The following is a 254,001-nucleotide window of genomic DNA, read 5'->3' as shown; positions in this document are numbered from 1 at the left end:
TGGCACCTCGCTGCTAGTAAGTATGCAAGCTGGTTTGTTCGGAGAAAGAAGGAATTCATTTGTTTATATTTTCCCATAAAAGGAGAGGAGGCACAGATTGTTGCCTTGTAGTTTCCAGGTTTCATGAAAACTAAGCCCATCCCAAGGAAGCTGATGACTTTTAAAGAAAACATTATTATATATCAACAAATTTTATTTGTTATATACTCAAATGCCACATAAAACTGCCACTTTGTATTCATTTTCATCATGAACAGCAACGTAAAGGTATATCACATGAAAAGAGTACAACCAGACATTTACCACACCTCCATCCATCCATTTGCTTCCGCTTATCCTTTTTTCAGGGTCGCGGGGGGCGCTGAAGCTTATCCCAGCTGTCATAGGGCGAGAGGCGGGGTACACCCTGGACAGGTCGCCGGTCTGTCGCAGGGCTAACACACAGAGACAGACAATCACACTCACATTCACTCCCGCATTCACATCTATGGGCAATTTAGATTTTCAATTAACCTATCCCCACAAAGTGCATGTCTTTGGACTGTGGGAGGAAGCCGGAGTACCCGGGGAGAACCCACGCAAACACGGGGAGAACATGCAAACTCCACACAGAAAGATGGTGTGGAGATGGTGGAATTGAACTCACATTTACCACACCTTCAAATCTATTTATAGTAGTATAAGGTGTATGAGATTAGGCCTATTAGGCCTATTTAAACTATGAATTCTCCAACATATCAGATGCTGCCTGAACATATTGTGACACCAGCTGTCTGAAAATTGCAGATTCCAAAGTAGACGTTTGATCTGGATAATGATCTTAAGCTGACCAGCAAATCCACCAAGGAATGGCTCAGAAAGAATAAGTGGAGGCTTAATGAATGGCCTCGATTTTAATACTGTTGAAATGTCACGGGTGACTTTAAATAGCCGTGATTTTGACAGGAGCCTATCATATGTGTTGCAGCTGAAGGAATTTTACAAGGACAGCAGTGGTGCTATGGGTGAGCTCTGAGGGTCAGGGCCATCGAAAAAGTTAGCTGAATTCATACAATCATATTTTTACAAACATAAATATAATTATGTCATGCAGGTTGGTAATGAAAGTGTTAACGATCCACATTTGCAAGAAGTTATTGTTGGAATAACCCAGCTCGGGTTAATGCAGGTAACTGGTCTGTCTGAAGACACTAAGACCGCGGTGGTTAAGCAGATGATGAAGAGTGACATTTGTGATTTGGAGGCCAAGTCACACATTGGGAAGTACATGTGATGAGACTTGACTTTGAGCTACCTGCAGTTTAAATGAGTTTAAGTAACACAGACACCTGTTCACAGTGCACTTCAAGGAGCACAGATGATTATTTTCATGCCATGTGGGTTCGTCACCCCCGTCCACTCCTTTTGGATGGCAGTAACTGACCATGGAAACACTACACCTGGAACGCATTCCTACCTCTTCTTGGTTTGGTTCAGATGGCTGGGGTGACAGCCACACATAGCACTGGGACATACTGTGGTATGCACTAGATCAGCATCCTCCTCAGCCTTTGGGGGCAACCAGAGCAGCTACTCTTGTCTAGATAAGAGGAATGTTACACCATATACCCATTAATTTATTTAAAAGAACAATTTACTGACCACCGAACGACAGAAAAACTCCTGATCTGGCCAATATTGACCCCCTCTGAACCACCATGGGTTGCATCTGAGGCCTTGACACCACAGCACCTCCCTTTATTATCATTTCAAACTCTAGTTTCTGTTTAATAATTACGATTACGTCGTGTTTTGGTAGCGTTTGCTTGTGTTTCTTCATTCTGTCTATGAGCACGATACCTTGAGAAACTTTGAATGCATGCTGATAAAATGTGTTAGAGTTGCAGAGCGAGCCCATGTTAACATTAAAATCTGGCTTACAACCACCAAGGCCTTCAAGGTCATCTTAATGACTTATTGGTCCAAAACTGACAAAAAACCTTGAAACTTAGAAACTATAATTCTATGACACTAAGTGCGCCGTGTATTGTCTATATAATGTCTGTAAAATACTGTACAAGGGGGTGTCGGTTTAGCTCAGCAGGGTGAGTGGGCAACCACATGCCTTAAGGACCGCGAGCAGTATGCCCGGGTTCAAGTCCAACCCCCGACCTTTTGCTGCATGTCTTCCCCTCTCTCTCCCTGCTTTACTGTCTCTATCAAAACTAATATGGGTAGTGCTGTCATGTTTGACCTTTGACCCCTCCTTAAAGGGTAATAGATTGATCAGAAGGCCTTATTCCAAAATGTATTCAATTCATTTTTCACCTCAAAATTCTGCACACAATAACCCATAAATGACAAAAGTTTACTTGAAACTCTTGCAAATATATTAAATATTATATTTAAAAAATAGAATATACATCATTGCTTATATTTAAAACTTATAGGCAAACAGGAAATGCTGCATGGGGATTTTATTGTGACTTTGTACATTACTGTAACATAACTGTTAATTTATCATTTAAATAGATGTACAATAATCCTGAAGATTAAAAACTTTGTTCTCTCAATATTTATTGTTTCCCTTTTATTTTAAACGGTTCTCAATATTTGTTGCTGCTGCTGGCCGTTTATTTAGTTATTTATTATATCTTTTGTCAATAATATCTCTTTAAACTGAAAAGACCTTCAGGTATCTGCACAATGCACATAGACCACACAGCATTTTCATACACAGATACAAATTTTAATGAAATATATGCAAATACTTTTTCTCTTTTCTTTCTTTTTCAGTTGAATGTGTTGAAAATGTGTTGCACTCACTCTCAGTGCCTCCAGGTGTGCCAGTGCTGCTGATTTCATGAATCCACCTGTGCACCGTGAGAAAATCTCTTTCCTGCTTTGTGCACGTTTCTATCAAAGAGATGAATCCTACATTTTATAATCGTGGCTACGTTTGTCTGCGAGCACAACACATACATATGGTTGTTATTATGCATTGTGATTCAAGTTGAGGTCAGCTGTCTTCCCTTGAATTTGTTGTGTAGCAGGTGGCAGTTATGCAAACCACATCATTCTGTTTCTGCTGAATAAAGGTTGCTACACCAGTTCGAAAGCTCTTCCCATAAAGCAATGTCATAGAGATTATGGTATCTGTTCCTCCAGATACAGTTTTAAAGATTGTGTATGTTTTTTTTAAGTTACCACATTCCTTTGGTTGTACATTTCTGTTTACACGGTGTGTGTTTTTAATATGCACAGTAGCACGTACAATGTCAGGGTTTTTCAGGTGGGCGGAGGTGTAATCACCGTTGCTTGTTTTTAGACATGTAATAGATAGCGTGGTACTTATTGTTCTGGTTATGAAGCTTGTCTCCATGATAACCAGGAACATGGAGAAGCTTGTTTTACTGTTACTGGAGTTTAAATCTATTTTAGTACAAAATCATTCAAAGGAAAATCTCTACTGTAGATTTAAACTTTTCCATCCTATTTCATCTGTTCAAGGCTGTGTTTATATTAACAAAAATAAATAAAAGGAACAGCTTGACATTTTTGTATCATATTCTGCTGTATAAACAGTATATTGTGGAGCCAAAATGCAGGACGCTGGAGACTGGAGGTCAAGGAGGCAGCAGGCAGCGATGAAGGAGATGGGGCACGTCACGATTCTCCTCTGGAGGCTGGCAACCAGCGAGGAAGACCGTCAAGTGGTTCGGTTGAGGACTGACTTTGACCAAGCCAGCAGCAGAGGTGGAGACCCCCTAAGGCTCATGTGACGTGTACATATACAAGTTTTACAGGAGCTCTGTGGGTCCTGGAAAAGTTGGCACAGGATACTCAGAGGCTAAAGTACTCACAAAACACAGAGCAATGAGAGACAACACAACAAAGGACAGACACAAACTGAGGGTTTAAATACACAAAGGCTGATTCAGTAAATGTGGAACAGGTGAGTTAAAAAACAGGTGTAACCAATCATGGGAAACAAGATAAAGGAAGTAAAAGTCAAAGCAAGACACGAGCGACAAAAGATTATCAATATCCAACAGGAACAAGAACAGAAACGGAGACTTAACGAGAAATAAAGTATGAATAAAGTATGATCAATCAATCAATCAATCAAATAAAAGGAAAGCAATATAAACAAAACTGTACTCAGGAACTAAGAGCTTCAGACTAAATGCACTTAGGAAATACATGAAGAAAATATAGTAACAGAAAGCAAACAGAAGATATTCAAATAGACACAAACTATAAAGTTTATCTATGAACTCCTGGGTCAAAGAGACGGGAACATGAAAGAGCATGAAGAACTTTATGATAGTGGGAAAAGAATAAGAGAAAGCAGAGAGGAATCTTTTCTTATTAGTTATTTACATTACTGTAATTATCTCACTATTTATTCCTCAGTATTCAGAGCAAGCACTGGCACGCAAAGGACGTAGAAACACAAAAAGGAAAATACACAAATCCGCGTTTTTCTTACCGCTAAGTTGGATTTTTCTGCTTCCTTGCAGAATATTTTAATAGTCTCTGTCTTTTTAAAGGGAACAGGAAGAAAACAGAATCAGCTCTGAAAATGTTAATCTGACGTCTTTAGATGGTGGTGAGGCTCAGCCACCTCGTCAGAGCCTCAGGCAGGATGCAGTGATTCATTCATCAGCTGTTTGGGAGCAGTGGCAGGAATCCAGGAAGTTTTTAATATGGATGTTGCATGTGTGACTTATTCTTTCTGCTTTCTAAAAGTTACGAGTGAAAGTCTCTAAGTTACTCTGTATTCTAAACTTGAAATGCACTTTTTTTTCCCTTTGTCTTATCAATCCACTGTTCTCATCCGTCAGATCGTCTGATTTATGCTGAATTCACCTTCTCCCACATAGATGTGACTCCACAGCTAAGCCCTTTTTTTGCTAACAATGTCTCCCACCCCTCTTTTAGGCAATAAAAGTAATTTGAATTGATTGACGCTGGCCTATTGGTAAATCAAATTATGTATTGTTTGAAAGCACAAAGCCTGCCTATTCAAGCTGTGTAAGTTATTTTACCACAGGGGCAATAGCTTCCTTGTAACAAGTAGGAGTGCAGAGCAAAATGGTAGCTAATAGGGGGAAACTGGATTTAGCATATGGGTAAAACAAGAGAAATGTTCCCAAGGTTCCAAGATTATAATCTTTTTTCTAAAGATTTATTAGTCACCCTCTTTAAACAAAAACAGACAGAGAAAAGGTGAATAATAAGGCAAAGGTAGCATGACCCATGAAACCACAACAGAGACAGACAGGTGTCAGGTCACGTGCAGGTAAACTGGAATTGTGCTTTTCTTTATTTTCTCTCTAGTGTTCTATTTATGCATGCTTAAATTAAATATGGCTAAGTTTCACATGATACAGGTCTGCGTGTGAACAAGTAATCTCAATCTTCCACTCTTGGCTCTGTCTGATGTCACATTGACGTCCTTAATACGGTCGCATCAGGGTTAAAGTGAAGGGAAGGCATCTAAAATATTTCAAGGTGTGACGTGGCATCATTTATCATTTAGAATAATAGGTTTACTGTTGTTTTTAATAATGTGATCTTTTAATGTGAGGCTTTTAATTCATGCAAAAAGAGCTAGAAGATGATACGAGGCCACTTCTCTCCAAAGTGGAGATTCATTCAGCTTCCCGTTTGCTGAAACTTGGAATTCCAGGCTTATGACTGACATTCAAATGTGAGCACGCTCACTGCTGCTGCGACTTGACAAACCAGTTTTGAGAAGAGGTGCCAGCTAAGTTTGTGCTTTGACTCCTGGGTGACACTTTGCAAAGGATAAAAACGGGAACATGACTTTGCTCCAGAGTGTCCCTCTGCTGAAACTCGTGCCTTCATGCTATGCTGCCACCGCAGTGTGAGAAAGTCAGAGTAAAGGCTTCTTGCAGGTGTGTAAAATGTTGGTCAGCATAAGGTAGGGTTGCCAACCGTCCCTTAAAAAACGGAATCGTCCCGTATTTAGAAACAAAAGCACACGTCCCGTATTGAGCTAATAAGGGACGCACTTTGTCCCGTAATACAGTGAGAACCAAAAGTAGTCTATAAATGTTTATGGAATTAACGCTTTGTTTGAAAACATAATTCCCAGCCCCTCTCCTGCTTTGTGACCAATGAGCTGACAGCACACTTATGACAATTCGAGTATGACAATTCAGATTACCGCTCATCTCATTGGTCGAGGAAAGGTCGCTTATGGAGAAAATACCGGAAGACAACAGATGACCACAACAAGAAGCATGGCCAACAGGGAAACAAACGCCGACACTGCGGTGCAAGTCTCGGACGTCAGTACACCTAAAGCTGGGCAGACACTGTGCGATTTTTTCAGTCACGTTATTCAGCTCCTGCTCAAACTGCACGATTGACTCGCAGGGGTTAGAAGTTGGTAGGTCACGATGCAGGGTCTCACACTATACCGCCCGATGCTCTGATGCGACCCGAGTGCTCACACTGTGCGTCCATAAAATGAAGGTTATAACAGAAAATCTGTCGCTCTCTCTGTCTTTCACTCACACAGACACACCACCACCATCAACTTTGCTAAATTTCTAATGAAAAACATGATCAGGCAGCTGTGAATGAGCAGCAGTGTAAATCCAACTATTTTCACGGTTGTTGTGGTCGTGATAATTTTGTGAGGCCACATCGAAAAGGCTCGGATGAGCTTTCCAAAGTTCTACAAGTTGTGCCTCCATCGCTTGTGTCCAGATCACACGCTGCACAGCCGTGCTGCTCCATCTTTTTCACCGACGTTTACCTATTTGCGCGTGAGCAGTGTGAGCGGCTCACGAGCGATTGATGATCGGGAGCTGCTCGAGGTGTTAATCGCTTCTCGTTACCCCACGTATACTACACGACGCACGATGAAGGCCAAAATCGGGCCGATCACCAAATCGGTCGCATGACTCAAAAATCGTCTCAAAATGGGCCAAAAATCGCACAGTGTAAGCCCAGCATTAGAGCAGCAATGTTTGTTCGCCCAGAGAAAGAAAAAAAGGCTGCGAAAGTACAGGGAGGAATGGGAAAAGGAAAACACTGGGCTGGGAAAATGCACGATAACGCCTATAAAGCGCACTGCACTGTGCCGGAGCACTTTTTCCATAGGCATGCTTCTAGTGGTGGGCACATGAAGAACATGAGGGGCGTGAAAGCTCGGGGAACCCTTAACCAATTTCTTGTCCACCAGGCCACGGCAGAAGCAGATATGGCATGTAAACACTGGTTTGTTTTTTTTAAACCCTCTGGTTAAGGTTAATATGGGCATGTGCAGTGAATATCAGGGCTATGTGGCCAGAAGTGTAATAATATAATTTATTTTGTGTAATAAACAACTACAAGGATAGATGATTACAACAAATAGATGACTAATACATAAAAGTAATACATAGATGAATAATGATGATGAGTTAAGATGCGTAATCATGGGAACAAGCGGGTTTACAAACAGGAGCAGCTGATTAGCATTAGAAAAGCTGAAATAATACCTCAACTGAAGCCAATTGTACTAAATGCACTATATGTGCACTGTTACAAGAATATTTTTGTTGTATTGCTTTCTATTAATTTATATAATTTTAAGTTAAGCAGGACAGAGTTCTTTTAAAGAAAGATTTACTTATATTCTCAAAAGTTAAGCATGACAGGCTTCTGTTTAAGAAAGAGACCTGTTTTACTGTGTTAATGTTGTCATTTTGAGCTAAAAATAAATGGCTAAATGATCATTTGTTTCCCATATGGTCATATCACAAAGAATATGCATCTGCTTAAATCAAATTCAAGTCAAATGGTTAAAAAAATAATTTCACACACAAAAAAAAGAGCTACCACACTGGGAAGGGTGAAGACAACTGGGTTGCCCGGCCCTGGCCACGAGGTGTCCCTTATTTATTTTTCAGGGAGTTGGCAACCCTAGCATAAGGGTGCGTGCTGTTCTCGTCAGGACCTTGAAAAACAAACTCCCGATGCTGAGAAACAGCTCATGTGATCCTACAAGCTCCTTCTCTGTGTCATGGAAACTCTGTCTTTAGATACATTCGCTCTCTGCAGTGTCTCACGTTCCTTTTGTGCTTTATCAGATCTTATTTAACATGCTATGAGTCGCTACTCTCCCTTTGTTTGCCACGCAGCTGATCAGCCTCGTCGGGGGAGCTATCTAAGAGTGTGATTGAGCTCCCACTGACGTGGGATCGTTGTGTGAGACTCCATGTCAGTGTCTTAGTGTAACAAGTAACGAGTTTTGGGAAAAGTCACAGGAGTCAGGGGAGCGCACTGGGATTTGTTGTGTTATATTTACTTCACTGTAAATAAACGCACTGTTCATCATAAAGAGTCCAGCACTTGGGTCCTCCTTCCCCACATCCCCACGGTCTGCCATCACACACCGTGACACTGGGTAAAAAAATGGTGTGAATTAAAGGACTCTGAAATATCTTTAAAATTGCACTAAAGCACGATGGAGGTGGCATCAGGGTTTGCAGTTGCTTTGCCTCCTCAGAGCCTGGATGCAATCATTGATGGTGGAAAACATGAAGCTTTTTGACAAGAGAATTTGAGGGCAGCAATACACCTGAAGAGTAGGAGGCATTAGGTGATGCACAGGCCACAGCCTCTGGAGCTAGAAAATCAAGCTGATGCTAAACTGCCAAACAGCTGGAGTTCCTCTAATGGCACCTGTCTACTAGGCCTCCCATTAAAACTGGACTCGAACTCTCAACCATGCCTTTGCTATTAGTGCCTGATTAAGGAACACAGCTTGCTGTGAGGTGCAGCCTGCCCATTAAGTTTTGTGTGGTGAAAATTCTGGTTTATTAATGCGTTACTGGTCTCTCATTTGCATCCACGTCTGTGTGTCAGTGCACCCATACAGTTTACAGGAACAGATAGCTAACCGTGCTTGTTAGCATTAGCTGATAAAGAAAGCTACTCTGGGGTCTAAATATGGTCAATTCTGGCTTCAGAAAACCAGCACGGCAGCAGCTGAAATGCTAACATTGAGGATTCAATAAGCAGAAAGCAGTGAGCTACATCACAGATGGAGGATCTTTGAAATAGAAAAAACAATCATGATTTCAAATTAGTCCTTTAAAATCTAAACCCAACTAAGATGCTGAAAGTTGGGCATTTTACCAAAACATATGGTGACTGACTCATTTTGGAGATACACTTATGTGTACAATAGCTATTCATATCTTGGTTTGGCTTTTGGAGAGCTGTATGGCTGACTATCTTTATACAGTCTATGGTGTGAGTTGGTGCATAGCAGTGACAGTGAGTACATAACAAGGACTGTTTGTGTGCAAAATCCTGCTGCTGTCATCACCTGCACCATCATCCATGAAGATGACTAAGCCAGGTCCAGAGGTAGCACCCAGGCCATCACATATAACACCCTGCATGCTTGGTCTGATGAGCTACTACAGTTTGGAACACACTTCCTTTCCCTTTTTGTCATTTTTCAAACTGGTCTCATCTCCACTACCTCTCTGCACTGCTGTTGATGAGAGATTTAAATCCTACAGTACACCCTCTACATGTCTGATGTTTACCCTTCTCTTCTGTCTGCATTGGCCTTGATCAAAATATTTTTCTGCTATCACATCCAGCAGGTTTCCATGCGTGACCTGTCCCGTGGTTCCTTCTTTTTTTTCCCTGCTGCTGTACTTGGCACATCTATTTTCTGCTCTGTTCTCGTCTTCTTTCAGGCAAATTCTTCTCCTGCTAGTTCCTTGCTCTTCATGTTGCCTTCTGGCTCCAGTTATAATCTCAGTAGATGAAAAGAAATCTGCCTGAAACACTACTCCACCTATCAGTCAGCAGATAACCCACTTTTATACAGCTTAAGGTGGAAGCATTGACACAGAACAGCTATTTCTGTACGTGTTAAGACCATCAAATCAAGCCTGGTAAATAATATACTTTTTTTTGTTGCTAAACTGGGCTTTGGTGCTTTACTTCTGAAAAAAAAAAAACAATTTTCCAAGTTTTCTCGAATATTCCCTTGTGCTGTGTATGCTGCCAGGTGTGTGGGGGAGGATCTGTATGTCAAAGTGTTCCGAATGCTCCACAGGGAGTACTCACCTGTGAAGAAGAGAAAGAAGAACAGGTGTTGAGAACTGAACTTCTACATATCCCAGGGTGTTTTGCAAATCTGTCTCTCTCTGTCTCCTGGGTCAGAGTGACAAAAGCTTCCTACACCTGCACTACAGAGCAACTGTTGTTCACCAAATTGCTGTACACAGAATGAAGGAGTTTTCTTTCTTCATAACACGAATCTCCCTTTTCAAATGTCTTCATGTTGTGTTCTGGTTCCTTTGCTCAGAAGAAGTACATTTCTGTGGCAGCTTTTCAGTTCAATTCAATTTTATGTATACGGCGCCAAATCACAGCTGTTGTTGTGATTTGGCGCCTCAAGGTGCTTTATATGGTAAGGTAGGCCCTACAGTAATACATACTGAGAAAATCCCAACAATCATATGACCCCCTATGAGCAAGCACTTTGGCGACATTGGGAAGGAAAAACTCCCTTTTAACAGGAAGAAACCTCAGACAGAACCAGGCTCAGGGAGGGGAGGGGCCATCTGCTGTGACTGGTTGGTTGTGAGAGAAGGAAGACGGGATAAAGACATGCTGTGGAAGACAGACAGAGATTAATAACAAGTACTTTGAAATCCTTTTCTTACCTCTTAAGTCAAACATCTCTCAAAATTAATTACACCTGTGTAACTGTTACAGAATTAAGGAACAAGTTAGCTTAGAATTCATGGAATTCATCCAGTCATCAAGGAGAAAACCCTGTGAACAACACTTGGCAACAGCGGGGAGAAAGAACTCCCTCGTTAAAGGAAAAAACCAAGCACAATCCAATATCACAGCAAAGTGTGTAATAGATAGGCCAATTCAGCGTGTCTGTTTCACTCTTCACCTCTCCACAGCAGGAAAAAACCAGAGTGGAGAGAATTTGCATTACCAGCAGAGCAGAGGAAGGCATGACGTACATTCCAGGGTCCTTAATCACCAAAAAGGATTAAGCTAGGTGGCTAATATGTATGTATATGTAAACCAATGACTGTAGAAAACATGGACGACGCGACATTGTGCAAAAATGAAGCCAAAATATCCCGCTTGTGGAGGCTGCCATCTTGCATTTTTGGAGTCTGCGCAGTAGTGTCTTGAGGTGGAGCGACTGTGTCACGCTCCCGCAGAGTAACAGAGTAACATAGTGTACGCTGTTAAGTGCCAGGAGGATTGCCAGGATTTATACATTGGGGAAACCTAACAACCTCTGGCAAAGCGGATGGCACAACACAGAAGAGCCACCAGGTCAGGCCAGGACTCTGCAGTCTATTTACACCTGCAGGCCAGTGGACACTCTTTCAAGGATGAGGATGTACACATCCTGGACAGGGAGGAACGCTGGTTTGAGCGCGGAGTCAAGGAGGCCATTTACGTGAAAAGGAAAAGACCATCTCTGAATCGAGGAGGGGGCCTATGGGTACATCTGTCACCATCTTACAATGCTGTGATTGCAGCCATTCCCCAACTCTCTGTGAATGGGACTAATGGACATTGATCAGTGGCCATTGATCAGCGGGCCTTGATCAATGGTTATGAGAATTTGCATAATTATGATGAAGGAACTGACCTCCCAGCCCATTGTTCCTTCACTGGGCTGGTTTCAGTCATTAGGCAAATGTACTGTTTATAAGATCAGGGAAACCTGCAGTCAGCTGAGACTGAAGAAGTCACTTGGATGAGTGACGAAACATTTCTCCCACTGAAAACGCTACGTCCAGATGAACAGAATCAACTTTTGGAGATTTACTTACCTGGATTATTGAGCATGCATCAAGACGCTCAGGATGTCAGGTTAAAACAGTCGTTCGTGTCTTTGTAACGTAAACGCTGGCCCTCCTCTCAGAGCCTACGCTCTGCTATTCCGGAACAGAGATACACATGTTAGGTGTGGCTGTGTGCAGACAGGGATAGGACCCAAGGTGCAGACTCCGGAGACAGAACTTAAACCAAAACAGCTTTAATGCTGAACGCAAACATCATATAACTAGAAAAAACTCAAAATAAACTTACACCGGTGGATGAGCAAAACACACAGCAAAGTAAACGGTAGATCGCGACACAGACACAGAGAAACACTGGGCTTAAATACACAGAGGGAGCAATCAGGGAATGGGTAACAGGAGGGAAACACAGCTGGGGCAAATCAGGCCTAACGAGACAAGAGGAAGCAAAACCAGACACATTAACATCAGACATGGACTTTCAAAGTAAAACAGGAAACACATAACACAGACTGAACAAAGACACAGACTCATATGCAGGCACTACAAAGGGAACAGAGACGCGGGAACAGGGCAGACACAAACACTGACTGAACACGGGGATATAGGAACTTAGGATACACATAGACGCGAACTAGACAAGGGGATGCAGGTGATAGGGGAGACAGAGCAACTAAAGAAGACAGAGACATAAGCCATAAGACAGAACTCAAAGAAACCAAAAACTAGGAAGTATAAATAATATCAAAAACTCAAAAACCCTGGGTCGACGACCCAGGCATCCTAACAGTACCCCCCCCCCTAAGGGCTGGCTCCCAGACAGCCCAAACCAAAACATCAAAATCAAAAAAAACAAAAACAACCCAACCAGGGTGGGTGGCGGGGGAAACAGGATGGAGGGCTTGAAACAAAACAAGGAGCCAGAAACAACAAAAAAAAAAAGTGCAAAGTCCAAAACAACAGCCCCAAGGCCCAGGCAAAGTCCAAAAGCAAACAAACAAAAGAGCTCACGAAAGGCGCAGAGGCCCAGGCAATAGTCCCAAAAAAGTTCAGGGGGGCCGGCCCGGAGGCTGATGGTCCAAGAGCCCAGAAAACAGGTCAGGAGGCCGGCCAGGCGGGAGGCACCGACGGCGACCGAGCAGATCAGGAGGCCGGCCGGGCGGGAGGCACCGACGGCGACCGAGCAGATCAGGAGGCCGGCCGGGCGGGAGGCACTGGTGGCGGAGTAGTTCAGGGGGCCGTCCATGACGGCGGTGTAGGTCAGAGGGCCGTCCATGACGGCAACGACGTCCAGTCATCGGCCGGACAGAACGTGCAGGACGAGCAGGCCGGACAGGACGAGCGGGCCGGACAGGACGTGCAGGCTCGGAGGCCGGACCAGGCGGAGCTGCAGACCCGGAGGCCGGACCAGGCGGTGGAGCCGGTGGTGGCTGAACGGCCTCGCCAGAACCATCAGCAGACACTGGGACGTGCTGGCTGGGTCCTCCCGGACCCCCAGCTGACGAGGCAAGAGGCTGAACGGGCCCCTCGGACCCTCCAGCGGAGACAGGTGGCTGAACGGGCCCCTCGGACCCTCCAGCGGAGACAGGTGGCTGAATGGGCCCCTCGGATCCTCCAGCAGGAAGAGACGGCTGAAGCGATTCCTCGGACCCTCCAGCGGAAACAGGAGGCTGAACTGGCCCATCAGATCCTCCAGCAGGAAGAGACGGCTGTAGCAATTCCTCGGACCCTTCAGCGGAAACAGGAGGCTGAACTGGCCCCTCGGATCAACAGCCAACAGGTCAGGCCAGGACTCTGCAGTCTATTTACACCTGCAGGCCAGTGGACACTCTTTCAAGGATAAGGATGTACACATCCTGGACAGGGAGGAACGCTGGTTTGAGCGCGGAGTCAAGGAGGCCATGAAGCGATTCCTCGGACCCTCCAGCGGAAACAGGAGGCTGAACTGGCCCATCAGATCCTCCAGCAGGAAGAGACGGCTGTAGCAATTCCTCGGACCCTCCAGCGGAAACAGGAGGCTGAACTGGCCCCTCGGATCCTCCAGCAGGAAGAGACGGCTGAAGCGATTCCTCGGACCCTCCAGCGGAGACAGGTGGCTGAAGCGATTCCTCGGACCCTCCAGCGGAGACAGGGGGCTGAAGCGATTCCTCGGACCCTCCAGCGGAGACAGGGGGCTGAAGCGGCCCCTCGGACCCTCCAGCGGAGACAGGGGGCTGAACGGGCCCCTCAGACCCTCCAGCGGAGACAGGAGGCTGAACGGGCCCCTCGGACCCTCCAGCGGAGACAGGGGGCTGAACGGGCCCCTCAGACCCTCCAGCGGAGACAGGAGGCTGAACGGGCCCCTCGGACCCTCCAGCGGAGACAGGAGGCTGAACGGGCCCCTCGGACCCTCCAGCGGAGACAGGAGGCTGAGCAAACAACTGAGGCAGAAACTGAGCAGGTGACTGAGCTGATAGGTGAGCTAATGTCTGAGCTATGGAGAGAAGTCTAATATGTATCGACTGTTGTAAAGATGGTAGTAATGGCAGGTGAGGTGGTGGATGAGCACTAAGCTGAGCTATGGCTTCAGAGCCTACGGAAAACTGCTGGACGGGCTCACCCGAGCCTCCAGCGAGGACAAAAACCGGTGCAGTGGCCTGCTGGGCAGTAGCCGCTCCCACCCGCGGAATAGACATGGGCGCAGAGACTAGCGGAGCCTCAGCTGGCCTGGAAACTGGAGCAGGGACAAACTGGGCCCTAGCCCCCCTCACCTGAGGAACTGATACAGGTGCAGGAGATGGCTGGACCGCAGTTGCCCTGGGCGAAGGAGCACCGGAAGGCAAAGGAGCAGGCTCACTGAAAACTGGCTCATGTGGAGTTTGGAAAGTGTAGTCCTTTTGACTCACCACCGGAGGTTGCTCAAACGTGTCCATATGACGGCGACGTGAGCGCCGTTTCCTTCGGGCAGAGGTAGCTGGCGGCGTGAGCAACTGAGCCTCCGGTGCACAGAATGGTGACGCTGAGGCCGGAGCGTGAGTGCCTGAAGCCACCCGGAGGACTCCCAACTGAAACGGCCGCATCTTGCGTGCTAGCGGAGCAACAAGTGGAGACTTCTGGCAGCTCCGGGGACCGCCGAGAGCCAACCGAGTGCCATGGAAAATGCGCCCGACGTCAGGGGTGAGCCATGGCTTCCAGCGGAGTTCCTCCTCCAGCTGGGCAAAGGCTGCTCGGCGTCGCTCCTGGAGTTCAAAGTCTGCTGGGTCCATAGTATGGTCGCGATCTTCTGTTAGGTGTGGCTGTGTGCAGACAGGAATAGGACCCAAGGTGCAGACTCCGGAGACAGAACTTAAACCAAAACAGCTTTAATGCTGAACGCTAGTGATGTGTCCTGTGTGTCGAAGCTTCGAATCGTGCGTCGGGTAATCGCGGGGGCGTTTTTCTGAAGCGCGTATCGAGGCTTGCTTTGATTACGTATGCAGTGACGTTCGAGGCCTCGCGGGCAGTCCGTACCACGTGACTGATTCAGGGACTGGTTCATCGGTTCGCGCCAGATTCGAAATAACATGGGCAGGAAAACAGCTGATTCCCCATCACACCGTGTTGTGGAATTGGATTACGTACGTGCTACATAGTTACTTGTGCATTTCTTCTTCGATGGAACCAGCAAGGAAGAGATGTTTTTTATTTTTATTTTGTCTCTCCTAATAAAGTATGCACACAGTAATAAATATCACAAATGATAAACACCAAAATATAAATAAACAACACTACACATCCTATAATCTGATTTCTGTCTTTTAGTTTATTAAAAAGTGAAGCACCAAACACTAGTTTGTGTCATTATCCAGATGTACATAAGGTTTACACATCATTATAATCAAAGAGCCCGCTTCACTTGAATTGTCCACTTGATGGCGCAGTAGAGCAAATGAATCATCACAATGCTTCGAACCATGAGTCGACCAATTGGATGGAAAGCTTCAGTTCATCATGAGGCTTCATCTCACCATCACTACTGAACGCAAACATCATATAACTAGAAAAAACTCAAAATAACCTTACACCGGTGGATGAGCAAAACACACAGCAAAGTAAACGGTAGATCGCGACACAGACACAGAGAAACACTGGGCTTAAATACACAGAGGGAGCAATCAGGGAATGGGTAACAGGAGGGAAACACAGCTGGGGCAAATCAGGCCTAACGAGACAAGAGGAAGCAAAACCAGACACATTAACATCAGACATGGACTTTCAAAGTAAAACAGGAAACACATAACACAGACTGAACAAAGACACAGACTCATATGCAGGCACTACAAAGGGAACAGAGACGCAGGAACAGGGCAGACACAAACACTGACTGAACACGGGGATATAGGAACTTAGGATACACATAGACGCGAACTAGACAAGGGGATGCAGGTGATAGGGGAGACAGAGCAACTAAAGAAGACAGAGACATAAGCCATAAGACAGAACTCAAAGAAACCAAAAACTAGGAAGTATAAATAATATCAAAAACTCAAAAACCCTGGGTCGACGACCCAGGCATCCTAACAACACAAGTTTCTCCATGACTGCAGCTGCCAGTCAAAGCTGTTATGATGACATTACACCCCAATTTAACATCGCCACGGTAGGAATTAGAATCAAACTTATCTGTCAGGGATCCTGGGTCTGAGCGACCCAGGATCCCTGAGCAGTTATGAATTATTATTATTATTATTAATTATTATTATTATTATTATTATTATTATTATTATTATTATTATTATTATATTTGGTGTTGCTGCCCTTCTCCCTGTTTGCATGTGTATGTGTTTGTGTTTCGGTGGGCGCCTTCAGGCCTGGTGGGTGTGGCCCTGCTGACGGTCTGGCCACACCCGAAGCCACACACCTGCTGCTGATCAGGCCTCGTCAGGGGAGCTACTTAGGAGAGTCTTGGAGCTCCCACCGACATGGGATCATTCCATGAGACTCTACGTTAGTCATCCAGTTGAACTGAGTTAGTGTGTATGCCCGCGGTTATATGTGTCCTGACGGCTGCGTCTATAGGGCTTTGGAGTTGACGTCACGCTGCAGTGCATTGTGGGATCGTGGCACCATGTCAGAAGGCCTCAAATCAAACACACTGTGTTGGAAGCGGGACTGCCAGAACCTTGCTTAAAATCAACGCAAAAGACAAAGGGCTGTATCGCGACCGATTGTGCCCAGACGCCAAGAGATGATACTTGGAAAAAAATAGCGTGCATCGGTAATGTGGACCCGTATGAAATAAGGCAGTGGAGTGGAAACCCAGACAGCCTACCGCCGTTGTCCTATCCCGATATCTTCGCTTACCCTGTCTGTGGAGTCAGCGCATACACGGCGAATCATTTTCGGAATTATAAATTCCTGGAGACACACATCTAGTTCTAGTTGGGTACAAGATTTGGCCGTTTTTAAGCCTCCACGTTGTGAGTACGTTGACCATATGACCAAGATACAGCCAGGTTGCCAGCTGTGCGTTGCCATGTAAATAGTTTGCATTTCATGTGTATGTACTTGCTAAGTACAGGTGAACAGATCTTGAATAAAAAAAATAAACATAATTTTCTTTTCTGTTTCATATTTCATATGCTGGTTTGCCTGCAATAATGCCAAATATTAAGCTACTCCGTCAACATGACGTGATTCTATAGCACCACACATTACGATGTTTTATCTAATTATCTATGACCTCAGCGCATTCGAAATACACTAAAAGCCTATTAAGAGAGATATGAATTTATTTAGAACTCACCGGAAAGAAAATGCTGCGAGCAAACCAACAAAAAATTGGGGATGGCAGAGAACTCGATATCCGCTCATCTGACCGCTGCAATCCAAGCCTGACATCTTCGTTTAGTAATATCGGATACATGAAATCCCTCCCGTTGCCTCCAGGAGAGGAAACGATTAAAAGTGAGCCCATTTTCCAGCTTCTTGCCTTCCCTATCGTGTGATCTAACATTGCAACCAACAACACAGCACGTACGAACCATAGCTGACGCTTCCGTGTACTTTCTTTGGCCTACTGTCATGGCGGGAGGGGGCGTGGCCCAGCTCCCGTGATATCACGCTCCAAAGCCCTATTGTGTCCCCAGGAGAAGTGTGGAGCGCCAGACAGCAGCCAGCACGAGGGGTGCTGAGACACGGGAGCAGAGAGCACTGAGACACGGACTATTCACAGAGAGACACGACACGGGAGTCAGGGAAAGAGCACGGGGGATTTATTGTTGTTTTGTACCATACACTGTAAATAAACGCACTGTTTGTACATAGAGCACCGCGCCTGGGTCCTCCTTCCCCACACCTCCCACGGTTTGCCATGCTAAACCGTGACAAAATCAGTGTGATGAGAACTACTGATAACAAAAGAAAGAGTCTTTGGAAAAAATTTATCTGAGGAGAATTAATTTATTTTAGTCCCATCCGCTAACATGGAGGAGGCGGGGTTTATGACCTATACCACAGCCAGACACCAGGGGGCGATAGAGACGTTTTGGCTTCATTTTTGGGGAGCTGTCGAGTTTTCTACAGTCTTTTGTCGTGTCCAAATTCATGGGCTGCATCCTCCTGAGGCCGCATTTGTAGACCGATTACGTCACAGCGACGCACCGAAGGCTGTCCAAATTCGTAGACTCCTCCGAATGCAGCCGACAAATGCGTCCTCCTTTTCCCCGAATTTGAAGGATGGGTCGGGTGTGTCCTTCGTGGCCTACCATATCCCAGAATTCATAGCGCGGCCCAGCCAAACTCCAGTTTCCAACAATGGCGGTCGCTACTAAGTTTTAAAATTACTCATACTAATCTTTCTGGGTCACAAAATAAACTTTTAACATATTTTCAGGCGAGAAAGTAGTTGTGTAAACATCAAATATCTGCTCGGTTTATCAAGATATCGCATATTTGCAAAAGTGCTTCGACGTTTTCGGAGGCGTCTGCTACCCACCAGCTCGACAGCTAGCTGGGAGCTCGAGGGTTACTGATGCGGCCGAGAACGGCACAACTCCCGGCACATCATTTTCAGATCACCGCGGACTTTCGCTGCTCGGGTTAAACGTAATATATAAGTCACTTAGACAACCTAAAAATGTTATTGTTGGGCTTTTTTCAGTGTTTTGTTTGTTCGTGAGTAAATCGGTTTGGCTGAGATTAAAGTTAGTAGATTAGATTAGATAAAATAAAACTTTACTAACCCCCCGGGTGGGTTCCTCCTTGGTTTTTACACAGCTGACTAAACGTCAAACAGAAAACTGATTAAACAGAAGTATGAGACAGTCAAGAATTTACGCCAGTGTCCCGTTATATTTTAGATAGCAAGGAGCAGACGGCTGAGTTTATTAAACTCCACCGAGACAGCGGTGACGCTAATCAGAAGGCTAGACCGTCCAATTTCACGGCCGTTTACTTCCGGCCTACCCGACCTTCTGAGGACCCGGCCCACGTAGACCGCGAAGGCCGGGTCCTGAGGAGGATGCAGCCCATGAATTTGGACACGACCTTTGATGTAAACATGTAGTAATCTCTCTTTCAATGCTTTTCCTGCTGGCTTGAAATAAAATATCTCCCTCTGCTGGTACTGCAGCTTACTGCAACTTCTGCATGCATCTCTTTCACACGCAAAGTGTGAAATGGACACGGTGACCTGGTTGTGGAACATAAAAAAAAGAATAGAATCATAAATGAAACTTAAGTAAATACTGTTAGCACTTTCTTCCATCTCGTCTGGCTTTTATAACAGCCTGAACTCTTTGGGCTATGCTAATTAAAAACGATATTCTCCATCATGCTGGTTCCAACTTTCTGAAATAGAGGTCACAGGAAGGATGCAGTTTTATCATGGATCATTTCCTCCAATTCCAACATAAATGTTCATTTGGACTGAGATCTAGACTGTTTGTGGGCCATTTCATTGAGGCCTTTCCCGAGAAAAGCTTTAGAACTGATGTCTGGCAAAATGCATTATCATCCTAAAAAATGAATGCATCTCCAGTGAGCCTAAATTCTGTCAGTGGGATGACAAAAGTGTCCAAAATCTGTAAGCTGTGCACTTACAGTTGAGGTAATGGCTCCCCTGGGCTTTTCCCTGACATGCAAACCCATATCACAAATGAGTGGGTGAATTCATTCTTTTCTTCCAGTAGTCATGCCTGTTCCACGTGTCACTGGAATGGCACCACACAAAGGTTCCAGCATCATCTCCTTAGCTAATACAGATTTATCAGTGAACATCACTTTGCACCAGTCATCCACAATCCACCACTGCTTCTCTCTGCACCCTTTAACCTTGTTTTCTTCTGTTTAGCTATCAATGCTGGGTTTTCTTGGCTTTTATGGACATAAATCCACCTTCTTCACTTCTGTCACACTGACTGCTGACAGTTATTTTTCATTTATTTTGTTGTGCATTTTTCAGATATCAAAGGCATATTGCAGTGTCCTATCTACTGGTATATTATTATTTTCTTAATCTTCCTGCTTTATTTGTATTTGCACACTCCATGTTGGGTTTACGGCTTAAATTCGTTCTTTAATCTTTTCCACTGTATTAACCGACAGCTCTCTTGCCATGCTTCCTTTCAATCAGCCAGGTGCAATAGCTCTGCAAAATTTCACTTTTTAACTGCAGACTAATTTGCATATTCAGATTTATGTAGGTATTTGTTTTAAAAAGATAATTCCATATTTTTTCATTTACTCGATCTGGGAAAAAATGTCTTTAATCTGAATAATTTTTCTTTTTTATCAAGCAAGAATGTCCAGCTATGTAACATAAAATGGTTTGGGGTCATATCTGTGGTTTGTTTATTTACCACAAAGTAAAAAAGGCTGAATGAACATCCTCCAAGTGTCTAATGTCCCTGGTCCCATATTTTCCTTTCCTTCCTCCTTTCTTCCTCTCTCCTTTGTTTCTCCTTCTCCCGCTCATTCCTTTGCTGTGAATGTGTGTGAGTGAGCAGGTCTTACTGTCTCTGTGAGGTCCTCCTGGAATCATGTCGTCTTTCCAGTTCTCAATAGATCTCTGTCTGCTGCACCTGCTCTCCTTAAGCTCATTACCCATCTGTGTATATAAGGAAGCCTTCCGCTCTGCACCCGATTATCAGAGGCGTCAATAAGTACACACATTCTGTACTTAAGTAGAAGTATAGATACTAGTGATGTCTGTATTCTACTAGTCTGCAGTTTACTAGTCTAGTAAAAGTTACAGTACTGATTCAACTTCTTTACTCAAGGAAAAGTTAAAAAAAAAAAATACAGGCTCTGTACTCAAAGTAAGAAAGTAAAAAGCAGCTCTTTGGAATCTGGTTTCTACCAGATATTTAGGGCAAAGCTAACTGGACCTCTTGCTATATTAATGTAATAATAAAATAAAATCAGTAGATGGGAATACAAACTTTATTTTCGTCTAATTTTTAATCCTACTTGTACTGCCAACATTGCAGAGGTTGACTTTTCGTCTAAACAGAGGGATTCAGCAGGTGGTGGGACCCTAAATTCGGTTTTATTGGCTCAATGTGAGGAAAAGAATCACAACTCAGTAATTTCTAATCAGAGCTTCAGTAGATTTTCCATATGTACAGGCTGTGATCAGCTGATCTGGGCTACTGCTGCTCTCTGTGGATGTACACGGCTGAATTCAATAAGATGTCAGCAGATGTTTCATAACGTGTCCTGGCTGATTTCCATCCTCTATACTGACAGTACACATAGAGCTGGGCGTGATTTTTTTCATATCACGATATGTTTTTTTCATTTCAGGCGATAACGATATCTATCACGATATAAGCCAAATAACTATATTTGTAAGATTTAAATGTGCCGTTGCTCACAAGTAAAATGTGAAATAATCAGCAGCTTGTTTTTATTTAAATATTTATTTCCCATAATAAGTTCAACAGGGTAGATGTACTTAAGGAACATGAGACTTTTTCAGATAAATAAAGGCAAATATTGCAAACTACACAAAAGGCAGCCGCTAAAGCGTTTAAGTTTCAAAATAGAACAAACGAAACAGACTAAATTGTCAATTCCACTTAGAAACAAAATATTAATTCTAAAAATAAATCTTAGTTTGTTTTACAGAAGAACAGACAAAATTGACTAACTTTTGTCAATATCAAATAAACTGAGAACTAAAAGGAAATTCTCAATCTCTCCTTGTTGTATAGCTGAGCTTTTCAAACAGTTTTAACAGTTACTTTAGTCTGACAAAAGCCGAATGACGAATTAGCGCTTCCAGTCAGAGATTGAGCATGCACCGGTTTATTGTATTTCCAGACTTGCTTTCGGCACAATTTACAGTGCGCACTACTCTGTTTTTTGTCAGACTTGATAAGCGAAATACCTTCACACTACGGAACTTCTATGGCTCTTCCGTTCGACAGTCTCTCCGGCATTGGAACCATCATCTGTTTTCTCTTTGGTAACCTGGTCACCCAAGCTCTCGGTTGATTTTTCTCTAGTCAGCACACTCGTTTCCTCCATTACCCGGGCGGCACGGTGGCTGGCTGCTTCCCAAACAAATACACATGTGAGGCTTGGCTCTTGTGCTGTACGTAACAAGTCACGTGACGTGACGTGTGCGCTGTGATTGGTTCGGCTCTGCGCTACTTTATTTGGATTGGCTGTTCTTTTTTTTTTTAAGAGGACAAGAGCAGTGAGGTCTATCGCAATAGTTTAATTTTTCTATCGAGAAAAAGTTATTTCGCAATACATATCGTTATCGTTATATCGCCCAGCTCTAAGTACACGGTTTGTCCTGTCTGCAGAATCACAATACTTTATTAATCCCTAATAAATATAAATGACTGACATTTGACTCTAACCTGTGAACTTTGTCATTTGCTATTTTACTACAGGGCATGTGCAGAAAGGATGTAACTATTGCAGAGTTTACAGTGTGTTAGATGGAGGAGTTGTGCAGGGAGATGGCCACAGACAGGAATGACTTCCTGTGTCGTTCAATGGTGCTTTTTAATAATCTCAGTCTATCACTGAACGTGCTCCTGTGACTTCTTCACCTGTGACTTCTTCACGCCAGCATGCCATGGAGTGGGTGGGAGGTATTATCCAACATTGTCCGTACCTTGGACGACATCCACCTCCCAGACACCACCCTAAGGGAGTCCAGCTCCATCTTCCACATTACTGGCCTTGCAGATCAGTTTATTGAGTCTGTTGGCATCAACGACCCTCAACCTGTTACCCCAGCATGCAGCAGCAAAGAGGATAGCACTGACCACAACAGACTCACAGAAAATCCTGAGCATTGTCAGATGTTGAAGGACCTCAGTTGCCTCAGAAAGTAGAGACAACTCTGGCCCTTCCTGTAAAGTGTGTTGCGCTCTAAAAGTAGTTATAAAACTTAAATTTTTCTGAACTGTTGGGAAAATCTTTAAAGACTATTCTTATTTAATTGTGTTTTGTTTTTGGACACATTTCTAGTTATTTTTTGTAGTTTACTGGCTCCAGGAGGTCAGAGGTCAGATGTGTGATGTCATCAGTGAGCACAGAAAAAAAGTAAACAGTGTCTGAGACGTGAGGGAGCGATGTTTTGCTGATGATACGCTCTCCTGCCTGTAAACTCCAAACCTGAACTGAGGGGAATAAAGTTGCAAGAAAAAGGAGAATTGAGTCATGTCTCTCTGAGGGTGCAACATAATCTTGGTGTTTCCGCCCGGTTTGGAGTTTATACCGCAAAGAAGGACGAGCTACATGTGACTAGCCTCGCTCATTACCCCCCACCTGAACTCGTAAGGCAGTGCCATCCCTCCAAGAAAAGGCAGTGAAGGTAAAAGTTTTTCGTCATGTCTAAAGTACAGCAGATGTCTCCTGATTGGGAGCAACTTCTTGAGGAGATAGAGGAAAAGTTACTTACACTGCTAGCACCGGATTTGAATGAGATTTGTGCTGCCCTCAGTTTAGCCGTGGATGAAAGTGAAAAAGACTTACCTCGTAAACTGAGGCGGCGTATTCTCCAGTACTTAGAGGGAGAGGATGTTACTGCACGAGAAGATGAAGGAATGTCTCTGTTGTTGGAATTAGATGACAAAATTAATGAAGTGAAGCAAAAGAGATGCGAAAGTAATGCCCCGTTGTCTCAACAAGTGGTACAAGAGCACCACCCTGTGGCTGAAAATGTGATAACACCCAGTAATTCAGACGAGCAGAGAGAAAGTGTTTCTCATCTGAATGCTACACGAGTCACCCCGGTCGCCACTCAAAGTGTCCCTTTTGTACACCCACTGTACTGACGGGATCTGAAAATAATGGGACAAATTGGAGAACCAAACCAAAAGGACAAATTAACATACACTAGCTTGGAAAGACAAATCCAGAGGGCATTGAAGAGGGGATATGATGAAGGAGACATTGTTGAAGCCATCATTCAAGCTATAACCCCAGGAACAAAACTGAAAAGCTACCTTGAGAGTAGAGTAGATTTGACTTTGCAAGCTCTCAGGCAAATATTACGGACTCATTACATTGAGAAAGATGCCACAGAGTTGTATCATTCGCTCACACGTGCTGTACAGGAGCCAAAAGAAACTCCAATCCAGTTTTTGATGCGAGCAATGGATTTGAGACAACTTGTTCTTGCTTCAGAGAGAGTTAAGTCTGGTTTAAAGTACAGTTCGGAGCTCATCCAAAATCAGTTTCTCCAGACAGTACTCACTGGCCTCCATGATGACACCATCCGAGCTGATGTGAAGCTATACCTGCAAAATCCTAAAATCACAGATGAGGTTCTTCTGGAAAAAATGACTGCGGCATACAGTCTGGAAATGGAAAGAAAGAATAAGCTGTCAGCTGCATCAAGAGCAAAGATGATCAAAGTTGCAGCAGTAAGTGGGGAAGATCAAGAGGTGGAGAAAGAAAGCAGTATGCACACATCAGACAGTAAGAACAGGCAAGGTGGAGCGGTCAAACGAGACACATTAATGGATAAAGTTGATCAAGGCAACAAGGCTATATGTGAGGCTCTGCAGAACCTCACCACTCACATTGCCAGCCTCCAGCAGACCGTTAAGCCTCAGCACATGAGAATGGCCGAACCACCTGACCGGAAATACCAATCACAGCCTAGGAGCACAAACATTAGACAGTGCCAGCAGTGTCAATCATCCAATACAGGAAACAAATGTGACCACTGTTACAAATGTGGCAGTACGGAACACTGGGCGGCAGGTTGTCGTAGGAAAAAGTGCTCAGCTAATTCAAGTAAGATCGAAATCATACTTAACCCTGAAGGGGAGAAGCACCAAACCGACCCATTCAGCCTCAAGGCACCCCTCACTGGTAAACAGCAACAAATGGCGAAGCTGGTAGGCAAAAGATGCCAGGTCCGTGGCTTCTTAGGAGGTGTGGACACCACAATATTGTGGGACACCGGCTCACAAGTATCGATAGTGGGGACGAACTGGAGAAAGAAACACCTGCCTGATGCTGAAATGAGGTCAGTGGAAGAGCTGCTCGAAGAGGGAGCTTTAGAGCTCTCAGCTGCTAATGGGACCAGTATTCCATATGAGGGATGGATAGAGACTGAGTTCAGCCTATCCAAAAATGCTGTTGCTGGGATGACCAACAGGCCCGTCCAAGTTCCAATCCTAGTCGCCAGTGGTGACATTGAATGCCCCATCATCGGCTTTAATGTGATAGAAGAATTAGCTTTGAGAAATGACACCAGCAAAGACTGTATCCCCCCAGGGCATATGCTGGACAGATTGTGCTCAGCATTCGAGGTGGGGCGCAAAACTGCAAGAGCTGTCCTGTCTGTCCTAAAGAAACAAATGCCTGACAGCCATCCCCACATAGCCCGAGTAGGAAGGCGACCTGTGACCATCCCGAAGCGTAACATGATGACAGTGCAATGTGGTTGGCTAAATAAGAGTGTGTTGAGTGGGTCACATGCAGTGTTGGAGCCGAACTGTGAGACACCATGGCCAGCAGGCCTAGTTGTTAGAGAACAGCTAATTCAGCTCCCCTCAGAAGGTGATGCTAAAGTTGCAGTGACTGTGGAAAACATGACTGACCATGATATCACCCTCTGTGGTCGCACTACACTGGGGTGGCTGCACAATGTTGATGCTATCTACATGCCACATGTAAAATGTATGGAGGGTGAGCTTTCTAAGACATCAGACGCAAGTACTTCCTTACCCACAGTGCAGTCCAGTCAGACAACAAAAACTGAGCCCTGGGACCCACCAGCAGATTTGAGCCATCTGACAAGTGACCAACAGCAGCAGGTAAAACAGATGCTGAGGGAGGAATGCAATGTTTTTGCAAAAGATGACTGGGACACGGGATGCATTAAAGATCTAGAGCTGGAGATACAGCTAAAAGACAAAGTGCCTGTGCAAAAGACATATAATGCAATCCCCAGACACCTTTATCAGGAGGTAAAAGCACACATACAAGACTTACTCAATCGGGGCTGGATCCAAAAATCTTGTTCTTCATATTCTTCGCCTGTGGTATGTGTCAGGAAGAAAGATGGTGGCCTTCGCTTGTGTGTAGACTATAGGCTCCTGAATGCAAAGACACTGCCTGACAGACATCCCATCCCGAGAATACAGGAGATCCTGGAAAACCTTGGGGGCAACTCCTGGTTCACAGTATTGGACCAGGGAAAGGCTTATCACCAGGGTTTCATGAGTGAGAACAGCAGACCCTGTACCGCATTTATAACACCATGGGGACTCTATGAATGGGTTAGGGTCCCATTCGGCCTTACTAATGCCCAGCAGCATTCCAGCGCTACATGGAGGGATGCCTGGGAGACCTCAGGGATGAAATGTGTGTCCCATATTTGGATGATGTACTCGTCTTTAGCTCAAGCTTCGAACAACACATCCAAAATGTGAGGAGAGTGCTGCAGCGCCAAAGAGAATGTGGTATCAAATTAAGGCCACAGAAGTGTGACTTTTTCAAACGTGAAGTCTGCTATGTGGGGCGAGTGGTTTCAGCAGAGGGATACAAGATGAACCCCAAAGAAGCTGAAGCAGTGCAAGCACTGAAACAGGAGAAACCATCGACCGTGAGAGAGGTGAGAAAGTTGATGGGTTTCCTCAGCTACTACAGACCCTACATACAGGACTTCTCAAGGACAGCCAAACCCCTCTATGAACTCTTAGCAAAGCCTAAGTCTGAACACAAGCAGCGTGGGAAGAGTAAGGAGTGCCACCGCAAATCTGCCCAGCTGCCACCATCCCATCCAATCCAGTGGATGACAGTTCACCAAGAGACATTGGACAAAATGGTAAACCAGCTGACAAACCCACCAATCATGGCATATCCAGATCTAGAGAAGCCATTTGTTCTTCATGTAGATGCCTCTGAGGATGGTTTGGGTGCAGTCTTGTACCAGCGTCAAGGGACTGCCCTGAGAGTCATAGGCTATGGATCACGGACACTGACAGCTGCAGAAAAAAACTACAAGCTACATTCAGGCAAGCTGGAATTCCTGGCACTGAAATGGGCCATAACAGAACGCTTTCGTGATTATCTGTTTCATGCGCCTCATTTTACTGTGTACAGTGACAATAACCCGCTGACATACGTCATGAGGTCAGCGAAACTGAATGCAGCTGGACACCGCTGGGTGGCGGAGTTGGCAGATTATCGGTTCACTCTTAAGTACAGGCCAGGGGCAGCGAATCGAGATGCAGATTTCTTATCAAGAAGAGGAAAGCCCATTGAAGATATCATGCAGGAATGCACAGAGGAGTGTCAGCAAGATGACATTGAATGTGTTGGGAAAGCCCTAGAGAGAGAGAAAACAGGGGAAGTGAACTGGATCTCAGCTGTCACCTGTAATGTCAACGCGCTGCCAGAGGGATGCATCGTCTCAGAACCAATTCAGCCGTTTGCAGTTGACGACATCAGGGACGCCCAGGATGCAGACATAACCATAAACAGAGTTTTGTCCCTGAAAAGAACACACACCTACCTGAAGCATAAAGAAAAGATGGCGGAGAGTGAGGCAGTTAGGTACCTTCTTCGGCAGTGGCCCCATTTGCAGATCGATGGAGATGGCATTCTGAGGCGTGAGACCACCAGGAGAAAACAGTTTGTTGTTCCTGACTCATTAAAGCCCATGGTCTATAAACATCTACATGAGGAGATGGGACATTTAGGAGCAGACAGGATGGTTGCTCTCGCCAGGGAGCACTTCTTCTGGCCTAAAATGAGGCAGGAAATGGAGCACTATGTCACTCAGGTGTGTCGCTGTATAAAGAAGAAGAAGCCTAACAGAATAACCAGAACACCAATTCAGAGCATTGAAACCTCTGCGCCGTTTGAGATGATATCCATTGACTATCTGCATTTGGACAAGTGCACAGGAGGTGAAGAATACATACTCGTAGTTGTGGATCATTTCACCAAATGTGCCCAGGCATATGCGACAAGGGACAAGTCTGGGAAGACTGCGGCAAGAAAGCTCTTTGATGACTTTATCATGCGCTTCGGTTTCCCATCCAAAATACACCATGACCAGGGGAAAGAATTTGAGAACAGCCTTTTCCGCAAGCTTCAAGGCTACTGCGGTATCAGCCATTCTCGTACCTCCCCGTACCACCCACAGGCCAATCCTGCAGAGCGCTTCAATAGGACACTCCTAGGTATGCTCCGGACACTTGAGGAATCTCAGAAGTCAAGATGGAAAGACTATCTGAACAAAGTAGTTCACGCCTACAACTCGACTGTGCACGAAGCAACAGGATTTTCTCCATTCTTCCTTCTCTTTGGCCGTGAACCAACATTGCCTATCGACCTGCTCTTCCCAAAAAGAGAAGAAGAGAAGAGTCAGTCACACAGTGGCTATGCAGAGAAATGGAGAGGAGTTATGCAAGAGGCATATACAATTGCGAGGCAGAACATGAGAAAGAGTGCAAGAAGGGGACAGAAAAACTACAATCGACGTGCATGGAGCTCTGTGCTTCAGCCAGGTGACCATGTCTTGGTGAGAAATCTCACACCCAGAGGAGGTCCTGGGAAACTGCGCAGCTATTGGGAGGATATGATTCATGTCATCACCGAGAGGAAAGGTCCTGATAGTCCAGTGTATGTGGTTGAGCCATTGCAGGGAACAGGAAGAAGACGAGTGTTACACCGTAACCTACTGTTGCCGTGTCCTTACCTGGTTGAAGAGTCTGGGGTGTGTGAAAGCAGCCTGAAAGAGAAAAGCCGTGGAAACAAACAGAGACAGTCAGCAAGAAGACATCAGACCAAGCCCGATACTGACCAAACAGACACAGGCAGTTCTAGTGAAGACGACTGTCACATGTGGACAGCACTCAGATATGCTGATCCACCCCTCAATCCAGAAACAGAGGATTTCTGCCCCCGGAGTGACGCACTCGGAGAGAAGTCTGAGCCTGCTTTCAGAGCAGAGGGGCATCCTGAAGAGGAACAGGTGGAGGAGAGACACAGTTTGGAGGAGGAGGTTGAAGTTCCAGCTGTCGGACCCGAGAGTGAGCAGAGCGATGCTGAGACATGGAGGCACAAGCCAAAGAGAATGAGACAGCCCCGGCGTGTCTACACATATGAAAAACTAGGCCAGCCAACCGTCCAGCAATGGAGCACATGCCCTGTCAGTGTGAACAGCCCTTCAAGTGGCATCCATCATTCCTCTGTCCCACCATCATTCATGTATCCTTCACAGTATGAATAGATATAACAGAAAAACACAGAGTCAACTTCACAAGAGAGTTTAATCTAAGCGTAACATTACAGTTGTAGTTCATGTTGATGTGGTATTGACACATGTTACAGTTAAAAGAGAAACAGGTACTCTGAGCATTATTACTATAATAAATAGAGGGAAGGTTTATCATTCTAGCGTCAGAGAGTTAAGACAGTGGTAAGTGCAATATGGGTTTAATGAACTCATGGTTTTGAAGTGTGTAATCACATGATGTTGGGGTGTAAATGGTATTTTCCTTGTCCCACTGCGAAGATTTGGCGGGCCCACCAATGCTTCGAGGGACAACCCACCCTTCAGTACAAAAGGACTATGAACATTTAGTTTTGTATCGTGACCATGAGAGACTTGTCCTGAGATACTAAGAGATGGTATAGCCTCTCACCCAGTAATGTGTAATATGTGGGGAAATACTTGTTTGCTCACTCATCTTTGGTTAAATGTTCTATTTTTGGTAAATTGTCAGAGATTAGAAAGAAAATGTGTGGCAACATTTTTTTTTGTGGGGGAGGGTGTTGCGCTCTAAAAGTAGTTATAAAACTTAAATTTTTCTGAACTGTTGGGAAAATCTTTAAAGACTATTCTTATTTAATTGTGTTTTGTTTTTGGACACATTTCTAGTTATTTTTTGTAGTTTACTGGCTCCAGGAGGTCAGAGGTCAGATGTGTGATGTCATCAGTGAGCGCAGAAAAAAAGTAAACAGTGTCTGAGACGTGAGGGAGCGATGTTTTGCTGATGATACGCTCTCCTGCCTGTAAACTCCAAACCTGAACTGAGGGGAATAAAGTTGCAAGAAAAAGGAGAATTGAGTCATGTCTCTCTGAGGGTGCAACAAGTGCAGTGGTGTTTTTAACCCAGTCCAGTTTATTATCTACATATAATCCGAGGTATTTATGGTCCTCCACAAAATCCACATTGACCCCCTGGGTTGAAACAGGGGTCAAAGTTTTCCTGGTGTTCCTAAAGTCCACAATCCAAACTTTGTTCTGTGCCACGTTGAGCTTCAGATGATTCTGCTCGCACTACATGATTTTCAGACTTTAAATAAGTTTGTTTTGCAGCAGGTTTCATGATATGAAAAAAAAAAAACATAATGTCACGTGTACAGACCTGATATCTGGTTTCAAACATGAGGACTTACATGTAAGCTTTAAATATACAGTTTATCCAACCCCACTGAGCGGTCCTTTAAATCTAACCTCTCTTCTTCCTCTCCTGTCCTGTCTTTCTTATCTTTCTCCATGTCACGGCTGCCGAGGCGAGCCGTGTGGATTTAGGAGGACCCAAGATGCAGGCAGTGGATGAGATACCGGTGGTTTTATTTACAGAGGTGTAGTGGCAAACAAACAGTGGGGCATAACAAACAACTAAAGAAACCTAAACTGGGAGAACTAAAAATAACAGACCTGGGAGCATATGACAACGGATGATGAATAGCAGAGAGACGCAGACGAGGAACACAGGGTAACAGACTGACACGGAGGAACACAGACTGACACGGAGTTACACAGACGAACCGGCAACAGGCAGGAGAACACACAGGGCTTAAATACACACACCAGTAATCAGGGGATGAGAGACAGGAGGGCAACACAGCTGGGAGGAATCTGGGCTGACGGGACAGGGGAAACGTAAACTGATCACACTCACATATGACACGGACCTTCACAATAAAACAGGAAACTCAGATACATGGAACCAGACAAGACATTGAACTAAACAGACAGATTCACAAACAGATGGGGAGACACCATAGACAGACAGATACAGACGCAGACTCAGAGGCAGATCGAAAATAACACAGAACTTAAACAATCATCTAGAAAATGATAACAAACTAAAAGCGCTGGGTCACCGACCCAGGACCATGACAGTACCCCCCCCCTCAAGGGCTGGCACCAGACAGCCCAGCAGAAACGAAAAAACGGACCAAAATAAAACAGAAAACAACCCGACCAGGGCGGGCGGAGGGGGCCCAGGACGGAGGGACAGAGTCCAAAAAGGCCCAGATGGTCAAGTTCAGGAGGCCGACCATGCGAATGGCAACGGGGTAGGTCCGGATGCCGGCCACGCAGTAGGCAGTGGCGTGGAAACAGTTCTGGGGGCCGACCGTGCGGACGGCAACGGCGGCGTGGAAACAGTTCTGGGGGCCGACCGTGCGGACGGCAACGGCGGCGTGGAAACAGTTCTGGGGGCCGACCGTGCGGACGGCAACGGTGGCGTGGAAACAAGTCCGGAGGCCGGCCACGCGGAAGGCAGTGGCGGCGTTCAGGAGGGCGTCCACGGTGGCGGAGATGCCCAACAAGCGGCCTGGCAGATGACCGACGATGTGGAGGTGGTAGTAGGGGACCTGAAGGCTGCGTGGCCCCTGCAACCCCAGGCGAAGCGGAAGCGGAGGCTGGACCAGACGGGGCGGAAGCGGAGGCTGGACCAGACGGGGCGGAAGCGGAGGCTGGACCAGACGAAGCTGATGAGGACGCTGAAGCGGAAGCTGGACCAGGCGACGCTGATGAGGATGAAGACAAGGAGGCTTGACCAGACGAGGCTGAAGCAGAAGGGGAGGCCGGACCAGGCGAAGCGGCTGATGAGGAAGCTGAAGCGGAGGCCGGACCAGGCGAAGCGGCTGAGGATGCTGGAGCCGGACCAGGCGATGCTGAAGCAGGAACCGGACCAGGCGAGGCCGAAGACTCTGAGGCCGCAGCAGGCGAGGATGATGAAGCTGCAGCAGGCGAGGGTGATGAAGCTGCAGCAGGCGAGGGTGATGAAGCTGCAGCAGGCGAGGGTGATGAAGCTGCAGCAGGCGAGGGTGATGAAGCTGCAGCAGGCGAGGGTGAAGAGACTGCAGCAGGCGAGGGCGAAGAGACTGCAGCAGGCGAGGGCGAAGAGACTGCAGCAGGCGAGGGCGATGAGACTGCAGCTGGCGATGAGACTGCAGCTGGCGATGAGACTGCAGCTGGCGATGAGACTGCAGCTGGCGATGAGACTGCAGCTGATGGCTGGACGGGCTCCTCGCTGATGGCGAGGATGATGAAGCTGCAGCAGGCGAGGATGATGAAGCTGCAGCAGGCGAGGGTGAAGAGACTGCAGCAGGCGAGGGTGAAGAGACTGCAGCAGGCGAGGGCGATGAGACTGCAGCAGGCGAGGGCGATGAGACTGCAGCAGGCGAGGGCGATGAGACTGCAGCTGGCGATGAGACTGCAGCTGGCGATGAGACTGCAGCTGATGGCTGGACGGGCTCCTCGGGCCCCCCAGCTGACGAGGCAGATGGCTGGACGGGCTCCTCGGGCCCCCCAGCAAAAACAGTCTCAGAACCAGTGGGCACTGGAGCCCCTGGCACACACAGAACAGAACCAGCAGGTGCGGAGACCTCTGGCAGGAACGCAACAGAACCAGCAGGCACACGGGCCTCTGGCAGGAACGCAACAGAACCAGCAGGCACACGGGCCTCTGGCAAACACATAGCGGCCTGCAGCTGCGCAGAGCATTGACCCTGCTCAGGCAGCGACAGCTGGGTGCAGTCCTCAGCTGGCTTCTTAAACTCCAGGGGTCCAGAGTCTGATGGGGGCTGAAACCCAGCCTCTGGGGAGGCCCTGGAGTGCATCTCAGTCTCAGAACTGGCCAGCCTTTGAGGAATGTCGACATTGTTCTTGGGTTTGTCTCTCTGCTTAGAGTACGGAGTTGTTGAACTGTCCGTTATGGGTTGGACTGACATGGCTTGCTGTACAGGAGGAGTAGGTGAAGGTGATGGCTGAACAGGTGGTGGAGCAACTGACACAGGATGCAGGGCTGGTGACTGCTGAACAGGAGGCTGAACTGAGGATAAAGCTAATGATTCTTCTGCTAACCGGGCTACTGACTGGGCCATGGATTGTAACAGGGTTTGTAATAAGTCTGGCTGTGACTAATCGAGCTATGGATTGTGAGGCTGAATGTGGCGGAGGTGGCGACTGGGCTTCTGGCCGGGCGGCTAACTGAGCTTCTGGCCGGGCGGCTAACTGAGCTTCTGGCGATAAACAGTTTTTGTCCTGTGCCGTACAGAACATCACCCCTGAGTAAACGGTCCCACAGTTCAGACCAATAATACTGTCCTGTCCACTCACCACAGCTGGCTGCTCGGAAATCCCCAGGTCCGACTGTGGCGAGGAGCGTCGGCAGCGTGAGCGCCGTTTCCCCCTCGAAGGCTGGGTTGATGGGCCGGGCAGAACATCATCTGTCGGACTGGGCAGTGAAGCATGAGCTGCAGGGTGGGTGGTAGCAGCCGGGGGGTGAAGACGGAGTCCATTCAGAATGAAATTCTGTGCGAGCGGGTGAAGTGAGCTGAGCAGCCAGGGGAGACCAGAAACCAAGCGCTGTAGCCGATTAGCCACGGCTTGGCGAAATTCTCTCCCCTCGTGCTCCAGCCACGCGTTGATTAATTTGTCCACGGAGTAAACAATGTCCTCCCGGAGCTCCTTGGGCGGGTTGAATGCTGCTGGGTCCATAGTGGCCGGTTCGTACTGTCACGGCTGCCGAGGCGAGCCGTGTGGATTTAGAAGGAGGACCCAAGATGCAGGCAGTGGATGAGATACCGGTGGTTTTATTTACAGAGGTGTAGTGGCAAACAAACAGTGGGGCATAACAAACAACTAAAGAAACCTAAACTGGGAGAACTAAAAATAACAGACCTGGGAGCATATGACAACGGATGATGAATAGCAGAGAGACGCAGACGAGGAACACAGGGTAACAGACTGACACGGAGGAACACAGACTGACACGGCGTTACACAGACGAACCGGCAACAGGCAGGAGAACACACAGGGCTTAAATACACACACCAGTAATCAGGGGATGAGAGACAGGAGGGCAACACAGCTGGGAGGAATCTGGGCTGACGGGACAGGGGAAACGTAAACTGATCACACTCACATATGACACGGACCTTCACAATAAAACAGGAAACTCAGATACATGGAACCAGACAAGACATTGAACTAAACAGACAGATTCACAAACAGATGGGGAGACACCATAGACAGACAGATACAGACGCAGACTCAGAGGCAGATCGAAAATAACACAGAACTTAAACAATCATCTAGAAAATGATAACAAACTAAAAGCGCTGGGTCACCGACCCAGGACCATGACACTCCATCTCTGAGTGAAGTTAGCTCTCTGAACCTTGAGCTAGCAACACACTCTGCAACAAACTGAACACAAACAGTTTGTGTGTTGCTGATGTTTGTTGAACTCATAGAAATGCTGCATTTGAAATGACCTGAAACAACATGTTATTCCCTTTAACATGTTGTTTCAGGTCACTTCAAAGCATAAATGCTCACTCGTCTTCTGTACAGCTAGCTAGATGCTGAAGTAGCCTAACCATACATACCAGGAAATACGGAACCTTTAAAAAAATTTGGGGACCATTTCTTTCAGTATTACCGTCTTTGGACTTGACAGAATATAGAGATGATGTAAATTCCTCTGGGTTTACCCTGAATTGATCCTCGGTTAGGCCCTTCTGATCAGAATTCTTGAATGTTGTGCTGATTCTTGTGTATAGACGGGTGTAAATATGGGCTGTTTGGATACACGAATGTGATGAAGTTGAGAGCCATACAGGGGTAAAGGGGTGGGGGGATGGTGGGAGGGGTTCACACGATATGTTTTTCTTTTTTTTTTTCTTTTTTTTGTTTCCTTTGTTTTTTTGTTTTTTGTTTTTTTTTTAATTTCTGTAATTACCAATACTGTTACTATTATAATTATTATTTTTTATTATTATTATTAATACGCCCGTATTTTCTGTGTTCGGTCCTCAGAGGGTGGAGGCTATGTTTGAAAGATAAAGATACTAGAGTGTGTTCCTGAGAATTTTTTTTTTTTTTTGGTCATAATGGCCAGTCAAGCTTTGGCTAGTTGATGATACCTACTCTGTCCCATAACTGTAAATGTCTTTTATTGTTTGTTTCTGTTTGTTTGTTGTTCGTTTTCAATTTAAAAAATGAAAATAAAAAGTAAAAAAAAAACCATACATACCTGCAGTCGTTCCAGTGTTGCAGAGACGAGGAATAATAGCTCCCACTTAAACCAAAAGTAATTAAAGTAAGTAAGTAAAAGAAAATTTAAGGAGTAGAAAGTTCAGATACTTGTTTGAAATGTAGGAACTAAAAGTAAAAAGTAGTCAGAAAAAAACTACTCAAGTAAATTAGTGTTTGTACTTTGTTACTTCCCACCTCTGCTGATTAAACAGCTTTGTTAGTGGTAGCACTGATAGTTCCTTTCTTTATTTTAGTTCATGTTTTCTCTTTTGTCACAGCTCTGAAACACCGATGGAAGCCATCACTGTCTGCCTGTTCCATCATCAGCCCAGCTGCCCTTGCTCTGTGAGCCCCATCACCAAACCCTTCACACTTTCTGTAGATAAACCTGTTAAACGTGTCCCAACTCCAAGTTCACTTCTGAGTCAACCAAACTTCTTCTGATCATGGCAATTATTTCTCAGAATGTTAAGGTGATAGTAGGCTAAATGTCAGTCTTTCTGTGACTGGTAAAATTCAGGTTTTCACCCACGTCTACAAGATTTCTGGCTCGGTTAGTGGTCATTCATTTTAGAGTAAACCTGGGAACTGAACTTTAAGCATTCTCTCTGATTCTCAAAAATAACTACTTCAGTTTTATTTAGTAGGAAAAACAGGCCAAAATACAAGGTACACAAAATAGCAGACAAAAGTTAATGACATGCAATAGTGACATGTAAATTCACAAGTTAAAGAAGACTCCAGCAACTTGACCTTATAGCAGGATAACCACAAGGTTCAGGGTCACCTGATCCAGCCCTAACTATAAAGTTTACTGCCTATTCTTAAAAGTAAAGACAGTGTCTGTCTCCCGAAACCAGGGTGGATCTAGATGAGAGGGGTCTAAAACTTGAAGGCACTGCCTCCCATTATAATGCTAAATACTACAGGAAACACAAGTAAGCTGGCAGTGTGATGGCGAAGCTCTCTACTGGGACTAACGACAAGGTCTTTTAGATCATTTGGGATTAAATTCAATGTTGGATTTAAGAGGGCAGCTAATATGAAGAGAAGCTGAAGGCTTTCATGGGCCTTTTAGAACAACTTGGTAATATCCAGTCTAGACATAACAAATGTATGAACTCATTTTTCAGCATCACGCTGAGACCGAATGTTTTTCTTTAAACAATAATGCACAGACAACAGGAAGCTGTCCTGGACGTCTGCTCATTGTGCAGCCTGTCAGAAGTTAGTAAGGTAATACTTTACACCACCACCAACTGCTTTTATTTACACAAACAGCACTTCCATTCTGAGCATCCCTGTCCATCTGAGGAGATGTTGCTGCACACCTTACACACACAATTTTCCTTGCTCTGCGTTGTGTTGTACCCTCATACTTGGCTGTGTGTTCTGTCTGCCTGTTAAGCCTTGTCATGATTCCCAGTCTAGTTAGTTTTCTGTTCTTTTTGGCGTCCACCAAATAAAGCTGTTCTGAGTTTAGTTTTGCCATCTTGAGTCCTGCACTTGGGTCCTCCGTTCCTGCCTGCTGCACACAGACCATGACAATATATGATGCATGATGTCTTATGATCTGTCACTTTGTGTTTGATGGCAGGAGTTAGGGCAGGGATTACAAAGGAATAAAAAAGTAGTGTGAAACTAAAGAAATAAAATAAAGAAAACATTTTCTTAAATGATGGTGAGAAGTAAAGTTTATCAAGAATACAGAGAGGCTGTACACCTGCCTCTTCTTCTTCTTCTGAAAAGTTAGGAAGTAAAATAATCAGATAAATATGTAAATAAACAAATAAATATAGCTGAAAAAGCCCACAGAAATACAGAAGTCCACTGGTCTCTAAAATAAGCTAAAGCAACACATGATCAGCAGTTTAAAATGCATATGTGTGTGTTTTTAACACTAGATGGCGCCATCAACCCAACCATCAGCTCTGAGCGACTCAGCCTCTTCATCTTTAGGGCAATGATACAAAATTCAATTATTTGTACCTTGACAGTATACTTTGTGGCATCTGTTGCTTTACTGTAAATCTCAAGAAACCCTGTTTAAAAAAAAGATTGCAATGAGTTATACGCTAAATATATTTTCATTTTAAGTCTGATAGAATTAAAAAATTTCAAATTAAATGTTTAAAAAAGGCAGAGAAAAGAATTAAAGATACATAGATATGGGGCAGGGGATGCCTCTGAATCTGGAACTGAGTACTTTTACATTAGTACTTTAAGTGCATTTTGATGCTATACCTGTACTGTATCACTGAAGTAAAGAAGCCCGTTTCATAAAATTGTTATTCTATACAAAACCATATTACTAATAAGCCACATAGCATTCATTTGTGTGCTGTTTTTTCACTACATAAAAATAATGTCTGTAGTAATTATGGGATTATTAGGAGGAAGACATTAATGCCATAAACGTTTAATGTACTGCCGTATAAACTGTCTCCTTCCTTCCTGTATTCCAGTCTGTGTTTAGTGGAGGAGGACCCCGGGTTTCCTTCTCAGCACATCCTGACTGGGTGGAGCTCCTGGATGACAGTGGTTTTCCTGCTTGAGGCTCAGACAGGCCTAAACTATTCAGAGTTATTTTAGAAGTTTCATCCCAAATCCCTGTGGGTTTGGTCATCATGTGTCTGGCAGGGTTTTTTCTGTGCTCACATTATTTTCATGTCATTCTGGTACATTTCCCTTTAACGGAGAGGCTGAGGTGGTAGTCATTTGCAAGCTGTTTGTTTTAATTTTGAACATAAAGCCAGGTAACACTGAACTTGACCCCTAATTGAGTCAAGCATTCTAATTAATCAGTATTATGCAGCTCTATGTATGCAGTGCATTGGGTAAAAATGAAAAAAAAAAAAAAACCCACATGGAGCAAGCGTGACCCAAAAATAAGATCACACAGACAGTTGGAGGACAATTATAACAAACATATTTTTACACACAGTTTATAAATGTCAAATATCTGTGTATATTTGTGATTTCTGCAGCTGTCTTCCTTTCCTCTCATAATGCCCTTCATCCATCAAGCTGCTTCCTTCCTTTGTCTCCTTCCTTTCGTTCCTTCAGACCAAACAATAGTTAACATGAGTGAAAACATCATTAACGAAGCAAAAACAGGCACGATATCAATTCAACCTCCTAGGACCCTGTGTCCACATATGTGGACATCACATTTTGGGTTATTTAGACTAAAATACTCAATTTTGCTCTACATGGGCCTGATATCCACTTACGAGGACATTATACTGCTACTGTTCTATGAAAATTTTAATATCCTCATATGTGGCTCTTATTTTTCTTAAAAACAAAAATATGGTAAAAAAAAAATCTGGTAATTCTTTGTTTTTACATTCATCGGGCCCCAATATGCCCAAATATCAAAGAGAAATTAAAAATGCATGCTGTGGAAGAGTTCGGGGCTTAGTAGGTTAAATTACACCATAATTATTTTATATATTAATAGGTGCCTGCTAATATAATCTTACTGTGGTCTGTAGTCACTTTAATAAACGTTTTATAGAAAACTAAGATTTCCAAATTATGTCAGTTTGTATTATGGCTGTCTCAAAAAAAAGCATCTCCTACACTGCACAGCCTTTCCACAGTGTCTACTCTTTCATATACATATGGTGAAAACTCTCTTCTAGAGTCCTCTGCATTGATTGTTGCCAATGATACACTTAAGGAGGTACCCGAAATGTAAAACACCTACTTGAGACACAGATAAAAAAATAACACTTTATTCATGTGTTAGAAGATCATATTGCATGGGGTGGTGGGGGTTGGAGAGTTAACTTAGGAACAGAGTTGGGGTCCCAGACTCAGGAGATATAAGTTGGGGTTTTTCTTACAGCTGCGCCAGAGCTCTGAGGAAGTGGCACTAATATGAAAACTATTACCAAGCTTTTAACACAGACTAAAAGGCCAGCTGTCTCACAGTCTGTCTGGCAACAGTTTAGGGTTTCAGTGCACCAAACTCTCAATAATCAGTCAACATTAACAGAGGAAACATCGAGTGAGGGAAATACTCCACATCACCTGCTCTTCACTAATGTATCCAAGACACTGTGTAGTTCCCAGAGCCACACGCACAATCACTGAACAGTTTGTCGCACCTCCGCCTCCCTGTCCCGCTGTCAGCCATCTGCCCATCTGCTTTCACTGACATAGCTGCCAGTGCGTAATTTAATCAGAGCCCTTTTTACCAGCATGCTCGTGTCACACTGTATGGATTCACACTCTTTAAGCTATCTGGAACTGAGAGGCTGACTGCTGTCGCTTCATCTTTGGGTGCTAATTAAAAACATCTGGAGCAGAGCTGGAGGGCAGCAGAACATGTGGCATCAAACTGCAAGACTGAGCCAGTGACCCCTGCACACACCTTCACAATGCTGACCTTAGACCTCTGTCACTCTGTGATTTCCACTGAAGACTATTAGGAGTCAGAACAGCAGGCTGATGCACAGGAGGCGCCCTCATTAGTGACGGAACGACACACATGACATTTTTCCAAAGAACTGCTCCTTAATAATGTGTTCGACAGTTTAAGCTGGGTCACACGTCTCCAACACCTGAATTTCTCTCTGGTTTCCGCTCTACTTGTTATTATTTTTATGACGACAAAAACTTCTAACTCAGACTCTCTTTAGTTATTTTGCTGTCGTTTCATTATTTAGAAAGGATGAGTGTCTTTGAGTACTAAAAGTTACCCAACAATTCTTTTTTTAAGTATCTTTAGTCAATATCTCCGAGTCAGAATAACTATCATAAGGGGCTCAAAATGCTGTAAACATGCTTTCATCGTTATGGCCAAAGGAGGGAGGAAAAACATGTTTCAGTGTAACATTTGTCACTGCAGTGCAACAAGTTATTGTACTGAAGTCAGTAATCACTTTATGGTTACAATTATCTTGTTGCTTGCATCACAAAGGTTGTTGAGTTGTCTACACACCAGCATCGAATGTGTCCTTTTCTTCCTGCTCAGTTGTGCTACAGTCAGCTGATTGTGGTTTGTGTGCAGTGAGGAGGACAGTGGTGGAGCGGTATCTAACTTTTGAGAAGCAGAGATTTGCAGATTTTTATATCAGCAAAGGACAAAGTGCAACGGTAAAGTGCAAAATGCATCAAAGTATTATACTGCTAACACAACATCGACTGTTTGCAAACATCTGCTGAGGGACGAGGAGTCAGGCTTGTAGCATTGTAGACTTCATTTCTACCTTTACATGTCTCTACGGTGGAATCACCGTGGGGACACTGAAGTCTCTTTGGACTGGCTTTAAACCACTTTTTGCTTTATGTTAGCAGCATTGTGTTCAAACTTAAACAATAAAAGAAAGAGTGTATGCGTTGGCGTGGAAGACTGTAATGGTATGTGACTGCACACTTCAGGTTATGTTAGTGAGTAAAACAATCGTGACGTAATGAGTAGTGTAATAAATTACTTTCTTCGGAGAGTAAGAAAGTAATGCATTGTGTGACTTTTAAGAAAAGTAAAGTGTAATGCTTTATATTTTCGACTACGGACCCCAACAGTGAAAACGACAACAAACAGAAAGAAAACCTTCAATAAAAACGTGCAGAACAACACAGAGAGACACATAATGGCCTCCATGAAGCAAACAGACCAAAGTAAACTAAAAAGAGGCTTTAACACCCGCACAGTCTTTGAAAGCAACACAACAGCAAAACAGAAAACACAAGAAAGCAGGAAACATACCCTTTTAGTCATGGTCGTCGGTTCTTGGGTGCTTGGGTCTAGGTTTTTGTTCTGTTTGGTTCTGAGAAGTAATTGGTTCATTTAGTTTTCTTATAATAGTATAGCATATAATAGTAATATTTTGCATTTCCTTGTGCTTTTAAGTTTTGATATTTACTAATGTTATGATCTCAGACGACACATGAGCAACAAGTATAAGTTTTTATGGCAGCTTTTATATTGATACTTTTTATAATTTAAATATTTTATTGTTTTTTTTATTCACCAAAAATGGCGACGGTATGAAAGTGAACCACTTAATAAAGCAAAGCAGTAGTGTTTGTAGAATCCTCAAACCCCAGCGTGCATTCAAATGTAATTGAAATGAGCCGTTTCCTGTTTTTCTTATTTTATTTTGAAATCTTAGCGGAAGTTGTGTTCTTGGTGCCTTTTTGCTAACTTGTTTGTAGAGGGAAACTTTTCTCCAAGGTTCGCGCTCCTCCTCTTCACGCTCCTGACGTGCAGCCACTTCAGCGGCGTACTCTTTAAGCATTAGCCGCTTTACGAAGTCATCTCTCAGGCTTTTTTCACTTCTTTTCTTAAAACCACCGAGCAAAAGCCTTTCCTGCTATTTTTCAGTGGAAATTCAAAATAAATTCCAAGGAATCAACAGCGTGGACCGAGGCGGGATGGGGCGGTCCAGTTGAAGTTGCGAGCTAAAGACAGGCTGAGTCTCCTCCGGTGCTCCCACCACAGTAACGCCAGTCCCCGCCTTGGAGACCATGGGCTGCGGCTTGCGAAAACTAGAAGACCCGGAGGATAGCAGCCCCGGGAAAATCTACTCCACCTTGAAGAGACCGCAGGTGGAGACCAAAACAGACACCGTGTACGAGTATGTACTGCTAGACTTCAGCTTGGAAGGTAGGCGTGTGGCATATTTAATCCATCAATCGATTAGCTGACAGAAAATGTCTTGTTTGAAGATGTCCCATCAGTGTTTTAGAGCTGCACATATTTCTTATAACGATGATATTCATCCTCTGTTGCTTCACACTCTGAATACAAACTACAGCAAAGATAAACGGACTGACAGAAAATGACCCACTAACAGTTTCTGATAGTCCGTCGCTTTTTGTGTTGCAACATCATATTCATGAGCACATAGCAGGTTTTCTTTGTCTTATCAGAAATCTATTTGCGTAATCTTATTGTTTATACTGATATTGGAACATGTTTACTGTTTTATACAGCAAATGATTCATGAGAAAAATTTTACATTTAACTTTTAACATTTTCCAAGTGCTTCAAAGTTAAAACGATTAGTTGATTAATCAATTGATTGACAGCAAATGGATGGCAACAGTTTTGGTGGATTCTTAACCTGATGCTCAGAACAAATGAAGCAACTTAAAAACAAACAAAAATATCATTGTATTATTATTGTTTTTATTATTGTTATTATTATCATTATTATTATTATTATTATTAGTAGTAGTAGTAGTATTAGTGTCTGCTCGGTGATTGACTTTTCCTCCTGTCACCATGTCACAGGCTGGACAGGGCAGAGTCATGTGACAAGATACAATGGGGAAGTATTAACAGAATTTAAAACCAATAACAGCAATCAACACGGGCAGATTATATCGGTTAGAGGATCTGAAGAGGTTAATTTTTAGCTAATCTCCCAGCCTTACAATCAAGTATGCTGTGAGATGTTCTGAGGCAGTGATTTGATTATTCAAAATGTTGATTGAACATTTTTGGTCAGCTGTTGTAGCTGTAGGCTTGTTGTCAGTTTTTCAAATTAAAAGGACTAAACATTTGGCTGTTTTTTGTATTCTCCTCTGTTTTATAAATGTATAAAGTGCATATTTTTGGGGCTGTTGCTTAGATAAGACAAGTCCACCTAATTCATTTGCAGTTGCATCTCTAGTTTACTTCTGGTACCTCTTACACTGGCCTCAAAGTAAACCATTGTTGCTAATTTTAATGGACCCTTCAGCTGAACAAATAGTTCAGGTTCTTTCCCGTTTCCTCTTAACAAAAGCCTGAAAGTGTTCCTTTTTCTAATTCAAGCATTCCTCTTGTTTATTTGGCCCTAAAATAACCATAAATAGCAAACGTTATGATACTGTAGTTTGTTATTCCCCGGGGAAAAGTGTAATAAAAGCACCTTACAGCCAGACAGGAAGCATCTGATGTCCAGATCACTGTTTTAGAAAAAAAGGAAATGACCTGTTAGTTTACTTTCAAGTGTTTAGCATACATGTAATGAGTTAGCATCTAACTCTTGGTTTCTCCTGGTAACAGGGCTGTTTGCCTAGCCTATCATGAAATAGGTCACCAAAGGTTTTTTGTTTTTGTGCCCTCCTCCCTGCCTTTGCTAGTCACTTGTTACCTCAGCAAACACACGGACACACAGATTGACGTACCTTCTTATGCAGTTAAATGCAGCATCCTTCCAGAGTAAACAACACCACCTGCTCTGATGTGGAGTTTCATTTGAACATATGCGAAGGTTGCTGTTTTTCAAGGCTAATCCCTTCATCTGGTCTCCCGACTGGCTGTTTTCACTGTGACCTATTTGGAAGGAAATGGTGATTAAGTTCTGAATGGGAGCTGAGCACGTTAACGTCAGGCCAGCACAATGATGAATTGGGGGGGAAGTACTGCGGCCAAAGTTAGAGGAGGTCAGGGGAGCAAAGTGCTCCTGTTGTGCTGTCTGCAAGAAGGTAGCAGTAGAAGCTACCATTGTCTGAGCTGTCATTATTGACTGATAAAGCTGCAGATTTCTCTGCACTATTATAGTTACTATTATAATCTTTGTTATTTTTGTAGTAGTAGTAACAGTAGTAGTTTTGGTGAAATGTATTATAAAATTAGTGGCTAAGTATAGGATTTTTTTTGTTTTGTTTTTTGCTAATACGCCACGTTAATGTTTCATTAAGATTTTAACTCCTGCCTTAGATAGTGACAGTTAACCATGATATCTGAACACAGCCTTAAACATCTGCAGCAGTAATATTGATCCGTATAACACTGATTGAACATTTGTTCATCAGAATCATTACTTTTACTTTAACCCTTTAAGACCTACCATAGAACCAAGTCTGCCAGAGCTTATATTATATTTTTACATGCTGTAGTGCCATTTTTGGGATCATTTCAAGTTGCTATACATCAATACAACCATTATAGCCCGAATTTTAATAATATGCATGCATTAAGTGCATAGTAATCACATAAATTGCAAAAAAGTGCAATAAACTACAAAAAAATTTAAAATCGTTTTTGTTTTTTTAACATATATTTCTAGTTAGAGAAATTTAAGAGGCTTATCCCTCAAAACTGTAAATACAAAAAAGTTGCACAAACTAGTTTCCCACCACAGGAAATTTATTTTAAGTGTCTTCATAGTTTTATTTTTGAAATATACCAATTTTCATATACTGCAGGAAAAACGAAAATAAATATTATACTGCAAATTTGCAAAATAACAGCATATGCATCAAAATAAACTATTTCCAGCTGTGCAATATGAGTCCTAAGCATCCCAGAAACGACACAGAAAGTCATAAAGTCAAACATGACTCTTAAAAACACAAGTATAGGCTCATGAGGCCCCGATGGTAAAAAAAAAACTACCGTACATTTCCGCAAAATGACATCACTTCCGGTTTCGGGCAGGTAATGGCGGACATGCGATAGTTCACGCTGATGGACGTAGGAAGTGTTATGAACAGCTGATCGGATCGGCAAAGCGTGTTTCTGGAATATTATGTTTTTGTTGCTGCAAGTGCTTTTTATGCCGTTTTTGCAAAGCTATATGTGGAAGGAAACTGTGACCTAGGACAAGCTGATGGCATAAGATGTAAGTACAACTCCTCCGGTTTCATATGCAAAAAAAATTATTGCGCTAGCTTACGTGGCTGCAGTACTACCGGGATTTAAAAATAGTTACGCAAAATGGAGCGTGTCCGCTCTGACCGGCTTTAAAGGGTTAACTGCACTTTATTAATAATACACAGTCTGACTTGTAGTGAGGTGTTTTCGTAGCATGTTATTGGTACTTGTATTTAAGGAACGGTTCTAAAAAGTAGTTCAGATGGTGATTAACTTTATTAGTATACTTTAGATACTACATAACATATGGGTGAATAAAAGTAACAGGTTCGTTGGATTGTTCTATATGTTCTGTGGAATCTTTAATGTTGCCATGGGAATTTTTCTTGTTGACAGCTCTGTGTATGACCCACCAGCAGTGGGTTCATGACCCACTGTGGAAAATTATTTTAAATCTTCTGGTTCTCTGAGCCAGTCATGAGCGGGCAGTCATGGGTTTTGCCCTCAGACACACTTATAAATACAGTATTTTAGACAGAGTGTGTGTGAGTCATAGATCTACTTTAGACAAACTCTGGTTCACACGAGTTACAACAATAATGAGCTTTGTGAGGAGTCCTTGCTTCACAGTGGATTCATTTCTGTAACACAAAATTAATTTGTGCTCAGCAGCAAAGTGATGGATCACACCAGGGCTAGTGGGCTTAAATGACAATAAGAGTATTAATAAACAATCTGAAGTTATCCTGTAAATCTCGGTCACTTATATCTCTATCAAACCTCGACACGAGGCTCAGAAGCGCTGCATGTTTATGACTGTTTGTCTGAAGGGGGCTTCTTTTCTTTTGTGAGTTAAGTGTGAGAATAGCACATTAATGTTCAGGCTTCCTGTATTCTTGGATCCGTGTCATGGAATCTCACTTGAAATGTGCAAATATCTCTTGCTGAGTGTGAAGCTCCATAATTGGCACAGCTAAAGATAAACTGGAATGATTCCAGTCTGTGAAGGTCTAGTACAGACTGTTAATCTCCCCATTTTATGATTTTGTGTATTAAAAAAAGGGGGGGGGGGTGTGGGGGGTCTGTAGTGGTTTAGTCAGTTGGATTTTTTCTTGCCAAATGAGCCACGAAAATGATCCTCAAAAAGCCAATCTGTGCCACCAAATGTGCACCACATTTACTGGCTGGTGATCAGATTTCAGTTGGATTGTTTTTAAGGACAGATTTTATGTAGGTTTAATGTTTGAGAGCATGACTAACATTCCTGATGAGCACCTGGCCTGCAGATGTCTTACAGCCACCAGAGGTCAGGTTGAACTGTATGCCTGTGCATATTTATTTATGAAACACATCAAATCAAATCACTTCTATTGTCACATCACATGTGCTGGTACACTGGGACAGCACATGTGAGTGAAATTCTTGTGTGCAAGCTTCACAAGCAACAGAGGTGTGCAAAATACAATAAGAATCTGAGAATTATGAGGATAAATATATGTACAAATATAAGAATGTATGCGCTTTACTGAATATGTATACCAAATATGTATATATATACGTGTGTGTGTGTGTGTGTGTGTGTGTGTGCATATATATATAAAATAAAATACACAATATACAGAGGTAAGCAGTTGAATCGCTGGGTATCTTTATGTTTGTTTAATATTTAGGTAGATTTTTGTTAGTACCTCTAAAAATTGTGTTGTTTGTCCAGTATTATGCCAAATGTTGGGAAATGTAATATGCAAACATAGGAAACATTCCACAGTGAAGTGCACTAGTGAGATTGTGGGGCAGTGAGCAAGTCGGCTCTCATCCAGTTATAAAAATATTTAAATGTAACATTTCTCATTTTGCCCAGAATACTGTTTATTCATTTAATTAGTTTGTCAGTAATTTGGCTCATCCTGAATAAGGATGAGTTACACTGGACATTGGTGTCTCACTGGCAAACAGGAAGTGACACATTACAAAGCTGTATGGTGGAGGCGGGTAGTTGGGTCCTTACTATGTAAAATCACCTTGACACAGCTGTTGTCCTGAACTGGTGCTATATAAGTAAAACTGAACTGACTCAACAGTACTCTGAACAACCCAAATGTCACATTTTGGGTTTAAGAGCTTTGCTCGTTGTTGTTAGCTCAGCCTCACTGCTTTCTCACTGAACAGAGCAGAGAGGGTGAGTGTGGTGCCTGTGCTGGGAAAACAAGACCTCGTTGTTAAAGGGTCCTGTCCTTGGCTCAGAGGGCCTTTTTGAGGGAAACAAAATCCACTAAATATGTATGAAAATCTTTAGATTATTATTTTTTTAAGTAGGATCACAACTGGATTTCATAAATTCAATTCAATTTAATTTATATAGCGCCAAATCACAACAAAAGCCGCCTCAAGGCGCTTCATAGATACAGAGAAAAACCCAACAATCATATGACCCCCTATGAGCAAGCACTTTGGCGACAGTGGGAAGGAAAAACTCCCTTTTAACAGGAAGAAACCTCCGGCAGAACCAGGCTCAGGGAGGGGCGGCCATCTGCTGCGACCGGTTGGGGTGAGAGAAGGAAGACAGGATAAAGACATGCTGTGGAAGAGAGACAGAGGTTAATAACAGATATGATTCAATGCAGAGAGGTCTATTAATACATAGTGAGTGAGAAAGGTGACTGGAAAGGAAAAACTCAATGCATCATGGGAATCCCCCGGCAGCCTACGTCTATTGCAGCATAACTAAGGGAGAATTCAGGGTCACCTGGTCCAGCCCTAACTATATGCTTTAGCAAAAAGGAAAGTTTTAAGCCTGATCTTAAAAGTAGAGATAGTGTCTGTCTCCCAAATCCAAACTGGAAGCTGGTTCCACAGAAGAGGGGCCTGAAAACTGAAGGCTCTTCCTCCCATTCTACTTTTAAATACTCTAGGAACAACAAGTAGGCCTGCAGAGCGAGAGCGAAGTGCTCTAATAGGGTGATATGGTACTACAAGGTCATTAAGATAAGATGGGGCCTGATTATTTAACACCTTGTATGTGAGGAGCAGGATTTTGAATTCAATTCTGGATTTAACAGGAGAAATCTGCTCTCTCTTTCTAGTCCCTGTCAGCACTCTTGCTGCAGCATTTTGGATTAGTTGAAGGCTTTTCAGTGAGTTTTTTGGACATCCTGATAATAATGAATTACAGTAGTCCAGCCTGGAAGTAATAAATGCATGAACTAGTTTTTCAGCGTCACTCTGAGACAGGATATTTCTAATTTTAGAGATGTTGCGCAAATGGAAGAAAGCAGTCTTACATATTTGTTTAATATGTGCGTTGAAGGACATGTCCTGGTCAAAAATGACTCCAAGTTTCCTCACAGCGTTACTGGAGGCCAAGGTAATGCCATCCAGATTAAGAATCTGCTTAGATACCATATTTCTAAGATTTTCAGGGCCGAGTACAATAACCTCAGTTTTATCTGAATTAAGAAGCAGAAAGTTAGCGGCCATCCAGGTCTTTATGTCTTTAAGACATTCCTGCAGTTTAACTAATTGGTGTGTGTTAAATAAATAAATGAAATTCTACCCCTTGTTCAAGGACATCATCACCTCTCCTTGAAGCAGTGAAGCATTTCTGGGACACGTAGTGGCGATCACACACTCACACACCCATCATGTATCTCCCAGTGCTCCCAGTCAGCTTGGCCTGATTCCACTTTGAGAGGAGACTGGACTTGGGGCCTGGAGCCCGAGGCAGTACATCAATGGCTAATGCTTCCTGAGGTTATCACTAGCGGAGGGATATATATATATATATATCTCATATATGGTATGCATATTCTGTTTCTGTAGGGGAAAGAAAGCATGTCGAGCTGAGTCTTTGTAGTTATTGATCTTTTCATAGCAAACTGCTCACAGTGCATCTTACATCCGGACAGCGCTGAGCATCCTGATCATGTTATGCCAACAAACTTGCAGCATCTCCCGTCTGTTTTTGGTAGCTTTCACACTAAAATGCAGAATTTCCATCTGTAAATGAAACTTTCTAAAAACGTTTTAAATGATGGCTAAATCATCTCTAAATGATTCCTCTTTGTTTAGGCATGTGTTTACACTTTGTCCATGGGTCATCTTTCCTTTGCACTGTTTACCTCAGCTGTAGAGATTCTGCGAATCAAGAAGGTGCACAGAAAAATAATAATAATTAAAAATAATAATAATTACAAAAATTATATATAGCTCTTTATTTTAAAAAAATCAACATATTCTTAAGACCTGAGAGCTTGTTTACGACTTCCTGAATGAAGAGAAAATTATTAGTCTTCCAGAAACAGAGCGTCATTAAGCTTAACTCAGCCTGTCACATAAAGTGATGGATGATGTAGCCTGTTGTAATAGTGGACTTAAATGGGCTCATATCAGCTACACGGTAAACGTCCCAACAGATTGCTGGTGTTACCTTCGCTTTTTGAAGCAGTTTTCCGCACAGTTTGTTTTCTTATGTTTGTTTGTCTCATATAAAAATGCCAGGTAGCTTTATAGGTTCCTGTGTAGCATGCTCCTTCAAACTCCTGTTTGTTCTTGTAACAAGTGAGTTACTCCTGTACAGGCTAGAAGCAGTGTTGACAGAAGAATAGCCTTGTCCTGTATTTCCCTGCTCATGGACTAGCTTTGTGCAACAACTGAACAGGACTGAGGGAAATCAGGGAGTAGATGGTGATGTAAGGTGACGTGAGGACCACACCAATAAACTGGAGGATGGTTGGAGTGATGTTTATTCATGACTGACGGTGATTTCAATCGCCTTCCTCTGAGAGAGGATTGGGTTGTGAAGTGGTTTGACTGACCTCAGCCTTAGATGACTGTCCCAGTTGTGATGAGGCGTTTACTGTTTCTGCCTGCCAGGTCTATTTATTATCTCCAGAGGGTAGCGCAGTTGTCTGTAATCTCAGTCTAATCCTAGTATTTAAAGGTCCACGACAGATCCTTTCAGATTAAAGTTTGTGTTTTAGGTATTAAATTTGAAGGAGATTTCAAGGACACTGAAAGGTAATGCAGACCTAAAAATGTAACCATGAATGACATGAATAATCTGAAATGATACATATTGAAAGTACATGTGTTGTTGGTGTTTTTTGTTTTTGTTTGTTTGGGGGGGGGTTGGGGGGGGGGGGGGTTGATGTTAGGAAAGCTAACATTAGCATTGAGCACGTTAACAGCCAACAGTCAGCAGTCATGCTTACTGGTCAACTGAGAAACAGAAAGCTGCTTTTCTAGTATTCAGATCTGCCCCTGACTCAAAAAGCTGGAGATGATGACAGGACCATCTGTGGGCCTCATTTTATTACATGATGTGTTTGAAGCAGTGGACTGGTTTCTCCAGCGGGAGACATTACATGGTGTAGGAAGCTGACATCAAATGCTCAGCAGTTTGGAGGTATTTGTTTCCTATAATTGATGAAGCGAGTTAACAACTAAAGAGCTCATTCAAGCTGTTTTGGCTTTTCCTCATTTTTATCCAGATCTGATTTTAGGCAAACAGTGATCATGTCAGGACTTGTGCAGCACCCACTGATTTCAGACTCGCCCTGGATCGCTTTTTTTCTGGTATGAGGTCTGCTGCAGGAGACTGCAGACACACACACACACACACACACACACACACACACACACACACACACACACACACACACACACACACACACACACTGTTTGTACCATAATCACAGCTTAGAGGTTTGCATTCACCTCTTGATCCTGCTGATCAGTTACTGTTCCTCACCAGCAGCATTCGTATTTGAAGCAGATGAGCTGATAGTGGCTTTGAAAACTAAAATGTGTCAATTAATATTGTTTGCGTTAATAATTAATTAATAAACATGTAGCAATAGAGACTTCTGTGCATGTGTGTTTTACTATTACTGTTTTGTAATAGCATCCTTTTTTGGGGCCGACATTTCTACACAGATTAATTGTGAGACTACGCTGGTATTAAAAAAAAAAAAAAAAAAAAGATACGTTAAAGATAATGACTCTATCTACGATCCATTTAAAAGAGGGAATCACCAGACAAGCCAAGATACCATTTGACAATACTTTGCTCACAATATGATATTGTTGTGATTTTTAGTATCTTTCAATAACACGTGCAATTTATCATCTTTAAAAAAAAAAAAAGGTTAATAATGTCCTGAAAGTTAAACTGTCAGTATCAGTTTTATTCAATAATAAGTTATGACATTTCTTTTTCTTTTTTTTTTCTATTTCTTTTTTTGGGGGGTTCAAAGTGAGATCAATCAATCACACCAACATTGTTACTAAAACCTGCCATAACTTGGAGTCAGTCTGCTATCAGTCTGCAACTGGATGGGGTCAAGTTAACATGCAATCTGTTTTTGGAAATACATCAATTAACTGTGATAAATCATTAAAAATCACACAGCAGTCGTCTGTCTACAAAGAAATTCATGTTAAACTATTATTCAAGTCCAAACCTTCAACAATCTCTCTGAGCGACTGCAGTTAACCTAAAGGTTGCTCTCCTTTCTTCACTTGTGTGAAGTCATGAGGTAGTTTTGTCAGCTAAGTGTGCCCAGTGTTGGCTGGGCTCAGCTCATGATGAGCCCTGAGCATGAGGTGACCCTCTCGTTTGTAGTGCCCCAGAGTATTTTAAGTATTTTGGTATCCCTATTTGCCATATTGTGATGCTATGCTGGGTCTTTTTTATTCCCTCCAACCCTGTTTAATAGAGGACATTAACTTCACATAAGAATAAAGTTCAAAACATACTAGTCCCTGTTCTCCCTGTGTGGTATTTATGTGCCAAAAGCATTAATGTGGTGGTCCTCGGTGTCATTCACTGTCTCCTCTGGGAGTGTCTCAGTCAGACAGACTCCCCACTGACATGGACATCAGACAACGGTCTGAGAAAGAAACTTCATCCACGGGGTGGACGACTCACCGCAGAGGCAGCTGATTTTGTTGAATTGTTGCATACCATTAAATGGGCATTTTAATAAAGGAACAAACTCTTTGTTAATCCCCATCACACGCACACAGTCTTCAAGTGACCTTAATTTGTTGCTTTTACAGTATTATAGATTTCTCTAAAATTAATGCAGAAAGTGTAACTTGCTTTGGCTCTGTAATTCCAGAACCTTAGATTTTCTCCCTGCTGATCGTTTTTATTCCTCGACTACAAACGATACAAGGACTTGAAAAAACAGACGTGTTGAGGTTCGTAGTGTGGATGTCGCTCTTCATTTATTTTCTCCTCGTTGCTAGGCAGCTTTCCCTTTTTCACACCTTCACACATGGGTTTGTGAAATCCGTCTTGTAACCCGCTCCCCCCTCCATCTCCCTTTGGCTTTACCTCCCTTTCTCTCAGCTCTGTCACCCCTCTGTGTGCCCTCCTGTTATTCAACTCCTCTTGAACGGCTTCTACATTTTTACCACGTCCTTTCTAAGCTTCCCTTCTTCATCCCCTCCACCACCTCCTCCTTTTTCTCCCATACCCCACTGAACAGAGGCCTCAGTGTACGGGTCCAAGGGCCAAGTGGCAGCAGAATGGGAGGGGGTGTGAGGATTGAAACGGGGGAGGAGACGAGCAAAAGGCTGTCACAAAAGCCTTGTTTAGAGGTGTATTTGGATGCTAACACAGACGTCCTGGGAGCACTGAACTCCAGTTGTGGTGGTCTGTTTTTCTGATGTGGCCACTCTATATCACAGGCCTCATTTCATGATACAGTAGCTGCGTCATTAGCCTAAACAAACTATGTAAACCACTATGTTCCGCTACACAAGCTAACATAAGATGTGACATGATCCTAAACAAGCTAAAATTAGCTTAAACAAGACACATTCCTAGCTTAAAATAAAGGCACTAATATAAAGTACTACATTATGTTAAACAAGATAACATTAGCTGCTATGTTAGCCTAAACAATTTAACAGCATGTAAAACAAGTTAATTTTAGCTGATATACTAGCCTAATCCTTTGAACATTAGCTGCTACATTAGCCTAAAGAACCGAAGATAAATTGCTACCTTTAAATAAAAGCATTAACAAAAGCTGCTACAATTTCATATTTGTCTAAAAAAACAAACAAACCACGAGCTAATAAAAACAGTAGTATAGGAAGATAACTGGTGTAGGAGTCATTTTTCTTGTGCCCCTATCTTTATCACCACTAGGGGGTTGTATTTCATTTTATGCACTTGTTATGACAGGCAGGTATGAGGTTATGTAGGGTCAAGGTTAATTCTGTTCAGGTCTTGCTGATGAGACGGGGCAAACGGTTTTCTGCTGTGCTCAGTCTGGTTAAATATTGTCTTTGTTTAAATGGAAAGATAAACGGGCATTGCAAAGGAAATAAATAGGGCTGGGTATCGTCACTGATTTCTAGAATCAATTCGATTCCGATCACAAGGTCCCGAATCGATTCGATCCACGATTCAATTCGATTAGATTCGATTCAATTTGATTTAAATCTGGAGAATTTTGCCTCAGACAGTCAGAAATATTATAATTCAGATCAGTACATTAACATATTTTTCTATCTATAAAAAGGAAGCTGACACTCGCAAGACTTTATCAAAGGTGTGAGCGTCACAGCAGATGCCTTTGTGTCAAAGTAACTGAAGATAAAACACAGAAAAACATAAAGGTGGTTTTCCTGGCCTGGGATTTTATAAAAATATTCTGCAGTACATCAAAAACGAAAGAAAACCATTAATCAACATATGAACATTACCTCTGACGTTACAGCGGTTTTATTAGAGACACAGCTGAGCGTTTTGCATTTTGCATAATTTTAAAAAGTTGACATTTGTTCAGAAGCCTGTTGAACGGCAGAAATTAGGTTTTCTTTTCAGAAGTAAGAAAAAGGAAAAAAAAAAACAGCGGCCGACAGCGCTGTAAACAACGGTAGAGTTGTGCGTAACAAGCAAGCGAATAATGTAGAAAACAGATTTTTAGACGGGAAACTGTTCTTGAAGTACAGAGAGAGAGAAAGAGAGAGAGAGAGAGCTGTGCATGAAGTGTGGTGGAAGCAAAACAGCAAAAGTCGGAGGGAATCCATGACGGTGTTTATGTGAAGCGTAGTTTGGATCTTCTTTTGCTGCTGGTTCGGTCAATATTGTTTGGAGAGAGATCAAACTAACAGCTTTAGAATCAGCGCAAAAAGGGCGTAAACACAAAGCGCGGACCTGCCGACAGATCAGAATCAGCGAGCTGTCGGCATTCAGCCCCGACCGTGTCGTGCCATCGGGTGAGAGAAAGGCGACATCTCACTGATTCTGATCCATCGGCGGGTCCACGCTTTGTGTTTACGTCTTTGTGCAGAATCTGTGTTTCTGCTCTCATTTACTGTTTTAGCTGTTTGCTGGTTGTTGAACTGTTGTGAGGTTTAACCTGAGATTCTGGCGTTTCGGGCAAAATAAATTTATATTAAAAAATCGATTCAGGATTTTAATGAATCAATATCACGTTATCCAAGCCAGAATCGATTTTAATTGATAAATCAATTATCAAAACCCACCCCTAGAAATAAATGACTGAATATAAATATCGTGAATATAAATGAAAACAAAGATTTGGCACGGTGAACTGTGACTGAGTGCACGTAAAAGCAACGCCTACTAACAAACAAGTAGCAACCAGTAGCATCAAAATATAGGATTTACTTGCTACAACAGCGATATTTAACTTTTATCATGTACGTCTGATTTTTTTCTTTCTTTTTTTTTATATTTTAAAGTTCAAAAAGTTTTTCCAAAAAAAAAAAAAAAAAAGTTCATAAATTCCAGGAAAACTACCACTTTTTATGGGAGTTTCTCTGTGTTGAGGTACTTGGATTCACTTCATTTCATGACTGCTGTCCTGTGCACAAGTTCTCTTTAGAGCTGCATCACTGTTTTCCAGCAGCTGCAACATGTGTTAAATTTAAATTCACCTCAAGCATTGAAAGCGGGGTTTAAGCCCACAGGAATGCCTGTAAACTGTTGCAGCAGTCGCCCGACCCTGGTGTTTACTGGTTTTATTGAGGTTCTGGTGGTCTTCATTCTCATGAAGGGAGCCAGCCAGACAGCTCATTCAGAGGCTGCAGTGATGTCAGCTGCATGCTGGTCTCCCAGGTCTCTTGGGTGTTTGTTCACGAGAATGTGGGGTGAATGCTTTTTTTGCCATCTTTTACACACACACACACACACACACACACACACACACACACACACACACACACACACACAGTCTTGTTTTCATCGCTTCACAGGCTGCTGTACAGTCTTTCACTCTGTTCCCTAAATTTAAGTCTTATCCAGAGTTTGTCCCAGTAAGGGAGACGGGAATTCCCCACATTGTTTGTGTAAACTTGTATCTCGCAAGATTAGTAATACTGTTACACACAAGATGAGTTGACATCAGGAGACTGTAACCACATAAATTTTCTACCTAAACATCAGTACCCACCCACAACATGAGTTGTACACAGAATAATGAGAAGAACACACAAAGCTGTGTTGATGCTGACATGCCCTAACCCTCAGTCAAGCTCAATTAGTGGAAGTTTTGTCAGAACAAACAATGAATCTCCACAATGTGACTGTATAAACAGGAGTAAGGCTCTGAAGGCTCTTGCTCTTTATCATTTGTGTCCTTTTTCTTTCCTTGTTTTTAATCATCCTTTGTCCAAAATGTGCAAATTGTTCTTTAAAGTCTTGGAATGCAGTGTGTGTGTGTGTGTGTGTGTGTGTGTGTGTGTGTGTCTGCGCACAAACGGCGTGTAGCCAAACCCCTCTGAACAGTTGCTCTTTGTGGACACAGGAAGTATGGTGATAGCCGCATGGATTTCCAGCCAGGACTTTAGGAAAAATGGCACAAGACTCCGCCATTCACAAACTCTCCAGCTCTCTCTGCTCACTTCACACCTCTGATGGCTCACAAATGGATAAAATGAAAACAGAAAGGATCTCTTCCCCTTAAGGCTTTAGAGTCGTAAGGGGAAAGGTGTTTATTTGATGGTAGATCATGGAAGGTGATTGATGGAGCCGGTGGTCACATGTCATTTTCAGACGTCATAAAAGTTGGATTGATTTATGAATAATCAATAAATGGTTTGTGTGTCAAAGTCTTCGGATGTGTCATTCAACTCTGAGCGCAGGTTTGAAAACTGAGCAGATGATGTCTGTGTGTGCAGGTAGCCGTCCGACAGTCCAGTATGTGTCCTCGCTGTCTGAGTTGCCTCAGGCCCTACAGCCATACTACACCCAAGGCTACCTCTTGGCTGCACTTCACCCCATCATCCTGTCTGTGGGTCGGACTCGCTCGCTTCCCTTCAGCCTGCTCTACCGCGCCATCCTGGCCCGTCCTAGACCCAGGTACGCCAGTCCTAGTCCAACGTCATCAAATTTATCTTAAAACTGGCCTATTATTGATTTTTTTTTTTCTTGTATGTCATGGTCAAAGAAAGCTTTTGCCATGATGTTGTCTAGTAGGTATATGAAAGATAAATGAAGTCAGCTGCATATTTAATGCAGATTGCTGATAGGAGGTCTGACTTGCGTGCTAGCAGAGAGAGGAGACGGTGTTTTGGTTTGACTACTGTTCAGTTTCTGTTGGCTAAAATTCACCTGACAACAGGGATCTCTCAGCAGCCAATGAGGATGGAGTATGTCTGATCTCTCAAGCCTACTGGGCTCTGCTGAGGGACCCAAGGGGGCGACAAAACCACCACAAAGAGATATAAAACCCACTGCCAGGAAGGTCAAAACCACAATACCCACACAACAGTCGCAAAGGGACCCAGAATCACCATACACAGCTGAAACAACCGCAAACAGAATAAACATGACTTGACTACAAAGAGAAATAAAACCTCCAAGACTAAACACGACTACCATTCGGAAAAAAACTACAAAGAAACTAAACATGAAACCGAGAAACATAAAACAGCCACCAAGGAAGCCAAACTAACCAGAAGAGTCTAAAAATGATTACCAGCAACACAAAACAACCACGAACAGACTAAATACCAGGAGACTAAAATCAACCACAGAGGAAATAAACATGATTATTAGCAACATGACGGTAAAGTTGCACAAATCAACCAATACGAGGCACGAACATTTTCACACTTTTCTCTCTTGTTTAAACACTCTCAAAGTTCAAACCTTCGTAGAAAAATAAGTCCAGTATTATAGAATGAAACCAAAGATGAAACCCTGTTTTCAGGTCCACAACATGGGAATAGAGCAGCTGCCAGAGAATTCAACATTAATGAATCAATGGTACGGAAGTGGAGGAAGCAAGTAGAATGGTAACTTCTACCTTCCTTTGGCATGTCCAGAAGTCCCAGTTTATGTGCAATGGTTAGCATCTTCTTCTGCCTTTTAGGTGCTACCGCAGGAGCCTTTGACGGTGCAAAACGCTTCATCGACATTGTTGTTTGTTGGAGAGAAAACTTAAAAAGTGCAGCACTTCAGAGTCACACTGTAGCGATCTAAGATTTATGTAAATTTGACAAGCTGAACGCATTCTGTACTGTACAGGAGACACAGCACGAGGTTAATTGACAATGGTCTACAGCTGATCGGGACACAGAACACAATGTGCTGTAAAACAAAACAAAACAAAAAAAAAAATGCAAAATTGCACCAAAAAAATCTGCGAATCAGTGAGGCCGCAAAAGGTGAACCACATTATAGCGAGGGACCACTGTATTGCTGTGTTTTCCGCACTATAAGACACACTTAAAATCCTTTAATTTTGTCAAAAATTGACAGTGCTCCTTATAATCCGGTGCACCTATGTATGAATTCTGGTTGTGCTTACTGACCTCGAACCGATTTTATGTGGTACACGACGCTCAAAAATCTGTCAAAAATGTTTTAGTCCGTTACTGAAGTTGGGCTAGCTGGTATATAAGGATGTGCTACGTGATCGTAGCGACAAAGCTATGTTAGCATAACATTAGCACAGTGAAGCTGGAGGATGAACGCTAACTTTTTTCCACTCGAGAACAACTGAGATAATCCATCCACAATACGAGGTTAGTCATTAATATACTGTAACAACATGGGAATAGAGCAGCTGGAGAGAATTCAACATTAATGAATCAATGGTACGGAAGTGGAGGAAGCAAGAAGAATGAGTTGAGTAAAGTTTGACTTATCTGACTGCTTTGTTTCACTTAATGTGCCTTATGGTCCGAAAAATACATAGGTTTGTGGAGCGTTGTGTTGTTTTTTTCTGTTAGTTGTGTGGGGGGATTTTTTCCTGCAGACTGTGGTGTTATGCTCGTATCGAGTCGCTGTCTCCTCATACTGATGAGAACAAAGTGAAACGTTTACCTTCATGTTGAAACGGTGCTACAACGGTCTGTGCGTACTCTTATCACTACAGTAGCAGCAGCCTGCTGAGCATGTAAATGATTTATTTGTTTGTGTCTGCAGCTCTGTGACAGCTGGACTCTGCTGAACAAGTCTCCCTGGGGTCTAACACTTATCTTTGTTATGTGATTTCAGTAAGCAGACAGCATCCATGTATCACAGCGTGCCGGTGCTGAGGGTGGAGGAGTGGCCTTTACCTGGAGACTCGCTGACGGCTGACACTGTCAGAGCACTCATCGATAGGGTCAGCCATCTTTACCGGTGCATTAGTCAGATCAAAGTATCAAAGAAGGGATTTTTAGTATATATGTTACGATCAAGACATCCTCAATGGATTCAAGATAAATGAGTGGTCAATGTATGATAAAAGCAATAAATAAATACTTTTAATGGCTGAAAAATGTTTGAAAGCAATGTTGGAAAATGCATTCACCTCATCTAAACTTCTTAATCTGTATTTATCTTTGCTGTAGGTGAACAGCAGTGCACGGGGAGGGGTTCGATTCATTGGCTCCGTCCTCCAGCAGGTGAGTGGGATCACCAATGGCCGGGTGCACAGTCCAAAGAGGGCCTGTCGCTCGCCTCCACGTACACCTCCTGAAACACTGCCTGGAGACAGAGAGCTGGATGACAACACCTACAGTCCCGGTAAGACAAGATATTCATGTGGGGACTTTCTGACTGGTTGTGTGACCTCAGGTTCACATCCATGGTGACAATAATGGTGTTATGTGTTAGACTGTCAAATGGTCGAGAAGATTTCACCCTTGAACCTTGTATTTTATGTTATTTTTTTAAGAAAAATGGTAAAATGAGTCATACTTTTGCTCCTTCTCCTTCCAGATTTGAGGTTGCTGGTCTTCTTCCACTCATGGGCTCCTGGCTGTGCTCCTCTGGACTCTCTGGGCTGTCAGTACCACCAGGGGGCACTCTCCATGCGTGTTTCCAGGAAAGGCCACGTGGTCAGTGCTCTGGAGGCTGATTGGTTGGAGCTGACTGCCGCCTACTATCGCAAAGGCTGGTCTCTGGTAGACTCCTTTGTTTACTGGGACACACCTAAAGGTTGGTCTGATGGTGGATGTTAAACAAGCACGGAGCGGTGCATGTATGTTTGTCCTCTGCAGGCTTGAGCACTTAAAAACATTAGTCATGATTCCAAAACTAAAAGACTGAAGAAACCTCAGCTGTCCGGTGACAACAGGTATTGTTCAAACAGTTTGAAAATGGTCTAAAACCCATTCAGATTCAGAACCAACACCAACTTTCAAAGTCATTGCAAAATCTCATCCAGACCAAAGCCAAGTTTGAAACAAGCCAAAAGTCAGGTTCAAAACCAAGTTTCAAACCATTCTACTATGCCCCAAACTAGGGCTGGGCGATATACCGAGTTTTTAAAAAATATCGATATATTTTCATACAAGATATAAGATGTGACAATATCCTTGATATAGTCTATGTTACGTTATAATTATACTTGTGGAGCCACAAGTTTGCCTCTCTTTCGTCCACTTTTGTCTCTACGCAACGTTACTCGGCCTCGCCTCTCCTTCACTGAATACAACTCCCCCTCGCCCACCTGCAGGCAGCGACCAGATGGACACGGCAAATCTCCGTTAGCGAGTTGTGGGGCTGGACGGCGTCAACGTGTTAGCGAGCTAACCACGCTAACGACATGCAGCCCACAGGGGCTGCACGGCCTAAAATCCTTTCATTTTCTCAAAAATCGACAGCGCACCTTATGTATGAATTCTGGTTGTGCTTACTGACCGCGAACCGATTTTAGGTGACAGCAATCTGTCAAAAATGTTTTACGACTTTGGTAAGCTACGGAGCTGCAGCGCTTGATGGATTGTCGGAGCATTACGGCTACTGTAGTCTGGACCCTCGCGGAGTGATACGTACTGTGCTTCGACGTAATATTACTGTATTGTGTGTGTATAAGGGCCATAAATGGCACATGTTCGGAGACATGGTTACAAAGAGGATTTCAAACTCAAGGCTGTCAGTCATGCAGTAGAAGTTGGGAACAGAGCAGCTGTGAAATCTGTCTTTGTTATTATGCTCAGCGTCTGTTAGTTTACATTTTGACTGCACAATTATGAGCTTTTTGTTATGCACAAAAACAACATCGTTTTCTTTTATTTATGGAGCATGATTGCTTAATAAATGCTGATAATTTATTTTTGAGTAATTTCTTCATGTAAATCTATGCTGTATGTAAATAAAAATGCCTGTGTGACATCTGGGACACAGTGTGACTAAGAACTCTTTTTGTTCTTAACTTATGGCTTTAAAAAAATATCGAGATATATATCTTATATCGCCACCCAGCTAAAAAATATCGAGATATGAATTTTGGGTCAAATCGCCCAGCCCTACCCCAAACCAGAGCCACAGCTAGAAGCCAATCCAAGTCTAAACCAAGTCAAAGATTAGGTATAAAAAACATTCCACATCCTTGTCCAAAACAAGTGTAGCAATTTGTTTAACATCACAGCCCAATACAAGTTATAAGATGGTCCAAAACCAAGTTCAGACCCAATCTTAAACTTTACACAGCTTTGTGTATGTATACACAATACACACACACACGTGTGTGTGTGTGTGTGTGTGTGTGTGTGTGTGTTGTGTACTTATTGTTGTGATTGACATTGCTGTGCTTGAGAGTCACCATCTAACGTAACTTGTATGTGTCTGCGCGTTTGCATGGCCAATAAACACGATTGTGATTCTAACGTCCAGCCCAACAACACTGTAAAATGGGCCCAAAGTCAGAACCTGTTCCAAATGTTTAACTAGTCTGACGTCAGCTTGAAATCCACAAATGAAACCAGAGTTCTCAAAAAAATGTTAAAAAGACTAAAACAAGTTTGAAATGTGTCACACTGATCTAAAGCCACCTGTGTCACGTTGTAAGTGGACTGATTCTTGTATAGAGCTTTTCTGCTCTCCCAGAGTACTCAAAGCTTTCTGTACAACATGCCACAGGCATCCATTCTTCTATGCTTTTAAGTGCTTACTAACCACATTCACACACATTCATACTCTGATGGATGTATCGGAGAGCAACTTGGGGTTATGCAGACTAGGAAGAGCACAGGATCAAACCACCAACCTTCCGATCAGTAGATGACCTGCTCTACCCCCCGTTGTCCAAAACGCTGGAACAACGAGCCTCCCAATAACCTTGAATAAGTCCAAGTGAAGCTGCAGAGCTGTGCTCTGCAGATGAACAGGAAGCGAGGTCGCCAAAGTCGGGAAGACTGCTCCAAATATAGATGCAGTGGGAGAAAGGAACCAAAACAGGAAGTGACTTTTTTGTGTTTATGTCAGTCTTTGGTTTTTGGGTTTTTTATGAGATAGAAATGGATCGCATATGTTTTTCATGTGTTTCATTTTGGCCACAGTTTATTTTGTGCAAACTCGAGTCATACTTTCTAGTCTTTTATGAATTTATTTTAAGTCGTTTTACTGCGTGCATAGAATCAGATAACTTGGGTTTGTTATCCTTCTTCCTAATGAATCGGGGAGCATTAGGCAGCTCGCTGATGGTGCAGGGTGATGGAGAGGTTTGTACAGACGGACTACAACACGAGCCCTCCGCGCTGCTGTCCTCTCACACATGAACACGTGGGAACTCTCAACCTATTTCTAATAACTGGGTCATTATCAACCCAGCGACGCTCTCATTTCCCCAGCAGCTGAAACTTGGCTAGCTGCAGCGGTGTGAATCATGTATGTGCTGCCAGACAAGGTCAAGAATCTGGTAAATGTTTGATTGTTGTTCTGTACGTTTTCATAGCAGCATTTAGTTGTTTGCTCTTTTTAGCTGTGAAACTGCACAGTTAGACCACTTGATTCACAAAGCTGACTTGCGTAATGTCATCCAGCGCCCTCTGAGCAGTTTGAGTTCCACAACTGTGACTTTATCAATAAGAACCATGCCACACAAAAATATGAAGATGAATTTTTCTGTTTTCACCACAAAAACGTGACCGTGTGTCTTCCAAACAGACGTTTGTGTCACTGCCACTGTTTGTGTGTTTCAGGCGAGCCGGTGCCTCGATCGCTGGAGGGATTGTTCGTGTACGAGGAGAGAAGCACGTCTCCTCCTGCCAATGACACAATTGTTGTCGAGCAGTGGACCGTCATCGAGGTCAGTGAGATTTTTGGAGAGATGTTTGTGGAACAGAGATGTTTTATCCACTCTTTAAGAGCAAGCTTAGGTTAAACTGTGAGGCTTAAACAAGACAAAAAAAAGTTCTTTTTGAACATTAGTAGCTTTTAACACAGTTTGAGATAAAAAATGACCCGTATGTGTACGTGTGGTTAACATTGTGAGCACCTGGGACAGAATTAGAAAGTCAAATAGACGGTTTGAAGAGTTTGAAGCTGGTCGGCTGGTGAGGCATCTGGTTTTTTTTATACCTTCATACCTCCTCACATTATACACCATATGACAGTATTTATCTAATCAATAGAAATCATTGTAGTGATGGATTGGCTGACTCGATAATTCCACGTTGTTACTTTTGCTGTCTGTCTTTACAAATATTCGTTTGGTAAACTTATAATGCCATTAATGCACAACTCACCGTGTAGTTACACCAGGGATCGGTTAAGAGCAAAGCACAGAGCCACAAAACATATTTAGGCATGAAAGTGAAGAAAAAGCATCACAGCAAATCCGGTCTGGAAACTGAAATCAACTTTTGTTAAATTCTGTAGTTTCTTCCACTGATTTCATTTTTATTCCATAGGTTAGTAACTGGTTAAATAAAATAGTTTCAGGAGCCACAGGTTTGAGACCTTTGCTGTGCTTATTGGTTGAGGACCCTGACATGACACCTTAGAGCAGAGCTGAGGTCCAGTGTGAAGTGTTATACACTTAGGATGTGACTAGAGGCAAAGAATTGTGCAGCTTCTTCCATGTTTGTTGGCTCTAAAATACTCCCAAACACTCTTTGTTTACTAAGCACAATCCAGTCGTTCTTTCACAGCTCTCTGAGCTCAGCTGTCCACTTTATCAGTGTCTCCATGGAGAGAGAAAACCCCCACAGCATTTCTAAACAATATCATTGCCAGCTTTTCATTCCTCAGTATAGACCAATCATCATAACTACATCGCATTTCCAAGGAACTCCTGAGAGACCAGATCCTGGCCCCCTAAAGCAGGTGTGCTTTGGAGCAACCGGCTCTCAAAGGCTCCCCTTAATGACCGGCTCTAAAATAATCAAATGTTAACATGGAATCAAGCCAGAAGTGGTGTTTACTGAGACTCACGGCTGGCTCTTAGCCAGAGAGGTTGCTTTTTCTGAGCCCTTCTGTTATATCTGGACACGTTGCTCTCCTGCAGGACTCCAATGTGAAAACAGATTACGGGCCACTCCTCCACACTCTGGCTGAGTTTGGCTGGCTGCTCACGTGCGTGCTGCCCACACCCATCATCCGGCACGACAGGTAGAAGAAGATGCTTTGAAGATGTTTTCTCTCCTGAAACATGTTTTTCAGTTTCATTTCTGACCATGCTCCCGTTGATGTGTGCAGTGACGGGAATCTGGCCACAAAGCATGTTGTATTCCTCCAGAGGCCGGTCAGAGGTGAGACAGCCGGACAGCCGAGGAACCAGGTGAGACCTTTTCCACATTCGCTGTGGCCAAGAAACATGATGAGGCAGCTGAACGTTAAGCAAATGTTTAAATGGTCTTTAATCTGCATCTGGCATCAGCGTTCTCTGTTGGATAGACCTACAAAAGCCTTGTGCAGCAGTGAAAGAGGCGAGCTGGTGAACACGTTGGGATGTTAAGCAACTTCAGTTGCTAATAAGTCTCTCAGGTGCAGGTGGAGACCCGAAACAGAGCTAGAATAGACATCACTGCACTCAGCGATGTCAGTGTTGTGCTCCTGCTTTCCCAAAGTCAGTTTGGTTTACAGTGTGTGTGAGGAGGTTGTAAATTCAGACGCCAGCAGGGATGCAAATTTCCCTTTAATTTCCTTACCCATGCCAACATTTCATAATTCCACCTCTCAGCGTAGCTTCCTCACATTAAGCTGAAGAGTTTTTTCTTTGGGATTTTCAAGAAAGCACTTCTAAACATGCTAGTTTTCTTTAGAAAGTATACATTGCTTTTATTTAATGTTGTGACTGGAGAACAGCAGCAGTGTTTAGTGGAAGTAAAGAGCTGACCTGTATTACCAGCATCACCCCGATGAAGATGAATGAAAAATGGCTCTGTTGGATAAGCAGGAATATCCTCTGTGTGGCTAAAGTCCCCCCTGGTGGAGAAAGTCGGTACTACTCGGAGTTCACTGCAGTAGTACTGCAAACTCGTAGGAGGGCAGAAAAACAAAACAGCAGTTACCTGCAAACTATTCCAGGTGTAGTTTTCATGAAGCTGCTTTATTTATTCCAGTCGCCAGTCTGCAGAGCCGCCCTCAAGAAAATCTGTCTTTAGATTTTTATTTTAAATCGTAGTCCATCTGTGTCATTTCATGGTCTGTTATGGGTTCTGACTGGTGTCTCTCTCTGTCTCCAGTCTGTGTCCAGTCACTCTGTGAGTCGGGCAGCCAGCAGCCCCGACCCTCCAGACACCTTTGCTCTGCCTGCGGGAGGCATCGGGGGATTCCCAGTGTTCGGAGGAGGGTACCCCAGCTCCCTATCCCACATGGAGGAAGGTGGCTTTGAGCAGGACGAGGGGAAAGCTGAGGTCACCTGTATGTAAGCAGGTGGAAGTACCCAAGCAAAGAGATATGAACTGTGGAAGGTTCAGACTATTCACCATCTGACAGAGACTTTAATGTAGAGGAGCTCTGCACTTTGAAAATGTTGTTAACGAAGCCATAACGAGAAAACGGTTGGACTTAGATGTGCAGAGTGATGCACGCCTAATAACAGGTGCTCCCAGTATTATAAAGCACAGGAAATATGTTAATGTTATTGTGAGAACTTGAAGGAGCGGGGCTCTGCTTTCTGCTTACAGTCTGGAGTTATGCTCCTTCACAGCTCAGAAACATACTGAAGCAGGAAGAAATCTAGTTTAGTTTATAGTTATTTAGAAAGAGTACAAAAAGTGATGTGGAACTATAACTAAACATAATAGGAAAAAGTCACAGGCAGTTTGGGTTAAAAGGGCCTACTTGTTCTTACTTCAGCCCTCTAAAATCCATGTTTCCTGAGAAAGTTCATGAATGTCAGCTTTAGATTTATATATCAGTGAGACAACATCCTTCAGTCAAGTAATCAGTTGTCAGTAATAAATGTATTCCAGAAACTGTGGAAGGAAAAAGAAAGTAGCACATTCCAGACTTTGACATATGACCGGTGACCTCAGCTTGAAGTGTGTGGATGTAGCTGCTCGGTGCGGCTGCCATCGTCCTGTGTGATCACTGTGTGGTGTCAGTGGCTCTATTAGGTTTAATATCGTACACGATGGAGCTCGATCAGTAAAAATTTGACTTGTTCTTTCATAACTGGTTTAAAGCCCCAGCTGTGTGCGCTTTCTGCTGGCGTGTGTGTATAACTGACTTTCAGTCAGAAAAGCAGCAGAAGTTCAGCGTCTGGACTCGGAGTTCTTTTCTCTCTTTGCTAATGTGCTGCTCATAAAAATCGACGAGGAAGACTCCTGGAGCCTCGAGGAAGATGCCGGGGTGGTGGAGGTGTTGCGCTAAAACGTGGCGATGCAGGGCAGCAGCTCTGACGTGTGAAAGGAGGAGATGGGAGCATTTGGAGTTTAAAGGTGAACTGGAAGTGTCTGTCAGGTGTGTGACGTGAGGAGAGTGAGGGATGTTGGTGTGCGTGACACAGGGCAACTGGAGCACCACTTCAGTGTGTAGCTCTTACGCTGTGATGAAGGCTCTGTGCTGAAAACATACCAGGTATAAATGGTGGGCGTGGCTTCTTTGTCTGAAAAGTGAAGCAGACACACAAGTGCCTTAAACCTGCACTCTTTCTAATGGCCACCAGGGGGTGATACCAAAGGTTGCAGGTCCTATACAAGTCTATGAGGAAACAGCCCCCTGCTTGGACCTCTATAAACACCAGTTCAGTGACGTATTTTGGATCATACTGATGAAAACGCTCCGCTTTGTAAAGTTTGGTCACTCCAAGTGTCAGAGAGGACGACTCATACAGTCGGTGAGCACATGGTCTGAGTCAGAGCTACACCCACAGCTCATTACATCCAAGTTCTGATGATGAGATCATCACACAGTTTACATGTTTTGGAATACATTTATCTGATATTTAGCTCTCCACTGAAGTTTTGTTTCTATTGTCACATATGATGTTTCACAATTGTTTTGTAGTTTCACCAGGTAACCACACAAAAAGAGAAAAGTCACTGAACTACTTGAGCCACCGTACGGATATGTAGTTAACCTATATACCTCCCCAGTACATGATGAAAGCGAGGTGCCTGAAACAGTATATTTGTATAGAAAAGCCTATTTCTCTGAGATGTTACAGCTTTTTCAGCTATTACTCTGGAAGTCATTCATACAGCTCATCGTGTTTAAAAGTATTATTTTTCCTCCTTCATTTTAAAGGTACTGCTAATATTCCTGCTGCTTTCCAGACATTCAGTGTTACACACATCCTAAATGGATGGAGGGCTCTTTTTCTGCTGTTGTGCATGTGTGTGTATAAGTATATTAGATGATAAGTGTATTTGTCTCATTTATATAAAACATTTCTAAAGCTGCGCTTTGAAATAGAAGCGATCGATGTCGTTTGCAGTCTGTGATGCACAAATACAAGAAATGTGAGTTAAATGCCACAAACATGAATTTCTAACAGGTGCCATGTTGTGTGAATAGTATCAAAATGTTTTTTAAAAAAAGACCCTGGAAACTAATTTTTCGAAGGGAGATTTGAGATTTCAGGATGAGGGAGAGCTTCCATGCCAATTCCTGATTAAACTATTGTTTGTTCTGGGATTTTATAAAGGGAAGTTACTTTATAATAGGACACAATTGGGACAAAAATATGGAGTGACCTTATGAATCAGGAATGACTTTTAAGCGGACCTGTTCTTCTCATTTTCAGATTTGATCTTGGACTGGTTTCAACAGTCACATTGCACTATTCCCAGTGAACCGTTCTTATTAGCGCTGATCTTCAGTTCATCCCGTCTGAAGCCACTTTTAGCTTCCTTTAAGCCAACTTTATTACGATTGGCTGCCCTTCGTTAAGCGTTTACAGGTGGGTGGGGCTTCTGTGTTTGCAGCCTGAGGGGGCTTTATTAGAGCAAACAGTAGAAATGGCCAACGTGTACATACCCTGAACTCATTATGTTAATGTTTGCTTTGTTTAATGAGCTCGATGATCAGAACAGTGCGTCAGGAAATGAGGAAAGCAGAGCAGGTCTCCTTAAAGATCAACTTTCAGGTTAATCTGAGGACTTTTATAAATAAGGTGCTGTTTTAGTTTGAATGGAAATGTATTAAATGGGTGTTCACTGTCAGTATTAATATTCTAGCTTTTCCCTTTTCCGAGAGTTGTACATTTCCCTTCCTTTATCGTGGCTGTTATTTTTTATTAAACAGTATTTCCCATGTCTGACTCACTGATTAACCACACGACCACACACGTCTGAATAATAGTCTTTTTGTTTTTATTAACAGACATGAAAATGTCAACAGTAACAAAAAATTTTTTTAGTCCAATAAAAAAAAATAAAGTGGGTTGGATCAGGCTCCTCCCACAAAATAACTTAATGAGGGAGAGGGTAAAAGAAGGTTGTGCTCCGACATGTAAATGTGGCCGATGTTCTCTCCTTCCTGGATGACTTATTGAATGCTTAAAGCAGCCAAACATTGCCCACTGCTGCAGGAGATGAGAACATCAGGCACACTGGACACAGTATTATGAAGTGGGGACATGTCACGATGCAGGATCAGAGTTAGCCAAACAGCCTTCCTATACACGTCAAAGGCCGAAGAGACTATCTGACTGCTAGTACACATACAGAGCTAAGAGATTACGGTTTTCTTTGTTCACTACCACACGAACCGCACACCTACATTGTGTTTTAATAGCATTATTAAGTCAGCAGGCTAATTTAGTGATCCATCTCATGGGACACCCCCAAATCAGACTGGTAGGCAATACAAGCAAAAAGAACAGAAGCAGTCAGGAGAAAAGTGCACAGAAAACATGAGTGAATTTAAACGGGGAGGAGTGGCAGAGGGTTTATATACACAGAAGGAGGGAGAGCTGTCAGTGTGGGCCTTTCTCAACAATACAGGTCACCATAGTTACAGAGGCTTTCTGCAAATCCAGCTGCCTGAGGAAGATTAGCCTGCGATGTCCAGAGCGAGAGGCAGCGTGGTGTCACGGCTCCATCGCTGCTGAGGATGGATGAATACCTGCAAGAACTGCTTCGTGTTCTATGCTCAGTACAAGGTGTTATAACGTAGACAGTCAAAGTGTGTGGGAACTAAAAAGGGCTCCAAACGTTAAAACGTTAGCCAACCATACAAAACACTGACTGCAAGCTTTAAAGCTGCTGCATATTTCCTTCAAATCTGAAGAATGCTCCTCTAATCAGGAACTGCTGGAGGGTAAAACCTTTCACACTGCAGTTCCCCCATCAGTATTTAAGCTTTCATGGTTAATGCTGTTAAAGTTGTCCTTATTTACACGGTATTTATGATTCCTTTATTTCTTATCTAAAATAAGATTATAGGTGCTCATGTGTGCTAAAAAACAAAAAATTTATCCCTTTATTCTAAATATAGTGAAGATAAATCTGAGATGGGCTATACTGGTGGGCGAGTGAAGTAAAGAGGCACAGAGGGTCATTAAATTCAAGTACAGCCACAATTGATCTAAATGAGTGTTTTCATCTGCTGGAAAACTAAATGCCTCCAGCGTGCTGGGAAGCAGCCACGGAGCCGTGAGCACACAAGCTGGATCCTGTGGACATGCGGGATTATGAACAGGGTTTCCCTACAGGAGAAGTGAGAGCAGGGCTGTACCCCCAACCTCTGAGTGGAAATAGAAAAAATAATTGTGTCCTGCAGGCATGACTGAACTCTGCTCCTGGTCATCTTTACCCTTACATCCTTTTAGAGATACAGGTGACTGGGGAGGAGGGACATGGACAGTGTTACTAGACGGGAGCCTCAATACACTGGTGTGTGTGTGTGTGTGTGTGTGTGTGTGTGTGTGTGTGTGTGTGTGTGTAATGAATGAGTCTCCTCTGTAATGTAGAAATGTGTTTACATGTGTCTCCCTTATGGTGGCAGCAGCAGGAGCTGTCTCTTAGGCTTCGCTCTCCCCAGCTGAAGAGGTGTTCTGCACTTCCTCCTCCAGGATGGGAACGATCAGGTTGTCCTTGGACATCAGGTTGTACTTCATCACGAAGCGTGTGAACCGGTGACACAGGAACGTTTCATTCTGCACACAGACATATGTAGCAATGATCACAGTAGCCAGTGTGTTACCAGTTCAGTGTTCTATAAGAGGCTGGAAACAGACCACGAGACTCCACTGCTGGAAATGTTTTATTCTAAAGCTGAACGGTGAGAGGCATTTGTGTGTTTCTACTTTATGGATTCAGAACACACTCCTGTCCTATGATCACGTTCCTCTTACTTTCTGAGAAATAAGCATATATGAACCTTAATCCTCATGATGGCAGAGAACAAAGCATGCTGCCATTTAGGGCTGGGCGGTATAAACTGTACACGGTAGAAGTTTGGTCCGTTTACAGCATCCTGCCATGCAATTGCATTTGTCCCTAACCATCAGGAACCCTCACGTTAACTTTTATTGAGTGGAAAAAAGTTAGCGTTCATCCTCCAGCTTCACTGTGCTAATGCTATGCTAACATAGCTCTGACGCTACGATCACGTAGCACATCATTATATACCAGCTAGCCCAACTTCAGTAACCCTACAAATGTCACTGCTGTTTAGTTTTCTGTCTTCATTTATGTTGGAAGTGATAGCAGAGCTGTACATTTGAATTTTTTCAGAAATCTCTGTCAGAACATGCCATATCATGTTTAGGTGGAAGCTAGAGAGCTAACTTCCTGATAACTTTTAACTCTACTCTAACTAAAGTTAATAAATCCTGTTTTCATGGACGTCTGGATGTTAAACTTAATTGTTGCACCTGGTAAAGCAGCAACGCTGATCATTTTATTAAAGATGAAAGAAACAGTTTTTAACTCTCAGTGATGCCGCAGTGTTCGTTTGACTTTGGGACCTGAAGTAGACGTAGTTTTGGACCCAGATTACTCCGAGAGGCTCCTGACTACGGTAGCCGTAATGCTCCACCAATCCATCAAGCTGTGTGGCTTCATAGCTTACCAAAGTCAGACTAAAACATTTTTGACAGATTTCTGCACGCCATGTACCACATAAAAATCGGTTTGCGGTCAGTAAGCACAACCAGAATTCATACATAAGGTGCACTGTCGATTTTTGAGGAAATTAAAGGATTTGTAACTGCGCCTTATAGTGTGTAAAATACTTTATACAGAAGACTATATCACGATATGTTGTTACCACACATGCTTCAAAGTATACCATGATATGGATTTTAGGCCATATCGCCCAGCCCTACTGCCATTGCTGCTGAATTCACTTCAAACACTTCATAAATAAATAAAGAATAATCAAACAGCTTATCACAAGTGATTTCTTTCTCTTTTTCTTTTTTTAACGACACTTGAACCTAACATTAGCTAGCATAATGTTAGCTTATAACCAGCTGTTCAGCTGGCTACAGCAGGGTCTCATGTTTCATCTTCTGACAAAAACTGTAACAATATTGTAATAAATAGACATGTTTATGTACATTTTCTTATGTTGGAGCCGTGACTTGAGTTCAGGAGATAAGGTGGAAATAAGGGAGGACACAGCAGTGGTAGGTGAGGCAGATTAAGTAGGAGGAGAACTGTGATTAAAAAAAGACAAATGTGCAAATCTTAAATCTTCACTTACAGTTTCAGAGTTGTGATTTGGACATGTCGACAAATAATTGAAAAGAAAAACTCAAAATAACCCTCCTTGGATGGGATGCCCTGCTGATGGTAACTAGTTGACACATCATTCAAATTCCTCTTTCCTTAGACATTATGGACTTGTATAAATAGTCTTTTGTTAAGCTATTGTGAACAAACTGCTTATATCCCACGCAGCAGCTAGCTGGCTAACGTTAACGTGCTTGCTCACCAGTGTCACCATTAAAAGGCTAAAAGTTTGATTTGATGCACTGACGTGGAGTCTGTGTGTAGTTTGCTGCCACCGAGCACAGTGGAGGTAAAGCACTGTGATTGTTCGTAAGCATCATTTAGATTTCTGCAGAGAACTGATCCACAGTTTATTGTGTGAAGTCACTCAAAGATGGGGAATGCCTCACTTTTTCTATGTTTTGTTACAATCAATTTAGCAATTGAAATGGAAATGAAATGGGGAAAAATTAACTTGAACAGAGCACATTTACTTAAAACCAATGATGAACACACTAAAAATACAAGAGAGACTATAACAGTCTTTATGACCTCTTCAAGTTTGATTTCTGTAACAGCAAAAAGAAAAAACAAATCCATATACCAGGAAGGAAAAAATAAAATCACATTTTAGAATTTCTAGCTTGACAGCAACAACCGGAGAGCGATGGGAAGCAAAGGTTGTAAACGCCTACCTCATACTTGTCAAATATCTGGCGATGATGGAAGTAAGCATGAGAGAATATCCTATAGATGCGACGACAAACAGAGCCCAGCTTGGCCACTGATGACTCCTTGATGCTCACCCTGTAGACACAAACCAGTGGTGATTTAGCTTGTGCACTGGGAGCATCACAGCATGGGTTTCCATAGCTGAGCAGCTGCTGGTGAAATGTATAGGTGCCCCATTACTTTCTCCATACAAATCCAACCTCATCTAAGGCATTGTAATAAATGTGCTTTAGCCTGTCTACAGTGTGCGCACATGAAAGCCACTTTACAACCCACTACCACCCCACCTCCAACACTTTATTCCGTCTCTCATGTAATCAAGTCATGTCTGTGGTGGCTGATGCCTGTCAAACAGCAATTTAAAGTAATACAGTTGTGCATAACTTTTAATAAAATACACACCTGTGGTATGAATTTGAAAAATCCTACATCCCCCCCTCGTTCTCAAGTTGTCACATTCACAAGGGTTTTTAGAGAACTTGACCTCTGACCTTTAGATCGAGGTCACATTTTTTAAATCATCTGAGATTTTTTAGTAGAAGCACCTATTGGAGTCAATTTGAAGCTTGAAGAGTACTTTTGGAGCTTGGATACTGAAATCGGATGCCTGCTGAAAATGATGCCTCAAGAGTATTAAGAGTGAACAGAAACAGTCTGGTTATTCAGCTTAGCAGCTAAACAATGACCTGAAATTGATTTGATACTATTCTATAAATTATAGCTGCTTAATGGAAAACGACTGACCTGCTGGGGAAGTATTTGTTGCTATTAAGAAGGCAGGCAGCTCCGTCCAGCGTGTGCCTGGTGTAATCGATGGCAGGGCACTGTGGAAGCAGCAGCATCACAAAACAAACACAAACCCATCAATGTGAGAGCAGCTGCTTGAAAAGCTTGAGTGACAGCTGGAAGCTTTGACTCACTTCTTTGGGTGTCTTGTGGGCAGCACATAAAAAGATCCACTGCTCCGTGGCTGTCATCTGGGTGCAGGTGTCTGGATGGCACTCACTCTGCAGGCAGAAACACCAAAATCACTGCAGCTAACAGTCTCTTACTAAACCAACTACTTGATATTCCTGAACCGTTCTGCACTAGAGAGAAATATTCCTGGTTTACAAAGAGTAGCAAGCCTACATGCTGCTGACTTATGTGTCAATGACCATTTTTGCAGACTGCACTATCTTTTTTTAAACCTTAAATGAGACCTGATTCGGGATCTATAGAGGATTAAGGCGAATTTCTAGGGACGAAAGAATGCTCAAACCCCAAAATAACCAAAGGAAGTTTGTGGTGATTTAGTGTACTCACCTGCAGTTTCACAGCTAGCCCGTTGAGCTCCAGGCAGAACTGCCTACAAAAGGATCCAATGAAAGCAGAGTTAAAACAAAATATCCTCTGATCACATGATTTTTTCTTCTGCAGCCAGGTTTTAGCCCAACTGTGAGCACAAGATTTAAGCAAGTAGCGATCGCCTATACTTCACTTTCTTTTTATCTGAAAGCTCCTCATATCTGAACAAAGAACTGGTTCAAAGAATCTCTAGAAACGGCACTGGTCTACATATTCAACTTAATTTAATAATTTCTTCAGAGATGTTACTAAAAACTGATTGCACGCAGTAGAAATAAGCACAGGACTGAACACAGAACTAATGAAGCCTGCAAAACATTTCATGTTTTAGAAACAAAAAGTACAGTATATATTTGCTATACTGTGTAGGAGCTGCCAGAATATAAAAGGACATTTTATAAATGCTTGTCTGCAGCTCTGATCCTGTTTAGAAATATGTGCCCCAAGACTTCTTACCTGAGGTGCTCATACTTCCACACGCCCTCATCCTGACCCTCAGGAGGTTCCAGGATTTTGTCGATATTGGAGCAGTCTGATCGGATGTTCTGCTGAATATACTGACACAGAGAAAACACACACATTAGTACAGACTCTCACTTACAGTCCAGTCTGACTTTCATCACCTGACACATGATGAACACACAGTGAATGTGTTCATACATCACGAAAGGCCAATGACAATGCGAACAGTGCCGCACCAAACCAATAATGTGTTTGGAATAAAGTCAGAGCCGCACCAGGTAGGCTGACACACACAGCAGAGAGCAGCACATGTGTAAATGTTTGGGCTACTGTCAGCCACACCGGTACGTTAGGAGTGAGTCAGATGGAAAAAAAGAAAATAACAACAGAAATGTTGAGGAAAAACTTGAGTGACAACATTATTAAAAACAAGATGTCACAACAAGCACAGCTCATAATCCAAAGCTCACAGTGCTAACCCTACTGCTTAAAAGAAGGCACAGAGGAATTTGGAGAGATTTTGGTTACTTAAAGTCAGAAAAAGCAGCAAACACTGCAAACTGTCTCAAAATCATGTTCCGACAAAGGCATGTAAAGACAACACATGATGCCTGCAAGCACAGTCAAAAATGTCAAATTTAACCGGCTGATTAAAGTCACTGACCCTCAGTTCAATGTTTTTCTGTGTCAGGACTTCATCCAGTTTCACCTAGAGAGCTCTTTGGTTAAAAGTTTGGTTTTAAATTCTACTATACATATAAACTCATTTCACTAGGTTGAGTGTGAAATCCCCCCACAGTTTTTTAAACCTTTAACAACATTTACACTGACCGAATATAGAGCTCAGGATTGTGACATCACTAATGTAATGCATAATGGGATTTTTTTTCAAGCAAGTTCGAGTTGATAATGGAATATATAAACGTTTTAAAACATTTAAAACGTTTTAAAATGACAAAACAGCACATGTGACTAGAATGGAAACCCTTTTCCAGACAGGAAGCAGCAACAAGGAGCTTGGCTTGGGTAGCAGTTGGAAGAAGGAAACGTATCACCTTCAACAACATTTTGAAAAATATGTTAGTGTGATCACAGGAATTTCATACCACAAAGTTATAATTACACTATATTTAACTGTTGTGGTTACATGCTGTAGGGCTGTTGCTATGCTACACACCCTAGGTGTGTCAGTTATCTGGGTTGTAGCTACCTGGCAGCATAGCTGGAATCAAAGAAAGTCTTCATGCTTTGATTTTGAAAAACAGATTCTGCGATAGTGTGATCGTGGCCGGGCTACGAAAGTGAACACACAGAAGTCAAGGTGGTATCAATGACTGGTATCAGTGGAGAACAAAAAAAAGCTCCTGCAGCTGGTGCTACACCACAGCACAAAATGTTGCAATGACACGACCTGCCATAATAAAAGCCAAAACTGCTATGCATCTGAATGACTCATTCTTCAGACTCACAGTACAGTTTAGTTAAAGTACGTAGTAAACATAAGGTTATTATTACAGTGCAACATTAAATTCATTAGCCCGTTTTCCTCCCTAATGCCTGCTAGGATCTAACTTTGTTTTGTTTATGTGAACAACATGGTGCCTATCAACATGCTTTGCGATTTCCGAGCTCTATGTAGTCAAATTCTTGTCTAATTTGAGCAACTTTAAGCTCAAGCGATAAGACAGCAGCACCAGACAGTCTAAAATTGAGTGGGGAACACACACACACGAAATGTCAACCCACCTGTTGGACAGCCAGGGTGCTGTCCATCTCCTCAAATGATTCATCTGGCCAGTTGTAGAAATCCTGCACAATGAAGAAGGACAGTATTAGTGTGCACTCAGTGTTTGGAATGTATCGCCAGTTATCCAAAAGCTAGTCTATATAATGTGACTGTCATCTGACGTAAAATGAAAAGAAATTGCCAATCCTGGCAGTTTATAAATCATATATGACACACACGGAGAGGGGGGTAACGGGATGACAAACTGTCGGTGACAGGTGAAGTTTTTCGGAGGGTAAAACGTTAGTACCTAAGTTAACAGCCATAGTTTTCCTACATTACTCTGAGCTCCGAAGGCAGATAGCTAGCTACATAGTTATGTATCGTCTATTGGGATATGACTATTTCCTGCAAAGCTCCGGCGAAATTAACAATTTTTCTCGGACGCGTGGATCGAGGTATGTGTAAAAATGTATCATCAAACTGGCGAAGGAATTATTCAAGCCGAACACTTATTCAGAACAGGGAAAGCAGGACCAAGAGTCGCTAACATTACTCCAGGAACTAGACGGAGCAACCGCTAATCTTAGCTAGCTGGCTATTTCCAGGTCAGGCCCTTCCTATACGCTGTCTGCGACAAAGTTGTCGCGAAAATGAGGACGATAATGCTGTACAGCATCACAGACGCAGCTTCTCCCAGCCGCGGAGAGGGTTCTTGTACTCATGCTGGAGTGGTTCTACAGACCACAACTCACCTTCGCCTTGGTTCCAGGCCGATTCCTCCTGAGAACTGCAGTACCCTCCGCCATGACCATCTCGACAGAATACCCGGATGTTCGTCAGCCGCGGTGTTGTAGCTGCTGAGCGGATACGGTAACACAAAGAGGCTCAAACTTCATTCTTATGTAAGGAGACCCGTATCAGTGATAGGGCACTCTTCTTTAGCCAATATGCAGGGGGTTCGCATACCTGCAAAGTGCCAATGAGAAAGACACAGACCAACCTGACAAACACCAAAAACAGTGTTTAATGTTTTTACAGCTACGCATGAAATCTGGGTGCATTGCCTCAAAGTCTGAATTATAAGGAAACCCAGCTTACTCACTTTGTCTACAAAGAGAGGCGCTGTGATTTAGTTAGGAATCTGTAGTTTTTCGTTTTACTGTATGTTTTTCTGTGTCATGGGTCCCTTAGTTACAGGCTCAAGTGGGATTTGGCTGGTTGGGAAACCTTAAAATCGAATTTAGTAACGCTGAGAAAAGAATTCCTTAGAAATAAATAATTTGTTTTGATCAGCTGATCTGTGCTGCTCCTTCCACATGCACTGCTCGTTGTGGGTTTAGTCATATGCATTTAAGATATAAGCAGGTATTTCAGGGTGCATGTGGCTGATTTCCCAACCCAAACACACTTGAAAGTTAGAATAAAAGTGAGAATTTAGTGGGTGAATCTAATAGATAACCTTAAATATAGATTGATATCTGCTACCCTTGCTATAACCTAGTATTAACCATGAACAACTGGTCTGCTCTGTACCGGTCTAATATATACTTTACTACAAACTAACCAGTTTTGCCTGAAGTTCAAATGAGTCAAAAATGAATATACTTCTGGTTTGCATTATTTTCCACAAAACCACATTCATCAGTACATTATATATAAGTTCGATATTTGATTTAAAAACATTAATTAGAACAGTATGGTTCCACTTTAGCAGATGTAACTTATTGTGCAGTCCTTACTTTTGAACATAATTTCTCATTTCCCTTTCAGCTACGCAAATCTTTCTCCATCTCTCAGCGTCGCACATTGTTTCGTTTTTGTTTCTTCTCTGCTTTGAAAATACAGAAACTTTACATCATTCCTGGTTCCAGCCCACGTTAACCCTATGGTTACAAATGTTATACTACTAAATGCTGGGGTTTTACTGTGATTTCAAAGGTTTAAAGCAATCACTTGAAGTGCAGCAACACCATCTGAAACTACAACACCCTCTGCCAACCTAAAACTACAGCAAAACCAAAACAGCTAAAAGTTATAGCAGCACCTTTTGTGTTTAGCTTTTTCTGTGCTTGCATTTTTTTCTTTATGTGAACAAAAGCCTATTAAACTTTCCTTCTGCCAAGATTACACAAGTATCACACAGTTTCAGGTGGAGGTGTGTCAAAGGAAAAGCCCAACAATGAGTCTTCACTTTTATTATTGTAACAAAACATGATTAGAATTATTTACAGGAACAAAGAAGAAAAAAAAAAAAAAGACAGACATGAATGAACTTAATTTCTTCTCTCCGGGGATGTCAGGGACTTTACATGAGGACTGGCGACTCATTCAACATATTTACCGAGGATATCTGCATCACGGAACAGGAAATAGTCCTATGGGAGAAAAGACAAGAAAAAATGTAACTAATTTCAGCACAAAAGTGTGGACGGAGTCTGAGGAAACTGCACCGCACCTTGTCATCCAAAATGACTTTAGTCCCACCGTACTCTGGTAGAAGAACCTTCTCCCCAACCTTAACGCTCACTGGATGGATTTCTCCCTTCTGAAAGAAGGAGAAAAACATGTTAGGCATGAAGTAACACCACAGTTGTTACTGAGTCTTTTATATTTAAAAATCAATAAAAATCTGTATTTTTGTTTCACCCTATAATTTACAAGAAAATACAGTCATGCAGTGGATGGTCACATGACACGTAGCTTCCCTGATCCTAACAGCTTTTTAAAGGGCAGATGGCTGAGGATCTGTGCTTCAGCAGGAGTCCTGTTCACTACTGTGTATTTAGAGATACATTTTTACTGCAGTTTTCAAATGCATCATTGAGAGAAAAATCCTAGGTTAGGTTAGATCAAGTCTGAAGGTCAACCAGACACTGACTATGTTAGCAGTGCTAACCCAATTCTGTAACCAGGGTTCAAGAAATAGTAAAGTCCAGATTTTATTCTCTTAATGCATCATATTTAAAGGTGCAGCACCTTCAGAAAACTAAAACCAGAAATTGTAAAAACTATAACAGACTTTATTTTGAACAGTTTTGCTTTTGCAGGAGCAACTGTGTATACAGAAATAAGAGTCGTGCGCATAAAAAGAATTATGCTGCATCAGCCTAACCCTTTAAAGCAGGGGTGGGTTACTCCAGGGCTCAAGGATTGGGGTCCTGCAGGTTTTAGATGCGTCCTTGATCCAACACAGCTGATTCAAATGGCTAAATGACCTCAACAATTCTCGTACTTCTCCAGAGGCCTGGTAATGAACTAATCATTTGACTCAGGTATGTTGACCCAGGGTGAGATCTAAAACCTGCAGGACACCAGCCCTCGAGGCCTGGAGTTGTCCACCCCTGCTTTAAACCCAATCAGGGACACTGAAGGATAAGCAATAACTATAATATTGGAATCTTTTCAAAGTAAAACCCATCTCAAGCATGATATACTGATTCATAACTGTCTTGTTTTGAAGGGGAATAAAGTTTCTGTTTAAGAGTTCTTAATTAATTATTGTTTTTATTAATGGTATTGTGAATTGTGAGATTTTCATGTAATTTAATACCAACTGCTAAAACAAGCTTTAGTTTATAAAATAAAACAAAAACCATACACTCTTCTTGTAGCAGCTATGCCATGTATGCTTACCTGGGTGACAGAGCCAGGTCCGACTGCCACCACTGTAGCCTGCAGCACTTTGCCTTGAGACTTCTCTGGCAGCATGATGCCCCCCTTTGTTACCGTCTCTGCTGTGAAGCGCTCCACAAGCACCCGGTCAAACAGAGGAAGGAATTTTCTGAAAGCCTGGAGACCACACAAAGACAGGACATATTAGCACGACTATCACACTATGTTTAGGTGAACTGGGCAGCTAATGATTCATCATTAGAAATAAAAGTTGGAGGAAAAGAAAAATCCTACAAATTTGACTCCAAACTTTTAAGTTGGCTCTCTTGTGTAACACGCCCCACTCCCCTGACTTATGTGTTATCTGTACACACACAGATTTGCTGCAAAGGTTTTAAAATGTGAACATTAACTAGATTCAGTGCTTCACATGCTTACAGTTAAGTCAAGCTGTAAGTTAATACAGAAACGTGCTGGTTATAATGCATGAGTGAATAATAAACTGCTGGGTTTGAGTTAAAGAAAGCGGGTGGAGGTCAGCGACAGAGGCAGCCTTTGTCAATCAGTTTCCGCTAAACTGAAAATTAACTTTTCCTCACTTATCTACTTGAGTCTGAAATCACGAGGGAGGACAGCAGCTGTGCAGCCTTTCAAAGAGACACTGATCAACTTTTTTCTGTCACGACTTTAAGGACAACATTTGTTTAAAAGCAACTGCATGAGTGACCTTCAGTAAAGGTCATTTGTGACTGTGATGGAGGAGGGTGATGGAGTGGGACTGGTCCCAGTTTGATAAGTAGGGAAAGGAGGCGGAGCTTCCACACTATGTCTGAGGGGTCCAGGCCAAGGACTCTTCACCTCTCCACTGATAAAACAAACTAACCAACATCAATCAGCCCTGAGCCTGGATCAAACATCCTCCTGCTCACTGGTACCAGATAAAATCCAAGGCCAGACGAAGCAGTTTTCACAAAGTTCTTAACAAGTTGCATAAGCTCATTATGATTAGCCCCACATTTCTGTCAGATGCACCAACTTTTCTCCTTATACTTTAGCCACTGATAGTGTTTTGATTGGCTTATGACCTGACGAGAAAACCAGATGTATACTAGACATCTACATTTAAATTGAGTATCAAGCTAGTTGAGGATCTAGTTTTGGCAGACATGGTTTCTACTTAAACAAGGGTTCAAAAGAACTACCCACCTAAGTGTCTCATAACATTTCAAGATGGCTGACCAGTGGCAAGACTCAATTCTAGTAGTAACCTGTTCTATACAATGAGTACTTTTGATTTCGTACATTTTTAAATATTAGCATTACCTTTACTTGTGACAATGTTTCTACACAGGGGTGATGCAACTTTTCCAAAGCAAATGTGTACAGACAAGTATAACTCCCTCTACACTGATAAGCCTTTAAAGAGATTTACTGCAGTAAAAAGCACTCAATTTTCCTCAAATGCGGTGGATAAAGTACTTGAGTACCTCATTTGTCCTGAATGCAATCTGAGTGGATGCTGCTGTAAAAACTACTTTCAAGCAAACGAAACTTCCGCTGCTCCTGACTCAGAGGCCATGATGTCAGTAGTAGTTCAGCAGGAACAATGGGACTGCATGTCGCTCCTCACTAAATCTCATGCCTGGAGGTTTGTGACCTTGAGCTTGACGGTAAACACAAACTTGCTGCACCTTATGTGTGTGTGTGTGTGTGTGTGTGTGTGTGAATGAATGAATAAATGGCTACACTAAGTGCAATTACTTACCTTTTTACTTCAGCTAACAGTGCGCTCATAGCTGTACTTGTATACAGGTCTTATGATCCCTCATCTAGTTTTAGGCTTTGTGGCTTGCCATTAAGACAAACGTGCATTTGTTTAAGCTCATTCTTAGCTCCCTTGCAGCGTGACCTTGTCACTGATGTTCACTTTAGCTAACATGCGGCTAAGAATAACTAAAAGCTGGTCAGTTTATTTAAACCGTCTACTGACTGCGTCACCTATATCAAAGAACTCGGCGGTGATTGACGCTCGTTTTTTGTTCGCCTTTTTTTAAATTAACCAGGCACCTTACCATTTCTGGACGTGTGTGAGGTCTGAGAGCCGGCGTGAATCTGCACCCCGAATCCTTGGTGAGCGTGAATATGGTACGCTGAAGGATAGCTCCACGTGAAGAAATATCCAGAATGCGCATGCGCACTAACCTGCCCTGAACTCGTCAGGCGCAAGGGAAAGTTCTAGTACACCCAAGGCCAACATCAAAATATTTTTTAAAAGCTCACACATTATTTAATAAAAGCAAAACATGTACGGGACATTTTCTAAAACTGCTTTAGTGACTTTTCGGTCTTTGAAACACTCCGAGCTGAGGCAATGTTGCACAATGTCAACTTTGACCCTTTTTTTTTCCGCCAATGGCACGCCAGAAAATTCTGGAACCGTTTGCCCAGGAACGAGCATTAATTTATAATTCTACATATTTCTATCCTAATTAGCCTATTTTACACACTGTTTTGACTTTATTTTATCGAGAACTATAATTCAAGTAATCGTGTGCCCGCACGTCATTATGAATTTTAAAAGAAGAGCACTTTTATTAGGTAGTTATGATTTATACACAGTCTGGGCGGGCCGGTACATAACCCGGATGTGCTAGGCCATGTGCAGTTCTGTCTCCGTTACTCCACACGACTGTTCTCTCCTCCAGTCGTTATATCATTCCGTCTTGCAGCAAGCCTTTACCTCAACTCACAGGTAAGTGTGGACACTGCTGCAAGTGTCTGAAGCTACTCAGTTTACGTTACAGCCCGAATACTCGCGAATAGCGCTAGCTTTTATGTAGAGTACATTCTGCGCATGCTGCTCAGGAGGCTCGAGTTTGATAGCTCCGCGCTAACATATTTCTTCCCCTTCTAACTGCAAGGACACACGAGTGTGACTACAGACTTTAACCGACAGGCTAGCTGTCTCTGTGCTCTCCTCGTAAGTGTATTGTCTCGACTGTTAAATGTGCTTTGCTCGTGTGGAGTAAGAGGAAGATAGCGAGTGATTAAAAGCAGTTAAAACCTCGCAGTGAGACCGTGTATGAGCTGAGCAGGGATGGAGAAAGCACTTCCACACGTGCTTTCACAAATTTGACCTTGTGACGCACGACCTGAAGAGCGCACGCGTGGGGTGGACGTTTCTTAATCCAGTCACGGTCAATGCGCATAGAATTAACAGTCAAGAGACTCAAGCATTTAGAACATCTTTTAGTCAACTATCACATATTTTGAAGTAGTTACACTTAATTGATTTTTTTATATTCATCTGCACTGAATTTACTATGGTTATTGGTCGCTCAGTAGCTTAAATACAGCTTAACCTCAAGTAATTACAACAAGAATGGGGATAAAGTCGCGGGGGTGGTGTTGTACACGACTTTTAAAAACATGGATTATCTGGGGTTACAATCCTGTGGTCCTTAGACCTTAATAACAATCCATGGTTGTAAACCCCATTTAAAAATCGCCGATAACCGACAAGGGGCTCTTGCATACTACTGCTGCACAGTTTAAACTCGTAATAGCTTGTTGTTCTTGCAGTACCCAATAATTTACAATTTCTACTTTTTGATAATTGATATGTTACTCAATGATTAAAATATGGTCATTATTCGCTAAGCCGGTGTGATCTGGCTGACTGAAGTCACTGACAGGTTTTCCTAACTGGTTTTAACAGGTTGGCTCTGGGGCTACCTTGTCATTTTTACTAACCCCTTAATGAATGTTAAAGAATGTTCCAGGCTCTTTCTTTGGTTTGTTCGTTTGTTACAAGGACATTACACTGCTACTGTTCTATCAAAATTTTAATCGAATATCCTCATGTGGCTGTCATTTTTCTTAGAAACAAAAATCAGGTGTTTAAAAAAAACAAAACTAGTTATTCTTTGTTTTTACATTCATCGGGCCCCAATATGTCCAAATATCAAAGAGAAATTAAAAATGCATGCTGTGGAAGAGTTCAGGTCTTAGGAGGTTAATGAAATATCTTCCAGTTTCAACCACTTAATTGACACATTTTCAGATATTCTGGCTGTCAGATTGTGTTGTTCAACTATTAATAAAATGTATTCAGCTGCACCTCTCTTTACTTTTAATATGTAGGTAGGCAGGCCAAAACCAGTATTGGTAACACTTAAAACCATTAAACTTGCAGATTAATGATAAGTCCAGGGGACTCTGCCCCCTTGTTGTTTAGTACAACTGGAGATGTTCCTTTATTCATTCATTCACAAGTCTCATGTCATGCCGTCTGCGGCCACTAGGGGTGTACGTATTACATATGCGAAGAAATGTAATTAAACTTTGGGATACTTGGAGTCATCATTATGGCCTAACCTGTGTTTTCCTCCCACAGACATGTTTCGTTTAGCCACAGTCATGAGGCAGGTGAGGCCTGTGAGCCGCGCGCTGGCTCCCCACCTCACACGAGCCTACGCCAAGGATGTGAAGTTTGGGGCTGACGCTCGTGCCCTCATGCTGCAGGGAGTGGACCTGCTGGCTGATGCCGTGGCTGTCACCATGGGCCCAAAGGTAACGCCCCCTTTGAGAGAGAGAGAGAGAGAGAGAGAGAGAGATAGATAGATAGATAGATATAAAAAAATTTTTTTTTATTTTTTTTCTTTCTTTTTCTTGAATATTAGACCAGTTTTCTAGGAGACTGTACAGAAAGATCCTTGATATCTTACACTGAGTGTTGGTGTAGGACAGGGGTCAGCAACCTTTAAGACCCAAAGAGCCATTTGGAGCCCGTTTCCACACAAAAGAAAACACTGGGAGCCGCTAATACGTTTTGACATCTAAAATGAAGATAACACTGTATATATTGTTTTTTACCTTGTGCTTTGTGTGAACAACTAAGGTGTGTTGCTTATGAAATCCACGAAGTGCTACAGAGAAAATCACATTTTATTCATGTAATTAACACATTTTGAACTCTTAAAGAAATATAACAAAAGGAAAGACACCCAGCTGAACTAAAATGATCCATGTAGCAAACAAAAACTGTTGTGAGCCACCACCCTTATATTGCCTTTGGGCTGTTGGAGCCTTGACCTGACTTTTAAAATCTAATTGGGGAAAAAAAGCATTATGCTGCTGAAAAATGAAAAATAGATATTTGCAAAATTCTGCCTAAATATGTATTTTACCTGGTTAATGTGTGTGGCGGGGCGTGGTCTGAAACGCCGCTGCAGCGGAGGCAGACGCACCTGAGCTGCACCCGCAATCACACCTTGCCACCTCAACGTCTGTGCTCGCTCTGCTGTTGTGTTGGTGTGTGTCGGGCTGTGAGCTGAAAAGCTACAGCCGGCTGTATGCGTACAGCAACCGTGTGTGAAAAGTGGTCAATAAAGAGATGCTGAAAAGCATGTTCACGGAAACATCGTCGGGTCTGCTGTGGTATGTTTACAATGGGACTTCTGCTCCTGAACCTCTGCGCACAGAGTCTGCAAATCGGGGCTGTACGAAGTCACTTTCATCTTTACGCAGGACTGTAAGCTGTCATCTGTGAGGCATGAGCGGTGTTTGTTTTTAACATAGTTCACGGTGGAGAACAGCTGCTGACATAATGTGGCTCCGAAGATCCGTAATTGGCCTACCTGGGGTTGAAAGTCTCGATAAATGCACAGCGTTTCGGCGGGTATACTGGCTTCCGCGAGTGTGACGCTTATTTTGAGCGATGAAAAAATAATAGAATATAATTTTATTTTTACATTTCAATATTACAATAATCTTCCACTTTAGAACTAAAAGTTAAAAAAAGAACTAACATAAATAAATAATAAATAATACACTTCAGCTAAATACTTCTAATTTATTTTCCCAAACCACGCGGAGCCGCAGTACAAGGACTAAAGAGCCGCAGGTTGCCGACCCCTGGTGTAGGCTTTCAGCTCCTGGTCTTGCATTGGGCCAACTTTACTGAGTGGTTGGCACTAATAAATACAGATATTTGAACAAAAGGTGGGCAGAACTGGGGCTCTTACAGCTAGATATTTGTACACTTTGACTTGATGCCACAAAGGGGTACCCTGCCCTCTACAGGCAGAGAAGGGAAATCACTGAATTTCTTGCCAAAAGCAGGTTTAATTTCAGCAAAGAATTGAGATGTATTTGGACTAATAAAGCAGATATGCTAGCCTAAGTCCTTCATCAGCCAAGTGTTAAACAAAATGCATTAATCATTATGCTAAATGCCTCTTGCAATGCAACAAATGGCATAGACTTAAGAAAATACTGGAGATGAAAGTGATTATTTGTCTTTGTGAAACATATGTGCAGAACTTTTCATCTCACAACTTTCTGGCTCATTTCAGGGTCGCACTGTCATCATCGAGCAGAGCTGGGGCAGTCCAAAGGTCACCAAGGATGGCGTGACGGTGGCAAAGAGCATTGATCTGAAGGACAAGTACAAGAACATTGGTGCCAAGCTGGTGCAGGATGTGGCCAACAACACCAACGAGGAGGCCGGCGACGGCACGACCACCGCCACTGTACTGGCTCGCGCCATCGCCAAGGAAGGTTTCGACAACATCAGCAAAGGTGCGAACCCCGTGGAGATTCGCCGAGGTGTCATGATGGCTGTAGAAACCATCATCAACGAGCTGAAGAACCTTTCAAAGCCCGTCACAACCCCCGAGGAGATCGCACAGGTATGGTAATGTTTCTGCTGTCTCCATGGGGCCTCGGGCATTTGGGATTTGAGTTTTAATTATGAGTCTGCTCTTTCAGGTTGCTACAATCTCAGCCAATGGAGATGTGGAGATTGGCAACATCATTTCTAATGCCATGAAGAAAGTTGGCCGCAAGGGAGTCATCACCGTGAAGGTTGGTTTCAGAGATTTCCTCCTGCTGGAGAAAACCTCATTTACTCGTCCAATGAACATTTACTGTCTGATTTTTGAGGACAGCTTGTAAATGTTTGGTTCAATTTGCCAGGATGGGAAGACTCTGCATGATGAGCTGGAGATCATTGAGGGTATGAAGTTTGACCGTGGGTACATCTCCCCTTACTTCATCAACACTGCCAAAGGTAAGGCTGCTGAACAGGTTTCAGCTGTGCATTACTACTCGCTAAAAGTTTTAACTGATAAACCGGTGCTGTGCACTCATTATAAAATGACCAGTTAGTGTGAAAGGCTTGTAAGAGTCCCACTGTCCTCCTACAGAAGCACAACAAACAAACCGTATCTAAACTATTTATCCTCTTTAGTTGTTGCCATTTATCTCTTTGTAGCTGCCTGACTAGAATGTCCAGCATAACATGTTAGTTTCTTAAATTTTTATTTTATAGGTTTTGTCTGAATCTGTGTTAGACACTTTGTAAATGTGTTATTTCATGTAATATTGGTTTGCACCACCAGGTGGGGCAGTGAGCCCAGACAAGGCATTTGTATTCAGTGGTGACTTGGAAAATAGGCAAAGTCCATTGAGGTAATGGGGTCTAAAGTTCAACAGCAGTGTGCTTCCAAAAACATCTCAACACACTGACTTGTTAAGTGCTGCCCCCTGCTGGAGAAAGTGTATGCTTTGCAGAAGGTATTTGGAAATAACGCATTGATAATCAGGGAAAGGGCAAGCACCCCAGAAGATCATCTGACAGTGTTTTAAACACAAGTCATTATCTGTGACTAGGGATGGGTATCGTTTAGGTTTTATCTGATACCGGTGCCAAACCGGTACTTTTGAAACGGTGCCAGTGCTTAACCGGTGCTTAAAGAATGGAGAACACAAAATTGGTCCAAAAACCTCTCATGTTCAGCTGTTTGTTTGTTTTTTTTGTAAAAAGATAACAATGTTAGCCTTTTCTGCAGCTATGGGGCATATATGGTATCACTCTTGGCTGGAAGCAGTGCTTAAACAATGGAAAAAAAAACACAAACTTTGTCCAAAAACCTCATGTTTAACTGTTTTCCACAAGAAGACAGCATCATGTAGCTATGATGATGTTTGCTAGTTCACCTTACATGCATTCATGTAATAACGTGGTTAGCCTACTCAACGTAAATTGCACACGAACAACATTAAGCGACTCACGCAGAGAAGAACGGCTGCTGCTGCATCATCATCCTCATCATTTCTGCTACACTGGCAGGGCTAGGGGCCAGGACTCTATTCTTCGTGTTTTTGGGGGATGTTGCTAACTCCGGGTCTGATAACAGGCAACCCACCCGCAGTAGATGCGCTCGGTGTGAGGTCTCACAGCAAGCTATCAAATACGGCGCATTTTTTCGGCTTTTAAAAAACCCCGCTATGCGTCGCCAGGTGTTTCATCGGATTCTTGGTGTTACCTCCTTTGACAGTATCACAGTATCAGCTTAAAGCACTTGTTGCTGCTGAGTTTGCATATTTTGCTGTGAAGTACAGCCAGACTTTTGACCGCTTCAGCTTGGGCATTTTTAATCTGTAGCTCTGCTCTAAAAGAACGTACGTACCTGGCCCCGCCTACTATCCTCGGAAACGTAAAATGATTGGCTAGAATCTAAAGTGTATCACAGCTCAGGAAAATAAAGCACCGAAATGTGCGCTGCTTTTCGGTCTGGTTACTACCGTTTATGTCAGAACGGTACCCATCCCTATCTGTGACAGTGTTGAAACGGTTTGCTTTATTGAATTGTTAGTGTTTTCACTTGCATCAAAATATAATCTTTACAGACAAATTTGAAGTGTAAAAAAAAAAAGACAGAAGCATGCTTTCAAACTTATCCGTCTAACATCGATACTGTGTGCTGACTGGATTTAACAGTAAAACATGCAGGTTTTGTAACCATTAAACTGAATGGTTTTCATGTGCCAAGTCTTGTTTCTTCCTGTTTCTACCAGGCCAGAAGTGTGAGTTCCAGGATGCCTACCTGCTGCTGAGTGAGAAGAAGATCTCCAGTGTCCAGAGCATTGTGCCAGCTCTGGAAATTGCCAACCAGCACCGTAAACCTCTGGTTATCGTGGCAGAGGACGTGGATGGAGAAGCTCTGAGCACCTTGGTTCTCAACAGGTACATTGTTGTTGTGAAGTCGGGGACTGAGATGCATGTTAACTGCTTAAGGAAAAAAGAGAAAACTACACTGAGGGAACTTTGAATGTGTAGTAGCTATTTATTTATTTATTTTCAGGCTGAAGGTTGGGCTTCAGGTGGTAGCAGTTAAAGCCCCAGGCTTTGGCGACAACAGGAAGAACCAGTTGAAGGATATGGCCATCACCACCGGGGGGACTGTAGGTTCTCATCAGTCTTAAGTGTGGCAACTCTTTATAAATCTGAACTGCCATCTGATGGTATATCGTTCTTTGTGTATCTGTAGGTGTTTGGGGATGAGGCTCTGGGCCTGGCTCTTGAGGACATCCAGGCTCATGACTTCGGCAAGGTCGGCGAGGTGCAGATCACTAAAGACGACACCCTGCTGCTGAGGGGAGGAGGCAGCTCGGCTGAGATTGAGAAACGGGCGGCAGAGATCGCCGAGCAGCTGGAAAGCACCACCAGTGACTACGAGAAGGAGAAGCTCAACGAGAGGCTGGCAAAGCTTTCGGATGGAGTCGCCGTGCTCAAGGTTGGATTCGGCACCATTTGTGGATGAGTGGTTTTTCCTGTGGAGAGGCAAAGCTGTGACACCTTTGCTCTATTTCAGGTGGGAGGAACAAGTGATGTGGAGGTGAATGAGAAGAAGGACCGCGTGACAGATGCTCTGAATGCCACCAGGGCAGCTGTTGAGGAGGGCATTGTTCCTGGAGGAGGTTGTGCCCTGCTGCGCTGCATCCCCGCCCTCGACGCCCTCAAAACTGCCAACTCTGACCAGAAGATCGGTAAGATTGTGCTTTAGCCTCTTCTCGGTAACACCCATACTCCTAGGGTTACATACGAGCTTCGGTTTTAACCAGCGCCTCGATCTAAACAGGTGTGGACATCATCAGACGGGCGCTTCGTATTCCTGCCATGACCATTGCCAAAAACGCAGGTGTGGAGGGTTCACTCGTTGTGGAAAAGATCCTGCTGGGATCCCCTGGGACGGGCTACGATGCCATGCAGGGAGAGTACGTCAATATGGTGGAGAAGGGCATCATTGACCCCACAAAGGTACAGCTCAGCCAATCACATTCACTCGCAAGATGGATGCTATATAGCTTTTTGTTTTGGGTTTTTTTTCATGGCAGATTATGGAGGAGCTTTAACTTTTTATTTCCTCCTCTTACAGGTGGTGAGGACAGCACTGATGGATGCTGCAGGAGTAGCATCTCTGCTCTCCACTGCTGAGGCTGTCGTCACAGAGCTCCCCAAGGAGGAGAAGGAAATGCCAGGGGGCATGGGAGGCATGGGCGGCATGGGGGGTATGGGGGGTGGAATGGGTTTCTGAGCCACTCCTCCTGATCTTTGTGTACAGACTCAATCAGGAGCTTAGTGGAGCTGGAGAACTGCCCCCACTGAGCTCTGCCCACAGTGATGGACGGACTGACGACGAATATGTCAGAGATGCAAATGTTTGATAAATGCTCAAAAGACTTGAGCCCACGAGTCCACCTGCTACACTAGAGTCCTCCTCAAACCTTTTCCATTAGCACTTAACTCCTCGTCAAATGCTCAACAGACTTAAACTAATACCAGTGAAGAAGGAAATTCAGCAGTGTTCATATTTGAGGATGGTTCCAGTTTATTTCTACCTGATGTATTTCCTGTGTGGGTCTTTAGATCATAAACTTTGTACTCACTACATCTGTTGTAGGGAAACAAGGAGTAAAACTTCTAAACTCCAGAACATCTGGGTCTCCGTCCTCTTGTGTCTCTTCATCGGCTGTCTCTGAGTGAGAGCGGCCTTCTTCACGCCTTTGCTTTCCAGTGACCCAGCTGTACTCAGAAGCACAGCTCTCACCTGCTCATCGGGAGGCTGTGTTTCAGGTTTCATGTTGGGTTCACATGGGATTGCTTTCCATAAATGGAGGGTATGGGTTTTGCACAAGTCCAATGTTCTTTGAAAGGTAGACGGCCTGAATTTTTGCCCAGATTTAGTTTAGTGTGGCAACTCCTTGTTACCCTGAACCTCTACAACACAATCCAAAATGAGTTTGACAATGAGCTACAAAAGGGAAATAAGCAGGGTGGAATAAACTGTAACTATCCTTAAATGGACCACAGAGCCTCAGCATCTGTCCTTCACTCTTGTCTTTTTTCTTTTCTTTTTTTTTTTTAATTATTTGTATGTGTTGTCTGTGATTGACTTGAATTCATCTGTGATTGAATTAAAGCAGTTTTCGTACATACACGGAGCCTTTCTCCATCTTGTCTTGTTACAACTGGACAAAGAGTGCCTAAGTGACCAGAAGTGGAGCGTCGTCAGGAGCCCGTGTAGTCTGAATGTTTACCGAGTCGCGTTTCTGCATCGGAGTGTACAGCTGATTGTATGTGAGGGGCTCGGGATCCTTTGCTATGGAGTAGATGTGAAATCCTCGTTTCCTCCATCGTGGCACAGCACTCACAGAAAGCAACCGGAGAGTGATCTTTGTCTTGCTACTTTATTCCAAACAGCAGTGATGGTTCCACTACTCTTTCGTGTAGATGTTAATTGTGGTTTCTTTTTTAATTTTCATTAATAAACTCTTATTCTGATGTGCAGATTCATGTTTGTTTCTGCTATGTAGTCTCCACAAATCAGTCTGCTTCCTTTAGTAAAGCAGGTTGGGGTTAAGTTTGTCTTCTCAACCAAAGCTCACCTTTTGTTCAACCATCCAGGCAGAAGCTGAAGATGTCTGGCTAGTACAACCATGAAAACGATACAGATGAAACTTGTGCATAAACATTAGCAGATGGAGGATTAAGTACAGATTTCTGCATATACACAGTTTGTCCAGTCGCTCCCACCTGTTTCCAAACCATTCAGGCCTTATTGAATGCGGAGAGGTCACTGTACCCAGAGTGTTTTGCTACAGTAGTTCCTGTCAAAGTTGGCTTTAATGTTTAACCTCAGTAAACGGTTAATAATCGTCACACTAAGTCAGGAGTGGCTCTATAACTTTGGGACCAAAGTGAGCACACTTTGCCTCTATGAAGCTGTTAGGACCATTTAGAAACCCAGTATGTCCCCATCACCAGGCCAGAGGACCTCAGAATACACTACAGGGCTTTTTTTTTTTTTTTTTTTTTTTTTTTGTCAGCTACTTATGCTTTGGCAAAATGACTCCGACCCACCGATGGCATTATGTACAGCAGGGGTGGGGAACTCCAGGCCTCGAGGGCCGGTGTCCTGCAGGTCTTAGATGTGTCCTTGATCCAACACAGCTGATTCAAATTGCTAAATGACCTCCTCAACATGTCTTGAAGTTCTCCAGAGGCCTGGTAATGAACTAATCATTTGATTCAGGTTTGTTGACCCAGGGTGAGATCTAAAACCTGCAGGACACCGGCCCTCGAGGCCTGGAATTGCCCACCCCTGAGGCACAGCTAGACTGGAGCTGTGTCACCCACATGTGATTAAAAGGTGTACTAGTTCAGCGGTCCCCGGGCCTCGGACCGGTACCGGGGCGCGAGAGTTGAGGCTCAGGTGTGAAATGTATGGTTTTCAGGGTTTTTATCGGTTTTCAGAGTTATTTTGTTATCGTTTTTATCGTTAACTCTGTTTTCCTGGGTCTTTTCACGTGTGTTATGAATAAATCTTATTTTTTTCAGTACCGGTACTAGTTTTATTTTGTTGTATTTACCCGCGACACCTTAAAGGCCGGTCCGTGAAAATATTGTCGGGCATAAACCGGTCCGTGGCGCAAAAAAAGTTGGAGACTGCTGTCCTAGTTTATGGCTGAACCATTTATTGTGTTAAAAACTCAGTTCATTGAATGTATAAGGATGAATATTCTTCCACGCCTATTATTCCTATTTCAGCACCTACCCATTTTGATCCCACAGTCTGCATTCAAATTATTAGAACGCATTACATCCAAATTTATCTGGCAGAATAAACGACCAAGGGTCAGACTCAAAATGTCTGGAAAGGAAAAAAACTTCAGAATGTACTACTGGGCAGCTCAATTAAAATCAATGGCTGCCTGGATTATTCATGATTCAGAAATGCAGTGGGTATCTATGGAAGAGTATTCATTACCAGGTATCTCCCTTCGGAGTCTCCCATTTCTCAACCCCCAATCACGGAAAAAGATTAAAATAACTAACCCATGGGTCAAGCACACTGTAAATATTTGGAACCAAGTGTTAAAAATGCTAAAAGGGAATTTGACCATGTCTCGAGCTGTTCCCATAAATGGAAATGTTGAGTTCCTTCCATCGTTGTCAGATCGGAGTTTTGAAAGGTGAGTGGAGAAAGGATTGATTACAGTCAATCAGCTGTTTGAAAAGAATACTCTTAAAAGTTTTGCCCAGCTAAGGGCTAAATATGCTTTATCCCCAGGGGACCACTATAGATACTTACAGTTAAGGGACTACATTACAAAGCATAAAGACTGGGACAATATTAGAAGAGAACCAATCGGGTTGGAAAACCATTTTATAAAACTGCTTGAAAAGTCAGGTACATTGAAAAACCAAGTGTCTTTGATTTACCAGAAGCTGCTGATTGACATGTCTGATAATGCCTATCATATAAAACAACAATGGGAAATGGAGCTCAATATAATGTTGGATGATGTCACATGGGAGAGTGTCTGTTGTGGCTGCCATAGAGGGGTGGGTAGTCAGATGTGGAAGGAATTTGACTGGAAGGTTAAATTAAGATTTTTTAGAACTCCACTGAAAACCTTTCTATCCAAAAGTAGTGTCAGTGATAAGTGTTGGAGAGGGTGTGGGTTTGTGGGGGACCAGACGCATATTTTTTGGGACTCTGTTTACATACAACAGTACTGGATGGATGTCAAGAACATTATACAAAACATATTGTCAGTCAACCTCCCAATGGATCCCCTGATCTTTTTGTTGGATATCTTTCGTGATGGTTTCTCCTATGAGCAGCACTTTCTCCTGCATCTCCTCCTTATGACTGCAAGAAAAATGATAACAATTCACTGGCTCAAACCAGAAACACCCACGGTTGCCCAGTGGCTTCTGAAAACTAGACATGTCTATACGATGGAACAGATAACAGCTCAACTACAACTAAAAGTGCCAACCTTTGAGAAAAAATGGAGACTAATTATAAAATATCTTGAAAGGACACTCAAGCCTTAACATTGTTAAATCTGTGCTTAGGTATTGGTATGTATGTATATGTATATGTGTATATATGTTTTTTCTTTTAAGTTTTTGAATAACCCCCACCATTATATGCAGCAGATTTGGTCTCAGGTCATGTTGTTGATGTGAATTGCCTTGTTATTTTTGGCAATAAAAGTAAAAACAAAACAAAAACAAAACTCAGTTCAATTCAAGCTTTTCTTTATATAACATTTGTATAGCACCAAATCACAACAACAGTTGCCTCAATGTGCTTTATATTGTAAGGTAAAGACCCTACAATAATACAGAGATATTTCCCAACAATTGGATGACTTCCTATGAGTAAGCACATGGCGACAGAGGGAAAGAAAAACTCACATTTAACAGGAAGAAACGTTTGTCAGAACCAGGCTCAGGGAGGGACGTCCGTCTGCCGTGATGGCTGAGAAGACACAAGTTAGGCTTTAAACAATTGCTATGTTTCAATTTAGCATTTTTTGCCTTTAAAACAAAACTACAAACCTAAAGCTATATTACCATCACTTTATTAAGCGAATGAGATGTTTTATTTTTTTTAGAATCTCATCATAGTACAACACTTTGCAAAAGTTTTGAGTTACCCCTCATTTCAGTGATTTACTCGAGTGTGCAAACCTACATGGAAATGCAGTTTCTAAGGCAACAACAATCCTAAAAAGACCATCTCGGTATGGCCACCTTTATTTAGGAATAATCCTCTGGGTTTCTTTCAGGGCCTTCCAAAGTTCTGTAGATGCTGGCTACACACTATTTCAGAAATGGTCTAAGCGAAGCTCTCAATTTACCGGTCAGTCTACGTCCCTACCCTCACCTGTGGTCATGAGCTGTGGGTAGTGACTGAAAGAATGAGATCGCGGATACAAGCAGCAGAAATGGGCTTCCTCCTCCGAGTGGCTGGCCTCTCGCTTAGAGATAGGATAAGATCAGCCATCTGAGAGGGGCTCAGAGTAGAGCCGCTGCCCCTCCACATCGAAAGGAACCAGTTGAAGTGGTTTGGGCATCTGACAAGGATGCATCCTGGGTGAGTCTGGGCATGTCCCACCACTGGAGGAGGCCCCGGGGCAGACCCAGGACATGGGCCTGGGAACACCTTTGTGTTCCCCCAGACAAGTTGGCCGAGGTGGCTGGGGACAGGGAGGTCTGGGCTTATCTGCTTAGATTTAGGCTGCTGCCCCCGCGGCCCTGGATGGGTGGATGGATGGAATGGACTGGTAATTATATAGCACCTGTCTGCTAAAGTTGAGCACTCAAAACACTTCCTCCTACAAGTTCACCCAAACACACACTGAGACTTATTTATTATTCAGTTAATTTATTATTCATTTATTCAGTATCTAAGGATACTTTGACGTGCAGACTGGAGGAGCCACAGATCAGTTCACCAACCTTCCAACTGGTAGATGAGCATGATGTCACGAGAGGGGGCGTGGCCAGGATTTCTGGTTGAGGCGCCATCTTCCTGGGCCAAACTAAGCTCAAGTGAAAGCACCCACATCAGCCATGGTTTGTACTTGCTGTGCGGTCGGTTGTAATGTTAGATCGCACAACAGGTGTTGTGCCAAAAAGTGATTGTCTGCCAAAAACTGATTGTTCGTATTTAAACTGCTATAAGTAAGTTTTGTCCTATAATATGTGAAACATATGTCAAATGCATCCCTTATGGATGACATAAAGTCATCTTGAGCCACAAACAACATTCGTGTAACAAGGTAGAAGCCGCAATCAGTTTTTGGCAGAATTGGTGATTGAGTACCAGTGAGTGCTGGTACTCAATCACCTGCCTGACAGCCAACGGTTTGGGGCAAACCAATGTGACAGGTTAGGGGAGTTTCATCAAAGTACTTCTAGTCCAAATGATTAATGAATTATTTCTAGGAAATTGTATGTAAATATTTATTCTGTAGCTATGTCACAGATACTCACCTGGGTCAGACTGTAGTGCATGAAAGGAGCTCCTTTCACTGACATGTGCTTTAATAGGAGTCTTAGTCCAAATAGATGACACGGTGATACAGACGGGGGTCTCTCACTCTGAATGTCCAACAGGGACATTCAGAGTGAGAGACTTCATTTCTAAAAGCACTACTTGTACTATTGTATTACTTTTTGTTAAAGTTCCTGCACTATAAACTGTAGACTCATTAAAAGCCCTCTATCACTTCCCTAGACAGAAAACATTTCATTTCTTAATAATGCTTCTATTATGAAACATCTGCAGGAGCTAGAGCTGGGCGATAGAACGATAACGATATGTATCGCGATATAACTTTTACTCGATAGAGAAATTAAACTATCGCGATAGACTTCGCCGCTCTTGTCCTCAAAGAAAAAAAAAAAACAAAACAGGTCAGCCAATCCAAATTAAGTAGCGCAGAGCCGAACCAATCACAGCCGCAGCGTCACGTCGCGTGACTTGTTACGTACAGCACAAGTACCAAGCCGCACGTGTGTTTGTTTGGGAAGCAGCCAGCGGGTAATGGAGGAAATGAGTGTGCCGACTAGAAAAATCAACCGAGCGTGACCAAAGAGAAAACAGATGATGGTTCCAATGCCGGAGAGATTGTCGAACGGAAGAGCCATAGAAGTTCCGTAGTGTGAAGGTATTTCGGCTATTTCAAGTCTGACAAAAAACAGAGTAGTGTGCACTGTAAATTGTGCCGAAAGCAAGTCTGGAAATACAATAAACTGGTGCATGCGTCACACTGTGCGCCACGTTATTGTTTCGGTGAAATGAATTTCTACAATACTGTTAATTCTACTCTCTGCAGTGTTTAAATGCTTACATATACACACAGTTACTGTCCGTCCACACATACGACTCGGTTCTGCTTCTATGCCCCAGCTTTGTTTACTTTTTCCCACCGAGGCTTCTAGACTTCTGATTGGCCAACATTTCTGCACGGTTAGGAATCTAGCGCCACCTGCTGCTTTGGCATGTTCATAGCAGCGTTTTCCTTCATTTCTGCCTTTATGTGTGGACGGATTATTTTTTAAAACGAAAACGGAAAATCTCCGTTTTCAAAAATACCCGTGTACGTGTGGACGTAGCCTCAGTCTCTGACTGGAAGCGCTAATTCGTCATTCGGCTTTTGTCAGACTAAAGTAACTGTTAAAACTGTTTGAAAAGCTCAGCTATACAACAAGGAGAGATTGAGAATTTCCTTTTAGTTCTCAGTTTATTTGATATTGACAAAAGTTAGTCAATTTTGTCTGTTCTTCTGTAAAACAAACTAAGATTTATTTTTAGAATTAATATTTTGTTTCTAAGTGGAATTGACAATTTAGTCTGTTTCGTTTGTTCTATTTTGAAACTTAAACGCTTTAGCGGCTGCCTTTTGTGTAGTTTGCAATATTTGCCTTTATTTATCTGAAAAAGTCTCATGTTCCTTAAGTACATCTACCCTGTTGAACTTATTATGGGAAATAAATATTTAAATAAAAACAAGCTGCTGATTATTTCACATTTTACTTGTGAGCAACGGCACATTTAAATCTTACAAATATAGTTATTTGGCTTATATCGTGATAGATATCGTTATCGCCTGAAATGAAAAAAACATATCGTGATATGAAAAAATCTCATATCGCCCAGCTCTAGCAGGAGCTTATTGTTTATTAGCCAAATAGGGTTTTGTTTTGTTTACCAATTATGCAAAGCAGGAAACAAACACCTTTGGGTGGATCTCTCCTCTTACTGGTTACAAAATCATTATGTAACACAATTAGGGAGACGAAGATGAGGCTGTCCATAACCCTGATGTAACATTTGATTATGTACTCAGTTGCAGCCGGTATTGCAAGTAATCTTGTAACGTTGCACAGCCTTCCACTAAAGCTACAACGCTACTGAGCATGGCTGTGTGGGCATATATGGTGTCCTCAGCACCTATACGTGGCAGAGGCCTCAGCGCATCACTGATTAGCTGCTGCCTGTGACAAAGTGGGTGAGCAGTTAGAAATCTTTAATACTCACCACTTGTCTCAAATATTAACTTTTTACACCAAAGCAGTTTATTCTCTACATGTGCTGTTTTGCCCGTGAATCTCTTCGGGTCAGCTTCTGTTGGTTAAATGTGCTTTAGGCTATAAATAAGACGTGACACACTACACATGAAAAGGTTCAGATATTTTTCACAGTGCATGTTTGAGCTGTTTTGCAAAAAAATAATAATTTTACACAATTCAGTGAGCTACATGCTGAACTTAGGAGATGTGAGCTGTGTGGGGTGTTTTTACGAGTTAATCTGGGGAGTTTTTGGTTTCAGTTTCACATGTCACAGTCATCATTGTGAATGAACTACACACGCTGTCCCCAGTTTTCAAATCTCTGGCTTTTGTTCACGAGGAGCCACCTTTTAAAATGTCCTGTAACTGTACGAGTAGGTCAACTACCAATCAAGTGATGTCACAGTAATAATTGTGAGTCTGCTTTCAGATGTTCCCAGTGATCCGTGTTAGCTTTGAAAGGGCAGAGGGAAATTTCAGATTCTACTTTGGCCTTTGCCTGCAGTGACATTTCCAAAGCTCATGACAGACTGTTCAGACGCTTCACTTGCAGCAGGTCTATTCTCAATGCTCACATGACGACCCTATTTCTGTCTGGTCCCAGCCCAGAGGGAGGAAACACACCAGAGAACCCAGGTTTGTTTTTTAGAAAAAATACTTTATAAATCATGCAGTCGGTCCATGTTTTTCAACACAAACAAAACGTCCTTTCCACATTGCATGAAACAAGCTGACACAAATCCATAATCATACTCTTTAACAGCAGTGTGTAGCTCTAATGTGATCTTAAAACTAGTATTCACACACTTACACTTCACATGAAGCCACCTTAGTTAGCATTCATAAGCAGTAAAGCGGTTATAGTAAGCAGAGAAAAGGCAAATGCAGAGCAGTGTATAAACATGAAGATACTGATACAGCAACACTGATGGAGGAGTTCCCCCAGTGCTGTAAAACGACATTGTATTAGGAATACTGCTTCTAAATGCTAACATTGGCTCCCAGAGTGAAGTGCTTGCATTTACACCTAAACTAAGTAATAAATATGATAAAATGAGTCTATTGTTCCTTTACAAATGAAGATAAATATGTTGCCAGCAGGTCTGGAGGCACTCTGTGGGTGCTGTGTGTCGGACAGGTGGAAGGTTTCAGGTCAGCGGACTCATCACGGAAACATCCTGATCTGAGCACCATTTTATCAAACCGCTACAGGTAACATGCTGGTTGTGTGATGGTAAAAGCCATTTCTGACTGAACAATGAGCTGTTTGCTAATAATAATGATCACAGTGCACTCTCTGAATCAATGTGTGTGTTAAACATTCAATTTCTCTTCCTTAGGTTAGCATTTATCAGGGTTAGTATCATTTTCTCACGGTTTTGTTTCATGATCAACAGAAAGTCTTGCCGCACAGTTGTATTCCCTTGCAGCAAATTCCCTTTTTATTGATTTGTATTTGCCTACAAAACATATCACCGCTAATTCAGCACAAACTAAGTTACCTTTAAATAATCCTTACATGCACACAAACACGTGATCCTGCAGAACCAGACACCACTGAATAAACTATTAAGAAGTCAAGGCTTCGCTTTTCCAATTGGCTGGTGGGACGCGGTTGACATTCATAATTAACTGAAAGGTGCCAGTGTGAAGCAAAGCAACAGTAGGGGTGACTGAGCCAGCATGTGCAGGGCTACGCCCCTTTACATTCTCCATAGAGCTCGCTTAGCTCTTAGTTTATTTTTACTGGGCTGTGAGGGGTCAACACTGAAGGAGAACCACTCTGACATCAGTCAGAGGTCAAACATGAAGCACATTTATGACCATATATGGAGGCTGCTAATAACATGGTGGGAGATGATGAATGAAGCCAAAGCTGAATTGCCTAACAGTGCATTTTCTGTAGTGGCCACTTAAAGCTGGCCCCAGAAGTGAGCCAATCCTCGTGGACTTCCATGTTAAAAATGCTAAAAACAAACTTTACAGCAGGACAAAAATATGTTTACAGCCTGGTACAAAAAAAGAGACACACTTTAAATGAGTGTATGACTTGTTCACTTAGAGAGTGGCTACTTTGAAAGAAGTTGTGGTCAGTCAGGGTCCACTACATCTCATTGAAAGGGACTTCCTCTTACCAAAACATCAGAGTAGTTTTGATTAGTCACAGAGTGTTACTGAGCACTAATGTAGCTTGCTCACTAAACCAGCTCTTCCTCAAACATGGTAACATCTTGCTCCAAAAACAAATAAACAGAACTGTGACTGAAGATGGAGCCACTTCAGCACGTAATGTAAAGCTTTTCTTTAAATCTAAAAAAAATCCCCAGTTTCAAACTAGCTAATCTGCATACAGCAGGAGTTAAATCAAAAACAACACTACAACCAAAAATAATTCTCATTAGTTTGATAAAATGAGCTCCTGCCTAGCAGCTGCTTTGGGCCCTGACATCAGCAGTGGGTTTTACATGCTTGCTCGGCTGCATTCAGCATGACTACAACACACTGCTGCTATTGCACACTTAAGCCCAAATATCTCCACCCACTGCTGTTGAAATTGAAAAACCATTTAAGTAATGATAGAAGTCCAGTGTCCATCCACACTGAAAATAAAGCAGCTAAATAACAGGAGCTTAGTCTGTCAGCAGTTAGACATCCAGCGAGTGTCTAATCTGCTGGCCATGATACAACATGTTGGTTTGTTTTCAGAATTTCTGTTAAAACAGGGGATTCATAACAGTCTCTGTGCCCCAACATGGGCACATGGCAGGACTCTGCTCTACCTTTGGTACAAAGATATGGGATTTCAGTGGTGTTGGTTCTGACTTCCATTACTCATTATGGAGTTTGCCACAAAAAAAGAAAAGAAAAAAGATTTAATATAAATGCCAAAATACCAGGATGTTCTACAGTATCCAGAGGGGGTACGGAGTATGTGTGTGCGCTTTTCTGGCCATTCTGACCTACAATCCCATGCCAGATACAGCGAGAGGGTCAGAGTTCAAGGTGCAATGTTATGGCACAGTATGTCCCAGCTGTGTGCACACTACGTACTTCAGTAAAGTGCATTTTGGAAGGCAGGAAAGCTTTCCGGCATTTGGGCATTATTAGTAACTTTGTGCTTCCCTGAAACTGCGTCACTTTGTTTTGGCGTCACTACATCCTGTATTGTCTCTCACTGGGACCTTTTTTCTTCTTTCTTTATGTCTTTCATTTTTTAAATTTTATACTTTACATGTCACGTTGCTGTACATTCAGTGAATTTCTTCTGCTTTTATTGTGATGTTGGTCTAATGCTCTTTGCCTCTGTGTTTGGAATATAAATTAAGCTGCCTTTCCATTTCCATTGCACTAAAAGAACCATACGGGGTGAGAAATGTTCAAGTGGTGCTCATCAGCAGACTAGGCTAGCCACAATAAATGTTTGCTTTCACAATCCTCAATTTCTGTCATTAAATACTGAGAAAAGCCCTGCGTGTTTTGACACAGTGCACTGCAATGTCTTCAAATGTGCGACCAACAGTCCAAGACCAAAAAAATCTTCAGTTTCACAATCATTTTGACAAAACACAACACAACACACACTCAAGCAGCTGGAGCCTGTGTTTTTTTTTTTTTCTTTCTAAAGCTGCTTTTCCATTCAGTGTCCAGAGTTCCAGGAACTAAACTGTTCCTTCATACAGATTAGCAGCAAATTAGTCCATTTATAAATAGGTGACAGCTGGTTTAGCATTAGACTGTACACAAAAAAAAGTCCAGTAGTTGGTGGTAATTCAGTACTCCAGAGTACGCCACCAATCACACGCCACACTCCCCTCTGACGTTCCTGTACTTTTGAGAAGTGTAAGCAGAAACGTTTTCCTCTGGAACTTAACCTACACTCTGGTCCATCTGATGGAAACACAGCTTACTTAAAAAAAAGGTTTAAATTATTCAGCAGCTTCCAGAATAATTTCAGTCATTGTCTGGCTCCAGCTGAACTCTTTGCTTTCCTGTGTCATGTGTGAAACTGAATATCTTCATGTCTTAGGCTGTTAGGTGCAGGTAAATGTAACGTTAGAGAATCTGTGTGCAAAAGTAAATATCTAAAATATCTGAATAAACTCTGCATGTTGCAGCTCATCATTGCTTTGTCTCCGTTTTCAGTTGTGTGCCTGCAGCCCTATAGCTAATGTGTACAGAAGTGATGACACACTGGCCTGACGCACCGTGGGGCCTCCATTTGACCTGCGGGCTCAGTTTCACTACCAGATCAAGGTCTGATACAGGAACCTGCATTAGCACCAAGGTGAAAATCAGCTGGAGGATCCACACCAGCTTTAAAATCTGACACAGGAAATGGTTTCATTGTTGTGAGAAAGGCACTTTCAGTTGGAACACAGTCTCTTTTCGGGCTCTCTGACGTTGTTGTTTGTGGGTTCGTGTTTGTGCAGCAGAGGGAGGTTGTCGCTACGTGTGGTGGACCTCGTGGAACATGAGCTCGCGCGGGATGGGCGTCTCGGCTCCGTAAACACTGGAGGCACGCCGCTCGAACGCAGAAACCATCTGTTTCACCACCTCATCGAAGAACACGTGAGCGAGCTGGGAGTGGATGAGGGAGCGAAATTCAAAGGAGATCTGAGGAGGAGGAGACGGTAAAGTTAGCAGCTGAGTCTCTAACTTTGTGACTGTATGAAACACATGATCACAGAGCACATTCTCACATAGTGGACATTTTCCAGTATGTTGCCCTGCAACAAGCTGTTTGTACTTACAGCAAAATCCACAGTGCAGGTCCGGGGGTACCCAGGGAGGCCAGGGCTGAAACGCCACATCGTCTCCAAGTGGTTGAACAGTTTACCCTCTGAGCACGATGCCTGAAAAGCAACATGTACAGGTTTTCTGCGGTCAGTCAGCAACAGGAGAGACATTGCATTTGTGAATTGCTTAGAGCAACAACTGTAACTTTACAGCCTCAGAAAACACTGCAAACACCCTCTGAGCAGCCAAACAAAGGAAAAAGAATTTCCAGCTGAACTTTGCACCTAATCCCAGCTTCAAAGACGGCCTGTTTTGACTAGGGTGATATTTACAGTTTACACTCTCATACCCAAAATGTGTGGAGTGCTTCTCACTCCAGCCTGAATGATTTTCAGTCAGTGTGATAGTTCACCAATCAGGGCAGTCTGTTCTATTTACATTTTACAGACATTGAATTTAAGGCTGATAACCCTGCCTTGATCTGCCTGAAAAGAGCAGATAGTGTTGCAAACGTCTCTCGCACCTTTCACACCTCAGAGAGGTGCCGTCTGAGTGTTATCTTCTAATGATAACAGTCTGTCAAGCTAATCAAGTTCGCAGATGACACCACCGTCATTGGGCTCATCTCGGACGGGGACGAGTCTGCCTACAGGAGGGAGGTTGAACGTCTGGTGTCTTGGTGCAGCCACAACAACCTGGTGCTGAATGCCCAGAAGACAGTGGAGATTATTGTGGACTTCAGGAAGCACACAGCCCCACTCCCCCCCCATCATCCTGACTGACACCCCCATCACCTCTGTGGACTCATTCCGCTTCCTGGGTACCACCATCACCCAGGACCTGAAGTGGGAGCCCACCATCACCTCCGTCATCAAGAAAGCCCAGCAGAGGATGTACTTCCTGAGGCAGCTGAAGAAATTCAACCTGCCAACACGGACGATGATGCAGTTCTACACTGCAATCATCGAGTCCATCCTCACCTCCTCCATCACCGTGTGGTACGCTGGAGCCACTATCAGGGACAAACAGAGACTGCAGCGTGTTGTGCGCTCTGCTGAGAAGGTGATTGGCTGCAGACTCCCATCTCTGCAGGACCTGTACACCTCCAGGACATTGCGGCGTGCAGCTCGGATCTCAGCTGACCCTTCTCACCCTGGACACAGTCTGTTTGACCTGCTCCCCTCAGGCAGGAGGCTCCGGTCCATTCGCACCAAAACCTCTCGCCATAAGAACAGTTTCTTCCCCTCTGCTGTTGGACACATGAACAATAACCATATGACTGTTCCCACCACTAACACATGACCCTACGCTGTGTCACTGCATCATTTCATGTTTGGCACTGATCACCACCTGCACTCATGTATATATCTTTCTACGTAGCACTCATAATTCTTATTCTCATGTATATATCTCATGTATATCTCATGCACATATCTTTCTTTCTACTTAGCACTTTAATTCTTATTGTCTGCACTGAAGCACCGCAGCAATTTCCTAATGTTGTAAACCTCAACATCTGGCAATAAACCCATTCTGATTCTGATATTCACACTCACCTCAGCCTTTGTTTGTTCAGCTTTGCTGAGGTGAGACAGGGGCAGGTATTGTCTCCTCTTTTTTCAATTGTTATTCAGCTATTTGTGCCAGCCTTCACGTCTCTGTGACAGCCAGCTTTTTACACCCCCTTCTTGTGTGGCCAACTTTCCATCACATGTTGTGTAATGACAACAGGGATAAATAACGAACGAGACAAAAATATACAACGTTGCAGGAAGACGTTAATCAGGACTTAACACAGACAGCCCTTTTCCACTAGTACCCACTTGTCTCGAAACGACAGGGTTTTTAGGATTCTCCATTAGGTGATAGTACCTGGTACAGGGCAGTTTAAGTATCAACTTGGTTGGGCTTTCAAGCAATCTGAGGCGATCCAAAAAGGTGACAATGACAGACTGTGTGCCACGCATTGGCCAGTCAATGGCATCATTCACTGAATCATTAGAGCACTTCTTTCACAAAAATCAATACCACCATTAATGAGGAAAAACAGCTGCAAAAAAACAAAGCAACACAGTGGTCCCCGAGTCTGACAAAAAGCAATAGATCAAATTAAATCAATTCACTTTTATTGTCACATCACATGTGCAGGTACATTGGTGCAGCACATGTGAGTGAAATTCTTGTGTGCGCGCTTCACAAGCAACAGAGTTGTGCAAAATACAAGAATGGCTACATCTGAAACTAATAAATATATGTACAATATATAATAGTATATGCATTTCTGGATGTGTATACTAAATATTTTTCTGTGTGTGTGTGTGTGTGTGTGTGTGTGTGATCAACCATCATCCTGTGATGTCAGACTTTCTGCCATGTTTCTATAATGCTCCCATACACATTAGGTGGTACTCCACTGCAATGGAAAACGACGGTAACCTAGTAGAGTCCAGCTGAATAGGCACCAAGAGTGTCTCCCCAGCACAGACCGCGGGCCTGTGTTGACTAGCTGCAGACCTTTTTCTTTTTCTTAACACTTTAAAGCCTGAACCATGAAATAACTGCCAGAAAACTCAAAATATTGTAAAATGGAGTGTTTATTGAATAGGCTGACGACTTCATACAGCTACTATGAAGGTTACTAAATGGGAGCTCATGCTTTGTCATGCCAATCTTCATTCAAAAACCGTATCCTGACTTTGACTTGAAACCAGCTTAATCTGTGACGTCCATCTAAATGAATTTTTCATTCTTACCGTTTTAGTCTGTTTCTTTTAGATTGAGTGTTTTCCTTTACCTACTCTGTGTTTTCCTAATAATGTCACAGTACTAACATCAACAGTGGATGTTTTTTAACCATGAGCTTGAAGCAGTATCTTACCTTGACCAGGTGAGGGCGTACTGTAGTGACGAGGGAGGTGTAGTTCTCCACTACAGGGGGGAAGCCCACGGTTAATTTAGCCTTGCAGAAGCCGGATCTCTTGAAGACCACCTCGGACTTCTTGCACCAGGGAACAAAGAGGCGGTAGTTTTCCACCTCAGCCACCACTTCATAGATCTCCTGCATGGAATACCTGCAGGGACACGGAAACAGAGAGAGCGAATATGTTAACGCAAGGCTGCACATCACCAAGGAGATGAAGGTCAGCAACTGTGTGACAAGACACCAACCATAATACAACAGCGTTGACCCAGAAAAGGCTCAAATAGGTCAGTAGGGGGATGTTGGAATAAGGGAAAAAGAAGAGCAGTAAAGCACACAAAACAAAAGTCGGAGGTGTTGAATGACAGACACGTACAGACACTGTGTTACATAACTCCAGACGTCCAGCTGAGGGAAAATAGCTGCCAGTGCCCATGTCTATTTATACAAGCAGATTTAGTGATTATGACCTCTCTGAGGAGCACAGGAGGACATTTAGTGCGTCACACACACACGTAGGGTACAGAGACCAGACTCCCAACACTCACTGGTACACAGGGCATTTCAGAGCAGCTGAGCGCACCGCATGTTGCTAATACTGGAGATCACTGACATTGGTGCATTATATCATATTTTGGACCTTCAATTTCAGCCCTTGTAGCCGTGTGGTTTGGTTACATTTCATCTCTTCTGCAATGGACATAAAAGCTCAGCAGCAGGACAACCCAGACGTAAAGTCTGATTAGATATCACAGAAAGACACTGAGAAGTAATTATGGATATTGATTAAGATTTTCTCTTTGTTGGTGGCATTATTGATTGTGCTCATAGGTCCAGTTCTTTATCAGTGCCATTACTGATTTCTGATCATTTTGCTGTGTGTGTAAACATGTTTTTCAGCTGTTTTTTTATCTGTGAGTCAGAGGACAGGATAGAAATAGAAGTCAAAGGGCTTGCGTGTGACTCAGGCATTCTACAAATCATGACGTCATTGTTTAACAATGTGCTACCGCCAAAAACCGATGCCAGTTATGAGAGGAATTAGAAAGCTTGGAGCCATTCTGATGGATGAATGTTTTTCCATCCTTTTTCAAAAGCTGCCTGTGAAACTATTTTTAAGTTTTCAGGAGGGTCAGAGTATTTCAGTCAAACAAACACAAACAGGAGCTAAAGATATATTTTAAGGACTTTAAGTGGTTAAATACAAGCTGGGGAAAAAAACACTCGCAGGAGAGAGCTGAAAAAACTGTTTCTATACAAAATACAAGTTTTTGCCCGCAGACACTGTCTCCTCCTGAGATAAAAATCCTGTCCAAACGTGTCTTGAGGCAAAAAATAAATTAATTTAAAAATAAAAATGACAAAAACACTGTAAGTGGATCCAGACTAACCCAATGATGCGTCTCTCTGAGTACTCCTTCTTCTTGGAGAAGGAATCTGCGAGGTTGAAGAAGCTGCGTGAAGGCAGTGTAATGGGGCGCCCTGGCACGGCTGCACTCAGCAGTGGGTGCGCACGCATCATCAGGATCCCGCATGATGAAAGGTATCTGATGACCAAACAAAAAACAACAAGTCACCAACAACGCAATAAGCTCTCAGAAAGCAGAGGAGACCAGGGCGCATCGATCTGTTGTTCTCAGTTTGGAAAGTTTGTGTGATTTGACCCCAGTCTAACAGCAGAGATCAGAGAATGGCCAGCACAAGCAAGTTTTGACACAACATTGACATTTCATTATTCTTTAAATTCCTTTTAACACAACAAACAGGGTGTGACTGTGTTTGGTCTGTGCTTCCTGCAGTGGGAAATACTGGACTGTTAAGTACCCACAGCTCATGCCTCTCACTGTGGGTTCTTCTTCATCTTTACTCTTGCTCAGGCTAAAGCACACAGTGAAGCACATGTCATGCTCCTGCACCAGACTGTGGCCTCCCTCGTAAAACGATATAAAGAATGTTAGGCACCCAGAAACATTAAGAAAAACCTTTCTTTAATTCCCCTCCTGGCCTCAAAAGCCAGACTGAGAGACAACTGTTTCCTCCTCTCCATTTTGTACTGTGAAAATGTTCCAGTAGCTGCTGTTATGACATCAAGAATGTTTTTAACTCCTTTCTGGATCAACATTCTGCCAGCTACTCAAAAAACTGCAGTTTCTCATCCAAAAAGGTCTAGTTTTTACCCAAACAATCTGAGGCCACAGAAAGCTGCTTAATGACAGCGAGTAGCCTCTGAGTTTTATAAAACACCCCAAATTCTCTTTTTCTGTCAACACCCAGGAAACAGCCATTCTGTTTAAATAACTCAACTGTCAGGGGATAAAGTCTGCAGGAACTCGGTGCTTCCATTCTCATGATGGCCAGTTGACTGACCCGTGCAGTGTCCGAGGTTCTAGTTGAAAGAGAGCTCATTTAAACAGGGAGGGTAGTATATAACTATCACACTGTCTGCAATACAAAAGCTTCCAGGTGGAACTCGCATCCTGGAGTTTCTGTTCCTGGAGGCTTCAGCATAAATAGATCTCTGACAGGAACTGTCTGGGTCACAGGAAGGAGTCAGTTGAAAAGCCGTTTTAATGTTTGTGCCTCCACTCTTGAATGTGTTTTGTCCTCAGGGTGCACAGCTGTAATATTTTTCATAATCAAGCTAAGCGGGACAGGAAGTCCTGATCTATACCAGCATATAACCAGCTGATTATCCTGCAGTACCTGTAAACATAGCCCAGCCCCAGCCTGGGGAGAGGAAACTCGCCACGCCTGCCAAGCATTTGTCACGCAAATAAAACAAGTCACACAAATACAGATGGCAGTAACGTAACAAGGTCAAGGACACTGATTTTACTTTAAGCTTTGGAGGGGAGGGTCTGTGCAGACACCTTTGTGACCAACTATCCATGTAACCCAGGTGGGAGACGGCAAGCAGACTTCAAAGAGATAGAACAGGAATGACTACTCAGCCATTCGATCTCCAGGTCTCTGTGTCTGCATCTTACAATAATCAAGATCTTCGATTAGAATATTTTCTCACTCGTTCAAGATTTCCTCACTGTGAAAGTTAATCTACAACTATTTGAATGAGTGATCTTTAAAGTCTCTTTTGAGACCTAAAAAATTTCTTTGTTTGATTTTTCTGTGGTGGTTTTTTTTTGGTTTGTTTTAGCAGTAAATTAAACATGATTAGCAGTTCTAGGCAGCTGATCACACAAAAAAAAAAATCATTAACTAGTAAAATCAGTTAAGTCTTTACATACACTTCCCTCCTTTTCTCATTTCTCAACATTTTTTTCCAGGCTATTTTCTTAGACTGTTAAGACTGTCTTACACCTCACTGACAGAAAGGCTCGACTTGTTCCAACTTGTCATAAATATCTGTGAAACAATTCATGATGTTAACTGAGGAAAAATAAAAAGGGTTGCTATATGGTGATAAGAAAAAAATGTGATAATTAGTTCATACTTAAAGTGGACCTACATTTTCAGCTTCAATTTTTTGTTCTTAAACAACTGAATAGATCACAATTATCCCTGTACATCTTTCACAGGTACAGTTACACATGTAGTTCATCCTCTGTCTCACACAAGCCTTTTAGTTGAGTTGGTTTAGTTTAGCTCTTTTCTTATGATTGGTTGCACCCTCATAAATATTTTAACAGTAAATGTTTTAGAGTGGTCTCTTTTTGCTAAGAGTGAGCACCTGTAAATTAATGACCATATTTAAGATAGATACATAAGATGGAAAATAAAGAAAAAAAATGCTATGTACCCTTTAAAATAATCGCCCTACATTGTTCGGTGATTCATTACTTGAACGCTATAAAGCTCTTAACATCACATCAGCATTTGTTTCCAGCTTCTACAATGTGATGATTAGGTTATATTTATAATGTTATATTGATATAAGTAAAATATATGTGGACTGTGGACAACCACAATCCACATATATTTTCTACTTTAATCAACTCTACAATTAATCAAGTATGTAATCCTTCCTCAAGGCAACATGTAGCAGTAGCTCCAGAGAAGGTTGGATCAGGTGAAAAGCCCTGCCCCAGCTCTCCCATGACACCATGAATGGGACAACTTAAACTGGCTCATAACCTTCACCACAGCAACTTAACTAGAGATCCTGTTACTCAGGCATAAGCAGCCTGTAGGCGCATTTTCATTGGCCACTCCTTAGGAGTGTGTCTAAGAGGGGTTTTTTTGTCCATTGTGGCTGACTGTAGCTCTGTGTTCCAGAGTACCCCTGCCACAGCATGACGGGAAGCAATTCAATAACACATCGATAATTACAATAAATTTAATGCTTTTTCAAACATTTTGGTGTGACAATATAACAAGTTAAATATGTGACAGCAACAGGCTGTGAAATAAGAAGCATAAAGGCCTGTTTGTGGCACAGGTGTGCAACAAGACTGACTCACAACTGTCAGAAAAAATATGCCAGCAATTATAAGCATTCAATGAGCTTAGAGGAATACAATTCCCACAGGTATGGAGTTTTGTAACCTGTTCCCAAATGAATCAGGTTTTCCATTCCCATAGTAACTCATCCCCCACTGGATCAAATTCCAATGTACCCACTGCCCTTAAACAGGAGCCTATTCACTCCTGTTTTACTACCTGAAATATGATACACCTGACCTCTAAACGTATCCTGGGTACAGGCTGAGAATGGCCCAGAGCAAAAGGTGAATGAGACACCTCAAACTCCACAAAGGTGCAAAGCAGAATTAAACCCAAACAACAGACGAGCTGGACAATGAGTTCATGGAAGTATACAAATACACTGAGAAACTAATTAAAGTAGCACACTTTGGATTTGTTTAACACTTCTTTAGGAAAATGTAGATAAAAGCATTATCTTGTTTAATTTTAAGGGAGCAGATAATGTGCTCTTGTTTAGGCTAAGGTAACAAGTAATGTTACCTTGTGATGAGTAAATATATAGACCACATACAGTAGCAGATGCTCATACTAAAAATGACCGAATTTTCAAATAATGAGGTCGGTGTATGTATAAGTACACCGTGTGACCGAAAACCTAAGACTTCAGACTGCTCTAAACTTAGAATTTCATATAGCCTTACTATGGTCATCTCAGGCACACAGCTCTGGCTGTGAGCAGAGACACCCCACCCACCCGCTGTTCAATCAGAGGAAAGATGACTTAAGGGAGGGGGGTGGGAGATAAAATGGCTGAGAGAATGGACTGGGGACTGGATTAAGACCAATATAAGAGATAACTAGCTGAAATAGAAAAAGGAACCTAGACTAATCATCTGAAACACTGTCTGCTTAGTGACAATACGGAGTATTAAACATATCTGCATGGTTTATAATATACTCTTTCGCAGTCAGCTTTTGATGTAAAAGAGAGGCTGTTGTATAAACAGATAATGACTGACAAACAGTAAACTTAATATAATATATGCATCACATGTGAGACAATAATTGGTGAAAAGCTGCTACAGGTTCTGGTGATGGTTTCATTTACCAAATGGGACTTAACGGTTTTAGGAATATTTTCAGACTGTACCTGCATGTCGTTTTTACTACACTGTTTTGCAAATCACAGATAATCGATGTTAATCGTTACGATGCTTCTAAATTTTTTATCGTGGGGATTTAAATATGTAAAGTCTTCAACTTGGCTGTGCTATCAGCAGTGGTGGGACGTAAAAGAAAAAAAAACCCACTACGCAGACATAGTAATAATTAATGAGCCTGGTTTATAATCAATACATAAATTATCGCGCATTTTTGTAGTTTACGCTAAGACTGCTGCTCCCCACAGGAGAATGCATATAGTCCAGTAAAAGAAACTTTTCTATGCGTGAAAGTGAAAGAGCGACAATTTAATGTTTCAGTGAATATAAATTATTATGTAATGTGCTATGCGGCTTATCACTGCAACATCGTGGCTGTACTATATTTGCTATAAGATAGACCAATACTGCTTTTACTCGACCCTCATTTCACTACTTTCTATCATCTACAGAGATGTAGTTAACTAATTCAACGAGATTCTTGAGTCAAATAGGGCCGTGAATCGTACACCGCGGCAGTGTTTAGCTACCCCGTACCAGAAGTTTAACTTTGGTATAAATGCTCGTTTTAGAGCTATGTCTTCATATTTTACACCGTCTCGTTTCAGACAACAACTTGAAAAAGTCAAACACTTTACCTAACGTTGCTTCTGTTCTGGATATCCCGGTTGGCTGTGGACGGTAACTGTTTTATGCACTCAGCTACTTTCCTCAAGTTCCGACCGCATCTCGCCATCTTCTCTTCTTCTTTAACGGCTTTGTTCACTCCCTCGCTATCAACCAGTTGACAAGGAGCTCAACGCGCAGTTTGGCCCGACCCTCAACTGGCCTAACCCGCTTGCCATTGGACGACCTGAGGCCACCGAATGTTTTTATTGGGCGGTCCCGCCGTTTGTCACGCCAACGTATTCAGGTCCGTGTGCACGAGCTCGCACGCGCATAGAGTCACGAGTTGTTGGCTCGGGTTGCACTACTGAGAAAACCGGGTGAAACCTGTTTGTCTTTGTATATCAAAACTATCAATAGGTCAACGTATTGACCTGTCGGCTACACTACACCTTCTTTGTTGTCATTTATTCCTGCTCTGTTGGGCAAATTTGTTAGAATACAGTTTCTACTATTTTTGAATAACAAAGTGAAAGAAATATTTAAATTTATTTGCAGTAAGGAAGACATTGAAAGTGAAAGTGAACAGGTTTCTGTCTGTGTGCTTTTTTTAAAAATGAAAGGGGAGCTGTTTACTTATACATCAATTCAGGGGTAAATTATGAAAGTTTCTTTGCTTATCATGATACATTATATTTGTTTTACTAACATGTAAGGTGCATTTATTATATATATGAATAAATATTGAAGGAAATGATATATCCTTATCAGCACTGGTGTTCTTATCCAAAATATATGTTATAACATACACTTTAGTAAAGTTCATGAAAGTTTAAAAAAAAAAAAAAAGTTCAGTGTGGTTTCAGGTTAAACACAGAAACTGTCAATTGTATAAACATTTCTCCCCAGTCAGGGTTGTTTGTGGACACTTTGGCGGCATCATTATTATCCAAACTTTGCCTTCTGTGTCAAGTACCTCACAGCTGGTGGTACAAGTTTTTCCTGCAAGGACATGCATCTTCTGGCATCTTTCTGCTGAGCCACCAGGTAAAACTCAACTGTTTTCAATCTAATCAGTCACTTTCCCCACAGCTATATTCCTCATCCTTCTGTCATGTAGCTTCCTTTTCTAATAACCAAAATGCACGGCTGGTTCCTTAAATTTAATTTTCTGTGAAAAGGAAAAAGCTTCACAATTAGCTCCACAAGTATTGTCTGTAGTAGATGGATATAGCTTTTCTACTCTGCTGGAGCACTCAAACTCAAAGCACTTTATACAGCATGTGCCATTCATACAAGCACTTTTTTCTGTTTTCCAACATTCACACAGATTCATACTCCTATGCATCTGAGAGAAACTCTGTGTTCAGTATTTTGCCCAAGGATATTTCATGTAGCCAGGGATCTAGCCACCAGCCTTTGTGGATGACCTGCTATACCTTGTGAGCTACAGCCTCCCATGCAGTGTTTCAGATATAGGTCCTCTAGCCAATAGGGGCACAAGAAAATCTAAGAAATAACACCTGGGCATTTATGAGAAAAGGACATAAACTATAATCACAGGTGTTTTGTGCAGACATTTGGGGAAGAAACTTTACCAACCATACATCTCTTTCAAAGAAGCTAGTTTCACGTGAAATACTAGGTAAACACAGATGTTAGTAATGCGAGAGGTTAAATGCCTTAAGTTGAAGTTACAATTCTGAACCAGGTGTTAGAAAAGTCTTATGTTTACCTACTGCTGCATGCCAGAATAGCCCCTGTGAAAAACAAGTCTTCTAATCAACCAAACCTGTCTTATTATCCCTTTCACTTCTGTGGCATACACAGTGAAATTACAGGCTTTTTGGTATACGTTTTTACAAAGTAGACCAATTATTTAATGTAGGCTACTCCAGGAGACAAAGAAGGAGCTGTGCAAGGAGATATTACTCAGGTGATTTCTGTCAGCAGACATTCTCCATTTCAGTTGATAAACGTCTGTCCTTAAAGGATCAGAGTGCTGCTTCTAGCAGTCTTAAAAAACACCTGGGAAATCTGAATAAAATGAGGAAGGACAATTGGAGGGCTGCGTCAATTAAGACTTTTTAATGGGGTTTAAAAAAAAATTAGGCTAGTGGACATTACACATCAAACATGGACGGAAAGTTACATACTAATTGCTTCAATGTATCTACAACTTTTATAAGTATGTCAATATACTACGTCTAATACTTATGCTACTACTAGCAATATAACTACTGAGCGATTGGAAACTGGTCTGAGAACAGCTGGAAAGACACGGAACTCTGAATTAAGTCACATCCGCTTTCAGTCTCGAACAACCGCCACCAAAATGGCGAAGATCGCCAAAACGCACGAAGGTAAATTACTGCTAAAACCTCCATAAATATGTTCTGTTTTACCATGTATTTTACTTTATGGTGTCAGTAAATATTGCGGTGAATTTTCTGGTATTTCTGTTGACGGTAATGCTCCTGTTTATTTGCGAAAAAGGCGATAAGCACCAGGCCTTATACGACGCAACGCGGAGCTTTAGATAATGGCGCTGGTGGTTAGTGCTTAGCTTTCTTGTTAGCTGGAGTGGACTATTTTTCTCAGCTTATTGCACAGTTGCATGCAATAGTAGGCGCCATTTGGGCTTTTTGTCTTGGTCAGATACGCCTTTAAGCTAGTATTACTTGTTGTTGTTACTGTGTAATCCAAGGGATGGTAATTCTTTAACGTCTCAGTGATTCTCGTGGCTAACCGAGTTAGCATTAGCAACCTCTAACAAGCGTTTACCATGCCTACAGCAATTGGTGTTCGGCAGCAGACCCTGATATTAGCTTCAAAGTCGGTGTTCTGTAGCAAGTATTGGTAATAGTTAACCCTTTTCTGTAAAATATTCTAATGCACTTTTTGGACATGACTTGACTGAGAGTTACATGACCCAGTTTTTGTTTGTGAAAGCAGAAATTATGTCAGTAACGTTTATTTTTAAAGCGCTGTTCACAGGCGTGCATTCATAAAGCCCTGTACTGCAAAATAGAATAAAATAAATGCATAAGATTAAAGCAACCTCACAGTAAAGTAAATAAACAGAGTGAGCCAAACTTAATTGTAGTGCGGGACTGTTCCAATGTCTTGGAACAGATCATGGTTACATCAAAAACTACAGTCATATACGGTGATATTAACAGGCAGAGTGTAAGGAAGTATTTGTGCTTGATTTAAGGTGTGAAAGTGCAAATAAAGGCCCGTTTGCTAGTCTTTGCCAATCAGTCCAATTCTCTGTGTGGGGTTAAAGCATTTTTTTAACGACTAAATCTCTTTGAGAGCATCGTTTGCAAGTACAATACCCCATCTGTTTTTTCTCTTTGCTAAGAAACACTGGAGATCCTTCTAATTAAATGTACAAAAATTCCACGATGAAGAGCTAAAGGCTTTTTTTCTTTTTTCCTTTTATGAAGCATTCCTTTGTTTCCCTGTGCCAAGGGATGAACTAAATTAAAAAAATATATATATGGGCATGTTATCAAATTTTACAGTACGCTCTATCACACTGGTTTTACATCCTTATCCAGCACAAACTGAAGTCATGCCTCAGATAAATTTCAGTAAATATAATATTTATAGATTCCATTCACCACTGCTGATATCGGGGTGTATGTCAGTCATCCATGCTTACCTATACAGGTAGTTTTTCACCACGTTTCCTTGTGCCCCTACAGATATCGAGGCCCAGATCCTGGAGATCCAGGGGATGAAGGCCTCCCTGCTGGAGGATGGAGAGCAGGGAGTGGGCCTGATCTCCACTGGCGTTTTTGACCCAGAGATCTATGAAGGCAGCGACAGTCGCTTTGCAGGATACGTTACTTCCATTGCTGCCAATGAGCAAGAGGAGGCAAGTATTTGGTTTTTTGTTTTTTTTTTTCCTTTTCCAAATCAAACAAAGTAGCTTCTTCCAAGAATGCTGTTTTGTGAGCCACAGGTTGTCCTTTGTCAGTTTTGTAAGGAGCTTGACTGCTCCCCTCTGCTTGCTTTGGGGATTTGAGGAGAACCTTGCCAGTTTGGCAAAATTTGAATAGACTCATTTATTCTCTTTCTTACCTCAGGACGATGAAGATGATACGTCAACAAGCTTGTTGGGACAAAAGAAGCCAGGGTACCACGCGCCAGTGGCAATACTTAATGCCATTCCACAGTCAGATGAACAGGTATGTTCATTCACTGTTTGGGCTAAATTCCAGTTAAAACGGGATCTAATTTTTTAAATGAAAAAACAGGCTTGTACAAAATCCTATTTTACTAATCATCGCATGTTTTGTGCTTAATCTTTGCAGTACGACCCATTTGCAGAGCATCGTCCACAGAAGATTGCAGAGCGGGAGGATGAATACAAGGCTCGGCGCAGACAGATGATCATCTCTCCTGAGCGTCTCGACCCCTTTGCAGATGGTAAATTTTGTTCTTTTGTGACCTTTTTACATCTTCCCAAGTTCCTTGCCTCCTCCCCCTTTTTTCTTTTTCTTTTTTTTCTGTTTTTTGCACCAATAGTTTTTACTGTTCAACCCTTCGACCACAATGCAATAGCTTGCCTCCCAGACTCAATGCCTTCCCTGTGGTCAATCCTTTCCTCATGTACATTTTGTGTCGCTGTTTTTCTCCCACTATAAATTTCCAACTGTTTCCAACAAATGTCAGTGTGGGCTCAAAATTCATTTCCATAATTGCAGTTTGGGACAGTGTTGTTGGGATTTTAATTTGGTGCATTCATTAAAGGTATTATAGGGTTACCATGCTTTTCAGGGGGAGAGGTGGTTAGGTGTTTATTGCCTAACAAACATGGGTTGCAGATGGGTTGTGTGTGGGTCGAAGGGTTAACAACCCAATGTGATTTATGATGGGAAAGTGCAGTGTCCGCTTGTCACAGAAGTTGAGGATGAAGGTTAGCTCATTTAGCTGCCCACGTCCTGTGCTTTACCACACTGGGCACAGCTTTATAGGTGAATATAAAATATATAAGGGGAATATCATTAATATGCTCTGGTGGTAGTTGAACCAGAAGCATAATTTTATTTTCTTTAAGAGTTAACAGAGAAACTTGAGAGACTTGTCAAACTGCAAATTGTCTTGGGCCTCAGCGTAAAGCGCTGCCTAACAAGTAGGGCTGTCCCGAATATCATATTTTTGAGCTACAGCAATTCAGAGTTGATCAAACAGCGTGGGAACCACGAAGTTTCTGATTGCAATAACCTGAGAATGCAAACATGGGATTTGTACATTTATACCAAAGGTGCATCTACTAGGTGGATGAGAGGTAGCACTGGAAGCTGCCAGTATTTTTATTACTGTGGCAAAGTCAGACAAAATCACCACATGCATGTAAGGATAATGGCTGTGCTGGGATTGTGGTAGTATGTAAAAGGGTCATTGTAATTAAGTCAGAAGTTTAGGCTCCGTGGGTGCAGCTACCACAGGACAGCAAGGTGCTTTGCCATAGAGCAGTACTGTCCATTGACTTTCTGCATGTTGTGGCAGTTGCTTATTTATAACAGTGAGGTGAGATGATCATTGTTGCAGTGTAGATTATTGTCACATTCTTATAAATCCATGTTGGTAAACTGAATACACACACAGTTCATACATTTCCAAATAGTGGAATATTCGGGTACAGCCCTAATGACAAGTTATTCTTTCCAATGTGGCCAGCTTTCCTACACATTTTTCTCATCTTTTAGGCTGAGCCTGTGTAGCTTATCATGACGACTAGTGCTCGGACTGAAAACCAGAAACTGTAGCTGTGAGCCAGCTATCTTACCTCTTTCCATATTTATTGCATCTTCACTTCCCCTGACACTGTGAGCTTAAATGGCCTGAATGTCTCAGGTTTGGTCTAGGTATATTCAACCTGCATGTAGAGAGGGCTCTTTGTACAAAGTTGTTGTTTCAGTAGAGTTTTATTTTACAACTCTCTCTGTAAAATAGAAATATGTTATCAAGAAAATTGTGTACCAAAATACCACAGGCCCATACTAACTGTCCTTAATTTCTCTCCTACAGCAGTACTGCTTTGCCAGTCCTGTACTGCACTCTGTTAAGGGTGCAGCAACTCATCCTGTGTAGGTTATGGGGAACACTGAGAACGGTGCACTTGTCAGTTTGGTCAGGGTCCATTGGCTGCTTGTTTTGGTGGGAGGCTGTGAGGGGAATCAGATGCAACCCAGCTACAACAAACCTCAGTTCTCCCAGCAGCCTCTTTTGAATTTGGCTTATCGGATTCCAACAAGTTGACATAAAATATTCCCGTAATGGAAGCAGACTGCCCAAATATTTGATTACATAAATTTATCTCTGTCCCAAAAAGGAAGTCAAGATCTTGATGTATGATGTTTAAATAATGAGTCCATGTGACTCTGGTATTATCAATATTTTTTTTCTAGTTTTGAATGCAAACACTCACATTTGATTTTATTGTGCTAATGTCCTTCTTAGGCATAGCCTCAAAGTCTTGACTTCATATTTATCTGCTACTGTAAATACCTGGGAAACTGGACCAAAATATCATGGGATTTTTTTCTAGATTGTGCTAATACCCCAAGAAGATGCTTTATTTTTTTTTTGCCTTAAATCAATGCATCACAATGGTATACTGTTGTGTGTGAGTTCAAACCCTTTTCCAAAGTGTTACTAATGGTAAAGAGAAATTTTCTAGGCTTCTTTTCTGCCGGTTGAAGTCTGACTGCAGATGGACCCTTGGCACTGAAAGTGTACGTATTCTGAAGAGCACAGCCCAGGACCCCTGCATCAGTGATGGCTATACTTCTTAATCCACTTAAAGAAAACACCACAACCTCAGCTCTTCTTTCTATGTATCTTCTTGTTTTTCATTAGAATGCTATGACTGTATGTAAGAAAGCCAAATGTACATTTGTATGTAATTTATTAGGACTGTCAGTCAGCTGTTTATCAGAGCAGGAACATAAGTTAAACTGTTGGTAACAAGAGTCAGGGCTAGCTGGCTGTGTTTGTGCTTGCTGTGTTTGGAATAACTCGGGGTTGTGGAGCGTACGCTGATGAGTATCCTATGTTCTTGTTCATGCTCTTTCGCGCAGGGGGCAAAACACCGGATCCCAAGCTGCAGGTTAGGTCGTATGTGGACGTCATGTTGGAGCAGAACCTGTCCAAAGAGGAGGTAAGATGCTGTTTATCTACACATTATTATCATCAGATATCAGAAACGGTCAGATGACAGTCCTTTAAGTCTAATTTAAACCTAAATGAGAAACCGCAAACCAAAACTGAACCTGGAAAAATAAACACTCCTTGTAAATCCTTCTTTCCTGCTTGATGTGTTTATATGGTTGGCAAACCAACACAGTGTCTGTAGAAATATCAGATCACTGCCACAAAGATGATCTGGTATAGTGAAGACTCATCTCCACTGTTGTAAACTGCACTTGCAGTGGTCCCTTTTCTTCTCTTGAAGCGCTTCTTCCATTAATACCTACTCTGATCTGATCGGCTCGACTCGTTTTTCAGTATAATCGAGTACCGCATAATGTGTGTGGGGTTGTTATAGCAACGTGGCTGTACGTCCCATGATGTTATTTGTATGCGAAATGAACACCACAACAAAAGTGAACGTCAAGACGACGGCATACCTGCTGCTCGGTCTGTGGCTTTCCATCAGACTCCTCATCAGGGACCGCGGTGTTGTTTCTGTGCAGCCGATTCCCTCGTTCCTGGATTTCAAAAATGGCAGGAGACACTCATGACTCATCGAGTGATGCCACTGCAGTGTGACGGCGCCACATTTTAGTACCCGCTCCGATCACTTGGACACCCTGCCAAGCAGGTACTAAAAAATGGTACAGGCACTAAGGTTTAATTGAAAACTGTGGCAAACTGTGACGAGTCGATCCGAGTAGGAACTAATGGAAAAGGGGCTATAACTGCAACCTGCAACAGATGGAGGACTTCATTTACTGCTACCCTCAAACTCAGTACGGCTGCAGAACAAGGACTACTGTTACCAGCTGAAGTTCAGTGAATCCAAAGTTAATCCACAGAATGTGAGACTCCCTGTTGGAGAAGGTGCTTATGTCGCCAAGTTATTAGTCATAAAGTAATTGACAAAAAAATATTTTCAGCTGAGAAAAATTTAAATTAAATTATTTCATCATTAATTTTAACAAAGTGTGTGCCATTCATATCCACACACATGTGCACATGCAAACAACACCGCAGCACAAATCAAATTAAGCTTTTTGAGACTTGCTGTCATCTGTATGAAATGATCCATAGGTGTTCAGTAGAGTTGAGCTCTTGGGTGTGAGGCTGTAACAGGATTCATAGAAATTTCATCATTTTCAAATGAGTTCTTTAAGCCTTTATGCCCTTGGCTGAACTGTCGACCCGTCTCTGTTTAGATAAAATGAACAGACACAGTCACCAGATATCTTTATAGTCTTTCATATCCATGAACTCTGTATTTATCCTGACATTTGTGCATCTGTTCATGTAGAGAGAGATTCGTCAGCAGCTGGCAGAGAAGGCCAAATCAGGGGACCTGAAAGCTGTTAATGGGTCTGCTGCTGCCCAAGCTGTCCCTAAACGTAAGCGTCGCTGGGACCAGACAGCTGACCAAACCCCCTCCAATGCTACACCCAAAAAGATGTCCAGCTGGGACCAAGCTGATGCCAGTGCTGAAGTAAGCTTAAAGAATATCACCCAGTAATAAAACATAAATCTGTCTTGCATATCAGTTTTCTCACTGATGTTTCTGGTCCCTTGCAGACTCCTGGACATACCCCTGCACACACACCTTCAAACAGCCGATGGGATGAAACCCCCGGCCGCCCTAAAGGCAGTGAAACCCCAGGGGCCACTCCCAGTTCCCGAATGTGGGACCCGACTCCTAGCCACACGCCTGCCGGTGCTGCCACACCAGGGAGAGACACGCCTGGCCATGCCACACCTGGTCACGGGGGAGCCACAGGAAGCGTTCGCAAAAATCGCTGGGACGAGACTCCAAAGACTGAGAGGGAGACCCCAGGACATGGGAGCGGCTGGGCTGAGACCCCAAGAACAGATAGAGGAGAAGAGTCAGTGGGCGAAACTCCGACTCCAGGAGCCAGTAAGAGGAAGTCTCGGTGGGATGAAACCCCTGCCAGTCAGATGGGCTCCTCAACACCACTTTTTACCCCAGGAAAAACTCCCATAGGCACACCAGCTATGGAATTGCAAACCCCAACTACAGGTAAACAGCCTTACTCTTTGTTTTTATTATTATTAGTCTTTCTTCTACTTGATTATAAACAATTAATCTTCTGTTTTCTTCAGCACACATGACTCCAGAGCAGCTGCAGGCATGGAGGTGGGAGAGAGAAATTGATGAGAGGAACCGACCTCTAACAGACGAGGAGCTGGATGCCATGTTCCCAGAGGGCTACAAGGTCCACGTCTATTTGATGCATTTCATTTTCCAGCAACAAGCATTAGTGAAGGTCATTTATTAGACTGCAGTGCTGACAGGTGTTTTTCTTCACAGGTGTTGCCGCCTCCTGCAGGCTACGTGCCTATCCGTACCCCGGCCCGTAAGCTGGCAGCCACGCCCACACCTATTGGAGGCATGACGGGCTTCCATATGCAGGCAGAGGATCGCACCACAAAACAGATGAACGACCAGCCCTCAGGAAATCTCCCTTTCCTCAAACCTGATGACATCCAGTACTTTGACAAACTGCTGGTGAGCATCAGCAGGGATAAAATAATGGCACAGTCAGTGTGAGCCAGGTGTTTGTTGTGTCTGAGGTTCATGGTTTTTGTCTTGGTGCTAGGTGGAGGTGGATGAGTCCACTCTGAGCCCCGAGGAGCAGAAAGAAAGGAAGATTATGAAGCTGCTGCTGAAGATTAAAAATGGAACTCCTCCCATGAGAAAGGTTGGGTTTTAATACTTTGATTAATCATTCTTGCTTGTGGCCAAACTTGAGCTTTGGAACAGCATTAAAGTTTCCAGTTACAAGATCAACACCCAGCACCGAGGTTTTGTGGCTACAGGGTGAATATTTGCTCGCTACACAACGTTCTCTCTGAGGAGCTGCTGCTTACAGCAGAGGTCACAGTGTAGACCTTCATGCTCTGCTGTGAGCTGCACACAGAAACCACCCGGTCTCATCTTATCATGACAAGTACCAGGTTCCTCTAGAGTTTTAATCACTGTTCACAGCGGAATAAAACCCCAGCTTCAAATCTGACTTTTAAAAAGGTTTTGCTGATTTTGCCCCAAAATAAGATTTTAAAAAGCTTTTCCTGTCTGCAAGTTATAAGTCTGTCACCATCTTTGTAGAGTTCTCATACAGGTTTTGTTTCAGGTTTCTTTGAGTATGAAGTCTCTCCTGTGTTGTTTAGTAACAGATTTGCCAAATATACTTCAGAATTTGACCATTATCTGACTGGCTGACCTTCTCTTTCCTCTTAGGCTGCTCTGCGTCAGATCACAGATAAAGCTCGCGAATTCGGAGCAGGTCCCCTGTTCAACCAGATCCTGCCCCTGCTCATGTCCCCCACCCTGGAGGATCAGGAGCGCCATCTTTTGGTTAAAGTCATTGACCGCATTCTCTACAAACTGGATGACCTGGTCCGACCATATGTTCACAAGGTGGGCTCAATGTGAACGATCATCTGTGACAGCTCAGTTTAAATGTTCAGTGGTTTCTCAGTGTCTTTGACAATCTAAATGTCCTTTTTCTGCATGCAGATCCTGGTGGTTATTGAGCCGCTGCTCATCGATGAAGACTATTATGCCAGAGTGGAAGGCAGAGAGATCATCTCTAACTTGGCAAAGGTAACATGGAGCACCTTATTCTTTTTGTCTTTTTATCCCATAAACTATATGGACTGTGGTTTGTGCGAACCATTCTCGCCTGTTCAGCCAGTCCGTGGTCAGATCAGGGCTAGTCGTTCGCTAGATTAATACCAGCATGAGAGCTAGCAGACGGGACGTTTATGCCTCGTCTGTTCTCAACCTGCACCCGCTGGTTACAATCCGCCATCATTAGCTGTTTATGTTCTGTCACCATGTCTGCTCAGCATATCTCTGATCTGTAGCAGCATTTAAACTTGGCTCGAGACATGTTTGTGAGGTTAAATGATTGAAAGCTTGGTGTCTTTCCTCTGTGTGTCTCAGGCTGCTGGTTTAGCTACTATGATCTCCACGATGCGACCTGATATTGACAACATGGACGAGTATGTCAGAAACACCACCGCCCGAGCCTTTGCTGTTGTAGCCTCCGCCCTCGGGATCCCCTCTCTCCTCCCTTTCCTGAAAGCTGTGTGTAAAAGCAAGAAGTCCTGGCAAGCTCGGCACACAGGCATCAAGATTGTGCAGCAAATCGCCATCCTCATGGGCTGCGCCATTCTGCCTCACCTTCGCAGTTTGGTCGAGATTATTGAACATGGTAAGTGAACTTAAACTGTTCGTAGCGTTAAATAGTACAGAGTTCAAAGCACTGGCATCCACAGGCTTATTATGTGGATGAGTACGTTCTCAGTTTGTGAATTTGAGCAGAATGCAGGTGTACACCTTTAACTATTCTAACTAGTAAATGCGTAACTGCTAATTTGCCCAATTTTTCATTCACATGACGTGTTTTGTTTTGAGTATACGTGGGTTGCTGTTGTTGTTAAAATGCATTGGAGCTCTGACCATCGACTATTCGACTCTGCAGGGCTTGTGGATGAGCAGCAGAAGGTGAGGACCATCAGTGCCCTGGCTATAGCTGCCCTGGCTGAAGCTGCCACACCATACGGTATCGAGTCCTTTGACTCTGTGCTGAAGCCACTGTGGAAAGGCATCAGGCAACACAGAGGAAAGGTGAGCAGGAAATTTGGAAAAAGCATTCACAGCATTGAGCGCAAGATCAGCACCCAGCACTAAGCCTGCCTGTGGCTGCAGTGTGAATACTTGCTTGCTATAGAGTCTCCTCAAAGGAGCTGCTGCTGTCAGCAGAGGTCTAATGAGAGACCATTAATATGCTGCTGGAAGCGTCGGACATTACCAGTTATTGTAAAGGGAAAATATGTGAAACATGTCTGCGATTGTGTCTTATGTTATCCCCTTTGGTCACCAGGGTCTGGCTGCTTTCCTCAAAGCTATTGGTTACCTCATCCCACTGATGGATGCTGAGTATGCAAACTACTACACCAGAGAGGTGATGCTGATCCTCATCAGAGAGTTTCAGTCCCCTGACGAGGAGATGAAAAAGATTGTGCTCAAGGTAAGGAGACTGTCTGTGAGGAAGCACCTCCAAACTGTCAACTAACTTCCTGTAACTCGTTCTCACCTCTTCAGCCACATAGGTGATGAACATTGTTTGCTACATGAGCACCAGGATTGCCAGAGCAGCTGCTAGCATTTCCCCTCTGCTGTCTTTCTGCACCCATTGGTTACATTAAGGTATCTTTCTGGATGTCACAAGAAACTCATCAGTTTCCCTTCTGTCTTGCCTCATAGGTAGTGAAGCAGTGCTGTGGCACAGATGGTGTCGAGGCCAACTACATCAAGACTGAAATCCTGCCCCCCTTCTTCAAGCATTTCTGGCAGCACAGGATGGCTCTGGACAGACGCAACTACAGACAGGTTCGCGAAACATATTCTTTAGCTTAAAATATATTTGAAAATCTAATATTGTCAAAATAGCTTAGAAAAGGAAATGTGTGGTTGGCTCTTTTTCCTAAAACTGCTGATCTTAGCCCGTTTGTGGGTTTTTTGTGTTTTTGATGTATGAGATTAGGGCTGCCACAAACTATCATTTTGATAGTCGCCTAGTCACTGATTATTTTTGCGTTTAGTCGACTAATCAGATCATGTCCATTGGACGTAAAACGTACAGCTTATTGCACCAGCAGCATCTGCTCTTATATAACTATCATTAGCTTACAGCTTGAAGTGTTTAAGGTATGTGCTAACTAAAAATAAAGACAAGATGATAGTTTATTAAAATTTTAATGAAATTTGCAGATTGTTTCGGTGGAGTTTAATAAACTCAGCCGTCTGCTCCTTGCTATCTAAAATATAACAGGACCGGAGTATATTGAGCATCTCACACTTCTGATAATCAGTTGTCTGCTTGATGTTTATTCAGCTGTGTAAAAACTATAACTTTAATCTCAGCCAAACCGATTTACTCAGAAACAAATAAAATACTGAAAAAAGCCAAACAATAACATTTTTAAGTTATCTAAGTCAGCGGTCTCAGACCTTTTTTGCGCCACGGACCGGTTTGTGCCCGACAATATTTTCACGGACCGGCCTTTAAGGTGTCGCGGATAAATACAACAAAATAAAACTAGTACCGGTACCGAAAAAAAGATTTATTCATAACACACGTGAAAAGACCCAGGAAAACCGAGTTAACGGTACAAACGATAACAAAATAACTCTGAAAACCGATAAAAACCCTGAAAACCATACATTTCACACCTGAGCTTCAACTCTCACGGCCTGGTACCAAACGACTCACGGATCTGTACCGGTCCGAGGCCCGGGGGTTGGGACCGCTGATCTAAGTGACTTATGTATCATGTTAACCTGAGTAGGGAAAGACGGCGTTGGGTTTGAAAACGATTTGCTGGGAGTCCGGTGTTCTCACAGGCTCTAGTGAGCCTTGCCCCCAGCTGGTGGGTAACAGACGTCTCCGAAAACGTCAGAGCACTTTTGAAAAAATATGTGGTGTCTTGATAAACCGAGCAGATATTTGAGGTTTACACAGCTACATTCCCGCCTGAAAATATGTTAAACGTTTATTTTGTGCCCAGAAAGAATAATAAGAGTTATATTAAAACTAACTAGCTGTCGCCATTGTTGGAAACTGAGCAGGTATACACCCGACCCGTCCTTCAAATCTGGGGAAATGAAGGGCGCATTTGTCGGAGTCTTCGAATTTGGGCGGTCTTCGTCGTGTCGCTGTAACGTAATCGGCCTACAAATGCGGGTACTGGAGGATGCGGTTCCTGAATTTGGACACAGCTACGATACCGGGCACAGCTTCTTCTTCGGGGTTTCCTGTATTTGCTTCAATCGACTCTGTCGTCTGCCTGTCATGTGACTCTACTAGTGGAAAATAATGGTGTGCACAAAATAGACCAACAGATCTGATCACACAACTCAAATAGACATTTAGGTTATAATCTAGTCGGCAGTTAAACACACCGTGTCCTTAGAGTTGTCTGAAGCTTTGCACACTCGTCTCAAGTTATTATCTCTTTGTCCAGCTGGTGGACACCACAGTGGAGTTGGCTAACAAAGTGGGAGCAGCAGAGATCATCTCACGTATCGTTGATGACCTGAAAGACGAGGCAGAACAGTACAGGAAGATGGTGATGGAGACCATTGAAAAAATCATGGGCAACTTGGGCGCAGCTGACATCGACCACAAGCTGGAGGAGCAGCTGATCGACGGTATTCTGTATGCCTTTCAGGAGCAGACGACAGAGGTGAGAGGGAGTTATAGAGAAGTGGGGTTTTTTTCACAATATTTTGTTTCTTGTTTTGTTTCATACTCCATGCTCTTTGGTCTGCAGGATTCTGTCATGCTGAATGGTTTCGGTACAGTGGTGAATGCTCTTGGGAAGCGCGTGAAACCCTACCTGCCACAGATCTGTGGTACGGTACTGTGGCGTCTCAACAACAAGTCGGCCAAGGTCCGTCAGCAAGCTGCTGACCTGATCTCCCGCACGGCCGTGGTCATGAAGACGTGCCAGGAGGTACATTCAGCCTATACAGCATCCGAGACAAATATGTAACAGAGTCCACACACTGACCTCTTCTGCTTGTCCCTGTCCCTGCAGGAGAAGCTGATGGGTCATTTGGGAGTCGTGCTGTACGAGTATCTGGGAGAGGAGTACCCTGAGGTGCTGGGCAGCATCCTTGGAGCGCTGAAGGCCATTGTGAACGTCATTGGTATGTAACCTTCACCGATCACAGGTGTATTTTATTGATAGGATGTAAATAAACGTCTTCACATTTGGTTTCATCTTGGTTCCTGAACTTCGCAGTTGTTAGTTTTGACTGCTTCCGTCTTCCTTTTGGAGCCAAAAGTGATCATGGTTACACAAGAGGGTGGAGTGCTAAGCTATCAGCTAACACTAGCAAGCAGCATTCATAAAGTGGACAGCTGTCTCACACAGATGCACATACCTGCTAATTTGTATTAGAACACTCACCACAACTGAAACAGGGCTGAAGGCCTAGCAAGCAGTTACAGCCGCGACCCTCCTAATTCTTGTATCTCGGTGGATGAGTTATAAAAAAATAATTTGTAGAGCCCCTAGGCTCTGTACTAGGCTTTGGTACAGAGTTTGACTGTCATTGAAGCTCGATAGCAATCAGTGCACCTTTGAGAGTTTGATAATAAAAATGTAGCAACAGCTACAGTAACATTTTCCCACCTCTTGTTCTGTTCTAAGTAACAAAGTTTACCTGCACCTCAGTCCCATCTCAGGGTGTGGAAAAGGACCCGTGCTGATATCTGACCTCATTTTTAGGCATGCACAAGATGACCCCACCAATCAAAGACCTGCTTCCTCGTTTGACTCCCATCCTGAAGAACAGACATGAGAAAGTCCAGGAGAACTGCATCGACCTGGTGGGCAGGATCGCTGACAGGTCAGTGGTGACAAGCCTCAACCTCAAGGTTTGTGGATATGATTGTGTCCTTTTCTAACTTTTATGTGTATTTTTAGGGGTGCTGAGTATGTGTCTGCCAGGGAGTGGATGAGGATCTGTTTCGAGTTGCTAGAGTTGCTCAAGGCACACAAAAAGGCAATCCGCAGAGCCACCGTCAACACGTTTGGTTATATCGCCAAAGCCATCGGGTGAGTACCTTCTGTCACGTACACACCTTTTACATGTAAGGTTTCATCTTCGTTTTGTCTCGGCTGTACGCATTAAAGTGGATCTAAAATGTTTTTCTCTCTGACCTTCCTCCCTGCAGTCCTCACGATGTCTTGGCCACTCTGCTCAATAACCTTAAAGTCCAGGAGCGACAGAACAGGGTCTGCACGACCGTAGCCATCGCCATCGTTGCTGAGACCTGTTCACCCTTCACGGTGCTGCCGGCCCTAATGAACGAATACCGCGTGCCTGAGCTCAACGTGCAAAACGGTGTACTGAAGTCCCTCTCCTTCCTGTTCGAGTACATTGGAGAGATGGGCAAAGACTACATCTATGCTGTCACGCCGCTGCTGGAGGATGCTCTCATGGACAGGTATCAGCATGGTTTAATTTGACTGATTAGTTTTGATAAAAACTGTGGCAGGGGAAGTATTCATATCTTTTCAAACTCTTTACCCACACGTGAGGGTTAAAGACATCAGTGAATCCTGCACCTTATGTGTTTCTGTGTTCTGCCCCCCCCCCTGCAGAGACCTGGTCCATAGACAGACAGCCAGCGCTGTGGTTCAGCACATGTCCCTCGGTGTCTACGGTTTTGGCTGCGAGGACTCCCTCAACCACTTGTTGAACTACGTGTGGCCCAACGTATTTGAGACGTCACCTCACGTCATCCAGGCTGTGATGGGCGCTTTGGAGGGGCTGAGGGTCGCTCTCGGGCCCTGCCGCATGCTGCAGTACTGCTTACAGGTCAGGACCAGAAATTGGAATTATGAAAAAAGATGTGTGTCAGGATTTTTGTTTGCACACTAGTGCTGTCAGCTAAAAGATTATTCATACAGAAAAGTCACACAGATTCAAACATGCACATGCTACAACCACAAGAGAGCAGACCGGGACAAGAAATGGAGTTACTCGTACAGCTGCATTTTAATATAAACACGTCTCTTAAGAGCTACACAGTAAAGTTATAGAGGGAGGATATTTGATAGAGCTCTGCTGTGGAAACATGGAGAAGTGTTCTTCTTTTACTCAGCACTATCAGGAGTCAAACATCACAAAGCTTAGCTCCATAAAGACCTTTTCATGAACCTATTCAGCTTTCATACAGCAGTAACACTTCCACATATTTCTACAAACTAACAAAATGCAAGTATTTTCCAATGTTGACAGAAGGTTCGAACCTTCTGTCAACATTATAGATGCTGTTTACCTCGAGCTCTTAATCTGAATTCACACTTTGTGTGTTACTACTCTACTCATCACCTGCAGTATAGAGTGTGTGAAGTGTAAAGCAATGAGAGCTGCATCTTGTATGCATGACAGAAGATTAGAGCTTCTTTAAGCCCTCAGCAGTGCTGGGATTTACAGCTGTTCCAGTGGAAATCCAGCTTTGCTCTCTGTGCTGCTTTTCACGAGTGAATATTTAATTCTTTCTTTAGAGAGAGATAAACAGAGACAAAGAGTCAGAAGCAGTTTTGACTAAGTTCTGGTCACCTGGGGGTTAAAATGGGCCTAACTTTAAAAGTTTGAATCATTGTGTTTGTATAAAGCGTAAACTCAAAAACTGTCTGGCGTTCTGCAGGGTCTGTTCCATCCAGCCAGGAAAGTGAGGGACGTCTACTGGAAGATCTACAACTCCATCTACATCGGCTCTCAGGACGCCCTGATTGCTCACTACCCACAGGTCTACAACGACGACAAAAATGTCTACGTCCGCTACGAGCTCGAATACACCTTGTAAATAAAAATTTAAAAAAATTCTCTCCCCCCCCAAAAAAAAGAATACAAAAAAAAAAATCACACACTCATACACATACATACTTTTCTCCATCATTTATTTAGCAGCTGTGTTTGTCACATTCAGCTTCTCCTGTTCACTCTGAACTGGACATGAAAAGTAATCTTGTAGAGTCTGTATGTGTGGGGTTTTTGTTGTTGTGTCTCCTCCCCCCCCCCCCCCCCCCCCCTTTCGTTTCTTTCTTCTTTTTTTTAGTGTGCTGTAAGAAACAGCTGAAGTCAGACAAGCTATGATTTAATTTTTTTTTAAATGCAGAGCAGTCTTTACAATGTTTTAAATCTGGGTTTGTTTCTCTTTGTGTCTTGATAATTGATAGGACTCAGTACCAGCCACACTTTTTCCATGTTTCACACCACCTCTGTTCTTATTAGATCCATGCTTTATTTAACTGAATAAAATGTTTGTGTATAAAAATCAGTTTCTGCCTTTCAGTGAGATTTTTTCATTTATATAATTTAAATGCAGAATATGGAGATTAATACAGACATGGTCAGCGATAAGCAGCGGTGGTAGTCTGACCATGTTTGACAGCATAACTGAGGTTTCCGGGTCCTGACCTGTAAGCAGTACTGCAGCATGAGTCTCCAGCTCATCGGCTCTCCATATCAATTAGAAGTCTCCCAGCACCTGACGACCTGTCCCATCTTCCTTGCCTCTCTATTATATATCATTAATAAAATCCATTAAAAATAAAAGAGTTGAAAACGTAACCTCCCTGCACACATGCATGAACACTCAGCCTCTCAATTTAAAACACCTCCCCCTCCTTGTAGGTACTCTATGCACTCACTGCTGCTACTCATCCAGACTGTTTGACCCAGATTCCTCCACAAAGAGTGAAGCTCTGCTGAGCTGAGGAGGATGTACTGAGTTCTTATCTGTTCACTGGAATTCATCTATTCTGCTTTAGTTTGAATTTTATAATGTATCAAAAGCAAAACACATTTTTTATAAGCAGCATCGTATAAGACATCTGCTCCCGTATCATAAATGTGGTGCTTTAAAAGTCCAGTACTTGAGGAAATGTACTGGTATATATATATATAAAAACAAAAAAACATGCAATGCTCACATTAAAGGTGTTTGAAATAATGAGGCCAGTGTAAATACAAGTAATCCTTGTGAGACAAATTAAAGGCTTCAGACTGCTTTAAACACTGTTTCAGCCAGTGGTTTTCTGCTCTTGCCTCTAGATCAGGGGTAGGTAACTCCAGGCCTCGATTGCTGGTGTCCTGCAGGTTTTAGATGTGTCCTTGATCCAACACAGCCGATTCAAATGGCTAAATTACCTCCTCAACATGTCTTGAAGTTCTCCAGAGGCCTGGGAATGAACTAATGATTTGATTCAGATGTGTTGACACAGGGTGATATCTAAAACCTGCAGGACACCGGCACTTGAGGCCTGGAGTTCCCTAACCCTGCTCTAGATGATGCCACTAAGTGTGGATGTCCCTCTTGTGGTAAATAGCCACACACCATCCCACATGTCATCAAAACCAGGGGCTACAGCACCCAATTGGAACAGCTGTGTCAAGACCAAGGGTAAGATAAAAATTATTTTTATCTGTGGATGAAAAGCAACGCTACTGCAGAGCAGAGTAAATCAAGCAAAACTTCTGTTTGTTTTTAAGGAAAACATTGACGAGGTATAGTAAGTGCCAACATGCTGGTAGCATTGCTTGAGTGAAAAGGAGCATCTTAGAGAGGCATCGTTTCTCAGAAGTAACAGTGGATAGATCTTCCCCAATCTGCAAAACACTGCCTATTAATTATGGAACAGTTTCACAGTGATGCTCCTCCTCCTCATGTACAGTACAAAAGAGTCAGAGAATCTGGAGAAATCTCACAACGGTCAAGCCATAAAATCAATATTGGATGCCCATGACCTCCAAGCACTCAGACGGCATGATTATGTTAAGGTAATCACTGCATGGACTCAGGAATCAGGAATCCCGAAACACCTGGGTGAAAGCTTATTGAAAATCCACTAAGGTAAAGCGGAACACTCTTCTGTGTTCAGATAAATGGTAAAAAATGGTAAATGGCCTGTATTTGTATAGCACTTTACTTAGTCCCTAAGGACCCCAAAGCACTTTACACTACATTCAGTCATCCACCCATTCACACACTGGTGATGGCAAGCTACATTGTAGCCACAGCCACCCTGGGGCGCACTGACAGAGGCGAGGCCGCCGGACACTGGCGCCACCGGGCCCTCTGACCACCATCAGTAGGCAACGGGTGAAGTGTCTTGCCCAAGGACACAACGACCGAGACTGTCGGAGCCGGGGCTCGAACCGGCAACTTTACAATTACAAGACGAACTGCCAACTCGAGCCACGATCGCCCCACGATAAACTGAACTTTGAAATTCGTTTCTGGAAATCATGAACCGGGCATCCTCCAGACTAAAGAATAGACTGACCACCTGGCTTGTTATCATTGCTCAGTTCCATCTGGAAACTTAGGGGATGTCTGTAATGCTAAAAGGTATATACTGGTTTTAGAGAAAGATATAATCCCATCCATATCACATACTTTTCATTGAAGGCCTCACATATTTCAGAAAGACAATGCTAAACTGCATACTTCAGCTTTTCCAATGACTTTATAGCAGAAGAGTCAGGACTGTTGAGCAGCCACAATCTAATATGAGACAAGAATCGGACTGCTGTTAAACAAAGAGGGGTTGCTACACAGTGATCCTCCCCCCGCCCCCCCTCCAATTAAACATCCAACATATCTTCTCTGTTCTTTTGTGAAAAAATATGGTTTTATGAGATTTGCAAATCATTGCTGCATGTATGTAAACTTACATGTTATATTCTACCTAAAAAAATATTACATTTGGCTAAAATTAGAATAATATAGGCTTGATTTTTGTGTTGTCTCATGCAACAGTTATGGAAGTGACTGGTATGATCACATATTTTGCTGTATCAGCTTCTGAATGTCAGGATTTGCTAACACATTTGTTCATAAATTAAAGGTCTCAGTTTGGCTAAATTTTTCATTGGACTACAAAAAGACTTGTGTCGTTATTATTTACCCTACGAGAACCATCCAGAGTCTATTGAGACATTTCTCTGTGAGTAAAAGTTCAAGAGACAGCACAGCACCGTACTTCCTTCAGTTTCCTTCCGTTATAACCTTTAGAACGCACAACTAACAGAAATGCATGAAAACCACACAGACTGTGTACTTGTACTGTGGCTTCTTAACTTCCTTACTGGGACAAAAAAGTCAGTCCCCAAAAGGTAGATGGTTATATTTTAGGGGGAATATTTACCTTAAGTTTAGGTTTGGAAATATTCAGGATAACAATGTAAGTCATAAGTTAAGTATTGCCCTCTAAAACTTCCTTGTAGGGACAAAAAAAAGTCTACATGAGTTAAATCACAATGTTTTAGGGTAAAGATGTGGTTTAAAGTTTAGTCTAACCCAGCCATGGCTGGGCCACAAGCCAGTGTACTCACTGTTCATAAACTATGTTTGTTGCAGACAATGGAAGAAGAAGAAAGGGGAAAGGCATCTTCAGAGACGAGAGAGAAGGAAAGGCAGGAGTTTGGGGTTGAGAGTTGGGTCTTTAAATGTAGGGACTGTGATCGGCAAAGGAAGAGAGCTGGATAACACGATGGAAAGAAGGAAAGATAGATATATGACTTGCACAGACCAGGTGTAAGAGAAGCAAAGCCAGGAGCAGTGGGGGTCAGTGCACTAAAGGTTGGGTTTCAGGTAGAAAAGAAAGGAAATCTGGAGTAAGTTGGATGATCTATAAGAAAGTAGGAAGGTGCACACAGGTGGAGTACTTCTACTACAGAAAGTGCAATCCGAAAAACATATGAGACTGCAAGGTGGTGTCGGGGGAGAATGTAGGCAGGAAGTGAGATGAGTTAGTTACTTAGGGATGCAGACTTGAGACTGGAGCAGCCAGGATCGGACCACCAAGGTCCCTGTACACCAGGAGTGTGTAAAATGTTCACCACAACTGTAGAGCAGAAGAGAGGTGATGAACAGTGAGCAGCAGAATGGCTTTGTGCTAAGAAAGTGCACTACAGATGTGATGTTTGCTTTGAGGGTGTTAATAGAGAAGTGTAGAGGTCGGGAGTTGCACTGTGACTGTCAATTCTTTGTGGATCTTGAGAAAGAGGAACTGTAGAAATGCACGAGGAAGTCAGGACAGCAAGACAGTGGTGAGATGTCTGGAAGGAGTGCCGGAGGTGTTCAAAGTGGGGGTGGGATTACATCAGGGATTGGCTCTGAGCCCCTTCTTGTTCACAGCGGCAATGGACAGGTTGATGATGATGGCAGCCAGGATGTTTGCAGAGTAGGAAGCAGGTGGAGGAGAGTATGGAGAGGTGGAGGTATGCACTGGAGAGAAAAGGAATGAAAGTTAGTAAAAGCAAGACAGAACACATATGTGTGAATGAGAGATAGACCAGTGAAAAGATGAACATGCAAGGACTACAGAGAGTGAAGGTAAATGAGTTTAAATACCCGGGGTCAACCATCAGAAGCACAAAGCACAAAGATCTGGGTCAGGGCAGATAGCTGCCGCTCCCTGTGCCTGGTTCTGCCGGAGCTTTCTTCCTGTTAAAAACTTTTCCTTCCCACTGTCGCCAAGTGCTTCTCAAAGGAGGAATTTGATTGCTGGGGTTTTCTCAGTATTATTGTAGGGTCTTTGCCTTAAAGACCACAGCTTTTTGAGGTGGCTTCTGTTGCGATTTTGGTGCTCTACAAATAAAAGTGAAATGAAGTGTATAGAAGAGAGTGCAAACAAAGTGGAGTGGGTGAAGATGAATGTGAAAGGGAAGGTTTACAAGATGGTAGTGAGACCTGCTGCCATGTAGTGTGTTTTGGAGACTGTAGCACTAACAAAAAGATGGGAAGTCAAGCTGGACGTGGCAGAGCTGAAGACGTTAAAGTTTTCATCTCAGTATGACCAGGATTAGAAATTAGTACATCGGAGGGACAGTTTAGATTGAGCATTTTGGAGACAGCGTTAGAGGCAAGCCTGAGATGGTATGAACATGTGCAGAGGATGGATAGCAGATGTGGAATATGGAGCTCCCAGGCAGGATGGATGGATTAAACTGGTTTTAGTCCACAAAGAACAATCTGCTCTGTCTACATGGTGCTTGATGTCTGCCCATCTTATCAGAAATTACATTTGTCACTTGAAGTGGGACTAATTCATGAACAAATATCTGGAATGAAAATTACACTACGTCTTTATATAACCTACATCACTGCAGTCATCACAGCCATCTCTCTTTACACGCATTCATTTTTCATGCTTTGTGTTACTTATTTTTGGATCGTGTAACTGCGTTTCGGCCTCTCTCTGTATCCAGTGGATGGCAGCAGCGAGGGGTATTCTGCTTGTTGTTGATGCTGAGGAAGCTTCTCCTCCACTTCTGCATCTAAAGAGACAAGCACGAACTTCCTGTGTGATCTCCGTTCAGCTGACTTCACCCTGGCTGGCTCTCTGGGAGGCTTACAGGCTGTGCAGTCTGGGGGATAGAGAGCCTTCTGTGGGCGGTGTACAGCTCGCAGAGACGCTTGGAATATTCTTGCAGAAGCATCAACAGAAGATCAGCAGCAGCAGCCATAAATGCGGATTGTTTACACCGGTCGGTCGAGCCGTTCCTGCTTCCCCGCCTCCCAGCGACTCCGAGCGGCCGACTGTGCTCAGCAGCGTAGCCGCAGATAGCGTCAGTGGAACGGGGCTGATGGCCCTGGTGCTCGGCCCGGCCTCCATCACCCTCAGCGTCTGCCCGTGAGACTCCTAGAGAGCTACAAAGCCACACCGCTACACCTAGTCGCCTCAAGTCCCGTGGGAAGAGCGGAGAAAGGAGAGGCGGAGCGGGGCTCAGCATCGCACCGTGCATGGTGCTGCGGTGTCGGAGGGAGTGGATGTGCAGCCAGAGCTGACCCAGAGATGGCTGTTCTCAAACTGGCCGACCAGGTAGGACCAGCTAGCCAGTTAGCTTAGCTTCCAGACCTGCAGAAGCACAGTATTTCTCCTCCTGTGTGGTAGGAAAGTGTTTCAGTAGCACATGTTGTGCTATTTAGTTTTATACAGCCTAGAAAATAATAAAATAGATTCCTTCCCTACAGATTGGGCACAGGACTCTATCAATAAATTAGCATAACACTAAAAAAAGAAAATGGCCTTATTATTTGTTGTAAATGTCGTTAAAATGGTGACAGCTCATCTGTCTCACATTTCCTGTTCTGTTTCCTCCTGTAAGCTGTTAATGTCTTCAGTAACTACTGTGTTGAAGTCAAAGTACCCGAGTATGTCCCAGGGAAGGCCCCTAAGTTTGAAAACAATACTTTCAAGCTTTGTATTCTTGGACTTTGCTAAAATAGACTCGCACAGTTCACAGTTGTAAGTATGGATCACTGACTCTTTATGCATCCTCTCAGTGCAACCTGTCTGAATCAGGCTGCTTCAGCTCCTTCCTCTTTAAGGTCCCCTCCCTAAAAGTCCGCCTTCAAACCCATTGGCCAGTTTCTGAAAGCCTGCAGAGTAGTAACACTCAGCCCATGTAAATTGTATTGCTTCTACTTCTGGGCCATCTTTTGCCCATGAGATGATTTATCATCATTTCATTTAAAATCTTTTAAAAACACTCATATAAAATGTGCATTTTGGTGCACACAGTATAGTGTAATTAATCTGTAACTGACTTATTAAACTTGCTTCTTGGTAAAATCTTATAGATCCTGCTTTTCTTCTTATATAGTGCTTTTCTAATCTGTTCAGTGGTAAACTGTGAATTAATGAACTAGCTGATAATCAGAAGCTATTGTGCTCTGTAATTAAACCGCAAAATTTAAAGTTGTCTTTGAAAAAGCTAAAATCTTCGTTTAGTGGGTATTGTTTTAAAATTTTTCTTAAAGAAATTCTTTTTCTGTTTATTGACTGATTGTTTCACCTTGAACATGTCGAAGAGGAGCTTAGAGAATATTTTACTTTGAAGGCGATTTAATCAGACAATTTTTATGTAGAATTCTGGCTGAAATATTTACTTGATGAATTATTCAGTATAATATTAAAATGATTTTAACCTGTCCATTTTTTTGAAACTCAATTTTTCAACCACAGTGTTTCTTTTTTTTCTTTTTTCTTTGAATTTAAAGTACACAGACTAAATTTGAGGTTTGAATTATTAGTTGAAGTCATTCACGGCTATCAGTTTGGCTCTTGTTAATTTCAAGATATCAACAAATCGAGCAAATTCTTTTAGTCTTAAATTAAACAAACAACATATGAAACAAAAATAAAGCAAAACAAAACAAACATACATAAATCAAAAACAAGAAATAAGCAAACCCCACCACAGTATAGTTTCTTTCATATGAAAAATACAGAATGTGTAACTTTGCAGATTCACAAGTTATGGAAAAACAAACAAACAAACAAAAAAAACCCCAAAAAGAACTGAAACAGCATTACCAGCAACATTACCGTCCTGGGTTAACCCTGTTTTCTTCATTCTTATACTTATTTAAAATTAGGTTTTTATATTTTAATTTAAACTGGTTTATGTTTTTACTTTCTTTTCTGTTAGACTGTTCCATAATTTAACTCCTGCAATTGAGATAGACGTAGTTTTTAAAGTTGTTCTAGCACTTTGTATTTTTAAATTCCATTTCCCTCTTAAGTTATATCCACTTTCTCTTTCTATGAACAATTTACAGATTTCTTTTGGAAGCAATTTATTTCTTACTTTATACATTATTTGCACTGTTTTAAGCTGCACCAAGCCTTGGAATTTAATAGCTTGCATTTTGACAAAGAGTGCATTTGTATGGTCCCTGTACCTGTGCCCCACAATGAAAATGTTAGAAATGCTTACTGGCTGTATGTCAGCAGTGCTGTAATGTTTCAGATTCCTTGTGAAGGACCTCCAAAATGACCTCCAACTCCAAAAATTTAAATTGTCCCAAGGAGACATACTTGACATGATGTGTACAGTACTCTTCAGCAGAGGTTGAAAAATAAGAATTTTTATTTAAACAAGTCATAAACAAGCAGCCCTAAAGGTGTTCAGAGAAATATAAATTTGAACATTTACATTTAAAACTCGGGCACAGTCTGCGACTGTTATGTTACTTTACAGTCACACACTGGTTAAAAAGTACAATTAGACAAACTGCTACAAAAAGAATCACAAACGTGACAAAGAAACATTTAAAGGCTACAAAGAAACTTGTAACAGCTACAGGACACAATATTGCTACAAAGAGACACTTACTGGCTACAAAGAGATAGTTGTTGATAACAAAGACACACAACAGCTACAAATAGACAAATGATGGCTGCACATAGACAACCAGCTACATATGGGCAGAAAATGAAGAGATACACAGTGACTACAAAGATCTCTCTGTGGGCAGCAGCACAGATACACACCTCTCTGAGCAGATGTGAGCATGGAAGTGTAAAAGTACGTGATTTTGTAAATAAAAATTCAAAAGCAACACCACCTATTAAAACAGGACTTTGAGAATCACGACCCTCAGAGGTCCTTCATAATCTCACATTAAGATTTTTTTTCAACGTTAACTGACTCAGCATCTCTCTGCAGAGCTCTCATGTGGCCATGTGAGATATGTCTTGAGGGAAGCAAGAGCTGCTGTCAGAGTGTGTGTGTGTGTGTGTGTGTGTGTGTGTGTGTGTGTGTGTGTGTGTCTGTGTGTATGACCTAGAAGTGTAGCACTTCCTGTTATTTTCAGACATGCTGATGATGCCTGATAACTGGATGCCTCAAACTTTTTTCTTTTCATCCCGGGCTTATCAACAGCGGGTACCATAACAATCCCACTGCTGTAACGTCTCTTTTAACTTGTCATCTGCTGAATTGATTCCGAGGTTGACGTCATGTCTAAAATTCCTCGGATGTGTTTGTGAATAAACATCAACTTTTTTTTCTCTCTCTCGTTTTTTGTGCGTGCGTGGAAATGAAAGACTCTGTGGGGTAAAAAAAAAACTCATCGCAGAACACAAAGGAAGTACAGGAAGTCGTTGACTTCTGACTTTGTGCCAAAGCACAGTTATGTGTCTGTTGTAGATTTGCACACGATTTGAAGCAGGTGAAACATTGAGACCTCTTTAAAAATGACTGCAAACAGAAGTAAATGGGAACGATTTTGTCCTTTTCAAATACGTAATTGTTCGTGTTAAACTCAACTTTCAAAACGTTCTCAACTTTCTTTATAATTAGCCCCAAACCATAGGATTGTCTTTACAAAGCTGAATAGTGGATCGTGTTCAGGAAATTACAAGGAACGTTTCCAGGTAATTACAAGGACAAAACGAAACTTGTTACGCTTTCACTGTTTGAGGAAGTCTGAAGTGTGCCACTGAGCCTGAGGAGAAGAGACTGAGCCAGTATGAGGCCTGTTACCTCAGGCATCAGCGGAAATGAAGGCATTGTTGCAGAGCACATATATTTCAGATTAGCCTGCTAGTGTGTTTGGAGGATGCCAGTGGAATGAAAACATTGGTAATCAGATGCAGGATGTTTGTGCAGTATAAGGTGGAGAGAGGATTGTCCTGCACCGGCCCAGAACCTCAGGTTCTAATAGCTGGTTCCACTCGGTTCTTGTTCACGATTAGTAAAATCAGTGTTCAGAAATTCCCCCAAAAAACACATGTACTGAATGCTAATGACCCAGCTTGCTTTTAGAAGCAGCACTCCATTAGCTTAAACAGGATAGCACAAGCCAAAACATGTTAATGGTAGCTGATTGATGAATCTAAACTGGACAACATTAGTCGTCTTGCAACCACGTCTTTGGCCTTCACGTGGAATTTAGGTTTAAGGAACTTTCATCTTGGCTTCATTTTTGCACCAACAAATAAAGCTCAGTGAATTTCCACGTCTTCTGCTGTTTGTGGCCCAAACAGGGTTCTATTAATTACTGATTTAGACCAAAGAAAAATAAGGTCAGGTGCTTTCATAAATGTTAAGCTAACATTAGCCTTTGGAAGCATTGCTACTCCACAAACAACAATGGCTCCTGACTAGTAACTAGTGTTAAAAACATCTCCCGCATCCCTATAACCTGTTGTTAAATCCAGGCTTTGTAGAGGATTACACCAGGTGTAGATGTCATAAAACAGTAACATTTAAAGAGATCAACATTGTCTTTTGTTTTTAATTTTAGTGAATGGAGAACCTTTAAAGTATTTATTACAGAGTCATATGTGTTCTGCAGTCTCATTGGTTGCACACCTCAAAGTTGAGATAGGTTTATATTGGGACATGCCTACTTCAAGGCACTAGTGGTTTTGTTTTTTTGCCAGTAGTCACTTGAAACTGCTGAACGTCACTGACTTTCTTTGGTCTGTAGTCACCACCAAAAAAGTAGTAAAAATATTCATCAGCTTTCAGAGTTACTGCAAAAATTTTCTTCTAGTAGCTCTTGTGTGAGCACGTGTTCGATTTCTCTGATTTATAGAGTTTGGGCCTTTTAAACAGTTGACATACTTGAACTTGAGAATAGAAGAAGTGTGACTTTTTATTTAAAATATATAATTATTAGATCCTTAACACAAAAAGGCATATGTTATGGCCAAATATGTTTGGCTGTTACCGGCAGGCTGACACTGCACGTTGAAGAGCATTTTCTCATTGTTATTGGTTACTAACGGGATGTTGGTCACATTGGTTCTGCCTTAAGGCTAATGGGAAGTGTGTGTGTGTGTGTGTTTGTGTTTGCGTGCGTGTATGTGTGCAAGCTGCAATAATGAGCTCCTGTGTTTGAAATAGCCTGTGGGGATGATATACCAGGAAGACTAGTGCAGAAAGCCAAGTCCTGATGTCATTTCCTGTCTAAACCTGTCTTCCTCAAGCTTCACTGCATTTCTCACTTAGCATTTCTCTGAGTTATTGGATTTATTTACTAGAGTTCCCAACAGAGGACACTAGCTTTTCTACTAAGGTATTCCCCTGACACATCCTATGTATCGTTGCCTTCTTGTGGCAGTACCAGCCAACTCCTGAGAGATGCCAGCTGAGTGTTTTTGTTACAGCCACTAAGCATCGAGCTAAATATGCCTATAATCCTGACTCCATCACTGCAACTTTGTGAGTGTGGGAACGAGCATAGATGAGCTCATTTGCATTATTGTGTGACTCTGTCAGTGTTACACATTAGATCTGATCTGAACTAGCAGCTTTAAACATTAGTGTGGTAGAAAAGCAACTCCTGTGTACTGCAAGTAAAAGTAACAGCTACAGTCCTGCGACATGCTGTGCACACGTGTCTGCCTTCACTCTCAGCAGTGAGTGAGATGATGGATGCTGCAGCAAAATTACATTCAGGGGAATGAAACAGTCAGATGAGGAAGAAGTGTTGTGGCTTGCTGTATTTTTTAAAGCAGAAGTGAAAAACTTCTCTGTGGTTGGTTCCTCTCTCAGGTTTCTGAGAAGGAGAGACTGTGTAACAGGAAGTGAGGCAGGAGTAGCAGAAACGCACAGGAAGTGAAGTGAGGCCTCCCTCTGCTCAGCCTGGTTCATAAATAACACAATGAGCACAATCTACACATCATCTACATTTCGGTTTCAATTTTGCAAAATTTTAAATTGAGACATTTTGACTATATTTGTAATTGTGTTTTTAGTATTTTTTTAAGTAAAGGAGCTATATCTGTTTGTTTTTCACGTTTTCAAATGGGAGCATTTGCTGTTGTCTTTAAAAAAATCATTTTCTAAAAACTGGTAGTCCTTAGCATCCTGTTACTCTTGTTCTCCAATACAAATTTGCCTCCTTCAGAATATTAATAATTTATAAAAATAACAATAAAGAAACATATTTAGATATTAATGCTTAAAATTTTTTGTAATGATATTAACCTGCTACTGATGTTGCTATGACAATGATATCATAGCAACATAACATACTAGCCTAAAAAAAAGAATAGTTAGCTCCTTTGCTAGCCTGAACAAGCTAACATCACCTGCTATTTTAGCCCAAATAGTATAACACCAGTGATAATGACTTTATTTTGTTTAGGTTATTGTACATTAGATACAATAACCTAAACAAAATAAAGCTAGCTGATAATTTAATAGATTAAGCAGAATGAGATAAACTGAACCTAAACTGGGTACATTACCTGCAATCCTCATAGGCTAAAGTAGAAAATAGAGGTACAGTTTTAAAAAGTCATGAGTTTATATAATGTCAGTGCATAGATCATGATTGTGTTTCAGAATTTAATCCATGCTTGTTTCAAAACAGGTTAATCGTTAACAGAAATGTAATCAGGAAAAATGATATTCTCATACTTTGCTTCCAAAGAACCAGAACTTGTTCTAATTTGTCAGAATCTTCCTTTTCAGGGTTTGCCTTTGGACATTGGCTGCTGTTTCACTCGTGACAATTTTGATTGTTAAATTTATTTATTTATTTAATACAAACATTTAAAGAACATATTTGGCTTTAATACTGTTTAGCAAAACCTGCATGAACCTGAACCTAAAAACTGGCCTTTAAGTCCGCCACATGTTGTCCCAGTTTTCTGTGTTTTTGCATTCCTCAAAAGCCTCTGATATCTGCTGTTTGGGCCTGTATTTACCTCACCTCTCTCATCCTGAAAAGAATAATAGGGGCATCGGAGACACTGAGCCCTTTTTTATTTTTGTGATGTGTATCTACCAAAAATTTTCCACAGTAGTTTCTCTGTCTCACAGAGAAACGGGAGATATAAGAAGTAAGGGAAGGCTTGCATTTCTTTTGTGTACAGTCTGCAGTTTTTGTACACGCTGCAGCTTTAAGTACTGCACACATAGGCAGCACTTCATACCGTGGGAAGGATCATAGCCTTTTGTAACGGCCGTAGTGGTCACGTGACTGTTCTTTCTCGTCCCCACAGCCTCCTCTCATCCAGGCAATCTTCAGTGGAGATTCTGAAGAGATCCGTATGCTCATATACAAGTCTGAAGACATCAACGCTCTGGTATGGTCACATGTACACCAAACAGGCATTCTGTCTCTGTGCATGTGAAACACTCACCTATTCATATTTTCCACAGAGCAGATGGTTTGTATTCACAAATAAACTGTATGCAGGTATTTACCTCACTGGCTGCTGCTGTGAAGTGGAGGAAGAGTGAGCTCTTTTTTTTTTAGCTCTTGGTTTCTACATTTTTAAACATGACAGATGTGTATAAGTGACACATGATAAGAAGTTCACCCTGCATGTGCTGAATTTATAAAGAATATCAATCTAATTTAAGTGGTTTCACCATAACTCTGTTCATCCAGGACACAAATATTCACACAAAGCACTTGTGTTCTCGCCATCGTCTGTAAGCGTGCATGTTTTAGTGCAGAAAAAGTTTCCTTTGCCCAAAGTCAGCTTTTAGGGAAATAAAACTGGACTCGGTGGCAACCACCTTTTTCTTCGTTCCAACCCCCACTTCCTGTTTTAGAATGAGGGAATTAGGGCTCCGAGTTAAGAATCAGTAAAACCAGAGTTCAGGGTGAGTGTTTATTTACACATCTGCTCATATGGGTATAAATACACAACACATGTCGGGGCTGTCCTCTCTGCTTATGTCAGCCCACTCAGCCAGTGTGATGGGCATTTATTCAATGAGACGCTCTGAGCACGAGGTCACTGATCCTCTACTCATCTGTGACTTCATACCAGCTGCATGAATGGAAATAGCACTGGATTTAAATACTTATAGATTTCGTTATCAGATCCATCTGTTGATGGTACGCTGTATGTTTGGTAAATGTAAACAGAGGCTTTTGTGTTTACAGGAAAACTCCACAGAGCGCTCTAAATGTTGCTGTGCAGACTGGCTTTGCCTTCGAGAAAAATGCAGAACAACTGCAAGCATGTACAAAAGAGCCACACATAGACAAAAAACACCCCCAAAGAAACATAAAGACACATATAACTGCCACACAGAGACACAGAAACGACCACAAAGGGGCAACCCCCCCCACGACAACAACCACAGAGACTCGATCAAACAGCCGCAAAGTCATACAAGCAGATAACAGAAACCATCACAGAGGGAAAATTGCCAGAAGACAATTAGGACTGTAACTGTGTGACATGTGCTCATATGTGGGAGGGTCACTTGTCTTATAACGCACCACTGTTCCTCCATCAGGATGCAGAGAAGCGCACTCCGCTGCATGCAGCAGCCTTCCTGGGCGATGGCGAGATCACCGAACTCCTCATCCTCTCGGGTAAAACACGCCACGTCTTTCTTGCAGATTTCAGCTGTTTTTGTTGTTGTTTTTTATTGAATGAATGTAGATGTGGAGCTTTATGACATTTAAAGCATCCCAGATAAAATACAGTTAGCTCGTGTCCAATTTAAAAACAAACACACAAACAAACCCCTACATTGTTTTGATAATATTAAATTGGCTAAAACTTTACGTAGCCCGGCCACTAGCGTCCTGACTGTCGCCCTTAATATGCTTCATCATTTTCTGGTGAAAGTAATCACCGTGTGGATGCATCTAAGGCTCATGTTAGTTGATGGAAGTGGAAGGCTGGTGTTTCCTGGAGCTGTGAGGAAATTTCCAGAGTGCTTTGTAAACGTGAAGTTACATCTTTTCCGTGTTTGCCATGCTGTGTTTCTGCTCTGCAGGGGCACGTGTCAACGCCAAAGATAACATGTGGCTGACCCCTCTCCATCGCGCTGTTGCATCTCGGAGTGAGGTGAAAACACACACACACACACACAGGCAGTGCAGTCAGGGAACCTCGGTGTGTTTTACATGAAAGCAGACAGATGACTTTTCTTTTCAGGTCTCAACCAGAACTCACGCTGTTCTCCATCTTAAGGAATCTGGGTTACAGCAGTTCATTGGCTGCATAACTCCCAGTATCCATACTGGTAATTCATCATAGCAGGACTAGCTGAAGGATCCACTGGCTGTGTGCCCATTTATAGATACCAAGTATCATGGGTTTATATGTACACGTTAAGAGTGGTTAGAGTTTTAGCAAGCTCTTGCTTATTAGACTGTATGTATTTATGTGACAGATTAACTTTATTTTCAAATTCTGATCACTGTCTTTACATTTAAGTGCAAGATATTCCAACTGTTCAGAAGTCTTGATCCACCCCTCATTTCTTTGCCAGGGAAATGGGAAGTTGAAACATGACCAAACAACCAGGGAAATATAGTTTGTAAGGATAAAGCAGAGTTTGTACAATTCTTACAAGGCTGAAAGTCAATGTCTGGAATGAACATCCTAATTCACCAACATAGCCTGAGCTCTCTTTGGCAAGCTTCTGGGGTTGGCTGTAGCTCAGGTGGTAGAGCAGGTCAGGGGTTCGATCTCAGTCTGCTCCAGTCTGCATGCCAAATATCCCTGAGCAAGATGCTAACGCCGATGCATCCATCGGAGTATGAATGCATATGAATGTTAGATAGTAAGCACAGGAATGACAATGACGAGGGCCGGTATCCTGAAGTGTTTCCATGTGTCCCTGCTGCAACACACCTGACACCTAACCCTACTCAAGTATATTTAAATAAAAGTGCAAGTTTTAAAGAAAAAATGTATTTCTAAAAGTACTTTTATTGCACCTTATTCATTCACTCAGGAGCTGCTGTGACATGAATCAAATGGCTGAATTGCCACCTGCAGTCCAGTTCTATACAGTCTTTCTAATGACCAACTAATATTATTTAGCTGTGTTGCAGCAGGGACACATGGAAAAGTTACAGGACGCCGGCCCTCGAGGAGTTCGACACCAAAAGTACTCAAGTGAATGTACAAGTTGTGTAAAGTGCTTTGAGTACTCAGAGTAGAACAGAATAATCCTTTAATTGTCCCACAAGGGGAAATTTGGCTGTAACAGCAGCCAGAAAGACACATATACAAACAAACAGTACACAGGACACAGAACAGAAACATACACAATTTTTCTTACATATTTAGATTAAGGACAATGGTTACTATAAACAGAGTACTGTACTATTATTAAGTGAAATAAAAATAACTACAGATAAGAGGTAAAGCAGGTTGTAGTGCGAATTGGTTGATTAAATTATTGCAGTTACAGCGCAGATGTAAACATCTGTTTGTTGGGAGCAGTTTTGATTGTACAGTCTGACAGCTGCAGGGAGGAAGGACCTGAAACGCTCCTTCATGCATCGAGGATGCAGCGGTCTGTCACTGAAGGAGCTCTGCAGTTCAGCAACATGCATGGGGTGGGAGACTCTGTCCATCAGAGATGTTATTTTGGCCAGAGTCCTTCTGTCTCCCACCACCTGCACTGGATCCAGGTGCATCCCAGAACAGAGCTGGCCTTCCTGATGAGCTTATCCAACCTCTTCCTCTCAGCTGCCGATAAACTGCTGCTCCAACATACAACACTGTAAAAAATGACAGATGCCACCACAGAGTCATAGAAGGTCTTTAAAAGCGCTCCCTGGACTCCAAATGACCTCAGCCGCCTCAGCAGGTAGCGTCTGCTCTGACCCTTCCTGTAAAGAGCATCAGTGTTGTGGCTCCAGTCCAGTTTATTATTCAGGTGAACACCCAGGTACCTATAAGAGTCCACTATCTCAATGTCCACTCCCTGGATGTTCACCGGTGTCAGTGTGGTGGGTCTGCGTCTCCGGTAGTCCACCACCAACTCCTTGGTTTTCCCAGCGTTGATCAGCAGGTGGTTCTGCTGACACCAGTCCACAAAGTCCACAGTCCACTGTCTGTACTCTGAGTCGTCCTCACCTGTGATGAGGCCGACTATGGCAGAGTCATCAGAGAACTTCTGTAGGTGGCAGCGTGGGGGAGTTGATGGAGAAGTCTGCAGTGTACAGGGTGAAGAGGAACGGTGCCAGCACAGTTCCCTGTGGGGCCCCCGTACTGCAGACCAGTAGAGTAGAAAAGCGCTATGTAAGAATCGGTCCATTTATCATGTACTTTCTTCTAATTCGATTAAGTAGTCCAAGTCTGGTTCCCTGAAAGCAAAATATAAGGAAATAAGTTGTGGTTCAAGACTTTTGCACAGCTGTATATACAGAAAATATGTTGCTCAGTTAATGTTAAACAGTCCTAGGACGTGTTACAGGTTTAACTGTGTTCTCACTGATGTGCTGATTACTGAGAATAAATACTGTTATAGGAACAACAGCATGAAGTATGAGGAAATCCCTAAATGAGGTGAATATACTAAAAAGATTAGAATAAATAATATCTGATAATTTTAATATTAATTAGAACATTAAGGCTAATTGTAAAATCATTGATGCCTATGCGGAGCTTCATGTGACATCTCAGTGGGAGTGTCTTCCGTTAAAAAACCTATAAACTCACATCATTACAAGAAAACTCTTTATTTATTTGTTTCAAAGCCACTTTAAAAAAATTCCTCCCATTTCAAAGATTAGCACCACTTAGATAGCGCTAGCTAAAGAAAAGAGCTGAAGTAAAAACTGTCTCAGTACGTTAGTCAGGAGGGGATTTACAAAGAGGAAGCTTACCCTGTTTTAATGGCATTACTTTCATTAGTTAAATAATGTTCTGAGATATCAGTTGACTGATCAGTTTATCTGCAGGCTTGGACTGCATTTATTCAGGTGTCACATGATTCAGGTATGTGCAAAATTCCAAATTCTTCCTCAGGAGGCTGTTCGAGTCTTGATCCGCCACTCTGCTGACGTGAACGCGCGGGACAAGAACTGGCAGACGCCGCTGCATGTCGCAGCAGCGAATAACGCGCTGCGATGCGCTGAGATCATCATCCCACTGCTGAGCAGCGTCAACGTGTCAGATCGTGGTGGACGCACTGCTCTCCACCACGCTGCCCTCAACGGCCACACTGAGGTAAAGCAGCCTGGAGCCGTCTTTTTAAGCACTGGAAGTAAATGATCAGCACGTAAGCTGCAGAGTGGGGCCGCATTCGGTTGCACTTCACACTGCAGTTCACAAATAAACAGGCTGTGACGTAACCGTCCTTTGTGCTGTTCTGGTTGAATAGCTTGGTTGAAGGAAACAGGTGGGCGAGTGCAGCTGTGTCACTGGGATTATTAAGTGGGCTGTGCATTTTGAAGCACTCCTCATCTTAGACAGAATCATTCACCAGCGTGCCAGATCTAAAATTAACAATGAGAGGCGGCAGATTTGTGGAGCGGAGCTGAATGGACGGTGCCTTCATTTCTGCTCGATAGGCCCTCCGGTGTGTTTATGCGGCGACTGGGCTGAGAGATGAGATGGATTTACAATGCTGTTATAAAAAGACCCGCCCGCTCACACATCCTGTTGCGCACACCTCCCTCTAATATTTCCTTCTCATGTCCTTTCTGTTTATTTGTTAGATGGTAAACCTTCTCCTCACTAAAGGAGCCAACATCAATGCCTTTGATAAAAAGGATGGCCGAGCTCTGCACTGGGCAGCTTTCATGGGTAAGAGACAGAAGTGAAGGTTGTTAAGCACATGTCACAGAGATAAAGGAAATGGAAAACCAGTCCAAACATAACAAAAACCTACCAACAAAAACATAACAACAACCTCTAAGGTCTACAAAGACATCAGCGGTTCATCGGAGCAGTGCTTCGGTGAAAAGGACGACCAATCAGCTGAGTGTCAGTGTTTCTTATAATCCCCCTTCAGGTCACTTGGATGTGGTGTGCCTGCTGGTAAACAAAGGCGCAGAGATCAGCTGCAAAGACAAACGAGGATACACTCCGCTTCACACGGCAGCCTCCAGTGGACAGATTGCCGTCGTCAAACACCTGCTCAACCTGTCTGTTGAGGTCAGGACACATACACCCACGTAAACACACGCTTTTGTCCCTAATTTTCAAACAGTCCACATTGCAAACAAAAATACATTCAGAAGTTTACTTTCACTCCGAGTGCTTCGAGTGATCCCTCACAGTAGAGAGGATGTTGTGGAGAGTAGTTAGATCCCACTCCAGCTTTTCAAAATGCCATCACTGTAGCTCTGCTGTTTCAATGTGAAAACTACCACTAACTAAATAAAAGAGGGAAAAAAAGGATACATAGAGTCAGATTTTCCTTGAATCTAAAAAGAAATCCTCAAAACATTCCTTCTGCGTGTCACTCATACGCCTGCTTGTTTACTTCAGAATGCCCTACAGAGATAGACAGACAGTCCCTTCTTGAGTGAACAGACCAATCCTAACATGACCAGCATTCATTGCATCGTTCACAAGTTAGAGCCAGCTCATTCTTATATACCTCAGAAATATGCTGCTGACCTCAGTAAGTGAACCATTTCGTTCACTTCTTTTAGCTAGCATATAGCATAAGCATACAGTCTATTACTTTTATCTAAACATAAACTATTATCTAACCCAAATATGCCCTAAATATTTTTACTAGCTTTATTGCTTTTTAATGGAGTTATAACTGATTTGACAAGTACTAGTCACGTTGAGCTGATTGTGCCGTTTTCCCTTTGCACCTTGAAAGAGTTTACCTAGTCTTTATATGTTTCTGTTTTCTCTGACCACAGATAGATGAGCCCAATGCATTTGGAAACACGCCTCTCCACGTGGCCTGTTTCAATGGTCAGGACGCTGTTGTCAGTGAGCTGATTGATTATGGGGCCAATGTCAGCCAGGCCAACAACAAAGGCTTCACCCCGCTGCACTTTGCTGCTGCCTCCACACACGGAGCGCTCTGCCTGGAGTTCCTGGTCAACAATGGGGCCGAAGTCAATGTACAGGTACAGAGAAATATAGTTACTGGCAAGACTGGAGCCCAGCTATTATTGTATATCGAGGGTAATGGTGATGTTTATTTTTATTTTTATGGAACAAAAAAATACAGACTTAAGTTTAGACACATTAAGAGGTGTTTTAGTATTCTGTGGTAAACGAGTGCTGCTGCAATTGAACCTGAAGTGTCTGTGTCGACAGTTCGAGTAGTTCAGCTCAGTTCAATTTCATTTTATCTATACAGCGCCAAATCACAGCGACAGTCGCCTCAAGGCGCTTTATATTGTAAGGTAGACCCTACAATAATACGTACAGAGAAAAACCCAACAATCATATGACCCCCTGTGAGCAAGCACTTTGGCGAAAGTGGGAAGGAAAAACTCCCTTTTAACAGGAAGAAACCTCCGGCAGAACCAGGCTCAGGGAGGGGCGGGGCCATCTGCTGCAACCGGTTGGGGTGAGAGCAGGAAGAGAGGATAAAGACATGCTGTGGACATGCTAGTTGGTACAACATGCTAAATGCTAAAGCTAAAAACTTTTTTAGTCAATATTTTGGGCTTTCTTGAAAATGATTTTAAAGTGTTTAAATAAATGAACTGTGGCTATTTGCTGATTAATTAAATTTTGCAAAGTAAAGCAGAGACAGGAGAAATACCCTTCAGTTATCTTATGAGTGCTGATGTTGCATAATTTGTCCACCAAAGGCAACAGGGAAGTTGCAGAATGTTAAATGATAAATATTACCAGGATTCTAGAATGTTGAATGAGAGGATTACGAAATGTAAAAATATTCTAGAAAATACTGAATGTGACCCAAAGAACACCGTCCCCAGAGTCGAGCACAGAAGTGGCAACATTACGCTTTGGGGGTGTTCTTCTGCTAAGGGTGCTCATTAAAAACACTGAAGTCTGAAGTCCGTGTTTCATTCGAAAGCTTTTTTTCTTCTCTGTCCACGTTAGAGTCGGGATGGAAAGAGTCCTCTCCACATGACTGCGGTTCACGGACGGTTCACTCGCTCCCAGACCCTCATCCAGAACGGTGAGACTTCTTTATGCTTGTGTTTGTCTCGCGGTGTCTTAAAGCTGCCTTAACTCCACTGGGTCATTATTTTTTTCGCGTTTTGTTTCAGGCGGAGAGATCGACAGTGTGGACAAGGATGGCAACACTCCCCTTCACATTGCTGCTCGCTATGGCCACGAGCTCCTCATCAACACGCTTATCACCAGCGGAGCCGACTGCACCAGGTTTGTTTGTTTATTTGTTGACTGGTTGAGAATTTTATTGGTTACAATGACGTGTTATGCAGATAAAGAGATACCCATGTCTTTCTCCAAAGGCGAGGAGTCCACGGGATGTTTCCTCTTCACCTGGCTGCCTTGAATGCGCACTCTGACTGCTGCCGGAAGCTGCTGTCGTCAGGTAGCTAACTGGGAAATGGTGCATGATGGATTTAGTTAAACTTAGCTTTGCCTTATTTTCTGCCCTGTGGTGCTACAGTTTCAAAGTTAGTCAAAGCTTGAAATAAAGTAAATGTTTGTAAATGCGAAAAGTTGAGAATGAGGCAATGTAGAAGCTCAAATTGATACCATAAGTGTGTCTAATAATAATCTCGGACGAGTTTGACCTCAATGTCAGAGGTCATGTTTTCTGAACATTTTCTGAATGCAATAACACAAGAAGGAAGTCAGCTAGTATTCTGAAATTGATACCTGAGTGGTGACCTTGGTGATTGCCAGTATTTTCTAACATTAGTAACAAAATTAGCTGATTTAAAATTCAAAATTCAGATATATTGTCCTATGATGTTTCCCGTCTTATTGAGACGTACAAAACATAAAAAGATCTCTCTAATATTTGTCTGCCTGACCTGATACGATCAGCTGGCTGTTGTGTTTGTGGGACTTCAAACAGGTGTGGGCAACATGTGGCACATCCTCTGGTGGACAAACTATCCAACTTCAACACTCATAAGTTCCCTGAAGAAGGTTTCTCCCATCTCTTATTTATTAAAAAAAATAAATGCAGACATTGATAGACTGGCATATAGATAACATCAGCTGATACATTGGTTGGTCTTTAGCCTGCACTACATGGTCCTTTTTTTCCTGGTGTCACAGGAAGCATTCTTTATATGTACTCGTCAGCTACATCACAGCGTGTCCACAGAGAACAGGAAGTCGAGTTCACGAGCACAGAGTGTAGCTGCTCAACAAGCGCCTACAGAGCAGAGGAGGGTGAACTGGTTGTTTCTGAAAAAAAATAATAACTAGCTAGCAACAGCTGATGAAAAATGCATGAACGGATGCTATTTTCATTAACAGCATTTTGAGTCAATCAAACACAAACAGTGTTTTATGTGCTTTTGTCTAAAAAAGTGAAATTATTTGCTATTGTTTGTTGTTCCAAGAACGCCGAGTCAGCATTTCTACGTATGTGCACGTTGCCCTCAGTGTGCTGACTGAGGACTTCTGTTGTCTTAATTTCATCTTGGAGTGTAACTTCAGTGAGCGTTGAGTCCAGCTGTTGTTCTGCACAGGCACGTTCAGCTCCAGCCAAATTCAGGTCACAATGCTCCTGAAAAGACAAGGCCTCAGTCTCATTACTCATTTTCCCTCCGGACACAGTGCATCCCTGTGAATTCTCCTCTATCAGCAGTTATCTTGTTTACATCAGAAAGTTTCCGTGTTGCTTTATATCTATATGTCTATAGATGAACAATCAGAGTAATCTGCTGGTTGTGCTGTAAAATAATTTTCTTCTCATATCATCTGCTAAACTTTTATTTCTGAAAACAGACGAAGAAACTTTGCATTAAACAAAAGTTGAGAAAAGACCCGACTTCTTCGTGCTTCCAGTTAACTTGATGATTTAACAAGGCGCCAGCGCTTGTGTGTGGATGAAACTGGGCTCCTCACATGGCTCTGCTGAGCTGCTGCAGCGAACAACAAAGAAGTCATTTACATGTGTTTGTGTGTTGTGCAGCTGCAGTACTGGGTTTGGTCAGGAATGCTGTGTTTGCTGCACCCACAGCTAAATCTTGGATTTCAAAATCCTTCATACCGTGGATCTCAAGAGTGATTTCCTGTCAGCTATGCAATTGTAGGTCTAACTCTGATAATCATGTGGATGTGAAAGAAAGCGTACACGTGTACGTGCAGCCTGTGCCAATCTGAGCCTGGACTCGGTAAGACTTATAATTCAGTGCTATAGAAACAGCCCGTTACAAGTTTCAAATATTCTTTAAAGGCCTTTTTGTTCATTTCCACAATTTCTTTCAAATTATGACTTTGCATGGCTTGTTTTGTCTAAAGAATAACATTAAAATGAGCAGTTCGGAGGAGAAACTGAAAATGATCATATTTAAGAAGCTAAACTGAGTAAATGTTTCAGGATGGAAAGAAATGTGCACGACTTTAGCACGAGTCCACCAGTTTTAGAGAAAATGCCTTCTCGGAAATGCATCCAAAAATTTACTAGTAATTTCTCCTCCAGGAATAATAACTAGGTTACTCCAAAAAACGTAGTTGTGAGCAGTTTCATGGTGGACGCCATCTTTACTGGGTGACTTTGGTGTTTTCATGGTGCCGTGGTGACTTTAGCACGGGGTGGTGTGCCAAAAGAAATCCCAGTTCCTACATGAAACTACTAAGTAATCACAATGTTTCAAAAAAGAAATGACTGTTGAGTTTTGTTCAGTTTTTGTGGTGCTTACTTCATTCCATTATATTTAATGCAAAGGCAGAATATGTCTATAGATGAACAATCAGAGTAATCTGCTGGATTATTAGCAGACAAAAGGTGAACCCTATAAATGTAAACGAGCTTTACCTCTAAATAAATGTACGTTTCCTCTGATTAAAACGTCCCATGTAAACATTGCAGAACCATAATAATGGATTAATTTGATGATGACTTTATTTATCTGCGTATCTGTAAAAATCCTAATCACCCTACAGTGTCAAACCTCCATTTAATTCAAGCTGTGTTGCGTTGCGCCGTTTGTCTTGTTGCACTTTATCCTGTGAGGCTGTCTGAATGTGTCTCTGACCTGAAGATAAGATGTGTGGCTCTCTCTGTGTGTAACCTGTCCTTGTATTTTCCTCTATGTGCATGATCGTCTGTGTAACCCTCGTTTCCCCACCTGTCACACTAACCCCTGTCTCCCTCTCCGCCTCCTTCTCTTCCTCTCTCTCTGTGATTGCTGCTGCTGTCTTGTCTGGCCCTCCTTCGTTTCCCTGCGCTGCTCCCATCAGGTCGGAGGTTTAGCATAATGTGTAACGACTCGGTCCTGTCTGCAGGCTTTCAGATAGACACTCCAGATACGCTGGGGAGGACCTGCCTCCACGCTGCTGCTGCCGGAGGGTGAGTCCATTACAGATATGAGAATATAGTCAGTGCAGCAAAGGTCTGAGGAGAAATTGCCAGGTGGAACAAATATGATAAAATCTTCCAGAAATGGAAAATCATTTGTGTTCTGACATCAGCCAGGACATGATAACATTAGCTGCTGTGGTAACGGAATAAAACCAGTGCCTGTGTTAGCCTCGGCATGATGGTCTAAATATGAGAACAAGTCATGGTGTTAATGGCATTAATTTGATTATGTTTTATTTATTGATTATGTTAAGACCTTACAACAATCACATGGCCCCCTATGGGCAGGAGCCTCTGCCAGAACCTGGCTCAGCAGTTCAGTGTTATGCTGCATGTTTTTCAGTAACCAAACATTTTCCTTTTGCCTAAGGATCATAAATCCTTCACCTGTAAGCGTCATTTTGAGTAATAACTGCCGTCTCTGTGTTTTTGTGCAGTAATGTGGATTGTGTCAAGTTGCTCCTGAGCAGTGGAGGAGACCACAACAGGAGAGATAAGTGTGGCAGGTACTTCATGTTGCTGTGTGGAGAACAGCTTTCTAAACTTTTTAAGAAACGTCAAAATAAAAAGGAAAGAAAAAAAGCAGGTCTTCAAATTCTTGTGTATGGTATATTTTGTTCTATTTTATTCTACTGTATATAGTATTTTATTCTATTCTGTACAGTTGTGTACTTTATTTATTCTGATTATATTCTAATTTTTGATACATAACTTTTGCACTGTCCACTTCCTGCTGTGACAAAACAAATTTCCCACGTGTGGGACTAATAAAGGTTATCTTATCTTATCTTATCTTATCTTATCTTATCTTATCTTATCTTATCTGTTTCCCTTTGATTGCATTTTGAATGAAGTTACTTTTGTTGTCTTCATTTGAATTTCTCTCACTTCCAGGACTCCTCTTCACTATGCGGCTGCCAGCCGTCACTATCAGTGTCTGGAGACTCTGTTGGCATGTGGCACTGCCATAAATGCCACAGACCAGTGGGGGCGCTCCGCCCTGCACTATGCTGCTGCCTCAGATCTGGATAGAAGGTGAGCAAGCATTCAAAAACTTTACATAAAGCTGCAGTCACTTCTTTCTTTTTTCTTCTTATATGCTGAACTTGGTCAAGTTGTTGGCATTTTCAATCCAAAGTTATCTAATTATATTTATATTCATATTATTTTTTTATTTCGGTTTGATTTTGAGTTTAAGTCTAAAATGCTGTGTTGTAGACAGTTCCTTGGGGGACTATGTGACTCTCTTGTTGCTTCACTCTGTTTATTAGCTGCTCTGATCTTTGTACTGAGCACACTGTGGCTTTTAAAACAGCAGAATGCTCCTTTGAGAGCCTGAGTTTGCAGCTGGATGTACTGCTAAAATAAAGCTTCAGGCAATGATCCTTTTTTCACATTGTATTCACACATTTCTTTAAAGTATTGCATTGACATTAAACCATCTTCACTACATCTGGTTTAAAAGTTAATTTAACATTTAAAGGAGAAGGCCAACTAGTTTAAAATGAGCACATTGGCTAATACTGTCACGGTAACGCTGAAGAAATAAATGCACCAATACAAGCATTCAAAGACGCTGCATGCATTTGTGTAGAAACAGTATACGTCTGGTTACTATATTACAATGATAAATACTAATGCTGATCAGTGTATAAGCAGCATTTCACTGTTGGGTTTCCACAAGGTGGAAGAAGTTATCAGTGCATCTCAGTAGATGTGTTGAGCAGAGTCCTCCACGTTTACCTCAGTCACAAAAATGAGTGGAGACAGACGTTAACAGGTTATCCAGCGCCTGGCTGGGAGCTGAGCTGAGCTCTTCACACCCCCTCCATGGTGCATCACAAATCTGGCTAGCTGTCCTATGTTACCACATAAAGAAACCTGCTGAGCCATACCTACTGTTTCCATGGTAACCAGAGGTGATGCTGTCACTGAGTCATGCATGGTCTGCAGGTTTACGTTCAGTATTAGTTCAGTTAGCGTGTTAGCACATAGTTGGGCTGTTTTGTTTTTGTTTTGTTAATGCGTGTTGTATGTATGTAGTATATTGATACTTAATGTCATCCTATCTCTGCGCCCATCTGATTTTTACCCTGATCCTCTGTTTGTCTCCTCCCTCATAGACGTCGTGTTGCTCTGGAGCCAGAGAGTGAAGGCGTTCAGGCAGAAAGGGAGAAGGAGGCAGCACTGTGAGTGGGAACAAAATCTACTGAAATTTGACCAAAGCTATGCACAAATCTACAATACATGCCAAAAACTGAAAGGTAGAACCGCATCTGTTTAAATGAAATTGTAAACAACAAAAACGACATTTTTGAGACATCTCCAAAAAGAGATGAAATAGACTGAATACTTAGATTAAAAAAAACTGATTCACTGAAGGTAATGAATAAATGATTAGCATATAGTAGTATAGAAAATTAATAAATTCTATTACTATGTAGCCAAATGTGATTATATCAAAGTAAATAGTAATGTTAAAAAATGGAACAGGAAATATAACAGGTGATTTTCACAGTTTTCTCAAAGTTTATTAATGAAAAAAAGAAACAAAAAAGTAAAAAAAAGAAAACAAAATTGGATAAATAAAAAGAACAAATGGCGATAAAAGACTATCATTAAACACAAAGTCTATAGCATACATGTGTGATGTGTAACTGACATTTAGCTCCAGTCAAGACTCACCACTATACATTTAAAACACATAAAACATTTAAAACGGTGTTATCTTGATGTCATAAGCTTGTGTGCTTTAAGCATGTTCTCTGTGGTTCGAGCTGCCTTCTGAAATGACATGTTTGTGTTGCAGATGTTTGGAGTTCCTGCTTCAGAGCGGTGCTACGGCCTCACTGAAAGACAAACAGGGTTACAACCCTGTCCACTACGCCGCAGCCTATGGACACAGGCACTGTCTAGAACTGGTCAGTTTACACAAACGTGTGACACATAGCACACCTTAGCCCCTTACCCCAGTGTGCCCCAACCAGGGCTATTAATGGGGAAAGAGTAGCATCAGCTAGGGATAGACCGGTGGTCACCGTAGCCTCTGAGAGTCACTGAAAATTTGCTTTATATTGTCCCCGCTCTCTGCCCCCCTTTCCTAGCTCTCTCAGTCAGTCAAATCTAATAAAAACCAAAGAGCCCCGAAACAAATCTGACATAGTATTAGCTAGCTGACAGTAACAGGTAAGCTAACAGCTAGCTAAATGTAAGTTAGCTTGTTACAATTTGCCAACAAACTAATTGTCTTTGAAAAAGTAGCAGGCTAAAAACAACAAATTTACTGATTAGTTAATATAATTTGCTAAAAACAGCTGACTAAAAACAATGGTTTAAATGGGTAGCAAAAGTATAAAAAGGTAATGGTCAGTAATGAAGTCATTTCGATTGGACCCTATTTCTGAACCCTGACTGAATCAAACTGCCTTCACTCTGCACAAACAGGATGTCTCCAGACTAAAGTCCTCACACAGATGCTCACACTCCTGTCACATGTTGTTGAATATGGTTGAAGCCTTACTGAGGAAATGCTTGTACTGTTGGGGAGTGTCTGGAGGGAGTTTCTTTCTCTGCTGGCCTATCATGGCCTATCACTTTTTCACCACATGCCAGAAATCTGGGTGTTTTAAGTTAGAGCATCAAGTCTTTTATGTAACAAACAAACAAAAAAGAGCTCTGAGTAAATCCCTGAAAAACAGAGCTACTTAAATTTGATAAAGCACATGAACAGACTGTGACTGTGTTCACGTTGTTTTTGTTTTGACCTCCAGCTGCTGGACAGAGATGGCGGTCACCAAGATGACTCTGAATCTCCACATGCCAGGAGCCCGCTGCACCTCGCTGTCAGTATTAAACGGATAAAAGGATTTGTAGTAGGTTATCCTATTTTATTTTTTTAATTTACATTTTTAAACAGTAATTTCTCTCTTCAGGCGTACCATGGCCATGCTCAGGCCCTGGAGGTGCTGCTGCAGGGGGAGAGAGAGGTAGACCAAGGGGACGAGATGGGGAGGACAGCTCTGGCGCTGGCTGCTCTCCGTGGTCACTCTGACTGCGTTCACACCCTCCTCAGCCAGGGAGCATCGCCACGCACTACTGATAAGCAGTATGGACGCACCCCGGTGCACCTTGCAGGTGAGCTTAGAAACACGGAAGCATGCAATTTGGCAATTTGTAGAAAAACAGGAATAGAAATAAGATAGCTGGTCTGGGAGACTGAATTTTCAAAACAAGAGCAAGGATGTTGTTATTTTGTTCCAAAAGATAAAAAAATTAATCCAAAAATATAATTTCTATATGTGAAAATTTGTAGTGAAATCAGCATATGGTCGGTGTATATAACACTTTAATCCCTCTGCCAAAGCTTTTTTAAACACATGTGGACTGTGAAACTACAAACAGCTGATTACCAAACCCTGGGATGGTTGTTTATTTAGATGGAAATCCAAGTATAAGATGTGTTATTTATGTGGAAAAGCTTTATTGGGTCTCTTATGTCTGAAATTGCTTTGGCCTCTTCCTCCAGCCTTAACTCATTACTTCAGAATCATAGGAAACACTTGTTTTTCGTGCACCTCTGGGCAGGATTCTTTAGTGTATCAAAGGTCATCTTAGTTATTGTGTCCTCTTATTCCAGCAATGTGAGCATCATTTGAACATACTTGAGATGCCTAACCTTTGGACTGAATGTAGCTCTCTGTAGCTTCAGATATCTGCAGTCTTAGAATGGAAGAGTCCTTATTGTTCATTTGAAGCACATGTATGTGCCGCTCACGAGCCTGGGTTGCCTATAACTACAGTTCAGATGAACTAAATTTAGAGTTTGTTCCCCATGTGGCTGAAAAAACAGGTGGTTAAATACTTTTTTTTCTACTGTGGCGACAGAAGTCATCACAACCTTTGTGTCACAGAGCTGATTTGTACGTTTGTGACACCTTGTGTTTTGTTCTCTTTGCAGTGATGAATGGTCATACTACGTGTGTGCGCCTCCTGCTGGATGAATCGGATAATTCAGACCTCGTGGATGTTGCTGACTCTCAGGGACAGTGAGTGACCCTCGCTCCCGCCCCCACACATCCTGTTTGCTTCGTGCGATTTGTCCCTTTCCGTTTTCCCTCTTAAATATGTTGTCCTCGTCTGCAGGACTCCTCTAATGCTCGCGGTGGCCGGAGGTCACGTCGACGCCGTGTCACTGCTGCTGGAAAGGGAAGCCAATGTCAATGTGGCCGATAACCACGGCCTCACAGCGCTGCACCTTGGGGTGAGCGCGGAACTTGTGTTTGTGTGGATTTAGTGCAGTCTCTATTTATAATTACTTTCATTTGTGACAAGAAAGAAGCAATAAGTTTTATATTAGGGCCTATTAGACTCCCATTAACATTTTTAGGAGGGACCTTCTTGGAAATGTGCTTTATTCATTAGAAGACTTGTAAAAAGAGACAAACAGGAAATGTTCTTTCAGATTTGTATTATAGATTCTTATATAGCTTCTGCTCTGTTGTCTCAGCTGCTGTGTGGTCAGGAGGAGTGCATCCAGTGTCTGCTGGAGCAGGAGGCTTCGGTTTTGCTCGGCGACTCGCGCGGTCGTACAGCCATCCACTTGGCCGCTGCCCGAGGCCACGCTTCCTGGCTGAGTGAGCTGTTGAGCATCGCCTGCTCGGAGGCGCCATCCTTGCCCCCGCTGAGAGACCACAGCGGGTACACACCGCTGCACTGGGCCTGTTATTATGGTTAGTGGCACCTGCAGACACGTTTTTAAATTAAAAAAAAAAAAGTAAATTCAGTTCAAAACAGACAATCCTTTGTGAGCAGCACTTGGTGATAGTGGGGAGGAAGAACTCTCATTTAACAGGACGAGACCTCCAGTTAGGAAACTTTTCCCTAAAGTGTGTGTTTGTGTGTAGGTCATGAAGGGTGTGTGGAGGTCCTGCTAGAACAGAAAGGCTGCCGCTGTATTGATGGGAACCCCTTCACCCCTCTGCACTGCGCTGTGTAAGTCACACTGATATCCCGGAGTCGTCTTTTTTGCTACTGGAATAGTGTTTTTCCTGCTTTTCAGAGGCCGATTTCAGTCGCTGAACTCCTGTTTGTGTTTTGTCTTTCAGAACCAATGATCACGAGCCATGTGCATCGCTGTTGCTGGAGGCGATGGGTTCAGACATTGCTGGCTGCTGCGATGCTAAGAGCAGGTAAGAAGCGAGTGTGGACATGTCGCCAGCGCAGCTCCTCCCACGCTGCCGAGCACCATATGTTCTCATTCCATCCTCTCTCTTTCAGGACTCCTCTTCATGCTGCAGCATTTGCCGGTCATGTCGATTGTGTCCAGTTGCTCCTTTCCCACGATGCACCTGTGGACGTCGCAGAACAGTCGGGTCGCACTGCGCTGATGATGGCGGCTCAGAGGGGCAGGGTCGGGGCTCTTGGTACGGGGTTGTTTTACATGTGCTTATGTTCAGAAAATGAGCAGTGATTTTGTTTTTTATACGTGCTCTGTATTCTGTCTCGTACAGAGGTGCTGTTGACCAGCGCCAGTGCCAACCTCAGTCTGACTGACAAGGACGGCAACACCGCCCTGCACCTGGCTTGCAGTAATGTACGTCTACAAGGGGGCACCACGCTCCAGCATTAGTGTTTGGCCCAGTTTTGTGGGACCTTTGTTTACCTGTTTTACTGAAAGGAAGGCTCACAGATGAGACCTCAGTGCTGTTTACTTATGCAGAACTCTGGAGGACTTTTTAACTTGAGTCCTTCTTCTTCCAGGGGAAGGAAGACTGTGTGTTGCTGATCCTCGAGAAGCTGTCTGACACTGCGCTCATTAATGCCACGAATGCAGCGCTGCAAACGTGAGTGTGAAAATACTTTGGCCCTCATGTCTGTACATATAGGAAACACATGTGTCACTGTAAACAAGAGCTTTTGAAATGATGTATGTAAAGATTTGGTCCAGGATCAGTCCAAGTAAAATAAATAAAATTAGTTTTTCAGATACTGTGAACATTTTATTAAACGAATTTGAAAACCTGTTTCACTAGAGATGATGTAGTTCAGTTAAACAAGAGTACTTGTGTAACCATGAGTGACATTATGTGTAACTTTCTGTCAGTCCTCTGCACCTGGCGGCTCGTAGCGGTCTTAAGCAGGTGGTCCAGGAGCTGCTGTCCAGAGGAGCCAACGTTCAGACGGTGGATGAGAACGGTACGGTAAACTCAGTACTTATCAGGGCCTGACTGCACACCTGCATGAATGTCTTCCTTCTCTCAGCATGGACTCAGCTTGTCTACTGAAAAGCTTTAATGCTGTTTTCCACGTTTGCTGCAGACAAAACAGTTTTTAAAAGGGTTACCACTCGTTGTAGAGTTAGGTGAGTTTTATAGAGTGCAGGAAGGGTTTTCAAGTGAATTTGGGGTTTGTTACATAGCAACAGACAGACAGGATGGGTATAGAAAGCAGGCCTGTTACTGTTCGAGGTCGGCACAATAACTAGTCCACCCATATCTAGGAAAACGTAATGATCAAAGTAAATCTTTGATGGAGTGATATTTTTTGGCTTTTATTTGATGGCAGGAAATGAAAGAAGAGCATGAATTGACATAAGATTTAGAAATTGATACTTCAGGTGTATCTACTAAAAATCACAAGTTCAAATCTGAGCTCTACGGGAAGGTCAGAGGCCAGGAAAATCATGTGAATGCGATACATAGGACTGTGATACCACAGGTGTTTGATACCAGGCGACTGGGGGCCAGTAGTTTTTATATGAAGCTGTGGAAACCCGGATTAAAGCTGTTCATGTGTTTTTTGTGAGCTTTCTTTGTTCTTTGTTCTTTGTTTTGTTGGCTATAGATCAATTTAAACCTGAAAGTCCATAATTGATTAGCTTAGATCAGCAATACTGGATGAAGTACTTTTGTATATATTCAGTTACTGGAGTTTTAGATTAAGTTGTAACCCCATTTCTTTTCACTACTATGGCCTAAGGATTTGTTTTATTAAGGGTAATTGTAAGAACAAAAATAGTTAAGCTATAAAAACAAAAGATTCATTTTCACTGAATATAATAATACACGCTGTTCGTAGAGCTACACGTGGACAGCTTTTTGCTAATGTCACTGAAAAAATAGTGTCTCCATACCCTGAATGAATAAAATTGTATTTATATTAGGGCTGTGCGATATGACTAAAATCTCATATCCCAATATGAGACATCTATCGTCCCAATAACGATATAAATCACAAAATTGAACATTTTCTGTAAATTCTGTGAATCTCGGGCAGCTCGACTTGCGTGAAGTGTTTCCAGCTGGGCGTCGCGTACCTGGAGTCGAGTGTTTTAACCGATGCATGAAACGATACATTTTTAGACATAAGTTGAAATGGCCGCCATTTTCTTTGTATTTATTACACGGCGTGCGGCGGGGAAAAGCCTGTTCTAACGTTTGAGTCTAAGGTTTATTTTTTAGCACCTGGCGGCTCTTTTTTGCTTCTCATCCGTAAATACTCTGCATACTCTTTCACGTGATTCAGTTTATTTTGAAAAGTCTCAACAGGATCTTGAGCTTTATTGTGAAAGGTTTATGTGGAAAATAAACAATGGTTTTACCATCGTTGTTGCTAATGACAACGCATAAAAACAGGCGCTTGTCCGTCCGTAGTGTGGTTATATAAAATATAAGAGAAAGAGAGAACTTTAACAAATTAATATAGCCACTACAGTGACCATCAAAACCATGAAAAATATTGCCGTAGACAGTTTATTTTGCGACACCACAAAACGAACGATAGTGTAAAATGAAATGACAGATGTTTTTATATCGTCATCCGATATATATCGTTATATCGAACAGCCCTAATTTATATGACACCAAATCATATGTTTAAAATGTTTAAAAACTCTTTAATATCAGAGAGAAACCCCGACAATCAGCTGACCCCCTATAAACAAGCACTTTGCGACAGTGGGAAGGAAGAACACTCTTTTAACAGGAAGAAACCTGTGGGAAAACAAGGCTCGGATGAGATTGGTAAAGTTGTAATGAAACTTAAACTTTAAAATATAAAAACACAGAATACAAACCTCCTGTACAGTTCCTTCTGCTCATCCCCAACCAATCACAGCAGGTGGATGCGCTCTCTGCCAGAGGTTACTTCCTGTTAAAAGGGAGTTTTTCCTCTCCACTGTTGCCAAGTGCTTGTTCATAAGGTTTTGTCTAATTATCGGGGTTTTCTTTCTGTCATGGTGGAGTCTTTACCTCACAATATAAAATGCCTTGAGGTGACTGTTGTGATTTGGTGCTGTATAAATACAATGGAAATGAAAAACCAACATCTTTTCCTGCAAGTAAACACATCATTTTTTGATATAAAGTCATATTTTTAATATGGGAGTCTGTTTTGCAGCTAGATGAGATGAGGTCTCCAGTTTTTATTTTATTTTGTGACTATACTGCGCTTTGTTTATTTATTGTCCACTTTGGTGTCGGGCTGCTGTTGTTGTCGCTGTCCCCTTCTGTCTGCTCACACTGTCAACTGGCTGAACTCTAACGGGATGCTGCTCCGATGCTGCTTTGCCTTCCTCCGCTTCCTCCTTGTCCACGTCTCGCTCTGTTCCTCCTTTTTGTCCGTTTTTGTCGTCCTCCCTCCCTCTGTCTCCGTTCTTTCTCTCTGTCGCTCTACCTCAGGTCTGACGCCTGCTCTGGCTTGTGCTCCTAGTAGAGAGGTGGCTGACTGTTTGGCTCTCATTCTGGCTACCATGATGCCTTTCTGCTCACCTTGCAGCTCTGGAGCTCCCTCCCCAGGGTCCTTGTTGAGGCATATACCCCACCAGGGGGGTAAAGGCCTATCCACTGGCCCTCGGGCGACACGCAGCCCCAGGAACCCCTCGGGACCATCCAGCGAGGGAACCACAGAGAACGACTCAGAGGATTCCGAAACTTTCTGACCCCTCTAAACCGACTCTCTAGCTTCCTACCTCCAAGAGTGCACGTGAACGTCTTACCTCTCTCCTCGGCGAGGAATGATGCAGTGTTTGAGTGCACAACTGAGGGAGAAGGATAGAGACTTGGTCATTCATAGAGCCCATAAAAGTTCAATATTAAATAAATAACTTGTGGACAATAATTAATCGTAAGATGAGTTGGAATATTTTCTAATAGATGGTTAAATAATATTCATATTTCTCATGTCTTCTGTTTGTTTAATATTGAACCTTTGGTGCTCCACATGCAGTGTCTATATCTTCTGTTCCCCATGTTGGGAACATGAACACGAACTGAATCGCTCTGCTTTGACGCCAGGCTGGAGACCCTGCAGCTTCTTTTTTTGTAATGCTCTTTTTTTAAAAGAAAAACCAAGATGGGAGCAGCTGCACTGCCCAGGACTGACTGACTGGAGCCCAACGAGTCGCTCCGTGAACAAGAACTCGATCTGGACCAGTTTGGGTCTGCATGCTTGTGTTAATTTACACCACGGTTCATTCTTTCTACTCACGGGTGCTTAAATCCAAACGACCTCGGTACTTAGTCTCTGCACGGCACAGCAGCTCGCTGCGGAGACTCGTGTTGTCTTTTTAAAAAAAGCCATTTTTAACTGTTTGTACAAAACGAAGGAGACTATTAAGAAATCAGAGTGTAATTTTAAACTTTTTATGATTTTAGGCTTGTTGTACCAAATATTTGACTTCCACGAGTAAATAATGAACATGTGACAAAAGGTCACATAAACAGGTACATAGAGCTTGTTTTTAACTGTTTAACAGCTGAAGCACAAATTTGTAGGTTTTTGTTTGGTTTGGATGACGTTTGGATAGAATGGGAATTGTGTGGCCTCTCCGAAAGACGTTCCTAGTTCAACTGTGGACCAGAATAGAGGATACGAAACACTAGGTACATCTCAATGACCTTTACATCGAGAAATCCAGATGACACAGCCCTGACGAAAGATTCCTCAAGCCTGATTTAGAGTTCTGTGGTAAATCATGGTAGAGCTTACCATGTGTAACCCACGTAAGTGGCCGTCAGCATTTATGCTTGTGCTGGTTCATTATATGTTAATTACCAAGTGGGTATGTCCACTGATGTTTCCAGCTGATGGAAACATCCTGGGTAAACATATTTGTCCCTGAAGTTTTTCCACTTCTTTCCACATTCCCTCACGTCAATTAATAAATAAATATCCCAAGTTCGTTTCAGTTCCACAGTCACGTGTGTTTCAGCATAAATTTAAATGCTAATGCAAACACTGAGGCACAAAGCTGTGTTCAGAAGAGCTGAACAGTAATAATGATAGTCTGTTAATGTTAAATAAGTTAACGTTAGCCTCAAGAGGACATAGATACATGCTACGTTAGCATAATCCTGACAAATCTTTTGCTATGTTAGCCATTTCATGTTTCATGTTGAAGGATGCATTTATATCTGATTTAATTTTATATTAATCAAAGCGTGGTACATTTTATGGTAGTATAGTAGCTACACAGATAAGTCAAAATCCTAGTTCAATTAAAAAAAGGATTGCATTAGCAGTGCTGTTAGCCTAAAGAAAATAGCTGCTACATTAGCACAAAGTGTTTTTACTATATTAGATCAAAGCTAGTGGTATCTAATGTTGTTGTTCGGGACATTTTTGAAAACATTCAGTATTGTCAGTATGTGGTGTAAAGTCAAGAACTAATGTATCACAGGTGGAGTTGTAGATATCAACCATGGGGGTTAGCATTGCTGCTATGCTAAAACCAGCCTGGGGGTTCTTCCAGTTTAAAACCAGACTGAAGAGATAAAGACGCTTGTGTCCACCACTTGAATGACTTCCTGTGGCCATGAAACAAAGGCTGTTCTCTTGATTCTTTGAAGCACCATCTGTACTTTTAATGGAGTGATGTGATAAGGTAATGGGGATGTACCTAGTGATGAATATAAGGTCTGTGGAGATCAGATTGAAAGATGAGATTATGACTAAGATTTATGCATTTTGTCCTCTGGCCTTGAATGGCCATCTGCACTGTTTTCACTCCATTTGCATCCCTACCTATTGTGTTGTGCATGCTTGCACACTTCCAGGCAAAGCTTCTTTTTTTGTACTTTAATGTTTAATCGTAAATGCCCAGATTCTCAACAAAGACCAAATTTCTGAGGCAATGAAAAGCTCTGTTTAGCTCTGTTGTGCTATATATGATCCATTACACGATGGTACAAACAATGCCAGCACTTAAATGTAAATTAACACAGGGCTTTGACCACTTTCCTCACATTCCTCCCCACTGTTTGTCGCTCTGCCAGCTATGTGCCATTGTTTCGAATGTGTCCAGTGCCTTGATGAGTCTTTTTTTCTTTTATGACATATCCTGTGCTAGTAGTTGGAAAGGATGAGTTCACTATTATTGCAAAATAGGAAAAGTGTTGGTGGTACAGTGGTGCAGATTTTAGCCATGCTTTGAGAGATTTACCTCAGACCTCTACCGTTTTATTGTTTGTGTAGGTTTTTCGCCTTTTGTACACACCAGACACTTTTAAAAGTGAGAAGAAAGTTCCAAACCAGCTGTCAGTTATGAGGAGCTGCTAAATGGATTTGAAGGTCAAACTTGTAAAACCAGACTTGATGTGCTGCTGTGGTCATATGATGTGACTGAAAGCACAGTTACTGAATGGACCTATAAATATAAATCTCACTGCAAGAAGAAAGAAGGAATACTTGATTCATCGTTTAAGTTGGGAAATGACTGAAACCGTGAAAACAGCGAGCTCTTTCTCCTCTCTGTGGAGGTGCAAATCTTAAAACCTGGACAAACGAAAACTAGGCGTGGCTGAGCACCACCAGGTACCACCAGTTTTTTTGAAATTGTGTGAAATTATTCTTTAATGCGTTGAGCTAAATATGAGTGGTTATGTTGTATTGAATGACAGTGTTTGACACAGTTTTGGTTGTTTTGTCACCTTAAACCTCTGAGGTCTAAGTCATCATTTTGCTTTTGAGTTTTTGCAAAAAATGTGAATTGTTTTTCGTGTTGTCAGTTGAACTGATTTTTTCTTTGGCCCCTGATTGCCAAGATTTTGGAGAACAAAGTAATAAAAAGGAAAAAATGATGTTTGCTTGCCTAGGGTAGGGTCGGGGTCACCACCTGTGACAACTTAGACCCGAGAGAGTTAAAGGCTGGAGATTTAATCCCCCTAATTTTATTGTCAACAAATCCACTGCTCCATAAATCCTTTTGTTCCTCATGCAATAAATTAAGGAGGTTTTACTGTCAGACCTCATACTCTTCCTGCTAGATGATTAACTCGTAATACTTACCCAGTTGAGTGAGTATTTGGAAGCCTTTGATTTCCAACGTATTCCGAGTGGAAAGCCTTTTAGTCTTCTGTTATTGTTACACGAGTGAGTCTTACTACAGCAAGATCGATTTCAACTTTGCAACAACAGTCGAGGCCTGCGGCTCAGAGCAAGGACTTAGTTATCAGTCATTTGTTGACAATAAGAAAAAAAGACAATATCTCCAGCCGTGTGTGTGTGCGCGTGTGTGTGTGTGCGCACTAGCTTAGGTACTGATATGAAATCCACCTGCTTTTTACATTATGTACTGTAAGGGAAAGCTTTGTATGAAGAAATCTCCATCCCAGATGGTTTTGTTTGACTTTGGATTTAAAATGTAATGAGTTGTGAATCCTGTTAGCTGCCAGATAAGCACACATATTGTTAGCAAGCACAGTCTTTACTGCCTCCGCTGTCCCTGAGAGACAGAGCCTGTCCGCCAGTATTCAACCAGAAAATGAGCTTCAGCAGGCCTGACAATCGTCGTGTGATTTTCATAGCAGTTCCTGATGCAGTACGGCATGCTGAGGGCTGTTTGTCACCTCCACTTTGTTTTATATTAACTGTACAACAATAAAAATCTGTTTGGAGTTAAAAACATGCCAATTCTTTTCTTTTCCATCAATCTGTGAGGAGACTCATTACACCAGAGATGTCAGACTCATCTTACATTGTGGGTCACATACAACCTGTTTTGATCTGGCCAGACCAGTGAAAACCCAGTTTCTGTCAGTGTAAAGAAACCTAACTACTCATGTAATCAATGATTAGTTTAAGACAGAGAAGAGTAATTTCAACAATATGTCTCTACATGATAAAGAAATGCTGCTGTAGTAAATGAAAGAAAGCACAAGTTGTGCTTACAGATTTTAAATGTGTAAAATTACAGATGTAACTGAATTACTTCAGTATACTGTAAGTGACCGTGGGGTCTTTATCAGTAGGAAAAGCTGAAAATACAGTTAAAAGTCCGACATTTCTGTCCTTCACATTTTCCAGAGCTCCCTAGCGGGCCTGATTGGAGGTTAATGGTTCTTTATTCGTCACATGCATAGTTATACAAGTATAACACAGAGTGAAATGTAACCTGACACACTCCTTGACCAGGATGTGATGTTCTGTGTGAGGATGCTCTCCACAGCACCTGCATAGAAAGTCCTGAGGATCTCTGGAGACACCCTGACCTTCCTCAGTTGTCGTAGGTGATACAGGCGCTGCCTGGCCTTTTTGGTCTGGACCTGAATGTGGGCAGACCATGTCAGGTCTGAGGAGATGTGGACACCGAGATACTTGAAGGACTGCACCCTCTCCACTGGAGCTCCATTGATGATAATGGGCTTGTAGTCTCTGTGCTGACCCCTTCTGAAGTCCACCACCAGCTCCGTGGTCTTGCTGACGTTCAGCTGGAGGTGGTTGTCCTGGCACCATGATGCCAGATTCTTCACTTCATCCATGTAGGCCGCCTCATCATTGTTGGAGATGGTGCCCAACACCACTGTCGTCACCAAACTTCACAATGGTGTTGTAGCCGTGGGTGGCCACACAGTCTGAAGTGTAGAGGGAGTAGAGCAGTGGCGAGAGGACACACCCCACTGTGGTGCTCCTGTGTTCATGGTGATGCTGTCGGAGACACATCTACCCACCCTCACCACCTGAGTTCTGCCAGTGGGGAAGTCCAACACCCATGCACACAGACGGCTGTTGAGTCCCAGATCCCTCAGCTTTGTGAACAGTCTGCAGGGCACTATTGTGTTAAACGCTGAACTGTAATCAACAAACAGCATTCGCACATAGTTACCCTGTTTCTTGTCCACGTGGCTGAGGGTGGTGTGCAGGTCGTGGGCGATGGCGTCCTCTGTGGATCTGTTGGGTCGGTAGGCGAACTGGAGCAGATCTGTGGTGTCTGGGATGGAGGAGGAGATGATGTTCTTCAGCAGCCTCTCGAACACCTTCATTACTACCGAGGTCAGTGCAACTGGCCGGTAATCGTTCAGGGATGAGGGTTTGCTGTTCTTGGGCACAGGGATGACGGTGGATCTTTTGAAGCATGTGGGGACCACAGACTTCGCCAGGGACTCATTGACGATGGAAGAGAACACACCTGCTAGCTGGTCAGCGCAGCAGACAGCCGGTGATGCCGTCTGCCTCAATTCTCCTCAATGCTGCTCGGACGTCGTGCTCCTCATTGGTCTGATTGTTGGGCTGATTCTGGTCCCTGGGCTTTAGGTTTGACACCTGCGTTACACTGTCCGTGTTCATGTTTCTCAGAGCATATGCTTTATAATGTCAATGCTACAGGCACAGCACACCCATGAAGTACAGACAGGTTGCAATGCTTGCTACCTCTCACTAGGCTCCCAGATGTTAGCCAATCACAAGTAAAGGGGCATTAAGAGGATTAATGTATGGACTATTTAAAAACAACACAAAAACACTTGTTTCTCATTTCCCACAGAAGAAAACAGAAATGTCTGACAGTGTGCTTATTGTCAGATTTAATTATTAGAAACAGGTCAATTAATGTGATGAAGTGGTTTGGGAAAGCCTGAAAACCCCAAAACAAGCTGAAAGACACGAAAAAGTTCCACAGTGCTGAGAAGAACTGGGTGAGGACTCTCAAGTAAAGTACTTTAACGGTCCCATTCATTCATCACTCATCCTTTAACAGCATCCAGTGTAACTGAAACTCTCATGATTGGTTAAACCCTGTTTTCGATCCTGTGAAATGAATGAAATAATATTAAAAACAGAAAATGATCCCCAGCAAGAAGCCGGAAGTATTTTTGATTGTCTTTCAGTTCTCTGTCTGATAAAGAGTGCAGTTAAGACGAGCCATTGCAACATAGATGTATGTTGAGGGCTGAGGTGACAACATGTATATACAAACTTGCTTATGTTTATAGGACCACCTTGTGTCTTCCTTTTATTTTTCATTTTTCCCTTGCTGTAAGAGCTCTGTAACTCCGACATTTCTCATCTGGGGGATAATAAAGGTTTATTCTATTCTATATTCGTGCATCTATCTTCATTAACACCAGTGGAAACAGAAGATATTGATAAGAACCTTTTAATAGTTACATAATCTCTTTACATTTACAAATTTTAAATTACATGAATGAGTCTTTTTAACAAACTAAAACTGCCACAGCGACTACCGTCAGTGGCTCCACTCATGGCACTAATTATAAAATAACAGGAATCCAGAGGGTTAGTCATTAGAACCTGATTATACTGGGATAAAACTGAATGTTCTAGACTGTTTTCATAATGCCACGGATGCAGAGTGCTGGCTCTGCTGGAATGACACTGCTGTCTGTCAGGATTTAGCCTGCACCATTCTTAAAGATTTACAAGGTCCAGTGTGCTTCTAGCTCTCAGCCAGGCGTTTACAGGAAAGTCTGCTTTGTGCACAGCGGCTGTGTTTCTGTTGATCAGTACTCAGTCTCAGCAGTTAGTTCCCAGACCAGTCCAGTGGTCAGGGACCATCAGGAAGTATTTGTCCATGGCTTCGCAGAAGCGAGCTCTGTACAGCTCCGGAGAAACCACAGTGGGCATCTTCCCTGGAAACAAAGCATAGCAACACGTCAGAGGAGAAGGAGGATTGTAATTCAGCTGGAAGTACACCGATGAAGAAGAAAAACAAAAGCATTCTGTCATATATACACATATACATTTATATTCAACTCTACCTAAGCACTCAAAGTGTTTTATAAAACTGGCTGAAGTTTAAATTATTGAAGCCAACACATGAACCTCCTGTGAGCTAAAAGCTCAGGCTTCATATGTTGGAGAGTAACTCCACTATTGCCACTTTCTCTCTGTTGTTCTCATTGGCTTTGTGTTAAAGTTTATTTATCTTAGGTTTCACGTCTATGTGCTCAGATTTGACACCGAGCTTTAACACTAAGGGTGACTTGACGTTTCACAGCCCCTACACGAGCTGGACACAAATATCTAAGGCTACGTTCACACTGCAGGTCTTAATGCTCAATTCCGATTTTTTGATCAAATCCGATTTTTTTTGTCTGTGTGTTCACACTACAATTAAAATGTGACAGCAGACGCGCTCTAGTGTGAACCCTCAAAGCGGCCCGCACGTGCAAAAGAAGACGTCACACACAACGCGCTCTGTTTAGACCCAGAGCAAACAGTATTTGCCTTAAAATTGGAAGGTTGCCGGTTCGAGCCCCGGCTTGGACAGTCTCGGTCGTTGTGTCCTTGGGTGAGACACTTCATCCGTTGCCTACTGGTGGTGGTCAGAGGGCCCGGTGGCGCCAGTGTCCGGCAGCCTCGCCCCTGTCAGTGCGCCCCAGGGTGGCTGTGGCTACAATGTAGCTTGCCATCACCAGTGTGTGAATGTGTGTGTGCATGGGTGGATGACTGGTTGTGTAAAGCGCTTTGGGATCCTTAGGGACTAGCAAAGCGCTACACAAATACAGGCCATTTACCATTTACCGTTTCCCAATTTAGCTTCAAGTTGTAAAGTTATTTTGTTATTTACAAATGGCCTAATAATGATCCTTATTGCTGTTTTAGAGGAGCGGTGCTTCAAAGGATAGTTGCAGATTTCTGTCAGAATCTGCAGATTATACAGTACAAATAAAATGTTCACGTTTCTCCAACGTTGTCTTCCCAACAGTTTCACTGACATCTACACTGGATGGCCAGGAAGCGTTCACGATGTCTTCTCGGGCGCTGATAATTGGCGTCTGTCTTGTGTCAGTGACGTAAAAGACGGATTTAATGCGACTTGACCGTTCAAACAGCAGTCGCTTTCTAAAACATCAGATATGTATCGCATTCAGTACCACATACGAAAGTGACCCAGATCGGATTTGAAAATATCGGATTTGTGCCGTTCACACTGTCACACCATGATGGGATATGGGTCGCACAGGGTCAGAAAAGTCAGATTTGATGTGCTTTCGCCTGCAGTGTGAACGTAGCCTAAGTAATCCATCCCTCCATATGCAGCCATACTTTCTGTGGGCTTTATGACATTTACCTTGGCCTCCGAGGATTCCAGTGGATTTAACAACCATTTCCAGTCTCTTGTCCCAGGTGAACGTCCTGATGTAATCTGCAGAAACGAGAGAGGGGAACAAATTAAAACAAAACCCCAACAAAAGTCTCCAAAAAACACTTCTCCTCCTCCTCTCACCTATAATCCCAACGACCAGCTGCTCGGTGGCGTCGTCCCGCCCAACCAGCAGGGAGTAGTCGATGATGAGGTGGCTAGACAGGAAGTAGGCGTCGCTGTGAATGGCAGCTCGTAAGATGGACTTGCAGTGGGAGCGGATGTAGAGCGGGTTGTCGTGGATCAGCTTCAGCAAGTTCTCGTCCAGTAGGACCACCTCGCAGCTTTCCTTGCCCGATTCTGTCTTCACATTGCGGTTTCTCAGCGAGCCTTTGAGGTCGAATACCTGCAGGGACGGCACAGCATCAACAGAGGTCAAAAGGTCCTCATGATCCGAACAGCCACTACTGAGGAAACTGTGATGGATCTAAGATTTGTGTTAGACCTGTAAACACGTTTGTTCACACTTTGATGAATTATGGACAAACATGTTACAAGTATTGTCCTTTCCATGTTCTACATCAAGAATAAACAGTGTGTCCTGTCCTATCTGCACTGAGAGGCAGAGTGACACCACATCTCTGACCTGAGCCATCTTGCGTCCATAAAACAGGTTTTCCATAACAAGGAGGTCCAGCTTCTTCTCCGTGTTGTTCTGAGAGTTCTTGTAGCCAATCCTGTACACACCCAGGATCTTCGCCAACGCCGTCGGCCGCTGTGGTGCAAACACGCTCGTTACTCATTTGCAATCAGATGGTTAGAAACGGTGCGAGTGTTTATGATGCATACTTTCTGCTGCACAGCTCCTGTGATGTAGGTAAAGTAGTGGGGTGCAAAGTCCAGGAAGGACTGGACCTCCAGTCTGGGCATCTGCTTCAGGATGAAGCGGTCGTCTGACAAGACACACAGCAGGACTTACATCAGAGGAAAGAACAAAACATGCATCCTGAAGTGTCTGAAGCTAGCAGAGGTTTGGCGTTTTATTATTATTTGCCATATTCACAAGTGTCACGATGTTTTGCATCCATTTTGTACTTACTATTTTATTTAGAAAAGCACAAGCACGCTTCCTTTTACACATGTGCACATACATACTTGTGCAAGCTCATGTGCCCCTTTTATATCTATGTTGTATCTGTGAGGATATCAGCCCCAACCTTCTGTTGCGTAGAACACAGCTCCAGATTTCCCCCCACGAGCCTGCCAGTTAACGCAGTGGGACAGCGAGCGGACGAAATCCTCCTCACTGCTCTCCATGATCTCCTCTCGCATCTTGTGAAACTCCTTGGCGTAGTAGACCCGACAGTAGAACTTGGCGTTGGCATCGGAGAACTCTGAAAATAAGAAGGCAGTCAGGAACAGCAGGCTTAGACACATTTATCAGAGGGATAGCATTCAGCTTGAACCAAAGAGTGTGCAACACAGTAATGCAGTGGTTAGCATTGTGTCCTAACCAACAAGGTTTGGTTTGACGTCTGCACGTTCTGCCACAGTAAGCGTGAAGCCGTGAGGTGACCTGTCCAGTGTGCACCACTCTCAGCCCCCGACTGGAAAAGCAGTTAAGAAAAGAGTAATAATAAAACACTCACGCAGCTCAACGTGTGGATTTAGGGCCTGTTTCTTCTGCTTATCTGCTGAGTCGGCCTCTTCTGCACAAAACAGAGACAGAATTGAAACATTGCACCTCCAGGTACGCCTCTACAGCCTTTGCTCTTTCACTGACTTTGTGTTGTATGTGAACACTTACTGAGAGAATCTGTGTCTGTGCTGCTGCGACTCTGCTGTGATGCTGTCGTCTCGGTGGGCCTGGCAGGGCTGCTCTTAACCCGGCTCTCTCCACCACTGAGGACCAGACAGTAGAAAACTCGACTCACATTTGAATTCATTTGTTTAAAATTTGAACCATTTGAGTTTTAGAGTACGTTTTGCTCTTACACTGCTGGGCTTTTCAAACCATTACTATCCTCTAACACAACACAACTCTGGTGTGGCTGGTTTGGCCACTTGGGGGCAGCAGAAACAAGTCCTGAAGAGTCATGTTAATGACTTCAGTTGATATGCTTGGCTTATCGTCATCACTTTATTATCCAACATTCACTTAGAGTCCAGTATCAATTTTGGTCTCCCCCATCTCCCGAGGGTCTAAAGGTGCTAAATGCTCCTATTTAACCACAATCAATACATATATAAAAATAACTATTTTAAAAATGTAGATTGTGAGAAATTGGCACTTGGGCTGTTGGCTGGAAGAAGAGAGCCAACAGCCAGATTATTCTCTTTTGATTTGTGTGATGATGCCACTTCGTCACAAACGAAAATAATGGGATTGGAAAGCTGCGAGAGATGCTCCGTAATTAAACTGGGGTTAAAGAGGATATATGAAATTAAAGTACCTTAGCATTTTAAATGATTGTTAACAATAAGGACGTTACCTTTAATTCTTCACCATATTCTGATGTATTGTGTTCATTAATTAAGTGCAAACATAATTAATAGATAACAGAAATAAGCTAACAGCTGCACAGTGGATTTTGAGGCACAGAGTTGAAGCTCCGGTGGGAATGCAGCGTACCTGCTGGGCTGTGAAGTCTCCTCTCCTCCTGCGTTCGACACCTTAGACAGATCATCCAGTGCTGTTTTGTACTCCTTGCAGCTGAATGGTGACAATCGTATATTTTAGCATATTTTTCCAAACGTGACATCAATAGTGCCAATTTAAAAACAGAGAGGAGGGAAGCAGGTGGTCACCTGAGGGCGAAGGCGATGATGGAGCTTGGCTCTCTCTCGCACACTGCGATGGGAACCCGCTCATGTTCGTACATGAGGTAGTGCTTATCTGGATCACTGTAAACATGTGACACAGCAGTCAGAAACAACGCCTGCTGAACGTGAGGTGGTCCACGCCTCTTTGGGGTTTTATTTTGGATGGCTAAAGCAAAGTTGGGAATTATTTTAACTGGCTTCAACAATCACATTTTCTTCATTTATAATAACACCCCACCCTTTATAGCAATAGCTTCCTAGCCTTAGATGATAATCTAGCGCTCCACCCTCTCATCTAAACTGGATCACTTCTGGATCAAAAAGCAACATAGTGGAAGCTAAAATGCTAACGCTGAGTCTAGTCCAAACACAAATGGCTTATGTCATAGTGGCCTTGTCCATCTTTTAAGTACAGTACACTATTTTTCCTAATGGTATTGTTTACTATACAAGTATCTAATTCTCTATTTAGTATCAAATATATCTACCACTTCAGCCAATATGTGATCAGTGACTAAGTGAACGTCCCGCAGACCTAGAGCACAGTACTTACAATGGGAAAGGGATGGGATTGTAGCTGTTTCCTGGGAGGAAGTTGGCGAGGATTGCTTTCATGGTGGATTTTTCCTTCACCTGGCTGTCAGTGGAGCCCAGCAGGTGTCCGTCAAAGACGTCTGAAAGTGAGCACGCACACGGCATGTAGAGCAGGGGTAACGGTGCACGAAATACGATAAAGATTAGAGGAGGAGTGCGAACCTTCTGACATGCTGACAGAGTCCTGCTCGATAAAGGAGGGGACAGGTGTGACCGGCTCGGCTCCAGGATCTCCTGGTGATGGCAGCAAGGAGGAAACAGTGGAGGAGGACAGCGTACTGAGGTGACGGTCCTCTGCCAGACAAGAGAGGGGAAGAAAAAACAAAGTGTCACAAACAGCTTCATTGAGTAAGGTTTAACATGGAGGGATATTACTGATTGAGCAGATCTCACCCTAACCTGGAAATTGTAGAAAAAATTATTTATGCTTTTATCTTCTGAAATCTCAAAGCTCCCCGCTTTCTGACATGAATAAAAACAGTTGCTGTCTCTTGAAGTTCTTTTCGGAACTGAGCGTTTTTCATATTCTAGGCTCGTCTACATAACGCGATGGCTGCTTTGCATCAGAAGTTAGTGAGGGTGGTCTCTGCCTACGCAGTTACCCTTGGGGGGGGAAAAAAAAAAACGCAAAAAATATTCTAATGGTCGCCAAAGCACATCTTTATTGATATGTACCGTGGTGTCAAACTCCGTCATTACAACGAGATCGTCAAATGTCGTCTTTATGGGGCGAAGAGTTAAAATGAAACAGAGCTTTTACCACGATGATCCCTGACTTTTATATTTACATGCTTTTTTCTTTACTGTTGTTTTAACTCTTTATCTCAACTCTACTTCAAACGAGACCTATTATTATTTCCAGCTTCATGTTTATCTTAAAGCTTTACAAGAGCAGCTTTTCACGACTGACAATTTAAAAACATTCCTACTGTGCCCTGGCTTCTTTGTCACTTTCCACTCCCTTTCTAGTAGATCTATTTTGATTGGCTGCTCTGGTATAAACCTAACCTTCCAAGTCTAGCGAGGGAGGGACCTCTTTTTAATGGAGAAGATGACTCTGTCGCTGAGAAAGGAAATAACTTTTTACAAAAGTGGAAGAAATGGATTGCCTACACCTCCCCTCAAGAGGACACTGCCTTTTCATCTTGATGCAGGCTCAATCATCCAGGTAAGTAAAGGGTTAGTTCATCTGGACGTAGCACTTTCAGTGGGAGAAACGCTCAGCTGAGATAGAAAAAGTCACTCGGATGAGTGACGAAACGTTTCTCCCAATGAAAACGCTGCGTCCAGAGGAACAGAATCAACCTTTTGGGATACTACCTTCTTATAACGTAAATGCTTGGGACTCCTGGGACAATATGCACCAAGTATCCCACTGGTTCTTTTTTTAAAATAAAATTGTCAAATCTAAACAAACACACAAAAATCTGAAATCCAAACAATTGAATTCAATTCTGTTTTATTTTTATAGCGCCAAAACACAACAACAGTCACCTCGAGGTGATTTACATTGTAAAGTGAAGACTTCACATTAATGCTTTAAATGAGAAGTCACAAAAGCACACTCAGTAAAGCAGTAACTCACCTTTCTCACCATTTTGTACCACCGGTGATGGGTTACGAGGGGAGGACTCCACAGCACTCTATTAAAACACAAAAAGACTATTGTTATATCGCATGTACGGGGACCATGAAGCTACAATCTAAGCTTTGTTCAAACCCACAAACAAAACAGAAAGAACGTCTCAAATTCTTTCTAATTGGTTTGTTGTCAAGTTACACAGTGAGGAAGAAGATGTGGAGAAGAATTCCCTTTAGGAGCCTTCAATAGAAACCGGATCATTAACATTAACCTTCATGAACGTCCCTTTCACGCGTCCCTCACACCTTGAAAACCTTTGTTCTGTGAAAAGTGATGTAAACTCAGATTTTTAGGTTGAGTTTTGGATGCACCACCCATCCACAGTGTCCCAATACTGATGCTGACTCCTGTCACTATAGTCAATAATATTACATCATAGTTATAAAACATTATGTCGTAAGGACAAGACTACATGGTTAAGAAACACAAACAGCCCAGGTCTCTGACTACACAGCGTGTAAAGCAAACGGGTGACTGAGTGAAGTGCATGCAAACATTCACTGAATGATGCTAAAGACCTTGCTGTCGTCAGTGGTGTTTGGCCTGTGTCTGCCTGGGCTGGGGGGTACAGACAAGCGCTTCTTGCCTTTCTCCTGCTGGAACAAATCCTGAAGTCTGAAAGTATGAAATCAGGATTAAAACCAAGTGTTGGTGTTGCTATGGTGACATGACATTTATATTGCATGGATGATGTAATAAAGCACGTGTCAGATATTCTCCGACTCTCACCTGCTGTTCCAGGACTGCAGCATCTCGCACAGACTCTGTTTCTTCACCACCAGCGACTCGAGAACAGCCTGCAGCTGCTGAGGAGAATCTGAGCCGCAAACCTGCAGTCGAACCTGAAGCTTTTCGATCCAGCTCCGCAGCTCTGCCTCTTCCATCTGCACATAAATACCAACATGAGCCCAAGACACCCCCTGCAACAAGAGACGCTGATGTGGGGAGAACCTACATCTTTCTGAGCGAAAATGTCCTCCATCTTTTCTTCACGTGTCTTACTGAAGGTTTCAGTTTTCAGGGATGTGAGGCGGTCATCGATGGCCAAGTACACCTGTGTGACTCTAGGGGGGGGGGTATTTGCAGGTTACTGTAAACATGCTACCACACCCCTACCTCATGCACTGAGACCTTGTTCCGGTGTTTAAGTAAGTAAAAACCGTAACAATCTAAAGGGTACCCTCCATAATAGTCATATCAATTATCTGAAGTTGAGGTATATCAGATCTCATATCTGCAATTCTCTTAACATTACAGCTGTTACATAGGATGTAGTGGTAGAAATACACTAATTTCTTGAGCTGAAGCTAGGTCAGTGGTATTTACTTCTGAGTGAAGTCCTTCAGGTCCTGCTGCAGGTTGGTTTTGGATGGTCCCAGGTTCCTGATGAAGATCTTGGGCCGAGGAAGACAAATCTCCAACAACTTTATAGACGTGTAGCTGAAGAAACAGGAAAAAACAGAGTCCCATATTTGAAACTGTTGTCATTAAAAGTGCTTTAAGACAAGTATTGTTGTGAACCATTTATACAAATACACTTTAACTTAAATGAATAGCCATGTGTAAATAATTACTACATTAAGGCCAAACTCCTGGTTATTATCATAGATATTATCAATAAATAGTTATGATGGAATTTGGTAATTATAAGGTAAGGATATGTACAGTTTCTGGTGCTATTTATGTATTATGTGTTTATCAGAATTACTATTGCTACAAAGAAGTAATCAAATCATGCAAACAAACATTTATTGGGCCATGGAGTATAGAAGGTGGACAACACAATTAACCTGTAAACTGGATTTAAAAGGGAGTGAACAACAAATTACTGAAATGTGTGTTTTTGTGTGTCTGTGTACTTTAGTAGCTGTACTGTCTATCATGAGATGTGGTGTAATGTATATTATTGTCAAACGTGTGTGTTTCGTCATTGTTTTATTAAGAGAATCAATACTGGATGCCTGTGATCTTCAGGTCCTCAGAGGCCCTGCGTTAAAAACAGGCATGATTCTGTCACTGCACGTCTGTGAACTCACCATGCCATCCACAAACGCAACTCTATCATGCAATGAAGAAGCTAAACAGAAGCCAGAGCTCAAAGCTTGTTTCAAAATGACTCGGGAGAAAATGAAAACTGTTCTGGAGTCAGACAAATCCAAAAGGTAACCTGGAATTGGCAGCTTTCACATTGGGAAGGGTATATACAAGTTTTAGAGAGCAGGTCTTCTGCAGGGAATTGCTGGCATATTGCAGCGAGACAATAGTGAACTGCATACTGCATGTATTACAACAGTATAGTTTTGTAGTAAAGAGTCCGGGTGCTGAACTTGCCTGCAGTCCAGAACCTTCACATACTGAAAACATTTGGCTCATCATGAAATGAAAAATAGGCAAAAGAAGGCTGCTGAGCAACTGTTCGCCTCAGTTACCAAACATTTAAGAACTGTTAAAACAAGAGTGGATGTCAAACATGGCCCTGTCCCCACTTTTTTCAGACTTGTTGCTGACATCAAATTTAAAATGCAACATTTTCCCGGTGTAAACGTCATGTAAACTGTGAATAAAATACAGGTTTTATGAGATTCATGAGATCATTGCATTCTGTTCTCTGACCCATTTGTTGTTTGACACTATAATGGCTATAATGCAGTAGTGTGAATGACTACCTGAAGGAAGCCACCATCTGGTTATATGAGAAGTACTGGTGGTAGTCTTTGTGGATGGAGTGCCCGCAGGGCTCTGCATTAGCCCGTCTGGAGTACTGGTGACCATAGAAGCGAAGTTCCAGGTATTTGGCAAAAGACATACACCACGAGTCATTGGAGAGAGGAACCACCGGTGTCACCTACAGACAGAGAGAAGAGAAGCATGGTGAGAAGACCGGGTCACCACTTTCATTCATTCATTCATACAAATAGTGGAATTTTCAGTGGCATCACATTTGGCAGAGTACACCTAAGATACAAACACAGCAGAGGACACTTTAAGCTGCTTTTGACTGATTAATTGCTCGACCATAGAAAACGAACACACACACCATACAGTAAGGCCCCAGATGGTCTATCTGAACTGTTACTGACCTGCTTGCAGATTCGGCACCAGGAGTAGTTGAGAATTGTGTGCTGATAACCAGGCACAGGGGAGTCCAACTCCTTCAACACAATCTGCACACAGCCGTTGCCGTGCACAAACCGACGGACGTGATGCACCATGGGAGTCTCACAGAACATGCTGGGGCACTGGTAGGATGGCCTGCAGGTGAACATCCACACAAACACATTACAACATGTTCCAAGAATCCAACTTTTTAAATCTCATCTCATTAATCTAAGGCACGTCTTTGTTGTCGTACCTGAAACAATATCGTTCCAGGAAAACACCCAGAGAGAGGTCGTTCTTGCCATAAAACTCCATCGTGACAATCCTGTTGACAAACACAGGGCAGTGACTCCAGGTTCTCTCTTTTATTTCGGATCATATTTACAGGTTATCTCTGTATGACCGGTTTACCATGGGCTGACACAGGGGTTGGGTGCATTGTTGGACTGAATAGATGAACTACTGAAAAGCACACACAACCTCTGATGGTTGATGGGATTCAGGCAGTCCAGCTGAGGATGAGAAAAGTAAAGAATAAGTTCAAACACCTCGATACACTTCTTAAATCAAAGCTGAGGAGTCCTGGCTCAGCAGTGCAACTAGGATGCAAAGGCACTTTCTACTAAAAGGTTCTCTTGAATGTGCTTTTGCACATTAGTTCAGCCGTTTTTAATACCCCTACAGACAGGCAGCTAAACACACGAACCAGTGACAGCATCAAGCATAATGCTGAGCAATTTGTACTACAAATATACTATACGGTCAAAAGTACTGGGACACCTACACGTGACGTCTACAGATGCTGCTCAGCCATGAAAACCCATGACATGAAGCGGTTTTGTGCTGATGTTAATGTCGGAAGCGGTTTGAAACACAGCTTTTACTTTTACTATGATGTCAGCGCTCAGTGACAACATCTGTATCTTTATAGAGTCTGCCACTTCATGGCAGCGTTGCTTTGGTTCCTACATGCATCCAGTCTGCAATACCACTCAAAGCATTGATTGTAAAATATCTAGAAAAAAAAGGCATTTCACAAACTGACCTGTGGCAACAGAAGCATCCTGTTACAGTATCGCACTCTAATTCAGTGAACTCTTTAGAATCACCCATTCTTTATTAATGCTTGTAATGACAGACACTGTTGCCAGCTGCTTGATTTTAAATACCTAAATTGAACTGCAAAAACCTGAATTCAAAGGTCTCGCCCAGTACTTTTGAGTAGGGCTGTTCCACATAAAGATATATATCGGATGACGATATGAAAACATCTATCGTTTCATATTACGCTATCGTTTGTTTACGGTAATATGTTTTCATGGTTTTGATGGGTCACTGTAGAATTTCTTAAGTTTCTCTCTTTCTCTTATATTTAATATAACCACACTACGGACAGACAAGCGACTGTTTTCATGCCTTGTCATTAACAACAACGACGGTAAAACCATTGAGTGGCTCCGCCGTCCGCTTGCTTATTTTCCACATAAAGCTGTAGATCCTGTTGAGATTTTTCAAAATAAACCGAATCACGCGAAATACTATGCAGTGTTTACAGAGAAGCTAAAAAGAGCCGTCAGGTGCTAAAAAATAAACCTTAGAACAGGCTTTTCCCCGCAGCACGCTGTGTAATAAATACAAAGAAAACTGCGGCTGTTTCAACTTATGTAACACTCGACTCCAGGTACACGAGCCCAGCTCAAAACACTTCACACAGTCGAGTTGCCTGAGATTCACAGAATTTACACAAAATGTAAAATTTTGTAATAGATATCGTTGTCGAGACGGTAAATGTCTTATAGCGGGATATGAGAATTTGGTCATATCGCACAGCCCGACTTTTGAGCACATAGTGTGTGTTTGCATTACTGCAGTTCATTTAAACCTCCAACAGTCAATTCACTAAAATTTCACAAAGAAAGATATTCCCAAATACGGCAAATACAGAATCTTGTGCACTAAACCCACCTTTTCCTCTGCATTTCCTCTGATTGAAATTTGGTGTGTGGTGAGAAAATATTTTAAATGATAAGAGCATTTGTATCAATATAGCTCCATATATGGACATGTTTTTGCCCTAAATAGACCCTAGTAGGCTGCGTCCTTCAAACTGTTGTTTTTAAATATCTACAAGTAAATACTCTTTTTGAAGATTTAAACCTAGTTCACCTCAACAAACCTCTGAGAAATAATGACAAGGAAATAAACAAACAATAGACAACTTCACAAAGGAACAACATCAGACTTTTAGTATCTGTTTAGATTCTGTTCCTCAGCTGAATTCACCAGATAACGATTGAGAAACTGAAACCTCAAGGCTGGAACTCATGTTCAGGCAGTAAATACACATCACACAAGCATACATCATTTATCAGAAGTTACAAATATATGGAGGCTAAACAAATAGTGTCTCACTGTGCTTGGCAGTGTCAGATTAAAACATTTTGATGGTTTGAAATTCTGTTCTGGTGAAGAATGATCGGCCTTACGTTGCTCACCTTGGGGGCCCAGTTCATCTCGCTCTGTTTGCTCGGCCTCTCCTCTTCTCCTTCGCTCTTCACTGATGGTTTGCCTGGTATATCAGCCCCCCGGCTCTGGCTACTGGCAGCAGCTGCGGCAGAGTTGAAGGGGTCATGGGTTTCTTTCTGCCGGATGCGACCCCCCTTTGCTCTGTAGTCCGCCAACATCTCGGCCAAATTCTGACTATTGCTCAGCTGCTCTACAATGCGGGTGCTGGTCAGACTGTGGCAAGGCAGGAACTCAATGGGCCTCGGTTGCACAACGCCGTTGGTCTGTCCTCCAACCAGTGAGGAGGGGGCTGAGTCTTTAAGGAGCTGCCGTTTTCTGCGCACGTCCAGTTCCTTCAGGTCCTTGTTGAGGAGAGGAGAAAGGTAGACCTACAAGGCGTGGAAAAACTCAAATTAGTGGTCTGTGAATCAGGGAAAAATTCGGAAACAGCGCCAAAGTGCAGGCAGGAAACTAAGTAAACTAAGGTACCTGCTCAGGAAAGTAGTCCCTGCTGGGGCAGTGCATGCCAGCTGGTGTGAGAAGGAATGGTTCTTTAAATGTGATGAAGGGGGAAATGCACAGGATGACGTCCTTGAGCTCCTGCTTGAACACTGCAGAGATGGACTTCAGGCGGTCGTCAGATGAAGCCACCTGCTCTGCGAAAAACATCCCCGTGTCATCCTGCAGGGGGTCTCTGAACAACTTAGGAGTTGGTGTCTCTGATCCATCACCATCCTCTAAACCTAACGACTCCTGCTTCAGCAGCGTTGCCTCTCCCCCCATATCCCCATCAGATGCTGCGATCAGCGTGTCGGAGCCTGTCATCTCTTGGTCTTCTTCCATGAGGAATGGAGGGGACACAGAAAAGGGCGGTGCAGGAGGGTTGGAAAATGGAGAGGAGGTCCTCGTCTCTGCAGGAGCCTCATCCTTTCGGACAGATGGGGTAGGTGATTTTGGGTTCAATTTGTCTTGGAGAGCTTCTAGGTCTCCATTTTTAGATGAAGAGTCTAAGAGAAGCCCTTCATCCTCAGTCTGTGCTGCAGATGCAGAATCTTCACTTCCTGCAGTTTTCCCTGGGCTCTCTTCATTGTTCTCGCTCCCTGGACTCTCTCCATCTTCCTCTTCCTCTGAAGCAGCGGCGCCTTCCAGCAGACAGGGGAACGAAGTGCTTTGTGCCAAGCTGGGCGGCATGGCGAACTCATCCATGAGGAACGAGATCTCCAGCTGGGAGTGGTAGGCCACGCATACCATCAGCATGATGATCTCCTTCACCCTGGCCAGCTCGTACTCTGAAGCACCACGCAGTTTTATGGAGCATCCAAGATGAGGAGGGCAGCCCTCAAAGAACATCAATGTCTTCACCTCACCTGGAAGGACAAAGAGAGAGAATGACAGCAATGACCTATCATTGCAGCAGGGTCCACTGAGAGGAGTGTGTGCTTCTTACTGTTTGCCAGTATAAAGGGCTGCATGTAGAACTTGTGGCAGGTCCCCAGACGAGGTTTGGTGAGGAGCTGGTCCATGGACATTACCAGGTCTCCCTGAGTCATATGACTCACTCTGTCCAAAACTTGCTAAAAAGGAGGGGAAAAAAATGAACACTTGAGCAAAGACATCTCCTCAAAGACATTTCTAGCAGGTCCATTAGATGATGATGATGTTCCAGACCAAGCTTTGTTTCTTTAAAATGTATGAATCAGAGTAAAAGAGCATACACACAAGAAAAGTCAAGAAGCAATGAGGTGACCACGTACATTATACACTAGCAATTGTTTCATCTCACAGCACAGACTTTTTACTAAAGATGGAGAAAAATGAGTCTCAAAAGTTAAGAAAAAGACAGTAGAGGGTAATTTCTCTGGTTGCGAAGAGAAATCTGGTTATACCGACGTCTATGAGAAAATGACCCTTCGGCTCCTTTGATCCATGACCTCGGTAAACACTTTCCGCTTAGAGTACAGGAAGACGGGATACATGGCATTCTTTGGGGCTGTCCCACCTTGTGATCGACAAGTTATGTGTTACACTGCCAACGTTTACATGGTCACAGGCATCTCCCTCTCAGATCCAGTGTCGCCAAGTGCTGGATCACAGAGGTCATGTGATTAATGGGGTTTTGCGTCATCGTAGGGTCTTTACCTTACAATATAAAGCAGCTCAAGGCGACTGTTGTTGTGATTTGGTCAGTCGTCATGACTACATCCATTTTTTACATGCAGATTACATCTCAAAGTTGACAAATTTAACTTAGTGCCCACCTAAGTGCATCACAGTGATTTATTTATTTCAGACCTGCATGTCCAGCACCTTTCCACAACATTTATCAAGGCAGGATGTGATGCCTCTACCAATCTGCTGTGATTTTGGCTGCACTCAAAACCCAAAACTGTGATAAAAATGAGCAGGTGACAGAAATTTTATAATCTTACCAACTGAAAGAATTTTATTTCTCGGTGTATTAAATGTGCATACAACATGTTATATGAATACTTTTTTCTCAGTTCACCATTAATGCCACTGTGACAGTGGCATTAATGGTGAAACTGTTGTTGGTAAAGGTAAAACTAGAGAAAGTAAACTATATATTTCGAGTGGAACACTGACGTTAAACTGACCGGTTTGACGTTGATGACCAGTGTGATGCCATGCTCTAACAGCATGTCTTGAGCAATACGAGAAACCGTCTTCTCCACCAACACCAGGTTTGGACGGACATCCACGATGCGCTGCACATAGTTCTTCAAAAACTCTCGCTCCTGAGGTAGAGACAAAGAAAGCTTCTTTCAGAAAAGCACAGAAAAGGCTCGTTTCCTCTGCTGTTTCACTGCTGGAGTGACTCACTTGTAGGACGATGGGGTCAATGGAGGTAAACTTGGTCTCCTCTCTGTACAGGTACTCTATGGAACACTTGAGCATCAGGATCCTGGGGTTCTTGATGTAGGGGTTCATCTGGTTGCAGGTCAGACGGATTAGTTTACTATCAGCTATTCTTCACATATTTCATTCAACAACTGGTACATTCCTTTACTGTATTTCTTGATATAACTGCAGATTCATATGATCACAATAGTTGACCCTACCTTCTTGTGGGCGATGTTTTTTGTGCACACAAAGCCATTTACGACCATTGAGTCAAACTTCTTGCCTCCAGGAATCTGAACCACAAATAAAGATTCAGTTATAACTGTATGTAACTCAGCTACTCATAGAGCTGACTATACTGTTTATTTAGTTAATTAGACAAAATATGAATACAGTGGTTGCGGCTAAAGTTTGGCTTCAACCTTCTTGATGTGGACCAGCTGCCGGATGTCCATGTCGTCATCGCAGTTGCGAACGTCGGGCCGCACCGTCTGCACGACCTGCCGGACCACGGGTACGATGATATCCCGCCAGGACAGAGATAGCGACTCACTATAGAGCAGCTGCTGCAGCAGCGCCATCATGTGGCTGTGGTTGGCTGAACTAAACAGACAGGCAGGTGGTTAGAAACCTTCTACCATGTAGAAATGCCAGCAGCTTACCTTCTAAGTTACTGTCATCTTCAAACCATTTTTTGGAGCTTTTTACCTTATTTTTACCGAATTCTTCTCTGGAATCCATCACCCACCTGAAAGTCTGACTTATTGCCGACTACTGTGATCCCCGAACAGTTGGAACACTTCCCCCTCCTTAAACATGGGAACCACCACCCCAGTCTCTGCCAATCCAGAGGTACCGCCCCTGATGTCCACACAACATTGTAGAGGCATATAAACCAAGACAGCCCTACTATATCCAGAGCCTTCAGGAACTCAGGGCGAACCTCATCCACGCCAGGGGCCCTGCCATAAAAGGAGTTGTTTAACTGCCTCAGTGACCTCGTCCCCAGAGATAGACGAGTTCTCCTCATTGTCCCCAGACTATGGAAGACGTGCCAGTGGAGGTCCTCGAAGCTTTCCTTCCACCGCCCAACAATGTTCTCAGTCTAAGTCAGCAGCAGTTCTCCTCGTGAGTCACCTAACGGTTTGCCAGAATCTCATCAAGGCAGTCCGAAAGTCTTTTTCCATGGCCTCCCCGAACTCCTCCCACGCCCGAGTTTTGGATTCAGTCACTGCCTGAGCTGCGTTCTGTTTGGCTGTCTACAGTCCCGCAGGCTAACTAAGCCCGATAGGACTCCTTCTTCAGCTTGGTGGCTCCCTTCACCTCTGGTGTCCACCATTTAGTTCGGGGAATACCACCACGACAGGCACCAACCACCTTACGACCCAAGCTCCGTGCAGGGGCTTCGACGATGGAGGTGCAGAACATGGCCTATTGGGGCTCAATGTCCCCAGTCTCCCTCGGAAAGCTGTTGAAGCTCTGCCGAAAGTGCGTATCGAAGATCTCTCGGACCGGGGCCTCTGCCAGGCATTCCCAGCGCACTCTCACTATACGTTTAGCATCCACCTGATCCAACTCACCACCAGGTGGCGATCAGTTGACAGCTCAGCCCCTCTCTTTATCAGCACATATGGCCGCAGGTCTGGTCATCGACAAAATCGATCATCGACCTGCAGCCTAGGGTGTCCTGGTGCCATGTCCACTTATGGACACCCTTAGGTTCGAACATGGTGTCCTAAATTACATCTGATTTAATTTGATACACTTGTGTTTTTGTTTATATTTATTTATCTATTTGTACCTCTTCTTGTGAGTTAATGTTATATGTCTATATCTATTACATGCCAATATCAAATGACTATTCTATAGCAAGTAAATAGTGAATGCAAACTGGTAGTTTGTGGTTTGCAGCCCTAGTTTTGACACTATTGCTCTATAATCACAGTGGTGCCATATCCACTCACAGCAGCCTCTCCATGGCCTTCTTCTCCCCGTTTTCCTCTCTGAGCTGATCCAAAGAGCTGTGGTGCCAACCCAGTGGGGTGAACATCATCTCTTTAGCCTTTTCCTCCACACGACGGTTGAACAGAGACTCTGTGGCAAGAATAATAAGTTTGCCTAGTCAGATATGCCAGTGAGTTACTAATTAAATCAGTGAGGATCTGCAGAGTTCGTACCTTTGATGAATGCATCAGTTATGACAATGTTCTGCACTCCATCCTCGGACAAAAGAAATTCTGTTTAAAAAAACAAAAAGAAAGTGTTATTTTTAAACACTCCCAAACAACTATTAGATTTTCACTCAGGCATTTCCTTTTGTTAAAAAATCTAAAAAACAGGAAATGAAATCCATCAGCACAAAAAACTGAGACAGCACGTGGAATTACCTGCATGTTATCTGCACTTCTGTGGAAGAAAATAGGCCCTGCTTCTACCACAGACCCAGCATAAATACTTTGCTTCACAAAACAATTTCATTGCAGAGACTGTCGCAGGGCTAACACAAAGAGACAGACAACCATTCACACTCATATTCACACCTATGGCCAATTTACAAACTCCTAATGACAGACGATGTCACTGTGGCCAAGGATCCTCACGTACAGGTCATATCGCAGCAGGGAATATTTACCTTTCTGCTCAGCAGCAGGAGGCACGTGTGGATATTTGGACTGCTTCTTAACATGAAAGTTGACATTGTTTTGCTCCATGTTAAGGTTTATAGAGGCGGCGGAGTCACTATCCACCACAGAATGGGAACTGCTAACTGACGTCCTCTTGCTGGGGCTGGCAGAGTCTAGATGCATGCATACACACACACACACACAGATTGGAATGCAGAGAAACGATATGAAGGTAAATACGGTGTAAAATGTGAGAGCTTGTAGATGACGTGTCAATTAAAAAATTAGTAGAAATACAAAAAGCTCCCACAGTTTGCAACATATTTACATTCATTAAAACCAAACCCCATGCAAAGAGGCTTCAGTTGCAAAGATAAAACACTGAATAAAGTGTCACACAGATACGTACTGGGCATGGCGTACTCAGTCTCATCTGCAAGCTGCTCTGTGTCGCTGTCATCAAACTTGATGTCTTTAAACCAAGATGGCTCTGAATGTCCCTCCAGTGAGTTGACACTATCGCTGTCTGGAGATGGGGTTTCTGAGAACTCTGTGCTCTAAAGATCAAACAGCGTGACGTCAAAGTCTGCACATTAACCTTCACTGAAATAATCAGTGGTATGACCCCCTTGAGCAATCAAGCCCACCCCATTGAATCAATATCACTGCTGCAATGAGTCAATGCGGATTACAGCAAATGTAAAACAACTTAGACGGTATCCTAAAATATTTCTGTAATTCGGCTTTCCCTCACTATCTGCAGGCTTTGCGTATCAGCAGGAAGCAGCTCTCACCTGAAGAGGTCGGTAGAGTGCATACTCGTCCCTGAACAGCTGGTCGTGGTGTGTGACGCAGTCGATCCAGCGACCGTCTACTAATGCCTGGCCTATTGCAATAGCCTGTGCCCTGCAACATGGAAAAACCGGAGTAAAACATGAGAGAGAGCAGCTTTTAACATGTTAATATATTTTTATCAAAATGAGCAGGGGAAGTCAGTCAACCGTTCATGCATGTACACATAAAAAGTAATTTACCAAACTATTAGAAACTTTTAGAAGAATTCCTAATCATGTGCATGCAGATGCAGATGCCAAAGACCTGTCCAACGATGTTTATGAAACACACACCTTTAACGCACTAGAAGAAATTAAGCATTGTTGTTTCTCCAGGGCAGGGGTGTCCAACTCCAGGCCTCGAGGGCCGGTGTCCTGCAGGTTTTAGATGTGTCCTTGATCCAACACAGCTGATTTAGATGGCTAAATGACCTCCTCAACATGTCTTGAAGTTCTCCAGAGGCCTGGTAATGAACTAATCATTTGATTAAGGTGTGTCTACCCAGGGTGAGATCTAAAACCTGCAGGACACTGGCCCTCGAGGCCTGGAGTTCCTCAGCCCTGCTCCAATGCAATCGTACCTGGTGGAGATGGTTCCATTTCTCAGCAGCCAGTTGACAAGCTCCTTTCCCACAATGCAGTTTGGGTAAGTCCTGAGCCAGTATCTGTGGTCCTGAAACTCCATTCCTGTGCTATTGTGGCAGATTTTCTTCCACAGATCCTTCAGCTGAGAGGAATCCTACAAGACATGTTGTACTGGTTGGCATCACTCAGATGGTGTTACAACAACGAAGAACCGTGAACCATGAAATCAGAAGAAGAGAAAGGAAAAATCAGCTACCAGCAGGATCTTTCGCTCCTCCTCACTGTGGTCCAGCTTGGTGCCGCTCTTGGTCCCCGACATGGATCGACTGGTTGGCGGGCTGACTGAGCTGTCGTAGGAAGGCACCATAGAGGATACAGAGCGATCCAGCGTCATGGTGGTCACACTGGCAGATCTGAGAGAAACAGGAACCACTCACATTCATGGCTTCTAGCTATTTAAACTGTACAGATGTTTTTACCCAAGGTTGTTCTGGACTGAGACACAAATAAGCTGAAAAACTGAGCTCAATAATCTTTTTTTATAAAACTTCTACTGCTAAGAACAGAAGATACAATTAACTGTGTTGCCTCTGGAAAATTACTTCTCTGGTCATGATCTCAATATTTCATGTTGCAGTGAGTGGAAACACTCTCAGACAAACTGGTGACAGTTATCAAAAATAATTCCTGTCTTATTTAGAAACACTGACTCCCTGAAATCACTCTGAGTCAGTCTGCACCGACGAGCCCAACTTCAGTCGCAACAAACGACTCAGTTCAACTGCTTGCATTCTAGTAATACTCGTATAGGTTGCTGAGCATGTGTGTGTTTTTGCAGTTCAGCTGCTGTCCTGCAGCAACGTCACTATTGGTGGAGAAAATTTGATTTCAAATCTCGGAGGTTCTGGCAGGACTCGTGTGGATTTATGTTTAGTGTGAATTTATGTGCATGTACGTGGCAACAGATTTGCAATAGACAGAAATACTACTATGCTTTTCACCAGTGTATTACAATTGTTACCACAAACAGATGCGTGGAATTACCAAATTAACTCAATTCAATCTCAAACTGACAGCAGTCTGACTCAGACTTATTGATATTTTATTGTCCTCTTGATGCACCAAAGTTTCTTTGAAGACAGCAACTGTCTCAGAGTGGTCGCAGCCCTGACCCTTGGCTTCAAAGCAACCATTTAAAATGCAACAAGATCACAAGCTCTTCGCACTCAGTCACAGCAATTCTGTTTGTGCCACAGTCTACAATAACTGTTTCCCCCAGTGTGACTGCAGCTTTGGAAAATCCAGTCCTAGAACTCAATTTCCATTAGATGACCTTACTAAATGAAGACTGAACGATAATAACAAAAATAACAGTAACAAATGGAGACAGAGAAATGTAGGAATGAAGTAGGAAACAGAATTATTCGATGTGGCAATGATCTGGATAGCTTGTTGTTTTTGGATAAAGATTGAGGTGATCTAAAAAAAAACAAACAAAAAACTTCAGACCCTGCTGGCATGAAGAAAACACGGAGAAAACCAAAATTCTTCTTTACCTGTGCGGAACGAGGCTGGAACACACTGTGCATAATGTAATTTGTACAAGCAAACAAAAAGCAGCGACTGACCTCTTCCTAACAGGTGATTTTCCTACGTCTTCCTGCAGTGTGGTCAGCCTTGAAGTGAGGCCGCTGTTCTGAGGCTCCTGGTGAATCATACTAACAACACACAAACTTGGATTTAGACTCTTCCTGCAGTCCTTGCATTTCCTTTCTGTTCTCCGCCCACATTTATGATCAGTAGATTTCAGAATGCAGAAGACTATTTTCTTTACAGAGCTAGAAAGCATTAGCCTCTGCTAACTGACCGCTAAAGCTGAGACACATGTGGAAAAAAAGAAGAAACGAAAAGAAAAAGAATGAAACAAACAGCAAGACTCACGTCTTTCTCATCCCAATAGGAGTTTTTCTATGCCAGAAGAGAGAGAGAGAGGAAACAGATTTTCTTTGAAGGAAGTTGACAGAGAAAAAGCAGGGGAGCACACAGGCTTAAAACTGCAACCAAACAAGCACAAGTTGTAAAATGCACATATGCTTGGAGAAAGTTTGAAACAGATAAGTCTTTGAAGACTCATTTAACAATTTGTCTGGTCTGTTCTGTGCACGCTAAAGATATCTTTTTAAAAAAAAAAAAAGATCGTCAACCATTTTTCAAAAGGAAAGTTGAGATTAGTTATGCTTTAAGCAGATTCTTAAATAATTAGAATCACATGTTAAAGGCATGTGCAATATGATTCAGCTTGATGGGTCTTAACCAAGCACATAGTACAGAATCTACAAACTTCACATTGAAGCAGAAAATCCAGCAAGGAAAAGATGAGCAGACATCAAACAGCATGATTCCACTAAGAGACGGACCCTTCATGACAGACTTTAGTGAACAGGAAGAACTATGACGGCTGGAGGTGCAGCGTGGAGGCAGGAGGAACTGGGCTACAGTCAAACAGTGTCCGATTGCCATTGTAGGGTCTTTACTTGACAATATAAGGTGTCTTGAGGCGACTGTTGTTGTGATTTGGTGCTATATAAATAAAACTGAATTGGATTGAAGCATCTCCTCTGACAGGGCCTTGTTGGTGAGCTGGGGGAGCTGCGCCCTCAATAGATACATCTGTTGCTGCAGGTGGTTAAGCATCATCTCTCTCAGCCACACTGCTCTCTTCTAACCAGGGTTGGGTCATTATGTCCATACTGACCACTATTATTCCCCTGAATCTCCTGCTTTGACAGCAGGTTTCTTCTAATGAGCTACCAGGTACTTCATAGTCATTACAGACTTGTTCTCATTCATAGTTACTACATGTGCCAGCCAAGTCTCTGAGTTGGCTGGCATAGTAGCATTCCAACACTTCCATGTTCCCATGTCTATGTAAAGCCTTGTTCCAGTAGCCCTCATCAGAGCAGCATTAAAAACAGGTGTCACATGACTGCCCAGTCTGATTCTCTGAGCAGTGCGTGTCTCTTCTTTTATGTCCCTGTGAGTACTCAAACTTTACAACATGAAGTATTTTTATAAGAGTGGTCAGGAAAAGACAGGAGGACACTTTTTTGACTCTTTGACTGTAACCATCAGTTCAGAGCTGATAGTGAAGGAATCATGCAGAAAGCCTGTATTCTACCTGCGTTTGTTCAAACTCAACTGGAAATCATTCAAACATAAGTGCCAGAAATCAGGTTTTACATACAGTATATTACAAGCTCAATTCCATCTGGGTATGTAAATTAAAATTTCTCAGATATAACTTGCCACCAAGTGTGCATTTGTGTCACCTCTGCCAGGTCAGGTCCTCCTCAAGGAAGATGTTCCTGCTGGACTTGCGCCCACCCAATGGCGTCCGTGGTTCACTGGGCTCCAGCACACACACAGAGGAGGGAGAGTCAGACAAGGCGCTCAGATCCTCGCCGATGGAGCCCGAGTCAGCTGAGTGAGCGTAGTTTAATGCTAATTTACGGCAGTATGTACACGCCCGCAGGTCTCCTGGCAACACAGAGAGGCCGACCAAGACAGGAAGAGGCGTAAAGAAGGAAAGAGTGACAGATAATAGAAATGGGAGGAATTATTCTCACAAAAGTGTCACGAGTGCTTAGATAGAGGAACGTTTCCACCAAGGTTAACATTAATGTAGGATGATGTAAAATGACAATGCAAGATATTCTGGTGGATTACAAACAGTTTTCTGATACAATCGTAACCAAGTAATATCTGGACCCTACCTGTGTAGCCCATGAACTTTCCGGGAATTTCCTGGTTGCAGCAGCGGCTGCAGAAGATCTGCCCACACAGCCTGCAGTGATGTCTGCGGCGAAAGGTGGTAAACTTCTCGTTGCAGTCATAGCACTCCTTACACTGGCTATCTGGCATCCAGTACTGCTTCAGATCGCTGTCCTGAAGGGGGACAACATCACAGCATGCTGCTTTCATCCACAGAGACGTATGGGTGATATGACCTTAAGATGACATCACGATAGTCCAAGGAAATTTGCAAGAACCACATTTTTGATAATATAGGGAAAAATTGAGTTCCTAATTCACTTCCTAATTCTCTTAAAAAAAAAAAAAAAAAAAAAAAGGTCCCAGCAGCATTCTCATTCAATAAAAGAACTAGATGTTACAATCCCAGATAGTACATTGCTTCAAAGGAGAAAGTCTTGAGGGATAGCAGCCCAGAAGCTTTACCACCTTTGTATTTAAGTAAAAATGCAGCAGCATTATGCAGCAGTAAAAGTACAAAATTACTACTGAACACTGTAGTTCAATAATAACTAAAATAAGCTAACCCTGTCTTCAGGAGTTGTGCAAGATTGTGACATAATGTCATATCTTGGGCCCTGCTTTCCCACCATGTAACTGCAGTCATTTCCATCCAGTGTTTGGTCATACTACCAAGTGCTTCAGTGACATCATTTGTAGTAGTGTGCTCTGTTTTATGTACACCAGGGTTATCTTATTGTTGTGCACAATGGGGAAGATAAATGCATGGCATCGCTACAACAAAAACTTTGCAATATGCTGTTTTTGCATCGGGTAAAGATGCTTACTGTATTATCGAGGATGATATGGCACAGCCCTAGAGAGGTATTGCATGGCTTGGGCCATATTTATGCCATTGTTGATTAAAAACAGACAAACTCAGTTCACTTTTAGCGCTCAAAACCTTTGAACTGGACTGAACATTCACACTTTTCCTAGAAAAGGCATATTATAATGAAATACCAAAGGTAAACAAATGTTTCCAAATATAGAGGAGTTTGTTTTACCTGGCTCTTTCCCTCCATGATCTCCTTCAGCCGCTTCAGTGCAGTGCGAAGTTGCACAGCAGTACGAGGGTCATGATTACTTAGAGATGCAACAGATTTCCCGCTTCCCTCTAAAAATCATCCATGCAAACAAATGAACAAACAGAACAAGTGAGCACAATAAATAAGTCTATAAATAAGTCCTGCCGCATTGTCAAATATTCCTCTTTTAAAAAAGAAAATACATATATATATATTTAATCTGAATAAATGCTACATTGGCTTCTCTTAGGTAATGTAATTACACAGCTAAATGAGAAACATTTGACAATGAACAACTACCTTTAAAGTTGCAAATGTGACATGACACAATCCAAGTTAATAAAAAAATAAAAAAACAAAAAATAAATAACTTGGCAAAAAAGCATGATGACTAGAAATGTTAGCTTAAAAATCAATCATAACAAATTACATTCCAATTATTAGTACCTGAGAGGCAAACCAAACACTAAAAGGAAGCGCTTTGTTTTAAAAGGCAAATCTCACACACACACACACACACACACACACACACACACACACACACACACACACACACACACACACACACACAGGCTATTTTTTCAGACTGAGCAGCTACAGTCCAGACAAAATAGCTTTAGTAAAACCACACAGTGCAGAAGAGCCCTCACCTGGCCAATCCACTGCAATCAGAAAAGACACGAGAATGGATGTTACAGCGCTCATGTGCATCATTTTTTTGTTTTCTCTTTCCAACATAACAATGGCTGTGTCCCAAATCACTCACTTCCATTAGATATTTTGTATTGCCGTCTGATCGTACAGTAAGTGTAAATACGGTGCTCTGAAAGCTCTTCTGAGCAGGTCACTATCCAGGGATTGTATACCATCACGCACTGTGAGGAAGAAGGAACTTGTTGATGCTGATTTGTCACAACTTCACTGCATGACAGTGACATGATTCAAAGTGACTCGACAAGTTTCCAAAAGTGTTTGTGTCATTTTGCCAATGAGTTCATATCTCGTCTGCTACACAGAACCCCTGACACAAGCAGCAGGGAATGATTTCAAACACAACCAGTTACACAAACACCAAAAAGTTGATTCTGTTCTTCTGGATGTAACGTTTTCAGTGGGAGAAACGTTTGGTCACTCATCCAAGTGACTTCTTCAGTCCTTGGATGAAGAAGTCACTTCGTCTGAAAACACTACGTCCAGATGAACAGAATCAACTTTTTGGCACTTACTTACCTGGATGATTGAGCATGCATCAAGACAGTTACACAAACGCTCACAGAATTGTTTCTGTGATCAACTCACATTCAAATCTGCAGGTTTTCGTTCAAAAAAAGAAACACAGAAGCTGGTGCTTCATTAACAAAGACATTTCTAGTCAGACACCTGTTTCTCTACTGAGTTAACACTAATAAAGGTTTACACAGAACATGTTTTTTGCCTCTGAAACTGTAATTAGGGGAGTTTGGTGGTGTCGTCAGGCAGAAGACATTTTAACTTAATCACAAAAAACAACAAGACAGACACTTTTTTCCTGCCATGAGCTTTATTTTTGCTCCACTTTCCTGACCACTTCTATGAATTCTTTATAAATTTCCTTTGTTTGAATCAGTGTTTTGTTGTCATTTAAGTGTCATTGTTGGCATGTACAAAACTAACAGTGTTTAAGGAGTGTGCAGTGTTTCTTCACAGATGACAGCCAAGCAGTCTTACCAGAACAGACCACACAATAATATTTACTCAGCATTTTAGTTGAGAAGACAAAAACCTTATCAGTTGTACTGATCATCACAACCACAACACGTGAAGACACTATAGCCCGTGACAGGCAAATGACTTGTTTGTATTCTTATGTTATAATATGCAATATGGTTGTTGCTTCTGTTGCTTTATTGGATGAGACGACTCTTATTATTCTTCCCCATCAAAAACTGGAACCAAATGCAGGATGCAGTTCAATTCAATATTGTGAAATGCATTTTATGATCTTGTGACAATAAAACATGTTTTATTGGTTTTGCACAAGATCAAAATGTTTAAGAGGTTTGCAGCACTGGAAATGATCCTGTTCTTCTCGTCTCACAGCTATCTGTTCATTTTCAACAAAGTGTGGAGCTGAATTTGAAAGCTTTCAAAGAGTTTGACTAATTTGTAAGCATAAAAAAACCAAACCTGTCTCGAATATCAGGAAGTGTCCAGTGTGTGACTTTTACCTGAGGCTGTTGAGGTGCGTCTGTAGTGGTCGGGATGTTGCTTTCGATGCGTCCTTGAGTGAGAGGGACTGGTGGACCAGCTTCTCCTCTCTGATTGAGGAGAAGGGGCTGGAATGTCTGGCTTCTCTGAGGCTGTTGAAGGAGGGCGTCCCTCATCTGAACACACAGAGAATGTGCTGAATAATTAAGTCCAGTAGTTTGCAGTTAAATCAAAGCCAATTGTAAAAAGTCATCAATTTCAAGATAAGAAATCTGACAGTAAAGGACTGTTGTTCAGTCTAAAGATCAGGATATTAGAAAATTAAATGCATTAAATGCAACCACAAAAAGGTTTCTCTCTAATGTGAGTGAATCCAACCTCTTTTACTACAGACTCATGTGACTCCAAAATCTGCATATTTTGTTGAGCAATAGAGGCGCCTTCACAGATGGGCCGGGTGCAATAAGGCACTCTATCGGATTCACTCTTTAACTGTGTGCTGATAACAAACAGAATGATGCAAAAAAACAACAACAACAACAACAACAACAACAACAAAAAACGGATTTCAACTGGTCAGATGACAGGGTAGTTTAATAGCTCCATTTTAACTAAACCATGCAAAAAGTTTTTAACTAAACTCTTTGCATGGTAAAATCTTAACATGAGACATTTGCATATGCAGTGCTGAAGTTCTTTTACTGACAGCGGTTTAGAGGAGTACCCCTGAGTCTGTGCTGTGATTTCTACAACAGTCACACAGATCACAGCCGTCACGGGACTTTCACTGTCCCTTATGTATAAAAACTCTTCTTTGTGTGGAAATTTCTGAATCTGTAATCAAATTATGTACCGGTTAACAAGAGTAGTGAACGCATCAGCTTTTCTGAAATGCAATATTACTGATGTGTTCAATATTACACAACTTCTCCAGTTTGTTGCCCCTTGTTTTGTTATATATGTTGCTGGCAGCCAATTCAAAATGATCAAATATACGTTTGAAAACAGCGTTTTCATCTGAAAACGCTCCACGTCCACACTATCGTTTTCAGTTGTTTTCACAGAGTTGCGCGTCCACATTGAAACAGCCGAAAACGCTTACGTTCCAGTACTGCGCATGCGTGAGACGCAAGACGATTCGACTGCCGTTTATTTACTTTCCGGCTCTTTGAAACGTCGCGGCAAAATGTCGAGGAAAAGCACCGAGTTTTTTAAATGGACTACCGTAACAATGAGGTGGAGTTGTTGCTGTGAGTAACAAAAAAAAAAAAAAAGTACAAAGTTGCAAAAGTGAGTGAGAATTAAAGAATTTGAAGAAAAGCTATCTGGAGCATGTACACACTCATATTAATCTTTAATAGGGCTGTCAAAACTCAGAGCAAACAAAACAACTGGTCACATGACTGCATCACATGACTAAAATTAGGGGACCAGACTTATTGGAGAATTTTAATTCATGACTTGTGCAGCTAACTGGGTCCTGGCTCCGGTTCAGATAAACATCTTCTATAAAATATTGTGTCGCGTCAAAAATACTGTAAGATGTAATTTCCACTACAGATTTATCACACTGTGTTTACAGTGGTAGGCAAAATATCTATATGTAATCTCTGTTAATCAGTGAGCGGTCTCACTTTTCTCTAACTTTCAAACATTAAAGAAATAAAAATCAATACAGAGTGTAGCTTTTGGACTAACTCAAGTGAAATTCTTGGGCTTCTATTTGATTATATTGTGCATTTCCTCACCTTTGTTGTTAAACCGAAACAGGTTGACAAAGGAGCTGTATGCAGAGCGGAGGGGAGGTTCATCCTGCTCTGGAGTCAGTGGCTTGAAGTGAGTCAGGTGGGAGGGGCTGGTGGGTGAGATGCCAGCTGGCTCCACGCTCCAGTCCGTTGAGGATGAGGACGAGGACTTGTCATCTGTAGCCATGTCACTGTTCCTCCTGCCATAGAGGGAAAAAGGTATGCACTGAAGAATGCACATGTAAGCAAGAACACATTTAGCTTATTCAGTCTTTAGTCAGTTCCTAGAAACTTACCTGCAAAAATATCAGTAACTGCTGACTATTTTAATTCCAAGATTCTTGCACCTACCCTGCCTAAAAACAATCAAATTGCACGCTCTGTCATCTAATACACATTACACATTTCAAGGACTACACTGTTTTTCTACGAGAGCAGTTTTGCATGATTCAAAGTTCAAAATAATCCTTATATATCTTACCGTTTGTCCACTTTCTGAAACAAGCTGTTTAAGCTCCTCTCAGTTTACAATTAACATCTTCGGACTGGTTGAAAGGGTCTAACTGTCCGAGGGCTTCTGACAGTTTAAACTTAGACACAGCTGGGTGTTCCAACAGGAAAATGATCCAAAACATACATCAAAGCTGATTTTACCATGGACAAAGGAGGTTAATATTGAGCTGCTGGAATTGCCTTCTCAAAGTCCTATACTTAAAACTATGCTTAAAAGCCAGTTCTGTGGCAGGAAGCCAACAAATTTAAATGAATTCTGTCAAGAAGAGTGGTTAAATATTCAGCCAGAATTATACCAGAAGCTTGCTGATGGCTATCAAAAGTTAAAACTTGGTATGAGATATTTAACCACATATTAGTGGATGCTAACAGGGATAAGCTACCCAGGAAAAAGGAAAAAATGATGACCATGGTAATAAAAGTATTTTAGCCATTTGTTTTTGCTTTTCATTTCCTCAAGCATAACATATATGTTTATTTATTGAATGACAAGAAATAGCAGGAATATGCCAAGTGGCAAACTCCAGGCTGAAAATGAAGCCAAGACAGACCTGCCAGAATGGTAGTTCCTCACGTAGCTACTCACCATAAGCAAGTCAAATCCAAAGACTCCAATGTCAAAATGCCCAACTTTAGGGCATTAAAAACTACAATTACAGCCTGACATTGAAAACAAGATGAAAACTGTTGAGCTTTATGCTTTTGTGTCTCCTTCTATTCATTTTCTGACTTTTCCATCCTTAGTGGTGACTTTAAATCCTTGTGTTATTGTGCAACCAAAGTCTTTGCTTAGGGAGGGTATGTGCAGTGTATACAATTTGCATGACCTGGTAGCTGAGTCTGTACTGAGTCTGTGTTATAGGATAATCTGTCCATGCTGGGTCCCCTCAGATTGTACCCAGTAAACCTGTTGAAATAGGCTCAGCGTGACCAACAATTGTAATAGTGGTGACAGGAAGTCTGTATGCCCAACACCATCACCACCAATGTTGAAACTGATGACACACAGCCTTGTGACTGCAAACTTCAAAACAAGAGCTCAGATCCTCACTCTGTGGTGTAACCACTCAACTCCAGCAACCATTTCAATGTATGCCACAGTGAACAAGGAAGTCCACATTTTAGGGCAACCTGTTTAATTTCTTTCAAATAGTATATTTGGAAAAGAGTCTGCTAATAAAGAAGAAATTATCACTTCCAAAAAAGAAGAAAAAATAAAAAAATAAAAAAAAAAATAAAGAAGAAATTATCAGGTTTTTTACTTTGATTTTTTTTCTGTAATTCTGAAATTTCTTTTTTTTCATCAACGGGAACAACATCTTTGTATCTCCTTTCACACACTGCTGTTGCAACCTAAAGCTGACATATCTAACATTTGATCGCTGACGGTCCCACACATGAACTCGACCTCGTGACAAGAAAGACTCTCGGCTGGTCCGCATCCGCTTCTTAAAATTCTCCGTGATCAAAGCTTAAAAGCCGATACCAATCTCTTTTTTACTTACCTACTCAAGAAGGCCACGGACTTTGAGTTTGCAATACAAGCCATTTTAGATACTAGTAGTGAAAGCAGAAGTAGCAGAGGCACCACATCCACCACCTTATCATGTGATCAAAATAGGCCGAAGCGTCACTACAGTGTCCTGACACGACCAAGCCCTCAGCCCCATCAAAGAGCTAAAGATTGCTGTCTTTGGATACGCTCATAGACTGCACAGATATCCATCACCATTTTCCACATTTTTTTTCACTAGTCGTCAAAGTTAGCCACTAGCTCGCTATTAACTACCTAAACTAATACCTTTTACGTATCTTATATCACCAGATTTTAATTGTAGCATATTGACTTTATAATTACAAGTATCTTGAAATGTCTTTTAACGAATTAGTTGTTTTTTGTAGGCGGAAACTATGACTCAACTCAAGCCGTGCTGATCAACTAGCTTGACGAACAGTACAGAAGCAGCTACAACTGTTTTTAGCCAAGCTAGTTAGTACTAGCTTCGTATGCTAACTAGCCGGTAGGCTCTACTGGTCGTAAAATCTGGGTAACTGCCGTGACAGCAAAAACTATGAATTACCCGTTCACTATAGGAGACTGACATCACTGTATGGAGCACCTCCGCTTTCAAGGCAGCTGTAAAACACCTGGAGGAAACCCCGACTCCTTTGAAACACCAGACAGACCTATCCAATCGACTCCCACCACTGGTTGTGACCAGCCAGGCGCAAAAGCCGAACATAGAGACGGCGATGGAGGCGTTCATTAGAGGATGGCAGCCAGGCGGCAGTCTCCTACTTTAGCGGTGACTAAAAGCAATGTTGTTTGAACAGGGATGTCTCAAGTGCAGCTAAACACATTCAGCCATTACCTTACTTCTATTACATTTTTATGGCTATTTGATTCTCCATACAAATAAACAGTAACAGATACACAGGGTAGCAGACTGAGTCACATAGCTATATGAAAGACAGTAAGCAAAATAAGCAAATTACAAAATAATTACAATTAAGAGATGTATATAAACACACATACAAATAGGGGAAAGAAAAAAAGTCTACAACAGTCTAAACCACAACAGCAGTCAAGCTGATAAGGTAAAACGCTTCTCGCTAAAGTCAGTACAACCAAATAAGAGGTTTTTGTAGAAAACTACAAAGTCTGACCAACTTTTACTAAAAATGTTGTGGTATTTATGTTGTTAAAAAATGCCGCTGTACTTATTCTTATTGTTCTTCATGTAATTTCTTCTTTTGTTTTTCCTTTTGTAAATGGATAACTCATACAATGTAAAATTGCATTTTTTGAGTGAAAAGGGGAACATTTTGTGGATTATTTCTATTTTTATTTATTTAATGTCACAAAAGTGTCTCTTCTGTGAGCTAAAACTTTCAATTTTATCATTTTTGTCTTTTCCTACATTCAGCTTTGTCAGACAAACTTTGTGTAGCCAAACTGTTCGAAGACTAAACCTCTGAATTTAGTCTTTTATATGAAATAAGTTGTTATCGGTTTATTTTTAATATTAGTTCACTCTTAACCAGTGGCGGAGCGGGGGGGTGGCTTACTGGGCTTAAGCCCGGGTTGTTTTTTCAGAAGCCCGGGGTCTTTTGGAGTGTAATTTTTTCATAGTTAGATGCCTGGCTGACAACTGTATAAAACAAAAAACTACACACAATATTCGAAGCACATAGTGCACACTGTGGGAATTTAGGACTGTGTGTAAATCCCCCCTAATATTGGTATGATCCGAGCTCAGACACTAAGCGGGGCGGGGCAGCTGCTGCCTGCCAGTGCGCTGTTGGAGAAACGGAGCTAGGCAGACAGACAAGAACTGAAGTTTGACCAGGTTCCAAAGCAAATCATTTATACTGCACTTGACCCATATTACTTACTTGCTCTTCAAGTGAATCAACAAATGGTGAAATGAAAAGCTGAAAAACAACAATGCTGTTTCTTTAGAGAGTCTTAGCTTACATGTGTGTTTATTTCATATTTTCAGTTGTTACCCTCCACGGCTTAATAAATCGGTTTCAGTAATGTACTGATATACAAGAATGGACATAAGGAGCTTCTTTCAAAGAAAAAACTCTGGTAGTATTTTATATATTATGCTTTGTATGTTGTTCAGTATATTTCATGTATATGCAAAATAAGAGGAATTTCAATACACAGCAGTATATTCACAGTTTAAACCAGATATTTACATACACTTTATGGAAAACACAAGAACATTTTTTTACTGTACAACATCAATTTAGAGTAAACTTGTTTTGTTTTGGATAAATAAATATTGAAATATCTTTTGAATTAGTTAAATGTCAGAATAAAGAGAGACAGAGCTCTCTATTTTTATCACTTATATCAAATTTAGGAGTACATATACACTAAGTTTATTGTTAATTAATTAGAAACTCCAGACGTTCCATTCTGAGCTGAAGAAGCTTCTGATAGGTTAGTAGAGTCCATGTGAGTAAATTGGTGGCACAGCTGTGGATGCATATAAGGCAAAACACAGAGACTGTTTCTTTGAAATGGGAAAATCAAGAGCTATCAACCAAAACAACAGGAAAAGAATTGTGGAGCTCCATAAGTGTGGCTCAGTTTTGAATACAATTTGGTGCCATTAAGAAATACAGATAGTTTCTCTCTTTACTCTTAAAGTTAACAAATACGTTTTTTATATTTATCAATCTAAAAAAATAAACATTTAGTCTGATTTGATGTTACAATTAAAAAAGTGTTTGTGTTTTGATCTGAAGAGTGTGTAAATATCTGGTTTCAACTGTATATTTGATGATTGTCAGCACAAAGAGGGAAAGAGAGGAGAATGAGGACAGAACAGAGATGGAACAAGAGCAGATGAGACACACATGTTAGTCAAATGGTTGTTTACCAAAAGTATCACCGTATCATAGGTACTCATGTATCTCGTACCTAGTGTTTCTTTTTAGGTTTGTTATTTTTCAAGTTATACATTTATTAAGTTATGCAGGCTTGTTTGCACAACAAGGCTAAATAATTATATAAACTTTTCTGAATCTAAATAGTGGACTTTGGTAGAATTAAAAAATAAGTGTAGTGCAGGTCTATGATGATTTTTAGTGCTACTATCATCTAGTTCTGATTCTGGTTCTGTTTTGGTTAAGTCCTCAGTAGTCCTGATTTTGAACTGTTGTAGTCCTGTTTTAATTCCGGATCAGTTCTGGGTCTGGTTGAATTGGGGTTTAGTCCTCGTGCCTTGATACAGCCCTGACCTTGTTCTGCCTTGCTGCTTAATTAAAAAACTAGTTTAAGTTGTCCTGCATATGTGATATATTTTTTTCCCTATATGAAGTCATTCTTTTTTGAACAAAACTCAAAACAGAGCCTATTAATCTTTCAGTCATTTCTACCCCCCCCCCCCCCCCCCCCCCAAAAAAAAAAAAAAAAAAAAAAATCCCACATGCATACTATCCTTTAGGGCTAAGCCCTGGGTGTTTCAAATGTCTGGCTCCGCCTCTGCTCTTAACTTAAGTTTGTCAGTAAAGTTAAACATCTGCGCTAAAACCTGGTGACTTTTAGCTTTGAGCTGCCTGACAAAACAAGTTCGGGGAACAGCATACATCGTTTCTGATTGGTTTTCAGATTGTTGGACACGCCCTGTAACGCTTGCGTGGAAGCCCGGCTGACTTTTTGTTTATGTTTAAAATGCAATCAGCAGCGTAACATTTTTATTCAGTAAAGTCACGATTAGCCTTGTTTGAATCGATTTGAACGTCAGTTTACGTGGCTATGAAGGGTAGTTACTAAGATTTTCCAGAGGCAAGTCTTACCAGTGGCTGAAGTTACCGTAAGTTTTGACCAAATTGCAAGAATACGCCGGTTACACGAACGTGCTAGCAGATTTAGCCTAAGTAAGCTAAGCTAATGTTAACAGAAGCGCAGTGCAGACAAATTATAAAAAACTTCCGGATTGTGAGCTGAGGTAATCACATATCTTATGATTGTTTTATTTAAAAACTATTACTTAATCACAGTGGGTTACATGGGTATTTTTTTATTGTTGAAAGCAGGTACAAGACGAGTTATGTAAGAAAAAAGATATCCAGACAGTTTAAGGAAAACATGAATCCTTGACAACGTACAATGAAAGAATGTGTCGGTTTAGTTATGCTACTGCATGATTTGGGTCGACGTGTCCTGTAATAGAGAAGAGTCACTGCAAATCTTCACCCATTGAGAGGTACATATTGAATAAGTTATATACTATAACTTATATGATAACTTCGCTTATGGGAAGTTTGACAGTGATGGGATGAAAGATCTAATGACAGAATACATTTTGGAAGAATTGTTTCATCCTTCAAGCAGAGGGAGGGGACACTACAAGCTGCTGTGGTGGCATGCGGTGGGCTACATCTTTATAAGATTCGCCTCGTTTTTCCTTTATATTGTGACCCGTTTGTTTGTGATGGTTAATGTAGTAGATACAGAGTATTAATAAGTTATTCTTATGAAAAGAAACCCCAAACTGTTAATGACAAGCACTTTTCAAATTTTATAGTCATTGTGCCAATAAACCTCGTCCACATTGTCATGCATGATTTTTAAGATAACGTTTGGTTGTTAGTGGCTATACCATCCTCTGGTTGCCTAGGTAACCATCTGGCATATGCACTCCCTCACATACCAGTCAACAGTACCTTTTACCCTCATTGCTGCCTGCCTCAGTGGGTCGTTTTAAAGCTGAGAAAAGTTTAACTCGTGATTTGCCCCCATTATTAAGTCACCATCATTTCTCTATACTTTATACGGCAGCGGTGGGTAATTAGTTTTCCCAAAGGACCACATAAAAATTTGGCACTGTTGTGGTAGACTGCAGCAATAAGCCTATAAAGAGATAAAATCAATTTTGAGCAGAACCGAGTTAATCTTATTGCTGTGGGCCTCCAAAACAGTCCCAGTCTGTCATGTGTCCCCTTTGGATAATTCATTGCCCACACCTATTTAGATGGCCACAAATAGTCTGCCCCAGAGCAGCTGTGGCTACAACTGTAGCTTGCCTCCACCAGTGTGTGAATGTGAGAGTGAATGAATAGTGGTATTGTAAAGCGCTTTGAGGGCCCCGAAAAGCACTATATAAATGCAATCCATTATTATTATTATTATTATTATTATTATTATTATTATTATTATTATTTCAATAAAATTCGAATCACCTTTTCCTGTGTGGATGTCCCTTATGATATGACTTAACTGGTGATATCCAGTTAGCAAGTCAGAAACCTGCATGTTTTTTCTATTAGCCATCAAAAGGTGACCACTATTTTTGTAAAAAAAAAAAAAGAAGTCTGGTTTCAGAGAAATTGACTTGAAGACAGCAGAGCCTGACTGATATAGGATTTTTAAAGATCAATACTGATATTAATGTTTGATGATTTAAAAAGCTTTCTTTCATTCAGACACACAAAATATAAACAAGTTTCCCTAATATTCCTTATGAATCCTTACTAAGATAATATAACAGTGCATTTTAAAAATAGTTTTGTTTACTGTCACAACTAGCTGTGAATTATGCGTCTGCATTCTGTCCGACTCTGCTTGGATCAGCTGGTTGTTGTCTTTGTGGTGTTCTACACATTGTACAACGTCAACACTCTTAACAGTTTAATTTCATAGCTGTTATAAATGCTGTTATAAGAGCTAAGTTAGACTAATATTTAATATATTGGTCGGATTCTAGAATTTCACTGATTTATGACATCTATAAACATTTTTTGTTGAGTTTATTGTCTCAGTCACTAGTTTTACGTCATATTAAATACAGTATGTTTTTCATTTTCTACTATTTTTGTCCCATTTGAGTCAGAAGAGAAGATAAAACAGAGTGAAGCAACTTTTAGCCAATAACCTAGTTTCTCAGAGCAATATTGTGTGAAATTAGTCTCAAAAGGTTGACAAATGTATGTGATATGATTGACAAGCATGCATTAAGTTACAAATGTCTGTAAAGATTTGGTTGTAATTCTGAATACTCACAAAAAATGGTCCAATCCACACACAAATGTAGGGCAGTGTGAACACACAGAAAACTATTTTACAAATGCAAAACCTGAGTGATATTTACGCACACATATTTAAGTTTAGCTCCACAAATCTAATCATTTTCTCTTTCGGAAAACTCCCTGCATGTAAAATGCCTAAAGTTATTTGCTTTGGGATTTTTGCTCACAAAAATATGAATGCACATATTGCATGATACACATAGAACATCACTTTGCATGTGAAATTCTGAGGATCTTCATACTGCCAGCTTCCCACAGATCCACAAATATAAACTGCATTTAAGTGCTGCTGAAAAACTGGGACCTGTGGGTTCCCTGTGTTTAATAAATAAATAAATAAAATGGGTGTTTATTTCTAAACAAACAGAGGAGTTCATCACTTCTTTACTACAAATGATACATTTATCAATTAAATATGCCATGCAGTAGTATATAATAAGCTGTCACACCTTAGTGAATAATCTTCCGATGGGAAATCATTCTGACAAAATGGTGATAGTTTAGGAACAGCAGACATACTCTTCAAACTGTATTGCTGATACAGCTGATTTGATAACAATGATCGACTGTTTATTACGCATTCAGATAATGTTAACATTAATCTGCTGTTATTGAGGAATGATTGGATGAATATGAAAGTGTTATCTCACATCACTGGGATCATTTCTATATTCAAAATATACAACAGCTTAGCTAGCACATATTCACTTCAGAGGATGAGCCACAGGAATGTTCAACCAGGGTGCTCTCCCATCTTCAGCTGTGCTCTGACCCTTTTCCCAGCAGAAGATCGTCCACTAAGTGGCGATAGGTTAGTTAAGACATATGCCATACATGCTAACGTATGGCACATTTAACTGGTAAATTGGTAAAGTGGATGAGGGGTAATGAACTGTTTTGCTTATTTAGAAATAAATATGTGTTTTATTTGAAACAACAAGAATCCGCTGGAAGCCCAGATGTCCCAGTTTTCCAATAGCACTTGAATCCAGCTTTCACTTTTGGACGTGCAAGCTGGCAGTGTGAAATGTGTCTCAAAACTCCACATGCACATGCAGCGTGACTTGTACACATCAGGTGTTTCTTGCACGTGTATTTAGCGATCTGTAAGCAAAGGAAATGAACATTGCAAATATTTGTAGTAAACAAAAACAATCAGTTTTGATAAGTTGAACTTGAAAATGTGTGCATAAATGGTCACTGTTTATTAAGGGTTTGATACATGCGTTTGTACAATAGTTTTGTGCGTTCAAATTGCTCTGTATTTGTGTGTGGGATTTGTGGGTACTCAAAGTTACACACAAATCTGTGTTTATGCTTGTGGATCATATCTTACATGGCTGTAACACTTTTGAGACTAAGGCTATGTTCACACTGCAGGCGAAAGCGCATCAATTCTGACTTTTTTGACCCTGTGCGACCCATATCCGATCATGGTTTGACAGTGTGAACAGCACAAATCCGATATTTTCAAATCCGACCTGGGTCACTTTCGTATGTGGTACTGAGTCCGATACATATCTGATGTTTTAGAAAGCGACTGCTGTTTGAACGGTCATGTTGCATTAAATCCGTCTTTTACGTCACTGACACAAGACAGACGCCAATTATCAGCGCCCTCGCGAACGCTTCCTGGCCAACCAGTGAAACTGTTGGGAAGACAACGTCGGAGAAATGTGAACATTTTATTTATACTGTATAATCTGCAGATTCTGACAGAAATCTGCATCCTTTGAAGCACCGCTCCTCTAAAACAGCAATAAGGATCATTATTAGGTTATTTACATTATTATGTAAATAACAAAATAACTTTACAACTTAAAGCTAAATTGGGAAACGTAAAGTCTGAAACACGTCTTTATATTAAGGTCCATCAGTCAAACAATCCTGTTTGGTCTGGGTCTAAACAGAGCGCGTTGTGTGTGACGTCTTCTTTTGCGCATGCGGGCTGCTTTGAGCGTTCACACTAGAGCGCGTTTGCTGTCACATTTTATTTGTAGTGTGAACAAGCAGACAAAAAAATCAGATTTGATCAAAAAATCGGAATTGAGCATTAAGACCTGCAGTGTGAACGTAGCCTAATTTCCCTCCATAGATCCACTGTCATGTCCGATTTGAAAATGCCAAGATGATCAGGCTGATGCTTCACATCAGGACTTGACTAAGCAGTGGATGATGCCAGCATGCCTATGTCTATCTTTTAAATACAGTTTCTGGTGACTTGACAGCATCACAGGAAAGACAAACACATGCATGCTGCTGGGTGTTCTTAATTACTGTGTACAATGACTAACGTGTGTATCTTTTTCAGGTTTTTGATCGAGTCTTCCTGTTCATCTGATAATGTTTTCTTTGAAGACTATGATGGCCTCGAAGGCTACCAAGCAGACTTCAACTGCAGCATCCAAGATAAAAAATAAGCTTCTCAGTGAGTCTGTTTGCTTTTTTTGGATCTCAGAAATTTGCTGAAAGAAGAGTTCATGTAAATGCCAAACACAAATACTGTCGTGTTTCCGCACCAGATACCTCGTCCTTCTTCAAGGTCTCTTTGAAGACCAACAACAAAGCCTTAGCTCTGGCCTTGCAAGCTCAGAGGAGGAGAAGCAGCCAGCTGGAGATGGAGGTCATGTACCTGCAGAAACAAGTGGACGCTCTCTGCTTTGAATTAGCCACCAAGAAATACAAGCACAGAAAACTGGTGCGTTTGTCGTTTGCTTGTGTTCTTCTACAGCACTAAAATTCTGAGTAGACAGTTACTGGTCATGATGCAAAGAAGAGTGCAGCGATGCTCCGCTGGATTGATTGCATTGACTGCAGAGCGTCTTGTTTTCCTCTTGCAGCTCCTTATCTTGAACAACTTCCGTAGTAATGCTTTGCAGCACCTGGACATGGTGGCAGACCTGTTCTCTGACAGCGTAAGGATTTCATTCAATACATATTTACAGTTTCTGCGGCATATTGACATATTTGTGACATTTTGGTGAGTGCTGCTGAAAAATTTACTTAAAACTGGCACAATGCAGGGTTTCCTACTGATGCACATAACTTCAGAACTGTTCAAGGCTGACAAACTCTTAACTTCTACAACTCTACAACTTATCTTTAATCTTTACAACTTGTCAGCTGACAGATGATTTTTTTTTAGAGCCTCACCAATACAGGATTTGAAAGACATGTAATGATACTGATATTTGATTATTTAAAAATCCATATTTGTTTTTTAATTTCAGGCACAGAAAACAAATTTCCCTAAACTGATCCTTTGTAGCTAATTATGAGTCCTTATGACGATAGTATGCACAACAAGTCGTGGATTACTTGTTTGAGTTCTGCCTGACCGCTGACGGACAAACTATTCAGTGTCACTACTATAACTGGTTGAACGGTTATTATACATTTTAATTTATCAGCAGATAAATGAAAATGATTATCAACAGATTGCTAATATTGGCTGATATATCGGTCGGGCTCTAAAAGTTTCCCATAGCTACTTCAGATGTGTAAGAAGCTGCGCATGATGTGTGCTGGCTTGCAGTGATTGTAATGAAATATTGGCTGCACTTCTGCAATTTAGCATCACACACACTCTGTAATGTAGCGCTGGCAGTCAAACATTCATCCTCTGAGGGGTTAATGATGCACCAAGGAAAAGATTAGCAGTGACTTGGCAACTGGAGACCATAGACAGTCAGTGACATTCAGAAACAGCATGAAATAACTGCTGCTGGTGTGCAGTGTTTGGGTCCCAACTTGAACTATACTTAATTTCACAGTGAGACTTTAAGATTGATTGGTAATTGCATTGGAGGATTATCTGGACAACTAAGCCTGGAATGTCAACGAGTGACCAACTGTCAGCTATGAAATGATGCGGTACAAGTGAATCGCTTCCTGTGTGAACATTTCTTGGATCCTAGGAAAAGTTTAGACGGAAAGCCACTTAAGTTTGAACAAAAGTAGAAGAAAATGCATTGCAATATCAAACCATACTAACATTTGCTTCTCACAGGATTCTCAGAGCCTTTCAGGAGATTCCCGGATCTCGTCTGGTGACATCAGAATGGAAAATCTTGCAGCTGGAAGGTCAGAAATGAACTGAGTTCACAGTGATCGGCTCTTTGCAATGAGAACCACTGATTTAGCTTAGGCATCTCTGAATGGCATTGACATTTCTTTTACACTTTTCAGACTTGCACTCCTTTTTTATTAAGGTCACTTCAGTGACGCCACCTAAGTGTGTCAGAATGTGTAGCCTGGTCATGTTTCCATAAAAGTCAGTGACAGACTTAGTAACATTTATCACTTTTAAAAACAGCACATTATTGAATAGACACGGACAAGAATACAATGTTTATATCTTACTGACAGCTTCAGTTGCTTTTCTTACACAGTGCTGTGAGAACGTATTTGCCCCTCCCTGTTTTTTGCATATTTGCAAAAATAAAAAACCAAAAAAACATTTTTCAGGTCATCAAACAAATTTTAATGTTGGGCAAAGTAAATAAAAAATGCAGTTTCTAAATGATGATTTATTCAGGGAAACTATCCAAACCCACCCAGATTTATGTGGAAAAGTATCAGCCTCAACCCACCCGTTAAATCGAGATTAAGTGTTGGGAGAATGGCCTTAAGGGGAAAAACCAGGGTTTTATTTTTCACACTTTAAGACCCATTTTAGTGTTATACACTACCTCATTTAATGGTTTGTCTTTATTTTTACTACTTTTTGTAGTAAAAATAATATTGTAGATAAAAACTGAAGACATCAAATATACCAAGCAAGATATGTGGAATTATTTAGCAAAAAATCTTAAAAAAACATCTAAATATGTCTTATTTTTTAGATTCCTCAAAGTATACACTCTTTGTTTTGTTGACAGCGCTGCAAACCCTCGGCCTTCTCTCAGTGCGCTTCATTATGTAGTCACCTGAAATGGTTTCACCTCACAGGTGTGCCTGTCAGAGTTGATTCTTAATGAGGTTGGGACCATCAGTTGTGTTGTGCAGAAGTTGTGTTGAACCTTGGATTAGAGCCCAGATAGATGCCACACAGAGTTGCAGTAGAAGACACATCTCTACATCAGCTGTTCAGAGGAGACTGTGTGAATCAGGTCTTTATGGTCAAACAGCTGCTAAGAAACCACAACTAAGGAAAAGCAACAAGCAGAACAGATTTGTTTGGGCCAAGAAACACAAGGAATGGACATTAGACCAGTGGATATCTGTGCTTTGGTCTGATGAGTCCAAATGTGAGATCTTTGGTTCCACCTGTGTCTTTGTGCAGAAAAGATGAATGGATGTTCTTTACATTCATGGTTCCCACTGTGAAGCATAGAGGAGGAGGTGTGATGGTGCTTTGCTGGTGACACTGTTAGGGATTCATTCAAAACTGAAGCCACACTGAAACAGCATGGCTACCACAGCATCCTGCAGCGTCATGCCATTGAGTTTGCGTTTAGATCAAACATGTGAGCTATGTGCTACCTTCATTTTGCTTGAGGAATATGGAGCATTTAACTTTTCAACTCCAAAAAGGAAACACAGCATTTGGTGATGTCTGCCAGTTCTAGACTTTAGGCGGTCATTAACTAAAAAGGATTTTCAACAAATTTGAGTATTAAAAGCAATCTTATAATTGGTAGCTTGTCAAATTACTTTTGAGCCTGTGCAAAGTGTGTCATTGTCCAAATACTTTAGGACTTGACTGTAAAATTCTGTTTTCAGTGACAGAAATGTTTGCGCATGCACACGGCCTAACAGTGGTCAATTTAGCATTTACTTAAAATACCTTAGCCTCGACATAGAGCGAGATCTTGCTCTATAACAACAAGTGACAAGTGGATTATCACACGTTCTGTTTATGCTAACCTACTGTATACTGTAGGTTACGGTAATATTTGTCAAGTTTGGGAGACATTCTTATAGTTGCATAGGGTCCCCCAAAATATAGCTGCAAGACATCTCAATATATGTTACCTGATGCACTGTGAAAAGTTGCTCTACTACTTCCATTAACAGTGTGGAGAGAAGCTGTGAGAAATGATGATGATAATAATAATAAAAATAACAGTGTCAGACTGCTGTCACTAAACCAGAGTGTGAAATTTTTTTTACCTCTCAGCTGCAAAAGAGCTGATGGAGTGTTGTCATCGCCCTGTCAGGTGGACCCAAGCTTGTGAATGCAATGTAGGATTTCACAGTTGATTCCACAGATGCATCTCCTAAAAATCTCAGACAAGTTTGAGTCTACCAGGAGGCTGAAAGGGTGGCACCTGCATTCACTAGTGAGTTGAAAGAAAAAAAAATTATATATATTTTTTAATATCTTGCCTTTTTGTCCCATTTTAGTCAGTTACCGCTGCAGACAGATGTTTCAAGGAATTTGTGGTGTACCAGCAAAATCACAACATCTGCCCTGCTTGAAAAAACCATCAACGAGGACGTCTCCACTTTTCCGAATACATGTGAAAAGTCGACTGATGTTTGCAACGGTAGGCGTGATTTAAGCATTGAAAGTTTTAGTGTTAACTGTAAAATGTTGATGATGTGAAATGCTGATGTACTCTGCTTTTTGTGCAGATAACACAGAAGCTGAAAAAAGGCTGTCCACCCAGTGTGCACAGGCTGCCCACATAGAAGCGTCTGGCATGGCTAATACTCCGAGGGAAGATGTGGAGAATCCCTCTCAGTCCCAGGCTGATATTCATTCCGTCGTCTCTGTTCAGAACAGTCAGACTTGTGAAAAATCCACACCATCCCTTTCTGGAGATCAGAATCTTCCCAGTGTCTCCACCATGGAAAGTGAAACACAGCTTGGCAAAAATCAAGAGAAAACTGTTTTGCTCAATGCAACCATGGAGATGACCTTAAGTGAAGCCACTGAGATAGTCACTGTGGAAACCAAAGCGAAAAAAAAAGTCAGCTCTGGCAGAAAGGACAAGGAGCAAAGCTGCAGCTCAAGTATAGAAGTGCAGAAGTCTGCATCTTTGTTACAAGCACATAAAAAGCCGCTGAAGGATCAAAGTACTGCCACTGTCACTCGCATTCCTAAACTGGGCAAGCATCAGAAAGTATCAAAGGATAAAGTCAAATCTTCTGACCGCACTAACATCTCAAATGTAGACCAAATGGATGTGGAAGATTACTTCTCTGATCCTAAAATGAGGTTTTCAAGCACCAGCAGAAGTGTGGCTGAAGAAACAAGTTCCAAAATAACATGCAGGAAGTCCAGAGCTAAAGGAAAGTGGGCCTCTTCAGTAACCAGGAAAAGTTTTTTCACTGTGCCGTCTGGTGAAAGTGAGGGCAGCCAATCCCACCAGGAGAAAGTCCAAAAACCTAAAGCGGGAGACGAAAGCTTACAGTCTCAAGTCTCTGAGGACGCTCTGCTTTGTGCACAACCAGAGTCAGAGCATGCGGAGCGTCTGTCCTTTAGCAAAACTAATACTGTGACTAATTCTAGGGGAGGTCACAAATCAAGATGCAGGGAGACATTTGTTATCTCAATAACCGGCGACAGTGACTCACCAGAGCATGATGTGGCGCCTCCTACAGGATCCAGTTTTCAGGCAGAAGAAGCAGTCATGAGGAAAAGCGTTGTTGGACGTTTAGAATCAAGCAATCGTTCAAAGACTCGGCGCTCTGGGAAGCGATCCTGGGTGGCCACTCAGGACTCTGGGAACTGTCAAGAAGACTCAAGTAGCGGTGACAGTGGTGAAGCACTGCCACTAGACTGGCAGGCGGCTTTAGGATCACAGTTTCAAAAACCTAAAAAATCCAGGAGAGACAAAACAGGGCAGCCCAGCAGGAACAAAGTGGTGCAGCGAGAAGAGGGTGATGACTTGTTAGATGACAAGACGAAGAAAAAAGACAACAAAGACTTAAGATCTGAGAGTGAAACATGTTATCTTCCTGACCCTAGAGACGCCTCCGCTCTCTGCCTTGATTCTGAAATTGCTAAAGATCAATTACATGATTTACAAATGCTCGACTCACAGTCTGTCATCAGCGAAAAGCATGAAATCTTTGAACATCTGAATGATTCGCAGTCCAGGAGGGATTCGAGTCCCACATCATCTAGAAATGTATTCATGCTGAACACAGCCACGGAAACCAGATATCCCAGGAAGACTTTTGTTGTCTACAGACGAAAAACTAAGAACAGAAGTGGATGTAGTTCTGAAAACATCACCAGGATGTCGAATGCATCGGACACCTGCAGTCACACGGTGGACACCAGCGACCAGGCAGTTCATCAGAATGTGGGCGACCTGCTGATGGATGAGCTGCCGCCGTGGCTGGACGTGGATAACAGCACAGCTCACTTCGATGTGGACTCTCTACCCGCCACTCCAAGCAGGGAAACACCAGGCAGGCTCGCGACAATTGGAACGGCTGAAGCCTCTCCAGGTGTGGAACAGTCTTTATTTACAGCAGTGCAGTCTAATGCAAGCACAGCTCTGTCATCAGCTCTTATGTTACTGAGTTTGTACATTTTTAGCTTTCATTTGTGACAGATGGGTAATAATTGTACTTTGTTTATCACTGAGGTCATAGCAGACAAAGGTCAAAGGTTCAATACCCTGTCACTTTAAGACATTAATGTTTGTGGCAAATGTCCCCAAAACATTTATCTGAACAGAAAAGTATATACATAAGGACAGATTGTGAATTTGGCTATCATAATGCAGTATAGGGCTGTGCGATATGATCAAAATCTCATATCCTCATATCCATCTATCGTCCCAATAACGATATAAATCACAAAAATGTAACATTTTCTGTAAATTCTGTGAATTTCGGGCAGCTCGGCTTGCGTGAAGTGTTTCCAGCTGGGCGTCGCGTACCTGGAGTCGAGTGTTTTAACCAATGTATGAAACGATACATTTTTAGACATAAGTTGTAACGGCCGCCATTTTCTTTGTGAGTATTTATTACACGGCGTGCGGCGGGGAAAAGCCTGTTCTAACGTTTGAGTCTAAGGTTTATTTTTTAGCACCTGACGACTCTTTTTTTGCTTCTCATCCGTAAACACTCTGCATACTCTTTCACGTGATCCAGTTTATTTTGAAAAGTCTCAACAGGATCTTGAGCTTTATTGTGAAAGGTTTATGTGGAAAATAAACAAGCGGACACGCGATGGTTTTACCGTCGTTGTTGCTAATGACAACGCATAAAAACAGGCTCTTGTCCGTCCGTAGTGTGGTTATATAAAATATAAGAGAAAGAGAGAACTTTAACAAATTAATATAGCCACTACAGTGACCATCAAATCCATGAAAAAATATTGCCGTAAACAGTTTATTTTGCGACACCACAAAACGAACGATAGTGTAAAATGAAACGACAGATGTTTTTATATCGTCATCCGATATATATCGTTATATCGAACAGCCCTAATGCAGTATGAGTAAATGTAGAGGGTAGCTGAGAAGCAAAGCACAGAGTAATATGCATGCAGCATGCTATGATGCTGTGCTTAGCAGTACCTGTTTGTCCCCGCAGGCAGAGTCTTATCGACAGTAACCAACACTTTGACAACACCAGACTGTGAAAATGGAGAGAGAAGCAGGAGACGGAGACCTGGGAAGGGTGCCGTGAGTTACAAGGAGCCGCCTCTCAACAGGTGAGGATGTTTCTGTCTAAAATCTGTGGCCCTGCGAAAACCCAGAACAGCACAGTATTAACCTCATTTATGTTTTCTATCAGCAAAATAAGGCGTGGAGATAAATTCACTGACACCACATTCCTGAGTTCTCCTGTGTTTAAGGATGGCCGGAAGAAGAAGAAGATGACGACGACTGCCAAATGATAATTTGTCTTTTTTCCATTTTACTGTTTTTAAAAGTGATTTTAAGCTGTTTTCTTATTAAAGTTGTTTGCTAAAATCATTTTTCTACAGATTCGACCAGAAAGTATTGTGTGTCTTTAAGTGCTTTACATTTCACATTAAAGTAGAAATTTGAAGTATTTGTTCTTGAGTCTTTTCTTCAAGCTGTGTTCTGCTGACACTCAACAAGACAAAGTGTCACTAAAAAACTATTATAGTCATTATTGTTAACTTCTGTAAAGAGAATTTCCCAAATCTGGTTTAAAATGTATATCTTATCTTTAATGCTAGCACAGCTCAGTTGATGGACTTTTAGGGATTTGGGTTTTTTGTTTATGCACATATATCACATGTATAGCATTTAGTAAAAGTTGTGTAATTTTTAGTAATGTCAAACTGGCATCAAAAAGGAAAAAATATATACCTCAGGGACATTGTCATATTGTTAAATGTTCAAATAATTAGAACCTGTTACTGTAATCGACAGTCAAAGTCATAATAAAGTAATCTGATATTTAGAATCGCCATGTATCATTGCTGTATGTTGGTAATACAAACAACAGCAGTAAGAAACATTGTTTTGATAAATAGCTCTGCGCTATCGTTGACATTCAGAACAGTCGAGTGACCTTGAAGGAGAGGTCGGGGATCAAATATGAAATAATAGTTTGAATCCTTTTACAGTACTTGTGTTGAGAATGTTTAACACAAGTACAAAGTTACAAGGCTTTGTTTATGACAACAGCTGAGTCATTAACTTGACAGATTTTAATGGATTGTTAACATGATCTACACTCCTATAAAGTTTTATTAGAATTCATTCAAAACTTCTTGATCTATCATGTTTACAGACAGAATGATGACATGCACGCATAACCTACTTGGCAGAGACAATAAGGTTTACCTCAGTCACTACATTGCTAAAATGCTGCGGTTTCAAATCAAATCAAATCCCTTTTATTGTCACATCACATGTGCAGGTACATTGGTACAGCACATGTGAGTGAAGTTCTTGTGTGCGAGCTTCACAAGCAACAGAGTTGTGCAAAATACAATAATGTAAACAAGCAAAATACAAGAATGGCTAAATCTGAAACTAATAAATATATATACAATATATAGGTTTCCTTAACCTCCTAAGACCTGAACTCTTCCACAGCATGCATTTTTAATTTCTCTTTGCTATTTGGGCTGATTGGGACCTGATGAATGTAGAAACAAATAATTACCAGATTTTTTTAAACCAGATTTTTGGTTCTGAGAAAAATGAGATCCACATATGAGGACATTCAGTACTGGTTTGTAGTATTCTGATATTTTCCTCCTTATACATACATACATTTGTGTAAGTACTAATTTAGCCTTGTACCAAAGTTACAATATGCTATTATGTTGTTTTTCTCCCCTTGCTCCTATATTGATTGCAATAGGCACATTTATGCACGTCACTGCTCTCTGTGTTTCTACCTACCCTGCTTCACTTGTTTCCTTGGGATGTCTGGTTTGGTAATGATCAGACTGACAGGTCTGTTGTAAATTATTCAGGCTATGCTGTTCATCTGAGAAGTCTGCTGGACGTTGATGTTAAAAGCTTGTGTCCCACCTAGAAAGGTTAAAGCATTCAGTGTCGCATGACTGCAGTCGTCTATGTTTAGGATTTTGTATGATCGTGTCAGGTGAAGTACTGTAATCTCCTTTTGACCAGTTGAGTGAGTATCTTTCTTGAAAACACGTGCATGTGTTTAATGTGTTGCTGTTTGTTCTTTGTCTTTATCTAAAATGTGCTACACGGGGAAAAGGAATTCTCATCTACTTGCTTTGTTCCACTAAAGTATGTTTTGGTATTAATTTTAAAGGATTGAAATGGCTATTTGTCCCACGTCAGTTTTTGCATACTAATCGTTAATAACAAAATGTTGCAAATGTATTAAAAATCAACAACTAAAATATCTAATTTATAAAGGTATTTAGACCTTTAGTTGAGAAATTTTTGGAAGCCACTTTGCGTTTTGGTCTTGTGTTGCCTGTTTGCATAGATCATTCTGGGAACTTAACCAATGCAGAGGCTGGTTGGGCACATCAGTGAGCAGTCCTGCAGGAAGACGACAGTGCAAACTTGAGCCATGATGGCTTTGAGTGCCGGCAGAATGGTGACTGCCTATAGACCAAGACCTTAAGTTGTCTAGAGGATTTGCACGCCTGGTTGCGGACAGTATATCTTATTTCCCATGACAAAACTTCTTGAGCTCCTTCACATAGGATGGGTGGTGTCAGTAAACTGGCATCATAAGTCTCTCTAACGCAGGGGTCTCAAACTCCAGTCCTCGAGGGCTGGTGTTCTGAAACCTTTCCACATGTCCCTGTTGCAACACACCTGAATACAATTAGTAGGTCATTAGCAAGAGTCTAGAACTTGACTGAACTGCCACCTCAGCATGCTCTATACTTCTATAGAGTCCTGGTAATGACCTATTAACTGTATTCAGGTGTGTTGCAACAGGAACACATGAAGTTTCAGGATACCGGCCCTCGAGGAGTGGAGTTTGAGACCCCTGCTCTAACGTGGTCTGTAGGTTTAAAGCACAGGTGTTAAAGGGCCAGTGTGCTGCAGGTTTTCGATGTGTCCTTGATCCAATCCAACACAGCTGATTCAAATGGCTAAACTACCTCCTCAACATGTCATGAAGTTCTCCAGAAGCCTGGTAATGAACTAATCATTTGATTAAGGTGTGTTGACCCAGGGTGCTATCTAAAAGCTGCAAGACACCAGCCCTCGAGGCCTGGAGTTACACACCCCTGGTTTAAAGCATTGGCGTTATACTACCACTACCTTGCTTCACTCTAAGGATGGTATCAGCACACACACTGCCTCTAGTTTATTAGTGCAAAGAGTTTATATTTTTTGTAATCCTTTTCCATGTGCTCACAGAGGCCTTTCAGAGCTTTCTGACAAACACAAAAGCTGATACGGTACCCTGTTAAGGAATTATATTCATGTCAAAAACTGCAGGTGAGAAAAAACGCAGCCAGGAGCAAATAATTTCATTTCATGGGTGCAGATATTCATTGCCACTCAATCAATTACATTCTTTGTGTATAAATTCAATAACCTGCAGGTGTAGAACTCAGCAGCCGCACACATAGAGAAGCCATCATGCATGCAACATCGAATTCTATAACTTTCTTGCACAGTCTTCTGTTTATCGAGGATTGGTTCCTGGTAAGTTGGTCCTTTCCCTGGTGTGCACTATTTCTGCTCAAACTGGCCAGATGCCCATCTCTATGAAGTCTCCCAGTGACTGGAGAATTCAATAAAAATGAACAGGAGGCACATCAAAGGGTCTGAATATGTTAACTGAAACATTAAAAGCATGGTTTCACATTCAGTTAGGTTACATGTTGTTAGGAAAATTACACTTTTATCATTCAAAAATGAATAAAACAACAAATTGCACAAAACTCTGAGGTGACTAGTTAAGATGTAGAAGATGTACTGTGGACTCTACATGTGTTGATTTCTCTGCAGGAGTCCTAGATGAAAGGATTTCATTCAGAAAATGGAGGCAAACAAGCTCAAAAGAGATGTTGAGGCCCTTATGTGAGTGGATGCTAAAATGTTACAAAGCATACCGTGCAGTCGGTAAGTAAACTGGCAACTGGTTCATTTTCTCCTGTTCCCAAACAGAGACAACTACATTGGACAGAAACTTAGGGAAGACGCCTTTGATCCGAAGGGCAAGGGAACTTTCACAGCGCTGGATGACTTGGTAAAAACTCAGCAGAAGCAACCAATGCTAAAATAATGTTTTAATGTATAACTAAGTAGAGCTGGCAACTTCTGTGTGACATGTTGTAGGCTCACTATGATCTTGCAATCAGTGTTGCCCTTTGGTGGCTGGAGAAGAAGGAAGGACGACATGTGCTCGACAGAGAGATCATGTACGTTTTCTGTTTTTTAAAGTTAAACGTTCTATCATTGATAATCCTGAATTATGTTTATTATGCTCACAAAATTTAGTAAAAATTAAATAACAAGTATAAAAATAAACAAAACTTTGGTAAAAGCAGCTGTAATAACACATGATGCCGTACAGTGCTTTTACAAAGGCAAATGAATAGAGTCAGTTGGTGGATTGGTTGCCTTTCATCACCTTCCTCCTGCACCACAGTGGAGCAACATGCAGTTTAGGAAGTGCCCAGTATCCTAATCGCTTAGAGCGGGAGGCTATGATCTTGTCATCCTTTGCTGGGATTATTATGGTAAGGATTTTTACATGTAAATGCAACTTTTAATAAATCTAAAAGCTGAAGGTAAACTCTCGAAAAACCTTCCTGAAAGTACTTTGATGCACTTAATGCCTAAACTGCTTATTTTAGCTGTTGTGTGTTTCTGTTTAGAGTAGCCTGCCAGTGGAGGAAATCTTGACTCTGTACAGGTGTAAACCAGCCGCTTCATACCCCAACCAGAAGTCCAAGGTACAAAAGTGTCCTAGTTAGGAAAGTGGCTGCAACTGTTTTATCCTTTTTGAAACATAATTTTGCCTAAAAACATTTCATTCCTTTTTCTTTTTCTTAACCCAAGGGCTCAATTGTCTATCCCATCACTCTGTCCTATCATCCGTTTGCAATACTTGGATCCTACAAGGCCGTGTACCACTCCAAGAAACACAGTAAGTGTGTGTTGTCTGGTTTAGCCTTTATGGTAGTGACAAGAGAATAAAGATACAAATTGTTTCTCAAATGGGAATCAAATAGATTTCTATACAATTAAACTGCTTTGTACAACCAAAGCGGGCGCGAGTTGCTGGCAACTTTAATACAGTCTATACTTGAAACAAGTCTCAAAACGGAGTGCGTCTGGTGCTTGGCAAGAATATTTAGATTTTATGAGTACATATAAAATATAAGCAACTTAAAATAAGATTTTCTTTTCTTTTTTTTACTCTTTCTGGAGACACACTCCTCAACAGATAAATGAGTATAGCAAAACCTCTCTGACCTCTTAGTAGTGTACTCAGCAGTATTTATCTTGAGTTTCCTGGGAAACTTTAAGTAAAAAAACAAAACAAAAAAAACAAAAGCAAGAACTTTTCCTTCTTTTGAGTTTTAATCTTCTTTGATCTGTGTTTTGTTTCTTTAAACAATATAGACAACATCATCAACAATGTACTATTCTGTCGACATGAACTTTTATGACTTCTGTTTTGTTTTTTCTTTGATTTTTTGCAAAAAGTGCTCTTTTGCCAAACGTTATTCTTTAAAAGTATTTATCAGTTTGCAGAATGTTTGATTTTTGAGCCAAGTAGAAATATAAGGAATACAAAACAGAAGCACTCAAACATGTACTTCAGTTCAGTAGTGACTGAGTAAAGCTATTCTGCAGACTCAGGCTGACTGCAATTGACAGCAGTTATTTGCTGGGAGGCAGGTTTGCTCCTACCAGGTGACCAGTGAGCAAAAATGGTTTCAAACCAGTTGGTTGCTTCAAATGCCAAATGTGAAAGAAAATTCATTCCAATCATCCTGGGAGGTTTTTCAATCTAGTGTGACTGAGCCATTAATATTCTGAAGGACTGTTTTTTGTTTTGTTTTTTGAAAACCCCAAAACGAAACTCTTGCAGATCAGAAGCTGAAACGATGGCTGTCCGGGCAGACAAAGGCAAGTGCTCCACCGAAGCAAGTTTCATCTTCGTTTTCCACTTCATCTCAGTCCTTCATCAGTGTGAGTACCGTATCTGAGCAATCACCATATGTGTGGTAGGCAAAATAAGAACTCTAAAAGATCTCTAAATACCAAGGAAAAATACTTCAGTAGTCAGTACAAATCATGTAAATGGCTCCTGTGTTTCCCATCATATACCATATACAACATGCAGATATGTTTTAAACTTTTAACCACTTGCTAAACTCAGCTGCATACTCTGTTTTATTAACACCTGCTGCTTACTAAGTCTCGTTGTGTGCAACCCCCACCTCCCCCCCCAATTACAAATAAAGACAAGCAGCTTTATTTCAATGATGAAAGTAAAGTGAAGGTTGCATCTTCAAGAGACAGTAGCTTCAGCACATCAGACACACCTCGATATTTAATAATCTGACATCAAGCAGATTATTAAAGACTGCCTTTATTGTACATAGAGCCAAATTAAAATAATACTCTATGGTGCCATGGTATAAGACAAGATGTTGACTAAAACACGAGACGGTAGCACGTAGAATAAATAAAATCACACCTTTTAGGTTTTTTTCTTATTTAACATCCGCACCGCCTGCTGAAACAACCTTTTGCTAAATCTGGACGTGTGAGTCTTGGCCTATAACACCTGCCATAGATGATGGCCCGGGTGAGTGAAGTCCTGGACAATTTTGGTATTTCTGCTGAGGTAGCGTGATATGGCACTCTCCTCCAGAAACAAGCAGTCAGTTCTTTTCTGTGCAGTTCTTATCGCTCATTCCTGCACTTTCTTTTGGAAGTTGCAGTGGTGTTGGCCGACCAGGAGAGGTCCTCGTATATGAAACCCCCAGGATGTCTGCACCCTTCCTACGCGTGCTCCATTTATACAGAGAGGGGCAGAACTGTGTCATATTTCCTCCACTAATAATGCAGTTGTCTTTGTGGTGATGAGTCTCTGGTTATTCACCAAGAATCACTCAGATAGTCTTCATAGCTCTTCTCTGTATGCTGACTCATTTCTTGTGATAAACTTAATGATGGTTGTGTCTAATTTAATTATGGTGTTATAGGAGCGGACAGGTACGCAGTGATGGAGTAGTAGAGGTGAGGACCTAGTTTGACTGTCTGTGAACGGCTGGTGAGGAAGTCTTTGGTCCTGTTGCTGATGGGGATCGAGAGGCCAAGTCATGTAGCATGCTGATTAGCATGTCCACAGGATGTCCAGCTCTGTGTTCCAGGTGGTTTAGTGCTGTGTGGATGGTGATGGCCTCTTCGGTGGGTCTGTTAGCTTTGTGTGCAAACTGATGTGAGCTAAATGTGGAAGAGAGGCTGGTTTTGATATGATGCAGGACCAGTGTCTCAAATCACCTCTTAATCAGTTAGGTAAATGTAGCTGACTTTATGCATTTCTAGAGCTGACTGACCTGAACGCACATCCTATTCCTGCAGAGTGAATCTATGAAATCTTTTGGCCTCAAATTGGAAGAAGAAACAATTTAGTTCCTCCGTGTTGCCATTCAGATGTTGCAGATGTTCCCTTTGTTGTTGTAGTCTTCATCAGACCTTTCTTGAGTTGTTACATGTCAGGTGGTCCTCAGTGCCACTGTTGTAGGCCCTCTTAGTCTCCTGTAAATACAGTTTGGGTAATGCGGTTCTTTTTTTCTTAGTATTCCCACATTTCCCTGACCTCATGGCATTTTCAGTCTAAGTTAAGGAAAAGTGATTAGGAAAAGCGATAGGAAGTAATTTTGAAATGTTCAACATCAGTCCAGAAATATTTCAGAGAAAAGACTAGGCTTTGAAATGGCCAAAGCCAAGAAGGAAATATTTGAACAGTAATTTCTTTTTCCAACGTCTGCATTGAAAATCCTCTGCTGCCACCCTGTGGATCTAAAAAGACCTCCCATACGCTCTGCTTCACTTTTAGGAAAGCAGTGATGTTCACCAGGAAAGGACTGAGCACTATGAAAGCTCGCAAGAGTCTCTGCACAACTGACGTCAACCTCCAGCAGCTGCCAGAAGTAGAGACATTGAGCTGGAGCAATAATACTAACATGAAATGGTAAAACTGCTCAGTTGAATGTTAACGTACTCAACTAAAAATGTCACTTAAACTCAAAAATGCACTTGAAGTACTCAGAAATAAAAGAGACATAAACAGAGAAGTATTTTCTGTCAACTGGGCTCTGTGTTATTTGATAATGCATTATATGAATAAGTTGTTACTACATTCAATGTCATGCTTTAATGTGTTTCCTTCACTCTGTACTCCTCGCAAAGTGCCATACCAGACTGTGTTGGTGGAGTTTATGCGATTATGGAGGTCTGATGACCTGAAGCACAACTCCATGCTTCTTGGTCAAACAGCCTTTGGTGATGCTGGAGATGTGCAATGACTCAAACTACTGATGGTCTCACTGGAGTCAGAGATTTTTAAAAATATATTATTTACCCAGGAAAAATACAACTCTTGGAGTTAAAAATGGCTTGTCCTCACCAAGAAAGACACAGCTCATACACAAGGTCAGGGTTTACTGATTTTCATATTTGATATGACCTTGACCTAATTTTCATCAAAATTAAATTGGCTCAACCTGTCACTGGTATCTATCTGGACTGGACTTCTTTAAGTTGTTTGAAGACGTTTTTATTTCTCATCCAAGAGGTTTCTTCAGTTCTAAAACCAAAAGGTGGAGAGTCCCGGATATTTAAACCCTAGTAGGGATTGGTAAATGGACTGATCCTTATATAGCAATTTTCTACTCTATCTGAGCACTCAAAGTGCTTTACACAACTTGTCACACCAGTACTTTTCCCCCCTAAGCACTTACTATCTAACATTCCTACATACCCCGATGGATGCATCAGAGAGCAACATGGGGTTAGTATCTTGCCCAAGGATATTTGGCATGTAGACTGCGATCAAACCGCAAACCTCCCAGTTAGTTAGTAGGTGACCTGCTCTACCACCTGAGCTACAGCCACCCTCAGGATCGATTCTGTGAAGGGTCGTTGAAACACTATTGATCATGTATGTCATCAAAAGGTCCAGGGTGTGAAAAAAAGGCGTGGGTCATTACCAACAGAGGTTTCGGGAGACACCTGTGTGACAACCTCAACCTCTCATGTACCTATTGAAGTCACCTGATGAGTTGGGGTTGAGGCGCCTGGGAAGGGATCTCAAAACTGGATTGTAGGTGGCAGACAGTGTGTCGTAGGCCTCTGTTCAATGACGGTCATTCACAGTAGACATAGAGGCCTGTTTCAGTCCTTTTTCAAACCATCTTTCTTCTCTGTCCAAAATGTGAACGCCGGGAACCTTTAAAAGAGTGAACTCTATCCTTTAGGTGCAGATATACAGCTGAGCCTTGTCCCGTCGAGGTGGCATGCGTTTGTGGAGTGGCTGTTTGGTTTCTCCCATGTACAAGTCTAGGCACTCCTCATAGCATACAGCAATATAAGTTTATGCTTTTGACAAGATTCACTTATTACCTGTTAAACATTCCAGTTTTGTCTTTGATGAAAACAATGAAATCATTTTTGTTACCTCGGGTTATGTTATTAATTTAGAGAATCAGTTTGTGGATAAATGATTATTGTAGGTTTGTTACCTTGCAGTATAAACTACCCTGATGCAACTGTTGTTGCGGCTATATAAATACAATTGAATTGTTATAGAAATGTAAGAAAATCTCAAATGATTGACTTTTAGAATCAGTCCTAATCCATGCCCAGTAATATTTAGAAGCATTCGTTACCATTGTAAGAGAAAAACTGGATATTTGGTATCTCTTTACAATTACATATCAGATTGTTTGTAGAGTTACTAAAACTGTCAAATAAGTGTACCTGAATACAAACTCCAAAGTGACACAAAGTAAAAGCACCTAAATATCACTTTGGTACTGATATTGACTTTACACTGAAGGTGCCTGGTCCCATTTTCCTCATACAAATAAAACACACAAATCCACATTTTTCTTTTTTGGAATTTCTGCAAATGTTTATAGAGGCTGATTCATTTTGTGATTACCTCTGACATTCTGCGAGCAAAGATTAATCTCCTTGATGAGTGGATAAAATGTGTCTCTAATGTCCATATCAATAAAGAGGGCACAGTGGGTCAGTAATTTGCCTGGTAGGACTTTTGCATTGATGATTCAGGGATTTTCGCTGTATGCGCAGGATCAAGACTCTTGGCAACGATGCCAGTACGTTAAATCCCCACTCATTGAAAAAACAGCTAAAGTGGGATCTACTAACCCTTTGATTGAGGTTTATATAGCGGGGCTCTGGTGCCGCTTTGTGAGACCACCATTTTTCTGTAGGTGACTGGCTCCAGCACACTGCAGGATGAGTAGTAAGGTAAGAGAGATTCATTTTGTTTAGAAGTGGGCTTCTTCAAGCTGACAAGTTGTGTTGCAGCTTCTCAAATAATGATTAGGTTCTAAAAACTAAACTGCCAGACACACCGACAAACTGACAGTGCCTTTAACTGACTTTAACAACCCATGACATGATCAACACTACCAGAATCACACATACAGGCTCGACTGAAATCTGTAGTACAGCATCACCAGACTTGGCTGTGACTGCCTCTGTCCACCCTCCTCCTCCTCCCCTGGCTTTAGATCATATTCTATGAGGACAGAAACTTCCAGGGTCGCTCGTATGAGTGCGACACCGACTGCCCTGACATGCACCCCCACTTCAGCCGCTGCAACTCTATCAAGGTGGAAAGTGGTTGCTGGGTGCTGTATGAGAAGCCCAACTACACTGGCTACCAGTATGTTCTGACCAGAGGCGAGTACCCAGACTACCAGCGCTGGATGGGCTACAACGACACCATCCGCTCCTGCCGTACCTTCTCCTATGTGAGTGAACAGGAAACTATGTGCAGTTAATACTATGAAAAATGTCATTTGAGAATTACATTTTCTGACTTAGAAGTGGTTTTATGTCATTATTTAGATGATTAAACCACTGATTTTTACTGTTTTCTATGTGCACAAGCCAAATAACATGATTAAGATATTAGATATTTTTTCCTTCCAACTAAAGTTGCACTTTAATAAGAGTTTAGATTTAGTTGCTGAAAAGTGCTTTCCCTGTCAGGTCAGGTGTAGGAGAAGGTAATGTTTGGCAAACAAGTAAATAAAAGTCAATTATAAATGTCAAATAAGTTGTTGTTGCTGTTTTCTCATAATTATGACACATTGTAAAACTGTATTAAATCAGGTTCCATGTATTATCTGTATATTATTATTTTTTATTTTAAGCACGTCTATGTTTAACTATTCTTTTGATGTGGCACGACAAATAAATACCAGCCTCTGACATTACTTAATGAAATTTTATTTGCTCACATGCAGATATCACTGAACAAGGCCAATGTAGGCCAACATTTAGATGATATATTAATGCAGTCCTACAAATTTAAAATAAAAAAAAACCCAATGGTTTTGACATTTTTTTTTTTTTAGACACATTTATTTTTTAAGAGTAAGCTATGTCAATTTCCAATAAATCTTCCCCTCACACACACCCATACAGAGCTGCAGAGGTACTGATGCTACTCTAATTTTGTGTTTTACCTTACTGCTATGTTCATCCAGACCAGCGAGGGGCCCTACCGCATGCGCATCTACGAGCGACCCAACTTCCAGGGTCAGATGATGGAGTTCAGTGAGGACTGCGAGTCGGTGCAGGATCATTTTCGGAGCCGTGACATCTATTCCTGCAATGTCATGGACGGCTACTGGACCCTCTACGAGCACCCAAACTACCGTGGCAGGCAGTACTTCATGAAGCCCGGGGAGTACCGCAAGTTCAGTGACTGGGGGGCCACCTGCGCCACCACTGGCTCCTTCCGCAGAATCACAGAGTTCTAATCTGGATTGAATCGCTATAGAAAAACAAAACGAAATAAAAATGGTAACGTGTCTCAGCGATTGACTTGGCATTATTAAGATATAACTTCCTAAATAAATGGAGCTGTTGTTAAACTACTTTCTGTGCTTTCTTTGTTACTGACTGATTTAACTAACATCACATGAAATGACACATAAATTTTGTGGAAACATTTCCAGCATTTAAGTATCATCATTTATTATATGGACATTCCACACATTGACACATTTATTTGAAACCTTAATAGTTTCCTGTGCCAGAATGAGCCTTTATCTCATTTTGACATACTTGCACATTCAATAAGGAGGTTGCCATGTGGCATTAATATAATTAAAATGAACATGGCATTGTTCTGCTTAATTTTTACTGCATAAAATTTAGTGAAATTGCAGCAGAGAGTTTTAGAACACACTCACTGGCACGAGTGTCTCTAACTCTTTGTAATAAGGTAATTATTTACTTTCTGAATTCTCCTGATTAAAAAAAGGGCTAATTTTTGGTGTAATGTTTGTTGGAAGTACGGTTTTTAGTTTTTCTAGTAGTCAGTCTCACTCCTACAGAAAATTATAAATCAATATCAACACACACCAGCAAAAAGAAACGTTTTATAGGCATTTACTCACCCTTCATACTCTGAATCCAGCCCATTTAAAGCAAACACATGAAGATTGAAAGACCTGTGACTGTTCCAGCGCCTGCACATGTTGTAGCTCTTGCTGGAAGCTGTATGGCATCTGTTAACCTGAACACAGGACATGACAAACAGGAGTGGGAAGACTCTTGTAATATTTCTGCTGACACCACGCCTCATTTAAATAACACCAACTGCTCCTAAAAGGGTATTGTATATAAAGATGGAAGCTAATTTTAGGATTTAAAAACGCAGGAAGAAGTTTGACCAACAACAGCAGGCATTATGGGAAAGGTTTGTATGTCGTTTTACATGACGGATATCTGTAGATCAAAAATGAGCTTACATGCCTTTTTCTGTCCCTCGGTCAGATCATCTTCTATGAGGACAAGAACTTTGGAGGCCGTTACTATGAGTGCATGAGCGACTGTGCCAACTTGCACTCTATGTTTGACCACTGCCGCTCCATTAGAGTGGAAAGTGGCATGTTTATGATCTATGACCGTCCGGGCTACGCGGGAAACCAATACTTCATGAGGAGGGGAGAGTACTCTGACTACATGGGCATGACCGGCATGAATGACTGTGTCAGATCTTGTCGCATGATCCCCTCGGTAAGAGCCTCAGTAAAATACCATCACTGTGTCATACTGCATCTTAACCTCTTACAATAATAGATTCAGCGCACAGAAAAACATACACAAACTATTCAATGATTTTCTTTTTCGATTAAAAAAGTAACTACTCTGAAATTAGAAATGAAGGTGATTTCACTTAAACTAAAGAGGTCACTGCTGACTGCTCCAAAGCTGATAAAGTGCTGCTTTTGTGCTCTTCTGTTAATTCTAATGTTTTAAATTTTGCTTGCTTGTCCTCCAACATAACTGCCAAGCAGCAGACTGTATACTTGACTTTTAGCATGTAGCATCAGCCAATAAATGGGCTAATTTTGCTACAGCAATCTGTGTTCAGAGGTGTTTTTGGTTTAAAAAATATAAACTATCCTATCCCACCAGAGAACTTTTGTTTTCTGGGTAGAGGACCATGATGTAATATCCTTTTCGTCAACCATAGTAGCCACACGCTAGCTTGTTACTGTCTTTTTTCTCCCGTTTTATGGACAGTGGCAAGCTGGGTAAATTGTTAAGATGTATTAGAGTGAAAATCAGTCTGTTAATTGCACTGGTTTACATGATCAGATACTTGTGATACTTGTAATACATAATACTTGATATTAATATTTCATTTTTAAAAAGTATGGTGGTACTGGTATGTTAACATTAATTAACACGTACCATGCCTACCAGTGGTGTAGAGTAGAAATGGCCTAGAAACAGGCATCAGTGTTTACTCTCTTCTTTTAGTGCCAGTATCTATGCTAAGCTAGGCTAAGCAGCTTATTGCAGATATTTTATTAGGTATGTGGTGCATCATCTAACTCACAGCTATGCACATGAACAGATTTCACAAAAAACAAACCTAATGTGACCGTTTGACTTTCCTGACCTCTGCAGCACAGTGGCAGCTTCAGGATGAGGCTGTATGAGCATTTCGACATGGAAGGTGGAATGATGGAACTGACGGATGACTGTCCTAATCTCATGGACCGTTTCCGCCTCTCCAACTTCAACTCCTGCAATGTGATAGATGGCCACTGGCTGATGTATGAGCAACACCACTACAGGGGGCGCCACTACTACCTCTCACCTGGCCATTATAGGAGCTTCAGCAACTGGAACGCCATTAGCTCCAGGGTTGGGTCCATCCGACGTCTCATGGATTTATAAAGACGGAAGGACAGTTCTTGTGAAATGTCTACTCTTTGCCTTGTTTTACACACTGAATAAAATGGCATCAGTGCTCAAGTGTACTCCGTTTTGTTTTTGCTCTCTGCATCTAGAGGGCATCTTTCCCCAGGAGAATGTGCTGGGCTTGTGGCCTGACATCCTAACTCTCATAAGAGGATTGAATAAAATCATTCAAGCACTAACACTTTTCTCACCCAGGCTCAAGTGTTATCTATTGGACCTTTGTGTTTGTTTAGACATGAGCAAATATCCTACAAATTAACACAAGCATTTTGAAAGGTTGTCAGTAAAAATGTAAACATTGTTTCTATTTTGGTCAGAAATAAAGCTCACCACCAGATGGCAGTGGTAGAATAAAAATTACATAAAACACAAACTATCATTCTGTTGACAAAAACACAGACAGACTCATTTCTACCATGGGAAAAAATATTCTAATCAAGTAGCTCCAAACAAAACAACTGGAGGTTTTTATGAATGTAAACATTTAAAAGATATCTTGGTGAACGTGGGTGGAGCATAAACCCTCAGTCTGAGGTAAATTTTAGCAGTGCAACAACAAACAGCACCCATTCAGAGTTGACATTGGACCAGTCAGCGCTCACCTGTACATACATAATCCCCAAACATCTCTTCAGGATAACACAACGGCACAAATGCCAAAGATTCCTGGCATTACAATATGAATGACACGTGCAGAGTCTGCATTTCACATTCACTATATATGTAACAGGTTTGAGTCTTCAAAGAGCTGGATGGATCATACAGAGACTAGGCACAGGACAGGAGAAGCAGCCAACATGGGGAAGGTAAAAATGACAGTTTTGGGCAAACAAGCAGGTGGGGTACGAAATGCTAATAGGCTTCCTGAGTGTTCACAACTTGTACCGAGATGTCCATTAAAACCATGAAAATGCTTGTAATACTCAAGCAAATATGATAATATTTGTTTCCAATGAACATATTTGCAGTGCAAACACTGAAAAATATATGATTTGTATGTTTAGATTATCTTCTATGAGGACAACAACTTCTCTGGGCACCATTTTGAGTGCTGTAATGACTGTGAGGACTTGTTAAGCCGACTCAGCCGCTGCAACTCAATCAAGGTGGAGAGTGGTTGCTTCATGATCTATGAAAAACCCAATTACTCTGGTAACCAGTACTACCTGAAGAGAGGAGAGTATCCGGACTTCCATCACTGGATGGGTGTCAACGAGTCTGTCAGCTCCTGTCGTCACATCCCTACGGTGAGCTACTGTTAGTTGGCCAAACCCAGCCTTATACATTCGCTAGAGTTCACACTGCCTCTTGATAGATTGTGAGAATGTAAACTAACCAGACCTAACTTTTATTGAAACAATTTTTAAACCTTTGTTTTTAAAATGTATTTCAAGATTTTGCAAACACTTTTTAACCTACAGGTTTAAAAACAGTCTCCATTATAGACTCATTTATAATCTTAGCTGCCGTTCTGTTTTTAATATTTTCTAAGTAATAGCATATTATGTCTAATTTACTTATTCCAAGCTGTTATATAAATCAAATGGATCTTTATACAAGAGGGTGCATCTTAATTGTTGCTATTGATCTTCCAAAAACAACTGTTGTAGGACTAATTTTGCCTTTGGTGTAATATATTTTAAATGTTAGCATGATTTCACTGTTCTTTCACCTTAAAGAAAGGCTAAATCAGTATTTGAATTTAATTTTACTTTGGATTTTCTTTGAAGAAAATGTAAAAAGAGGGTAACTTTTACCATGAAAATGGTCAAATCAGATATGAATACATGACGTTTTGCTAATTATAACTTTATTTAAATAACTACAGAATTAGTCTGCTCTATAAAGGTGAATAAATGCTGACACAAATCTAATGCCTATCAAAACACTTTATAATGAAAATATCCATCCAGTCAATCTGTACCACAGTTTTTAGAGTCTTGAAGATGGGCTGGCCCAGGTACTGGATTTCCACTCACAGGTTTTGCAGACTCTAGTTGTAAATGAGCCATTAACACATGTTTTAAAGTCCACTTTAAGTATTTTTTGCCTTCACTTTTTGTGCAATCTGAGGAAGTGGAACTGTGTCTTTCATTTTGACCAAAGTAGGTACATTAGCATGTTTAGCTAGGTTAGCTAGCAAGCTAAAAACATATTATTTCATTGTCGTTCAAAAAATCAGTTTCCCAAACTCATTCAGTATTATTTCCTTGTAGCAAAATAGAAGATTCCATAATTACATTCGAGAGTCATTACAAATATAACAACTTTTTTTTTGTAGAGGTAGTTCCTGAAGGTGCAGCTGAGTAAATGATGACCATCTTTGATTCAAAACTAGGACCCTGGGATGTTCAACATGCGCCTGTATGAGCGGATCGAGTTTGGGGGTCAGGTGATGGACCTTGTGGATGACTGTCCCAGTGTCATGGATCGCTTCCACGTTAATGACATCTTCTCCTGCAACGTGAAAAATGGCAACTGGCTCTTCTACGAGCACCCAAACTACCGGGGCAAGATGTACCTGATAAGGCCTGGAGAGTATAAGAGGTTCAGTGAGTGGGGTGGCAGGAGTGCCAGAGTCGGATCCATCAAACGCATCATGGACTATTGACCACTTTTGGTAGTTGCCAGAGCTACATGAACATTTTAGAGAGCCTTCATACTCAGATAATTATGCTTGCAACACTAAAGAAAGAAACAGAAAACAGTTTTTGTCACTTAATCAAAATACTACTGTCCTGCATCAGAACATTCCCTTATGTAAAGCTTGGGCTCACCATTGGACTCACCATTGTAATAAAGCAATTGCAAAATGGAGTCGTCATAGTCCATTCAGTTGTGAGGAGGACCTCATTTATCAAAGCATGATTTGTTAGTACTGTAACGTTTCAAACAAACAGATTAGTCCATGGTGGTAACCTGATCTGAGTAAGACATTTTTGTAAGTCCTTCATATGAAGTCATAGCCAACATGTTTGGTACTTTAGAAATGTTGACTCACATAAAAAAAAAAACCCCAACAAGCAAACAGCTGGCAGCTTGTGCAAATTATGTGCTGGCTCTATTAAATATCAGTATTATTCTGCTGATGTTGTGCAGGACTATGTGACTATCATCCTATTGTACAACAGCATTTTCGGGAAGAAATTGTGATGAACATGGAGGAAAGAACAATAACGACACACACCAAGAGTCATCTATACATAAACAGATTTTCCTATCTGCCCACCCCCACTTGTGATCCATCATCACTGTGGGGATATATTTAAATGACAATACTTTATGCTGTGCAATCACACAGCAGTCCTTTCTTTCTTTCTTTTTTATAAAGCACAGTAGCTTGGCTCAGGGACAGCACTGGTAATAGAGTCTGATGCCAACACAACCATGGGAAAGGTAAAGAAACTAAATGTTGTGGTTTTACAAAACTCCTGTTTTTGTGGCTTCTAACAGCACTCTGTAAAAAAGTGTCCGTGTGTGCCTGTTGCTTTTGCAGATCATTTTTTACGAAGACAGAAACTTCCAAGGGCGCTCTCATGAGTGCAGCAGCGACTGTGCCGATCTTCACACCTACTTCAACAGATGCAACTCCATCAGGGTGGAGAGTGGCTGCTTCATGGTGTATGAGAGGCCCAACTACATGGGCAATCAGTACTATCTGAGGAGAGGAGAGTACTCTGATAACCAGCGTATGATTGGCATTAATGACTGTGTCAGATCTTGCCGTATGATCCCACAGGTAGGTCATAATGACTTGCTTTAAGACTCTGTTATAACCCCATAATATCCATCAGGTTACCAGAAACCCATATTGGGTTACTGCTAAATGGGCAGATATTCAGAAACTATAAATTAATTTTAGCACCATAGAGTTTACTGAAAGCTCTTTTGCAAGATGTTAATAGACAAAAATATTATATTAAGGGACTAGTTTTTAAATCCTTATAGGTTACCCGGTCAACTCTTGCTTTTCAAAAATGTTTTAAGTAATTAAATGCATGTAAAGAAGGACCTGATTGGGGAGATTATAAGAGTTTTTTTTTAATTTCTTTGCTAGCACCAGGGTTCCTACAGGATGAGGCTTTACGAGCGTGCTGACATGACCGGGCAGATGCATGAGCTGGTCGATGACTGTCCAAATGTCCAAGACCAACTCAGCATGTCTGATTTCAACTCCTGCAATGTGATGGACGGCCACTGGCTACTGTACGACCAACCTAACTACAAGGGCAGAGTGTACTACCTGAGGCCTGGAGAGTATCGGAGGTACAGTGACTGGGGAGGCATCAGCCCAAGGATCGGCTCCATCAGAAGAATCACTGACTTCAACTGAAGTCAAGCTTCATTTAAATGCATCTTTCAGTGACTTGAATTGTCTGTATTCCCAATAAACTTTAACTGCTTAATAAAACAAGCATCTTTTATTTCCATGTATCACTACAAAACTTCATTAATATTTTGCAAAGGACCCTTAAGATGGCAGATGAGTTTTTTCTTGCAATCAAATGTTACAGAATGGAAAATAAGTACTCTTTGGGGCCAGTGGTGAAACAATTTATCTACCAGCTTCTGGGTAACTGGGCACTATAGTTTAATCTCCTCTATGCTTAGGCATACCATGGCAAACAATACCTCTCCCAGTTGGTTGGCTCGATAGGATTAGCTGGTCTGCGGTGGGAGAATTTATCCATACGATTAGTGTTAAACACTACGCTGCACGGTGTAGGAGAGGAAACTGATCCTGGACACCTCTGACAACAAATGACAAAATATGGAATAAACAATGTAAGAATGAGATTGATCTGGCAAAGATGGTAACATAAGCACATGTTTTTTAAACAGTTTAAATATAATGTCAGACACATTACACTGTTATGATTGACAGTTGCTTTGAAACAGCTCACAAGGACCAAAAACATTCATTATGCTAAAGATTGTCTTAAAGATTTTAAACAAACAACAAAAAACGTAAAAGTTAAACAAAATTTATCTGGAAAATAAGTATAATATAAACTTTAACTTTTTTAGTGATTGATAAACTACACTGCTAAGTGATATTAAATACAGAAACCGTAACATTTTCACATAAGTCTTACATTTGAAGAGAGAGGGAGAAGAAAAAAAGGCTCAAATCAAGGTGAAATTTACTATTGCACAGTTTTCAGCATAACAAAATGTTATAAGTAATTAATTATATTTGACTAGTGGCTGGTGGTAATACCAAGAAATAAAAATAATAGGAGTTATGTGTTCAGGTCCATTTCTCCTGTAGGGGGAGTCTTCAGAAAGTCAAATTACTGTGAGTAAGTAATCGTGAAAGTCCTAAATCATTTAAAAATAGTGAATTTTACATTGCTTAACATACAGTAAACTGTAAAAGTATATACAAAACTTCTGTTATCTTCTATGTCACATGAAGACTGGCAGCACAGTATACACATGCTTGTTTATTTGCATATGGTAGGGTTGCTCAGGTAGAGGGAGAGTAAATGGCTTCCTGCTCTGTTACACAACATATTTAATGCCAAAGCCCTGTTCCATATTGTTCTGCAGCTATTGTCCACTGGATGTGTGGATACCATACTAGTCTTTTCCTTTGTCCATGCATGTCAAAACCAAACCAGTTAATTTATCCTTTTTTTCAAATACAGATCCATATTTCTCACCCAATGTTGGGCTCTAACAAAAAGGTAAACATGTGCTAGTAGCCTTCAATTATAACTATGAGATAATTTGAATAACAATGCATTTGTTTGTCGCAAGGTAGTATAAAAAGCCCTGAAAACATGGGGAATCTCTCCAACGGAGACCATGGGCAAGGTAAGTACTGGTTTTGTCTCTCTCTGCTCACATTGGATGTTAGTTAAATTTGTTGGTGGTCTTTTACACTTTTTTTTTTTGCTGGAAAGTCTTAACTGAGCAGTTGAAGCTACGACTCTTTTATTTTTCATTAGATTATCTTTTACGAGGACAAGAACTTCCAGGGTCGCTCCTATGAGTGCAGTAATGACTGCACAGACCTTCACTTGTACTTCAGCCGCTGCAACTCCATCAGGGTAGAGAGTGGCTGCTTTATGATCTATGAGCGCCCTAACTTCATGGGCCACCAGTATTTCATGAGGAGGGGAGAGTATCCTGACTACCAGAGGTGGATGGGCTTCAGCAGCTGTATCCGCTCCTGTAGGATGATTCCAGTGGTAAGACAGACATAACGCTGAAAAATACACCTAGACATAATGGTTTCACTGAAATATGGCAAAGGTTTGAACATGTTGCTGATTCTCTTCTGGCCCCACAGTATCGAGGTTCCTACAGATTGCGTATCTATGAGAAGCCTGACTTCAGTGGTCACATGATGGAGTTCATGGATGACTGTCCCTGTGTGTCTGACCGTTTCCATCACCGCCATGTCTACTCCAGTAATGTTATGAATGGCTACTGGATCTTCTACGAGTACCCCAACTACCGAGGCAGACAGTACTTCCTAAGACCCGGGGAGTACAGGAGGTACCGCGATTGGTGCGCCACCTGCGCCATTGTCGGCTCCTTCAGGAGAGTCACCGAATTTTAGCCATCAACTGAAACCTTGCTGTAAATATAAAGCACTTTGTTTATTAAAGATGTTGAATTTTTAACTCGTCTTGTGAATTTGTTTTGATTGAGTTGTTCAGCTTTGAAACTGTGATTGCTTTGTTGCGGGTACATAACGGGACCCATCAAAAGACTGGTAACATGTTGACTGTTTGGTCTGCAGATCCTGTACTTACTCTGTAGGTACTGTGAAGAACAATACCTACTTTTGTTTATTAAATTAGATGTAATTAAAAAAAACACCCTGGCCAGTCCAGCTGATCTTAAACAAATAAACTATACATCAAGTAGGCAACAACAAAATCATCTACAGCATTATTGTTTGGACTCACTTGTTGTACTTTCTGGAATAAAAGAAAGAATCTGTGTATAACACAATGATACATTAATTTCATGACTATCTGTCATATTCTACATACTAATACTAGGTATTTGTACCATTATTTCTTATCGACATTGCTGAATCCCTTATTATGTTGGTAATCATAAGTATTTATAAACTTAATAAAATAACTTCTTTTCTTATGTTTGAATTTTTATATTAATATTATTAACTTAATATTGTAATTTCTTTTGAAATCGCCCAAATTCCACTCTTTAGGTCAAAGTTAAACAAAGCCCTAATGTCAGTCAGGAGATATATGTTTCCAGATGTGATTTTCTTTTAGATTTTTCTTATCAAAGTTGTAGACCACATGGAGCAATCCTTCTTCAAAATCCCAGCTCACGATGTTCACGATGGCTCATCAGTATTTCTACTTACGACAAACTAGTTGAATTGAATTTGGAAGAACCGTCTAATATATACGTCTCACTTGAACAACTGTATAGTTATTATATAGCCTAAAACCCAATCATAACAACAGAGTCTTTTTTCAGGACTTCCTAATAAACTCAACTTTTCAAAATAAGGGAACTGAGTGTCTTTATATAATTTTAGTTACAGTGCAAGAAGAAGAGGCAGATCAGTGATAGAAATGAGTGTTTCTGATCCAAATTTGCAAAAACGTTTAAACAAATGCCTGCAAATGAAAAAGTAAATTAATGCAACTGAAATGAATTAGTGCAATATCACCATATTACTAATGTTTTTTCTCCAGCCAGCTGCTGTTAAAGTATTGCAAAAAAGGAACAACCAGATGTTGCATGATGGAATTAGAGGAGTGACACATTTTTAATTTTAATTTCTTTAGAATTAAGCTGTGTGAATGCAAATTAAAGTATTCTCCATAGGTATATGTACATAAACTGTCTGAACTTTTAATATTGCATAAATCCATCTACTGCTAACCTACTTTTTAAACTTTTTTAGTAACTCATCAAAAGTAAGAATACTGAATAATTAGTTACTATATTTTATGAGATTAGAATGTTGATAGCTGTGTCTGTGTTTGTTTAAAGGCTGTGTATCTTACTGTAGCTTGTGTATGGCCTTTCATCTCATGATTATTTATCCCACTTTAATCTTATAGTATAATAACATCCGTAAGAACTTAATAAAACATGCAGATTGTCCTTTAAATGAAGCTCAGTCTTTTAAGTTACGGAACATATTTCTTATTATCGAGAGTCCTGAAAGCCGGCAGTTAGTATATTTATTTCTTTGTATTAACGGAATCTTTCCACAGTTTGTCAGAAGTTTACCACAGATGTAGCCTGATGTCATGTTCTTTCCATCCCTGATTACTAACTGTATGTGAAGAGCCTTCTGACTCAAAATGGAACACACACAAAGCATATGCTTATAATAGACAATACGGATGACTGCTGCCAGAAATGTATGGATGGAGAACCATTGTTAGTCATTTATAGGCCCCGTTCAGCAAAAGTAATACTGCTAATTCATCAGCTTTGCACATTTGAATAACAACACATCATGGCCCCTGGGATTTTGTATAAAAAGGCCCTGGAATCATGGAGTTGGCAGAGCAAGTTGAACCATCCACTGGGAACAACCTTAACCACCATCATGGGCAAGGTAATGGGATGATTTTTACTGTAAAAGGAAGCAAAAATAATCTTCTTTAATCGATTTACTGATTTATCATTTTGTTTTTTCAGATCGTCTTCTACGAGGACAGGAACTTCCAGGGTCGCTCCTATGAGTGCACGAGCGACTGCTCTGACATGTCCTCCTACCTGAGCAGGTGCCAGTCCTGCAGGGTGGAGAGCGGCTGCTTCATGGTCTATGAGCGTCCCAACTACATGGGCATGCAGTTCTTCCTTAGGAGGGGCGAGTACCATGACATGCAGCGCATGATGAGCATGGGAATGATGTTTGATTCCATCAGATCCTGCAGAATGATCCCCTTTGTAAGACGTGCTTCACTTTTGCTACTATAATTTTGATTCATTATTAACTTTTAAAATGCGCCTTAGTAATCATACTTACATTTTCTCTACATTTAATTACAGCACAGAGGCCAGTTCAGGATGAGGATCTATGAGAGGGAGAACTTCGGTGGTCAGATGAACGAGCTGATGGACGACTGCGACAGCATCATGGACCGCTACCGCATGTCCGACTGCATGTCCTGCAACGTGATGGATGGCCACTGGCTGATGTACGAGCAAGCCCACTACAGAGGCAGGATGATGTACATGAGGCCCGGAGAGTACAGGAGCTTCAGGGACATGGGCATGAGCGGGATGAGGTTCATGAGCATGAGGCGTATCACTGATATGTGCTAGACTTCTGTATTTGACTTCAGTAAATAAAAGCAATGTGTACTTCATAACCACATTTGTCACATGCACTTTCTTTATCTTGCTACATTTTTTATGTAGCTACATCTATGTACCTAACTGCAAGAAAGCATTCCCTAACTATACCCCAAATTACGTGTTACTCAATAACTAAATATATACATAATTATCAGGTTCAACTTAAAAAATAATAAGAACGATCAGCAGTTTCATAGCAAAGTCAAGACAGCTTCCATTCAGTAAATGATGAGGCTAAGTCTATAGAACAACCCTAGGCTTTTGCGTTTAGCCATCCTCAGTTAGCATACGAACTTTTATTCTGGAACTAAAGACTATAACAACTAGGACAAATAAGACTGTAAATACAACAACAGCATAAGCATTCAAATCTGCAATAACTGACCTACGAAGCTCAGATACAGTAATGTTGTTAAAACTGATGTATTAGGCCAGAACGTCACTTAATATTTCACTTCATCATGCATTGTCAATATTTTTCCAAAAATGTACTTTTTTGGATTATAAATATTATATTTAATTAAAAACTGAACAACTAAACAACTAATCAAAATATCTACACTCTTGTTTGTAGCACCAAAGAAAAATACACCTAATTTACCCATTTTTCATTGAACACACACACACAAAGGAGGAGGAGGAGAAGAAATATATAGATAGAAATATATAGAGGTCTATTGAGAATAAACAAATTTTTTTCGATTTTTGATTTTTTCCCCCGTTTTTTTCCTATTGAAAAACACCAAAATAATTATTTGCCTAATTAGCCTAATTTAGCAAAATAAACTATATTAATATTTACGTTTTATTTTATTAAAATAAAAAAATAAAAATGATCTAATAAAAAAGTAAATTCAATAGCTTTTCTTTAATTGTTTAATTTGGTAAAATGAAAACAAACAAACAAACAAGGAATATCACAGATCTAGGTCGACTCAAACATAGGACTCAATATCAAGTTCAGTGCATTTATTTACAGTGAATAATGCGTAACACAGAAGATCAACAGTAGCGATGGTCCCAGTCCCCTCAGGCAAGGTTTTCCACAGAGCCACACTTTCCCACAGATTCTCTCTACAGATCACCAACACAGGTTTCTCTGGGAGGATCACAAGTTCACAGGGAAACAATGAGTGAGATTCTTCCTTGGAGGAAAGTAGGAACATGTACAGAAGCTGTAAAACAAACCAGCGAGGACTGAAGGTCAGCCACCACTGCCTTAAAAAGTTGTCACAACAACGACATCAGGAGCAACTGTGAGACTGAGTGAGACACACACACACACAGACGCACACACACACACACACATAGACAGAGGAGAGGTAGAATGCTTATAAGAGAGAGATAGATAGAAAGTAGTGAGCCAACTGGAGAGGACAAACGGAACATGACAGTAACATCAAACGAAGATCTTTTTGTAATGCAAAAATTATTTCAAATTTTGATTTATCTGACCTCTAACAGAGGAAATTTTCAATTTGCTTCAGTCCATTTTAATCAGCTTTCAGTGTTTTTCCTGATGATATGTTTCATTAACCTATATTTGCGGATGGCACAGCAAACTGTGCTCAGAGACAATGATTTCTGGAAGAGTTCCTGAGCCCATACAGTGCATTTCCATGAAGCTGCCTGAAGGTCACACGTTGCACAACTACACACAACCTTTTGATGATATACTGCACATCACGATGACATATTAAAAACTCATATACTCAACTCTGCTGAACCCGTAAATGCATTTTATGAATAGCATGTCCTATATATGTGACTATGTGTTATAACCTGCCAGCTTTAATTTAATTAAATTGTAATTATTCTAACTAGAAGGGAAACAGCATATGCTATTGAAAAATATTAAAGAATTAGTTGCCATTTATTCTGTATGCTGCTTTTTATGCATACATTTCCTCATATTCAAAATTACATTGGCACAATTAATAAATTATGTGTAATTTAAATTGTTGTGCCTTTTTACAGGTCGTTGCATGAATAAAAAGGCAAATGTTGCAGAACAGAAGGACTGCATTCACATATTCTGCATTTCTAATATTGCGGTGTATTTAATGTATTTATAATTTGCCTAAATGTAACCATTTACTGTGGTTACATTTACAGATATCAATAAAAATGGTGATATGCTGTCATCTGGTGGTGTGCAGCATAGTGACCCTAAAGGTTTGCTGTTAAACTGAATACACAGCATAGCACTTAAAAGTTAGCTGTTGCTAATTTATACAAAAATGTAGCCTATGTTTGCGTGTCTTATTTTGGTTTGTTGTGCAAGTTTCCGATCACTCAGTGACAAATTCAATTAAAAGAGAATTATTAGATTTTTATTTAAAATCATGCTTTTATACACTGGTGCTCTAATAACAGGAATCCATGATGCGCCTCATGCTATTGAACCTCATCCCGCTCATTCCCATCTCCCTGAAGCTCCTGTACTCTCCGGGCCTCAGGTACATCATCCTGCCTCTGTAGTGGGGCTGCTCGTACATCAGCCAGTGGCCATCCATCACGTTGCACGACTGGCAGTCGGACATGCGGTAGCGATCCATCATGTTCTCGCAGTCGTCCATCAGTTCGTACATCTGACCTCCGAAGTTCTCCCTCTCATAGATCCTCATCCTGAACTGGCCTCTGTGCTGTAAATTGAAATGAATAACAATGAATCAAAGAGATCTCGTTAATATGCTTTCGCCAGGTTCAGCATCTTACACCATATGTCAAATATTAGAAGGAGTTTTCAATTTACAGTACCATGGGGATCATGCGGCAGGACCTAATGCAATCACTCATGCCCATACGCTGGTAGTCAGAGTACTCTCCCCTCCTGACAAAGAACTGATTTCCCATGTAGTTGGTACGGTCGTAGACCATGAAGCAGCCGCTCTCCACCCTGCAGGAGTGGCACCTGCTCAGGTAGGAGGACATGTCAGCACAGTCGCTGCTGGTCTCATAGGAACGACCCTGGAAGTTCCTGTCCTCATAGAAGATGATCTGAAATTGAAAAAAAGAGAAAAAACAAGGACTATTTGATATCGTACTTTTTGCATCGCATCCACATTTGTTCAGCATCCAATCAAATGCAAAAAATCCGAACAATGAAATAGCCAAAGCTGCACACACCTTTCCCATGGTCATGGTTTCAGTTAGGACTCTTTAGGCTCAGAAGGACTGCACAGTTTTCACGACATCCCACGAGTTGCTTTTATACCTGACCTCACGCCGAAAGATACATGACCCCATTGTTCAAATTCCTGACAGAGCAACATGGAGCAGAGGCCCCCCGTGTACGTTTCAATTCAAAGGGACCTTCAACGGATCGTGATTTGCAGGGGTTGCATTTGTGAGAAGAGGCCCCGCTGTGTATTGTCTTTGCAGCTGAATAACAGAGAGAGCGTGTTTTCCACAAACATAGCATTCTTTGAAGGCCTCATTAAAGTTTTCATCTCTAATGTTTCACAGGTGAAAGAACATTCTGTTTTTTTATTCTTTTTGCCAAAATTAGCCAAAAACCAAATCTTTAAAATCTGTTAAAATTTAATTGGACTCAATAGAGGATTGAATCAATTCATTAAAACTGAGTAAACCTATAAAACCTATAAGGGACAGATAATCTACTGATATGTTAGTCTAAATATGTCTCCATCAAGTATTTTTTGGCCCTCATTTAGTTTAATGTAATGAATGAGATGTTGCCAATGAATTTCATGGATATCATGGTGATTTATTCATGAAGCTAATCCTTACATAATTTGTAGATGATATTCAAGCCCTTTCATAACAAGTGTACTGCAGGTGATTTCTTCTTTTTTAACCCATTAACTTGAATACTGGAGTTATATGCATGGCTGTGTGATTGACATGTCTCTTGACACTATTAGCTGTAGACAATGGCTGTTGTCTGAACTGGACCTCTCAACTGCATTTGTTTTGTTGGTGTCTTCTGGAGCTTTTTTAATGGAATTACTTGGCAAATGTTTTCATGTGATGTACAGTATGGTCTCACTTCCATTAAATGTGGGCATTTTGATGAGGGAAGTTATAGTGCTTTATTAGGCTGTTAGCACTGAGTAGCAGATAACTGCTGCTGTGACTTGGAGCTATATAAATAAAATTGAACTGAACTGAAATTGAATTATTTGTACAGCATGCTAACCAGGCTTTTCCACATTTCTACCTGGCTTAGGATTCCACTCTGTCATCCAAACCTGGTCACTTTTGGCTCCCCAAGCAAGCAAGCAAGCAAGCAAGCAAGCAAACAAACAAACAAACAAACAAACATTGGCCAAAACATTAGCACTAACGTCTTAAAATGTGTTCCAAAACCAGTGGGTGACCTCAAAGTGGAAATGTTAATGTTTTATAGCTGATGAAATGTTTTATTTGTTAATGAAATTGTCATTGACAAATTAACAGTGGATGTCCATGCAGTCCTCCCATTGTATTGTATTGTATTGTATTGTATTGTATCTTTATTTGTTTCAGACATATAAAACAAAAAACAATATATACACACTACATATATTTTCATTTACAGATACGAATATATATGTAGATATACACACACACACGTATGTGTTCAGATAAACAAAAATATATAATGAAATAAAACAAAATCGTCTGACATAATGTAACAATGTTTGGTCTGAAAAGGAGTAGGAAGAAGTATGAACATACTTATTAATTCCTACCCCTGCTCAACATCTTATTGATCCCACATAATTCACCTAATTCCCATCATCACATACTCCACACGATACACGAGGAGAACCTATATAAACTTGGCTACCGTGACTGATATAATTTGGATATAATTTGATATTTTTTATACATACAATGGGTGATCATCTTTATCGGTATCATATTCTTCCAAAATCAGTTTTCGAAGTATTTTCATGAACTTACTAATTCCTGAGCATTGCTGTAGATCTATAGTAAAACTATTCCACAGTTTTACCCCATAAATAGTGACACAAAAGGTTTTAACCTTTGACCGTGCTTTAAGAATCCTTAGATTCAATTTCCCCCTCAATTCATAGTCTCCTTCTCTGTCATAGAACATCCTCTGTATATTTCCTGGTAACATATTGTATCTGGCCTTGTACATAATTTTTGCAGTTTTATATTTTATAAGATCCATAAACTTCAGTATTTTTAATTTCAGTATAATTAATTTCCCATGACTTTCCTTCATATGTTTGTATGAGAAAAAAAAGACTTTTTCTATATTACTGTAATTTCTCACATAAAAACAATACACTGGGTATAGATGTAGGTTGTTACGATCTGGAGTTATACTCTTTGACTTAAGCCATTAAAACAATAAATCAAAATCTCTAAAAATCAAAGTAAGATAGTAAGATCCTCGGTGAGGTAGAGTAACTATTGCTTTCTTCTTTTAAGGTTTCCTAGCTTTAAATTCTACATATTTTAGTTTTCTTTACAGTTTAACACATTTCCAGCTGCTGTTTTCTTATGAGATTATTTCTGACTTATAATAATAATTTTTAGACAACAACAAGCATTGTTTGCCTTTTTCAGGCAGTCTGATACAGATGGGTCAGATATAAGTGTTCGCTCTCGGATATGATGTGAAAAACAAGGTTTGTTATAAGGCCAATGTTGATACATGGCCATATAACTGGATCAGAACTAGATTGTATTTTCTTCTGAAAGTGACAAGAATGACCGAAACAGTGCTCTTACTGTGAATATTTATTGGAAGAAATCTGATGTCGCAAGTCGCAAGAAAAACATCTTTCATTTTTTGATGTGAAAAATACTTTCGTGCAACAACCTTTGGCTTTTAATTGGAGTCACAAAGACCAAGTTTCCTTTTTGATGGTCACGTCAAAACAAATAACTAACTTCTGAGTCAACTGATGCTATCAAATGAATATGTGTACAGACTTGAATATTGCCATTATATTAAAAGTGCAGTACAAGGAAAGAGAAGGACATTTTTTTCACATGCCACAAATCTGTGTTAGCACATGTTGATGGAGTCCGTTATGTTAAGGTAGAATGAACGCTTCATGGACTGTGCCTTTAAGAACTGATCAGTCACTACATTATATGCTACAAAACAAATCAGGCATAATTAAATAACTATATGAGTCTAACTGAAAATGTTCAAAGATACTTGAAAATATTCTTAATCACTTTTTAAAAATCATCAATAACTCCAACCATATTTACAATAATCTTCAGAAGAAACGAGGTCGCCTGGAAAACCTGGAAGATGTATGTATATTTGAATAATGCCTAGGAGAAAATAATGATGGGGAGCAAGACTTTACCAAATCTTATTTTCTACTGTTTATTTCAATTTTGGAATCACATAACACAATGTAAAAGGATAGTTAAATCACATTAATTGATTACCACTATTACAAATTGTGTATGCCATCTGGTGCATGAAAATTCTTTTATTTCTTTACGAGATTAAAATGTATTTGTTGTTAACAGGATTCATTGATGCGTCTGATGGAGCTGAATCTCATTCCGTCATATCCCATGTCCCTGAAGCTCCTGTACTCTCCGGGCCTCAGGTACATCATCCTGCCTCTGTAGTGGGGCTGCTCGTACATCAGCCAGTGGCCATCCATCACGTTGCAGGACTGGCAGTCGGACATGCGGTAGCGGTCTTGGAAGTTGTCGCAGTCGTCCATGAGCTCATACATCTGACCTCCGAAGTTCTCCCTCTCATATATCCTTACTCTGTAGGACCCTTTGTGCTGTTAATATTACAATGTAAGGATGAATTATTTTATATAATAATCTTAGCAATAAACCTTATTTATAAAGTATTCTTTAAACCAAGTTACAAAGTGCTTCAAAGAAAGAAATTGAAAAGAGAGACATAAAAAAATTTCCTAAAAGTTTTAAAATAGTGCTTCAAGAAAATATTTAAGTTGCTATTTTGATTTCAATGGACGAACTGTTCCACAGTGTGAGAGAGTTAATGACAGAGGCCCCAAACCAGCTAAGCCTTATTACCAATTTAAGGAACCCAGACCAGTGTATGTAAGAGACGAAGGCTTTGATATACTATTCATTCTGTGAACTATGTTGATGGACATTTTGCAAAAGCCATATCACATATGACACATATGTTATTATTATTATTAGGCCGTATTAGTTTATATATGAAAGTTTAGCAATCTCGGTACTGTACCATGGGGATCATACGACAGGATCTGATGCAATCGCTGAAACCTATCATACGTTGGTAGTCTGAGTACTCGCCCCTCCTCATGAAATACTGGTTTCCGATGAAGTTTGGGCGGTCGTAGACCATGAAGCAGCCGCTCTCCACCCTGCAGGAGTGACACCTGCTCAGGTGAGAGGACATATCAGCACAGTCGCTGCTGGTCTCATAGGAGCGACCCTGGAAGTTCTTGTCCTCGTAGAAGATGATCTGGATCCAACAGACGAGGCAGAATTCAGTAAACATTTTAAAATCATAGCTTTTGTTTTAGGTCAGAAAGATAAAAATTTTGATCTATTTTCTCTAATACACGTACCTTGCCGTGCATCGTGGCTGATAGACTGAATGACGCTATAGCAATCCTATCCCAGATTTAAGCCTTTTTTATAGCTAACGTGACATCCAGACAGTTGATGTCACCATTGTATGGAAACCATGAGTCAGCAGCATCCAATGTTAGTCCCTCTGTGAATGCTGATGGCAAAGGGTTGTTATGCATCCTCTGACAGGCTCTATTATTCTAGATCAAAAGAGTTTCTTTGTGATTACCTTGAAAATGATTTAGTGTTTTTATTTTGTGGTGATATACTCAAAAAGTAGTAGAGCCGTATTTAAATGTAGTTATTTGTGCTAGTACCACAAATGCTGTTGTTAAACTGATACTACACCCTGAATGTATGTAAATGGTAATGCAATGGTGCTTAAGCTAATTTATAAAGGTTCATGTTTTTTTTTTTTTTATCTATACTGTAGCAAATAATTGGTTGATGTTAGACACATACACACATGCTTACTTATAACAAGGTGGTGCTTTTCTTTGGTTTGTATTTAACATTCATTTCAGGCGTAATCTGAAGGTATTATGTGGCATACTATAATATAACATTTCAGTGAAAGTTTAAGTGGAAAAAACGATTAAATTAAATATTATATTTACTTTGTTTGGGGTTTTAAGTTAACACTGCTTAATAACTTACTGATCTGCAATAAAGAGGTTTTTAATCAAAACTAGACTTTGACGTGGTTTAATAGAACAACAATATTTAATGTGTGCTGTGTATAATACTGGGATTAGTTTATAAAACTGTGGCACACTTTTTGATTATTTATAGAGAATTAAATTTTTCCCCCAAGTTCATGTGGTGTATTTATTATTTTATTAAGTTGATGGTGATGGTGTGTGTCTCTAGAGAATAATGTAACCATTTCATTGTGTTTTTCCCCTTTCAAACCCCTTTAATGATCGTTTATTCACTATATTAGAGGAGATAATAAAGAACAACAGAAAAAGTCACTGATGTAAGATTTTGTCTTTATCTTTTATTTTTTGTGAATTTGTTTAGCACATGTCCATGATGCGCCTCATGCTCATGAACCTCATCCCGCTCATTCCCATCTCCCTGAAGCTCCTGTACTCTCCGGGCCTCATGTACATCATCCTGCCTCTGTAGTGGGCTTGCTCGTACATCAGCCAGTGGCCATCCATCACGTGGCACGACTGGCAGTCGGACATGCGGTAGCGGTCCATGATGCTGTCGCAGTCGTCCATCAGCTCGTACATCTGACCACCAAAGTTCTCCCTCTCATAGATCCTCATCCTGAACTGGCCTCTGTACTGTTAGAGAGAATGGAAAAATAATGTGTTATGGAGTTTGCACTTGTACTAGAAACAGGATTTCATGCTGCATTCTACCTACCATGGGGATCATACGGCAAGACCTGATACCACCGCTCATGCCCATCATGCTCATGTAGTCAGCGTACTCGCCCCTCCTCATGAAATACTGGTTTCCCATGTAGTTGGGGCGGTCATAGACCATGAAGCAGCCGCTCTCCACCCTGCAGGAGTGACACCTGCTCAGGTAGGAGGACATGTCGGCGCAATCGCTCATGCACTCATAGGAGCGACCCTGGAAGTTCCTGTCCTCGTAGAAGATGATCTGGAAAAAAGGAGTGCATTAGTTCATTTAGAGTTCACCGAAATAATACGATCTATATTCTGTATGCTCTACAACATCAGTGCATATGACGTTCATGACGTTCATAAGCTCACCTTGCCCATGCTCATGTCAGTGGTGGACATACTTAATGATGAGCTGCTGCTGTTGCTACTGCTACTGCTGCACTGCTGTCCTCTTTGGTTTAACCCTTGCTTTTATACCTGACCAAACCCTACAGAGTCAGTGGGCCCCCATTGTTTAAACCCCTGACCCAGCAACATGGTATAGAGAGCTGTACCAGCATGCGGTACTGTGTCATATAATCACATGATTGGGCAAGCGAAGACTTTAGAAATTTGACCTTTTGACGAGTAACACAAAGCCTCTATTCTCAGCTCTAAGGTTGTCGTGCCCATTTAGATGCATTAAACCAGAGACCTTCAATCAGAGTAACATAAAAATAATTGATTAAGGTTTTGTAAAGTAGAAAGAACTCACAGTGCATGCTAATGGAATGTAGATGTTTATTGCACATTTTTTTCTGGACATAAGTTAAAATCAGCAACTCAGAAACTGAAAAACATTTTGTAGAATTTGCACTATTAATTGTCATCATCATGATCATTTATTTGGAGGATTATAGATATATTCAGTTTTAGCATGGTTTATGTGTCTGTTTTTAACATTATGTTTGCATAATTTTGCAGTGTTCGATTCTTGTAGTATCTGATTTGATTGCCTTCTTAAATAATATAAATATTTCTCAAATTGATAATTGTATTTTACTCTGTAAAAAGGCTAAATCTAAATACTCTGTATTTAGATTTAGCCTTTTAGAACCTTTTGGCTCTTTATTTATGAATTGAGCTTATGGCAACCATTGTCTTTTCTTGCACCAAATAATAAATAAAAATAATAATACAAGTGGAAACAGATGGCACAATCAGTATTTTCTTAATATGCAACATGTTAGAATTAACTTTCACAGTACAACAATCTAAATAAATGTCTGATTTTTTTTAAGTGTCTTGTTTTTAACTTCAGGAGTAAAACCACAATGACCAATTATCCAAACACAGTAAATAATGACTCACTGTCTGTATTGTTCCTGATGCAAACAGAGTCATTGTTAAAAACTGAATAATTTCTGGGATTGTTTATATTAGACACATCACCTTTAAAACGAAAAAACAAACAAACCCCAATACATGTATATGATGGCAACAAATTTTTTATTAATAAATATACAACATGTCACAGTATTTACAACTTCATTATAGGGTGTAGGTCTGAGTCACTTCAACCGTATCCTCAAGCAATTTTTAAGCACTTGTAGCTTGTAGCTAAATACTGGACAGATAGTTTCAGAATTCATTTAGTGATTAAAAATAAGAAAATAAGAATAAAAGAAACTTAAACTATTAATGATGCATAAAACCAAATTTTAAGCTAAAAAATTTAACATAGATTAGCATCATCAGATGTTTTTATGACCAAGTTAGTGTCAGTCAGATGACACTTACACATGACATAAACAGAAAACATGTTACTTTGACAATTGTTTGAAAATTCCCTTATTTTGATTTTATCTTTCAGTTTTTGAAAATGCTAATTGGTATTCTATTCAAGATCACACTTTATATTATCAGGTATCATCAGCTGAATACAATTTAGAATCAATATTTGCTTGCTATTGTGTTTGTTGCAGATAAAATTATAAAACTTCAAATATTTTCAGTATATATATGTATCACAACAATGTATCATTTTTTTCATGATGAGTTAATTAATAATCTCGACAAAGGTCAAAGTACTGTAAAATTATTTTATTTAGTGGCATTGGACAGTGAACATTTAGTAACAGGAGTCCATGATGCGCCTCATGCTCATGAACCTCATCCCGCTCATTCCCATCTCCCTGAAGCTCCTGTACTCTCCGGGCCTCATGTACATCATCCTGCCTCTGTAGTGGGGCTGCTCGTACATCAGCCAGTGGCCATCCATCACGTTGCAGGACATGCAGTCGGACATGCGGTAGCGGTCCATGATGCTGTCGCAGTCGTCCATCAGCTCGTACATCTGACCACCGAAGTTCTCCCTCTCATAGATCCTCATCCTGAACTGGCCTCTGTACTGTAGGGGAAACAGTTCACAACAAAGAATTTGAATATATAATTCAAGCCTATCTGGAGGAAAATTATATCCACAGCACAGCTTTCCTACCATGTGGATCATACGGCAAGACCTGATGCAGTCTGACATGCCCATCATGCTCATGTAGTCAGCGTACTCGCCCCTCCTCATGAAATACTGGTTTCCCATGTAGTTGGGGCGGTCATAGACCATGAAGCATCCGCTCTCCACCCTGCAGGAGTGACACCTGCTCAGGTAGGAGGTCATGTCAGAGCAGTCGCTCATGCACTCATAGGAGCGACCCTGGAAGTTCCTGTCCTCGTAGAAGATGATCTGAAAAACAGCAAAATAAAATCCTTCTTTAAAAAGCAGCAGTTATTTGGAAGCAGTAATCACTGTTGATTAAAAAAGAAAGAAATCTGTACCTTGCCCCTCATGTTCATGCCAGTGTTGCTCATGTTGCCTGCAAGTGAGTAGTTACTCCTGTTCTGTCCTGTTCTCTACCTGGTTTAACCCTTTTCTTTTATACCTGACCAAACGTAAAGAAACCCCTCCCCTACACCAGAGAACCCATTACTCAGCAACTTGCTAGTGAGGCCCACAGAAAGCAAAGGTTAGGTCCATTTTTTTTATAGACACTGGGCACCAGCAGTCTTTAGAAAGGCCTTTTCTCTTTTTACAGAATGCATTTTCAACCGTGCTTGTGAAATGTGAATAGGTTGGCCCATGTAATTGTTAAGAATTGTGTTTATGACCCGTGTCACACATAAACTGTCAAAACTGGGTGTTTGAATTGTTTTTCACGGTGAACATGCTTGTTTCCACTGTAGAATATGAAAAATAAATTGACTGTAGCAACAAGACATTTTAAATTAGTTGCTGATACATTTACATACAACTACATCGTACTCCATCAGAAATTGTTTATATTGTATTTTGGTTATAAATCCTCAAACGGATAAAGAGGAGGAAGAATACATCAACAAAATATTGACTGTGTTAGACAAATGCAAGTATGATATCATGTAACTGTGAGATTAGTGTTAATTACAGAGTGTTTGTTTGATGTTTTTGATCGTTTGACCTTTGGGTAGGTGATGACCCCACCTTAACACTAACACTAACTCTAACTGTACAATGTGTGATGTTTCTTTTTATTAAATTATTCTCCCAGTCTTAGCCAAGGGCACAAAGAAAACACCACAAACTTTACCCCCAAAAAGTCAGTTTTGGCTTTCTCCAAAATAAAGGAGAGATTTTTTACCTATGGCTTAATGTTTGTTATACCCTTACCATAACTAAAGAAGCCGTGTACAATTTTGCCTTCATTCTGTAAAAACTGAAGCTGTTTTATCCCTCACTTATAACAACATGGACGTTATTTGGAGTTGTGGTTGCTCGTTTTCCTTTTGTTTGCTTTGTTCATTTGTCTCTTTTAATTCTATTTTTTTTATACTTTTTCAACATGTTCAAAATAAAGATTCAATCAATCAATCAATCAAAACCTTTTGACGAGTAACACAAAGCCTCTATTCTCAGCTCTAAGGTTGTCGTGCCCATTTAGATGCATTAAACCAGAGACCTTCAATCAGAGTAACATAAAAATAATTGATTAAGGTTTTGTAAAGTAGAAAGAACTCACAGTGCATGCTAATGGAATGTAGATGTTTATTGCACATTTTTTTCTGGACATAAGTTAAAATCAGCAACTCAGAAACTGAAAAACATTTTGTAGAATTTGCACTATTAATTGTCATCATCATGATCATTTATTTGGAGGATTATAGATATATTCAGTTTTAGCATGGTTTATGTGTCTGTTTTTAACATTATGTTTGCATAATTTTGCAGTGTTCGATTCTTGTAGTATCTTTTGACGAGTAACACAAAGCCTCTATTCTCAGCTCTAAGGTTGTCGTGCCCATTTAGATGCATTAAACCAGAGACCTTCAATCAGAGTAACATAAGGAAGATGTCAGGAGAGGAAGATGTCAACTCCACGGAGCATCAAGTGGTTACCTTTCTACGGTCCAAAGGTGTGGAAGTGGATTATAACAACATTGAGGCTTGCCACCCTCTACCCCGAAAAAATGACAGTAACAAACCAGCCATCATTGTGAGATTTGCAATCAGAAAACAGAAAACAGCACTGTTAAAACAAGGAAGGAAACTGAAAGGATCCGATGTCTTCATGAACGAACATCTGATAAAAAGAAATGCGGACATTGCCAGGAAAGCACGTTACTTGAAGAAACAGGGAAAAATTCAAAATACATGGACCACCAACTGCAAAGTATTCATTAAACTCAATGGAACACCGGAACAAGCCAAAGTGTTGGTCATCAGAAATATGGAAGAGCTGGACAAATACTGAGGTCAACTTACTCTGGAGGTATGAATACACATGTGACGTGACACACAACACAACACATGGCACAGTCCAAAAGAACTTCATCTGCATCCGGCAACAATATCAACATGACTCATTGGAATTCTCTTTATGATAATCTGGAACTGAGAACATTTCGATACACAGACCATAATGTTCTAGACTTAGAAAAGGATATAGACCCTGAAAATAATTTCTTCTACAACATCAGCTGTAACTGCTGCTACTTCACTGATGAACAGTTTAAGCACACCATCAACACGGAAAATAAATGATCAATAATCCATTTTAACAGCAGAAGTCTGTATGCCAACTTCAACAATATAAAGGAATATCTAAATGAGTTGACAAATCCATTTGGAATTATTGCCATTTCTGAAACATGGATCAATGCGGAGAAAGGAATGGACTTTGGACTGGAGGGATATGAAGTGAATTTTGTAAATAGAAGGAACAAGAGTGGAGGGGGAGTAGCTGTGTATGTGGATAAAAACCTAAACTACAAGGTGGTAGAAAGTATGACAACTGTAATTGATAATTTACTAGAATGTATAACAATTGAAATTTATAAGGAAAAAGAAAAAAATGTAATAATTAGCTGTATATATAGAACACCTGGCTCTAGTATTCAAGTATTTAATGACTTCATAGAGGAAATATTCTCTAAAACAAATCAAAAAGTTATGTTTATCTGTGGTGATTTTAATATTGACCTGTTGAATCCAAAAAAGCATAAAATGACCGACGAATTCCTAAACACTATGTACAGTTTGAGTTTACATCCTAAAATAACCAGGCCTAGCAGAATTACACCACATTGTGCCACCTTACTTGACAATATTTTCACTAACAATATGGAAAACAACATTGTGAGCGGAATATTAATTAATGACATCAGTGATCACCTACCAGTTTTTGCAGTTTATGACACTAATTATAAGAAAAATCAGCATGAAGAACAACTGAGATACAGACGTGTAAGGACGGAAGAAACGATGACTGCATTTAAGAACGATCTATTAAATCAGGACTGGGACAAGGTGTACAAAGAAGCTGAAATTGATATTGCATATGGCATATTTTTAAGAATATTCATGGAGTTGTACGATAAAAACTGTCCAACAATAAAATACAACAGAAAGCACAAATATTCAGATAGACCATGGCTCACTAAGGGTTTACAAAATGCATGTAAAAAGAAAAATACACTCTATAGGGAATACCTAAAACAAAGAACAAAAGAAGCTGAAAATAAATATAAAAAATACAAAAATAAGTTGACCAATATTATACGTGTATGTAGAAAGGAGTATTATAGTAAAATATTGAACAACAATAAACATAATATGAAAGGAATATGGGATGTTTTAAACGGTATCAT

General features: G+C 41.7%; 20 protein-coding genes across 33 annotated transcripts; 12 read left to right on the top strand and 8 right to left on the bottom strand.

Moving 5' to 3' along the window:
* The first annotated feature begins 41,544 nt into the window (after positions 1–41,544).
* Positions 41,545–67,994, top strand: rftn2 (raftlin family member 2). The gene is made up of 9 exons (XM_085250587.1): positions 41,545–42,166; positions 56,252–56,432; positions 58,578–58,686; positions 58,916–59,090; positions 59,286–59,504; positions 62,492–62,598; positions 63,799–63,902; positions 63,990–64,071; positions 64,979–67,994. Exons 1-9 carry the CDS (start codon positions 42,028–42,030, stop codon positions 65,162–65,164), a joined length of 1,302 nt encoding a protein of 433 aa, XP_085106713.1. The 5' UTR covers positions 41,545–42,027; the 3' UTR covers positions 65,165–67,994.
* A 38-nt stretch (positions 67,995–68,032) lies between these two features.
* mob4 (MOB family member 4, phocein) lies at positions 68,033–76,569 on the bottom strand. Its single transcript, XM_085250588.1, has 8 exons — positions 76,424–76,569; positions 75,689–75,751; positions 73,937–74,037; positions 73,439–73,481; positions 73,054–73,140; positions 72,878–72,957; positions 72,097–72,208; positions 68,033–69,840 (listed from the first exon to the last, which is right to left on the bottom strand). Exons 1-8 carry the CDS (start codon positions 76,481–76,483, stop codon positions 69,706–69,708), a joined length of 681 nt encoding a protein of 226 aa, XP_085106714.1. The 5' UTR covers positions 76,484–76,569; the 3' UTR covers positions 68,033–69,705.
* A 1,281-nt stretch (positions 76,570–77,850) lies between these two features.
* hspe1 (heat shock 10 protein 1) lies at positions 77,851–81,504 on the bottom strand. Its single transcript, XM_085250589.1, has 4 exons — positions 81,356–81,504; positions 79,305–79,460; positions 78,127–78,216; positions 77,851–78,046 (listed from the first exon to the last, which is right to left on the bottom strand). Exons 1-4 carry the CDS (start codon positions 81,473–81,475, stop codon positions 77,996–77,998), a joined length of 417 nt encoding a protein of 138 aa, XP_085106715.1. The 5' UTR covers positions 81,476–81,504; the 3' UTR covers positions 77,851–77,995.
* A 390-nt stretch (positions 81,505–81,894) lies between these two features.
* hspd1 (heat shock 60 protein 1) lies at positions 81,895–90,918 on the top strand. The gene is made up of 11 exons (XM_085248957.1): positions 81,895–82,035; positions 83,680–83,855; positions 85,640–85,975; positions 86,055–86,150; positions 86,262–86,355; positions 88,146–88,314; positions 88,433–88,532; positions 88,619–88,864; positions 88,943–89,117; positions 89,210–89,388; positions 89,507–90,918. Exons 2-11 carry the CDS (start codon positions 83,682–83,684, stop codon positions 89,663–89,665), a joined length of 1,728 nt encoding a protein of 575 aa, XP_085105083.1. The 5' UTR covers positions 81,895–82,035; positions 83,680–83,681; the 3' UTR covers positions 89,666–90,918.
* A 7,225-nt stretch (positions 90,919–98,143) lies between these two features.
* Positions 98,144–111,499, bottom strand: coq10b (coenzyme Q10B). The gene is made up of 5 exons (XM_085249069.1): positions 111,345–111,499; positions 106,555–106,710; positions 105,122–105,314; positions 102,258–102,359; positions 98,144–102,120 (listed from the first exon to the last, which is right to left on the bottom strand). The coding sequence occupies exons 1-5, from the start codon at positions 111,440–111,442 to the stop codon at positions 101,953–101,955; spliced, it is 717 nt and encodes a 238-aa protein (XP_085105195.1). The 5' UTR covers positions 111,443–111,499; the 3' UTR covers positions 98,144–101,952.
* Positions 111,500–113,522: 2,023 nt separating this feature from the next.
* On the top strand, positions 113,523–129,407 carry sf3b1 (splicing factor 3b, subunit 1). Of its 2 annotated transcripts, XM_085248608.1 has the most exons (24): positions 113,523–113,675; positions 115,026–115,198; positions 115,410–115,511; positions 115,638–115,752; positions 118,410–118,489; positions 119,822–120,007; positions 120,094–120,556; positions 120,640–120,752; positions 120,848–121,045; positions 121,137–121,238; positions 121,778–121,957; positions 122,057–122,143; positions 122,486–122,756; positions 123,027–123,172; positions 123,429–123,575; positions 123,812–123,937; positions 125,572–125,793; positions 125,881–126,063; positions 126,148–126,259; positions 126,844–126,964; positions 127,042–127,173; positions 127,293–127,565; positions 127,723–127,939; positions 128,775–129,407. In XM_085248608.1, the coding sequence occupies exons 1-24, from the start codon at positions 113,648–113,650 to the stop codon at positions 128,931–128,933; spliced, it is 3,936 nt and encodes a 1,311-aa protein (XP_085104734.1). In that variant the 5' UTR covers positions 113,523–113,647; the 3' UTR covers positions 128,934–129,407. The 2 variants fall into 2 exon arrangements, with proteins under 2 accessions (XP_085104734.1, XP_085104735.1); XM_085248609.1 differs by lacking the exons at positions 113,523–113,675; positions 115,026–115,198 and having other exon boundaries at positions 115,478–115,511; positions 115,638–118,064.
* A 5,023-nt stretch (positions 129,408–134,430) lies between these two features.
* Positions 134,431–166,958, top strand: ankrd44 (ankyrin repeat domain 44). 3 transcript variants are annotated; one of them, XM_085248639.1, is made up of 28 exons: positions 134,431–134,958; positions 141,886–141,969; positions 143,141–143,219; positions 143,630–143,700; positions 146,623–146,823; positions 147,315–147,402; positions 147,611–147,753; positions 148,479–148,691; positions 149,644–149,722; positions 149,814–149,928; positions 150,021–150,103; positions 152,983–153,046; positions 153,496–153,564; positions 153,953–154,093; positions 155,182–155,247; positions 155,868–155,979; positions 156,829–156,900; positions 156,991–157,192; positions 158,016–158,103; positions 158,201–158,318; positions 158,565–158,787; positions 158,962–159,049; positions 159,163–159,246; positions 159,335–159,480; positions 159,568–159,650; positions 159,818–159,900; positions 160,161–160,252; positions 162,736–166,958. In XM_085248639.1, exons 1-28 carry the CDS (start codon positions 134,932–134,934, stop codon positions 162,993–162,995), a joined length of 3,174 nt encoding a protein of 1,057 aa, XP_085104765.1. In that variant the 5' UTR covers positions 134,431–134,931; the 3' UTR covers positions 162,996–166,958. The 3 variants fall into 3 exon arrangements, with proteins under 3 accessions (XP_085104765.1, XP_085104764.1, XP_085104766.1); XM_085248638.1 differs by having other exon boundaries at positions 152,938–153,046; XM_085248640.1 differs by lacking the exon at positions 134,431–134,958 and adding an exon at positions 140,942–141,160 and having other exon boundaries at positions 152,938–153,046.
* Positions 166,959–169,411: 2,453 nt separating this feature from the next.
* Positions 169,412–200,464, bottom strand: pikfyve (phosphoinositide kinase, FYVE finger containing). 6 transcript variants are annotated; one of them, XM_085249397.1, is made up of 43 exons: positions 200,309–200,464; positions 197,718–197,914; positions 195,990–196,145; positions 193,762–193,871; positions 192,718–192,889; positions 192,274–192,481; positions 190,886–190,912; positions 190,573–190,662; positions 189,201–189,357; positions 188,941–189,098; positions 188,321–188,432; positions 187,936–188,083; positions 187,535–187,699; positions 187,080–187,139; positions 186,867–186,996; positions 185,325–185,505; positions 185,121–185,195; positions 184,882–184,989; positions 184,656–184,796; positions 183,488–183,614; positions 182,530–183,407; positions 182,022–182,429; positions 179,947–180,047; positions 179,789–179,860; positions 179,517–179,688; positions 179,103–179,281; positions 177,763–177,876; positions 177,392–177,500; positions 177,166–177,320; positions 176,955–177,051; positions 176,380–176,437; positions 174,957–175,088; positions 174,754–174,874; positions 174,186–174,281; positions 174,010–174,090; positions 173,185–173,279; positions 173,027–173,086; positions 172,595–172,771; positions 172,227–172,330; positions 172,024–172,152; positions 171,522–171,783; positions 171,366–171,440; positions 169,412–169,920 (listed from the first exon to the last, which is right to left on the bottom strand). In XM_085249397.1, exons 2-43 carry the CDS (start codon positions 197,899–197,901, stop codon positions 169,805–169,807), a joined length of 6,300 nt encoding a protein of 2,099 aa, XP_085105523.1. In that variant the 5' UTR covers positions 197,902–197,914; positions 200,309–200,464; the 3' UTR covers positions 169,412–169,804. The 6 variants fall into 6 exon arrangements, with proteins under 6 accessions (XP_085105523.1, XP_085105519.1, XP_085105520.1 ...); XM_085249393.1 differs by lacking the exon at positions 200,309–200,464 and adding an exon at positions 199,733–200,092; XM_085249394.1 differs by lacking the exon at positions 200,309–200,464 and adding an exon at positions 199,733–200,092 and having other exon boundaries at positions 182,031–182,429.
* sgo2 (shugoshin 2) lies at positions 200,261–215,735 on the top strand. Of its 5 annotated transcripts, none has more exons than XM_085249403.1 (9): positions 200,261–200,533; positions 208,087–208,203; positions 208,298–208,473; positions 208,616–208,690; positions 209,785–209,858; positions 212,124–212,266; positions 212,355–214,181; positions 215,277–215,397; positions 215,481–215,735. In XM_085249403.1, exons 2-9 carry the CDS (start codon positions 208,119–208,121, stop codon positions 215,581–215,583), a joined length of 2,604 nt encoding a protein of 867 aa, XP_085105529.1. In that variant the 5' UTR covers positions 200,261–200,533; positions 208,087–208,118; the 3' UTR covers positions 215,584–215,735. The 5 variants fall into 5 exon arrangements, with proteins under 5 accessions (XP_085105529.1, XP_085105527.1, XP_085105525.1 ...); XM_085249401.1 differs by lacking the exon at positions 200,261–200,533 and adding an exon at positions 203,330–203,532; XM_085249399.1 differs by lacking the exon at positions 200,261–200,533 and adding an exon at positions 203,332–203,560.
* A 1,500-nt stretch (positions 215,736–217,235) lies between these two features.
* On the top strand, positions 217,236–223,409 carry c9h2orf80 (chromosome 9 C2orf80 homolog). The gene is made up of 9 exons (XM_085249404.1): positions 217,236–217,310; positions 219,128–219,199; positions 219,287–219,368; positions 219,458–219,540; positions 219,771–219,861; positions 220,000–220,077; positions 220,184–220,271; positions 221,223–221,323; positions 223,203–223,409. The coding sequence occupies exons 2-9, from the start codon at positions 219,159–219,161 to the stop codon at positions 223,269–223,271; spliced, it is 633 nt and encodes a 210-aa protein (XP_085105530.1). The 5' UTR covers positions 217,236–217,310; positions 219,128–219,158; the 3' UTR covers positions 223,272–223,409.
* Positions 223,410–225,590: 2,181 nt separating this feature from the next.
* On the top strand, positions 225,591–227,212 carry LOC146556421 (gamma-crystallin M2-like). The gene is made up of 3 exons (XM_085249405.1): positions 225,591–225,640; positions 225,907–226,149; positions 226,891–227,212. Exons 1-3 carry the CDS (start codon positions 225,629–225,631, stop codon positions 227,164–227,166), a joined length of 531 nt encoding a protein of 176 aa, XP_085105531.1. The 5' UTR covers positions 225,591–225,628; the 3' UTR covers positions 227,167–227,212.
* Positions 227,213–228,010: 798 nt separating this feature from the next.
* LOC146556420 (gamma-crystallin M2-like) lies at positions 228,011–229,777 on the top strand. The gene is made up of 3 exons (XM_085249406.1): positions 228,011–228,110; positions 228,188–228,430; positions 229,331–229,777. Exons 1-3 carry the CDS (start codon positions 228,102–228,104, stop codon positions 229,601–229,603), a joined length of 525 nt encoding a protein of 174 aa, XP_085105532.1. The 5' UTR covers positions 228,011–228,101; the 3' UTR covers positions 229,604–229,777.
* A 533-nt stretch (positions 229,778–230,310) lies between these two features.
* On the top strand, positions 230,311–233,177 carry LOC146556419 (gamma-crystallin S-1-like). 2 transcript variants are annotated; one of them, XR_014888886.1, is made up of 5 exons: positions 230,311–230,433; positions 230,632–230,874; positions 231,966–232,247; positions 232,959–233,023; positions 233,124–233,177. XR_014888886.1 is itself a non-coding variant. In XM_085248641.1 (3 exons), exons 1-3 carry the CDS (start codon positions 230,311–230,313, stop codon positions 232,236–232,238), a joined length of 639 nt encoding a protein of 212 aa, XP_085104767.1. In that variant the 3' UTR covers positions 232,239–232,757. The 2 variants fall into 2 exon arrangements, 1 of the variants encoding a protein (XP_085104767.1); XM_085248641.1 differs by lacking the exons at positions 232,959–233,023; positions 233,124–233,177 and having other exon boundaries at positions 231,966–232,757.
* LOC146556418 (gamma-crystallin M2-like) lies at positions 232,175–234,024 on the top strand. Its single transcript, XM_085248653.1, has 4 exons — positions 232,175–232,247; positions 232,959–233,023; positions 233,124–233,366; positions 233,685–234,024. Exons 2-4 carry the CDS (start codon positions 233,015–233,017, stop codon positions 233,958–233,960), a joined length of 528 nt encoding a protein of 175 aa, XP_085104779.1. The 5' UTR covers positions 232,175–232,247; positions 232,959–233,014; the 3' UTR covers positions 233,961–234,024.
* Positions 234,025–235,426: 1,402 nt separating this feature from the next.
* On the top strand, positions 235,427–236,262 carry LOC146556417 (gamma-crystallin M2-like). The gene is made up of 3 exons (XM_085248660.1): positions 235,427–235,447; positions 235,582–235,824; positions 235,926–236,262. The coding sequence occupies exons 1-3, from the start codon at positions 235,439–235,441 to the stop codon at positions 236,196–236,198; spliced, it is 525 nt and encodes a 174-aa protein (XP_085104786.1). The 5' UTR covers positions 235,427–235,438; the 3' UTR covers positions 236,199–236,262.
* A 1,878-nt stretch (positions 236,263–238,140) lies between these two features.
* Positions 238,141–238,956, top strand: LOC146556416 (gamma-crystallin M1). Its single transcript, XM_085248647.1, has 3 exons — positions 238,141–238,196; positions 238,280–238,531; positions 238,634–238,956. Exons 1-3 carry the CDS (start codon positions 238,188–238,190, stop codon positions 238,907–238,909), a joined length of 537 nt encoding a protein of 178 aa, XP_085104773.1. The 5' UTR covers positions 238,141–238,187; the 3' UTR covers positions 238,910–238,956.
* Positions 238,957–241,253: 2,297 nt separating this feature from the next.
* Positions 241,254–242,201, bottom strand: LOC146556415 (gamma-crystallin M3-like). The gene is made up of 3 exons (XM_085248649.1): positions 242,072–242,201; positions 241,703–241,942; positions 241,254–241,587 (listed from the first exon to the last, which is right to left on the bottom strand). The coding sequence occupies exons 1-3, from the start codon at positions 242,084–242,086 to the stop codon at positions 241,309–241,311; spliced, it is 534 nt and encodes a 177-aa protein (XP_085104775.1). The 5' UTR covers positions 242,087–242,201; the 3' UTR covers positions 241,254–241,308.
* A 3,068-nt stretch (positions 242,202–245,269) lies between these two features.
* LOC146556414 (gamma-crystallin M3-like) lies at positions 245,270–246,573 on the bottom strand. Its single transcript, XM_085248650.1, has 3 exons — positions 246,475–246,573; positions 246,126–246,368; positions 245,270–245,685 (listed from the first exon to the last, which is right to left on the bottom strand). The coding sequence occupies exons 1-3, from the start codon at positions 246,484–246,486 to the stop codon at positions 245,410–245,412; spliced, it is 531 nt and encodes a 176-aa protein (XP_085104776.1). The 5' UTR covers positions 246,487–246,573; the 3' UTR covers positions 245,270–245,409.
* An 883-nt stretch (positions 246,574–247,456) lies between these two features.
* Positions 247,457–248,282, bottom strand: LOC146556413 (gamma-crystallin M3-like). The gene is made up of 3 exons (XM_085248645.1): positions 248,212–248,282; positions 247,856–248,098; positions 247,457–247,773 (listed from the first exon to the last, which is right to left on the bottom strand). Exons 1-3 carry the CDS (start codon positions 248,239–248,241, stop codon positions 247,498–247,500), a joined length of 549 nt encoding a protein of 182 aa, XP_085104771.1. The 5' UTR covers positions 248,242–248,282; the 3' UTR covers positions 247,457–247,497.
* A 1,627-nt stretch (positions 248,283–249,909) lies between these two features.
* LOC146556412 (gamma-crystallin M3-like) lies at positions 249,910–250,786 on the bottom strand. Its single transcript, XM_085248643.1, has 3 exons — positions 250,657–250,786; positions 250,322–250,564; positions 249,910–250,231 (listed from the first exon to the last, which is right to left on the bottom strand). Exons 1-3 carry the CDS (start codon positions 250,687–250,689, stop codon positions 249,953–249,955), a joined length of 555 nt encoding a protein of 184 aa, XP_085104769.1. The 5' UTR covers positions 250,690–250,786; the 3' UTR covers positions 249,910–249,952.
* Positions 250,787–254,001: the final 3,215 nt, after the last annotated feature.

The sequence above is a fragment of the Mchenga conophoros genome, linkage group LG16 (assembly GCF_057382185.1).
Source record: "Mchenga conophoros isolate Kocher_MC1m ecotype Shallow Benthic linkage group LG16, M_conophoros_male_GT1.1, whole genome shotgun sequence".
Classification (NCBI taxonomy): domain Eukaryota; kingdom Metazoa; phylum Chordata; class Actinopteri; order Cichliformes; family Cichlidae; genus Mchenga; species Mchenga conophoros.
This window is presented reverse-complemented; position numbering and strand designations above follow the sequence as displayed.

What these genes read in the sequence shown, in the direction of transcription:
- hspe1 (XM_085250589.1), bottom strand. Translation starts at nt 81,475, where the DNA reads ATGCGCATTCTGGATATTTCTTCACGTGGAGCTATCCTTCAGCGTACC. An exon ending in CTCACACACGTCCAGAAATG is followed by an intron (nt 79,461 to 81,355) that starts GTAAGGTGCCTG and finishes TGTGGTCTCCAG; the next exon opens with GCTTTCAGAAAATTCCTTCC. An exon ending in GACCTGGCTCTGTCACCCAG is followed by an intron (nt 78,217 to 79,304) that starts GTAAGCATACAT and finishes TCCTTCTTTCAG; the next exon opens with AAGGGAGAAATCCATCCAGT.
- coq10b (XM_085249069.1), bottom strand. Translation starts at nt 111,442, where the DNA reads ATGGCGAGATGCGGTCGGAACTTGAGGAAAGTAGCTGAGTGCATAAAA. An exon ending in CAGAACAGAAGCAACGTTAG is followed by an intron (nt 106,711 to 111,344) that starts GTAAAGTGTTTG and finishes TTTGGTCATCAG; the next exon opens with ATACCTTTCATCATGCGGGA. An exon ending in TCAGAGAGACGCATCATTGG is followed by an intron (nt 105,315 to 106,554) that starts GTTAGTCTGGAT and finishes GTGTCCCTGCAG; the next exon opens with GTATTCCATGCAGGAGATCT.
- pikfyve (XM_085249393.1), bottom strand. Translation starts at nt 199,776, where the DNA reads ATGGCTTGTATTGCAAACTCAAAGTCCGTGGCCTTCTTGAGTAG. An exon ending in GTTTCGGTTTAACAACAAAG is followed by an intron (nt 196,146 to 197,717) that starts GTGAGGAAATGC and finishes CTGTGTGTTCAG; the next exon opens with ATGAGGGACGCCCTCCTTCA. An exon ending in AGCTGGTCCACATCAAGAAG is followed by an intron (nt 185,196 to 185,324) that starts GTTGAAGCCAAA and finishes TTTGTGGTTCAG; the next exon opens with ATTCCTGGAGGCAAGAAGTT.
- LOC146556415 (XM_085248649.1), bottom strand. An exon ending in CCTGCCGCATGATCCCCATG is followed by an intron (nt 241,588 to 241,702) that starts GTACTGTAAATT and finishes TTCAATTTACAG; the next exon opens with CACAGAGGCCAGTTCAGGAT.
- LOC146556418 (XM_085248653.1), top strand. An exon ending in CTTGCCGTATGATCCCACAG is followed by an intron (nt 233,367 to 233,684) that starts GTAGGTCATAAT and finishes TTTCTTTGCTAG; the next exon opens with CACCAGGGTTCCTACAGGAT.
- LOC146556417 (XM_085248660.1), top strand. An exon ending in CCTGTAGGATGATTCCAGTG is followed by an intron (nt 235,825 to 235,925) that starts GTAAGACAGACA and finishes CTGGCCCCACAG; the next exon opens with TATCGAGGTTCCTACAGATT.
- LOC146556420 (XM_085249406.1), top strand. An exon ending in CTTGTCGCATGATCCCCTCG is followed by an intron (nt 228,431 to 229,330) that starts GTAAGAGCCTCA and finishes TGACCTCTGCAG; the next exon opens with CACAGTGGCAGCTTCAGGAT.
- mob4 (XM_085250588.1), bottom strand. Translation starts at nt 76,483, where the DNA reads ATGGTCATGGCGGAGGGTACTGCAGTTCTCAGGAGGAATCGGCCTGGA. An exon ending in GGCTAGCTGTGAAACTGCAG is followed by an intron (nt 73,141 to 73,438) that starts GTGAGTACACTA and finishes TTCTGCCTGCAG; the next exon opens with AGTGAGTGCCATCCAGACAC. An exon ending in AACAAATACTTCCCCAGCAG is followed by an intron (nt 72,209 to 72,877) that starts GTCAGTCGTTTT and finishes TTGTGTCTACAG; the next exon opens with GGTGAGCATCAAGGAGTCAT.
- rftn2 (XM_085250587.1), top strand. Translation starts at nt 42,028, where the DNA reads ATGGGCTGCGGCTTGCGAAAACTAGAAGACCCGGAGGATAGCAGCCCC. An exon ending in GCTAGACTTCAGCTTGGAAG is followed by an intron (nt 42,167 to 56,251) that starts GTAGGCGTGTGG and finishes CTGTGTGTGCAG; the next exon opens with GTAGCCGTCCGACAGTCCAG. An exon ending in TTACTGGGACACACCTAAAG is followed by an intron (nt 59,505 to 62,491) that starts GTTGGTCTGATG and finishes TGTGTGTTTCAG; the next exon opens with GCGAGCCGGTGCCTCGATCG.
- sf3b1 (XM_085248608.1), top strand. Translation starts at nt 113,648, where the DNA reads ATGGCGAAGATCGCCAAAACGCACGAAG. An exon ending in TCTCGACCCCTTTGCAGATG is followed by an intron (nt 115,753 to 118,409) that starts GTAAATTTTGTT and finishes TCTTTCGCGCAG; the next exon opens with GGGGCAAAACACCGGATCCC. An exon ending in ATTGCAAACCCCAACTACAG is followed by an intron (nt 120,557 to 120,639) that starts GTAAACAGCCTT and finishes TGTTTTCTTCAG; the next exon opens with CACACATGACTCCAGAGCAG.
- LOC146556413 (XM_085248645.1), bottom strand. Translation starts at nt 248,241, where the DNA reads ATGTCCACCACTGACATGAGCATGGGCAAG. An exon ending in CTGACATGAGCATGGGCAAG is followed by an intron (nt 248,099 to 248,211) that starts GTGAGCTTATGA and finishes CCTTTTTTCCAG; the next exon opens with ATCATCTTCTACGAGGACAG. An exon ending in CTTGCCGTATGATCCCCATG is followed by an intron (nt 247,774 to 247,855) that starts GTAGGTAGAATG and finishes TCTCTCTAACAG; the next exon opens with TACAGAGGCCAGTTCAGGAT.
- LOC146556412 (XM_085248643.1), bottom strand. Translation starts at nt 250,689, where the DNA reads ATGAGCAACACTGGCATGAACATGAGGGGCAAG. An exon ending in GCATGAACATGAGGGGCAAG is followed by an intron (nt 250,565 to 250,656) that starts GTACAGATTTCT and finishes GCTGTTTTTCAG; the next exon opens with ATCATCTTCTACGAGGACAG. An exon ending in CTTGCCGTATGATCCACATG is followed by an intron (nt 250,232 to 250,321) that starts GTAGGAAAGCTG and finishes TTTCCCCTACAG; the next exon opens with TACAGAGGCCAGTTCAGGAT.
- LOC146556419 (XM_085248641.1), top strand. Translation starts at nt 230,311, where the DNA reads ATGACACGTGCAGAGTCTGCATTTCACATTCACTATATATGTAACAGG. An exon ending in AAGCAGCCAACATGGGGAAG is followed by an intron (nt 230,434 to 230,631) that starts GTAAAAATGACA and finishes TTGTATGTTTAG; the next exon opens with ATTATCTTCTATGAGGACAA. An exon ending in CCTGTCGTCACATCCCTACG is followed by an intron (nt 230,875 to 231,965) that starts GTGAGCTACTGT and finishes ATTCAAAACTAG; the next exon opens with GACCCTGGGATGTTCAACAT.
- ankrd44 (XM_085248638.1), top strand. Translation starts at nt 134,932, where the DNA reads ATGGCTGTTCTCAAACTGGCCGACCAG. An exon ending in TTCTCAAACTGGCCGACCAG is followed by an intron (nt 134,959 to 141,885) that starts GTAGGACCAGCT and finishes TCGTCCCCACAG; the next exon opens with CCTCCTCTCATCCAGGCAAT. An exon ending in GGGCCGAAGTCAATGTACAG is followed by an intron (nt 148,692 to 149,643) that starts GTACAGAGAAAT and finishes TGTCCACGTTAG; the next exon opens with AGTCGGGATGGAAAGAGTCC.
- sgo2 (XM_085249403.1), top strand. Translation starts at nt 208,119, where the DNA reads ATGTTTTCTTTGAAGACTATGATGGCCTCGAAGGCTACCAAGCAGACT. An exon ending in GATAAAAAATAAGCTTCTCA is followed by an intron (nt 208,204 to 208,297) that starts GTGAGTCTGTTT and finishes TTTCCGCACCAG; the next exon opens with ATACCTCGTCCTTCTTCAAG. An exon ending in CAGACCTGTTCTCTGACAGC is followed by an intron (nt 208,691 to 209,784) that starts GTAAGGATTTCA and finishes TGCTTCTCACAG; the next exon opens with GATTCTCAGAGCCTTTCAGG.
- hspd1 (XM_085248957.1), top strand. Translation starts at nt 83,682, where the DNA reads ATGTTTCGTTTAGCCACAGTCATGAGGCAGGTGAGGCCTGTGAGCCGC. An exon ending in CCATCACCACCGGGGGGACT is followed by an intron (nt 88,533 to 88,618) that starts GTAGGTTCTCAT and finishes GTGTATCTGTAG; the next exon opens with GTGTTTGGGGATGAGGCTCT. An exon ending in ATGGAGTCGCCGTGCTCAAG is followed by an intron (nt 88,865 to 88,942) that starts GTTGGATTCGGC and finishes GCTCTATTTCAG; the next exon opens with GTGGGAGGAACAAGTGATGT.
- LOC146556414 (XM_085248650.1), bottom strand. An exon ending in CCTGTCGTATGATCCCCATG is followed by an intron (nt 245,686 to 246,125) that starts GTACAGTACCGA and finishes TAATATTAACAG; the next exon opens with CACAAAGGGTCCTACAGAGT.
- LOC146556421 (XM_085249405.1), top strand. An exon ending in CCTGCCGTACCTTCTCCTAT is followed by an intron (nt 226,150 to 226,890) that starts GTGAGTGAACAG and finishes ATGTTCATCCAG; the next exon opens with ACCAGCGAGGGGCCCTACCG.
- LOC146556416 (XM_085248647.1), top strand. An exon ending in CCTGCAGAATGATCCCCTTT is followed by an intron (nt 238,532 to 238,633) that starts GTAAGACGTGCT and finishes ATTTAATTACAG; the next exon opens with CACAGAGGCCAGTTCAGGAT.
- c9h2orf80 (XM_085249404.1), top strand. Translation starts at nt 219,159, where the DNA reads ATGGAGGCAAACAAGCTCAAAAGAGATGTTGAGGCCCTTAT. An exon ending in AGAGATGTTGAGGCCCTTAT is followed by an intron (nt 219,200 to 219,286) that starts GTGAGTGGATGC and finishes GTTCCCAAACAG; the next exon opens with AGACAACTACATTGGACAGA. An exon ending in GTACCACTCCAAGAAACACA is followed by an intron (nt 220,272 to 221,222) that starts GTAAGTGTGTGT and finishes AAACTCTTGCAG; the next exon opens with ATCAGAAGCTGAAACGATGG.